General features: G+C 41.2%; 8 protein-coding genes and 1 long non-coding RNA gene across 12 annotated transcripts in view; 3 read left to right on the forward strand and 6 right to left on the reverse strand.

Moving 5' to 3' along the window:
• Positions 1-8,766, reverse strand: part of angptl2b (angiopoietin-like 2b) — an 11,593-nt gene extending 2,827 nt beyond the window's left edge. The window contains exons 1-2 of one of the 2 annotated variants that reach the window (XM_012866317.3): positions 8,546-8,766; positions 1,358-2,262 (exon numbers count right to left, since the gene is read on the reverse strand). In XM_012866317.3, the coding sequence (XP_012721771.2) occupies positions 1,358-2,237 (880 nt within the window). In that variant the 5' untranslated portion in view covers positions 2,238-2,262; positions 8,546-8,766. Of the gene's footprint in view, positions 1-1,357; positions 2,263-8,233 lie in introns of both variants that reach the window. The other variant, XM_012866316.3, reaches the window with a different exon arrangement.
• Positions 8,767-9,060: 294 nt separating this feature from the next.
• Positions 9,061-9,870, forward strand: LOC118564720. Its single transcript, XR_004932005.1, has 2 exons — positions 9,061-9,166; positions 9,438-9,870. It is a non-coding gene; the product is annotated as an uncharacterized LOC118564720 (long non-coding RNA).
• Positions 9,871-51,625: 41,755 nt separating this feature from the next.
• On the reverse strand, positions 51,626-134,104 carry hmcn2 (hemicentin 2). Its single transcript, XM_012866286.3, has 81 exons — positions 133,586-134,104; positions 130,586-130,656; positions 130,062-130,220; positions 129,382-129,504; positions 122,011-122,182; positions 120,883-120,989; positions 120,668-120,788; positions 120,312-120,575; positions 120,059-120,203; positions 112,310-112,431; positions 111,793-112,065; positions 111,269-111,410; positions 109,421-109,548; positions 107,304-107,417; positions 107,050-107,208; positions 106,765-106,959; positions 105,437-105,532; positions 105,210-105,337; positions 104,970-105,114; positions 102,299-102,411; positions 101,078-101,237; positions 99,729-99,888; positions 96,394-96,521; positions 95,943-96,194; positions 94,796-94,879; positions 90,965-91,156; positions 90,743-90,873; positions 90,457-90,601; positions 89,923-90,049; positions 89,668-89,825; positions 88,780-89,058; positions 88,553-88,695; positions 87,262-87,412; positions 86,926-87,138; positions 86,725-86,838; positions 86,446-86,633; positions 86,252-86,348; positions 84,184-84,345; positions 83,951-84,064; positions 83,572-83,768; positions 82,186-82,267; positions 81,963-82,094; positions 81,730-81,873; positions 81,470-81,629; positions 80,960-81,084; positions 78,951-79,134; positions 78,766-78,863; positions 78,395-78,673; positions 78,119-78,309; positions 76,193-76,274; positions 72,744-72,880; positions 72,506-72,647; positions 70,362-70,506; positions 70,110-70,237; positions 69,813-69,969; positions 69,580-69,701; positions 69,336-69,500; positions 68,150-68,257; positions 67,906-68,040; positions 67,590-67,724; positions 67,154-67,423; positions 66,879-67,069; positions 65,394-65,607; positions 65,153-65,287; positions 64,873-65,063; positions 63,740-63,821; positions 62,930-63,100; positions 62,650-62,802; positions 62,122-62,259; positions 61,260-61,381; positions 60,877-61,117; positions 60,726-60,785; positions 60,497-60,616; positions 60,233-60,367; positions 58,459-58,578; positions 56,497-56,622; positions 54,920-55,048; positions 54,539-54,832; positions 54,315-54,434; positions 54,096-54,222; positions 51,626-52,928 (listed from the first exon to the last, which is right to left on the reverse strand). The coding sequence occupies exons 1-81, from the start codon at positions 133,854-133,856 to the stop codon at positions 52,550-52,552; spliced, it is 12,612 nt and encodes a 4,203-aa protein (XP_012721740.2). The 5' UTR covers positions 133,857-134,104; the 3' UTR covers positions 51,626-52,549.
• A 3,257-nt stretch (positions 134,105-137,361) lies between these two features.
• On the reverse strand, positions 137,362-164,205 carry ncs1b (neuronal calcium sensor 1b). 2 transcript variants are annotated; one of them, XM_012866302.3, is made up of 9 exons: positions 163,970-164,205; positions 161,789-161,917; positions 160,532-160,674; positions 153,879-153,903; positions 145,384-145,522; positions 142,453-142,531; positions 140,976-141,064; positions 140,818-140,895; positions 137,362-139,735 (listed from the first exon to the last, which is right to left on the reverse strand). In XM_012866302.3, exons 3-9 carry the CDS (start codon positions 160,593-160,595, stop codon positions 139,637-139,639), a joined length of 573 nt encoding a protein of 190 aa, XP_012721756.1. In that variant the 5' UTR covers positions 160,596-160,674; positions 161,789-161,917; positions 163,970-164,205; the 3' UTR covers positions 137,362-139,636. The 2 variants fall into 2 exon arrangements, with proteins under 2 accessions (XP_012721756.1, XP_012721754.1); XM_012866300.3 differs by having other exon boundaries at positions 161,796-161,917; positions 163,970-164,204.
• Positions 164,206-172,785: 8,580 nt separating this feature from the next.
• adamts13 (ADAM metallopeptidase with thrombospondin type 1 motif, 13) lies at positions 172,786-188,595 on the forward strand. Of its 2 annotated transcripts, none has more exons than XM_012866268.3 (29): positions 172,786-172,945; positions 173,980-174,016; positions 174,192-174,325; positions 174,583-174,666; positions 174,852-174,976; positions 175,769-175,915; positions 176,519-176,653; positions 176,936-177,086; positions 177,213-177,317; positions 177,393-177,544; positions 177,627-177,690; positions 179,466-179,592; positions 179,693-179,841; positions 179,937-180,057; positions 180,159-180,239; positions 180,332-180,513; positions 182,363-182,516; positions 182,617-182,746; positions 182,865-183,044; positions 183,178-183,376; positions 183,453-183,555; positions 183,646-183,775; positions 184,967-185,149; positions 185,235-185,439; positions 185,722-186,046; positions 186,129-186,272; positions 186,441-186,620; positions 188,142-188,317; positions 188,415-188,595. In XM_012866268.3, exons 1-29 carry the CDS (start codon positions 172,859-172,861, stop codon positions 188,568-188,570), a joined length of 4,146 nt encoding a protein of 1,381 aa, XP_012721722.2. In that variant the 5' UTR covers positions 172,786-172,858; the 3' UTR covers positions 188,571-188,595. The 2 variants fall into 2 exon arrangements, with proteins under 2 accessions (XP_012721722.2, XP_012721723.2); XM_012866269.3 differs by having other exon boundaries at positions 183,178-183,370.
• Positions 188,596-188,630: 35 nt separating this feature from the next.
• zgc:154046 (choline/carnitine O-acyltransferase) lies at positions 188,631-199,380 on the reverse strand. Its single transcript, XM_012866270.3, has 14 exons — positions 199,224-199,380; positions 196,920-197,189; positions 195,205-195,323; positions 194,634-194,687; positions 194,352-194,517; positions 193,329-193,503; positions 193,055-193,233; positions 192,862-192,962; positions 192,653-192,772; positions 192,447-192,569; positions 192,226-192,361; positions 189,607-189,669; positions 189,371-189,508; positions 188,631-189,266 (listed from the first exon to the last, which is right to left on the reverse strand). Exons 1-14 carry the CDS (start codon positions 199,248-199,250, stop codon positions 189,051-189,053), a joined length of 1,887 nt encoding a protein of 628 aa, XP_012721724.2. The 5' UTR covers positions 199,251-199,380; the 3' UTR covers positions 188,631-189,050.
• Positions 199,381-204,618: 5,238 nt separating this feature from the next.
• LOC105928770 (immediate early response gene 5-like protein) lies at positions 204,619-206,134 on the reverse strand. Its single transcript, XM_012866232.3, has one exon. It carries the CDS (start codon positions 205,951-205,953, stop codon positions 205,066-205,068), a length of 888 nt encoding a protein of 295 aa, XP_012721686.2. The 5' UTR covers positions 205,954-206,134; the 3' UTR covers positions 204,619-205,065.
• A 45,322-nt stretch (positions 206,135-251,456) lies between these two features.
• On the reverse strand, positions 251,457-261,365 carry asb6 (ankyrin repeat and SOCS box containing 6). Its single transcript, XM_012866310.3, is given in 8 exon segments — positions 251,457-252,559; positions 255,505-255,591; positions 255,677-255,785; positions 257,610-257,716; positions 260,456-260,504; positions 260,506-260,629; positions 260,811-260,940; positions 261,250-261,365. Coding segments are annotated over 7 exon segments (1,308 nt in total). The 5' UTR covers positions 260,921-260,940; positions 261,250-261,365; the 3' UTR covers positions 251,457-251,837.
• Positions 261,366-279,370: 18,005 nt separating this feature from the next.
• Positions 279,371-288,358, forward strand: part of si:dkeyp-14d3.1 (transmembrane protein 132C) — a gene marked incomplete in the record, with an annotated part of 190,754 nt that continues 181,766 nt past the window's right edge. Inside the window, 1 exon segment of the mRNA XM_036144547.1 lies at positions 279,371-279,963.

Raw genomic sequence — 288,358 nt, forward strand, 5'->3', positions numbered from 1 at the left:
CAAAAAAAGCCTTCGGAAATTAGAGACAATAGTTATGGTAGCCATAACATGTTTTGGTGCAATAATGAAGACTTATTGCCTTAGCAAAATTACCGAAATCTGCTCATGTGGGTGCCAGCGTAATGTTTTTAGTCATCTCTAATGGGAGATGTAGAAAACCCCAAATGGCAAATGGCTCCCAGGCAACAATTTGTTTTAAAAGTGTTTATATTTTCCAGATATCGCGCATGTGCGGTTTGCCAACTGGCACGGTTTGCTGAGCATTTAAATACAGTTAGAGGAATTTGACATGGCTTAAGTGCGGGGAGGGGGGGGGGGTCACAAAAAAGGGGTTGAGAGGGTTTTAGCAGTAAGATGAAACAGCAATACAGAGTTTTAAATTGGGGGTAAACCCCTCTTTTTGCACCTGTGATTGCATTAAAGATTGTTTTTGGTTGATAAAATGTCTCTGGAGGATAATCTTCTTGGCCTGTGCTCAGCCACCCATCTTTTCTCAGGAATGTCTGTGAACAGATACAACCCAGAGAGTTGCCCTGTCTTGGCCTGCTCTGTTCTGCCTGATAAAGTCTGCTCCTTTGGTGGAACATATGACTGATTCTTGCCTGGTGCAAGTAGGAACAAATTACATCACTTACTCCGTGTATCTCTGTACCTACGCCGCCCCCTTTTACTTTGCTGTATTGCTGCTTTGTTTCCCCTGTTTTTGTCTTTCTCTTCCGTGCTGTATTGTGTATTCCTGCTTGGCATGCAGCTCTCTGTTTGTGTTCAGGGTTAGCATAAGTTTTTCTGGCGTTAGCACCATGGTGCTGGGCAAGAAACGACTTGTCTGCTTTCAAAACAGCCAATTCAAAGGCTGCTATTCTCATGGTAAGCATTAGTGTAAAATGTCAACAGAAAAACACCCAGAAGTCGTTAAGGAAATTGTGCGTGCATTTTTTTTTCCCCTCTTAGTTTTCCAACAAAGCCAAGTTTACGAACGAAAAGAGAAAGTAATAGGCCATGCAAAACACCCTTCACATGTTTGTTTTTTAAAGCCATTTGACTTTGTGCCAGCAATTGATGCTGATACACATATGTTTCCTGCTTGTATACCTTTTTTGGGGATTTAATTATGGCAATTGGCAGATACAGATCTGAAAAAGACGGACAAGAGTTTTGTCTGTGTTCTGACACCCAGCCCTCGCGTGAGACATTTTTGAATTGCTCTTACAGAAAAAATGGGTAAGTAATGTTGTCTCCTGAATGGTGATAAGGCAGCTCAGATATAAAAGCTCGAGCTTTAAATAAGTGTTTAGCAGATAGAAACAGTAAGCGAACATATCCAAGACATTTTTTAGTAGGACTTTATTCTACTCACCAGATGGTTTGTCAGTGGTAGAAGGGCTGTGTGTACCGACGGGCATGGTTGGAAGGGGCGGGAGAGACTTTTGGTCACTCTGGATCTCGTTGCTTATCGGGTTGTTTATACGTGGAAGGGGAGGTGGCTGGTAAGGCTTGTTGAGAGGCGGCGATGGTGGTGGAGGAGGCTGAGGCCGTGGCTGAGAGGCAGGGACGTAACGGGGAGGGGGTCGGCTCTGGCACTGCCCCTCCAGCATGACAATTAGAGCCGACTGGTTTGCGGCCAGGGAAGCCAAGTGCTGGTATTTATGCTCAAGATCTTTGTATCGACTGGTGAGTTGCTGCATCTCTGAGGTTTGGTTCAGGATCCTGTTCTCCATTTGGGCTAACTCTAGAGCATTGTCTCTCTTCCTGATGATCTCATGGAGGAGCTGCATGTACAGCTGAGTGACTCTGGAGTTCATATTTCTACTCTCCTTTCTTAGAAGCTTGACCTCATTGACGATGCCTCCATCCACCTCCACCAATTGCTGTAGAGTTTCGATCTGCCTCTTCTGTTTCTGCAGCTCCACATTTAGCAGCTCTAACTCTTGCTTGTGGACCCGATTCTCCAGCATAGCCTCGGGTTCCTTGGAGTTCACACAGATGGCTCCGGTCACCTTTTGTTGAGGCACGATAAAAGTGTAGGAGCACTTGTCCTGTGGCTGTTCGGCTGGAGCGCGTTTGCGTCTTCCAGCATACAAAAACTCCCCTTCCAAATCATCTTCGCTGCTCCCAAATTCGTGGGTCTTATGCTTGCCTTGGCTACTGTCCGACAGACTTGCCTGTGTCTGGTGGATGCTACAACTTAGTCCAAAAACCAGAAGGAACCCCAGCAGGACCATTGAAGGGGGCTCCATGTGTTATTGTCCAGCTCACCAAAACCTGAAGACCATTTACAAGAAAACAGATTTTGTAATTAGAAAAGTTAGTTTGAAACAAAATAAAGGTTTGAAACCTTTATTTTGACACTAGGCATGAGCCAATGAGCAGTATCAAGGTTTAAAAAAGTTATATTTCAAAAGTGCTGAAATTGTCCTTCATACAGCGCCTGTGGTTTAAAAACCTTATCCATGAGATGATGAAGGGAGCGCCAGAGTACGGAGCTTTCTGCAGGTATATGCAGCATTAAAGGTCTAGTGGACAATCGTCTTTTGGCTTCATGTTGCGGGGGGAATTAACCTTATCTATCGGATATCATTTTGACGTGCTCATGTAATGCCAATGTGCGTGCTCGTTCTTGGCTAGTTTCCTCTCGCTGCGCATGCACACTTCTAGTGTTTATGTATCTAGTTTGCTTCGGTTTCAGTCATTCATTGTAGCTCCACTGCTCTACTTTAAGTACGGCTGAGACTGAGAGTCACAAGAACTAAGCTGTCATTCCAAAGAAGAGGAAGGCATCAGAAGACAGAAATAAGACCACAGTGTGTTTGGGAGATTATTTTACCTGATCCCCATAAGGAGCAGGAGATCAGTTATTTAAAAAGGGACTTGGGAGTTTCTTACCTACATTTCCAGAAAAATCGTCCACTCTACCTGTAAGTAACACATGTGGTCCATCCCCACCGCTAATCAGCTAGTTAAAGAAAAGCTGCTACACTTTTCCCTTGCTCCCTGATATACAAATTTGGCTCTTGGAATTATCTTTGTTATTTAAAAACATGGATCGTTGAGAAATCAATTGAGCACCATACCTTTAAAACTACAACTAGAAAGCTACATACAGTATGTCTGTTAAGCAGTAAACTTCAGGCTAGCTACCAGAGCAGCTAGCGTGGCTAATTAACCAATAATATCAGCTTGATGTTATACTTGTGTATACGCAGAATGAGAAGAAGGTAAATTATTCTGCACAATAAGCACATCTACTTTAAAACTACCAATACATTGAGTAGGTAATACCCCTTTATCTCTGAATGTTACTTTTGTTAGTCTAGATATCAAAACAAAACTCAGAATAAATCAATGCTATCTAAAGCATTGATATGACTGAAGTAATGAGTATGTTATGTTACTTTAGCAGCAGTTAGAATTATTCTTGCTTTTCTGATTTCTATCAAAACAATTACATCATGTCATACGGCTTATTATTTTCTAAATACTGTTGTCATGGAACTGGTATTTCTTCCAGGCTGTGAGAATATCATGCCGGCCCATACTTGTTTGAAATTAGATCAAGATAGATTAGATAGATTGTAACTGCTTTTTGAAAACAGATGTTATTTTTTTTATCAGGATTTTTTGAGGATGATGAACATCCAAACACAGAAGCGCTGTGCATGAACAACTAAACCTCAGCGGCTTTCAGCACTTTAAAGATTTGGCCAACCAAAAAGCAGAAATATCTGAGAGGAAATTGTTCACATGTCCCACTGAGCACAACAGTGGCTGCTTTGACTTTCCATGTCATAATAATCATGTGGGGAATACATGTTGTACAAGACAGAAATTTTATGGTCCTTGCTCTGTTCTCAGCAGTACAAGAAGAAAAAAATTGATTTATTGAAAATATTTACTTTTGAGCCTGACATGTTTGAATAGGACATCTGCAATCAAAAGGAACACCTGCTGCTTGATAGCCAAGAATAATATTTCCTCCATCTAACAATGTGCGGATCTCTTTTAATCAGATACATTGTTGTTAGGAGAGTGTTTTGCTTGGTCGTGGCTCTGGTTCCTTTTGAGCAACTGCCACAGTCTGTCCTTTACACACAAACACTCTTACTTGTTTGCAGGCCTGGAGACCTTTGCTTATGGAAAAGCTGAGGCACTGGTGGATGATGCAATTCCACAGACTGTTTTAAATATTGATTGTATTGCATCATTTAGCTCTGCAGCCTCATCCAAAAGAAAATGCATTGCATGCTAGCACGCAAAGATCATTCCCATTATGTAATATCAATGAAATTGTTGTATAACATAATTTGTACCGGACTAAGTAGCTGATTAAATTTTAAGTATTACCCTTTGGATTTTAGCCTTTTTTGAGACATATTTTTCTTGTTAACGACCTTCTGACAGATTAAATTATCTGACTGTTGGGCCTCAAACAGATTATTACCAATTATTATTTTTATTAAAGCCAGTTGTTGCAGGTTTTCATGATCACATAGCCTTCATAGACAAGAAAAAAGGCCACAGACCACTGTAACAATTGAGTCAGGGAACTTCTGAAGGAACCTGGGTGAAAACTGCAGCATGTTGGAATATGGTACTTTTCTGTGCCGTACACCTCCAGAGTCACAAAGAAAGGATTCAGTGATAGTGCATTATAAATAGCCTTATAGTCACTGCAGAAGGGTTCTCGCACCTTTCACACCAAATATCTTTTTTAGAGATAAATAATATGGGGCACAAATTGGGGTAAGAAACTCAGAAATGTTTTAGTCTTGTGTAAGGTGCGGGCTTGAAGCCAGCAGAAGAAACTGGAGACATGGAGAGGAGAAACGGGGCATTTGTCAAGACCATGACCCTTGGTACAATCAGTCCTCATGTTTGAAGTATTTGCTTAGTGTCTAAAACCTTCTTTAATTTAATTTATTCATTTATAAGGCACTTTTAAAAGCAAGAACAGTTTCATTGTTAGTTCAACACAGTCAATTTATGAGGAAATCTAGTACAATAAAAGGATCTAACATTTGAAAACACGATAACAGTAATAAGGAATAATCAAATCAGTCAAAAGACTGCATATCATATTCAATCAGACTAAAATGTTTGTATACACATGTGGTTTTAAGACATCTTTAAGTTCCTAGCCCTCGGTAGACCTGACTTGAGATGGTGGACTTTTCCACAGCTTCGAGGCCGCGACCAAAAAACACCCTCTTCCCCTTTGATTTTTGGCCTAGACCTAGAAACTATCAAAAAAGTATCTGGTCTAATGTATAATGTATAAAGCTGGTAGGCTTGTAGATTAAAGTAAAGACTGAGTCACGTCAATATCCAAAGAGTTGCAGTAATCTAAGAATGATAAAATAAAGATGTGTATCACTTTCTAAAAGTCCAGTTGTAGTACGTAAGCCCTCGTCCTAAATATCACCTTCAGCTCAAAGAAGCCTGTCTTAACAACAGAGGAAATTTAAGTAGGAAGCTTAAAATCTGTATCAACATAAGACTAAAGTTACTGGCTGTTGGATAATTAAAAAGGCTAGGGGCCCATGGCAACAACATACTGTTAGATACTTAAATACAGGAGCTTATTGCTTTTATTTAAGTTATGTCTTTAGAACAGCTTTGTAGTGACTTAATTAAAGCACAACTATTAGCTCATGTCAGGAAATAGCTCTTTAATTTAGTAGCAAATTAAATAATTAAACTTTGTGTTTTCTGATAATCAATCCCAGCGGTATCAAATGTAATGTAAGAAGCATGGGGCCTAAAATTGAGCCCTGAGGCACTCCACAGCCTAATGCATGTGCTGACGCACTCCAGGTAATCAAAACCTCCCAAAAGAGGCTTGTGACATAGAGTCTGCTTTTTATCAAAATCATTGTTAAACGTTCCTAGAAAATCTTAAAATACAGGAGATAAGTGGGACTGCTTGTCATCAGTACTGTACATAGACTCTTTAAATGTGATGCAACTGTTCTGAATAAATCAAGAGAAAAAAAAGCATACGTCCATTTCAAGTTTTGCATCATGCAATCTTCCAGCACCATGTTATTAAACGGCAGATTTCCTGGACTGCTGAGGAAGCCCACACTCAGTGACATAATCCTTGCAAATACTGATTGGCACAGCAATTGTAGCCACGGTTATAGCTGTAGTTATCCCTGAAATAGTTGCGCGTCATACAGGATTTGCTAACAAAATCAGTAATAATAGCTTACAAATAATCCCCCACCAGGATAATGGAGTACCTCATAGCTTGTTCCTTGTAACGTGTTGATGTGTGTACTTGGCCAGTGGCTCTTGTGGTTTCTCCCCTGGAACACGAGCTTGTCTCTGAGTAATGCCATGTAATTTTCCCCCTGCCGAGGAGTCCCATTTTAGACATTGTTAACGTGGAATCTCCTGCTCCGGGCTTCGCTGCACTTCAAAGATGCCGGGGGAAAATGTTTGCAGCTTGTCCCGAAATATGTGTTTGTAAGTATATGTGGCATGTGCATGTCTGCTGTGTTTTCGAAAAAACAACTCCGAGGAAGGAGAGAGTCCCATCTGTCCCGATGGAGACAGCCTGTTATTAACCTGTCCGCAGTCTCCCAGATGGTACAACAGAAAGCCTACACCTCCTTGTTTGCTGTTAACAACCTGTGGCCTTTTATTGTCCTGGAATCGGGCTGGCGAAACAAGCTGCTATTGACCAGACAGCGACTGCAGCAATTATCCGGCGCTGAAGTGTCAAACACGTCTGATCTGCTCAAGGCACAAAGACGAGTGGCCGATGCGCAATGAACAGCTCCTTATTGGAGGGCCCCCAGCAGAATTACCCCGGCAGATTCTCGAAGTCTGCTTCGCACCAAAATGCTTTGGTTAAACTGTCTTCAGGTGAAAAGTCCGTGTTTACACCACTTCTCGTGCTGGATTTTTAGAGGGGGCTGATGCAGGGGTGGGGGGGGTGGGGGGGTCACTGCTTCTCTGATCAGCCCTCGGCTCAGGCCTTTTTGGTCATGCTCAGCACATATTAATTAGAAGGTGGGCAGCTCTGCTCGGGCTGCCTCATATCTCTCACCCCAGTCCCTCTCATTTCAGCCCGAACATGGCATTCCTCACATTCTTCATCACCTCATTAGAGTGAGCTGCCATGCTCATACGGAGAGTCAGTGGCGGTAGCAGACAGACCCTCTGCATGGAGAACTACCACGTCCCCAATCCGTACCATACCTACAAGACATGTCTACTGACGCGGTTCGTTCCCGGTGTCCTACTTTCCGTGTGACTGCTCCGTAATCGCATCACCGTCACCCGACAACACGGTCACGCAGCACCTCATTTGTCTGGAGCTGAAAGGATGAGGACACTGCACTTATTCGGGGGAGCTTTGTGCTGCAAGTACAAATTAGTGCCAGCTCTGCAGAGAACGGTCTCCTGCGTGACACCCAATATTTGTTGGATCAGAGTCCAACTTAAATTGGTTTTAGTAATCCACGGTATTACTTCACCTTGACTGTAATCATTCTTCCCTTAAGCATGTAATTACTGGAGGACCGTTCAGCCCGTTTCTCTCTCCTGTCTGAATGGAGTCATCTGTACCTTGGGTCTAATCATAGAGCGGGGGGGCCTTTGGGAACAGTTTCGATAAGTTCCGCCATTGTATCTCAAAGCCTTTATCCAAACACTGCTCTGGCAACAGAAACAAAGAGGGGATTCAGCTGCCTACTTCTCTATCCTTTTTGCCTCCAGGGGAACATCCTGAAGTGGCTGTAAGCTTGCCATAGGACCGTTATCTTTTTTTCCTCCTGTGTTTTTAATTTTTTTTTTCTTTTTCTGAGACTTTGATTTAAAAATCCGCTTGCGTTTAAAGTTATTTCTTGACAAGCTTGTCTTGCAAAAATACAGTATTCCAGAGAGAACATCTCTGTCAACCCTGTTCTTGGTTAGACAGTGGAGTATTCACCAGCATCATTCAAGTTACTCACTGTTGACTGGATTAAAGCCTCTGGCACCAAGCAGTGAGTCAGATAGCAGATGCTGCGCTACCACTGGTGAATCTGAGATGACTTAAACTCGCTGTGTGAAGTTCAGCAGCTTTTGAGCCAAACTGTGAGCTCATACAGCGACGCAAGATAAGGGATCATGAGGGCGCATTGCTTTCATGCGAGAAGATTATCCTTTCCTCGCATTCTCTTTCAGTGTTAAAATAAAGCAACAGAATGAGAAACATATAAATAAAGCAAGAGTATTAAATGCTTACAAGATAACTGCACAGTGATGAGGAGGCTCTCGGTTGCTTTTCCCTTCTGCCAGAGCTCTTTGAAGATTCTCTTGGTAGAAATGAATCCTAAGTCAGAAAGTTTCACTCAAATATCTTCTGCTCTTTTTCTTCTCTCTCCTCCTCGTCCGGCCACTCAGCTATTATCACCTCAGTCCATTCCAACACCGGAGAACTTTTGTTATTAAAAGACTGTCAACAAATAGCCCAGCCTCCCAGAAGCTCTTTGGCAAATATTAAACTGATCAGAAGTCCTCTTCAGAAGTTTGCTGACAGAGAAAAGACAATGGGTACCTTTAGATGGCTGTAGGAGGTTTAGTTTCCTGCCAAACGGTGAGAGTCCAGGGCAGGATGTGCACTGCCCGTGGCCGTTTAGGAAAAGACTGTCACTTTTCCGTGGGCTGAATCCATCACTTCTGCCTCACAGCTCTAAGAGGCCGTCTCTCTCCGCCGCACCTCTCTCACTCTTCCCCTCCTTTGGTGCTTTCAAATAATGAAAAAATGCTCAAGCAGTTTTTCGTCAGGGCAAAAGCCCCCTCACCCCCCACCCCGCCGCCTTAAAATGAACACATTCTTGTTTAAAGCAACAGCCGGTTTTCTCCACCCCTCCTCCCCGTGGTACAAAGGAGATCCACAAGCACGCACAACACAAGTTATTCAGACACACACTACTCAAATTTCCAGCCCCTGCCCCCTTTGCCACTGGTTCATCACCACCACTATTTCTGGCAAGGCTCGCCTGGTTGCTCTGGTTAAGGACATATCTGACGTTGCACTGATCAGATCCCAATTGGGTGCGACTGCCCGCATGTCCTGTAAGCGAGGCAGGAGAGGAGTACCTGGCCGGAAGCAGACCCAGGTGTTTGGGGTTGGGTCTGGTTCCTTGACTGCTGACCTGGGTTTTATAGTCTGGAGGTGAGATGTCTGAAACAGGCCTGCTTGACTTTATGTTGAACTGAGTCTTGCAAGGGTGTGATTACGTCATCACTTTGAAAGCTGGGCTACTCACACTTGTGTCCATGTGTTTTGGTGGATACGAGGATATGAAACACGTCAGTGGAGTGCTGTCGGTTATGCCAGGGACCTCCTAATTTCTCACGCTATGCTTTGGCGTTTGCTTCTCGTGTCTGTTGTGCTTGTTTTGTCTGTTTTCAATAAAACGTATTTTCCTTTTATTTTCTTTTAGCCCAGACAACAGCGATGTTGCTGCACCTCCTGCTTCTCTCAGGATCATCCGTTATTTCATTGTTTTGTTTTTTGCTAAGGATATGTTGTTGTTTTTTTTCATGTCCGTTTGAGTCATAAATACCACAGAAAGCAAAATTACAGAGGAATTGTTGCAGCTTCAAAATAAGTTTTTAATCATTTCTGGCTGCCTCACTGAAATTAAATAGTTTCAGCTCAACTTGGAGAAGCACGGGATGGACAGTGGGTTACATGCTTGTTGTTTGTCTTCTTCTTCTTTTTCCTTTAATGACTGAAAAATAGATTTAACTCTGCCATACCCAGAGGGATTTTTTACTGTTCCCATTTATTACTCAGTATGCACTGTATTATTGTGCAAACATAGACTTCAGTGTTTTATAGTCGTTTTGTGATAAATAAAACTTTATACTATGTTTCAGAGCTTGTTGTAAACGTCACAGGATGTGTGATTCTCCCTCTCAAGGTTATAAACAGTTAATATGTTACAGATGCTGTCTATTTTTTTTTTTTTTTACGTTTACTACTATAAAGTTTAAACTCTAAGTGCTTGGTTGCATATAAAGGAAAACAAAGAGGAAGTATTTAGCAGACTTCCTGCCACACCAGTTTTATTCAGTACGCTTGTTATCAGACAGTTTGTTTCCAAATATGGCTTATTCTTTGAATAAAGGAGTACAAATAGCTTGCCAACGCAAAGCTGATGTCTTGCAGCTGTTGCTTGAACATATTCCTAAAAGCAATCAGGCACCCAGGGACTCATGCCAGTTGCTCATCCCGTGTTATTCAAGAAGAGCAGGGCTTTTCCAAATACCATGAGACCAATCATTGTACCTTTCCACTAATCCTTCTAAAAAAAAAAAAATAAATAAACATTTAAATAAAGAAGTTCTTACTTTTTGTGCAGCTGCTAAAGGAAGCATGTGTACTATATTAAGAACATCCAATACATTTAATAAATTCTGAAGATATCCTGAACGAGATTCTTTGGCTAAAATAAATACATTTAAGACACGATATTTGCTGATACACTCCAATTCCTGCCATTTTTAAAACACAGACTTGAAAACAGATATCTTAATTACACATATGTGGCCCTGATTTTAACCTAATAAAACCAGGGCCACATATGTGATAGGAATCTTGGTTGGTATACAGACGTCTGAAGTGCTTGAAAGCGCAAACTATCATTTTAGAGTCTCAGAGATCCACAAGTCGGATGGGAGACTAATTTGACCAGATGACTATTAGTTGCGCTCAACAACGTGGTGGCAACATTAGGCTGTGGGGATTCTTTAACAGGGACAGGTAAACAGATTGGACTTGATTTAAACAGGGATGAAGCTAAATACAAGTCAAGTACAAGAAAATCTGTCAGAGGCTGGAAAAACCTTGAGACTGAGGCAGAGGTTCAATTTCCAGCAATAAAACGCTAAACGTAGAGCCAGAGCTACAATGGAACGGTTTATATTAAAGCATAATAATGTGTGCAACTGTAGAATATACAATACAAGAGTGGTGTAGAATACAAATACGTGCCTCATTTTTCATATTTCTTTAAGAACAAAAGAAACCGTGCTATCATTTTCCTTACATTTATAGTTTACAGTAAATTTACTGTTTTGTGTTGGTCTGTCGTTTCCATCCAAAGTTTTTGGTTGTTACGCAATCCAATGTGAAAAAGTTGAACCTATAAGAATTATTCTGTACGGTACTGTACCATTAAAACAGATGGGCATACTGCAGAGCTGTGCTCAATGGTGAATGTGCTCAGCAAAAAAACAAACAAAAAAGCAAGAAGAAAACCAAACAACACAGAGTTCTAAATGTCTTTGCTCAAGCCGATAGCCATCACATTAGATAACATACCTTGTAGCTGATGACATTTTTATCGAGCCCGGGTAGTCAGCTACGTAGCGTCCAGGTGGGAAAACGGACCCAAACTTCAGCTGCTGTAGGCTACAAGACGAAATAAATCTAGATTTTCCACCACAGCAACGGTTGGTAATCCAGTGTGTTGAATTTACTCTCTTGTTCTGTAATACTTTTAGGTTTATCGCTCCCTCCCTTTAGAGTTGTCTCCAAAGTGTGTTGCCTCATCTGAGTGAGCTTGTTGTACTTGGCTCAGTAGCTCTTTCATAATCACTTCAATCACTTCCTAAACTCCTTATTTTACAAGTGGTGACAAAGTTTTTAATTTTAGCTTTTAAAAAAAAAGAAAAGCAAAACACAACTATATCACACACTTTCAATCACTTTGTTTTACAGCATCTGTATAAAGAGAACACATATCATCGGTGTCAGAGGGAGGCTCCCATTACTGTCTGTTAAACAACTGGTGGTGTCTTGTCAATGTTCAGTTTTATATAGTACATTACACCACACCACAGTCAAAAAGATCTGTCAGTTCTTGCTACATTCTTGGCATCTTACTCTGAAAAGCGGGTAAAATACTACTTGATACATTTGCAAGTCTTCAGCGACCTTTAACTGAGGTCAACGGGTCTAATAGGAAAATACAGACATCGCTCTCCGTGTCCATACTCTTCAACTCATTCTTTGGGATCCCAGACAGATACGATGGATATGTCCCTCCTGTATATTCTGGGTTTGCCCTGGGGTCTCGTCAAGGTGAGGCGTTCCCAGTAAACCTCCAAAAGGAGACGCTTTGAAGGCATCCTGATCAGATGCCTGAGCCGCCCTAACTAGTTACGTTTACATGGACAAAACTAATCGGAATAAGGGGCAGATCGGAATAAAAAAAAGGATCACGTAAATACACCAATCGGAATATTCTGATCTGATTTAACTCAGTTGGAATGAAATTGTAATCTGAATGAGACGGGTTGGTTTATGCCAATTGATAATCCGATCAACGTGCATGTAAGCGCTTGTAAGTCTCAAGTTATTTCAAATGTGCCACGCTAACCTGAGTGCACACGTGAACCCGACGTAAACGTGGCGTATTTCCACGTTGATGAGTGACAGAAATACGTCTGGAAGCAAAACTGTTGGGGTTCCCGATACAACCTTTCTGTTCAAAAGAAATAAGAGCTCAAAATTGTTGCTTACTCAGTGACATTTCACCATAATTAGAACATCGTGTGAGTTCAGCCTGGGCCCTCAGAAGACAAACTCCTAATACTGCTTTGTTCAATATTTTTGTTGTTTAGCAAAGACGGAAGTACTTCTTCTGTGTTTTTTAGGGGAATTTGATGATGCATGATCCGATTATTTTAATCTGAATACATTTTACTCCCATCATGAAATTTTGTGCATGTTAACATAGCAACTGACTGCTTTCGAGGCGGAGGAGCAGCAGCTCTATGTGGAGCTCCCTGCAGCTGCCAGCCGATCTCTCAGACTTTTTACAAACTGCTGCTTACTGCTCCAGTAGGACAAAATGCATTTTTATAAACAACCTCATAAAAACGCATTAAGTCTTGTCCATAGAATATTACATAAGGGGTTATTTTAATTTTCCACCTATGTGTTATTCCTTCGTACAGGTCGTCTCTAGTTTGGTATTTAAAAAGCCAGGTTTTTCCATTTTCAGTTCCGTTTTAAGAGAATGGAAATGTTTCAGCATTTTCCCTGAGGATGGACTGAGACTACATAACTGGCTTTGCAGATTAAAACTCCTTGCAGATGATCCTGGATCAGCAAGAAGTAGACAAGTGCATTTCATAACATCCAAAATTGGGCAAATTTGAAGCATCGGTTGCTCATTCAACAGACTAATACTTTAAGTAGGTTTTTGATCAAAGAAAATGGGATTAAGCTCAGACTTTCCTATATGTTTATCCCATGAATCACTCTTTATCAGACGGTCCTTCAGAACTACATTGTTGATGCAGTGATTTGTTTTGTTACTGTTAATCCTCAGTGACAGCAACACGGGATCACAGAGGTGTCGAGCAGAAAATGTCACTGCCGTATTAAAATAGTAATCAACCGGCGCACACATGGGAAAGGTTGTAAAAAATCCACTCCAGGTTGGAAATGTTTCACAGACTTGTTGCTATGTTGGTTAATGACCTGATTGGTTGCCTGGCAGAATGCTGGGTTTAGAAGCAGAAGATCCAATGTTATGAGCACATTGTTTGAGGTTCAGCTTTTACACTATAAATGTCAGATTCAGTAAAATCTTTACTCAACTTGCAGTCATGTTTTTTTTTTTTTTTTAATCTTGTGAAATCTAACTGCTTTTGTTAAGGCAGCTTGCAAAATAAGCTCACAGAGCAACGATGGGGTGGAAAGTGGAAAATGGAGCGGTGGTCCTGCAAAACGTCCAAGGGTTTTATTTAATAAAAAAAAAAATCAGCCCATTGCAACAGTTTAGTATTCATATTGTGTTCCAAAGATTCAAATATATGATTGCAATAGATGATATAACTTTCTAACATATTTTGTCTTGATTCATCCCTCCCAGTCGGAACAAACTGGAGTTGTTTGACAAGATCAATATAAAATCTAAATAAAGCAGTAATTCTTACATTTCCTTTTACTCCTATTTAATGCGGCTTGTCATCTTGATTTAATTCACGTCATTTATTTTAACAGTCATCATTCCTGGTTTTCATTTAATCCTTTCTTCCACACCCATTTCTTTGTATTGTGTGCAGTGTGTGGTTTTTTTTATCGTCTCGTTGGATAAATCCTGGACGCCCTTTACAAAAAAAAAAAAAAAAGTAAAAATTAAAAAGTATAGTGTAAAGAAGGGTATGGAAGGAAAATCTTGGCTGTGTAGTTTTCAGCAACGCATAACACAGGTAAGACTATTTGATGATAGCACCCTACATTGTGTTGTTTTGGCTTTGAAGTGGAAAACAAAGCTTTGTGTTTTCTTGAACATCTGGAATATTCATTTGCACGAGCGCATAACAAATTTCCACTGTGTCATGGCTCCTTCCCACCAAGCCCTCAGATCCTTGCGACCTCCTGGGTCATTTGTTTCCACACTAGATAAAACATATTGAAGGGTCCGCTAATCTGGAGCCCATACAATATAGCATGTGGCATTTTACATCTAAGAGGTGGTAAAAACTTCATTCTCCTCCTACTCCTCTGTGCCCATTACCTCCATCTTCACTTGGGGAAGGGGAGAGGCGTGGAGGCTGCGGCGCATGGATGAAACCATGAAGAGTGACCCAGTCTTTCAAGTCTTTCCAATCCCCTCATTGTGTGTTCTACTTATTGGAGTATTTTAAATCCAGATTTAATTTTGTGAGTTTTTTCTTTTTTTTTTTTCTATGATGTTTCCTTGTTTTGCTCATGATTTTTGTGTATGTGAAGGAAAATTAATAGAAAATGATTATGGCTCTGGAGTATTTGCCAATTATTACATTAAAGTAGCCTGACCTGCTCGATACCGGGCCAAGAGGACGACGCCCACTTTTCGCATTCCATAAAAGTAATCAAACACATGATATTTTTTCCCCCAAATCCCTTAATGTAGGAGGCTTCAATATTTTTAAAACAAGTCGCTAAAATAGTTTTTATGACAAGTAATATTGGTTTTACAGCGCTTATAACACAGAAGATGCAAAATAAAGATCGATCAAATATTGCACGCTCTTCCAGAGATAATGCTTCATGACACATATGTTCTTGCCCCGCCCCTTGTGGCTGGTATCCTTGGAAACTAGAGAGTCCTACCTTTCCAACAACCTGTGGCATGCCTTTTCTGTCAGGCAACACAATTTCCAGGTGTAACAGAGGTTCTAAAAGTGGCAGTCACTTATGTAACCTTTACGCAGAGCTCATTTTATGTACCTCTCCAGACACAGTTGATTATATATAGTGTAAATATCGTGACCAAAGGCTCAGTCAAACGCAGAAGGATTCCTACAATTGAAATCAGCAGTTTGAATTGACCAGATTCCCTTTTATGAGGTAAAAAACACATTTTTTGCATAGTTTTGGCACATTTGGCTACCTTGTGCCAAAATGACAGCTCCATCTGGCACAATGACTCACTAAAACCATTGTGGATTAAAATGTCTTCAACTGATTCAGACCACATTTGCTGCAGTTATAGTAAATATGTTGATAAATACAATCTGAGGTGTCGTCTAGGTTTCCAAAATAAACTTCATATTGTTTTTTACTGTTTATTTAGAGAAAAAAAACTTTAGTTGATGCTCTAAAAAATATATATTTTTTGTTTGTTTATTCACAAATAAATGAGACACTGGACAAATATTACTTTGTCTCACTTTTACATGGGTGCCAAAAGGCATTTAGACCTAATAACTGTGAGATAGTTTTGATTTATTTTATTTTATTTTTTTTTGAATTGGGCATTTTCAGGCAGAAATAGCTTCTGAAACACGTTGGTCTTAAGTAAAGAGGTTCCTGTGCTTAAGCAAGGCCTGCAACTTAATAGTTCTTAACTGTCTCTCTGAAAATAAACAAGGCTACAGCATTGTGTGACCTGAATATCTATCTTAGTAAATGTTTGAACGTTGGTCTGTTGAAATCTGAATTTCTGATCTCAGTTCAGATCACTACACACACATATCCTCATTACAATCTTAGAAAGTTATGGCTGACATTAGTCTCATCCTGTTTAACTAGCTCGGCTCATACTGACAATTCTTAAAAATGAATGTGATGAAATCAGAGTCACTTTTCTATGTTGGCTCAGCATTCTCAAAATATTCAGCGCAGTTCATTTCAGTTCAACAATTAGACGGTGTAGTAGCTCTCATTATCCAAGTTACCTCAAACAGTCATTATAGGTGGTTATAGCTGTGGGTAGAAAGACCGCCTCAGACTAAAGGTGCCGGTGTTCAGTTGCTGGGTTGTGAAGAGGAACCTCAAACAGTTTTTTAAGCATAATTTTATGCAGCCTTCTTCTTTGTCCAATTCCCCCAGGGCTGTTTCCAGCACAGCGCTGGCCTTTTTTTTTTTATCAGCTTGTTGAGCTTTGTGAAGTTTATGTCCTTGCAGCTACTTTAGAAGACTGAAGATGAGATCACACCATCCAGACCGACCTATAAGAGATCTGCTTTACTTTGTTGCAAACACTAAGAGATGCATAATCTTCCTTAGCAAATAAAGTAAGCCATGTCCTTTCTTGTAGACGGCTTCACAGTTGCATCTCCAGTCCAGTCTGTTGTCTAGATGAATGCCGAGGTATTTACACCCCTCAGCCACTTCCACTTCCTCTCCCATAATGGAAATACGGTTAGACAGATCCCTGTAAAATCCACAATCACCTCTTTTATCCTTTTCACATTTAGGGTAAGTTGTTGCTTATCTGATCATATGTGGTTGCAAAACAAATTGGTCACACAATTTTGGTTTACATTAAATTTCTGGAATAGCCAAGCCAGAGTCCTGTAGTCTTGAATCAGATACAGAATTTGCAGAGAATATGGTGATGATACAGAGGCCTATTTGGCCCAAATACTTGGAGCTCATCACAAGGGTTAAAATGTTAAAATACCAGTGGAAACATGCAAAAAAGCAGGTCAGCAACCATAAGAGATATTAGATTTATTTAATGTCAATAAAGATTTTTGCACTGAATAAAGAGAAGGGTGTAAATAAGTTTTGACACGCACTTTTACGTAAAATGCCAGAAAAAATAGATACTTTTTTTTCAAAATATATACTCTTTTTACATTATTTTAATATATTTTGAGTAGGGTTGTCAGTTTGATCGCGTTAATAACGCATTAACTTTGTTAGACCATAACTGCGATATATATATATATATATATATATATATATATATATATATATATATATATATATATATATATATATATATATATATATATATATTTTTTTTTTTTTTTTAACGCGCGTTAATCGCCTTAATGCTTTTTTCCCCGCTCTCCGGACTGTTTTTTTGTTTTCTTACGCTTCGCGCTTTCCGTTGTTCCAAGAATGCTAGAGACTGTAGCAAAACAGACCGGCGCTCACTGTTGCCAAGCCCGCATATTTCATGCGACTTTGGGCTTCTTTTTTCTAAAGTCGCTTGTAAATTTCATGATTTGCGGGCTGCAGTTTTTTGGGCGTGTTTCTGAAAGTGAAGTCGCTTATTTAAGCTCTAAAGTAAGTGGCGCTGCTGCACTACAGACACAGTGACTGTAACCAGCTGAAATATCCCTCCGCCTCATAACGCACTGGAGCGCATCCTCCTCTAGACTGACATAGGAGCCAAGGGGAGTAAAGGTAGGAGGAGCAACTCTGCCCCTGTTTTCCACAGTTTACCGTTGTAATAACTGATGATAACTGCTGAAAGTAGATTACGTGGTGCAGATCACCATTTCGAGCAGAGATTGGTTCTGAAGATAATTTTTACACGCTGATAACATTGCAGAAACCCAACCCATAAACCATACTTTAATGCATATTAATTTGTTGTCTTTTTTGTCTCTAAAATGTTAAATTAGTATTGCTTTATATGTAAATGCTTAATACCATGTCTAAATATTTATTTATTTACCTATTTGTTTACACATTGTGTAAACATCAGGGCGTTATGATTAGCGATTTCATTGAGTAAACACAAAAATGTGCCATGGCTGCCATGGGTTCTTAGTTTTACACACATTAATTCTCGTCAATGAACTGCACTGAAAAGGCTGCGCTGCAGTTAGCTAGGCCAGAGCAGGTCGACTGGACTTCAGCTTGCCATAATCTCTTCAGAAAGCGTGATGCTTGGACATGGGTCAAACCAAAGGATCTCTTAGAGAGTCTTGGTGCCAGCAGCTAAAGTTTGTTAGTGTGGATTGATAAAAATAAATGTACCACTGTTTTTAATACCTAATGAATGGTAGCAAGTACTTTATTTCAGTTGTGTAAACAGAATCAAGAATCAATCAAGAAACAATAATATTTATTGTCATTATGCTAACATAATGACATTTTGGTGCGACATCAACTTAGAATTCACACAGATTCACTCATAGCACACAGAGACACAACAAGACATAATGTTTTTAAATAGTTAAATGCACCGACAATACTTCCTGAGAAGTTAAAAGCATGCAAATAGTCATTAGCAAAAACTGAAATGCTCAATTTGATGCTCAAGACAAAAAGACAAGGCAAGTTAACAGGATGATGTAAAATAAACAGTAAATTGTGGAAGCAGGCAATGGTATCCAAAATTTTAAACTAAACTGACATGCTTCTTTTATGTATTCATTTTTCTTATAACGGATTCTTTATAGAAGGGTCTTCACACATTTTTTTTTTTTATATTGTGAATGTAATGTGGCATGCTTCCTTTGTGTATTTAGTTTTCTTATAATGGAATTTTATAGTAGTGTTTTTATGTGTGAATGTAGTGTGACAGCCATGGTTTGGACTATGTAGCAGCCAGGGTCTGTACCCAAGACAAATTTCCTTCGGGACTAAGGAATAGAGATTAGCATGTGAGATACAGTGTAAATGATTCTCAATTGGATCAAAAACGTGTGGAACCAGTAGCCCTTTTTGTAAACAAGTAATAGACTATGAACTGGGTTGATGATTTATTTGATTCTCAGCAGGGGGCGATAGCCCTCACAGCTTTAGCAAAGAAGCTGTTTACAAGTCTATTAGTGTTTGATTTAATGTTTCTGAATGGTTACCCTGATCCCACTTCTCACAATCCCATGTTGACCTCATCACCCGTGCCCGATCATTCCTCTCCTGTGCCATGCAGCTGCCATACCACACAGTCACGTTGAAACACGAGATGCTTTATATTGTGGCCCCATAGAAGTTTATGACCTGCTGAGTAGAAAGTCCTATGCCTTTCAGTTTTCTGAGAAAGAAAAGCCGTTGTTGGGCTTTCTTCACCAGGTGGGAGGTGTTCACAGTCCACGAGAGGTCAGAGGAGATGTGAATGCCCAGGAATGTTATGCTGTCCACACGCGCAACCACCTCCCCATGTATGCAGAGAGGAGTGTGTTCAGTCCTCCTGGACCTCCTGTAGCCATCTATGACCTCCTTGTTGTTGATGGTATTCAGGATGAGGTTATTCCTGGAGCACCACTGTGTCGGGTTGTGGACCTCCTCTCTGTAATGGGTTTCATCATTGCTGGATATGAGACCGACCACAGTGGTGTCGTCTGCAAACTTCCCAACCATGTCATAGGAATGTCACAAAATGTCATAGGTATTTTTTTAAGACTTTTTAATTTACTGTGGGAATAATGTAGGCCAAACAGTGTGTAATGCACATGTGTGAGTTATGCAGAATAAAATGTCTTTTGTAAACAGCAGCTGCATGCACAAAAATCAGAGACAGATCAAAATTATGGCTTCCTAATAGACTGATTGATAAAATATTGACAGACGAGTCGACTACCTGAATCTTAATCTGATGCAGCCTTACTACATAACCTTACTTGATAACATCATTTCCCTGAAGCAGGTCTCTTCTGCAGTCTGTCAGGATGAATACAATGGTACTGTAAAACAGAGACTAAAATGGAAATATTCTCACTTTTATTTGTGGCTTGGAAAGACATGGCCTAATTATCCACGTTCTTGACGTACAGCATTCATTGTGTCTGAAAGGCTAGAGCCACAAGGGGGTTCTGCTGGGAGGAAAATGTTAGGTTTTATGATTTGAGTGGAAAGAATGGGGCTGGCTCAGGATTTTGTCAAGCTCACTCCAATGGTTGCAGAAACCACCAAATGAGACTAGTAAATATGCAACGTGTGAGAATTCAGAAGGAAGGGATTTCAATCAAACTTCATTAGCCTGACGCTGAAGGCCTGAGCAAGATGTGTGGCCTTGTCTTCAATTCCCTGGTCATAATTCATGTAGTGACTTAACAATGTTCCTAACAATGCCTTAGCTGCAAAACGCATTAGGAAGATGGAAACGAATTTTGCACCACATGGTGAGCTTTCGTGCGTTGTAATTCGAAGATTTATACATTTACCTTTATCTGTGTGGAGCTTGTTTTTTTTTTTTTTTTACAAACATTATACTCCCTAATATGCCAGTACCTAAATCTTACTTTTTATTATTATTTACTTCAAGCTCAGGTTGGAAGTTAATATTGTCTAGGACTACTTAAGGTTCAGTGTATGGTTCCAAGGCCTGTTTTGCAAGTCTGGCCTTTTATACTTCATTTGGAAGGAATCTAGGTGAAAAAAATCTGAAGGTGAAAGTTTATCCAGGTGCTGTGATGCAGCCTACACGGTAGTAGTCGAAACAGGCAAGCAAAGGCCAGTGCCAAACAGGACACACTGAATAATCTAGTAATGTGTAATGTAATGCACAGGGAATGGAAACGTCCCGCTTGTTAAGTGGATGCGAAACAGTAATGGTAATTTAAGTCATTCCAGCTCATTTCTCTTTATTTATACATATAGCATGAATACACAATATATGGTGTAGCAAGGCACCTTACAAAAAATGGTTAAAAGGACATACATCCTCGAAAAATTATAGGATTTCATTGTATAATCTAAATCTAGCTTCAAGAGTTTTCTTCTTCCACTGACTGCATTTAAATTGGCTCAAAGGAAGAAGACCTAAGAATTCATGTTAACACAGTAGGTTGTTCACCATGAAGTTTAATGTGTCAGTAATCTTTTAAAACATGTATTTCTAAATGAACATTACATGACCTGTGAAAAGCATAAAAATTTGTGGTGAATACATTGTTATTTTTATTGGTAGTTTTGTGCATTGGCAAATTTTCCATGAACTATTGAATAGTTTTGCACAATGTGATCTTCCATAGGCTCAAAATAGGCGTAATCTATGACCGATTAGCTGCATATCTTTGACTGCCAAGTATTACCACTAAATACGTATTTTCTAGCCCTTACTGAACTTGGGTGAATTTACCTAAATAACACTGTCAGAAGACACCTTGTATGGTTATGGAGAACAACTTTGACTTGAATGAAGTTAAATTAATTAAAAATAAAATCAGCTATACAACTTTTGCAGTTTGAAAACCACTAAATTTCAGTTGACAAATGTACAACGCAATATCCAAAACTAAAACAGTAGTGGTTGTGTTCTCTAGGCTAATTCAAGATAGGCTAAAAAACACATTTCAGTTTTCTAGGCAGCATGAGTTTTAGATTCTGGAGTCTATGATGGATAATTAGCTTAAAAAAAGAAAAGGAAAAACATCAGGGAGACTAAGGCTCATAAACCTTTTTTCTGCTATGAATGGAGGCTGGAATTCTGTCAAAATTCCTCGACAAACCAGACTTCCCTTCAGTTTTTTAGATTTATCTTCCAATATTCATGTAAATCATAATTTAATGAATAACAAACTACCTTCCGCATTAGTACAAGTGACAACTAGGAGATGTCATATTAAGTGATCGTCAGCCGAACAGAGTGCTGGTGAGCACGGTTCATGCACTCAAAGTACGACTGTTTGGGTTTCTCATTTTAATGAGGATTTATTCTTCCGTGGACCTTACGTGCATTCTGTATTCTGCAGAAATAAACCCTGAACCATATGTTAAGGACACCACAAGGTTTCCGAATGAAATATGCATGTACAGTATGCTGTTCTAGAGTAGGGGGAGGGTGGACTGGAAGTGGCAGATGTTTTTTAAAGCACTCGCTTTGTATGGTTCTGCGAATTGCACAAATGCCACTTCTTTCACCATGACTGCCAAAATCGATTGCCAAGGAGACAGACTGATGATGGATCCATTCAGACTAATTGGTAACAATAAGGCTCCACATGGAAAATATCGAAGAAAGGTTGTTATTACAGCATGAAGGGCGAGGTGTGTTGTGTCCGATGGTTTGCTTTGTTTTTGTAAGATCTCTGTGTTGATCCAGAATAGTTAATATGTAAGCTTCATCTTTTTAGACTAGAAAATTATCCAGCAATTAACTTTAGTACAAATTCATTTTGATAAATAATGTTGTTTCTGTGGTGAAAAGCCAGTTCAGTTTGGTCTTTACATGTGATGACTTGTCCTTTCATGGTTTCACTCACATTTAGCAAGAAAGCTCAAGCTCACGTTCAACCAGCTAATGAGATTTGAGATCATTTTATTTTCTGCTTTCTTGTGAATGCCCTTTTAATTGGATCCGTTTATATATCATTTACCACCATAAAGTAAATGGCCACTTTAATCTGACTTCCAAATTTTACACCTCGTTTACAGCATGGTTCAGTGAACAGCATGGCGGGATTCAACTCTTTCCTTAATAAATCTGATTACTGGCACAGTGAAACGTTTTTTTTTTTTTAATGACCAAGCAAAACTCTCTGATCAAAACGAATTTGTGACTATGAATCATGTCTTTTGTTCTAAATTTAACCCATCTTTAATTTTATTGAGAAGCTTTCCTGGAGAGTGCCACTGACTTTAAACTTGGATGGAATGCCCACTCAGTTTATGTGACCAAACTCAGTCAAGTGTGGCTGTTTCCATCAGTGTGTCTCAAAATAAGCATGTCTGTTTGTATGACCCTACCATAAATATTGACCCTGCTGTAAATATTAAATACTTGGCAATCCAGGGAGGGACTTAAATGTGTTAGAGTAATCAGTAGCTCTGCCAATGATCTCTCAAGTACTTTTCAGCCAAAAGGTATGGAAGACTTTTTGTGCCCCGTGGTTTTAGTGAGTTGACTTTAGGTGACAAACTGATGGGGGAAAACCTTCTCACGGGGTCTTTTGATCCATCAAAATCTTCAAACGGAGCTACCTTTAACAAACACTCATTAATTTGTAAGACTTTGATATTTTGGAGTTTGCTTTAGGACAGTAGCAGTTCCTGGACTCCAAGAGTGTGTGTTTGAGCCACTGTACAGACCATGAAAGATGTTGCCACTGTGTGGCCTTGACAGCATGTGAAATCAGACACTTCCAGTTCACAGATGACAAATTTAGTAGTAAATGTTTCCAAAATGTGACCCTTGGGCTGTGTATAATGTACGAATACAATGTTTCTGTATAATAAATTACTGAAAGTAAACCAGTAAACATTTGGTGAGGTAATGTTATGGAAGCATAAGGATAATACTTTTAGATTGTAGGCCACCACAGATCCATACACACCCTTGCTTCACTCTCCTCTGTTTTATCCCATAAGTTTGCCTCAGACTGTTGAACATCAGTCACCAGGCAAATATAATGTGATCACTTTACCAATTCCAGATTGAACACACCTTCCTGGATCATTCCTGAACATCATAGTGAACAATAAGTGTTACAGACATTACCCAATAATCCGTCGTAAGGTGTACTTTAACAGAGGGGAGCATGAATGTTACACTGTACAAGACACAGGTAGGGTGTGTGGCCGTCTGTCTCGACCAGTTGGCCTGAGGGTCATCTATCATCTAACCATAAAATAAACAAGTATGATTCCTAAAATACCAAACTTTGACTCAGTTCATTCACAGCTCAGTAACAAGCGACTTTTTCAGGTAAATGGAGCTGAATTTAAATAAAGGTTTTACTGATGTTGATGTTGTACGCTGGAGGCATATTTGAGGTTAAGTAAGGTAGAGTTAAACCATGTCTCAAGAGGATCTACATTTTTTTTATCTAAAACCCAAAAATCCTGTAAGTATAAGTACTTACACTCTATTTAACATTTTCACATTTTGTTTGTGTAATTTAATCTCAGTATAAATGCAGAGAACATCCATCCATCCATTTTCTAACATGCCTATCCCTTGTGGGGTGCTGGTGCCTATCTCCAGCATTCAATGGGCGAGAGGCCGGGTACACCCTGGACAGGTCGCCAGGCAACACAGAGACAAACAGCCATTCTCACACACACTCACACCTAAGGAGAATTTAGAGAGGCCAATAAACCAAACAGTCATGTTTTTTGGACTGTGGGGGGAAGCCGGAGTACCCGGAGAGAACCCACGCATGCACAGGGAGAACATGCAAACGCCATGCAACGGTAGACCTTGAACCCAGGACCTTCTTGCTGCATGGCAACAGTGCTACCCACTGGTCCACCGTGCAGCCTTATATAGAGAACATTAGTCATTAAACAGCATCATGAAGAACCAAAGAACACTCAAGACAGGCCAGGCAAAGGAGAGGTTTGATCCAGGGTCAGATTAAAAAAAGCAATACTCCAAGCTTTTAAACACCTCACAGAACCCTTCTCTATTCATCCATCCAAAAATTAGAGTGTGGCCAAACCTAAAAATACATGACTGTCTACCTGAATAGGTAGGACGAGCAAAAATAGCATCTAGAGAAGCAGCCAAGAGGTCTATGGTTACTTTGGCGGAGCTACGGAGATCCTTAGCACAGGAAGAAGAATGTGTCGACAGGAAAACTATTGGCTGTGGACCGCACAAATAAGACTTTAAAGGAAGAGTGACAAGAAGAGAGCAGTGATGACAGAAGGCACTAGAAGTTGATTGTAGAAGTTGCAACAAGCCATGTCGAGGGCTAGGAAATGTGTTGAAGAAGATGCCAACATGAGCATGAGTCCAAAACTGAACTGTATGACCTGAATATACAACTCGGTGTGGCAGGAAATTAACACAGCACATCCCACCTGAAACATAACTTTTAGCAGCATTGTGTCTGTTACTAGCCTGTCACACGTTACAATCACCTCAAGGTTATTGCCTACTTGCACACTATCATCTCTGGATATCTAAATGCACTTTTCTGTAACCAAAGCCTCAAATCAACATTGTTCAAGCACCATACTCCCTCATTATCTGTTATCTGTGACTTTTCAGAACGGTAAAAAAATAAATAAATAATGTAACCCTTGTTCATTGCCTGCTTCTTGTCTGTATGTTTTTGGCTTCATCATGTGTAATGTGAACCGGAGTGGCCAAAGAGAAATTTCACCGCGGTGACAAATAAAATATTGCTGATTCTTGATTTGTCAGGACAGTCCTGGAGGAAAACTCGGAACAGACGCAGAACGTGAGAATGGGGAATAGGTTTACTTTGCAGCAGGACAAAAACTCTAGCTACAACCTGAGCAATAACAAAATCACCTAAATGGCCTTGTAATCTTGTTAGAAGGTGTGGCATTGCTTGAAAATTTGCTTCCCACTGATATCGCCATAAAATATCACGGTCATTGTGCAAAGAAGCAAAGAAGAACAGGTAAAATATCTCATCTCTAGATGTTCAAAGCTGGTAGAAACAGACTTTAAGCTGTAATTTCAGCAAAAGGTTCTTCTACAAATCACTGACTAAGCGAAGGCTGAATACAGCCACACACTACAGTTTTTAGAACCATGTATCATTTTCCTTACACTTCACACTTATGCACTACTTTGTGACAAATAAACTCCCAATAAAATAGTTGGAAGTCTGCAGTTGTAAAGTAACAAAACGTGAAAAAGTTGAAGAGATATGAATACTTTTGTATCTAATTGCTATGGTGATCATTTGTAACCCTTTCAGAAGTAAAGACTGTTTGAGGTTTACATCAGTCACAGAGGAACCGATGTTTGGGGCCTATTTAAATATTAGAAGTCTGCATGTGAACGTCTTTAGCTCTCTTAGCTGGGACACATGGAAGCAGACCACACAGTCTGAATAAGCTATACTTTAAAGCCACAGACCGGCTTTGATCATCCTTCGCTAAACGGCAAGAATCCCATGTAAGGGAGTGTTCCTCACCTTTAAATGTTCAACATCCTATTGAGTCGTTAACTTTTTTAATGAAAATTCACCCTTTAAAATCAGCGCAGACATTTATATTTGCTGCATATCTGTAATCATTAAATCACTGCCGTTTATAAAGAGACATCCAGCATAGGGAGCTGCTTCATTTTTTTTTCCTCTCTCAATTGAATTACCATTTTATGAGGTATTTTATGTAATTCATCCCTGCAGGAAGCAAATGTGGATTAGATTTTTTTATTTTTTTTTCCGTTGCTGTCCCTGTAGTGAATTTTGTGGGGCTACAGCTTACAAATCATTTGTCATGGTTTCCTCTGTGAAAACAGTAGTTAATCAGCAGGCGGAAAAGCTTCGGCTGTCTGAATGTCAAAAGCAGAAGGGAATCATCCTGCTTTAAAGGAAGAGCTACTTGCTCCATTTGTTATGATTGCTTCTCCTTTTGTGAAGAACAAGCTCCCGGGTGAACAGGGGAAGCTTTCCACACAGGGCAGATCAGCATCTCCCCTTACTGCTGTAATGGTAGGGGGGGGGGGGTTGCAGAGTCACGTGTTGACTTCAGAAAGGTTTAAACATTCATTTTTTAACTGATCTGAGGACTTGAACTGAAAGGTAACTCGACTACCTGTGGGATTTCTTGCTGCAGCCATCCTATCTCCTGTGTCGGCCAGGGCAAAAAGGCCACTATTGGGGGGGGGATGGAAAAAGAGCAGGAAAGGATACGGAACAGGCGGGTGGCTGCGGTGAGCCAAAATTGCAGACTAGAGCATATCTTGAAATCACACAACCCAGAGGATGGAAGAGGAATCCTCCTACAGTTATTGTTTCCCATGTTCTTCCACCCCCAATAATATTTTCCAGATTAAAGCATTCTCCTTGCTCTCACTTCAATGACAGGCCCCAGTCTCACAGGAGAAAACCAGAAGAGCCACAAATTGGGAATTGCTTTTCCACTGCATGACATAATGTGTTGTGTGCCGCTTCAGCTGCCAGGGTCGAGCATCATTTCAGTTCTTCATAGTTTCTTTTTGAAACTCAGATAAGAGTTCTGTATTAACGAGAAGGTCAGGGATGTAAAACAATAGCGGTAATTTCCGATAGTTTATTAGATTCAGCAGCTTTCAATGATGTAATGGGATTCCAACCTTCCTGGTTAATGAGTAGACATGTCTGGAAGGATTTTTTTTTTTTTTTATTATAAGGACCTCATACCATAAGCTTCTTCAGTGTGGAGAAATCTGGCTACAAAATGTTTATTGCTGCAACCTAAACACTGCCTAAGAAGTGCAGTGAGGCATTTCTTGGACCACATCAGAAAACAAGAGGAGCTTAATAGGCCTGCACTTCTGCACAAACACATGTGTGCACTTAGTGTCCTCTCAGCAGAGGCTGCTCCTCTCCTACAGTGCTGAGATCATAATGTGGCTCAGTGTCTGCAGGCGTTTTGTACCATACGCTGCCTAAGACCACATTTAAAAACCCAGGCTTGCATTCTTATATTTAAACATCAACAAGAGCATGTTTTGTTTGGAAATTGATCTTGGAAACGCAAATGCATGCAATTTGGAGCCTGTTAGTTCTCCCACTTCTTTGTTTCAGCAAGGATTCTGGAAAGAGATTAGACTGAGATTTTATGCACGAGCACTTGGACTGACCAGGCAAGGTACTGGAGGAAGTTCAGCCTCCACTTGAATCGAGAGGCTTTTGTGAAATGTTCAGAACAGCAGCTCTTTAAAATTCAATTCAGTTAAAAAATACGTTGTTAATCCCACAGACAAGGTAAAAGTTGTGACTCATGCTGTGCGGGTTTCTTCAAAAAGTTGTAAATTGTGCTTTCCCTGGATTCAAATGAAGCTAGGCTCCCTTCGGTGCTCACTGTTGAAACGCTAAAGTCGTTCTGCTAACGTCCCTCCTGCAAATCTCTGAGTGCAGTTCACAGTTTATGGTGTTTATTGTCATAATTAGTGCTTTCATAGATTATGGACATGCCACATGTCACCCAGGACCTGAAGTTTGGAAATAATGCTCTTGCCAACATGTTTTTTTTCAGTGAGTACAGTAAAACGCAACATGTTTTTTTTTTTTTTTTGTTTTCCTTCTCTCTTACTGAGCTGACAGTCAGAATCCCTTTAGAACAATAGGGTGCAAATCAGATGAATGATGTCGTGAGGACAAGCTGTTTCTCCAGAGCAATGCAGCAGATTTCTTTCTTTTCCAATGTTTTTTTTTTTTTTTTTTGCTCCCCCGCCTGGATGATGTTAAAAGGAGCATTGTGTTGTAAACCGTCTCAAAAAAAATGTTTCGGGTTTAGAGCAATGTTCCCGCCAGACCTTTAATCAAACATAAGCTCTCGTTTGGACAGCTGTTTATACTCAATAATTGGTGGAAAAAAAAGAAGAATATTCTAAGTTAATTTCTGGGATAATGAGTTGCAGGTGAAAAAAAAAACAAAAAAAATACTGTTTATGACCTGTTACCTAACAGATAAATTTAAACTCTTCACGTTGTGTTTATTAGACAGTACGTGTTTAACCGCTCTGTCGACAGTGAGAAAGTCAAACAGTTACCTAATGTTTTAGTCAGAGCTTCCATGTGCTTAGTGGCAATATTTAGTCTTAACAGGTTTGCCAGTATTTGGACAGTTATTTCCACTGGCCAGGCAGAGCGTGCCGTCAGAAGGTCAGAACCCCAGACAGACACCATTACGCCAGTCTGGGAGATTATTATAGTTAGGATTTATTATAGGATGATTAGACTTTAAGTTGTTTTATTTTTTCTTAATATACCAACTTGAAATGATCTTCAAAGTATTTGTCTTATCAGAAAATACTCCACCAATGACCTAACTCTTTCCTGTAAATGAATTCTTGCTGATGTATAAATCCGCCAGCTGTGTTTTTTACGTTCTCTTACATGCACTAAATATAACTTTTGCCATCTGTCTGCAGCTGTTTGATTTATTAAATGATCTTAAGCTGAGGTTTTATCCTCCTCCTCCTGCAGGGATGAAGGTGCTCGGAGCTGAGAGCGGGATCTGCTTTATTTTTTTTTGTTTTCTGCTTTGACACAATAGACAGGCAGAGGCTATCTGGCCAGAAGGTTTTATTATTTTACTGAATCTTTCCTTTACTCCTCTGACCAAGCTGTCTCTTTTCTGCCTCCATAAGTCAACAAAAGGAGACCTTCAGATGTCGCTGCTCTGCTCGCAGCAGGTATTCAGATATAGTTGAAATCTGGAATCCTTGTTTCCCTCGTGGCTGAAGAAAGCTCCTCATGCTGCTTGTTTGGGGTCGTGCTCATGCTGCAGAATGACTTTTGGACCAATCACATGCCTCATTGACAACGCTGCTTGAACGAAAAGACCTCCATCTAAATTCAAAAAAAGTTTTGAACAGCTGTGGTACTTATTTCGTCTTTTGGGAATAAGTAGCGCTGTTTCATAAATCAGCTGTGCTTTCGGCAAATAGTTGATAGGCAGCTGCACTAAATGATACATTTGATTTAGGGGTGTTAGTTGTGGCACCAGTTTTTGGTACCTTTGCACCTATGCAGAAGCCTCACTGGGAAAACATACCCTGGCCCTAATTACCTTTCGTTCCCCAAAAATAACATCTGATGTAAGTCTTCATATCCTTAACCTTTTAAAAACAATTTAGCAGAATAAGATCCTAAACTTCAAGGAGTTTTATTTGGATTATATGTGCTAAACAGACATAACGTTGAGCATAAGTGTAAAGTGGAACATATATGATTCATTGTTTTCATTTTTTTCTTACCAATTAAAATCTTAAATGTGATGTGCATATAAAATTAGCCCCCTTTACTCTAATCCCACAAAAAATAAAATCTATGACAGCCAATTACCTTAATAAATTACCTAATTAAAAAACAGTCAAACAGTGGGACATTTAATCTCAGTATAAATTCAGTTGTTCTATTTGTTGCCTCAGAGGTTTGTTAGAGAACAGTAGTGAACAAACGTCATCACAAAGACCACAACACAGCAGACATGTCAAAGATAAAGTTGCCATAGTTTTAAATCTAATTGTAAAACAAAAAACTTTGGTTTTTACCATCTCATAGAGCTCTACTCAGTCCGTCATTTAAAATGGAAAGCAAACTGGACGACTCCAAGTCTGCCAAGACATGATGGTCGACCAAACCTGACATGCCAGGCAAAGACAAGCAGCTATGAGGCCTATGATAACTCTAGAGGAGGTCAATGTCAGATTTATTTATATAACACATTTCCAACAACCTAATGCGAGAATGGTAAAAGGTGTGACAGAGACACAAATAAGATAAAAATTAAATCAAAACATTAGACAGTAAAAATTGTTTCAAACGGATGTTTAAACAAAAAAAAAGATTAAAAAAAGTGCGGTAGTAAAGGAATTAAGATAAAAGAGAATAAAAACAAAAGACAATGAAAACTGAATGTAAAAAGAAATGTAAAAAAAAAAAAAAGCTTTTCTGTCAACGTAGCTGAAAGCCAGTTAAAAAGCAAAAATTCTTCAATGGTGATTTAAATGCTGCAGAGTTCAACAACTAATGCTGGGTCACCTTTTGAGAGAGCAGCTATTAATCACACACTCCAGAAAGCTGGTATTTAAGAAAGGTTGGCAAGACAAGAAGCTACTGTTAAGTCTTTTTTTATCACTGATTTGTGGACAGAGAAAAAGTCCCATTTCCAGTTTGCCACAATCCACGCAGGCGACACAGCAAACATGTAGATGAAGGTGTTCTGGTCAGATGAGTCCAAAAGTTTCTTCCACATGGCAAACCCTGTATGGTTAGAAAACCAATGCTGGTGGTGGCAACACCACGCTGTAGCGGTGCATTTTTTCAGCTGGGACAGGGAAGCTGGTCAATGATGGATAGGGCTAACCACAGGACAATCCTATAGGAAAAACTCATTACAATCTGTCATTGAGGGAAATGTTTACCTTTCAGCTTGACGATCCTAAACCTACTGTCAAATCCACAATATCTACTAAACAATCATTATTCATGCATTAGCATGGTCCAGTCAAAGTCCAGACCAAACTGTAGAAATCTCTGGCAGGTTTTGAAAATTGCTGTTCACGGACACTCTCCATCCAATCAGACCGAGCTTGGGTCATTCTGCAAAAAACAAAAGACAGTCATTTTGGTGACCGGATGTGCAAAACTGGTAGAGACCCGCTCCACAAGTCACGCAGCTGTGAATGCACCAAATGGTAGTTTTAACAAACACTGATTTAGCCAGGCTGAAAACATATGCATGCTGAACTTTTTTTCAGGTTTTGATTAGTGAACAATTTATAAAACCATGTATATATTACCAGGGCCTGTACGGTGGAGCAGCTGGTAGCACTGTAATCTTGCTCCCACAGTTCAAAAACATGACTTAATCGGCCTCTCCAAAGTGTTTATAGGTATGAGTGCGTGCACGGTTGCCCTGTGATGGATTATTGACCTGTCCAGGGTGTCCCAGTGGAGAGATGCGCCAGCCCCCATTACCCATCCCTGTCAACCCTGCAAGGATAAATATACATTTCCTTCCACTTCACAATTATACTTTGTGATGGACAACATGCAACAAAGTTCGAGGGCTATGAATAACTTTGCAAGGCACTGTATTATACGTGGCAAATCTCCAGCCTATAGTCTGTTATGTAATTACAGTTTCATGTGGATGACACCAGTGTTGATGTTTAGACATGCTGGTTCCCCATCACACATGTTCGACTGCTTCTATCACTTCCTCTCTAAACAGGTTGAAATGGACATCAACTTCCTCCCCCCCATTCTTCTTCTCCAGCTTACAAACAGAGCCGACAAGGAAGAGGAGCACATGTGTAACACTGTTTAGATAGTTTTTTGTTTTTTTTCCATTCTGACTTTTCTTTCATCAGATGCTTTCCTCCAGATTTCCTTGATAGTGAAAAGCTTAACACAGGAAAGAGTTATTCCATAATAATATATGTGGGAGTTGATCCCTGAGCGGTATAAATTGTTACAATTTGCTTCCTCTGCGAAGCTGCTACTTTGGAACCCACGCTGCAAGTTTGACCTTTACCCCGAACGACAGAGTTGATGGAAAAGCCATCTCTGCTGAGACAGATTGTATTGCTATTCAGGCTTTCTGTCCGATATGATGTCATTGTGATGGAATGTCCAAGAAAGTGAACTAAAAGTTAAGAGTTCCTTCATTTTGTGTGTGTGTGTGTTTGTCCTAGAAGCTTACATTACTTTGACCTTTTTAGAAACCCACCAGTTTCATGAAGCTCACCATTACCCGAGGACTAACTATCATAAAACTCGTTAAAGTACAGGGTTTGTTACGGCACACATGGTCTGGATCAAATGCGTGTGGAAGGCATGGCTGCAGGGATGCCTGCACTGTGAAAGTGAAAACCAATTAGAGTAGTAAAACTGAGTCACTGACTGTCAGGCCATGGTATCGTGAGGTTTTGCCAAACCATTTCTAAATCGGATTTTACAGACCGGCCTGAACTCTGCCGAGTTTTGTGATGCTCCCAGCATCTGGAATGATGCAGCGAGCTCGCTGTAACTCCAGCCAGGTCACGGTTCTGTTCATTTTTCACCAATGAATAAAGGGGGAACAGCACTGCACTCTGGGCTTAACAGCAGTGTTGAAAAATGTCTTCTTTTTGAAAAAATCTCTTTTAAAGGAAAAGGCAAGGCACATTTATTTGTATAGCACATTTCTGTACAAGGACAGTGCAAAGTGCTTTACATGATTAAAACACAGGAAAATAAAAACTGAATAAATGATAGAAAAACTATTGGAATGAAATGTAGGAAAACTTTAAACAATTACCTTTGTAATTGTAATAATGATTTTAAAAACAGTTGTACTACAAACTTAAACTAATGGTTCAGTTAACAATTTAACTAGAACAGGCAAAGGCAATCCCAGACAAATGTGTGTTTAATCTTGATTTAAAAGAATTCAGTGTTTCAGCACTTTTACAGATTCTGGAAGTTTGTTCCTGATAAGAGGAGCAGGCAGACACAGGCAACTGTCCTCAGTGAAGCTAAGAGAAGAGCCCAGCTGGCTGAGCACTCAGGACCTGGTAGAGTCAAAGCACATGACAAGCTGAGAAGAGCGTTCTGGCAGGGATGAGTCGGCTGAGGCAGGTATATGTGGACAGGTGAACAGGTGAGCCGAGTTGACAAAGCAACTCAAGGCAAAAAAAAATAATAAAAATGGCAGGTTTATGTAATTGGTAAGCTGGAAGTCTGAAGTTTAGCAGCTCTGCAGCAAATACTGTGATGTAATTGTTCAATAGTCGTAATTGACAACAGAGAAAACTGAACAGCTTGAAAAATATGACTCAAACAGAATATAAAGACATCTACGCAGCTCCTGGACAGTTTAGATTCAATTTTTCTGCACCCCCAAAGAGTCAAGTATACAACATAAAACATGTATTTAAAGACTAAAAAGGTGAATTTTGCATGATATGGCCCCTTTAATGATGATGCACTTGACTTTGTGTTTAAATGTGATGATGCACCTTTGGAGGAACCATGACCACCATGGAAAGTGCACATGTGAACAAAATTGGTGAACTAATTGTGTTTTGAATGTCTCACTTCTGTGAGATTCATGTCCACCCAAAACTAAACTCTAGGATCAGGTCACTATAAGTCTAAAACGACAAAGCAGCTCTGTGGTTTCCTTTCTTAATATTTCTTAACATTCAGTCTTTCACATCTCATGTTTAGTGTTTTTATTTTGGCTTGCTCCTGGTGACAAATCACAAGCAATAATAATATACAAGTGCAAAATGACATCTTGCACTCCGAGCTCTAAACGGAAAAGGACATGCTTTTAACATCATGGCAGCAGAAATAAAGAGTGTATTTTTCTCTAAACACTTCTGGAGATCACCATTTACTTCAGCTGATTCAGATGATTGTACCAGTCATTTGGTCAGATGTTTTCAGATACCAAAACGTGTTCAATGTTGATCATTTGAAGCGTGGTTTTCCGGGTAACCTAAAATAACCTGTTTCAATTCCTAGCTGACTGTCTACAGTAACCGGGACAGATTGCCCTGGTAAATGTATGCACATTTGACAATTATTTTTCTTTAAGAATAGCCTAACTCTTATTAGCTGAATGCTAACTTCACTGTATTGTTGATATATTTTAACTTCCAGGACAAAAAGAGATTTTTTTTTTTTTTGTATTTGTTTGTTTTTATTTTACTTTTGGGACAATTTAGAGTTTTGCATAATTTTACAACCAGATCTGTTAAGAAATCTAACACTGTCCATTTTGTAAATCTCTTCTTTCATCTTTTGGAGACCTATACTTGACGTGATGCACTTTAGTTTGTTGTAAAATTAAAATGCATAGTAATATTGAGCTCCCTTATGTACATTGACTTTTAGGCATATTTTATGAATAAATTATACTTTTTCTTTTATATTAGCTCAATGCTAACATCTGCCATCTGTGTATTATCTGTGTATTGTTCATATAATTGACTTCCACCTGTTATGCAATTACGCACTTTTTAAAGTTATTTAATGTTTATTAAATAACTCTCTGTCTGTTAATTATTGTCTGGTGATAATCAGCTGTTAAGCTGATATCAAGACAACGGTTGAAAGGGATGAATTCGAGCACTAGCGATCTTTTAACAGCAAAACCTGCACACACATAGAATAAAGGAGTGACAACTTCTTTTCAAGTTCAATAATTTAATAACTGAAATAAAATGAACATCCAGAGAACATCACTATGTAATGCTGTTTATCTGAATTAGCACAATATTTCGATTAACAAATCCTCTCTACTAGGCTAGTGAAACTTAACTAAACTACTAAGCAAAATGAAGACAAAAAAAGGTAAGCTAAGGAACTATTTACATGCAAAAAAAAACAAAAGACAAAACAAAAGCTTGCTATTCTCCCAATAGCAAGCGTATTTCTCAACTTATTGTCATGAAAAAACTTCATGTTTGGTGCTTATTTTTAGTTAACTACTCACCTCTAAAAGATAAATTGCTAATGTAGTTGTAATTGACTAAAATTCATGGACTGTTTCACAATGATTTAATTTGATAGGAAAATCTCTGTCACTTCCAAAGATGCATCAACATATGATTTCCACAGCATGAGAAACTTAAAAAGCATGTTTTCACAAAATGTATTCTGAATGTAATAATTTAATATAATTTATATCATTACATTATTGGTGTTTTTATTTGTTTGTTTTTATTGTTGCATTTTTAACACAAAATCTTTGTTCCTACTGAATGTTGAATAATAAATGAAATGCTCTCTGTAATATGATGGTATGCTTTTGACATTTATGCAATGGAAAGTATGGAAAATATATAGCTTTTATAGGAATTTTTGCACAAAATAATATTATTTTACTCTTTTCTGCCTTTAATAGAAAACACATGTATAGCAAGCTGATAGTAACTGGTTTTTCAGTGGGGCTATCTGCTCAGGCAACCACCCTGCACCAAGTTGCATGCTGCTCATGGCATACAAACTGCTGCTTTAGTTACTTTGGATGGTTGGCGCTCCTTAATTTCCCATGCCATGACTAAAATCATTCAAATAATAAATAATTAATGGTTTGGCAAACAGTGTTTTCAGTCTGAGGCTTCATAGAGTTTGAGCGACAACAGTGTTTAATTTTCCTTTGGGATTAATAAAACTGTAGGGGCCTTCTTTCAGCCAGTTTACAGGCAGTGTGCTAAAACATTTTGGGAGGGGCAGCACAGCTATAAATATAATGCTTCATACAGCCAGAGAAAACTTTGATCACTCTGGCACTTTCTGTGCATCTCAGTCAAAGGGACTTTAAAACACTAACATCGGATGGTGTAAAAACTTTAAACGTGGATTGAATTGTTTGATACAGTACAATACTAAAAATGCAGCTTCTTAGAGCTAGAATATTCACTCCACTGTTTCAAACAATCCAATTGAGGATTGCAACTGCACGGAACGGGCAGATTGTCCTTTAGAGTAAAATGTCTGTTTAGCTAATTTCTTCCTTTAGTAAATTCACAGCAGTTCTTTCAATGCAGCTTTCCCTGAAAACTTTGCGTTACTTTTATTTTTTTATTATTTTTATTTTTGTTTTTTTTACTTAGTTTGATGCCTTTGTGTTTCAATCCTGGAGTCAATTTGTTCAACTTGTTTTTTTCCAGCAAGTGTGAGCCATGTGAACAATAGAAGATGAAAATAAAAGAGCATTTAATGTATTATGTATGTTCTTTGTAATATTCTTAGCCAGCCTGTGGTGTCTGTCGGAGTACTGTATGTATTTGCTTCTTTTGAATAGAGATCACCCACACATCTAATTAAAATCAGATCTTACTAATTACTAAATTATCCTTATAGTGAGATGTATGCTGAGCAGACACATGCAGAGGACAGCCTGTAGGAGACACACGCACAAAAACACACAGAGTCAGGCATTTTCATGTATGAAAGCAGTTGTAGAAAAAAAGGGGGAAAAAATGTAAATCTCACCGGTACACTTAATTTAGTTTCCAGAAAATGTTGTAAAATTGGATTAAAAAGTTGTGTTTCACACGAGAACAATAAAATCACACTGAAGTGTCTTTTGTGCTGGTGACAGCTGCAGCTCAGTGTTGTAAGTCTACAGTGGCTTGCAAATATATTCACCAGCCTTGGCATTTTTTATGCTCTGCAGCCTCACAACCTGGAATTAAAAGAGATTGTTTCAGAGTTTGCACCACTTCATTTACAGAACATGCCTACAACTTTGAATATTTTTCTTTCTTTTTTTTTAACCAAACAACAAATGGGACCAAAACACTGAAAACTTTTGTGTGTATAACTACCTTCCTTTATACATTCTGGGGGTCACCTGTGAGTCTTTTCTTTTTCTGGGTTGTGCTGAAACCCTGAGTTCCTTCAGATAAGGTTAAAAACCTAGTTGTTTAGAGTTGCCTTTAAATGTTAATTTTGGAGTTTTTAATTCAACTTGTCTTATACTCTATCTTGACCTGCTGCTACTATTCCACTGCAATGTGCTTGCCTCTGTAATGCCTTTCTTGCCTGTGTGATGTTTTTTTCTATATATATATCACACTTTGAATCATCTTGTTACTGAAAAGTGTTTTATAAATAAACCTGCCTTGCTGGCACTAGTGGCTTGTTTTTCACCAAGTAGGCTGACAGGAAAGGGGGTTAGAGACATCCTGTGAAAGCCTCGCCTACATGTCTTTAGGCAAACTCAGAACATGCCTTAACTATTATTTTAGTTAAGGCATCTCAATTGTTTTTTTTTTCTGGCTTCTCTTCTGTAAAGCCCACCTCTATGAAGCGTACGGGTTATTGTCATCTTATAGACAGATCCTCCAGTCTCTGCTGTGGAGCTCTGCAGCACCTTCAGGGTCACCTTTGGTCTCTGTACTGCCTCTTTGATTAATGCCCCTTTGGCCCGGTCTCTGTGAGTTCTGGTGGACGGTCCTCTCTTGGCAGATTTACTGTAGTACCGTGTGCTCTCCATTTGAAGATGATGGCGGAACAGCAAAGATGTTGATATTTTTTTATAACCCCACCCTGACTTGTTCTTCTCAACAACTTTGTCCCTGACTTGTTTGGAAAGCTCATTGGTCTTCATGGTGCGATGCTTCTTGATTAGTGTTGCTGCAGCCTCTGGTGCCTTTCAGAAAAGCTGTGTTTATACTGACAGATCATGAGACACTTAGATTGCACACAGGTGGACTTTGTTTCACAAATTATTTGGTGCAACCATTTACCTTGGAAGGCAATCGGTTTCACCAGAACCTTTTAGAGGCTTCATAGCAAAAGGGGGTGGATGCATGTGTACATACCAATTTTTATCAGACTTAACAGATTTGTGCCTTCCTCGATCAGATTGTTAGATAAAGCAGGTATATAGTATGCTGTCATGCTTCTGATGCTCTGATCTTATCTACCGGTCTGATTTACTGGTGCATTTGCTGGATTGTATGTGTGAATGTGTCAACGCCCTTTTATGGAACAGCTTTTATTGAGCAATATCTGTTTACTTTGTTTGTTTACTTGTTTATTCTATTCAGATTATTTTTATTGTTTGTAGTGTATTTAATCTATCTATCTATCTATCTATCTATCTATCTATCTATCTATCTATCTATCTATCTATCTATCTATCTATCTATCTATCTATCTATCTATCTATCTATCTATCTATCTATCTACTTTTTTCAGTTCTAGAGAAGGGTTGTGGCTTTCTATCCCTTAAAAACAGATTTTACAGGTATCACTTGGGGAGAAAAGGAGTACACAGCATCTCGATAGTTATGAATGTGTTAAGCTCCAGGTTGTTGTGGCTACACCATAGGGCTGGGCGATATGGACTGAATTAAAGCTTTATCAAAATGCACGGGGGACAGAGCAGCAGGCATCGTTTAATACGGTTTAGCAGCAGTTCAGTATGTTAACGCTCCTGGTGTGACACTTAATATGCAGCCTGGACACTTTTCTCTGTTAAAGTCCCCATGAACAATAATTAGGGAGTCTGGATGTTTTTTTCTCCACACTAGTTATCTGGTCGGCCAGGTGTAGTAAAGTCTCACTTGTTTGAGGTGGAGCATAAACAGCAACCAGGACAAACAAGGAAAAAAATCCCACTGTAAATAGAAATTATTTACATGATTAATGTCTCTAAAATAGGGCTGCATGATTATTTCCACACTGTGGCTTCTGTACGCTGCCGACCTTCGTTTGTGTAGACAAAGAGTCCACCTTGCCGTGTTTCTCCCATGAGCTCCAGAAAAGATTAAATCCTGGTAGGCTGAGTCCACCTTTCTCCATGTGCTCGGTGAGCCAGGATCTGCAGATCTGCAGAAGTCCAGGTTTGTTCTGTTGAGGAGAATCAGTTCATCCGTTTTGTTGGCCAGAGAGCGGACATTTGCTATGTGGATAGAAGGGAGCGCAGTGCGAAAACCTCACTGTCTCATCCTAACCAGTGCGCCTGCACACTTTCCCCTACGGTGTCTCCAGTAGATTCCATACAGGGCCCCTGCTCCTCCGACAGGTTCCAGGTTCGATCAGGAGTAGTGGGATAGAGTGAGCAGTTCAAAGTCTGATGTTTAAGAGCTCTTGTCTGGTAAAGGTTACCAGAAAGGGACGACAGAAAACAATAAAAAATAAAAAAACACAAACCACTACAGAGCGTAATCCAGAGGCTGCCATTCTCTGCACCACTGTATGGGACACTGTTTAAATTAATAGAGGGCTGCACCGGAGAGTTGACCTTTAAATGAATGATAGGCTTTAGGCAACTGGTTGCTCACAATAAAACATTTGGACATCATTATTCGACTGTGTGGCTCGATCAACCAGAGCTGGCTTCCATTTCAGACACTCACCACTCTGATTACTTGTGGCTTGTTGTTCACAACAACCAAATGAATCTGTTTTGTTGTCATGAGTATTCTTTTTCATACAACAGCCTATGAATGTTATGTCTCATGAGTCTAGAGCAGGGGTCTTCAACAGGGGGTCCGCGACCCCTAGGGGGTCCGCAGAGGTACTGCATGGGGGTCGCGAAAGTTTTGGTTGAATTAAAAAAAATAAAAAAATAAAAAATAAAACATGAATCTGTCAGTTATGTTAATAGTTTAGTATTGTATGCAATGTAACAGGTATGTTTATGCATGCCAGTGGCACTAACAAGCATCACTTATTTTCCTTTTCACATTTATGTTTTAAAAATGTCCATTTAAATAGCTTTTATGCATGATTACATGCAATTGACAGACATTGTTGATTTTGGCAGGTATCAGTTTATTGTGTTATGTTATGTTTATAAATGGCAGTGGCATGGCCACCCTACTCACTGTGCCTCGCACATGTTTAAAATAAAAACATGAATATATGAACCTGTGTATTATTTGAGTATCTTAGTATTGAATGCACAATAACAAGGTACATTTACACATGGCACTATAGGACCAGTTTGATGTACAGTAACACAATTTTATACAATATATATAATTAGGGGGTCCCCGCTCCATCTCGCCATCAGTTTGGGGGTCCTTGGCCTGGAAAACGTTGAAGACCCATGGTCTAGAGTATTAGTTGGCCTAGTTCAGGTTATGAAATATGGAGGACATGCTAAACATAAGCAGTCATTGGATTTCAAGAAGCATGACATGTTCCGTGTTGAGAGGGAAGCCTGAAAGCATGTTGTAGCCAATACTCCAGAGCTTTTCCCAGGGCTCCAGTCTTGATGAATGGCTGTCAGGGCCTGTAGTACCACCCTGCTTCCAGGGGGTCATGCTAGAAGAGGTCAAATCTCTGTGGAAGTGACTCACTAGTCCTCCCAGCTCCAGGAGGAAAATCTCAACTTCAGTCCATCCTGATCACACATAACCTGTAAAATGGAGCCAAAGCACAAAATGTGATTATGGGAGAGGAGATAGCTAAACGGAGAAGCTGCCAAGGCAAACACATTTTACCACGTGGGACGCTGTCTTCTGGTTGCCTCAGTCTTTTCAAATAAATATACTGTGTTGACTGACTCTCAGAAGTGGTGGGACGTTGCTTCATTGAACTCATGTTCAGCTCATTCTCGTCTTCTGAGGTAATTCAGTGTTTGCAGTTAGAAAGGGAGTGGGTCCACTGATGTCACCCCCCCATTTCACTCTGTTTGCAGATTTCTTGATGATGTATGGGATGACTGGCAGGAAATAACCTTTTTGGCGGTGAATCAAACATCCAGTCTGATACCTCAGTTTTAAAGCACAAACACGGCCTCACTGAAACATTTGATCTTCAGGGGCCTGGCGTAAATGCTCAGAGTCATTACCATATTTTCGCCCCAGCCACTGTGTGGCCTGTTCTCATCATTCAGCACATCTGTGCTTTGAGGCTATTAATAAGAACGATGGCTCCATCACACACCCCACGCTTTTGACTAATGAGAGTTGTGAGCCGCAGTCTGCCAGTTGCAACTTGATGTTGATCATACGGAAGATATTTGCATTGAAGCTTATCTCAAAGGTTTGATGTTGCTGATGTCTGGAGATTGGGGAGCAGCTGTGGAAATGTTATTTAATGAACGACTTGAGCTTTAAAAAGTCCTTTTTACAACTGTGTGATTACAGACACGGGCTGGCGGGCATCTGGCTGAAAACAGGGAACGCAGTTTAATGTCGCTGCTTCAGATTTGGAGAAAAGTAGCATCTCTACCCTGCTGTTTATGAAGATAAATACGTTTGAACTAATGCTGTATTTTAATTTTGAGACGTGCTGTCTCTGTTCTTGTTTGTTTTTGCTGTTCCCCAGAAGATGCAGATGAAAAAGAGAAGTTTGCTTTCTTTAGAATATACCTGGATTTTGCCTCATAATGATGCATCTTACATGTAATTGTGCTGTTTTCTTTGGATGCTACCTCTTAGCCTCGAGCACTGGCGTGGAAACTACTTTTGTAGCGTCAGCTCCTCGCGGCATGAGTTCTGTTTTCAAAGTAACAACTGAGGCAAAAAGAGACAATTACCTGCTCTGTCTGGGCTGTAAATCTCTGCAGAGTTATTAACGAAGCAACTTTGCGTCTGGAAAACGGTGGCTTCACTAACAGAGCGGACACTGAATATCCTCAGGGGGCAGCCGACTTGGATGGCCGGCCCAATATTCAGCTCGTTAGGGGAGGGGGAACGACGCTCAGGCGACGTTCTTATCATCAGCTCTTTATTGATACAGAGCGTTGTTACATTCTGTTTGGTGCTGTGTTCTGCTTTGTTTTCAGCTCTTTGTGTTTTGCTTTCTACAGAGAGCTAGAATCTCGGTAGAAAGCTGAGTATCCACATCTTTAAAACCTGAGTATCCACATCCTTAAAACCTTTTGACACTCAAGTTACAGCCTAAAACTTCAGGGTTTTTTCTTTGCATTTTATGTGAGGACCAATCACGTACTGGTGCATAATTGGGAAGCAGAAACAAAAGATACAGTGGTTTTATGTATTACAAAATAAAAGTCAGAAAAGTGGGTCGCGCATTTGTATCCTTCCCTCCTTGATCTAAAAATCCTTCACACAAACATATTTGTATTGCCTGAAAAGTTCTATTTTGGTGATACCTGGTGTGTGAACATCCATGTTTAATGGCTGCATGTTTTCAGTTACAATTCGGTGGATAGAAGATGCTTTGGGTTAAGTCATATGGCTTCAGTACATATAACCATCTGTGGCTGGTTGTACTGTCACCCTGGAAGCCGTCCTGTACCCTAATATTGAGACTTTTGCAGCTTCTAACAGGTTTTCTTGCCGTATTGCCCAGGATTTAACACTATACTTCTTCCCAGCAATCTGACCAGCTTTCCTTGCTGTGATGCTTCCACCAGAGCACAATTAAAATTTGGTCTCACCTGACCAGAGCACCTTCTTCCAAAAATTAGCTGTGTCCTACAGATCACCTCCAACTAAAATACATCAGCGCTGTTGGTTATAATGTCTCAATCTGTGGAAAAGGTCAAACTGTGTAGATACCTCTACAACACAGCTTACAAATCGTCCTCTGATTCACTTTCAGCAGTCAGAGAGTGGAAGTAAAATACAATTGGTGCATAGGAACGGTAGAAAGCTGTATTATACAAGCTGTACAAATCAAAATGCAAAAGCAAAGTTGGCGCAATCACACAACAGTGGCTTTCTCGTACCTTCCGTAAATACTTATCACTCCCCTGAGTCTGGAAAGTCATTTTCTCTGAAACAAAATATGAGTGTGACGCTTAACCAAAAAAATCTGTGGTTCTGCCGTTTTCTGGGCTGATGTGAAAGAAATGAAATGTAAAACCGAACTCAGAACAGTAGCTTTGAGACTTCAGCTCTGAGAGCCGTGCATGTGGTTGCCATTCTACCTCTTTCCATTTGCAACAACCGAACGTTTGATGTGATACAAGCCCACCCCCAACCCCCCTTTTTTCCCCCTTTTCCATGTACATGTCGCCGGGAGTAATGGTAGGAAACAGGACTTGGCTGGCAGACCCGGGAAGCAGGATGGATGGAACTGCTGCGGTGAGTCTTGCGGGAATGAAGTCAGTTTCTTGCTCACATAAAAAAAAATAAAATAAAATAAAGCAGGCACAAGCACTCACACAACAGCTTCAATCCAACCAACATGTTTAGAGCATCCGATGGTGTTATTTTGACACAGACAATCCAGTGCATTTCCTGTTGTCAGCTGTTTGGAAATGACGGAGCGGTGTATGTGTGTGTGTTTGTGTGTGTGTGTGTGTGTGGTTCTGACAGAACTTTCTTCCAGTCATGACATCACTGACTGCGAATCCCCCACACGGCCAAAAGAAGTCTCACACGGGTCCAGTAAAAAGGTAAACGCACATTCGAAAACGCACTGATGTGCTTTTGGCGAGGCGGCCCACGTGTGTGCGAGAAATATTGCCGAGCTGGCTGAGAAGAATGATGTAAAGGAAATCTGCCACACAGCATGTTGGGGCTTTTATTGCCACGCTGTGAGGGAAGACGGCTTTGGGGGCTTTCATGTCGTTGCTGGCTCTTTGTGAGCTCATACGCTCTCTCAACACTTCTGGTCCAGATATGAATCTGTGCCCACGTTCAACTCTTTAACCATTTCTCCGACTAAGAATAAGTCCAATGACATAAATGCATATTATAATTTACCGTCTAAGTTACTCGTAGTAGCCTTTTCTCCACATTATCCCCTTTTTGGCTCCGTTTTTGCACGTTCATGCAATTTGTACCTCTCTGGTTCTATGGCAACAAGTAAATATTGACGTCTAATCTTTTTCATTTGTGTACAGCTATTTGGAAGAAACTCAACAAGCCTTGGGTAGGAATATACTGGCTGTGTACGTTGATTCTTAACATGATCGGGGGGCTTAAGAAGCATCTGAATCTGGAAACATGATATACGTTTCATCTGGAAAGCACGTCGGTGTTGTAAAATTGTCTTGAAGCTTTTGACAAAGTGCGTGCCAGCAGAATCTATAAATGGCGTTCAAACGTCTTGCCAACATCTTTGTATCCCGCCCGTATGAAGGAGTAGTCTTTCACACATAGACAGGCCAAGGGATTGCTGAAAGGATCGGACATGTGCTCAGGGCTTATTTTTAACGGTGTTTCAGGCCAAAGAATCTCCTGGAAACTTAAACTGTTTAGAAAATCGTGACATAGATTGAAAGTCTAACAGGATACCGCTTCATTTGTGATCTTCCTTTTCTACCTTCCTACCAGAACCTCGCCACAGATCCTCAAATGGATGTCGATCTGAACTTCAACTAGACTATTATTACACACGAATAGGCTTTGCTTAAAACCATTGGATGTTTAGGGTCGTCGTCCTGTTGACAGGTGAACCTCTGCAGACTCTCCCACATTTTCTTAACGTTTTTTTTTTATCCTGTATTTATCTCCATCCGTCTTCCCATGATTTCTGAGCAGCTTTCCTGTCTCTGCTGCAGGAAAGCATCCCCACAGCATGATGCTGCGACCATCTTGCTTCACAGTGGCGACGACGTGTCCAGGCGCACGTGCAGTGTTGGTTTTCCATAAAATTTATGTTTAACGATCAGAGCATATTGTTCCATCATGTTACCTGTGCTTTCCCCACATGGCTTTATGGATTTTTCCCCCCTTTTTTCCCCCTCTTCCATAAAGATTAGACGTGAGGAGGTAACATAGCAGCATTCTTTCACTAATAGTAGTCCTGTCATCAGACTGTCCCACCTGAGCTGTGGATATGAGGAGTCCTCATGGAGTTACCATGACTACTTCTCTGTTTATATCTTCCACTGCCTGGAATATCAATTTATGTGGGCTGCCTCAATAGGTTTGTAAATGTGCCATAGTCTTTCCTTTTTCCAACGATGGACTGAGCAGTGATCCATAAGATACTCAAAGCATGCAATATTGTTTTTTAACCTATCCCTGCTTTAATCTTCACAGCTTCTCTGTCTAGTGAAGTAGGCTGAATGCAAATGTTTGCTGCATTTTTCACATTTCTATTGTAAAAAGCTTTAAAAACCTTTATATATATATATATATATATATATATATATATATATATATATATATATATATATATATATATATATATCCTTATATATCCTTCCAGTTTAAAAATAAGGGGTCCTTTGTCTTAGTCTATAACACAAAATCCAATTAAAGTACATTTCCGTCAGCGGTTGTGATGTGACAAAATGTAAAAAAGGTTGCAGCTGTATTTAAGCTGTTCCAAGGCAATGCAGATGCCTGACGCTGCTGCCTCTGCTCAACATCCTGCGCCACACACTTACCGTTAGCTCTGGGTCGCCACATCACAGTTTTACTCAGCTTCCCCACTCATGCTCGCAGACACACAAGCTTAGACTGTCTGAATTTGGGCATTACTCATGCTCCTTACTGGTTTGGACTCCAGTTTTGGAAAATCACATTTGTCTACTTATTTTAATAACACCTTTGTTGGGTGTCAGGAAAGTTGACATTGAAAATTTGTAGAAAAGCTTAACTTTTCTTTTGTAAGGTTCTAAAATCTAAATTTACTTTAACTCATTTTGTACTTATTTGCAGATAAAACTACATTCCAAACACCCCAATCACATAACAGTTTTAAAGAGTGTTGCTTTACTCTCATCAATCCCTGTAGCAAACGTTATTTACTCAATGGCCACCTGATAAACATATTGCCTTTCACTCTCTCATGAGGCAGATCTGTATTTACAGCTGGTGGTTGTATCACTGTTTGCACCAGCTTGGATTATATAAAACCTGTCAGATTGTTGAGAGCTCCCCTCCCTTTCCTGAAGACAGCTGCTGGGAGGCAGCATTGATGAGGCAAATGAGAGGGCAGGTTGTAAAAACTGAAACTCCAAGAAAATATTATTACTGTAACCCAAACTTTTCCAGTTGTTTAGTATGAATATTTATATGAAATTACTGATGCTTGCAGCAGGATATTTTTTTGGTTTTGGGATTTGAATACAGGTCTCTATGAATTCAATCTGAGGCAAAATATTAGAAAAAAAAAAAATTTGGCTCAACTATGAAGTGAAGAATTTGTTTAGCAGATCGGGTTTGTTAATGATTCTCTGAGCTCCGTTGCACATATCCTCTAATAGGCAGCAACGTCGTGCTCATTACTGATCAAGTACTGACATCCTGAGTGTGTAAAGCAGTAGGGGAGATGGAACGTGTGGCCATTCCTCGCCTTTCAGCGTTCATTTTCACTAATAGTTGGTGTTTTATGGAAAAGGGGAAACAGCCTTCCGTCTGCCTTACAGTAGTTTACACACATCGTTTGTGAAGCTTCATGAAAACTTAATGAATGATTCGCCTCCAGCTCTGAGCGTGGTCCTGCTGTGTTTTTTCTGAGGAACGTGTTTCTTTTTCCGTTTTGCTTGAACTCTGCTCCTCAAAGTATTTGCAACCTCTGCTTTTTTTCTCTTTACGTGCATCTGCTGGAGTCCAGGTCTGCACTGTGCAGCAACCTTTCTGTGTTGAGTTTGCATGTTTGCACCTGTGCATGCATGTTTTTTTTTTTGTCTCACTGAATACTCTTACTTCCCTTTACATACTAAAACATGCATGCTTGGTTAACTTGCCCTAATAAGTTGCACCAAGGTGTGAGCATGTGCATTCTCAATGTCTCTCTGTTTGGTCTGTGGTGAAATCGCAACCAGTCCAGGATTTACATGAACCAGGTGTTGGCATACTTCTGACTGGAAAATAGACCTTTTTTCCCTAAATTAATTTAAATTGGTTGGTTTCCTGGCTTTAGTCTAAGTCTTCAAACGTAGAGTTTGGTTGAGGACGGGGGCCATTCCAGAAAGGTCCATGATCCTGCAGGAATAACCGTTTTTTCCAAGTCTTTACTGTCTTTACTGTCTTGCTGTTGCCTTGAAGTTCAGCTGAATAATGAACGCTCTTCTTAATTATTCTATGCACTTTGTGTACTTTTGTGTAATATAGCCACCACCATACTTGTGCTGGACAGTTTTTTTTAGGTTTTGAAGTCTTCTCTTGAATAACACATTTCTTGTCATTATAACCAAGTAGCTTAATTTTTGTCACGCATGAAACCTCCTTCACAAGACGTTTGGCTTGTCCATGTGGGCAAATTTCAGCTGAACTTTTAAAGCAGGGACTAGGTAAATTCACCTTTAACAAAGATCTAACTAATCTCTGTTAACTGTCCCCAAAGACACATCAAAACTGCATTTGGAATAGACAAAGCAGGATAGGATGAAGCTCCCAGTAAAGCGCAGAGTTCATAGCTCCCTGAAAGCCATGTGCATTTCAGAAAACCAACCAAATTGAATTAAGCTCTACCAAAAACAACCAGGCAGAATATGTCCAGAAGGCTGCCGATGGATTACAAACATCGGCAGCTAGTTAAGGGACATTTATCCAAATATTAATGGAGGTCTGTAAATTATTTCAGCCTCTGTGTGTATAGTTTTGACTGTGTCTGGCTGAGGGAAAATTCACAAAAAATGTAAAAACTCATTCATATTAGATTTATCATCCTTATGTCTTCACATCAGGTTGAAAAATGTCTTTAAAGGCTCAATATAAATTATGACTGTGCTGATGATGATCCGAAATTCATGTTGAAAAAAATACAATGAAAACCATTTACGACAAAAGATGGATTTGGCAGACCTAAATTGAAAAAATAGCAGATGCCTAAAAGAAATAGTAAACCCACAGATTCTTCTTCCAAACTCAACAGTAATATCTAACTTGCATATAAAGCTTATGCTTGTCTAAGAAATCTAAAAAAGCAAAGCTACAACCTGCACACATTAACACACACACACATACACACACACACACACACACACACACACACACACACACACACACACACCGAGGGATCAGCACTGTCCCAGCAAAGACCTTTCTCTGACCTCCTCCTATATTTATCTGAGAAATGAGTTGGGGAGGAGGTAAAGCCAGGCCACTACATAAAATACGCCAAGTTGCAGAGGTTCCCCATCTTCAACAAGTACTTCTAAAAATACAAGGACACAGATATGGTTCTCTTTTGGTGTGGTTAGTTTTATTTTTGTTGTTCCTCTGAAGTCAGTTGCTACAACAAGAAGTTTAAGATATGAAATTAGTGGCATCGAAGATCCCAACAATACTCGGTCATGCTGGGTGTGAGGGAAATGCTTCAGTGTCTGGAGGATTAAAAAAATCAAGCCCTGCTCCATCTACTGAGCAGCTGAGGTATTACCCAAGACGATGACCTCACTGGAGATTTCCTCTCTGCAAAGAAAAGAAAAGGCAGAGACTGATCTAACTTCTGGGTCTTGAATGTTAATCCAAAAGAGTCTTTGTATTTTTTATATTGTATCACGTCGTTTTTTCCTGTTAGAGGGATTGGTCAGTGTTGGGATGTGCGTTGTTAATTATTTAGAATGATTCTTAGTTTAAGCCCTGTGACAAAGACCTCCTTATTTGAAAAGGTCTGATTTGCATAATCTACTGAAACTTTTGATAGACAGGTCCCTGTATTAAACATCTGTGTAATTCACATAAAAGGTCCATTACACAAAGAAACAAATGCACAAACTATAGATATCACTGCCTGTCCCTGTTGCTGCTGCTTTTACTGTCATGCATTAAAAATAAAAAAAAAAAGAGCTGGGAATGGTGCCAAACAAAATAAAAGGCCTTTAAAACTGTAGTGTTCACCATTACACCAGATCTGACCTGGCAGTTGCCAGTGACTTGTCAATAGGGGGCGCTACGGCGCCGCCCCATCAAAATTGAAGGAAAAAATATTGACACGGGGAACATAAGTTACAAAAAAATATATATTATCACATCGGTTCACCTAAAAACCAGGTCAAGAAACCCGGTCAGGTGTGGGGCCCAATTAAGACGGCATCCTTGGTGGTGAAGCCGTTTATCTAAACTTCTAAGACATCTGTAAACTTTTGATGAAAGTTCAACATTCCAACAGCTTCAGTAATATTTTGACACTGTTTTTTTTATTCAGAAAATATTTTTCATTTGTGGAAATTAGATTCATTTCTGTTTCTTTTTGCCCAGTTATACCTCTTTTTTAGTGGGTTTAAACATACATGTAATCTTGGACCATCTATTAATAAATAGTCAAAACATCTTCACATTTTTTTTAAATTTCTGACTAAATCGCTCATTGGTATAGTTAAAAAATGTTTTACTTTCAATAGTCTATTGGTTGTGCGACTGCGTTTCATCTTGATTACTTTCTTATATTAATACAGTTTATTGTATTGTGTTGTGTTGACATGAAAAAGTTGCATCTTTTTATTGTTTCTTTCTCTGAACGTTCCACCTCAGTGCTGTGAAAGGGTTTACATGAGCCAGTCACCAAAGACGTTTTCAGTTTACATCTAGTGGCTGCTCAACTCTTTCTACAACCCGTTGTTTAGCCAACTTTTACTTTCTCTGTATGCATATACCTCTACCTGTCAACTATGTCAACCAAACCAAATCATGTAAGGTCGCCTACCATCAGTCAAACCTAGGATTCAGCCAGAACCAAACAAGTCATTGAATCTTCAGCTATTAAAGCTCACACAGATTTGGTTATTTTTCCAGCCTCAGAATTGGACTGCAAGGTTGACAGCACCTCGTTAAATCTGCTGAATAGCTGGGCTGGCTGCTTTCCATGAGTTTCCACCCATTAGCTCATGTGGAATATGGCACATATCTACCATGTAACCCAGTAATTCCCAGAAGTGTTAGGAAAGCACTTGAACTATATAATGGGTTCTTCATTGCTGGTACTTTGCTGCTGTCGCGCTTAGCATTACAACATCAGTGTAGCACTTTGCTGTTTTGCAGGGGCTTAATAATCCCCAATATCACAAGACCTTGATCTGCAAATTTGTGACTATGCTCTTTATCTGTATTGATGCAGATCTGTGCCCATATTTATCTTTCATTTAAAAAAAAACCCCACATGTTTTATATTGAAACTACATAAAAACAAATCACCCTTTTTTTTACCAAACTTTTTCATTTTTCAGTTGCTCCCTCACCACAGCAACAGATTACCTGCTTCCATCTCACTCTATGCTTTGCTTCCTCAACTGCTATGCCTACCATATCCTTGTCCTCCTTAAAATGTCCATTCATTTTCTCTGGGGTTTAGAACTGTCCTCTGAAGCTGGTAAAAGTAAGCAGGTGCACATGTTTTACAAACATGTTTTTTGTTTTGCCGGGACACTGTGGAATATCTTGCCAGGACACTGTGGAATATCTTTTTTTTTTTTTTTTCGACATCTAAGGTTATCATAAATCTACATAGCATTTTAAACCTATTAAAAACCAGGAGAGTGAACTTGCGTGTTCCCATGACTGTACTGAAGGTATGAAAATTCATTATTTCTGGAACAAAGCTTAAGTTGTTAAAGTTTCAGATATTTCCAATATGCTTCTAGATAAAAGTCAGACTGAAATTCCCATCCCTTTAGTAAATTTCTGTGATTCATAGCATTAATGTGTCAATAGGGTACTAAAGCTGTTCTGGGGGTACATAGCGGCACTGTCTCACACTAAAGACACTTAAGGGCTAAGTCTTTTTGTTTTTTTTACTTTTTTTAACACAAAAAGATTAACAGCAGAGATAAATGCTTCTTTTAGAAAAGATCTTCTGCCAAAGGATTGTTTGGCAGCAGGATACGGCAGAGATGCTGTAAAAAGCAGATTTTATCCTCAGGTGTGGGGAACAGATTTTAACTGCTTTTGGCTTATACATTTAATGGCCACTTTATTAGGTATACTTATTTAATTGCTTGTTAATATAGACAGCGAGTCAGTCAATCACATGATGCAGTTATGCACATTTAGGCATCCAGGCTTGGGGAAGACAACTTGCTGAAATAGAAACAGTCTCAGAATGGGGAAGAAAGGAGATTTAAATAACTTTGAACGTTGCATGGTTATTATTAACAGATGGGCTGGCGTGAGTATCTCAGACACAGCTGAGATTTTCACACATAGCTATTTATCTAGTTTACTGAGAATGTTCTGAAAGAGAAAATCTCCAGTGAGTAGCATTTTATGAGGATGAACATAGTTTGTTGATGTCAGAGCACAATGAGCAGGCCGGTTTGAGATGATAGAAAGCAGGGTCGTTGTGATCCTAGAATCGCTAGAGTGATGTTTTGCATTACAATATACAGTATAGCAAAACAATGTAGAAATAACACTTCTAGAACTGTTAATACACTTTATGCATGTATTTACTTTGGTATGAGTTTTACCATTATATGGAAATCTAATTTTGTTCAGAATGTAGAAAAAGTTCTGGTCTATGCAAATGATTTTGCAGGAGCTATTTTGATTGATTTTTTAAATTTTTTTTTTTTTTTTGGTAATTCACCAAAGAATCTGCTGCGCTTATGAAATGCAACCATTTCAATATGAACTCCAAAATATCTGGAGAAGGGTTTCTGAAACCTTGCTGAATTTATGCTGCAAACGATTAAGGCTGTCCTGAAGGCAAAGAGGGGGTCCAACCCGACACAACCGAGGTGGACCTAGTAAGGGGCAGAAATGGTGTACAATCAAGATAAACAGGGATCCTTTTGTGACAGGACTGTAAAAACATAAGCATTTTATTCATACAAATATTTGACACAATTACAGCAATAGGGGCTTTTTTGGTTTTAAACTTGGAGAATAAACGTCTAGAAATAATCTTCATAGTTCATTACTTTCAGGTGAATTGTCTTGTTAATTTATGGCTCCGGCTTTCTAACAGATCAAACGGAGTGGGTGAGGAAAAGTATTAATCTCCTGTGGCTTATCTCATAATGCAAGCACCAAGCAGCATGTGAATCGCTGATCAAGCTTTTGAAAAACTGACTTTTTATTACTGACACCAGCACCATGCACACAAACTCAAAATACCTCAGTGACATTCAACATAGCACCTTCTGACAGGTCAAATCAAATAAAACAGCGTAGAAAACCACATAGGACTGATAACAATGTGCCAGTACACCAGTAGATCTATGACAACTCGAACCACATGTTTGTTTAAAGGAGATTGTTTCAAATTGCTTAAATAAATAATATGGGGTGGAGGCGGGGAGACATTAAACAATTTCATAGCTGTAGAAAGATTAGTTTACTAGTATTTCGGAGTGCGAACTATAAAAATATCTCTGTACCAAACTTGGATATTCCACATGAGAATCAAACACTAAAACAATGGATTGCAGAAAATTCTAGAGGAAAGAACCCTCTAGGTTGTAAGATTGTAATTCTCCCTTTTAGCATTTCCCAGCGGATTTTGCCGATGTATATGAAAGTCTCACTTCTTTCCCATTAAGGGCATATAGCAGTCATATTCACTACAGAATGCACAGCTCTGTAGTCACATGACAAGCCTTCTCTGATGGCGACAATAAAGCAATGTCTTTTTTTTTTTCTTGCAGGGACTTTACAAAAAACTTAAACATCAGCGATTCATGGTCTGATTTTTTTTTTTTTTTCCCTGGGGAGGACAACATGGGGGCTCAGTAGGGGTACGGCGAGATGGAGATGTAGATGATGAAGATGCTTTGATACGTTATGCGACCTTGTTCTGAGATGGTGGTGGCTTGCACCCTGAGCCTCACGAGTCCAGGTCTATCCAGAACCCGCCGAGTGAAGATGATTCCTCTGCCGGCCTCGTCCTTGATGTCAAACGCTCGTCCCAGCAGACCCGTAACCGATTCTTGCTCAAGTATGGTGAAGGAGGTACGCTCCTGTAGGATGCCCGACTCTGAAAACGCTGACAGGCGTACCACGTTGTGATTGGGCGGTATGCCGGATGGAAGCGTGAGCAGCTTGTACTGCAGGAGCAGAGGAGAGCCTCCTGCGGCGCAGTCCAGAGAGCAGGGCCGGAAACAGGTCCTTTAAAAGTGAGGAGAAAAGAGGAAAATACGTATCTATTACACAAAATACTAAATGTGCTTGTACATGTGTGGCCAAAAGGTTTCTAACTGAAGAAAACACTTTAAACCAATTTTACGGCTTCAGTGTTATTATCTCTTTATCAGATGTGTCCATGATATTTTTAAGTTCAATAATAAACATTTCATAAGGCTTTTATAGAGAAATGTATCAAATTTATGGAACCTGTCAATTTCTTCTCAATGGGATTAACATCCAGGGAGATTCCTGGACATGGATCCAAATTTCAATGTTTTCAGTGCTCTACTATGCTGGAAAAAGTAAAAAATAAAATCATTGTTCGTCAACAAATTGCTCCTAGAGCAAGGTTCCTTTTTTCTGGAGGTTCTGATCTCATTCTTTCATTATAGCAGTGTGTTGGGGAAAATTGTAAGAGATCACATTCCTTTGGACTTAAAGGCAACCAGGCACGCAAATGGTTTCAAATTGTTGGCATGAAACAGTACTCATGGTGGTGTTCACTTTTCCTCTAAACAATTGATTTTCCAGATCTCCCAACTAGTAGGAAGGAGGCTTCATCAGAGAAAATAACTTTACCCGAGTCCTCTGCAGTTCAGCCTTAGTGCTTCCTGTAGAATCTCAGGCAGTCCTTGATATTTTTCTTGAGGGGATAGCTTTGTTGCTGCTCTTTGTGACACTGGACAAGTATCCACAACTCTCCGCCTCACTGTGCGTGCAGAAACATTGTCTACTGCAATTCCAGAGCAAGCTCCTCACCAGGGGCACCATAATCCTTTAAATAATTTATTTTTTATTTTGTCCTAACTTTTATAGAGCTTTTCTGTGGGTTCTGAAACAGAACCTCTCAAACCTCTGCAGCAGTCATGGTTCTGAAGCCTTTTTGACGCAAAACAATGACGATAGAAAGTGTTTTCTTGGAGGTAAACGTGGCTGAGAAAAGCGGAACAATTTAGATCACAACTCCATTCTAAAGCAACCATTTAGCACTTTTAGTTCATTCAGAATAACAGAGTAACATCAATCCTTGTTAACATTTCCCCCTGAACCAACAGCAAGATCATTAAAATTATTGGGCCAAAATGAACTTTTATATCTGGAGACCAATCTGTCTGGTAAACTGCATAAACAAGTGTAGATCATATTTACCCAGGACGTCCCCCACTTTGGTAGGAAGCAGGGCAGGGTGTATCCAGACACTGGTAGCCCCCTCTGGTATTAAAGCACATCTGATTGTGTCCACATTGAATTCTTTGTTCAGTGCACTCGTCAATGTCTGTTGAAGAGAGGAGATATGAGCTCATCTGCTATTTAGAGAGCGATTAGAAGGTTATGACGTTCAGAGCGGTGCTATTCAGGAAGCTCTACCTTTACAGCTCCTGCCGTTGGGCAGGAGTTTGTACCCTGGAGGGCACAGACAGCGAAAGCTGCCAATTGTATTTCTGCATTCATGCTGGCACGGCTTCTTCAACAAACACTCATCCACATCTGTGCCGAAAATAACATAAAATTGTTAAGAACACTCGGAGAACATTTGAAAGCGGCTGTTTTGTCCTTGTTAAATGCTCCGGGAAAACAGGCATCAAACCTACCCACACATGCACCGTCTTTGCTGGTGTAGCCCACAGGACAGCTCTGCCTGGTAATGCGAGATGCTCCGTTAGAGCGGGAGATGATTGGCCTGCCCAGGGATGACACCAGCTGTGGGCGGAGTCTGGCCCTGAATCTGGTGCCGTTGGTGAAGATCTGGCCTCGCTCCAGGCCTGCGCAGGAGCGTCCGTCCCCCAGCAGCATGGTCCCAGGAGGGCACAGACACCTGAAGCTGCCAGGTACGTTACGGCACTGGTGCGCACAAGGATTCGGGGTTTGCGAGCATTCGTCGATGTCTGAAAGGTAATGAAAATTCAGGTTGGATTCCATGCGGGATCCTTTTAAAGGGGCTTTTCATTAAACAGACAAAAATCAGGTCCTACCCAGACACGGAAGCCCGACTCCCTGAGACCTGTAGCCTCTGGGACAGACGCATCCGTAGCCTCCGATTGTGTTTTGACAGATCTGACTGTAGCGACACATGTGACTTCCATCTTGGCACTCGTCAATGTCTAAGAAAAAAAACCCGCAGTTCTTTCAGATTTCACAGAAATGTTTTTAATTTGGTGCTTAAAACAAAACTAACAGTAAAATCGGAATCAAACAGACAAAAAAGTGTTTTTTGTTTTTTTCTAATTACTTTTCCACGTCTCCTCTGCTGTTGGAACTATGAATTCTCTGTAATACATATTTTGGTATCCACCCTGGAGAAACCATTTTACCACCTCCTTCTGAGGGACCGACAGAGTCCACATAATTACCATCAGACATTCTGCTAAATGCAGCTTGGTGTCAAGTGTCTCGAAATGCTATTTATTTTTAGTAATTGCAGTTTTCCACAGTGAATTAAAGCAAACACACACAGGGATTTCCCGATCTGAGCCTTAGTTTTGGATTCCAATCGAGGCTTTTTTAAACACTGGTATCACAAACCTCTGACAAAACCCAGCTTCTGATTGAAGTTGTTATTTAGTAAGCCACATCCTCTGTGAGGTGTAGAGCCATGTGTTGCAAAGCCCGTTATTAATAATCATGGCCTATTTTTGTGAGAAGAGTTGCAGAACTGTAAACTCATAGTATTATTTTTTTCAAACAAATCTGGGCTTTTCCTAACAATCTAAGTTTCTACTTTGACATTCACAATGAAATAAAGACTGCATTAGGTGTCGGTGTCAGGTCACTGCTTTTACCAGAAACTGCCCTGAAATGTGTTAAGATCCCACTGAGACATCAAAACAGAGCAAACATGGTAATATTATGTGAGAACTTTAGCTAACTGTATGTAAACATTGTTCGCAGGAGCAGGACGTGAGTTTATTGAGAAGTATAAATGTGTGTCTTGGCTGAGATACAGTATAGGTTTGAAATAAATGATAAAACTGTGAAGACGTTTGGTGACAAGTTGTCAAAATGTGACGATTTCTCTTGTCCAGAAAACTAAAAGTGCTGAAATCAAGATTAAAGATACATTTGTTTAGGATTTCCTTTGACTGTTCTAGTTGAACTGTTTACTGAAACATCATTAGTTTAAGTTTGCAGTGTAACTTTTCAAAAGCATTAATATTTACTTTTAGTTTTCATTTGCCCGTGTTTTATTATGTGTCTACATTTTATTCCAACTTGCTTTAATTCTGTTTTTATTTTCCTATGTTTTAATCATGTAAAGCCCTTTGCGTTATCCTTGTCCTGAAATGTGCTATAGAAATACATTTGCCTTGCCTTGCCTTGCCTGTGGGGTAAAAAGACAGAGTAACTGACAAGAACTACAGATCCTTCAGTGTCCAGAGTCTTATCGATGAGTATGTTTATTACATGTAGTGGTATTTTACTGCACTTCAAAGGTACCGTGTTTTCAAGCATGCATGTGCCATTGTTTTCTTTAATGACTCAGATGGGTATCAGGGAGGAAAATCCTGACGGACACATCCGTTGACACAAGTCGTGTGTGGAAGTCACTAACCTACACAGACTCCGGTCTCTGCTGTCGTCATTCCTGCCGGGCAACTGTCAAAACACTGATATCCTCCGTCGGTGTTGCGGCACTGCTGGTGGGCTGGGCAAACATTTCTCATGCACTCGTTGATGTCTGGGAAAAGTGCAAACATTCCCACTCAACCGTTCGAATAATGTCATTATAGCAGACGTGTAAAGCTGGGGACACATCACATGACTTTCACAGATCTGATGAAACTTGGAGTTTAGAGTAACAGACTGGTTTCAACAGAGTTGTGTTTCAAGACAGAAAGAGCGGGGATCACACACTTAAAGGGTAACCCCCCTTTATTTTGCTAATAAACTGTTCACATGGTTGTCTTATATTGCTGTCTGTATATTCAGGTCATTATTTTGACTAATTGCTGAATATTTGTTAAAATCCTGCTTTTGTGTCTAAAACCATCAGTGTAGCGCCCTCCTAAGGTTCAGCGGGTGTCTTGCATTAAGTTTTAAATCAGTGTTGCTATTGGTTCAAAAGTTTTTGTGATGTAATTTGTAGACACTGACGTGTCAGTACCGCTGCTGCTGTGTAGTATAAAAGCAGCTTTGTCTCCGTCAGTTTGAATAGTGAGTTTAGCGGTCCTTCTATCGATTTCCATGTTAGCACTTTACCAGTGTACCGTTCAGTTAGTTTACTTTGTATTTATTTAGCTTTTACTAGTAGCCCAGACCAGCCCTCCCCGTACATTTCCTGGTTCGCCGGGAACATTTTTCAAGCATGAGATTGGGTCTGGTATGGGGGGGAGTTACACTTTAACACCGGAACATGCTGGGAGATCAAAATTTACGAGGGCAGCAGCGTAAACACACAGACCACTAGGTGACAGTAAAATAAAAATTCTCAGAATTCGTACAGGCCACATTTCTGCTCGACTCCATACAATAAAAACTGTGCAAGTTAAAATACTTTAAAAAGTACAGTAAAATGATCAATTTGGATAGAGTATTTTTCATAAAACTTGAGCTGAGAGCTCGGAATATTTATTTATATACTTTAAATGTTGATTTTTATCTAATAATGTTATTGTTTTTATCTAAATTGACAAGAATCTAATGTTTGGATTTGATTGTGCGAATAAATATTTTTTAATTTATGATACATTTATGATTTATTTATTTCTATTTGGAAACTGTTTTAATCAGAAAGGTCAGTTCATTAAATTAAGCCTCAACAAAAAAAAATATTTTATAGATTATCGACACATTAATTTAACAGAATTTAGACTTTTATGGTTACAATCTCAATTGTTTGCTTTATTTCAATAAAGCCCTTAATTACATACCATAATTTAGTATTAAATTTGATTTTCGTCCTTGTTTGTTTATTCTTCTTTTTATCAATGCGTGATGGTAATTAGTTGATAGTTTGTACGTATTATGCCTGCTGTTGTTTTGCATTTATGGTTCTAATTTTGTTTTAGTTACAAATAAAGTTTTGAACAGAAAACCAACACCAGCTTCCAGCAGCTCTCGTGTCCTAGCCTGTCTTTGTGTTTAGCTGTCGACGTCATACGTTTTCAGTTTGGTCGGTGATCAATCCACACTACCAGACTTTGTCCACAGTCGGCTCTAAAAATTCAAACATATTTTTTTATGTGTCTGACGTCAGGTCGATTCCCCTCTCAGACTCAGACTGCGGTCACACTAACAGATTTGTGCCGACTGTCCCCAACTACTGCAGACCAATGTAGACTTTTCCCCACTGAGGTTTGGAGACAAAATCAGGCAATAAATAAATAAATAAATATTTAGCATGTCCCCAGGTTAAGCTGTCCAGAGGCTCACTAATCTAAATAATAAAGCCTGATGGGGAACTAAGTTTGTTCATGTGAGTTTTAACCACTTTCCAGATCTTGTTTCCAAACCCCTGCAAATACTTTCAAACACGATGTAACTTTCAAAGGAGAAAAAGAGTGGAGGGACTGACCAATGCAGCGATGTCCTGACAGCTGGTACCCAGGATGACAGATACAACGGTAGGAGCCCAGAGTGTTGACGCACTTATGGTGGCACGGAGAGATAACAGACTCCCGGCACTCATCCACATCTGGAACACATGTTTGGCATGCAAAGTTTCATCAGGCATTGTATTTACTGTGGCTTCTACAGGTTTTTATACACTTTATACCTTTACACATTTTGTATTGTTAAAAGCACAAACCTTATGTAATTTTGGGGTTCTGATGCGACCTATTCAAAGTAGTACAAAACTGTGACGTAGAAGGAAAATAATAGATTTTTCCCAACGTTTTCTACAAATAAAGAACTTAACAGGCTTTGCGTGCATTTGTCTTACCCCATGAGTCACCGAGGCAATGCGCTGTTTGCCCCTCTCCCATCAGGTAAATGCTTCAGAAGCATCAAAGCCAAAACAAATAAGCTTAGAAACAGCTTCTTCCCAAGAGCTGTGAGGGCAATCGCCCCCTGATGGGAGGCTGCAGTCCAAAGCTTTAAATCATCCCCACTGTTACCAGCCCATCATACGCTACAATCACCTTAATGTTGTTGCCTACCTGCACGCTATCATCTCAGAACATCTAAATGTACATTTCTGTAAATGAAGCCTTAAATCATCATTGCATAATAAGCACCGTATTACCTCATTATCTGTTATCTGTGACTCATGAAGGAGAACTAGTTCATACCAACTTATAATCTTCCCTTTTATTTTTTTAATCTCTCTTGAACGCTACAATAATAATAAAAAAAAACTTTAACCCTTGTTCATTGCCTGTTTGTTTGTTTGCCTTCATTATGTGTACTCTGTGCCGGAGTGGCCAAAACGACATTTCACCACGGTAACAATAAAGAATACTTGAATCTTTGAGTCAATCCTTTGCAGAACCATCTTTCCCTGCTATCACACCATTGAGTCTTTTCAAAAATCAATAATTTGTATTGTCACCATGTGTTACCAAGGTGATTTTTTTTTTTCCAGACAGACACTGGTTCAGGATGCAGACATATAACACACAGCAGAGCTGAATGTAACTACAACCCTTCAGGGCCTTCAGCCATTCTGCCGTGCTGTCACTTTGCTGCGATGCATTGCCGTCCGGCAGGTGGCACAAAAATATTTATGTTTATGTATAGTGATCATGTCTGGTGCAAAGTTCTTTTCAGGCTCAAAATACTACTATCGGGACGTGTGGTATTTGAACATAGATATTAACCTGGCAAGCCAGGTTTATAATGTGTCGTGCTCCACGTTCTGACATTAATCTGGGACTGCTGCCATTTAATTTGTTTGGGAGAAGGAGGAGTTTGAGCAGAACTTTCCGAGCTGATTAGGCAAAGTGACACCTAGTGCCTGCCTACCAAGGGTCGGTTTTAGCCAATCACAGTATAAAAATAAATATGTAAGCAGCAGGTGTCCAGAGGAAATACAATAAGGTACTTATTGCTTTTTTTCTTTCAAAAAAAAAAAAAGAAATAGTTAATTCAAACTAAACAGATGTGGTAGCAGCAGCTATGCGTTTTTTCTCTAACAAAACTTTAGGGTCTTCAAAGAACAGCTGCATTTTTACTGAGATTAAGTTACATAAATAAAATACAATAAATTCAAGTTTGTAGTTTTAAAATTACCAAAATAATAATAATAAAAAAATGATTTAAAGCACTAACAAATGTTGAACAATGAGCGCTTAAACAGGAGACAAATGCCTCTAGGACAGTGTATCAGAAATAAACAGTGATAAAACCTTCACAGCTGGTTCCTGTGATGCTGGGTTTAAATCCTGGTCCACACTTGGCCTGACAGCGGTACGTGCCCACTGTGTTGACACACTGCTGGTTGTAGTGGCACATGTGGGAGCCTTGGGAGCACTCGTCAATATCTAAGTGGGATGTATAAAATCAAACAACAGAATGATGAAATGACAAGTAAACGGCTTAAACAGAAGGATATTTTGTATACATAAAATATTCCCGTCCAGCAGGTTTATTTATTTTTTTGTGTGTGTCACCGTTGCACGTGTTGGTCTCTGCGGAGATAGTGAAGCCAGTGGGACAGGCACAGGTAAATCCTCCCATGATGTTGTTGCACGAATGAGAGCATGGAGACAGCAGCGCACACTCGTCTTCATCTAACAGGAAGACGTGTTGTTACATTAACAGAACTGCAGCACTGAGAGGAGGATGCCAATGGATGTTGCCAGAAAACAAATGAGACATAAATGGGGAAAAGCGTCATACCAGCACAGTAGGAGGCTGTGTCAAGATTGAAGCCCTTTGGGCACGTTTCTTCGTAACCATCTGCAAAAAAAAAAATTCAACATTTTAGATTCAATAATTCATGGGATGATAGACGTTAATTCATTCTTTGTTTTTTTTGTTTTTTCCAGACCTGGTACGAGGAGGCTGGTCTTGATATGGAAGTCCAAAGTGAGAGTGAATATATTGTAGACACTGTTTATTCCGGAAACCTTGAGCAGCTGAAGTACAGGGCCTTGGCGCTCCTCCTGGCCCTCGTAAACGATGGTGTGATTGCAGCGCAGCACCATGGGACTTCCTCCTCTCTGGTGGGTCTGCGATGACCATGAGTACAGCTGTCCTTGGCTCGTCTGCACGTATGACTCATCAAAGTCCTGTGGGAGGAAGGTGAAATCAGGTCAGACGAATCGAAGAGCACTGGGAATATGCACAGATCCAATTTTGCAGGGCGATGTGAAAGGAACTCAAGATATAATTGAGGTCCTCGGATACACATAATCACTTCGACAAACACACCTGAAGGCCCAGATGAGATGATGATAATGACGGAGGAACGAAGCCGTTGATTACGATGTCAATCAGCAGAACTCCCTCAGAGTCCAATCCTCTGGCAACATGGGTCAGACGGAGGATCTCGCCTGTGAGAATTGCATTAAATGTTGGATAATGTGAGGAGGTGAGCGCTGCCATCTGCTGGCTGCCTTTAGAAACGAGTGTTCAGTTGTCAGATCAAGTACAAGAAATAACTCATCTAATTAGTTTTTCACTTTTCATTAAATGACAGGAATTCGTTTTGGACAACAATGAGGTGATGAGGTGAAAATGTCACATTATCTGAGTAAATATTTTACACATCAAGCATTCTAAGTGTAAAAATTTAGTTTAAATTTAAAGAACAGAAATAAAAATGCTGAATGATTTGAAATAGTTTAATAGAAACGTGGAACATCTGGCTGAAACAAAACTAAACCTGCGGTACCAACACAGGCGACAGGAAAAAACACAACAGATAAACTCTAACAATGTTGTTTTTAGTAATCGTAATGTTGATATCATATTTTTTTTTAGATATTTAAATATTTATACATTTTATATTGTAATTTATGAGTTTTTTATTTTGTAATTTTTGTTTATCCGTTTCATTTTGATATTTTATTTAGGCTCTCAATGTATTTCATAATGATGCGCTATGACTATTGTTGCTCTGCGTTGTCTAGCAGAGATACTTAGTCTGAATTTGTTATTGGCAAGAAATCTTGTACCTAACACGTATATTATGTTAAATTGACACGTTATACTGTTCTGATCGCATAACCAATACATCAATGAATAAACATAACGCTGAACATGTGAACGCTTGATTAGGGCCAAAGCTCACCGGTCTCGAACTCCAGCTGAGACTCCTGTCTGAAGTGGCCCTGTGTAAAGGAGAAGCCGTTTCTGGTGGCTCCCCTTTGAAGCACAGTGGTCCAATAGACGGGAGTGAAAACAGACACCAGAACCTGCAGCAAGGGACCTACAGCAGAACGTTAGTTATTTTCCTGTTGCTAGATCACAGTGAAACAGCACAGTTCAAATAGGACAAGCGTGGCATTTCAAACACTTGTTTCATTTCCACCTAGCAGAGAAATTACAGATGGGTGTACTCTTATGTATCACTTATTTCTCCAAGTGTTTAATAAAAAATTGTTAAAATGTCATTTCGTTATAAAAAAAAAAGGAATGAAACACTTTATTCTGTCCAAATGGAGGCTGTTTTACATCCAGAGCACTTTAATCGACGGGGTTTATTACAAAGGGTATCTAAACCCCAACACTGAGACATAAAAGGGTGAGGGAAGAGTGTGACTTGCTGGAACAGCCCCTTTGAAGATGAAGCTGCAGTACATTATGTACAGTGACTCACCCACGGTGGGGGGGATGTTGTCCAGACGTGCGTCCAGAGTGCTGGTGCCTTGTTCCTCGTTGTCTGTAATGTTGGCCTCCAGGAGGGAAACGCCGAACTCTCTGTCGTTCACCATCCCTATCAGACTGCCTCTAGTCTTGCGTGGAACCTCACCTGTCAGCACAAACCCCAACATAGAGATAGTAGGAGCTTTATATGCCTTTACAGGTGGTTCCTTTTTCCGTTACCTTGCCATCAAAAGTAAAAACGTAGATAACGGAAAATTGTCTGTCAACGCTACCTGGACACAAACCAGTCTGGCATTTCCTTGAGTCAGTGTTCGGACCGCTGCAGGAGCGGCCACCGTTTGCAGGTGCCGGATTGTTGCACAGTCTCATTCGTTCTTGAAAACCTTGGCCACACGTACTGCTGCATGGACCCCACTCCCCCCAGCTGGAGTAACCACCATGGACTGCATTAGAGAGGAAGAGACAACGATAACAGCATGAATTAGTTGGTTTTTATGTGGAAATTAACTCTTATGTCACACAAAATCAAAAGTGCAATATTAAGAGGAAGCTGCAATGTGTTATCCATAGAGATCCATTGTAAACGCAATCTGCCCCCGGTTCAAGGAAGTACAACAAAGTTATGTTTGATCATTTTGAGCGTTTAACCTCTCTATCAAGGAAAATGCTAGATTTGCAGATGTTGTCACCCCTCTAAATCTTAAGTTAAGGTGAGGATCTACCTTCTCCAGAAAACATGCATAGAACATCATTTTAGTAATGCTAACCAGGCTATCTCGACTAATCTCTCTTTTATGTTTTAGCACTAAAATATTTAAAAATGTCAAGTTAAATTTTACTACTACAGTAACACAAATATCATTTGCTCTCTCACACATGCACAGTATGACCTCCTGTCTGTTTCTAATGCACATAATGAATGGCTGCTCACGGTAGGCATGCTAGAAAAGAGGTTGTGAATGTGCATCGTCAGGTTAAAGCTTAACAAAATCTGGAGATTGGAAATTCTGATCAGCGTATCTCTATAGTTGCTGATTTCTTATTCAATGCACAGTCTGTGAAATTAAATTATCTGAACTTACTCTGAATCTTGAGAGTAATAGTCCTCTCAGCTGTTCCAGCCTCACTCTCCGCCACGCACTGATATTCTCCTTCATCAGCTGCCTGTGGATCGAACAGGTGGAGGAGACAAGTTGAACTTTTACTTATTTAATTAGTGTTCCACCATCTAATACTGGCATCACAATCTTTAAGAACTAAACTATTTACGAGTCAGTTACTTTTGCACAGAAAGAAAACGTAGCATCGAAAAGTTAACATGTTCAGAGAAGCAGCTGATTTTCTTCCATAAAACTGTCATGGCAGACAGGGTTGGTCCAGGGAGGGGGAAAATTTAACATTAGAGACCACCGTGGGAAGGACAGTCATCCATCTGTGAGAGTCTCAGCTGCAGGCTGTTCAATTACAGCCTCAGCTACAGACCATAACGAGGTTATAGATGAACGAAGGCGGGGCGAGTCTGGCAACATTTAGCGCCCTCTTCTTCACTTCGCTCTGTGGCTAATGCTGTTAGCCTCTGTGGCTGAACTGAATCTGATTTGGATGGAAGCAGGGACACCGAGGGGCAGTCACAAACTGTCCCTACACCCAAGGGGACTTCAAATGAAGCCTGAATTGGATAAATGATGCAAAACTTTTTTGCAGTTGTTTTTTTATATATATATATAGGAAGGCCTAATTATTCAAACTTAAGTTACAACGGTTATCAAAATGGATATGTCATGATTAGAGTTGCACCGATACCGATACCAGTATCGGCCAGGGTGCCGATACCACACTAAAATGGTGGTATCGGTATCGGTGAGTACCAACAAATAGGTCACAGATACCATTTTGATGTCTGTATGTCACTTGAACACAGCCTTCTCTCTCCCGACACTCACTAGTTCTACTGGATTCACTTTGTATTAGTCTTTTTCCTGCTTTAATAAGGTAGCAGCTTGACAAAGCCATGATAGCAATTATTTTACATCCAAGTAGTATGCTGTTCTTCATATATACACACACACAAAAATTTCAAAGTAATGGTATCGGTATGGTATCGGTATCGGCCGATACTGCACAGCCAGGTATCGGGTATCGGTATCGGGGCCAAAGAATGGCATCGGCGCAACACTAGTTATGATATGATATGCAAAAAGCAGAAAGGATTTACAGTGATGCTGTAAATGAGCAAAGACCCGTTGTGGAACGTTTTCATTCGGGGGAGGCGGTGTAAGGGCGTCCCGTTTCGAAGCCAGCGGAGGATGGGGCTGGGGTCTCCGTGAACTGGACAGTCGAGCATTGCAGCGCCCCCCTGGACAACTGTCTGAGATGTGTGGGCTTCACCCTTTAACACTGGAGGCTCTGAAGGGGCACAGAATAAATCATTAACACAGGAGATGAGTACAGCATGGTTTATCCGCATATATGGAAATAACCGTTTAAAACCTCACCTCGGACACGGACAAATGAGAGCGCTCTGATGGAGCCCACGCTGTTCTCTGCTAAGCACACGTAGGTCCCAGCGTCATTCAAAGTCACATTCTCAGTGAGGACTGAGCTCCTCCCTGCCTCATCTATAATGGCCCCTGAAACAGTTTGGATGGAGTTAGAACCCAAAACAGCATCATAAACCAAAAACAACTATCCATCACAGAGGAGCACACTCCACCGTGCTGCACTCGAACTGAGTACCTTTGTAGGGATTGTTGTTAATAGTCCAGGAGACTGTGGGAGCAGGTGTTCCCTGAGCGTGGCAGTATAAGGCCAGACTCTGCCCCTTGTTCAGGGTTACATCACCTGGCAGCTCTTTAAAGACAGGCCTGGTGTTAATGGACAGGTGGACGTCTCGTCTCACTGAGCCCACAGGGTTTGTGGCCACGCAGGTGAATGTACCAGCATCTTCCGCCTGCGCAGAGAAAACTGTCAAAACGGATTCCCCTGCAAGCGGCTCGAACCACATGTGCATTATTAAGCAGTTGTCAGTAGAGATGCACCGATCAGCATTTTGTTGCAGGTCTGAAGCGCTTGGGAAAGCTTTCAAAGAGATTTGCTTTAGCCGATCTTGATATATCTTTATCAGCTATGATATAGGACTGAAAATATAGATCTTTCTAGCCTTCTTGCCGTAAACAATGATTTATAATTCCTGTTAGGAGCAGAGGTAATCAGAAGGTTGTGAGTCCTGCTTCCTGAATCAGGTATTGATGCTGCCTTGGACTATAGGCACCTCACCTATAGCCTTATCTGTATATCAATGTATGAATGTTAGGAGAATAACTGGGTGATTATGATGTGTGTATAAGTGCTTTGGTTGGTTGACACTACTAGAAAACAGCACTCTCTGTGTATTCCTAGAAAATACCGACCCTCAGATGAACTCTGCAGAGCCCGGTTTACTATCCCCCTTCTCAATCAATAAATGGACTCCTCCAGACCCTTTAATGACATTTTCATGTCTGAGAGAGCTAGAAAGGTCAGAATGAAACAGAGTAACTTTGTGGTAACAAATTCCGCCTCCTTGTTATCTGCTAAAAGAGCCAATCTTTGCCTGAACAAACCACAGATACACCACCAGTAAAAGATTGGATTCACCTTCTCATTCAATGGTTTGTCTTTATTTTTATTACTATTTTTATTACTACAGTTGGAAAACCATTTCAGGTGGCTAAACTCATGAAACTCATCAACAGCAAGCCAAGATTGACCAAAGCAGTGATCTCCCAAAAAAGGGAGGTGGGATGGTGGGGTTGGACAAAGCTAAAATATATGAGAGACGTTTTGAGTTATTTCACAATTTTGTCTACATAATTCTATATATTTGTGAGTCATTATTTTGATGTCTTCACTATGTAAATCGCAATGCAGAAAGTCCTAAAAATAGGGAAAAGCCATTGAATGACAGAGGTGAGTCTAAACTTTTGACTTGTTATGTAGGCCATGAAATATTGTATAGACTGTATAGTAGTATACACCTCTCTGCCACCTCTGACCCCCCCCCCACCAAACTTACTGATAATAAAACAGCTAACTTTGACACTCAGGCTTGTTGCCTGATTGGAAAGAAGTTTGTATTTTTCACTTTCCAGTCAACTGGTCAGGGCCGACCGAGCCGATCAACGGCAGATTTCTCAGTGCATCTCTAGTGAACAGTACAAACAGCATGAACCCAAGTCTGACCTCCACCCTCTCGATAATCAGCTCTCCGGATCGTAGGATGGTGAATTTTCCATGAAGGTTTGGGACAACAGCACCATCCTTCTCCCATGACACTCTGGGTTCTGGGAAGCCCTGAGCTGCACAAGGTAGTAGAGCCTGAAACCCCTGAATGACTGACAGCTCTGTCTGTGCCGGCGGAATCATGGGTGGAACTGAAATGCAATGACACGAGTCACGTGAATGTGTTATACGTCATACACAACATGAGGTGGAGTTCAACAAAGCCCCTTTTTCACCTTGAACAGTTAGCCTCAACTCAAGGCTAGTTCTGCCAGCCAGGTTTTTAGCTGTACACGTGTAGATTCCTGCATCGCTCCGCTGTGTGGAAATAATTGCCAGAGTTCCATTGGCAAAGATACGTATATGGGTACCGTCAACCACAGGCCTCCTGTCTTTTTGCCAGGTAACTTCAGGGTGAGGCTGACCATCAGCCAAACACTCCAGACTGACTGGCTGGCCTAAGACAGCAGTGTAGTCAACTCGAGGCACACTCAGCACAGGTGGAACTGGGTAAAAAGCAGGAGAGCAAATTCAAATTCAGTCATAAATGTATCATAAGTGCTTAAAATAACTTTTTAGTAATACAGAGTGAAATGTACGGCTAATCTATTGTGACAACAAAGCATTGATGCAGAAACTGTTAACCTTAATACAGAATGAAGCTCATTTTACCTAGAAGAACCAGTCTGGTTCTAGCTACAGATACCCCGGCCTCGTTCTTTGCCAGGCACTGGTAGGTCCCAGCATCTCCAAGAGTCACGCGAGAGAACTTCAGAGCTCCATTTGAGAGCACAGCCAGCCTGTGACCTGTAGCAGTCACATGGGCGTGATCAATAACATCAGAATAAGTAATGATCATGTGAGGTATATGACAGTGCCATTATCCCAGCAGTAAACATGTCACAATAATGTTGATTGACTCTAAAAGTTATCAGTACAAACTGTCCATTACAGTTGACTTTGATAAAAATGCTCATATTGTCGTTACCAGCGGCTATAGGGACCCCTTCTCTCTGCCAGGTGATTGTTGGTCTGGGGAATCCTTGAACGTCACAAGGAAGAACAGTTCCATGTTTCAACAGTACCTGTACTTCCTCTGGCATCGGCCTGATCTCCGGTGGTTCTAGGAACGTGAAAACGGACACAGTTTTTTATTTCACAGGGCACATGATAGATGACAAGATTACTAATTTTTTCACCCAGTGACTGAACTCAGGTCCGTTAGAGCCTACCTTGTACGGTCAGGGAGATGTGCTTGTGAGCCACTCCAGCTGGGTTTCGGGCTGAGCATGTGTATCTGCCAGCATGACTCGGCAGAGCAGCAGTTATCTCCAGCACCCCTGCATCAACATGACCAAAATGCTCATTTGTAACATTGCGTTTGTGCAAAGAAAAAAATAACTGTTTAAATCTGAAGGGACGTTATTTCAGTCCAACAGGATTTACAATGTAAAGAGCAATAAGACCTGAAGAACAGGCATGGACCTATTACTGGTATTAAGACATACTATGACCTTAAAAAGTTACAGTTTCAAAACAGCTTGAATTTTACAACACACTGTTAATTCAATTCTATTCCAGTTTAGTTATATAGCGACGATTCACAACATGTCATCTCAAAGCACTTTAGAGCGATGCTAGAAAATCAAATCATACAGACAGATTGGTTAAACGTTTTCCATCAAAGGAAAGCCAGCAGATTGCATTGAGTCATTGACTTGCAGCAATCCATCATAACGCATGTAGCGACAGTGGAGAGGAAAACTCCCCTTTAACAGGAAGAAACCTCTAGCAGAACCAGGCTCAATGTATTACTGTGGTTTGAATTCCTATTAGAGAAAAAACAGAGGAAGTGACAGTTTTCTGCTATATAGAGCATTGAGTAACACCGCTTGCCCTCTACACATACGGCACACTGCTGGTCAGCTGGCTGAAAAAATATGGGAAGTTATCACTATCATTGAGGCTAGTATAAAACTACAAGCAAACCCCTGCAAGCCAGACTAATTAACAAGCTACCCTGAGCTTGTTATAGTTGTGTTACTCTATAAATAGCAGAACAACAAAAAGGTTTAGTACTATTTTGTGCAATAAACAATTGAAAAAAAATGTCTACTACAATTTTACTTAAGTATATATCAGAATAAAACTAATAAGTCAATGTTGAGGCACATTATTATCACTGCAATAATATTATCCATAACATATATTTATTGGTGTAATTACAGTCATATCAATATTATTATAACTATTCAGAAATAATTGCTTCATCAGCAGAAGGACTTTGTTTCTTTGTTCCAAATAAAAACAATTAGATCATGTTATAATGTTTGATTTTTTTTTATTTAAAATCACCTATCATAGTGTGGGAATATAATGGTGGCCATGCTGAGGAGCTACCCAAACCAGTTGTCTTACCAGTAGGAAGAACACGATAACTTCCTCCCCGGGTGCCCAGTTTGGCTCCGCCCTTCGTCCAGGTCACGGTGGGCTGAGGCTGTCCTTGAGCATGACAAGGCAACACCACAGGGGACATTTTCACAGCTGTCACTGCTGTGAGATCATCCTCGATAGAAGGTGGGACTAAAGAGGAATACAGAAGTCAAGCACTCAAAGGTCTGAGGCACCAATTTGGCTGTGGTTCAATACTCAATAGTATTACCTTGGAGGATGACTTTGATCACCCTGCGCTCCTCTCCGGCATCGTTGACCGCCGTGCACTCGAAATAGCCTCCATCCTCATTGGATGGTGACAAAAGAACAAGAGACCCAGATGACAGTAACCTGGGTTGAAAGGGTACGAAGGTAGAACAAGTTTATGTGACGCCACCCAGTGAGTGATGTTGCATTTTTTAGTCGTATTAGAAGTGAATACATCCACAGCTTTGTATTTACCTATATGCACCAGGCTGCTGGTTAATGACAAGTGGAGTACCATTCCTCTTCCAGGATATTTTTGGCGGTGGTATACCAGTGGTCTCACAATTAAGCACAGCTCTACTTCCAGTGGTTACCGTCACGTTGAGTGGACCAGGACTGATAGAAGGGCCCACTAAGAAGAGACAGAAATGCTTTACATTAGATGGACCAATACTTTTTTCCTTACAGGACTGTTCTACTTTTATATATGTATGGACTATAAGTTACAGAGACAGCTTAATAATAATAATAAAAACTACATGAGGTATTTACCAAAAACTCGGAGATCCATTGCACGGTGATCTGAGCCAGCCTGGTTGGACACTGTGCAGTAGTAGCGTCCAGCATCATTCAGTTGAGCCTCACGTAAACGCAGGGAGCCCTCAGACATCACTGTGTACCTGAAATAACACGCAATTAAAAAGTGATCAGTCAAAAAGATGTCATACTTTAAATAATCTACAATAAGTGAATCTGAAGCTGCAGCAAGTGACAAATGTCTTGCCTAGTTATCTTAGAACATACTTATTGTTATCCTTAGGCACAGGGAAGCCATCTTTCCTCCATATTACCGCAGGCAAGGAGTCACCTTCAACTTCACAAGGTAACACCACATCCTGGCCAATGTGAACTGTTACCAAGGAGCTGCTTTCCTTTATTACTGGTGGTACTGAAAATAGAGACGAGCAGGTATAGCTTAACATACTTAGATTCCCAGAAGAGCATTAAACAAGCTTTTCTAAAATGCATTAGGAATGAAAAAACAAAAAAGGGACACAAAAAAGAAGAAAAAAATCAAATTTTTAGCAGATTGAAAAGACTGCCAAAAATTACAGTGCATAACTACACAGATTAGAATAACAGATAAAGATCTATTTATTCTAAGCAATTTTGAAACCTAGAGACATAATTTAACATAGCTCCGGAAAAAGCAACACAGATTTAATAAACATTAGAGCAGCCAGGGGGCTCCACAGTGGCGTAGTGGGTAGCACTGTTTCCATGCAGCAAGAAGGTCCAGGGTTCAAGTCCCACCCATCCTCTGAGTCTTTCTGCATGGAGTTTGCATGTTCTCCCTGTGCATGCGTGGGTTCTCTCCATGTACTCTGGCTTCCTCCCACAGTCCGAAAAACATGACTGTCCGGTTAATTGGCCTCTGTAAATTGTCTCTAGGTGTGACAATGGTTGTTTGTCTCTGTGTTGCCCTGCAATAGATTGGCAACCTGTCCAGGGTGTACCCCACCTCTCACCAATTAACAGCTGGGGATAGGCACCAGCACCCCTCGCAACCCCATAAGAGATAGACATGATAGAAAATGGATGTATGGATAGACCAGCCAGAAACACAAAAAAGTCAAGTGTGTAAAAGCATACAATTGAATTTTAAAGAACAATGTAAAAAACTAAATCATGTTGGGATTTGGATTGCAAATAAAGCTTTGCAAATTTATCACCTTAAAACAACAAACTTTATTTTTTATAGATCTTATGGGAGAACCTAACCGTGAAGCAGAAGGAAAATGTTAAGTATTTTTAACCTTCATCTTGCAAATAAGTTAATTACAAATCTGAGAATCATGGTGGATAATTATAAACGGACCTCTTTACTCTGACACTCAAAACATCGAAATAGTAAATAAAGTTCACACGTGGGCAATTTAATCTCAGTTTAAATACAACAAGCCTTGTAGAGAATGCTAGTGAACAAAGCTGAAAAGTTGCAGAGAGGTTTGAAGGAGGATCTGAAAACAGAGATCGCCAATTAAGACATGACCACCCACAGCCTATAAACAGGCTGGGCATGGAGAGCATTAATCAGAGAGGCAGCAGAGAGGACCTTGGTAACTCTTAAGAAATATACATGACAGCAAGTATTTACCCTGCCCTCCCTAAATCTGGTCTTTATGGAAGCATGGCTGATAGAAAGCAATTTTTGATAGAAAATAGTACAAATACCCCATTCCCACCATGTTTTGGGGATGCATGTCTTCATTAAGGATAGGAATATCTCGAATTAATGGTAAGATGTATGGAGCTAATTATAGGGAATCATAGGGAACAAAATGCTTAGAGGCTGCCAAGCAGCTGCGGGTGGAAAGGAGCTTCACCTTCCAGCAGGCAATGACCCTAAACATACAGCCATTCCTACAAAGATCAAAGCACATTTACGTAATAAAATAGTCTCCTAAAAGTCCAGACCTAACTCAAACTAAGTGTGCCAAGTCTATAACATCTCTGTTTACAGATCATCTCCATCCAATCTGACTGAGCTTGAGCTATTTCCCAAAAAAACTATTGGCAAAGATTTTAGTTTCTAGATGTTCAGAGCTGATAGAGACATGTGCTAAAGGAGTTTCTGCTGTGATTACAGTCCAAGGAGGTTTTTGATTGAAAGAGTGGAACTATTCAAATGGTTTGAATAGTTTGACATGGCATGCTTACACACTGACTAAATAATATAATGAAACCAGTGAAAAAACAAAAGCACCTAAAGATGTCCCTAATGTGTTAGGATATCCCCTTAATGCACACTTATGAAGAACAGACAAACTTAGTGTATACTTAAATAGTATTTGAAATTAAATGAGGATAAATGTAAGAACTTTTTAGTTGTGTGATATATACATTTTTAGAATAAAACATGTTTCAACATCTTTTGTTAGACTTACAGAGAATCTCCACTGTGAAGAAGAGACTCTTGCTTCCAGCCATGTTCGTAACTACACAGCTGTATTGGCCGCTGTCCTCAGGCTTCACCTCCTGAATCTCCAGGTACTGACCTCCCGCCAGCCGCTGGATACGACCCCCAAGCTGATGTAACAGGAAGAGACAAGGAAAAGGCAAAGTGAGAGTCAGACGAGTTCAGTATTATATAACTGTTCAGGTTTAAACTGTTCAACTCTGTACCTGCAGCTTGGCGTCATCCTTGTACCACTCTATATCTGGAGGGGGGTTACTGTCCGCCAGACACTCTAAGGTCAGGTGTCCTTTAAATGGCACGGTCACCGTCTTCACGTCACCAGAGCCAAGGAGTGTCGGTGGGACTAAAATTCAAATACAAATGGCTTTTACAAAAATTAATCATTTAAAGAAAAAAGTCCCCTGGTGAATGGTGAACTCAGTATAGCCTCAGAGATGATCAAGGTGTGGAACAACAAAAACAAACAAACACACAGGTGAAGGCATATTTAAAACTGATGTGTTCTAACTGCCAGAAGTAACTGCCTAACTAATACAATCTATGGAAAAAAGGATGAAGTGTCACATTCATGTTTTCCATTTTGACCCTGAAGCAATAAACATGGGGACAGGCAGAAAAGAGTTCTTTATTGGAGGTTTCTGTAGTGGGATGACGGAGAGTCATTCCACAAGGAACTGGATAAGACAGGCTTGTTCTGGAAGATGTGGATGGTCAGGGAGTTTAAGTTAATGGTGGAGTCTATGTTGAACGGGGCTAAAAACCTGGGTGCCAACTTTGTGGAATACACCTTAAGAGAGAAGGTCTTAGAGGATAGCCACACCTCTCGACCGGGTTGGTATGTGGGAGATGGGATCCTCTTCCTATCAGCGTATTTCTTGTTCTGGGTGGCAGTTCTATCCAGAGCTGCCTTATTCTCGTCCCAGATCATTTTACAGGCCTTAAGGTGACTCTTGACAGAGGTCAAAGATGGTATCAAGAAAGGACAATGGCAGGAGGTTAGGTTGATACCCCAAGGGGGCCTCAAAGGGGGATCTTCTGGTGGCGGTGGAGATGTGACTGTTGTGAGCGTACTCTACCCAGGCAAGATGTTGACTCCAGGAAGTTGGACAGTTCTCACAGAGAAAACAGAGAATGTTCTTGAGTTCCTGTTTCTTCCGCTCACAATGGCCGTTAGTTTGATGATGGAATGATGGATGAGAGGTTGACCTTTACTACAGCAGAAGTCCCACCAAACCATTTTAGAAGGTTTGCCATGTAATTCGGAAAACGTAGTTATACAGCAGCAGGACTGTCAAGATGGGAGTTTGGCGAGACTAAAGACATTACATGATTTTAAAAACCTGTCGATGATGGTTAGTTTGACCGTCTTTTTCTTAGATGGAGGGAGACCTGTGATGAGGTCTAGGGCGATGTGGGACAAAGGTCGGTTGGGAGTGGCAAGAAGTTGCAAGTTGCAATTTTTTGGTGTTCTTGTGTTTGGTGTGGGCGGCATAGGCAACAACAAATTTGATAACATCTTTGTTTAGGGATGGCCACCAGAGGTACATACGAATGAGGCCAATGGAGCAGCTGGTACCAGGATGACCCGAGAACTTGGAACAATGTGCCCACTGAATGACACAGGCTCTGATGGATGTGGGAACATAGCTATGCCCGGGAGATCTTCCCCCAGAATCTGGCTCGTCAATGAGAGCCTGCTGGATACTCCGATAACACAGGAAGATTGAAGGATGGTGGTTGGCTGCTGGTTCTCTTCAGTAGGGGAGAATTGTCAGGACAACGTGTCAGGTTTGACGTTTTTGGATTTGGGACAGTAGGTGATGGAGAAATTAAACTGGGAAAAGAAGAGTGACCAGCAAGATTTTTGGGGGTTGAGTGTTTTCACTGACTGATAGGCCAAATTCTTATGGTCTGTCCAAATGAATATGGGTTGTCCTCCAATTAATACCTCTAGTCCTACAAGGCGAGCTTGCTGACCAGAAGCCCCTGGTCGCCAACATCCTAATTCCTCTCAGGAGGAGTGAACTGGCAGTAGAAGAAGGCACAGGGGTGAAGCTCAATGGTGGTTTTGGAACTTTGAGACATGATGGCTCCCATACTGGTGTCCGAGGCATCAACTTCCAATATGAACTGTTTCTACACAGGTGGCCTGATGGAAGTGGAGCACCAGGGAGAAGGTCAATGGCACAGTCCTATGGATGGTAAGGGGGAAGATAAACGGCAAAATCTTTTCTAAATATCTTATGAAGGTCATGGTACTTGTAGGGAACCTTGGACAGGTGAGGGGTAGTGGTGAAACAAGGTGGAGTGGAGGAACTAGGAGATGGGGCAGGTGGCTAAGCAAAAAGGGCTTCATGATTCTATGTGGAAATCTCTCCAGTTAATGTGTGGATTGTGGGTGGCCATCCAGGGGTATTCTAGGACAACGTCGAACTCTTAAGTGGGAAAAACAAGAAACACAATCTGCTCATGGTGATTGCCTGACACGATGAGATGAAGTGGCTCTGTTTTATGGGTGACAGTAAGAAGCTGGTTGCCGTTAAGGGCAGCTACTTTGATGGCTGATGGGAATGTAATGGTTGGAATATTTAATTTGGATGCCAAGTGAGGGCCAATAAGATTTTGTTCAGAACCGGAATCAACAAGCGGATAAGGTTACAAAATATAGATTGTTGGTGACTACAGTTGTTTTCAACAGGAACTGAGGTATTTCACTATCATGAACAGCACCCACCAGGACCCCCAGAATTACTGGTGGACATTGTCTTTTGGCCTCGTAAGACGATTAAACCTGAAATGGAGTATGCAGTAAAGGCAGAGTTTGGCTGTGAGGCACCTCTGTCGCTCCTCACAGTCAGTTGTGGGTTGAATGTGGTGGACGGCTCAGCGGTGGAGAGCGTTGGAGGGTGGACAGGTTTCGTGATCAGATGGATTACTCGGGACGCCAGTGGAGCCAGAGGAGCAGAGGTCACCAGAAGTGTCAGAAAGGCTCTTAGGATTTGGAACTGGAACAAGAATGGAGGATCTTCTCAGGAGTTGACGTGAGAACGACCCAGGCCAGGTTCCGGACGGGAAAGGTTATCGCTCAGGGAGAGCTAATGCTCTGACGCCTTCCTTCCGTCTTCTGGCTTCTTAGATACTCCTCTAATTCGGTAGAGATGGCAAACAGTTGTGCTGCTATCCACCTGTCATACCCAGCTGGAGAAAGGTAAGAATGTACCACACAACCACCAGCCTGAACACAGACCCATACACCTTACCTGAACAGTAGAAATGTCACCATACATGCTGTTCAGTCACAGATTAGTGGAGACAAGAAGAAGGTTGATGATTGTGCGTTTAGAAGTTTTACTTACTGCATTAATATTAACAGTTATTTACATTTATGAAAGCCTCAATTTACTAAAGCACAGCACAGGAGGTGGAATAAATGGTGCATGTTAAGACTTTTACAAATAAAACCTGTGTCATCAATCAAAAATATAAATTATCTCACAGTGTATTTTTTGCGTAGTGTAGCAGCAAACAACATAACTCTATGGTAAGTATGTTTTAGAGCTTTATTCATTACGGCTTAGTTGTAAATAGGAAATCAAATCGAGCATATAATGAATTTTTCTAATGTCAATGATTTAGAAAGAGTAGCTTGTGTCACCTTGGACTCTAACCCAGTGGCCTTTTCCATCCTCTCCAGCTAGGCTGCTTGCCAAGCAGGTGTAGAGACCTTCATCCTCGACCTTTAAAAAAAGAGAGAACGTTCATCAGCCTGAATGCTTCTGGCAGAGCAATCTGCTTTTCACCTAGGTTGGTGCTATCTATATTATGACATCCATTTATTATCACTATTCTTTGTATTTAGATAAGTACTCAGGTGTTTTTTATTTGACCATGTGAAAAACATATTTTTTGAAACAATTAGACAAATCATCAGGGGCATCTTTTCCTTCATGCAGTTTAGATTCAACTGTTAGGGTGAGCTAATCAAGCTGTAATACAATGTCTTCTAACATTATTAATGAATCTTCACTGTGTTTATATTTTCTTACATATTACCACAATATCTATGAAAATTGAAACTTAAATTGATTTTGTTGGGATTTTATGTGATAGGCCAACACAAAGGTCTGCATATTTGTAAAAGGATACTGACTGAAAACTTTGCTAAATGTATTTTTGAATATGTTATTGTCTAGGCTTAAACACTGCTTTTTTATCTGCTTCATTTAAAAAAAAACACTCATGGCCAACCCCATCCCCTCCCCCTTATGAAAAACACAAAGGGCAAATAGACGGAAATAAATATCGGTCGTTAATAACGGCCTAGTTTTACTTATCGGGCAGATACTGATATGCTATAAAATGATTAACATTGACTAACACCGATGTTAATGCCGATATATCGTGCATCCTTATTTAAAAAAAAAAAATACAAAACAGAAAACTGTGATGTGTGATTTGTTTTCAGCCTCCTTTACTCTGATATGCCCAAAACAAATCTAGCGCAAACAGTTTTCATCCAAGATGTCGTCTAAATTGTACACAGAATCCACCTGAGTCAGCATCTCCAGCTGTTCTGTGAGATCCTTGGATGTTTTTTAGATAACTAATGAGAGCAAGCAGCATTATGAAGACCAGAGAACATAGCAGACACTTTCTGGATATAACTTCTCCACAACTTCCTCTCTTCTCTAACAGAAAGAAAGTTGTGGAGAAGTTATATCCAAGATTGGGCTTTTAAAAAAAAATCCTCAAACCTGTCTATTTAGTTTATTGTTTGAAAATAAAAAAGTTCTGGCAAAATTGCAAACAAAATGACTGGACTGTGTAGGAATAATATAAATCAAAGCAGCAGCCAAAAGTCTTATGATAACTGTGTAGGAGCTGCCACGATCCACAGCTCAGGTGGAAGAATCTGCTGCCAGAACAACTATTGTGCAGGCCAGAAACCTGATCTTTAGGTAAGAGTGGGAAGAAGAAAGCAGTAGTTGAAAGACAGCCATAAGAAGGGCAGTATAAAGTTTAAGCCACAACAAACATGTGACAAACATCAGGCCAAAAATAATGTTTTTGCCCTACAGTGCGCTTCAACCACACAAAAACCTACTGTCCCCATGATGTAACATGGTGGTGGCAGCATTATGGTGATGTGAGGTTTATCATCAGTAGTTACATCTGTTAACAGTTCATGGGATGATAAGAGCAGCAGGACAACAACCCAAAACATGCTGCCTGAGCTAAAATGAACAAAGTATATAAATGTGTTAGAAATTGCTCTCGGGAGAAACACACCATCCAATCTTATGGAGCCTGAGTTGTTTTGCAAAGGAGATTGGACAAAAATAATTTGTCTTTAAGGTGCAAAGCACAGATTCACAGATGTAATTGCATTTAAAAAAAAAATGGTTCTACAAATCAGTGGCATACGGACACCTTTACTTTTTCTGTTGTTAAACATTTGAAAACCATGAATTGTTTACATTGTGTATCACTATTATGCTCATAAATTCACAATAAATACAGCAAAGGTTTTGGTTGTAACAGAAAAAAAGTACAATGAGTTATTTTGCAGGGCGCTGCGTACCTGAACTTTGCTGATCCGGACAACGTGTCCGTTCTCCTGAACGATGTCAGCTCCCTCCAAAGGACGACCGTCCTTCAGCCAGCTGATGGTGGGCGGTGGGACTCCCACAGCAGAGCACTCCAGCTCAAGGGGACTGTTCACTGGTATGGTCAGCTCTTCTGGAGAGCTGGAGCCGGAAATCGTTGGAGGCTCTGGATCACAGCAGAGAAGGTTTTGCTTCATTGTTTCTTGAACTTTACAGTATGACCTTAAGATGAAGAGGAAAATAAATACTACCAAGCACAGTGAGGTTAAAGCTTTTGGTGCTGCTCCCTGCCTGGTTGCTGGCCACGCAGCTGTAAAGGCCTTCATCTGAACGAGTCACATCAGGCAGCTGAAGCCGCGTCTCCTGTCCATCCAGCAGCAGGTTTCTGTGTAAAGACAGCGGCTGTCCATCCTTCATCCAGGTCAGTGTGGGAAGGGGAAACCCGTGTGCCTCACAGGTTAAAGTCACTAAGGATCCCTGGACTACTGTAACTGGCTCCACCGGTTCAACATGATCAACACCAGGGGGCACTGCAGACCAGGAACACACACTCAATACACTCCTCAGATCCCCATTTATTTGTTCTGTACTTAAGGACAATTAAAAGATGTTTGAATTTTACCTTGGACTTCCACATCATAGCTGAGCTCAGCAAGGCCGGCTTGACTCCGCGCCACACATGTGTATACCCCAGTGTCAGATTGTTGCACGGGAGCAATCCTTCATTTCAAAAAGAGGAACATTAGGAGTGACTTCATCTTTAATAATCTAATTATTTACAAGATATCTCCCGTAATCTAAACAGACCTCAGCAAAGAGTCACCAGAGAGGAGGCGTGTGCGAGGCGAGAGGAGAAGTGGACGCCCGTTCTTCAGCCAGCTGATCTGAGGGGGAGGGTTTCCGGCCGCGTGACACTCCAGGGTCACGATGCTGTCCTGAGTCACCTGCACCTCTCTGGGGACTGTGGTCTCACCAGCGATAGATGGTGGGACTATGGTAAACCAATGCAAGCTTAAATTAGAGGAAATTATTTCATACAGCTGTGGACAAACATGTTGCTAGTCATGGTAACAATGGGTAAAAAAAAAAGAAATTCAAAATAGATCTTTTATTATGGTAGAATAATCTCAAATTGGAAAATGTACAATCAAATTTTACCCAACCTTTGAGTACAATTATTCAATGAGGGAAAACATATGGATAACAAATATGTGTTTTAAAAGAATTGATGGCACCCCCTAACCTCTGTCCGTCATGAGGCACACCCTGGACAGGCAGGGGCAACACTAGCCATTTGGGTGCCCTAAGCGCAAATGCTCTGTTTCGTTATATTTGATAAATATGTCCAAGTTTAATAATGTATGAGAAACCTCCAATTTTTGTTTATTCAGTCAGTATTTAATACATGTGGCTCAATAAACTGTAAAATATAAGGACATCTCTCTTTTAAAATTGCTTATTGTAAAAATAAAAAATGTAAAAAATAAAAATAGCCCATCCTGTTATAGAAATATTCACTTGATACAAGAGAAAATAGTGTTTTAAAGAAAATGGGCGCTTATCAATTAATCGGCAGTCGTCAATAAGGTCAATTAATTTTCGATTAAGTTATTAATCGATAACTTGCATCCCTAGCACCTGTCTGTCTGTTGTTTTTTTGTTTTACCCATTGAGAAAATTAAGAGACAACATATTTTAAGAGGGATTAAAACAAGGAAACAAAGTACAGTGAATGAATTGTAACAATGGGAAGTGTAATACAGAACTAGGACTCACCCTAAAATTAGCTGTTAGAAAAATCATTATTTTCATTCTGTTTTCACATTTTCTATTTGTTTGATGCAAAAACCCAAACACTTCAAAAAGATCTGACTTTACAGAGGAAACTGACCCAGATGATCATGACAAGCTTAGTTTTCTTCAGAAATATCCATAAGCAGGAATTGATCAAATCCAAAAATTCTCTGTCTTGTAAACACCTTATATTATTTTAGATTCACAGACTTAAACACTGCTGTTAAGAGTGAATACTTTTTTAACTAAGACAGATGTAACAGGCTGAACATGGGATTGTTTCTCATTCCTTGTTGCCTTTGCACTTCATGTTTGCATCATTTTTTATGTTTTTCATTTGCTCACAGAAGTTTAATCTGGCTTCAGTAGTGACTAACATATCAAAGCATCATTTCACCTGGAAGTCCAGGTGAAATGATGCTTTGATATGTTATTTGTATCTACAACAGTAAAATAAACTGCATAGTTTCTATTTATCCTTCTTTTTCTCTACCTGTCAGCCGCTACTGAGGGTCGCCACCGCCCACAGGCCCTCCGATTAGAAGAAACAGAAGAGGGGACAGAGTGGAGCTTTTTTCTCATTTGCTCAGAGGTTTCAGTATTTAAAAATGGAACTGCACGTGAAATGGTGCTGTGTTGTGTTTTTACCACAGCAAAAACCTCCAAAGGTTTTTTCTGTGTCTCTCCCTGTCAGCTGCTATACTGTATGTACAACCGTATAAAATGTTATACATGATGACTAAGTGCACAAGTTGATGACAGCAGGGGTGCCAATAATCGTACAAACGGTGGTTTTGTTGTACACTATTATTTTTTTAAACATGGGATTTTTTTAAACCAGTGAATAAATGTATTTAAATTATTGGTTGGACTTTTTAAACTTTTAAATGTGAAATAATCCCACTGCAATAAAAACACATTTTATGAAGGCTTCTATAACATGTTTACCAATTGGGGCAAAATGAATACCTGTGTCAGCACATTTAAACTTTAACAAGGACAAATAATTGATCAAAACCAACCTAAAACAACAAGTGTGTAGATTTTGCTCTCCTGGCCAGCATTGTTGACAGCCAAGCAGGTGTATGTCCCAGAATCCTCAGGGCTCAGCTTCCTTACAGTTAGTGTGCTGCCACCCGGTGTCGACCTGCAGGATCACACACAAACGCACACCGACGTAATGATTTCACACACATCTCCCCGTCAAATCTACTCCACCTCTGAATCTAAGCGTTATTTTTCTCATCGTCTTGAATGACGTCTTCTCGTGGCTTTCGGACAAACACAGATTTTCTCTCTCCGGCTGATGCGCTTGTGATGATCACACCACGAGGAGAACAGCTGGGGCGCAGCTGCTCATAGAGCCCGTCATGGTGGAATTAAACCCATTTGTCTGTGCTTCCCTTGGACATGCCTGTTATCGTGTAACATGATTCATGCTGTAATACTTAGAGACCTTCATAGAGCGGTTTTAATCACGTCAGACATCTTAAGTGCTAATTGCTCAGATTGTAGAGCGGTGGAGGTCTTACGAGATGTGATGGGTGTCCGACCCCACCAACGGCTCGCCGTCTTTCAGCCAGCTGAGGCGTGGTGCGGGGACTCCATTAGCTCTGCAGTCCAGGGTCAGCGCCTCTCCCATGGGTGCACTCACGTCAGATGCTTGGTCAGAGTTCAGGATGGTGGGCGATACTGGGAGCCGCACAGATTACATAAAAATGCCTCCCTTAATTCCTCGCTCTCACACAAAGTCAGCATAAATCAGAGGACGTAAATGAAAAAAAGTGATTACCTAGCACTGTGAGCGTGTAGTCCTTCTGCGTTTGACCTTGGCTGTTCTTTACCAGACAGGTGTACGTCCCAGCATGAGACAGAGAGAGAGGGCCCAGCTCCAGCCTGTTACCTCGCACGGACCACTGCCACTGCAGGCTGCTCTCTGGATGGCAAGCACGTCCACTTACTTCAGCTGTCACAGACAGAAAGTTCCCGCTTCCCCTATTTCTCCCATCGCCGCCTCGCTCTTACCTATAGGAGATCCATCTTTCAGCCAAGTGATGCTGGGGACAGGCACTCCGGTGGCCTCGCACAGCAGGGCAACATGGGAGCCCAGGGTGTAGTTGACAGATTCACGCTGTGGCCCATCAAGCACTGGTGGAACTATGGGAGGTAATGGGAAACCCTTACATATTACACACAATCTTTTCTTAAACACTTTTAAAGTGTTAATGCACAGTTCAGAGATTCTCACCATGAACTGTAAGCCTGAATGTTCTGTCCACCTGTCCAGCCACATTGGACACTTTGCATGTGTACATGCCACCATCTGTAGTCTGCAAAGAAAAAAGGGTTTAACAAGGTTCCTTCCTTCCTTCCTTCCTTCCTTCCTTCCTACCCTTCCTGCACTATTCTATGCTCCGACCATCTGAGCCATCCATTTTTCCATGATCCATCCATCCATCTCTGTGTATTAATTAAACTGCAGGCTCTATATTTAAAGCCTGAACCCTGCAGATATATTTACGTGTATACAGTATTTGTCATTAAGTTTAGTATTTTTTTAGGGAAGGCTGTAGGCAGCCAGATGATCCAATCCTCTGCTGGCTCATACAGGACTGTCTCAGAAAATTAGAATCTTGTGATGAAGTTCTTTATTTTCTGTAATGCAATTAAAAAACATGAAATGTCATACATTCTGGATTCATTACAAACCAACTGAAATATCGCAAGCCTTTTATTGTTTTAATATCGCTGATTATGGCGTACAGCTGAAGAAAACTCAAAGATCCTATCTCAAAATATCAGAATATTTTCTCAGACCAAGTAAAAACAAAAAAAATATAACAGCAAAGCAAAATCAAACATTTGAAAATGTCCATTAATGCACTCAGTACTTAGTTGGGAATCCTTTTGCACAGATTACTGCATCAATGCGGCGTGGCATGGAGGCAATCAGCCTGTGGCATTGCTGAGGTGTTATGGATGCCCAGGATGCTTCAATAGCGGCCTTTAGCTCATTTGCATTGTTGGGTCTGGTGTCTTTCAGCTTCTTCTTCACAATACCCCACAAATTCTCTATGGGGTTCAGGTCAGGGGAATTGGCAGGCCAATCAAGGACAGTAATGCCATGGTCAGTACACCAGTTACTGGGAGAATCTTATGTCGTCTCTTAACCACTACCATACTTGTGATTTAGTTTACTGAAACAAGCTGAGTGTTTTTCAAGGCTCAGGAAACCCTGCAGTGTTTCCAGTTAATTAGACGATTCAAGTGATTAGTTGAATAGCCTACTAGTATACTTTTTCACGATATTCTAATATTTTGAGATAGGATATTTGGGTTTCTTAAGCTGTAAGCCATAATCAGCGATATTAAAACAATAAAAGGCTTGTGATATTTCAGTTGATTTGTAATGAATCCAGAATGTATGACATTTCATGCTTTTTAATTGCATTACAGAAAATAAAGAACTTCATCACAATATTCTAATTTTCTGAGACAGTCCTGTATGTGCTATTTAGACAAACAAACATCAACAATCCGATGAACACGTCATGCGGAGCCACTTAATGCCCTTATAAAGATTTTGTTTTGTTCCCAGCCTGACACGCCCGTGACGTAATGCATTTCTCCCGACCTGAACTCCTACGATCTCCAGCTGCTGTCCATTTATATCCAGCCCGTTCCCCGCAGCCAGTTGCCGCCCATTCTTGTACCACGTGACCTCTGGCTCGGGAACACCGTGGGCTTCACAGCGCAAGATGACCGAGGAGCCGACTTGAGGAGTGACATCGTCATCCTCGGCATCATGCGGGTGTTTCAGGGAGGGCGCGACTGTTTGTTTAAAGACAGTGGAAAGTTTGATCTATTTAGACTCGCTGTGATTCAAAGCCAACCTGTCGCCAGTCACAGCTGCTTAAAGATAAACATGTTTCATCGCATGGACAGAGTGCCGAGATTTGATCATCTGTATATGAATCTGAAACGTGCAGATGGGTCATCGGGTGTTCGCTCACCGTAGACGCTGAGGAGAAAGCTCTTCTGGTCCTGCCCCGCCGAGTTGCTGGCCGTGCACACATATTGACCTGCGTCGTCCAGTCTCGCCCGAGGCAACTGTAACATCTGGCCACCTTTAATGCATGTTTAAACGTATAAATATAGATGTAATCTCGGTGCGAGAATTGGATTAAAGGATCAGTATCATGTAGCTGATGTCAAAATTGATGTGAGCAGCTGACCCCTTGCTGACCTGGCAGAATGTGAACCGTGGTGCTAAAACGGAGAACCTGCCCATCCCTGGTCCAGGTGATCTCTGGGGGAGGGTACGCTTGGACATCACACAGCAACGACATCATGAGGCCCTCGATCACACTCACCTCCTCTTCTTTGGGACCGGTTATTCTAGGAGGCACTGAGAATCACATTAGTTTAGTGCATTCAGAGGCATACCGTTTATTGCAAAAGTAGTTATGCCCCGGAACCTTTTTTTTTTTTTTTTTACATTTTGTCACGTTACAACCACAAACTTTCACATTGCATACTAATAGAGAAGAATGCATAATGAAATAAAGATGATGTATGGTGTTTTGATTTCTTTCCTGCAAATAAAAATATGAAAAGCAAAGCATGCTTGCGTATACTGGCACCCCGGAGGCAATGCTTTGTAGAGGCACCGTTTATGAAAAGGACATCTTCAAAAGTTTGTGGGGCATCCTTTCTCAGCATTGCACACCTGAAAACTATATATATTTTTTTCAAAACAGCTGAAGCTCAGTCAGAAGAATAATTTAGCAATCCTGACAAAAATACACTATTGGGTTTGGGCCTGGACTTTGACTGGGCTAGCACATTAATATCATGTGATGTAAACCGTTCCATTGTAGCGGTGGCTGCATGTTTAGGGATGATGCCATGCTTGATTGTGTAGCTCTGCTCCACTCCAGTCTTTGCAGCCCCTGACTGGTTTTCTTCCAGAATCACCCTGTATTTAGCTCCACCTTCTCATCAAATGCCCCTGATGAAGAAAAACGTACCCACAGCATGAGGCTGCCGCCACCATGTTTAATGATGTGTTCAGTTAGTTTTCTACTCCTCGTGGTACTTTGTATACAGGCCAAAAGGTTTCATTTTTTGATCTGATCTAATTAAAGTTATACTATGCAACCGGGGTTGATTTTCCAGCGAGGCTCCCCCCAGAGGGCGAAAGTAAAAGTGCACTGTCGTAAAGATGCTCAGCTGTTCTGGTTTCTCCGTCAAGCCAGGCGCGGTTGTTTTGAGCTTAGCAGACAGGCGAACGCAACGAAAAGTGGAAAAAAACGGCAGTACAAACAATGACTAACACAGTGAAGGTATGAACATCAAGCTTCCCGCAGCGCTATCTTGGCGAGGCGGCCTCGCCAAGCCGCCGCCGCCGCCGCCGCCGCCGCCGCCTCGCCAGTTTTATTATTATTATTATTTTATTTTATTTTTTTTTATATTGGCGAGACGCTACCGCCACCGCCTCGCCAAGCCGCGGCCGCCGCGGCCGCCTCGCCGCCGCCACGGTAGCGTCTCGCCAACATAAAAAAAAAAAAAAGAATAATAATAATAATAATAAAACTCGATATGCTTGCATGTTTATTTGACGTTAACACGCGGTTCTTTGTTGTTGCTTTCGCGCGTGCATATAGTGAATGGCAGGGCAAAAACACATGGAGTTCTCGCCGTAAAGCGAGACTTCTGTGTGTGCGGGCCGTGAGCTCTTGCAATTGCAAGTGCGGTATTTCCCCCACAGACCACCAGGGCGGCCGAGAAAACCTTTGTTCAACCTGAAATGACTCATTTAATCATCCAAATCGGTATGGAACACATTAATTAACTGAAAAATGTTGCATAGTATGCCTTTAAAACAACTCCTTCCGTATATTTGCAGTATCTCTTACGCGGTTTTTAGGCAACTGTAAATGGAAACTTATCATGGCTGTCTTTCAACAATGTCTCGTTTTTTTTTTTTTTTTTTAGTTTAAGTGGACGGCCATGTTGAGAGGTTTGCAGCTGTGGCGCAGCCTTTCCACATTTGGAGGTCAGATTAATTGCACAGTGCATCATTAGATGTTAGGATGTTGTTTTATGACTTAGCCACACTTTGACCATCTTTACGGCTTAATAATATCCCTGACCTGTTTGGTGTGTTGCTCGTTGTTCACTAATTAGTAAATCAGTATTCCACTTTAACCTTCCACTTCACAAGTAATCCAAGTAAAATACAATGAAGATGCGGTTGTAACATGAGAAAATGTAAACATTTGAACGGGGTGTGAAAACTTTTAATGTCTTACCTTGAACTGCCAGATTGAAATGCTTCTCAACTGTTCCAACCTTATTCTCCGCCACACACAGGTAGTCAGCCATGTCGGAAACCTGCACACTAAGAAGCTGAAGGGTTGAGATCATTGGGTTATTCCTCAGTCCGAAATCCCCTGCTGGACCCGTCTACAGGCTGATAAAACTCTGCAAGTGAAGTACATCAAACCTGAAGTTGTGTCCCGTCCTTGCTGATGTGATGCTGGGAGTCTGTGTGCACCGGCTGCCCGTCTCTCAGCCAGGAGATCGCCGGGGCGGGGTGCCCGGTTGCGTCGCAGTGTAGAACCACAGTGCTGTTCACCACTGCTCCCATTTCCTCCATGAACTCCTGTGATGCTCCCATAATAACAGGAGGAACTACGAAAGGGAAAAAAATCAATAAAAGATAAACGTGAACGCATGTATTTTATCACAAATATCAAAGGAAAAAGCGTGGTTGTGTGCTTACGGAGGACCTCCAGCTCAAAATGCATGTGATCCTCTCCGGCCTCGTTCACGGCTTGACATGTGTACCTTCCGCCGTCCTCCTGCTGCACTCGAGGGATGTGTAGCACCTGTCCTCCTGGCAGGATGAGCAAATGACCCTTTTACAGCGGCTTGAATCATGCACAACAAGTCCAAGATCACAGTTAAAGGAGTTCCCACTGACCAGGCTGCAGCATCACTCCGTCTGCAGACGTGAGCTGTCTTCCATCCTTGTACCAGCTCAGCTTTGGTGGAGGGATGGCATTGTTCTCACAGGACAGGCTGACTGAGTGACCCAAGACAATGTCCTGCTTCTCCACCCTGTCCTCATTGTCCCCTTCGTGTCCCAAACCCCAGGCTGCTTCACGGTTCGTCACCCGCTGGAAGATTGGTGGAACTGACAAGAAGACAGCACACTGAGTCTGTTCACTTTCTACTAATGCAGACAAAATGTTTTACCTCAACAATGTGATTGTTTCAGCAGGAAGTTTAAACCTGCCCCAACCAACTGTGTGCATACCTTGGATGGAGATGTGAAAGTCCCTCTTATCCTCTCCAGCAGAGTTGGACACCACACAAGTGTATTGTCCTTCATGGGCGAGCCTAGCATTCTCTATGTGGAGGAGGTGACCACTCTGCTGAATGCCAGCCTGGTAGTTTCCGGTCAGCACCTTAACACAAATATACATGCATCAGATTGTAAATCATTTTGCATAATTCTTTGAGATAGTCAGTATTAAGAAGAATGATGAGATTAAAAGCAATTCATTATTTAAATGTATATACTGCTGGTACTGGAGCTGCCTTTATGTTAGTGTTACGTAATTGCCGGATAAAAACATATATGCATTAACTGTTATGTAGTGGATGGCACTGAACTAGGAACATCCTGCTGATTGCTGCTGATGATGTGGTCCAATTACAGAAATTACACAATTGTTCATAAGCCTAACAGACTTACAGGATGTTTGGTCTGGCTGGAAATAATAAATATGTTTTGGAGAGGCCCAACCAGAGTCCTGAAATTCATCTGACAGATATATATTTATTTATTTATATATATATTTATATATTTATTTATATATATATATATATATATATATATATATATATATATATATATATATATATATATATATATATATATATATATATATATATATATATCCATCCATCCATCCATTTTCCGAACCGCTTTATCCCTCATGGGGTCGCGGGGGGTGCTGGTGCCTATCTCCAGCATTCACTGGGCGGGAATATATATATATACATACATATATATATATATATATATATATATAGATAGATAGATAGATAGATAGATAGATAGATAGATAGATAGATAGATAGATAGATAGATAGATAGATAGATAGATAGATAGATAGATAGATAGATAGATAGATAGATAGATAGATAGATGCATGTATGTATGTATGTATCGGACTAGGCTGAATTTATTTTCCGCTTTAGAATCTCTACACACTGTAAAATGAGGAATAGCATGTCTACATATGGGATCTAATGTTGTGGGGTTGAGAGAGAGAAAAGAGAGAAAAAACAACTGTATTTTACTGTCAAAGTCGTGACATTTAATTATTGGATTCTTTCTGGACATGCTTTTGCTATAATTAACATGCCTACTCATCACACCAAATCTGGAGTGGGGGTGGTTTGTGCAAAGGGCTCTTTCTGCTGTTAACTGCCTTGTAATGCACACTGACCACCAGCAGAGGCCGATAGAGGTTAGAGCTCACAGCGTGAAAATCAAGAGTTTTTAGCTTTGAATCCACATCCACAGCCACACACCAACCTGTCCATCCTTAAACCACTGAACTTTGGGTTCAGGGAAGCCTTTGGCCAAGCAGGACAGAGTTAAACTCCCATTTATCCGCACTTTCTCTTCCTGACCAGAAAATGTCAAGGACGAGGAGTCTCCTTCTATCTGTGGTGGGACTGACGAGATGCAGAAAATATTTGATTATCCAACAGCAGTTTACTCTGGGTCCTTTAAATGTCGCTGATATAACGATGTCTTACCCAGAACACTGAGAGAGTAATGCTTTATGGCTGTGCCTGCGGGATTTGTGGCCCTGCACGTGTAAAGGCCACTGCTGTCTCCCTGTGCTGAGCCCAGGCGCAGAGCCTGCCCACCCAAGGTGTACGTCATCTGAGGGGTGGAGACGATGGGCTGGTTATCCTTCAGCCATGTGATGCTGGGAGTAGGTGAGCCCTCAGTATTACAGGAGAGGACTGTGGGGAAACCCAGAACCACTGACATCTCTGAAGTCTCATTTGTGCCTTTGATGATGGGAGGAGCTGGGGAAAGAGACGAATCAGTAAATCTAAAGCAAAGCACATGGGAACAGATTCACTAAGGACCCTCTAGGCAAGAAATGCATAGTGCACTGAACCACAGAGCAAACTCTGAAAGTGACGGAGAAATCCACACAGCCTCCCACAAACAGAATTATGTGCTGATACACTAGCGGTCCTAGGCTATGAAGTAAAATAATGATACCCTACCAGTGTTTTATTACGAGATATATCTTAACTAACCCCTAGTGTAATGTAGAATATGATCAGTGGTACTTTTATGTTGTTGAGAGTCATTCTTCTCCACTGTTGCCACATGTTTGCCTGAAAGAGGGGGCATATTTCAGCTACGTTGTATAACTAGGATTCAATCGGAATCTAATTAAATCTGAATCTGTCTGTACGACTGAAGTGGATTCATTCATTATATACTCTGTAGATGAATTCAACCGTTAGGTGCTTCATGCAATTAATGTGCTGCCGGTGTTGTTTGTTTATTGTTCATGATGACATGAGGGACGTTTTATCTTAATCTCTGCTGTGTAAATCTGACTGTTTAGAATACTTTTGACTCTTTTTGCTGTGGGTCTTAGTACAATAAAAAGCAAACACCTTGCACTGTAAGTTTGAACTTCCGCATCTGAGTTCCTGCGTTGTTCCTGGCCAGACACTGGTAAAGGCCCTGGTCTCTCAGTCTGACTGCCTTCACCTTTAGCACCTGGCCATCTTCCAGAAACTCCACGTGAGGGTCTCCATCAGGGGACAGTACCCTGGAGACAGAAAAAGGAATCATTGATCAAACTAGCGTGACGTTCCATCCTTCGAGGGCGTCCGAAGGTCGTCATTCAGCTGCTATTGACTCCTTACTCTCCGTCTCGGCTCCATTCCACTCTTGGTGCCGGACGCCCGCTAACTCGACACTGGAACTCCACCTCCTGACCCTGCACCACAGTTAGCTCCTGCAGTCGGGTTGTTCCTGAAATCACTGGGGGAGCTGGAATAAAATTATATACAGGTGCATCTCAATGAATAAAATTAATAAAAAATATATATATCTTAAAACTGTATTTATTTAAATTTTTCAATTTAAAAAGTGAAAGCCTGATTCATTACCCACAAAATATATATATATATATTCAGGTATTTATTTTGTGTCAATATGTATCAATGATTAATAAATAATCTTAGAAACTTTATCAAGGGATTTTATTAGTTGAATCTCAAAATGTACTTATATAAAGAATATTTCACTCAAAGTAAAGATTACTAACATACATGCATCAATGGAAGGATGAAATATCAATTTAACATGGGATATTGTGGAAGGTATTGTTGTTTTTTTTATATACATTTTCACCAGATAAATGAAACCATACTCTGACAGTGGGTTAATGAGCTCACCTTGCACCATTATGTTGTACTGTCTCCTTGCCTCTCCAGCTGAGTTTTGAGCTGTGCAGGCAAATTGACCTGCATGTTCATGCTGAACCCTGTAGATTCTCAGCAGTCTGTTCCCGTTCTGCAGATACACGCCAGGGTTGTCCACCTGCACACACACACACACACACACACAGAGCGATCCGATCTGTGAGCCTCTGCCTTTTTCAACGTCAAGGACACATCAGCCACTTGGTGGCATTGTGCAGCTAAGGATGGAAAGGAAACGGCATACAGGTGACACACTCACTGTGTGGCCATCTTTAGTCCAGGTTATTAGTGGGGAGGGGATGCCAAAAGCATCACAGCCCAAAGTGAGGGGCTGCTTCAAGGTGACGGTGAGGTTCAGGGGCTGCCCATCATCCTGAATCTCTGGAGGAACTAAAGACACACAACAAAGGGATTTGTGTCGTAACTATGTCTGTTGTAAGCAGAAGAGAAAACAGGTCCGCAGCTGTCAATAGGTCCTCACCGTTAACCTTTAGCCTGGTCTTCCTCTCTACTGAGCCCGCTTCATTGGTTGCCACACACTTGAAGTCACCGCTGTGGCTGGCAGATGCTGCGCTAATTACAAGAGCGCCGTCCCTCGCCACAGAAAACTCAGATTGTTCCGGATGTATCTCCAGGCCATTCTTAAACCAGCGTACCCTGGGGCGGGGTGAGCCTGCAGGTGGAAGGGAGGAAAGTAATTTAGATTCCGAGAACAAAATGAGCCTTATATTGACCGTGCCCGACAGAAAGAAAAGTTGCTCCCATCTGTCCGATTGTCGACAGAACTAATCGGGCACAAAGCCCAGACCAGAAAATGCCAGCTCTCCATTTATCTGCAGGACAGCAAGCAAGACGCTGCCAAAACGGTTAGAGTCCTCGCAGCCCTGAGGCATTATATTTCCAAGGTCAGGCTCACGTCAAACAGAAAAAGAAGTACACTGGCAGGGATGTGAGATGTAATATTTAAGAGCTTGACCTCCAGATTTTTTACCTAATAATGAAACGAAAGCTTTGAGGTGTAAGAAAATAAAAGAACAAGCAGTTCAAAGGGAGTGATGATACAACTGAGGAGCTTGAAACAGATGTGTTCCTTTTTGCCGGATTACTGAGTTAAAAGGAGAGGTGAAAATGGTCCACTGGAGGACGCTGGAAAGTGAGAAAAAGAAGGATTTTCTATTCCACACAACAGAGCGACAGAGCAGCGGTCCTGGAGGAAACACCACTTGGTCTATTTCCAGAGGTGTTACATACAAACGCCAGCCTTGAGGTGGGGTGGAAAATAAACCTTTTCCTCAATCTGTAAAAGGCTCACCCCAGGATCCCGCAGGCAATGTTATCATGTGCTGCTCCTTTTAACAGATGCTTACAGTTAAATGGCTTTAATGCAGATTCATTATGTCACTGCTGGGAGGAAAGGCATGCAGATGTTCTGTTTTACATACTAACCGATCTCATTAGTGGCATTATTCTCAGAGTTGTTAGCGGATATCTTCCATGTGTTTCTTAAATATTTACCTCCATTTTGCACAATCCACTTGTTGTATTAATAATGTCCTTCTGCCAGAGATTTGCATTATCATTATTAGAACTGTTTAAACAGATTGCTCCCAGGAGAACAATGCGAGGAAGCTTGCTTCCTGCTGCTGACGGCCTCTCTGGAACATCAAGCACTTCTGCACGAGCCCCATAAAGCACATTGCGGTATCTTTCTTCCTGTATAGCATCTTCATCTGCTTCACAGAGCACCTCAGACATCTCTGTCCTTTATCTGCCTGCAGCAGCCTGTAATTAGGATTCCTGTCCCAGCAGGCCGCGACACACAGGAAAGCAGATGTGGCTCGCTGGGCAGCCGGCAGACCGCCGTCCCAGCTGTTGCCCCACATTACACTCAGTCCTCACCTTCTCTTATTGAGCTGGTTACCATGGAGCTCCACACAAACAATGCCTGTTTGCAGCAGCTGTCTCGTAAGTATCACTCAGTGATTCCAGGGACAGGCACCTACACCTGTGTGCTTTGATAAGACACTAAGTTTCTGGAAAGGCTACCATAGCTTGTTAAGTACACCGATTTCTGAATACGGGGATAGCATAGGAGGATGCCGCCATGATGCAAATTGACAGCGAAAGCAGAACATCCCATTTAAAAGGCAAAAATATAGTTCCAATTTTCAGTGCCTCGCAAACGTCTTCCAACCACAGAGACTTTTTCATATCTTGTCATGGTACCAAAACAAACTTCACTTGAAGAAAATGATTGGTACCAATGTAAATCTGGGAAGAGTGCTTTGTGCTGGTCATTAACCCCCTTTATACTGATAGCCCTAAAAACACCAGAAGTCATTTATAGTGAGTCAACCTGATTTAGGCTAAGTACAGCTGTTCTGTGGCCTCCAAGGTTTCTTAGAGACAACTGGTGAACAAACAGCCTTACAAATACCAAGCAACAGAAAGGTCAGAAAGGACACAGAAAATTGTATAGAAGTTTAAAGCAGGGTTAAGTTATAAAACAATATCAAAAGCTGTGAACATCATCCATAATGCTTTATGCTATAAGCCTACAAGGGAAAAAGTATGGCCAAACTGCAAATATGCCAAAACATGTCCGCCCATATAATCTGATAGAGTAAGAAAGTAAAGCATAACCAAAAGAAAACGTCAAGAGGCTCTAGATAACTGGAGATGCAGAGAACCACTACTCGGGTCAGGATAATAGATGTCAGTAGGACATCTATTAGTTAGAAATTTAGAAGAGTGGCAAGAAGAAAAGTCACTTAATGCCCTGTTGATAACTTCCTGTTAGGACCGACTTCCAGCTGGAGCAGACTTCCAGCGGTTGAGACTTCCCGATTTCATGAGTGACTTCAAGCCATGAAGAACAAGCATCACAGTCAGGTGATCATGCATATCAAAGCAATTAACATTTCAAAAGCGACTTTCGGCGACTTCATTAGACTTCCCGTGTGAACTTCGGACATTGATGTTAAAAATGGTGGTGCCCTGCTGCTGCAGTAGGGTACTCTTGGATATGAGGGGCTAAAACCAATACTGCACATCTCCCTGAACACACAGTGGTCTCAATGGACAGCTGGTCAGACTTGATATGATGATGGATGAAGCTAAATCTATAGTAACTCTCGAAGGAACCCAGTTAAAAAAATGCAAAGAATAAGCCCAGAAATAAATCCAAATGAAAATCTGTAGCAAGACTCAAGAAAAATGTTCACAGATCCTCAAAGTTTAAGCTACATTGCAAAGAATAATGGGGAAAGTGTTTAGTCTCTGTAAAACTGTAATTTAAGCAAAAGATGGTTTTACAAACACTATGACTGAAATACTGTATTTATATACATACTGTACATATATATATATATATATATATATATATATATATATATATATATATATATATATATATATATATATATATATATGTATATATATATACATATATATATGTATATATATATATACACACATATATATATATATATATATATATATATATATATATATATATATATATATATGTACAGTATATATATACATACAGTATTTCAGTCATATATATATATAGATAGATAGATAGATAGATAGATAGATAGATAGATAGATAGATAGATAGAGACAGAGAGACAGACAGAGAGAGTCACAAAAAAGGCGATTGTACAGCAATAAATATTAGTAAACCATATTTGTCATGCAATTACATTCTACATGCCATTAATATATCCATAGAGAGCAGTATAAGATCTTTGTGGGGGCAGCCATTTGTTTTGCTAGTCAATATGAAACAATACTGCCAAGCAACTAAACAGTTTCATTTCCAATACAGTCAGCAACTGTGGCCAGATGCAAGTCTTTCAGTAAAATCTAAATTATGGGATGGAAGTACCACCAACACTGTGTACCTACATACGTATGTGTTTAGTTTTTAGAAGTAATATAACTATTCTTGCATTCAACAGTGTTATCATTTGTTTTTCAGGTTTAGTGCCAAGTTGAGCCTTTATTAACAGGGGGGAGGGAGCATAATACAAAAGCAGGCTATACCTTTAAAAGCTCTTCCACTTCACTGTTAGATAATACTTTATGTTGGTCAGATATGTGGAATCCTAATAAACAATTGTCAAGTGACTAACTGTGACTTTAGGTTTAAGGCTTATATTTATTAAAATGTACATTTTTCGTCTGACCATGTTGTCGACGCATCCGCAAGAGAAGAAACATTAACGTTGGTCAAGTAACCTCTCAGCCAGCTAAAGTGCAGCCTTTCAGTCTGTTCAGTCACACTCATGTATGAATCAGTTCATACCTTTAGCACGACAGGGAATGACGACTTTACTGTTCACTACTTTCTCCATGATGGCATCTCCAGGTTCTGCAAAGGACGGGGCCTCTGTGGACATAGAGAACCGTGATAAAGTATGAGTTCAAAGTGCAAAGACAACCGAGAAGTTAAATGTAGAGGAAATATAGACATTCCTTGTGTAGAAATAAAAACACATCATCAGGAATCCTTTGGGCATATGACTAACTTATGTTGTGACATTTGAGAGATCACAAAGGTGCTCTAGGGTCATCAACAAACATCGTACTACAGTCACTGCCAACTGCACTAGCAGTATTGGCACGCAGCTGGTCCAGTGTTAGCGGGGTTTGGCACACCCTACGGCTTTCATACGACCAACGATGCATGAAACTTAGTGGTAGACCCACTGTATCCACTCCTACGGCAAGTCAGCTCATATCATTTGTAACTGGCCTTCAGATTCAGCAGATCAGCACTGGGTTGGAGTTGAGTCCAAATTTATCCCACTGGCCATGGGGAGGACATGACTCAGACGGTCAAAAGCCACACGTGTCTCGTGTGCAGAGGCATTGTCTTGTTCAAAGACTGCACCAGCGTGCCGTCTCAAGGGTAAGACATGCCTACAAGGGGAAATAAAAAAAAATGGCATTGTCAGGGTAGACCTGAAGTCACAGTCTATGGCTCTCCACATCCTGATGCAAGGAGTAGTAATTCCCTGTCCTTCCACAACACCATATGCACACATAGATCCCATCTTTTGTGATGCTGAACAGAAATCCATCACTGAATTTAATAGAATGCCCCTCATAATCAATCCAACCCTTGTGGTTACAGCACCACACCAAACACAGAATCACTGATTTAGTATTAATGGCAACCTATGTCTTGAACATTGAAACCACAGTCCGGATGATGACAGTCTTCCCTTGGTGTTGTTCATCTTGGGCAATCAGAAACTTCACAACCGCCGTGGGATTCCTTAGGTATCTACTGGTTCTAACTTCAGGCTATTCTGACATACCATGTGCATGTTTATCTATTAAATTACCGCCTCTTTTAGGGCAATGACTTGTGTTGATACAAGTCATTTTTGACTTGATGTTTTACTATCCAAAACTGGGATCTGGAGATGTAAAGTTGGGATATTCACCAAGTATTTCCAGCTTAATATCTAATGTCTCCTGTCCAGCGCTGTTTTTGGCAACACACTGGTATGTGCCCTGGTCAGCGAGGCCAACCGAATGGATCCTTAGAGGTGTAGAGTTCTTGTTGCCAACAGGCTTGCCATTGTGGAACCAGCTGATCTCAGGCCGCGGCTCTCCTTGGACCACACAGGGCAGAACGACTGTTTGGCCAAGCATGGCTTTCAGGATGGATGGTGCTGGCTGTATTCTGGGCTTGGCTAAGAACAGAAAGAAAGACATTCAGTGAACTGGAATACAACTCAGTAACAAACCTTCTTAGTCAAATATTCACTGGTATTGAGCGCTGTCTCCACATTGGTCAGAAAGCATCTGTCTTTAATCATTGTCACCATGATGATAATGAAGCTCTGAGCTTGAGATGAAGTTTGATTTACAAATGTATCTCCACCAAATTACCTTGAATGTGTAAACTGTAGCTCAGGGACACATTCCCCGCTGGGTTTTCTGCAGTGCAGGTGTATAGTTTACTATCAATCAGGCGTACGTCAGTGATCCTCAGAGAGCCTGAAGGCAAAACAGTGAACCTGGGGAAGGGTAGGGTACAAGAGTTAAGCAATGGAGAAAACGCTTAATGAATCACTGGAGATCTGCAATAAATAAAAGCATTTTCTGTCCTGAGGAACAAAATGTTCTAATAATGTAATATATTCTGCTCAAAAAAATAAATAAAGGGAACACTTGGAGTTACATTGTGTTGTTTAAGATGACTCATGGCAACGTGCAAACAAGAAATATGAAGGCTTTCTTTCAACAATAATTTATTTCATGACATTCTTGATCATTTCTTTCCACATCATGACGTACTACCTAAAGCTGGCTTTACAAATAATGTTCCAATAAAATCCTTTGAACCTTATGGTTGTAATGTCACAAAACGGGTAGAAGTTCAAGGGTGGCAATACTACAACTGAACTCCGTAACACTTTATCATATAAACCTTGATCTTAAAATGCAATAAGGGCATTTGCTTAGTTTGTTATCGTTTGCTAATTTAAAATGTTTTATGAAAGTGTTCGCTGTAAATGTAACAGTGGAAATATATTAGGCAGCTGGTTGTGAGTTGTGACCTTTGCTGATGTCATTGTTTTGGCGCATAGAGCAAAAAAGGGTCTGTGAAGACTGACGGATATGACGAAGTGACATCTGGACCTCAACCAGACTGTAGTTATGTTCTCAGTGAACAATTAATTTCACATTTACAATTGCCCAGAACAGTTGCAGTATAAAAAGGGCAAGGGAAGCTTGACCTTGATCATATTACTGTGGGAAAGGTCAAAGACTTGAAAAGCTCAATGAATTGCTTCCTGCTGAGAACAATACAGTGGTTTGTTTATCACTGAGGGCTGAGGACATGCAGAACATCTGGACATCAGAAGGTTGGCTAAATAATGATGTTAAAACACAAGGTCCTTCAGGTCTCCGTAATCAATGTTCTGTTTCTCAGACAAGCATGTGCAAGGCACTGTTTGGGTTGAAACCATCCATTTGTTCTACGGGTGTTTGTCACAGATAAACATCCATACATTGTGGCAATCACTTACACTAAACCTTGTGTCAAAAGGATGCTTTGTTACCCAAACAGCAGCGGGAGGCTAAATGAATGTTAAGCTAAATGTAGGTCAGTCATGTTTAATGATTTTGTGATAGTATAAATTACATCAGAAGCTGTACAGCTGTATAACTCCATGATTTTCAGAAAAGTAAACATACCCCTGCAATTTATCTCAGATAACTGTGTCTGCTAAGCAACCAAATTATAACAATAACATGAAAGTGGAGACCCGGCTGCAGGCACAAGGAGTTCTTTATTTCAGCAGCCTGTATGCTGTAATATCAACCCCCCTCCCCACCACCCCTACCCCACCCCCACCCAAACTCTGTAAGAGCAGCGGCAACATCTACAATCAGAACCAATTGGCTGCCCCGCTAAGACTGCAGCACTTATGCTCAGCACCGCTCAGACACAGAGGAGTTGAGCCATCCCTCTCACTCGTTCATCACTCCCAACACTGGGGTCAAATCACACGCGTACTGGTTCAGGCTGGCTGGGGCAAATCAGCCTCATCAGCACTGGGTAGAAAATTAACCAACCAGGGGATTATTCATACCTCCTAGACACCTTTAAATTTTGTCACATCCTAACCATTAATGTCAATGTATCGTATTAGTACTTTATGGTATGTGCCAAAACAAAGTTGGTTATAATAGTGAAGTAGATTGAAAATCTGAATTTTTTTTTTTTTTTTTTTTACTTGAAAAGCTTAGCATGCATTTGAACCCCCCCCCCCCCCCTCCCCCCTCAGTCAATACTTTGCAGAACAGTGTTTCCTTCCCTGCAGGTACAGATGCAAGTCATTTGGGGTATGTTTCAACCAGCGTTGGATATCTAGAAACAGATTTGCTTTTGCTTTTCTTTAGAAAGTAGCTCAAGCTCCGTTAGATCAGATGGAGGGCATCTGTTAACATGAGTATAACAGTCTAGCCCCAGATTCTCAGATGGATTTTGGTCTGGTTTGAGACTTGGCCGTTTTAACACACCAACATCCTTTGAGCCAAGTTATGCCATCTTTGTTTTGCTTGGAAGGTGAACCTTCTCCTTCAGTCTTGTTCGGTCTCAAACAGGTTTTATTACACAACAGTCCTGTGTCTAACGCCATCCATCTTCCCATCAACCCTGGTCAGCTTCCCTGTCTATTCTAAAGAGAAGGATCCTTATAGCATGGTACTGATACCACCAACTTTCACCCTGGGGATGATTTGTTCAGGTTGATGTCTGTTACAGCAGTGAAATCATTGCATTTTGTTGTAATATGACAGAAAATTAAAGTATGATTACTTCTCCAAAACACCATATCTCTTGATTTAGTCATGAACGTCTCTGTGCTCATTTATAACTACATTGGGTAATTTTGCAATCGCAAGGCAAAATAAATAGATATTTCATACTATTTCAACAGCCAGCACGCTCTAGTCATTTCCCCAGAGTCACAAAGTGTTGCTGCAAAGAACAAATCTTTACACGGCCCGCCTGTTTCCACAGGTCCCACATATGCAAACCATGGGATGTGGGGGTTGTTCTCACAGATGTGTTATTCTCATCAGACAGAACTAGTAAATATTCAGTATGTTGTTTTACTGCTCAAACACTCCTGGGAATCCAAGCATCAGGCAGACGGGAATCTTTCTTTCAGTTCATATTCCATCCCTCTTCCTGGCATCCCCCGCTCTTTCCTTCCCATCTAGCTCACACAAGTCTTAGAGTCACTGAGTCAGCATGACTCTCAGCTGTAGCCCCTACCATACTCATATCTACCCTACCCCAGCCTGTATCTCATAAGCAGACAGCATGTGGTGTTTGCTGTCTGGTTTTGTCTATGATCTATTCAATATGCCTCTCTGATAGGTCAGCCTGTCAGCACCTTGGGTGACCACACATGAAAGTAAGGAACCAGGCCATGTGGAGCCAGATGTTCCTCCTCAGTTTAGACTGTGGGTGAGGCCTACACATAGCATTTTCAGTAGACTGTCACTGCCTCTGCCTTGCTCCACTTTCAAGGCATCATCCAATAAAATTTCGAATGACATTGTCTACGCAGCAAAATGTCCTTGAAATGCTAGCTGACTGAGATGTTGGCTAGGTTATTGGCATTACAAAGGTGAAAACCTTCATTGTGTTCCAGTAAAGTCTAGTATGACTGCATGCTGGTTTCCAGAGAAAACCGTTTTCTTACCCAGCTGTGACGGGGGGGATGGGATACCCATTTCGGCTCCACGTGACTAATGGCGAAGGACTTCCCTGGGCCTCACAGGGGAGGACAACCTCAGTCCCAACCTCTGCAGCCATCTTTACGATGTTATCATGGCCGCTCACGCCCATTATCTTTGGAAGAGCTTTAAAACAAAATGGAGGAACAAGTGATGGCAAAATCATTCTGGGTCTCCTAAAAATGTTGAATCTGTCACCTGTCTTCTGAGAGGTGAGTCACCTAACATATTACATTGCCTTGCTATTTCACATTTTGTTAGGCTACAACCACAAACTTCAGTGTATTTTACTGAGATGTTATATGAAAAACTCAAAGTAGCAAGTAATTGTGGGGAACAAACAATAGGTAAAAACGGGTGAAAGTCTTGAAACGTGTGCCGTCTTTATTCAGACCCTTTTGCTCTGATCCGTCAAAATGAAACTCAGTGCAACTGTGTGACTTCAGCAGAGAGTTCCTGTGATTGCATTTTCATTTGATTAAATCCAGCTGTTCTCTAAAGGCCTCAAATGTTGGTTGGAGAACATTGGTGAATAAAGGAGACCATGAAGACCGAGACACACAGCCGACAGCTCAAGGAGAAAGTTGTGGAGAAGTTTTTAGCCGAATTAGGTTATAAAACACTATCCGATCTCACTTTTCATAGAGCACACAGAACAAATAATAACTGTAATCCTATCAATACCTTACTCTCCACCTAAACTGAAAAGCTTTGGAGGAGCTCTATTTATGTTCCCTACCTGTCATGTACGTAGAGGACATTATAATCACTTGGAAGAAGATGCTCTGGTCAGATAAGACCAAAGTCAAATTCATTGGTCTATATGTAAAAAACATAACATCATGCAGTAGGAATACTTTTTAAACTTTGAAAGGAAAGCTGGATAGAGCTAAATTCAATGGCAATTCTGGAAGAAAACCTGTTTTGGAAGACATTTTAGGCCGGCCAGAAGGTTCACTTTCCAGTAGACCAACAACTCTAGACACGCAGCCATCAGAGCTAGTTTAAATCAAAACATTTGCATGTTTTAAAATTGCCCAGTCAAAGTTCAGACTTAAATCTAATTAAGGATCTGTGTCCAAGAATATTTGAAAACTCCTTTTGACAGATTCCACAAGACATGCAGCTGCAAATACCGTAAAGGGTGGCGTGTCTACTTCCACTTCCCAATTTGTGCTATTACGTGTTATTCTTTGGTATCAAATCTTGATAAAAGAAACTTCAAGTTTGTGGTTGTAACATGACAAAACGTGAAAAGGTTCAAGGGGGTAAGCAACATACAACTAGGACTTCGTTGTCATGTAGGCTTTCTTACTATTGACACTGAGCTGGATCTCTCGGCTAGCGTAGCCCACAGGACTGGTGGCAGTGCAGATGTAGATGCCTGCATCACCAAAAGCGGGGTGGGGGATGTGGAGGTGTCCGTCAGAATGGGGCTGAAGAGCGGAGCCGTCCCTGGACAGAGGCTGCCTTCCCTAGAAGAACGGCAGGCGTAACCCTCAGACAAAATCCACCGTAAAAGTTAGATCCCCACTGACGTAGGGACACACGGCTTAGTTTACGGCTTACAATCTCAGCCTTTGATGTCAAGTGCACCAGTTGAAATGCTCTCTGTTTGCAATACGCACTGAGAAACGCAGCCAGCTGTGAAAGTGCTTGCCTTGAACATAACAAAATGCTTTTACAGATTTTATTTTATCTGTCGAGAAAAAAGATTAATGTAAGTGTAGCAGTCTGAAAACTAAAAGCAGATTCAAGTTGAGTATGTGGAAACAGCAGTTTGCTGACCTTACCTCAGATGTTAAGAATGGTACAACGAGAGCTGACTATATGTCTTCATTAGAAATGATCATGTCATTGCTTTTACTGACCTTAGTTGCTAAATTTGTTCTATCAAATTAAATATATGAACATGTGAGTCACCATTTGCTCGTAGAGAAGTTATTTCACTGATTAATCAAACTGTTCACTATCAATGGGCACAAAGCGGACAGAGACGTTGGACAGCATGATACTTTAATTTGCAAGAAAATGCAATGACGCTAAGGTTTTGCATCCCAGATGAAAAAAAAGTGCTCCGTTTCTGCCTGGATGCGCAAAACCTTCTGGGTTTTCCTTTCGTGATGTGAAGAAGCTATACACGAGAGGTTTTAAATAGATTTCGAAGGTACTATAAAATCCTAAGTTATTTTCCACAGCCAAGCGGCAACAGGGTAGAGTTGCCATGGTTACGTCTCCTCTTTTCAGAGGATAATCAAGGCTTGATTGCAGCACAAACTATTGTTGTTGGTTTTTAAGAGCGCTCTAACAGACAAAAGAAAACACTAGATCACAAAAGAAGAGTGTAAAAAAAGGGTTTATGTTAATGTAATCACAATAAATTACAGTGGTTAAGAGTTATTTGTGTAAAATGTAATGGCATCTCAACAGAGATGGAACTAAATACATCAAATGTTACATTTTATTATTAAGAGAAGAAGATTATTTAATATAAGCATTGCCATCACTATTGACTGTTGTGTGTGTGATAACCTACCTTGGACCAGACAACTACTGGTTTGGGAACGCCGCTGGCCTCACATGACAGTGTAATGGCCACCCCCTCGTTGGCTATGTACTGGTATGGGCCAGCTCTGATCTCTGGGGGCACTGTGGAGGAAGTAGGTTGTAAAACACAGCTGTCTGACCATGAGGGGCCTGTCCACAGCACCATCACTGCACAGAGCCTGCCAGTATTCGCAGCGTTTGAGCTATGGCTTAATTACAAACTGATGATGAATGATAATCTGCCCTGTCTCTCAATACGTGCCTAAGAACAAAACCGCCCACTCATCAAAGCCCGAAGTAAATGAATCCCCTCTCTGTGATTAGAGCAGGTGGTTGAATCATCAACAAATTTTGTGTTCAGCGCTGAGTCAGCATATTTTCAAAAATGCCAATGCCCGGCAGTGAGGAACAGCCTGGCACTGACAATAATGAGGAATTTAGACCAAATTCAGACCATACCATTGGTCACAAGGAGGTAGTGCTTTTTGAATGCACCCTGAACTACTGGTTACTCCCGTCATTTTATTTCATTCATCTCCATGTTAAAACTTCTCGACAGTCAAAGCTTTATTTCTATCATAAAACAGGAGTAATTAGTATCTTAGTATACTTTGTGTTTGCATGTACTTGAAACTCTTTTGCTCATGTTGAATTTACACTCAATTACATTGTTAAAAACCTGATCATCTCAGTGAAAATAATATTGGAAGGAATTGAATTTAAAGCAATGATGTCTGCTTCTGCTTTCTGCCAGCTGAGACAGTATCGCTGCCCTCAAAGCCAGCTTTGAGGAATTTAACCTGGTAATATTTATATATTCTACAGCGTTTATGTTTCAATAAACAACTTAAAATAATCACAGGAATCCAAGACTATGAAGCCTCACCTATTTTAAGTTTGAAAGAAGTTAACACACTTCAGTGGCATATGTGTGGGGGTGGTTTCTGCTGATTCTTGGCACCTCGCACAGGCTATAATTATTTCTAAAAAATCTGTGGATTCTTACACATTAGTTAGACTTAGAAATGAATTTTAATGACTGATTTTAATTTTATGAGATTTCAGAGTTTTCCACAGTGAAATAATCGCGTTACAGCCATAGAACACTAGGTTGTAACCTGATTACAGCTCCCCTCTACTTTTTTCTTCTCTAAAAAGGAAACAACTGTGTGTGAAACTGATTTAAAAATTCTTACAGCTACAATTTTTTTATAAGCTTAGAAGTGACTCTATACAGGTTGTGTATAAAATGTAACCAATGTTAGAGTCATTGGTTATACATTCGCTGCTGAAAGTTACAGCTCATATTTTTACAGCTGGAATGCCTTTTCTGTCTCTGGCACAAACTTGAGAGTAGTGATCAGTGCATTTCACGTCAAAGCCGATATAATGAAACAATCCAATGAAGTTTGCAGTGACTTTCCTCAGCTGTCACACTGTTAAAAAGAGATCATTGCCTGTTTTAAATTCCACACCATGAAAGGTGAATGATAGTATCTGCTTTATGATGAGAAACTGGACATTTGTGGAAGAAAATTACATTTACAGGTGAACCTCCTGTACTTTCAAGATATTTTAGCTTATTTTAATAATGCAGTCAGAGAAGCAAGGGGGACCTTTTTTTTCTAATATGATTGCTCGGAGCAACACCATCAGGGTAATTACTACACCTGCTTTACCTTCTGTTCCAATGTCTTCACATGAGGATTGTCTATCTTTTTTATTTCCCAGACAAAGTCAGTAAGGTGTAAAATAATATTCCTCTACCTACATCTGGATAGTTATTCCCTTTTCCAGCTCGTCCTGTTATTTTAGACTGTTTCCAGCCAGTGGTCAAGCAGTTAAATGCTAATCTTGATCAGTACAGCATTCTGGACCACTTTCAGTCAGGGCTTCATAAATCCCACTCAAGTGAAACGGCTCTTCTTAGAGTCTCAAATTATATATTTATTCAGGGAAATGTACTGTGTTGCTTATGTTAGACCTGACTTCAGCTTTTGACGCTATTGACCACCCAACCCGGCTGAGATGTTGGCTGGTGTTTCAGGCTCTGTTTTAAAATGGTTGTCCTCAGACTTGCCTGAAGATCAACCTTTTTGGCTGCATCTGCTTTCATATCCCATTCCTGTCCTGTTTAATTTGATGTTCCACAGGGCTCTGTTCTGGGGCCATTGTTGTTGTTATTTTTCTTTTTTTTTTTACTTTATCTGCTGCCACTTGGTCTCATACTGTCATCTTTTAAGGATATTTCCTATCATTGCTATGCAGATGATATCCAGTTATATATTTTCTTTATTCCAATTGAAATTTTGAAACTGCACATTTTGCTAAAATACATTCATTAAACAAATTACAGTATTTGTAGTGTAAAAAAATCTGAATTAGTCAGCTTTCACTGTTTTTAGCCACATTCGGGACGTTGTTGGTTTTGTGGGCAAACCCTCGTGCAGAAAAAGGAGTTTCTCGGCGTCATAATTTAGAAAAACAACATGGATTTGAATGCCACACAGATTTTAATGCCACACAGATAATTGACAGGGTAAAATATAACATTTTGCACTTTGTTCTAGCACCCATAGTGGAAATCTGCCTATATGGTACCTACTACTAATAGAGTGAATAAGCTTTCTAAGCTGCTCCCTGTTTCATTAGTTTCCTACCTTGGACCTCCAAGCTGATTGTAATGTTTGTGGAGCCTGCTATATTCACTGCAGTGCAGACATAAGTCCCAGTGTCATCTGGCAGGACTCTTTCTATGTACAAACTCCCATCACTCCTTATGAACATTCTCCCAGTCACCTGGACCTGTTCAAGTGGGGGGAAAAAGCAAAACAAACAAACTCTTAAAAGAAATGAAGAGAAATATTATGACACAAAAAAAAAAATCCACTCAGGCGTACAGGTTTTCCATTACTGGACCAGTGTCTTTCTGGAAGAGGTATTCCATCCAGCAATATGCAAGGGATGCTGAGGGACTGGCCAGCGGCCGTGGTGATGATCGGTGGAGCTTGACCTAGAACAGGAGGCTCTGTAGGAAAAGAAAGTTAGAAAAAACACCAATAAATGGAATAGTAAAGTGTGAAAATTAGGCTTTTTGGATTGGTGATTTTGTTACTGAAAGCCTTACCCAGTCCGGTCACACTAACGCTGGCCTCAGCTTTAATGGTTCCAAACCGGTTCTTAGCTTCACAGATGTATATGCCTTCGTCACGCAGCCACACATCTACAGTCAAGCACACGTCTTTAAAAACGTATCAAAAGTGTCACGGGAATAACTTGACACTCATACTAAGAAAACTCTTTATGTAGAACATCAAGCCTCTCCTAATGGCTATTAAGACCCTTCCTCAATAAGCAGTGTTATTATTGGTTTGACGGCACTGTAATTACTGGTTTCAAAAATAGAAAAAAAGGGGGATTAATGGGCTTAGCTCAGCTGCCAGCCAGTTGACACACACATCCCCTCCTTGGTGAATTCCCTGCACATTACATGTGGTAAAATGGACCTATAATTAAATTCCTGCATTAAGCTAGCCAGCTGATGGTTAAAGTAGGTAATGACATAAGCCATGATAAAAGTCAGGACAAAAAGCAATAAAAGAAAAAACAAGGGGTTGATTTGTGCATTACAGAATGCGGATGGCTTGCCGCTTAAGACAGAACAGGTACAAATTAAAGCCACGCGACAGACTGAATGAATTAGGTCTGACAGGAGCCCCAAATGGAAACAGTGACAGAAGCAGTCCATGCAAATATGCCCATTCCTTTGCAGGATTACATTAACCACTATGAACATTTAGTTCCTGCGAACAAAGGATCATAGTAGCCAACAATGAACACACGGTCAAAAGGTTAACACCAAACATTAACACAAACTACATTGAAAGATATATTTTTCTGACATTAAATCCAACAAATGTTTTGGGTTTTAGGCTCTGTTAAGATTACTAAAATTAACTATTACTATGTGTTCTAAAAATGAGGGAAAGCCCAGATGATGATGCGGGGTATTGTTGTCCCAGTTACAGCAGTGCTGCCAAACTCACCTGAATTCCAGCAAACTATTGTGAGACACTTGTAGAAGGATACCCCAAATCTGGGAGCCAAGTCTTGCACTTTAAAAGGCACTTAAACATACTAAATAAATATGGATAAATATCTGAATATTAAGAAAGTAAAAAAAAAAAAAACATCTCCCAAAAAAATAACTTGAAAAATCCTCCTGAAAAGGAGTTACTCAGTATAGAAACAAATCAAGTCTTCAGAGTATCTGAAAATGATGTAATAAAAGAGGACATTCATGGACAGTGAATGACACTATCATCCCAACGGATGATTGGGAGCCAATTTTGTTCTTTACGTCACCTTTAATGAATGCCCAATTGAAAAGATTGAGTCATGCTAATCAGTGCAAGTAAACTAGTATTAGACCCTGCTGAGCCAAAGTTCACTCACTCTGAATTAAAAGATAGCCGTTCTCCATCTGCTTAGTCCTGCTTCCGCTGTCTGTCCTTGCAAGAATCTGTCTGCCGTCTTTCCTGTGCCAGCTCACTGTTGGCTGCGGAAATCCTCGGGCGACGCAGGGAAGGGTGATGTCCCCCCCCACGTTAGCGCTCACGTCGCTCGGTGCCTCAGAAAACAATGGGCTCGCTGTGTATGTGGCAAAAAAAAATGACTTTTCCTTTGTTTGGGTTTGAGAGTAACACAATCTTTATGAAAAACAGTGATTTGCAGTCTTACCTCCCACCTCCAGCATAACAGCCCCAGTGGAGGTTCCAGCAGAGCTGCTGGCCACACAGTTATATTGACCGGCGTCAACTTCCTGCACGCCACGAATTTGCAATGTCCCGCGGTGCACATCCTGCTCTACAAAAGGAGCGGAGCCCACCTCGAGCTCACCTGGAATCACAAACAAAGAAGAAAGGCTGCTTTTTGACAAGAAAATTAAATCTCAACACTCGTGGTAAAGAATGCACTGTTTGCCTTTAGCTTACCTTTGAACCAGTGGACGAGGGGTGGAGGGATGCCTGTGGCTTGGCACTCCAATGTCGCATCACTACCAGCAGATACTAGAACAACCTGCTGTGTAACTGTGATCCTTGGCACCTCTGGAGGAGAATATGCCAAAGATGTTAATATTATGGCAAAACAGAAATATAAAAAGTTAAATAAATACAGTGCCTTGCAAAAGTATCCACAGTGCTTTTACTTTTTCTCTATTTGTCACATTATAATCACACAATGAACTATGGGAATTCAATTTGATAGACCAACGAATTGCTGAAGTAGAAGGGAAACAAAGCATGATTTTCAAAAAAATTTATGAATAATTTGGCTTTCAATTGAATCAGTGGTTGATATCAGAAATGATACCCACTGTTAAAAGAAATCCCTGAAAAGTCCACTTAATTTTGCTAGAGCATTTTGGGGACATCTATAAGAAGGTGATCAATTATGTGATCAGAATGTAACCTTTTGGCCTGCAGTCATAAATGCTATGTGCCAGAAAGCTAACAGCACACAACACCAAGAATACAACGTTCCCACCAGGAAACATGTTGGTGGCTGCATTATGCTGTGAGAAAGCTTATATTTAACAGGGACAGTTCAGCTGGTCAGAGTACATGAATGGTGCAGTCCTGGACCAAAAACCACACAGAATAAGCAAAACACTTAAAAAAAGACTGGGGGCAGAGGTTCATCTTCCAGCAGAACACTAGCTATGTGTGCATGCACAAAATTTCACGAACGGATTGAAATGTATTCGGATTAAAAAACAAACAAAAAATAATCAGATTGTACCATTTATTTATCATAATGTGCATGTATATGCACCTGGCTTTATTCAGAATAGACCCACTCTGATACATGCAGTTAGTCGCTACAAAAATACACAGGAGAAGAAGTAGCTTCTAATTATAGTGAAACATTACTGAATATCTAACAATTTTGAGCTCTTTTTATCCATCCATTTTCTAACAGGTCTATCTCTTGAGGGGTCGCAAGGGGTACTGGAGCTTATCTCCAGATGTCAATGGGTGAGAGGCGGGGTACACCCTGGACAGGTCACCAGTCTATCGCAGGGCAGCATAGAGACAAACAGGACAAACAACCATTCACCTAAGGACAATTTAGAGAGGCCAATTAACCTAACAGTCATGTTTCTTGGACTGTGGGAGGAAGCCAGAGTACCCGGAGAGAACCCACACATGCACAGGGAGAACATGCAAACTCCGTGCAGAAAGGGTAGGGGAAGGACTAGAACCCAGGACCTCCTTGCTGCATGGCAACAGCACTACCCACTGCAGCCCATTTTGAGCTCTTTTGTTGTTTCAAATAGAAAGGTTGTATCGGGAGCCCCGACAGTTTTGCTTCCCGACGTATTTCCGCCACTCAACAACGCAGAAATATGTAACGTTTATGTCGTGCACACATGCACAATCCGGTCAGTTTGCCACATTCGGAATAACTTCATCTTGACAAGTGTTTACATGCATGGCTGGTTGGATTATCAATTGGCATTAACCACCCATCTCTTTTGGAATACAATTTAATCCAGATTGTTCTTAATCCAATCACAATATTCCAATTGGCTTGTTTACATGATGCATTTTTGTTACTTTTATCCAAGTAAACAAAGCTATAGGCTCCTAACATACAGCCAAAGCCAAAATGAAACAGTTTACATCAAAGTGTAATCATGTTTCAAAAATGACCCAGCCACAGTCCAGACCAGACTCCAACAGATGGGCCAAATGAAAAAGTCCTATACTTATGAATACTTTTGCACTGTAAATATTTTACGAGCATATAGCATATCTTATGCTACATATCTCTGTTTTGACAAATCAATGTTGTTTGTGAGATTCAGACTCTGTGGGGGTGTATAACACCAGGGTTGCTGTAGGACGAGGCAGCCATACTCCATCAGTGTTAACGTTTTTTTGTCAAGCACAGACTGACAGCTCTGACTCACAGTACAGATCTACAACTGTCAGGACTCACGGGACAAGAGGAGAAATATATGTGTGAGGCAGAGCAGGATATGGCTACACGCACAAGACATATTACACCACAAGGGTAACTTCCAGTAGACATCTGTTAAGATTACCTGCATACGTTAGTGACGCAGTCTGGGAGGCACTCCCGGCCTCGTTGGTTGCCAGACAAATGTAGTCCCCAGCATCCTCGGGCAGGGCTGCCCGAATACTCAAAACTCCGTCCTTGCTTACACTGAACCTGAATTATACAAAGGACAAAAATCAGTTTATCTGACGTCTTCCAATATGGAGATTGAGAAGTCCCTCTTCTGTAGGGGATTCCCTTTCAAGTTTGGGGTTCAGAAACACACAAGAAGAGTTTCAGGAAAATGTTTTACATGAGATGGTCTAATATTTTTGATCCTGAGCATGAGCTTGTGCCCACCGCACAGTGACTGGCAATGGTATTCATAGGCCTTGAAGTGTTTCACATTTTATCATATTATGATCTAAACCCTCAATCAATCTTATTAGAATACAACATTTCTGGACTAACACTAAGTAGCACATAACTCTGAAGTAGAAGGAAAACAATACAAACCACTTTTTTGCCGGAACTACAGTGCAAGTTTTTAGGGTGTGTTAATCTTCCTTGCATATCTAAAGACTTGTATTTGTGCCCATTCCTCTCTGAGAAAGGCCTCTAGCTCAGTGTGACAGGATGGAGAACATCAACGAACATCAAGTTTCACCTAAAATCTCAATTAGAATTTTGTCAGGAATTTGACTCGGCCACCCTAACACGTTTCAGCTTAGAGTTTAGCCATTTCTTGCAGCTCTTGCAGCTCTGGGTTGCTGTCCTGCTGTAACATGAGCCTCTCTCTCCAACAGCTTTATTTCCAGGATTTTCCTGCATTTACCTCCACCCACCCTGCCATCGACTCTAACCATCTTCCCTGTCCCTTTCGAAAAAAGCTTCTCCACATGAAGATCCCCCACTACCATGTACAACAGTGCGGATCCTGTGTTACGAGTAACATGCGGTGCTGGTTTTCTACCGAACATAGCGTTTTGCATGCTGGTCAAAAGGTTTGGTCTCATCTAACCAGAGCACCTTCATTTGCTGTTTCTCCTAAACGGCTTGTGGTGATCTGCAAATGGGAGTTCTTATTGCTTTTCTTCAACAATGGCTTACTTCTCCCCACTCTTCCTTAGCCACCAGCTTTGTGGAGTTGTCCTGTCGGCATACTCTCCCATTTGAGCCGTGGATCTTTGCATGTCCTTCAGAGTCACCATGGGCCTCTTGACTGGTTCTCTGATTTAATGTTCTCCATGTCCAGCATGTCAGTGTGGGTGGATGGTCATATCTTGGTAGGTTTACAGCTGCGTCATACTCTTGCTTTTCAGATAATGGACCCAATGGTTCTTAGAATAGTGTTTGTAACCTAACCCTCTTTTAAACTCCTCCACAACTTTCTGCCTGACCTCTCTGCTGTGATCCTTGGTCTTCCTGACGCTGGTTGTTCACTGATGTTCTCTAACAAACCTCTGAGACCTTCACAGAACAGCTGGATTTTAACAGAGATCAAACTGCACACAGGTGGACTGGATTTACACCACTGGTTAGGGGATTTCTGAAGACAGCTGATTTAATTTAGGAGCATTAGAGTAATGGGGAGTGAATATATGTCCTAGCCACCTTTTTCGGATTAGCATTTGTAAAAGAATGAGAAAGACCAAGATCAAAGACCAAAGATCACTTTTTTCGCTACTTCCCAAATATGCACTACTTAGTGTTGGTCAATCACATAATTCCAAACAAAATACACTGAAGTTTTTCGTTGTGAACTGAAACAACGTGAAAAGGTTGAACAAATTGAATGATGTATATTTTTCCAGGCACAGTAAACTTGGATTATGATGATACTCTGAGTCCTCCACAGTGCCAGAGGTGTTGAGCTGGCTGAGCATTCCCCTACCTCGGGTGATTAGCTAGGACCGCCTTTCCATGGCTCCAGAAGATCTGAGGAGGGGGCGAGCCGGACGCCGAGCAGACGAAGCGGATCTCATCCCCTCGGGAGAACGTTTGGGTCTGGGGTTGAACTTCTACAGAAGGAGCCTCTGCAATTAGAGTCAAACACAAGCAAACAAAGCAACAACGATGAGTCAGTGTGTTGTCGAGGCAGCATGATGTCATTTATAACTTCCTATCTCAAGATTAACAACAGCAAATCTGAAACGATTAAACGTCTGACATCATGACCATTTATTTGCCTGTTTTCGATACTCGCTGAGGGCATGTCCACAATGAAAAACACATTTTTCTTTAAACATCACATTTGGCTGATGAGCTCTTTTTTTCTGTAAAGGAAGTAGCTCACTCAGACTGCGAGGAGGTTAAGGGAGTAATGGAAACCAGATGACGGGAGCCTGAGTGGAGCCATGAGGCCCCGGCGTGTTAAGTGTTTGAGCAGATGATCCACAGGGTATCTTCCTTCCGTACCTGGGACAAGAAGCCACACTGTGATCCTGCTGTCTCCGTGGGCGTTGGTGGCCTCGCACTGATACGCGCCGGCATCCTGAACGCCAACTCCGCTGATCTCCAGCGACGAGTCGGCCAGCAGCCTCGCCCTCCCTGCCCGGGCAGGGATCGCGCGGCCAGCTCGACGCCATGTCAGGTTGTGACGCACGTTGCCGTCCACCTGACAAGACAGCACGGCCACGCCTCCCACGGCGGAGGTCACGTTCACCGCGGGCTTCAAGACCGGGGGGGGCTCTGTTTTTGTGGAAACGCGAGCGAAACACACAAAACTGGGATTATCAGCGGCGAGCAAACAGAACAGAAATAGTTTACCTTTTAGAGCAAATGTTTGTGCTGGCATGCTCGCCGTCTGGTAGATGTTTTAGACATAAAGGAGGGATTAAAGAGAAGCCCGGCACTTATTTCAAAGCACTGCAAAAGACAGTGATTCATGCGTGCTGATCTCCAGAACTTAAAGTCATTTGTGTGTGTCATGTACCTTGAACAGTGAGCTGCGTTAAAGCCCGTCCTTGTCCAGCGCTGCTCTGTGCTACGCACTCGTACGTGCCTTCATCCTCACCGGATGCATGCGAAATCTCCCAAGATGCTACAGCAGAATTCCTAGAAAACACATTTGGTAAGTGGGAGTAAAACAAAATTTAAAAGCCAAAGACCTTCACAAGTCATCTTTTTCTTAGCCAGGTCTCAAGTTTCTAATGATTTAGATGAACATTGTGACGTGGGTGCTGCCCGGTCTGCCTAAAACCCACAAATACTGTAGATTATGAACTCCAGTCATTACCATTAGGCATGTTATAACACGTTATCATTTAACGTAATGTTTACTTTTCCAGAACATTCAGTTTAGCATAATAAAAAAATACTGTTATGAACTCCTGTGACATTTTTAGAAAACTAATGAGGTATAGGATTTACCCTGTAAAAAAAAAAAAAATGCAGTGGAAAACATTTTTTTGCCCCCTAAAGATTTCTTCTGTTTTTGCGTTACTGTCAAACTTAAACCAAGATAAAATTTCAAGGCAACTCAACTAGGGGGTTTTCTGATAGAGAGCAACATATAGGGTCCCATCACATTCAGCAAGTCGTCTGGTCCAGAAGCACCAAAGCAGCCTGAAGCCGTCACACTACAACCACCATCTGCAAGTGCAGGTATAGTTTTCTTTACTAATGACGTGCTCTAAGTTTCACATCAGAGGTGAGACAAATGTTCCTCTTTTGACTCATTGGTCCACTGAATATTCTCCCAAAAGTCTTGAAGATCAAGATGCTTTCAGGTAAATGTGAGACTGACCTTTGTGTTATCTTTGCTCAGCAGTGGTTCTGGTCTCTGTCATGGATGCCATTGTCGCCCAGATTCTTTCTTATTGCTGAATCCTGGACCCTGACCTTAACTGAGGCAAATTAGGCCTGCAGTGCTTTAGATGCTGTTCTGTGTGATTTATGACCTCTTGGATGAGTTGTCAACAAGCTCAGGATGCAATTTTGGTAGACTGGTGAGTTTCACAACGCTTCTATAATTTATCAATTTGTGGAAATTTGCTCTCACTGTGGTTTTCCAGAGTTCTAAAAGCTTTAGAACCATTTTACTGATGGACATAGACGCCTTTGTTCCTGATCTATTGTTGAGTTTCTTAGTCTGGAGGACGATGCATTGGTTTCTGTGCTCTTCTAGCCTTGTTCGTGTCATAAGACAGGTTCTATTTAAGCTACTTCTTGATTGTGCATGTATGGCAGTCATCAAGCCTGGTAATGGCTGGTGAATGTGACGTTTTTTTGGTCATTTGTGATTAAATGAGGGGGGCTAGCTCGGTTCGGACAGCTTTTTCCTCATCACAGCTGAATATGAATAATCATATTGTCAGGATGCAGCTTATTGGCTGCATGCTGAGCCTCTCTCCCTCTCTCTTGTTCCTGCGCAGCCTGATCAGTTTCACCTGGCAGGCTGCAATTAACCCACAACTGCTTCCACCTGTTCCCACCGCTTTATCAGACTCACCTCTTTCTGTTCCCGTCGCCGGTCCATAGCGTTCACTCCCGCTCAGTCCCTGCCAGTTTTTCTTGTCAGCTCCGTTTGTACCCGTCAGCCTGAAGACTCCTTTCACCTGGTCTTGTTTCAGTCAGCCCAAAGACTTTCCGACAGTTTTGTTTTCTCCAGTATTCAGCTCAGACGTTCAGACCTCCACCGTTCAGCTCAGACGTTCAGACCTCCACCGCTCGGCTCAGACGTTCAGACCTCTACCGCTCGGCTCGGACGTTCAGCCCTCCACTGCACGGCTCGGACGTCCTGTGCTCCACTACTCGGCTCTGAGGTTCTGCTCGCCACTGCTCGGCTCCGACGTTCTGCTCGCCTCTGCTCGGCTCTGATGCTCTGCTCGCCACTGCTCGGCTCTGATGCTCTACTCGCCTCTGCTCGGCTCTGACGTTCTGCTCGCCACTGCTCGGCTCTGATGCTCTGCTCGGCTCTGATGCTCTGCTCGCCACTGCTCGGCTCTGATGCTCTGCTCGCCTCTGCTCGGCTCTGACGTTCTGCTCGCCACTGCTCGGCTCTGATGCTCTGCTCGGCTCTGATGCTCTGCGCTCCACGGCTCTGCTCAGAGGTCCTGCTCTCCAGTGTTCGGCTCCAGAGTTCCTCCCAGTCAGTCTCTCCACACTCCTCCTGCCAGCCAGCTTCTACACCCTTCACCTCCGTCCGTTGTAAGACTCTGGTCTCATCATCCATCTTCCACACTATTCAATAAAAACTCACTCATAAGAACTGACTCTGTGTGTGCGTGCTGTGTCCGGGTTCATCCCAGAAAAATATATCATAACATTATGGACCGGCCCAGGGATGAACCCGAGCACGCACAGAGCCTGGTGTAGAAGCTGGTAGGATCTGCCTCGCCTCCGGTTCGTCTCGCCTGGGTCGCAAAGTTGCGACGCCACGCTTCTGGATTCATCTTGCCTGGGTCGCTGTGTTGCGACGCCACCCGGGTCGCAGAGTTGCGACGCCCCGCCTCTGACTCTGTTTTCCTGGTCCGCCTTCCCCGCTGCTCAGCACTAAGGACGGCGCTCCTCGTCGTCGCTGCCCAGCGCTAACTTTTGCTGCTGCCCAGCATATTCAGACTTTGCTGCCCAGCGCCTTCTGGTTTTTGTTTAGAGTTATTTTTTGGTGTTGTGTTCTAGATCTGCTTTAGTTTCTAGTCTTTTTGTATATTTTTTATTGTTTTAGAAGATTTATTTCCGCCTTCTGTTCTTTTGTTTTGGCTCAACCTTAGATTTTGGTTTACTTAGAATTTTTTGGGATTTATGTTGCTTTTGAGTATTAGAGTTTTATTTAGCTTTTGTTTATCCAGTTCGGTTCTATTTTTTAGGTTAGTTTTCTGAGTTTTGTTTTTGAGTTCCAGTTTTTTTAGATTTCCTGTTTTGGTTTGTGTTATTTCTAGCTCTAGTTATCTAGTTTTTCATCAGTTCAGCTGTATTTGCCCTCATCTCCCGGTTCTGCTTTGTTTCATAGTTTTGCTTTAGCTTTTGGTTCCTTTCCTAGTTTACCAGTCTTGTTTTGATTTTTCAGTTTGAGACCCTGTAGTTTCGTCAGCACTGTAGTTTCGTTAGCTCTGTAGTCCCTGTCTTGACCCTGTAGTCCCTGTCTAGCCCCTGTAATTCCAGTCTAGCCTCTGTAGTTTCTGTCCTAGCCCGGTAGTTCTAGTCTTGTTCTGTATTTGTTTTTTCTTTATTTTAGTTTTGTTTGTTTTGTTTTTTTTTCTTCCCCCTTAGTATTTAGGTGTCTGGGTTCCTGCGCCTTATGGGTTCCTGCGCTGTATGGGTTCCTGCGTTGGATGGAGTCCAGCGCTCTTTAAGGTCCCTGCGCTCTCTAAGGGCCCTACGCTTTCTAGGTCCCTACACCCTTCTCCTGTTTTCGTTGTATGTTTTGCCCTGTTTAGGTTAGTTTAGTTCCCTTCCGTAGTTGTTTTGTTCTGTCTTGCCCTAGTGTCTCTGTGTTGTTCCCCTGTTTAGGCGCATGCAGGTCGCTGTCAGAGCCCTCCGGCGCACCCATGTCGCCGGCTGAGCCCTCTGGTGGGCCAGACTGTCGCTGCCCTGCGCATGCAGGTCGCCGCCAGAGCCCTCCGGTGCGTAAGTCGCTGTCTGTGCCCTCTGGCGCGCCTGGCCTGTTGCTGCCTAGCTCACCCTCTTGTTGTTATTCCCTTGTTTAGGCGCTGCCAGAGCCCTCCGGCGCCCCTATGTCGCCGGCTGAGCCCTCTGGTGCGCCAACCTGTCGCTGCCCAGCGCACGCAGGTCGCCGCCAGAGCCCTCCAGTGCTTAAGTCGCTGTCTGTGCCCTCTGGCGCACTTGGCCTGTTGCTGCCTAGCTCACCCTCTAGTTCCCTGGTGTTTAGGTCTTGTTTTCCTGGCGTTTAGATTTAGTGTTCCCCGGCGTGTTAGGACGCCCTCTGATTCTCGGTTCCCCAGCGTGTTAGGACGCCCTCTGATTCTCGGTTTCCCGGCGTGTTAGGACGCCCTCTGATTCGTGGTTCCCCGGCATGTTAGGACGCCCTCTTTTCTCGGTTCCTCGGTGTGTTAGTACGCCCTCCGTTCTTGTTCCCTGGTGTTTTAGATATTCCTGTTTCCCTTGTGCCCCGGCGTTCCCTTTGCGCCCCGGCATTCTTCTTCCTGGCGCCCCGGCGTTCTCCCCACGCCCCGGCGTTCTCTTCCCCAAGCCCCGGTGTTTCCCTCACGCCCCGGCGGGTTTTCCCCTGGCGTTTCTGTACACCAGTCGTGTTCCAGTAGGAGTTGTTGAGCCTTAGTGTTTTCGTACGCCTGTTCTTCCCTCTGGCGTTGTCGTACGCTTGTTCTTCCCTCTGGCGTTGTCGTACGCTTATTCTTCCCTCTGGCGTTGTCGTACGCCTGTTCTTCCCTCTGGCGTTGTCGTACGCCAGTTCTTCCCTCTGGCGTTGTCGTACGCTTGTTCTTCCCTCTGGCGTTGTCGTACGCTTATCCTTCCCTTTGGCGTTAAGTACGCCTGTTCCTTCCCTTTGGCGTTAAGTACGCCCGTTCCTTCCCTTTGGCGTTAAGTACGCCCGTTCCTTCCCCTTGGCGTTAAGTACGCCCGTTCCTTCCCTTTGGCGTTAAGTACGCCCGTTCCTTCCCTTTGGCGTTAAGTACGCCCGTTCCTTCCCTTAGGCGTTAAGTACGCCCGTTCCTTCCCTTAGGCGTTAAGTACGCCCGTTCCTTCCCCTTGGCGTTAAGTACGCCCGTTCCTTCCCTTTGGCGTTAAGTACGCCCGTTCCTTCCCTTTGGCGTTAAGTACGCCCGTTCCTTCCCTTTGGCGTTAAGTACGCCCGTTCCTTCCCTTTGGCGTTAAGTACGCCCGTTCCTTCCCTTTGGCGTTAAGTACGCCCGTTCCTTCCCTTTGGCGTTAAGTACGCCCGTACCTTCCCTTTGGCGTTAAGTACGCCCGTTCCTTCCCTTTGGCGTTAAGTACGCCTGTTCCTTCCCTTTGGCGTTAAGTACGCCCCTTCCTTCCCTTTGGCGTTAAGTACGCTCGTTCCTTCCCTTTGGCGTTAAGTACGCCCGTTCCTTCCCTTTGGCGTTAAGTACGCCCGTTCCTTCCCTTTGGCGTTAAGTACGCCCGTTCTTTCCCCTTGGCGTTTTGTACGCCCGTTCTTTTCCTTTGGCGTTAAGTACGTCCGTTCTTCCCTCTTGGCGTTTTCGTACGCCTATATTTTCCCCTTGACGCTGTCATGCGTCCGTTTCGCCTCGGCGTTTCCCTCACGCCCCAGCGATCTCGCTCCTTGGGCCCCAGCGCTCCTCTCACGCTTCGGCGTTGTTTCTCCTTGGCGTTTCCACACGCCCGTTCCTTGCCCTTGGCGTTTCCATACGCCCGTTCCTTCCCCTTGGCGTTTCCATACGCCCGTTCCTTCCCTTTTGGCGTTTCCATACGCCCGATCCTTCCCTTTTTGGCGTTTCCATACGCCCGATCCTTCCCTTTTGGCGTTGTGTACGCCCGTTCTTTCCCTTTTGGCGCTGTGTTGCGCCCGTTCCTTCCCTTTGGCGCTGTGTTGCGCCCGTTCCTTCCCTTTGGCGCTGTGTTGCGCCCGTTCCTTCCCTTTGGCGCTGTGTTGCGCCCGTTCCTTCCCTTTGGCGCTGTGTTGCGCTCGCTCTTTCCCCAGCGCTGTCAAGCACTCGCTTTTTCCCCCGGCGCAGTCAAGCGTTCGTGCCTTTCCCTGATGTGCCGCCCCCTGATTGTGCTTTGGCACATCAGTGTTCTCTTGCTCCTTGGTTCCCCGTGTTCTCTGGCCCCTTTGGTTCCCCGTATTCTCTGGCCCCTTTTGTGTTTGCAGGCTCTTTGGTCCCTCAGTGTTCGGTTTCGACTCTTGCCCGCCTTCCTGGGCCTCCTCCACCCGCCCGGCGTGGGGATTCTGGGCCGTCCGGTGTATGGCCTTGGGGGGGGGGGGGGGGTACTGTCAGGATGCAGCTTATTGGCTGCATGCTGAGCCTCTCTCCCTCTCTCTTGTTCCTGCGCAGCCTGATCAGTTTCACCTGGCAGGCTGCAATTAACCCACAACTGCTTCCACCTGTTCCCACCGCTTTATCAGACTCACCTCTTTCTGTTCCCGTCGCCGGTCCATAGCGTTCACTCCCGCTCAGTCCCTGCCAGTTTTTCTTGTCAGCTCCGTTTGTACCCGTCAGCCTGAAGACTCCTTTCACCTGGTCTTGTTTCAGTCAGCCCAAAGACTTTCCGACAGTTTTGTTTTCTCCAGTATTCAGCTCAGACGTTCAGACCTCCACCGTTCAGCTCAGACGTTCAGACCTCCACTGCACGGCTCGGACGTCCTGTGCTCCACTACTCGGCTCTGAGGTTCTGCTCGCCACTGCTCGGCTCCGACGTTCTGCTCGCCTCTGCTCGGCTCTGATGCTCTGCTCGCCACTGCTCGGCTCTGATGCTCTACTCGCCTCTGCTCGGCTCTGACGTTCTGCTCGCCACTGCTCGGCTCTGATGCTCTGCTCGGCTCTGATGCTCTGCTCGGCTCTGATGCTCTGCTTGCCACTGCTCGGCTCTGATGCTCTGCTCGCCACTGCTCGGCTCTGATGCTCTGCTCGCCACTGCTCGGCTCTGACGTCCTGCTCGCCTCTGCTCGGCTCTGACGTTCTGCTCGCCACTGCTCGGCTCTGATGCTCTGCTCGGCTCTGATGCTCTGCGCTCCACGGCTCTGCTCAGAGGTCCTGCTCTCCAGTGTTCGGCTCCAGAGTTCCTCCCAGTCAGTCTCTCCACACTCCTCCTGCCAGCCAGCTTCTACACCCTTCACCTCCGTCCGTTGTAAGACTCTGGTCTCATCATCCATCTTCCACACTATTCAATAAAAACTCACTCATAAGAACTGACTCTGTGTGTGCGTGCTGTGTCCGGGTTCATCCCAGAAAAATAAAACATAACACATATGAAAACTGATTTTTATAATCAGGTTCTCTTCATCATACAGTTTCTTTGATTATTTGAAAAACACATTTAAGTTTGACCAAAAAAGCAAAATCAGAGGTAAGCTGTAAGGAAACTATGCTTTTAGGTTAAGGTGTTAGAAACAGGTTAACAGCTATTAACGCTGAATAAGGGAACATTTAAGAACCATTAGTGCCCTTGTATTGACATATTTAACACCTGAAAATCCCCCTACTTAAAATGTTCACTCCTCTGCACGCACTGCACTAACGTAGGTGAAAACATTAATCACGTGTTAAAATGATTTAGACTGAATGGCTCAGGTTGACCTTTGATTACATGAGATAAAATTTTTTCATGAGAATCAAGTCTCAGATCATAAATCTGAATCATCTTTAGAGGATAAGTCAGTGTTAAGTCTGCCGTTACTGTTTAGGCAACTTAAGTGCAAATCGGTTTTAAGCCAAAAGCTCTAGTTCCCGTCTCTGGGTACCACACATAGTTTTAACCAAAACCAAAACACTTTATACATGTAATTCAAACCAGATTATAGACAGACAGAAAAAAAAGCTTCATTTTGCTTAGGATGACACAATCGAATAATGTAATGTTCTCCAAAAGGGACTGCGTGGACCTAATTTTTGACAGATGAGCCAATAAAATGCAAGAATCAGGCAGTACTAATGCCTTACAGCCAGGCTCACTGGGGAGAGTAGGGAGCAACTTAATTAGCGCCTTTAAAGCTGATCATGAGTGCTTAAAGATGCAGCATCTCAAGCAGCGGCAAATTTTTTGCAGAAAGAAAACTCACTGAAAATGCTTCTCCTCTCCCAGAAGGATCCCACTCCTGGTGAATCTCAGCCTGTAGGGAATGTCACTCTGCACTGAGCAACCGATGGCAGCAGGCTGCATGTAAAAGCCCTTCACCTCATTGGCCATTCTCACTGCTGGGGGATCTAGACGAGGGAGAGGAAACAACGGTTAAGGTTTATTAGAGAGATTGATGAGGTGTTGGGGCGGCTTTGGTAAAATATTTCTGCAGGGATTGTTGGTGGTAGCCTTGCCTGGAATGACGTTGGTGTAGGAAACACTGGATAGTCTCTGGAAGCGGAAGCCCGTCTCATCATTGCCTGTTACCTTGATGAAGAAGCTCTGCGGTGGGGTCCGGAACTCCGGGAGAGTCCACAGGCCTTGTTGGCCCAGGTCGGTGGGCAGAGGTACGGGGATCGTGCGTAAGGAGCGTCCCGAGGCTGACATGAGCTCCACCTGGCTCAGGTAACCCGGAGGCTTCAGGCCGGTACATTTTAGCATGACATTGGACGGAAGTCCTGTAAGAAAAGGATATATTGTGTGTCAGTCATCTTCAACACACTTTCCCTTTTACATAAAACCTAAAAAGCTACCAGAAGGCTGTTGGCACCTTTAATTGGCCTCTCTCTGGTGTGGTTGAACTCTGAAACAGGTGATGTGGAAAAGCCAGCCCGAAAGTCTAGACTGCTGACCCCTGTAACCCTCAGAGTGTGTCGCCCACTGCAGCTCACCTTAAGAAAATAAAGTAGCACAGTTAAATGAGTTGCCTGTATGAAAATAACCAAAAATATAGATTTCTTATGCTCTTTTCTCAGGAGAGAGTACCTTGAGTTTCCAGGATCCAGGTCTGGGAAACTTCACGTTGATGACACGAGCGGAGTTGGGAATATTCAACAGTTCCTTAAGGCCCTGCTCAGCACCAACTACCCGACCTTGGGAAAGAAGCACAGACGGAGATTACTCAGTGTAAAAGTGCCTTGTAAAAGACTTTTTACCAGGTTAAAACCAAAGCCTCAGTTTGCTTTAATGTGATTTTATGTGATGGACCAACACAATGTAGCACACAACTTTGAAGTAGATGAAAGCTGATAATAAATATAATTTCTTAATGAAATCTGAACAAAGTGGCATGCATTTGTATTCAGCTCTTCTGAGTCAATAGGTTGTAGAACCAGCTTTTGGGCCAAATGTTTTTTTTGGGGACTTTCTCTACCAGCTTTGTCCACCCACAGAATAATGTCTGCCCATTCTTCTTTGCAAATTAGCTCCAGCTCAGTCATTACATGGTGAGCATTTGTGAACAGCAATATTTAAGCTCCGCAGACCTAATCATTAACTCTGACAAGCTTTTCTGTCCTTGCAGAATAATAGCATGTCTACGACTGACACGATGCTATCCACACCGTGTTTAATCAATGATGTAGTGTATTCAGGTTGATGTGCAGGGTCAGGTTTTTTTTTTTATATATATATATATATACTTAGTGTTTTGAATGTTGGCCAAAAAGTTCATTTTGCGCTCATCTGACCAGAGGGCGTATGCTGTGTCGCCGACATGGCCGGAGGCAAACCACAAACTAGTAGTAAACTCTTCTGGCTTACTTCCACAACACTTTCTTTTCCCCACTTTGGTAAAGGCTAGTTTTTTTGGAATGCATATCTAATATTTCATTCTCCCAGCCTTCATTGTGGATCTCTGCAGCTCCTCCAGAGTTTGTATGGCTGATTTTCTGATTAATGATCTCCTTTCCTGGTCTTTAGGTGACGGAACAAACACGTCTTAACAGGTTCCTTCCATCAGAATAAATGGAAATTTGTGGTTATAAAGAGAGAAAACGTGACTAAGGTGTATGCTTTGGCAAGCCACTGTGAAGATGTGCAAATTTTAGGAATCAACTGGTAATTTTGAGACTATGTCTGTAAAGATGGAAGGGAAAGAAACTGTGTAACAACCAAAGGGGTCGCTGAGCTCGATTTGTGGCGCCGGTCCGCTGAGTGAGACGGTGACCTCCCTGAGGCTGGGGTCAAAGGGCAGCTCCCACTTGTTTTCCTGGGCGCTGTCGTGGTTGGAGGACAGCAGGTGGACCTTCATGGCTTGAACCGTCTCTTCTACCCACTTTAAAACCTGGCAGGAGTGAGGAAACGGCATTATAAGAACAAAAGCAAACAAACAGTAAAAACGCTTAAATGCAACAAGAGGCATGTTCATTAGGTTAACCTAAGATCTTCCTTCTTAACTTAAAACACAGCGCAGGAACTGGGGGGACTTTTCCTGGCATGCCTTTCCTTCCCTGCTCTTCGTCTTTAGACTTTTCTTTCATCGCTAAAGTATTCCAGAGAGAGGTTTTTTTGCCTAAACAAAGGACAAGCGAAACGTCTCAGCTGTCAAACTGATAACATACAGTTTTCGGCACTCTCAAGCATAAATTCCCAGAGGAGCGTCTCTCACAGTGGAAGTTTTTCAGGCAGCAGTCTCTCTCCTGAAGCACAGCTTTCATGAATCACAGCTTCCTGCTCAGAACGAAAAGCACTGATGGATCTGGGGGGGTGGCACTGCTGGCTGTGTTTTGGAAACAAACTTGCATGTTGAGCTGCATTTTTTTCCCCCTTTGGATCAAAACCAATGAAAGATAACCGAAACAGAAGTCGCTGGCTGTGACACACATTTGCAGGGAATCCATAAAACCTAAACAGCCAGAACAGGTCAGGTGGTGACACATTGGGCTCACTTAGTCATCCCAGCGCTCAAAGGAAAGATTATCCAAGAACTGAAATAACCACGGACAGGTTGATTACACCTAATGGTAAAAGCAGTCATTACTCAGAGTGTCAAGTCTCTCAGCAGCTCTCAGGAGACACATCTGACATTACTGACTTTCAGTTTTGACAGCTGTTTTACTCCCTATGTGTTGTAATTATCACGGTATTGATTCCCGAATACGGTTTTCCTCTCGTTTTCCCCCTGAAATGGAAACAGAACCAGCTAAAGCCATTGACATGTCACAGCCTATCCTTTCATTGGCCACAACAGACCCAAAATCTTCCATCTTCCTGAAAGCTTAACAAGCAACTGATGTCTAGTATTTATTTTAGCCTCGCAGGCATGTTTTTTTTTTTTTTGTGTGTGTGTGTGCCTCTTACGTCTTTATGTTGAGACTGGATGTACAAGTGAAACAAAGTGAAACGTGTTATTTTCAGCAAAGAAAACACGTATTTTAGGACACCTGAAAACAGCTAAACATTAGAGCAAGTATTTAAGCGTCTTCGCTTTTTTTCTACACGTTTCGATTGAGTGCTGACAGCAGCTGGTCTCTCTTTTCAAACTGGGAACAGCTGTAATGACTGCCACATGTGCAGTCATCCCCAGCAGAGCAGGAAACGGCGAACCAAGAGTCCTACGTCTGCCCCGGGACAGCGGCGGCTCCTCGTGCGAGACAGAGAGGAGGAGTTGGCATTAATCTGCTCTCGGAGCTTAGATTAAAGGAAGTGCAGCTCGGTGATGGGACAACTTGCTGCCCGGGCCCCGGCGGGGCTCCGCAGCCACTCCCCGTCTCAAACACCAGGAAGGCAAAAGATCTTAAGTCCCGCGTAACCTCATCCTGCGTGTCTCAAATGAGCAGGCCTACAGGAAGGACTCCCCTCTGTTAGTAGGAGCAGCTCAACAGATGGGTCAGAGAAGGAGCGGTAGCTCAAGCTGCAGTGCTGCTGGATTCCCCCTGACTCGTGCATGTATGCTACCCGGAGAGAGAAAAAAATATGTATCCAAGCTGCGGTCAGGAAGCCTGACTCCAGACGTCCCGGTGGGCAGGGGTCAGTTTAGTCTTTACCCAGGTTTAAACACCACAACCGCAGACATTTGCTGTGAAATGTCCCGCTACAAATAGAGTGGGCCGCTCCAGATGGAGCCCCTGCTCTCTCTCAGTGGGGGCCTCGACACGCAGAGGCCCATGATGTCAAAAGGAGCTGTAGTGGGGGGGAGGCAGCTCAGACTTGGAGTGGATGCTACCCACATTTCATTTTATGCATGAGAACCATTACCACCCCCTTAACTCACTATTCAATCCACTTAATGAGAAAACCAGAGGCGCGACACTCCACACAAATATGTGCACCTTTCTCCACAGAAAAGCTGAAATCCTTCAACCTAATCCGTTTAAATTAAATCCAATCCAATCCAACCCAATACAATTATTTCATTATTCATTTATAACAAAATATTAGCTATATTATTATCAAACAGCATCCACCGGCATCAAAAGATGCTTCTGGAGAATCTGTCTCGCCACTCTTCCTTCCATTCGGTCCAGATTCGTGGAGAGTACGAATTTTAGTTGCACTATCAGCAGATTCCCCTACTTTAGCTGTGGATCTCTGCAGCTCCTCCAGAGTGACCACAGGTCTGTCACTCACTTTACATGGATGCGTGTGTCTAGGTTGATTTGCACATATGCAAATGATGGATGAACAGTGCTCCATGAGAAATTAAAAGTTTGGGATTTTTTTTAATTTTATCATCTGACCCTGTACTAAACTTCTCCACAACTTTCCTTGACCTGTCTCATTAAATGACACACATCTGGTCTCTATCTGACATAACTGGTTGCACTGGATTTAATTTAGGGGTTTCGGAGTGATGGTGGGGTGAATACATGACGTGCAACGTCATCTTTTCAGAAAAAAACATCCATCATTAAAACTTTTTTCCTGACCGTAAGCAGGCAATATAGATTTAGTTATGTGAAATCTAGCAAATAAAAAATAAAAAATAAAAACTCACGCTGCATAAACAGGATTTTAGACATTACTATAAAACGTACAGCTCACACTCCAGCATAGCATTGTGTGCTTTTCCTCTGCCTGCCCTCTCCGTTTACACGTTCTCCCTCAGATCACGAGCAGTCAGATGTAAAGACTGTGTTATGTCGACGTGAGAATGAGCTGTAGAGCGAGGACCTTGAGTCAATGCCTCTGAGCAGCTGCACTGGAACGAGCAAAACCATTACAGAGGGTATCCTGGGATTAGAGAGTAAAATAAGTGCTCTGTATTAACTCCACTTCCTCCCGGCACACTGACAAAAAGAAGCTCTGTATGTGTGATTTGTCTGCACATTATTAGATTCTTATATTTTGGTCAAAGCGGTAGCACTTGTGAGGTTTTTGGGAATTAAAGCATATGCAACATTTTCTTACAATGCATACCACACACGACGAATAATCAAACAGGTAAAAAAAAAAAAAAAAAAAAAAAAAAGCATGAAGTATGCACAACTTTTATGTGTAACCATACACCGAGGATCTGCAAAAACGCTTACAACAGTCTAGGGTTAACCGTGTGGAGGTGGGGTGTGAACGGCAGACTCAATCCAGTCTCCCAATACTCCATCAGGAAAATCCCATTCAGACGCTCTTTAAACAGCTGGCAGGATTATGGTGTGATAATGAACCGAGCTGCCCCACACGCAGGCCAACGTGTGCAATACATACAAGCATGGCCTGACAGGAAACAGAGCCACGCACACAAACACTTGAGAGTTCACCGGTTCAGTGGGCCACCAGTATCCAGAACTTCTGGCTCCAGCCCAGCACTTCCCAGCCCTCCCCCGTGTTGACATGCAGGATACCAGTGTCTCTACCGGAGGAAACTCTGGCTTCTTTTACATCTGACTGGGAAGTGAGCCCCGCTGTCTTTGGCCCCAGACACGGGGGCTTCTGTTACAAGCTCCTTCCGATATAAAAGAATGCTTCAGCCGTATCATATGAACAGGAAGTTTTAATATCAGCACGGGAATCGTTTGATTAGACTGAATGAAATTGCTGTTGTAGCAGTCAGATAGGCCCTGCGCTTGTTCCGCTGCCGCTCGTCTCCAGACCGGGAAGGAAGTACAACGGCGCGGAAAGCCTGGAGAACCCTGGTCAAAATTTACACAGCTATGAATAGCTGTGCAACTACCAGATGGCATGGATGTATTACATCTAAGCTGACACATTTCTTCAAAAACACAGGCAAGATTATTAGGTTTGTGGTTTGTGTGCACAAACACGGAAAAAGAAAATGAACTAGTTTTACTCCTAGTATTTAACCTCTTATTATTATAAAAAAATGCACAACAAGAAATGCTGCCAATTCAGTTGAGGCTTTAGAAGCATAATTTCTGAACACTTCTTTATCAAGGGAATGCATTTATTGTTAAAGGTAATCATATCTTAGAACAGAACGTTTTGAAAATGTTCCGCTTGAAAACACACAACTGAAATAAATCTAGAATAGCTCCATAATTCCTGGTCTAAATTCAACCTTTTGGTACCAGTGTAACAGCAAGACATAAAATATTATTTCAGTGAAACCATATCACAGCTGTTACTATGTCTGATTTATTTGTTCTTTTTTTTTCTTTTTACTTCTCCAGAAGTTTTTTATAAACAGTGAAAAACACTGCAAAAGTCCTTTTGAAAACCCAGAAGACACCTCAGATTGTATTTATTAAAATCTTTACTATAACTGTAGCAGATTTGGACTGAAATCAGCAGAAGCATATTTGATCCACAATGGTTTTGTGGGTTATTGTATCAGGCAGGGCTGTCATCTTGGCACAATTTAGCCAAATGTGCCAAAAACTGTGGCAAATTTCTTTTTCACCTGATTAAAAAGGGATCTGCTGAAATAAAAGTTCTGATTTCCATTGTAGGACTCCTTCTGCATATGACAGTGCCTTTTGTCACAACATTTAAACTGTATGTCATCCACTGTGTATGAAGCCGTCCATAAAGCAAGGTTATAAAAGTGACTATGACCACTGTCATAACCTCTGGTTACGCATGTAAATTGTGCCACCTGGCAATGTTGGAAAAAGACATGCAATAGGTTGTTGGAAAAGTATGACTCTCTAGTTTCCACAGATAACAGCAATGAGAGGCAGAGCAAGAGAATATTTATGTCCTGTCCTTCTTCCAGAAGAGTGGGCCATGTTTGATGGACCTTTAAATGACATCTTCTGTGTTTAAAGTGCTTTAAACATGACGTTCTGTTAACTGTGACATCATCCAGAGAAGACAGATCACCCGCTACTACCATCTAATGTAGAACAGATTACTGGATCAATGTGTGCTTCTGTGCTTTTTTGTCTCTCTTGTTGTGTCTCTGCTCTGTCTTCTCTAACCCCCAGTCGGTCGAGGCAGATGATCGTTCATACTGAGCCTGGTTCTGCTAGAGGTTTTCCTTCCCGTTAATGGGGAGTTTTTCTTTCCACTGTCGCTTCATGCTTGCTCAGTATGAGGGATTGCTGCAAAGCCATGGACAATGCAGACGACTCTCCCTGTAGCTCTACGCTTCCCCAGGAGTGAATGCTGCTTGTCGGGACTTTGATGCAATCAACTGGTTTCCTTATAAAGGACATTTTTGACCAATCTGTATAATCTGACCCAATCTGTATAATATGATTGAATTTGAATTTGTAAAGTGCCTTGAGATGACATGTTTCATGAATTGGCGCTATATAAATAGAATTTAAATTAATTTAATTAAAATCAACAGTATTTGTGAGGAAAAAAAAATATTTTAGCGACTTGTTTTAGAAACACTAAAGCCTCCTCATTCAGGGGATTTAGGGGAAAAAATATATGACCATGTTTGAACAACATTTAGGGAAGGTGAAAAATGGGGTAAGAACACATCTTTCTGACACAAACAGAGCAGAATAAAAGAGAAAAGCACAAGCCGACAACAGGTCGCCTGGAACTGCAGAGCACCACTGTCTACTCCTGTAAACATAAAACAGGCTCATTTTTGGCAAAATTTTCTAATTGTAATATGTTGAATAAACGTACGGTCCCATGTGGACAGCACTGATAGATTGGATGGTGCACTGTTACCTTTCCCAAAGGTCCAGGTGTGCTTAGCAGCATAATCACGGCCTCCTCCTTTTTGCACAATACTTTACTGCAGCAGCAATGACTATTCTTATGGTTTGAGCTAAACAGACATATTGTACATCTGTATTCTGATTTCCCTTCCAAACGCAACATGTGTTAGCTTGAAGAGACTGTTGAAAACCAAAGTAATAGAGAGTGATATAATAGAGCAGTGTGCTCAATCACATTTTGACAACTGAATTACTTTACTGCACTCAAATCCTGAAGAGAAAAGCAGACTGACTATGTGTCAAAACTAAGACTTTTAGCTGCTTTGATTTACTTCTGCGTTTCATACAACTACTGGACAGCTCTCCGGTAGCTATATATATATATATATATATATATATATATATATATATATATATATATATATATATAAACCACTGCACCACTGTTCTTAATCTAACAATAATTGCAGGACCGTAACTTGACCCCACCACCTTTCTTAACACAAGGCACAGAGGGCACAGCTGACTTCGTAACTTTCTACCCTCAATTTGCTTCATGGACAATGAGTCTATACTTCTCAAGCAAGCTAGACAGTTGTTTACAGAGAGAAAGTGTATTGCTGATGGACGTTGAGACATATATTCAAGGTAAATGATTCTCTATTTCTTAAGTCTTTATTCAAATGAGCTAAGCAAAGTATGTCTAACAATGCTCTTAAATTTTTACAGGGCTACAATTGAAAGCATCTCGTGTCTCACTGTGACAGTGTGGTACGGAAGCTGCACGGCATAGGAGAGGATTGATTTAGCACAGGTGGTGAGAACAGCCCAGGGGATAGTGGGATGCCGTCTACAAGAGCTAAACAAGGTTTATGCTACTACAAGAGTCCAGAAAAGGGTCAGACATATTGCCCCAGATCTCAACCACCCAGGCAATGCACTGTCTGTCCCACTTCCACTGGGTAAACAATTCAAGAACATTAAATGGAAAACTAATAGACTTAAAAACTATGTGTAAACTTTTTTAACTTCTCAGGGAGTGTTTTTTCTGATACGTTCATGCAATTGCACAGTATTTTGCATCATTGTGTAAACTGACTGCTAAGGTACACTTTTAGTTTTTCAGGAAGTGTTATTGGTGCATTCAGCTTGAAGATTATGTCTTGATCTGTGTTTTTGAATTCCTTGTATGGCAAAACATATTTGCATCCATAGAATAAAAAATAACAAACTTTTACAGAATGCTTAACCTTCACATTAACAGTAGTTTTCCTGTGCAAACTCTCAGTTATCGGAGGCCACCGGACTATCGTTCAGTTCTTTCTGAAAACTTTTCAACATCTATCCAGGAGTCAATTCTGGTGGCTCGCACTTGAGCGTTAACAGTAGTTGTTTCCAGGTATGTTAAAACCTTTCTGCATTACGGCTTGCGTGGTTTTATCAGTCGTTACAGTGAAGCTCTTACCTCGTTCACCTGCTGCTTGTCCAGGTGGAAGATTTGTCCTGAGGAGGTGGCGGCGATCTCCTCGTACGCCCTGTAACCGGGCTGGGAGCGGTCTCCGCAATCTCCGGTCAACACAAATACAACCTGCGGCACAAGGAGACAAAGGTTTAGGTTTACTGAGTCAATTACAATGTATCTACAGCTCTTTAACTTTCTCATAATTTCTTACATTAGAACTACAACTTCATCGATGTTTTCCTTTGGGATTTTATGTGATAGATCAAAAACCAACATAATAGATTACTGAGAGGTAGATAAATAATAAATGGTCTTTAAAAATGTTAGCAAATAAAACCTGAAAGCTGTCAGGAGCATTGTATTCAGCCTCCTTAGTCAATGCTTTGTACTTGAAGAGCTTTCACTGAAACACATTATGTGTTGGGGAAAACTAGCATTGCACATCACCCTCAAAAACACAATTCCTACGCTTTCTTCAGCAGAGACGGGGAAGCTGGTAAATGGGAAGATTAATTCAGCTAAATACGGGGCTAACCTGGGGGAATTTTTTTTTTTTTTTGCAACTAGAGGGATGGTTCGCCTTCCTAGTCTAAATCCCAAGGCTTTGAAATTGATGTATGGAGACTACTTTCTATCTTATCCGAGTGGACTTGAGCTTTGTTGTAAAGAACAGAGAGCAGTACCTGTGACTGACGGAGCTGCACTAGCCGCAGAACGTCTCTTTTCAGCCGGTAGTCTTTGGCCCGGGCATCAGTGAAGACGTAGATGAAGGATCCAGGCAGCGAAACCTCCAAGGCCTTCTTTATTGCTCCTATACTCATCTCAGGGCAGTCGCCCCCGCCCTGTAGGACAGGAACAAACTTACTTTGTGTTACAAATGAAAGAGGCTGTCAACGAGCCCAGCTTTTGTTACAGAGTGTGACAGTCAGGATGAACATGTTGGATCTTGTAATACATTCATTTTATAAACATAATGCCTTTAAAGCTAGCAGAGAAAGACAGTTTCTCTTGTGGAAATAAGTGCACACTGCGGAATTAATTTGCTCGTCTTATCTCCAGTTGTGTTGTTATTACCCTTCATTAGAGAATTTGCCAAAATCAGCTCATTGTGGCAGCAGTGGGTAGTATTAACCCAGGGCAGTCTGGATAGTGGAGCTATACAAATTACTGTCTCCGAGGTAAAGCTTTTGTGTGCTTTCTTCCCCACCTGGACAAATAACTCTTGCAGATCCTGCTGGAACTTCTTTGGGTCAGTGGTGATGGACACAGGGCCAATATCTGCGAGGGGAAAATGTTCACAAAGAAGAGATTTATCTTAATTTCTGAGCGAAAAACTCCCATAAAGTCATCTCAATATGTTATGTGAGCAGACTACTCATCGTAAATCCCCATCAGAAGAGCAGATTTAATTGTATTTCCACTCAGTAGACTCCAGTTTTCCCCTTTTGTATGTTCATGTTACAATGACAAAGATTTATTCTGCTTTATTTAGCTCAGCCACTGAGAACATTTACTCAACTAATTGCATGATAAGTAACAGCCCAATTAATAAGGACCCAAAGATGTCCTAAAGCTTCTCGTGCGAGACATGGCTCTAATTTGGACACTGAGCGCAGCAGAAGAACACATTCATGTAGTAACAGAATGACTACATTTGTGCTTTTTTTTTTTTAACAAATCACTGAAATCTGACCAAATGTCGGACAAAGACAGAGTAATCACTTTCCGGTGCTGCTGTCAGCATTTTCTTCTGAGTGACTTCCCAAGGTCTGGAGGAGCGGCAGATTGAAGATGATGGATAAGAGCCAGTTGGAGCCTGATGCTCGCTTTGACAATCTCTGCAGTCAGTCAGTGAAGCAGTAAACATCAGCAATGACACAATGAATGTATTGTTCTCCCTATTCAACGCTGCTGCTGCTGCATGTGGCGGTTCTCACAAAGACGACCCTCGTCAGGTGGGGTGGAGCCTCATGAGTTCTGTCTGTCACTGTTTTTTCCAACTATCAAAAGCCATTTTGACATGTCTTTATACGAGTAATGATGGGGAGCTTGCAGACATGTGTCGGGCTGATGATATTTCACACTCGATCATAAGCCTGTTTTTTTTTTCCCAGTATTGCTGCCTTTCAAGTTCCCTGCCTCCTCCTCCTCCTCCTCCTTCTCCTTGTCGGTGCCTGTAAAACACTGACAGCACTGTCACGACTTTGTTTGTCAGCCGCTGCCGCTTCTTTGCGATCCTGGAAGTTTACAAGGTTCCCCCGAGGGCAGGGCAGATTAAACACAGACGGCATGTGTGGCGTTAGCCCCCGCCACCCCCCACATTCTCTCCCCAAGGCTGGCTAAAACCGGGGGGCTGTGAGGGTTTTCCGGAGGCTGGGGAGTGGGGGAAGCAAGTGTGTGTTTGTATGTTTGTGTGCTGAGATGAGGGGGGGACCAATGTGGTAATTACACACAAGCAGTCGGCATATGCTTCTCATCAGAGCACAAACACCGCTGGAGCACTCTTATTTTCACTCGCTGAAGCTTTCCCAAGGAGGACAGATGCTGGTGGGGGAAGACACTTACCTGCTACTCAACGAGCTCAACACTTTCCTGCGTTTGGGTTTACTGGGACTATTCACGAGAGAGGGCTTCTGGAACGTACAGACTGCAAATTCTACCTTTTGTGTGTGTCTGAAGCTTTTCTCTGTGATTAAAATGTCCAATCTAGTGCAACATGACAGCATGTCATTGGAAATGTAAATTATACTACTATGGCACTTGGTTGCCATAGGAGTAAAAATGGACAACATGCTTTGCAAAGCATCTATATCCCTTAAATGTTATCACATTTTGATCTATTATAACCATAAACTGCTATATATTCTACTTGGGTTTTTATTTCGCAGACTAACACAGAACAGTGTGAATTTACGAAGCAGAAGTGAAATGATTGTTCTCATATTTAAAAAATAAAATAAGAAAAATGAAATGTGAAGTGTTGCATGCATTTGGATTTAGTCCCCTTTCCCTCTAACACCTCAGGATAAAATCTACTCTAACCAACTGGCTTTAGAGTACTTAGTCCCCCTGTGGTTGAGCAATCAACAGACAACAGGAATGAGGTTTTGGAGAAGTTTGAAACAAGATTAGGTTATAAAGTAATATCCCAGATGATGTACATTTCAGAGGATTCTGTTCAGGCCATCATCTGGAAATAAAAAGAATCAACCAACACATGGCAGTTCACCTAAACTGACTGGCTTCTTTAGAGAAACAGTCATGAGGCCCAAAGTGACTCTGGGGGAGCTGCAGACCATTCAAGCTCAGCGTCGAATCTGACGACACAGTAGATGCTAATTGAGCCCTTCACTAGTCTTGACTGGATGAATAAGACCACATGTTTGCAGTTTAACACATGTAATGTAGGAGACACAACAAATATGTGGGAGAAGGTGCCCTGGTCAGAACTATTTGGCCTATAATCATAAGACAGTGTAGCTATGCGGGCATAATACTCAATACACAATTACCCTTGTTAGACACGGTGGGAACAGCATCATGCCAGGGGATGCTTTTCTTCAGCAGGGAAGCCAAAGCTGATGATAAGGTGGAGCTAAATGTATGACTATTCTAGCAGGAAATCTACTAAAGTGCTTCAAGAGATTTAAGATAGGAGCAAAGGTTCACCTTTGCACCTTTCCTAGTACAATGACCCTAAACATACAACCTGAGCTACCATGGAATGGTTTACAAAAAGCATATTTATGTGCTAGAATTATCCAGTGAAAGTCCAGACCTACATCTATTAGAGAATCTGTGAACTGAAAGCTGCTGTTCAGGTATGCTCTCCATCCGGTCTATTTGATCTTGATCTGTTATGCAGAAATGTCACTTTTTATTTGTGCAAAACTTGCAAAGAAAACCCCTAAAAGAGCTGTATTCACAGCGACAGATGGCTTGATAGAGGGGCTCAATTCTGGTGTGTTACAGGTTTTATGGAAAAAAAATCCCTTTCCCCTTCCTAATTATGTGCTCCTTTGTGTTGGTCTGCCACACAAAATCTGCATAAAATACATTGGAGATGTTGGCTGTAATATGACTAAAGAAGCTAAATTAATATTCTTGCCAGGATTGGTACATCATACACATTGCAGACTTTAACAAATACATAAAAGTGTATTCTTTGCAGCTTTCTGGGACAGATTTTTGTTTAATAAGACCGTACCTGGGTCGTGGAAAGGGACCAGGACAAAGTTTTTGATGGGTCTGGTCCTCCGGCTAAGGGTCTTCTCCAGGATCCGTGAGGCCCCTTCAATCACCTGTTTCAGATCGTCGTACATTGAGCCGGTAACGTCGAAGACAAAGGCCAGCGTTGAGGCGCTGTCACTGGGTTCATCTACGTCCTCAAACCGGGGGTGCACCAAGGAATCTGCCAAGAGTCTGTGCACGCTGACAAGGAGCGCCAAGACTAAGCACTTCAAAAAGGCACCGGACATTTTTTTATTCCTCCAAAGTTTACAGCATTTGTCCACCGGAATGAAAGCTTATCACATAGAAATTGAATAAAAGTTTTTAAAAAATGACATGCAAAAGCTATTTAAACGAGTCTGGGACGGCTCCAGGTAAAGAGAAAAGTTCTTTGGAACACCGCAGCTCGGCTGAAACTCATCAAAATCGGGTTTGCGCCGCTTCCACCGGAGGACATCCGTGCGTAAAGTTTGGAGAAGCGTGAGGACTGGCTGTGCGCTGGAGATCCGCTGGAGATCCCCATGAGAGCTGGTGCTCTGACGCTTCAAACCGGGGGCGGAGATGGCATTAAAGGTTCGCAAGACCCAACCTGCTTTTTTTTCCCCTTTCTTTCTTTCTTTCTTTCTTTTTCATGCGTGTAAGTGTGTGCGTCTGTAACACGACCCCACTGACTTAAACAGTCCAACATTTAGTTTGATTTGTTCTGTAAATCGCGTAGGGGGCCCCTAGTGACACGGTTTTAAACAGATTTCCGCGCATTACATGTGGGTCTGCAGTCTGTATCTTGGACTCACTGACAACATTGTCCCAGTAACAGCCTCGTTTTTAAAAATAACCGGAGTTTATATTCAGCCTGACACCGGTCTAATTTTATACGTAGTCCACGCTGAGAAGTAGCCTCTTGATAAGTGGAAGATCAGGCTGCTCCAACCCCCAGCTAGGTAGTAATATTCAGTCATAAAACATGACAATGAGCTTATATATATATATATATATATATATATATATATATATATATATATATATATATATATATATATATATATATATATATATATATATATATATATAATTAAGTAATTTCATTAAGAAAAAAGATAGGACTTACCACTCTATTCAGTGGCGGTTCTTCAAAACACCAATAAATAGACATCTATAGATACATTTATAGATGTAGATATACATAAATGAAATAACTAGGATAACAAATTGTAGCCTGATTGTGCTTTTCTTTATATATGTATATATATTTAGGACATATGTATCAAAAATGTATTTTAACATTTAGAAATCCCAGTAACATAGGTAGGCTATACAACACAAAACGGAAGAAAATAACTTGCAATTTTTGGACACCCCCACATTTATTTCCACTTAGAATTGGATTAAGATTAAGATTCACACACACATACATAATAAGATTGTTACTAAACCTGTTAAAGGAGGCTTTCTGGGCTTAAGTCATAGATTTGCCCCTGACTGACAAATAGTAAGATTGAAAGAGCTGTCAGACGATTTTAGGAAGAATAATGTGTGCACGTGTGTACCATACGTAAGAGACGGCACAGGTTTAACTTTCATGGGAGGTGAGAAAGGAGGAAATATTTGCTTTTCAAGAAAAACCTGAAGGCTACAGTTTTCTAGAGAGAAAGTAGACAAGGACCAGCAGGACTTCTAAGCTAATGTTCTTTGGACAGATAGGGCTAAACTTATTGAATTATTTGAACACCAGAGTAGTTTAGTTTCACCAGTTTAGGACATGTTTGGCAAAAACCAAATCCAGCGTTCCAGGAAAGTAACCTCATACCAGCTGTGAGGCAGAAAGTGTCATGGTTTGGGAATGATTTGCTGCAGCAGGACCTGCTCTGCTCCGAATCATTGAATCAACCAGGAATTCTACCGTGTATCAAAGGTTGCTGGAGGGAATTTGTTAAACCATCTGTGATTAAATTGAAGCTGAAGCAGATGTGGAATGCTTTAAACTGGAACCCCGGTCTGCCTATAGGGTAAGACTACCTGTTAGAGAGGAGGGGGGTCCTAACCTTTTTACTCAAAAATCATTTTTGTTGACAATGTCAGGTGTTTACCTGTTTAGGTGTTTCCCTATATTTTAAGCATTTTATTTTCCCGAGATGAATTAAAAAGTCATTGACGTGTGATTATTTGATCAGAACAGAATATTTTGTGTTTTTCACGACTGCATGTATACAGTTAGAGTGCTATGATGGGGCATTTAGCTCTCCAAAATTAGATTAACTTTTTCATATCTTTTAGGAAACAGAAGAAGCACAGTTTTTTGTTTTCATAAATTACAAAGTCTGTTCAGCGTATAACCTTGGCTCAGTGTAGAACCGCTTAGTTTAGGTTAGATCAGTTTGAGTATTGTAGATTTGGAACGAGACTTGATCAAATGCAAACCAGGCTCATTAAAAAAAACAACTGAAAATTATTTACAGTAACTTTGTGCCAATATGAAGCTCTGAGGCACATTCTTCCATTTTGCATTCACTGTTGTTATTTCATCTTTGAACTTTAGGTCCTCTCTGTTTATTCTCTTCATAGTAACTACATCTGGCCAGGCGTTGTTTAGCTCTGACATCCTGCGGGGCAGGTTGGCTGAGTTGCTGCTGGCATCAGCTTTATCTTATAGAAGATCCAGCTGCCCCTGCCTCTCAGAGTCTTACTCAGTTTTTTCTCCTAGACATGGTTATTGGCTGAGCTTTTACTGCAACTGTGTTCTTTTATCTAGACCTGAAAACTGGCTCAGAGCTTATCGGCTTAGCTTTGTTTGTTTCCGAGACACGTCCTCCTTTGGAGCTAGTCTGCCATTACCCTCTCTAAAATAGAAAGTACCCCTGGTTTCCTTGGATAGAAAACGTAATCAATCTCTGGATTTGAATGAATTGACTTTGGAAAGTGCACTGAGATGGCATTTGTTGTGAATTTGGTGCTAGATAGATAAAATTTCATCGTGCTGCACCGTTGCCTTGCAGCAACAAGGTTCTGGGTTCATATCCAACCCTGGGTCTTTCTGCATCCTGTGCATGCGTGGGTTCTCTCTGGGTACTCTGGCTTCCAAAAACATGACTGTTAGGTTAATTGGCCTCTCTAAATTCTCCTTAGGTGTGAGTGTGTGCGTGAATGGTTGTTTGTCTCTGTGTTGCCTGGCGACCTGTCCAGGGTGTACCCCGCCTCTCGCCCAGTGAACGCTGGAGATAGGCACCAGCAACCCCCGTGACCCCATGAAGGATTAAGAAGGTCATAAAATGGATGGATGGATGAACTAAATTAGAAACCATTATCAGTGACAGGCTAGCCTATCTGATGATCACATTATCTATGCCATCGAGTTAAAAGTTTAGGAACCTGACCTAAGAGCATTAGTTTACTATAATTTGTACTGTAGCGGTTGAACTACGGTAGATCACATTTTTACTATATTATGCTAAAAAAGACTTTAGTTTAGTACAGAATAAGAGGCTTAGAACTAAATACTGTACCACCATGTTTGTCCTCAGCCAGCTGCAACGTACAGCCATATTATATTACCGTGTTCACAGTTCGCACAGCACATGGTGACATCCTCTCCCTACTTACCGGGTAATACAAATGAGCAATAGAATAATTAACTGTTACCCAAAGTGTGCTTGCTGCCCCTCTCCTACCACCGGCTGCTGCGCCCCGGTCAGTAACCCTTGTCGCCCGTGTCAAGAACCGCTGCTACATGTGGAATATATAAATGGAAACAGTATGTGGTACTTGAACCAGTCTGTTTTTGAAGCACAAGGCTGGGGGTTTATTTTCATTGCTTGTGTTTTACTGCAATTTTTTAAGTATCACATGCTACACATACAAAATAAGTGAAGGATGGACTGAAACTGACAGAACAGTCAAAAATCTGGACATTTTCTCCCTTCTGGTATCTCATGCATCTGTCTTTGATAAGAAGAAAACAAAAAGTGACTCGGCGGGGCCGAGAGAAACTCAGAAGCCGACAGGTCTCATTAATTCATCCATCAACGCCACATGCCGAGGTTTTATGTACTTCATTGTTCATTACACGGCCATACAGCGCAGGCTTACACTACAGAGGAGGATGGCATGTAAGATTCTGTGGTGCAGAGCAAAAACAGGCACTGAAGCTCAACATGACACTTTTCATTAATATGTGACGCTGCACAGTGGCAAACTGACCCCACAGCACATCCCATTTTTGCTTTGATGCAATCTGTGCAAACTTGAGTGATATTCTCCAAATAGGAATATAATCAGGGTCATTTGAAATTCTACAAACAAACGTTACGCTACAAAGCAGCCCCGCAAGTTTATCCCAAATACTGCTATACAAAAAAAAATTAAACACTGTTTTCTAGCCATTCAAAACTAAAATACAGAAATATAAATATTAGCCACTTAAATGCATTTTATTCTGTGCTCTTACACTGTGTAACAGATAAATGACAATTATAATCTAGTAAATTATAACTTGCATAAGGCAAATAACTATTAGTGAAGCTGATAAAACATGGTCTAAAATAAAAAATATTCCAAATAAATCATTTAAATATGAACAAAAAAAAGAGGAATCATCACATGCTCTGGCCTCCCACATGACAAATACCATGTAGACACTTGCAGCTACAACACTCGCAAAAGCTTTACGACCAAAGCTGAAGTCTTGTTTGCGCCTCTCGCTGACCCGGGCTTTGTGCTGCCAAGGGTGGAGTGCAGCGCTCTCAGAAAGCAACGCTCGGCCTCAGTTCTGATGTAAAGCTGCGGGAATGCTCTCTGTTGCTGAGGCCGTGTCATTCAGGATGTAGTTGTGCAACGGGGTCAACAGTATACGCTCATGCTAACGGGGGGGAAATTAAAACACAACAGGGTGCACAGGCGGCAAACGCAATAAAAATAAATAAATAAAATAAAAAAAATCATCCATAGAAAACTCTGTGCTACTTAAACATTCCTCTGCTCTCAGGAAAACTAACCCTCCGAACGGGAGGGAAGGAACGTTCCAACAATGGTAAGGAGAAATACAGTGCAATACGTTTCAACACCTTTTGATTAAAAAATAAAAATAAAAAAATCATTCTATATTTATGAGGAAAGTCTCATAAATGCAGCAAAGCAGAAAATAAATTACCATTATATTTACATTGTAATATACACTATACGGCTTTGTAGCTTTAAGTTAGTGTTCATAACACATTATTCCAGAGTGAGATCTGAAGTCTCTCTGTGTGGTGATGAAGCAGCGGCGGCAGGGTCCTTCTGAGCTGCTCTGATGATCTGACGAGGAGAACGCAAGCATCGATGGGGGGGGGTCTGTTCCTTGGATTGTCCAACACTTTTTTCCCAGAGACGTTCGAACACTGTCCGCACCACCGGTGTGCTACACAGCTGCTGCAGCGCTGGCCGATGAATAGGGCTGGGTGAGCAAGTGAGCATTCTCCATTACATCAGAGGAAAATGCTGTTTGCTATCCTTATCGTCCTCCTTGTTAGGGATCAGGACGGGAAGGCCCGGCTCTGGCGTGCAAACAGCAGGGGGGGGGCGCTGAAATGGACCCATCTAAAAAAGTTGCGAGACGAACTGAAGAGGAGTGTCAATATACCTGGATGTGTTTGGTGCTAGCTAGATAACAACCAAACAGAGCATTTACACAGAATGCATATGTCTTCACAAGCTTGCTTCACAGTTGACAAAACACCGAGCAGGATGTCAGCCACAATTGGCAGCAGCCAGTGCATTACATTAGGCAGTGAGATGTGACGCTGTTTCCATCTTCATTCGGTACTGCAACAATGTTGCGCTGCCAGTAAACAAGTGGGCCATTTGAATAATTCATGGGAGCAAACTGAGAGCAGACAGTGGCTTCCACCCCTCTTCCTCGGTTTTCTTTTTTTCCACGCTCGGCTCTGGCGGACTAGGAATCCTACTGCATTAACAGAGATTTAACGTATGACCTGGGATCGGAGAGGAGCTCAGGAGCGGTCCAGCTCATTCTTCCTCCGCTCACCATACAGTCCTACACGAGTCCATCATAGAGTGACAGCGCCTGAACAATAGAAGGGTCTGCCTTTGAACCTTCCTGAAACTCCTGCAGAGTCAGCTTCCCGTCTGCATTCTGCAACAGGAAACACAGGGAGACTGAAGCATTGAAATCATCACCGTAAACTTATCAGCCAAAAAAGCTATTTGCCTACAATACCCGACAAAAGTATTCATACCCCTTAAACGTTTTCAAACTGTGTGGACAGACAGTCTATGGTTAGGGAACAGACTTGTGGAGAGTACCACTAGTTCCTTTCCTGTTAGTACCTGTCCCACTTGAGCTGTGGATCTAAGCAGCTCCTCCAGAGTTACCATGGGCCTCTTGGCTGCTTCTTGATAACTGTGTCTTGGTAGATTTCCATTTTTGGATGAAGGCTTGAACAGCGGTATATTATTTTAAAACCTAACCCTTGCTTTCAGCTTCTCCACAACTAAATATCTGATCTGCCAGCCGTGCTCCGTTGTCTTGACAATGCTGCTTGTTTATTTACTCTTAACAAACCCTTTAGGCCTTCACAGAACAGCTATATTTGTGCTGAGACAAAGATTTTACGTAGGAGGCTGAATCGCTACTTTGTGCTGATTTATTCGGAAAATCCCAATGAAATATAAAATCTATTGAACTTGTCATCTTGTGTAAATTATTGTAAAGTGCTAAAATGACACCAGATTAAGGGGTTGTTCATCCTTTTGCAGGCACTGCATTGCTCCTGTTGCATGCTGATAAACTGACTTTAGGTGCAGTGAACCTTGCTGGTAGCCACCCTCCTCTCAGAAACTGCTAAGAGCTACGCAGGTAGTCCTGTTGGCTGATGCCGGCAGCAGTGAGCCGCATCTCAGCTTTCACTGCGGCTGAGAGATTCCTAGCACTGAGAGCGTGGGCACTGAGGGCTAGCGCTGGAGGTGACAATAAATGATGTTTATAGACTGCAGGCAGTGTTAGTGATACCGTGTTGGGTACCACTAACAGCTCCAAGCTTAACCGCGCCTGTATCGAAGCTCCGAGGGTAGCAACAAAGGCAGACTCAGCCCAATTAATGCTAAACTACTAATTATTACTGCACTTGTATGTGTGTCAAGTAACGTTTAATGCTTAAATGAAGGAGGTCATATAAAGGGCCACGTCATCATCAAGTGTAAGAACTCCATACTAACCTTGTCCATCATTGCAAAAATGCGGTCCACTCTCTTTTCTGGAGTGTTTTCTTCCTCCGGCAGCTCCACCGTATTTCCCTAAGAGAGACATTATACAATTATGCTTCAGCGCCGTCTTACAAATCAGGAGCAGAAAAGAGACGCGGCTTCGGACTTACCACCATCTGATATATAGCGTCTACAATGTTTAGCATTTCATCCCGAGTTATGTAGCCATCGTTGTCGAGATCATACAGTTTAAAGGCCCCTGTACAGAGAAAATTAATGAATTAAATAATATTAAAGCCTGAAAAAATATTTTCTACATTTTGTCACAACTGAATCACAATACTTGATTGACTGTTTTTAAATTTTAGTAGTAGTAGTGGATAATTGTGGGGTGCAAGCAAAAAAAAAAACTTGTTGACAAGTAAAATTCTGAATGGTTGCATCATTCATTCATATTCAACCCCCTTTGCTCTGACAGCCCTAAATCAGTATTTACAGTAATTACTGTATTGCAATGATGAGAAAAGTGAAAATAAAAAGTATTTAAAGGTTCATCCCCTTCATCAGAATCTTGTTGGGAATACATGCATCGCTGCATACAATCAGTGCCAAGCAGACACAGAACCTGCTCTAAAACTAAAACATTTATCAAATAAGCTACTTTAGTACATTAGTTACTGGAAATGCTGTGACTGTACTGCAAAAATCCACACAACAATTGCATTAAATTGTATTTTTAGACTTGACGTTGTTACTTCATGCTATTATGGAACCAACAGTGAAAAATTTGCGATAGAAAATATTTCAAACATGCTGTCAGTTTTGAGGGACTGCAAACATCGGCAATTAGTTTATTGTTTTCATGACAAAATAAAAGCTAAATTCAGGGTTATCGGGAGAAAAAAAACTGCTAGTAGGTACAAAAGACCCGAGACTAGGCACTGGTTGACATTTTTGAAGGAAAATGAAACATATGGCCAGAGCAACAGTAGAATGGTTTAGTTAAAGCATATTCATGTATAAGAATGGCCGGAACAAAGTTCAGACCTACTTTGGAGTCCCATCAGAATCCAATAAGACTTTAAATTGCTCTTCACAGATGTTATCCATCCAATTTGACTGACCTTTAGTTACTTTGCCTCTAGAAGGCTGCTTGTGATGAATTTTGAAAGCTGGTTTTACAAAGTACGGACTCAGAGGGCAGAATGTAAATGCATCCCACACAGCTTTCGGATTTAAACTTGTAAAATAATTTAAAGACCATATATATATATAACTTTTCCTTTCACTTCCCAAATATGCACCATTTAGTGCTGCTTTTTCATACAGCACAATCTTGTTTTAGGTTTTAATGTGAAAAATTTCAGTGGGTAAGAATATGCTGGCTAAATGTTGTCTTTCAAGTCAGAATAGGCGCAATTTTTAAATCACATGTTAAACAGGTATAATGAATTTGATTAGTGTGTTTTTCTTCTCAAGATGTTTTAGTTCTTTGAAAGGATCAAAAACCCAGGCTGAAGGATACTGTTTCTAATATTTCACATTTGGTCTTCTTTTGAATCCACCTGTCCTCTTTAAAACGTGAAGCTCAATTAAAGCTAAATCATGTCATTTTGATGTATAATATGGAGAAGAGTGTCTTCTTACATCTAAGCTTTTCGTCCAGAGTCCCCCTGGAGGTCACTGACAGGGCCTGGATGAACTCGGAGAACTCGATGCGTCCGTCCTAGCGAGCGACAAAAGTGACGGGAACAGAATCAGATTGCAATCAGCTCTAAACAAGATAACCATCCTACCTACCACACTTTGGATAACTGTGCTTAATTCAACTTTGTTTCAGTTCTCTCATGGTGTCCTTCCTGCATCGTGCTGAAAACTGGGCCAGACGGTTGCTCCAAGTGAGCTGCTATTTTTCGCCCCGCACCTGGCTCTCTCCTGAGGCTGAGATATGTCACCTCTGGTCGTTAGTGAGATGGATGCTACTGGTTCATTTTCTAAGACTCCAGACTAACAAACACAATCAGCGAGTTTTGATGTCCAGGGCATTACAAATGTTCCCAACATCCCTCATCTTGATGAATGTGGAACGAATGTGGAAGAAATCTTTGTTCAACAAGGGAGAAACTACTCCACGCTGATTGGCATCTTGCAGCTTTTATATCGGTTTTAAATCAGCCATCTTTATTTGTTCCTGCAAGTTTACACATTCCGATGAAATTTGTCATCTGCGTTTAACTCATCCCTCGGGGGCCAGTGGGCTGCCACCGTGTGGCGCCCGGGGAGTAAGGGTCTTCTACGGGACCCAGACAGGAGAGTCTGTGGGATTGCAACTGAGGCACTTGCAGCTTTCACAGGAAATAAAAAAAAGAAATTCCCACACACACCCAAATGAAAAGCAACACATACAAAGGCGCTTTAAACAGTGCAGCTTTCAGGATTTAGCCTAATTTATCCTCTGGTTAGAAATACCAAATGTATGACAACGGTTTTTCCACATTCCTTCACATCAGCCGTCTACCTGTAACCCCCTCTGGTTCTGCTCTTCCTTAGGATGAACAGCCAGCTGCTCTCGATGCCCTTTGAGATCAGCTGATTTTATCTCTAGCAGACATCTGCCTAGTAGCTAAGTCATGCACTGTGGATGACATAAGCCATAAAACCTGAGATCAATGCATTCTCTGACTACGGGGTGCCTAACGCTAATGGGGGGGGTCAAAGATAACCGGCTGACTTGGTGGGGTTAGTGTGATCTCTCCAGCACAAAGCCCCTTATCTGACAGTCGATAAATCTCCAGGGGGCACATCGGCTCCCCAGGAGCTGCTCGCTTATTGTTGCTCTGCCTAAACATAATTTGAATAATTATTTGCAGCTGTCACAATAAAATATAAAATATAACAATAACAGTGTGGCTTTGTTCAATAAATATGACATAAGCTGTTGCACTAAATTATTCCCTGAATAAACGGCTTCAGTCACTTATTCACCTCGTTCACTCGTGCCTCTAATAACTGTCAGGTTTGTTTTATGTAGTGTGGATTCAGGCAATGTATTAAAATTCGTAAACCATAAAAGTCATTTTTAGTTCCAAACACATTTAACCACTATTTTTAATCACTTCTTTGTCTTTGAAAAGCATTGAACCACACTGAACCTTCAGTAGGTTCTGCTCCTGCTGAGCAGATGCCAAAAGACTTCTTTGGTGATGACTATAAAATAGCTGAAGTAGACATAAAATAAGTATTAAACTGGCAGACAATCAAGCCAGAAGATGGCACTAGAACCATTTACATTATTTGAGACAGGTTGCTTTAACGCCATGGCAGATGGATGACATGGATGACTTGCATAACACAAAAATGTTAAGTCTCTGGTTATTAGGCTTCCATACAAGCTCAGATAAACATGGAGAAAGAAGGCTAGTCAGTTGCAGGAAAAAAAAACAAAAAAACAAAGAGTATAAAGTTTAAATAGTTTGTTGACTTTGTAAATAAGCAGGATAAGCGCATACCTCACCCATCATATGGAAATATTAAAGATTCAGCAAAAGCAAAAAAAAAAAAAAAAAAATGCAAAGCAGAAATTAAAGGACCAGTGTGCGTAAACAGTTCAAAAAGGGTGTTCACTACAGCTGTCTTACAGCCCAGAGCTGAAAACAGCGATGATACCGAATGCTGCAAACGAGAGAGATCGAGAACACAGACACCCCACCTGGACACAAGCCTAGTCACTGGTAATCCAGTCATGTATGGAAAATGATAAAAGTATTTCACATTTTTCCAGGCTCTATGAGACTGCTAAGGAACTCTGAATAAACAAAGATTGGTGGTCATTTTTATTAATTATATAAGACAACTGAAATAATACCACTGGATGTTTTAGGCCACAATCATTTTGAGGTTAAATCTATTTGTAATGGTCTTGCAAAATTCCCTTGGTTATATTTGTGTTTGGATTTTGTTACTTTTGGATTATGTCCTCAGTTATGTATCCATCGAGTTTCACATTTTGATTATATTATTTCCTTGTTTCTGTTTCTGCCTCGTCATCTTTCCTCCTTCACTTTTATTGCATGCACCTGTTAGTCTTAATTATTGATTGATTGCCTTCACCTGCCCTCCTGCTTTCCTCTCCCTGATTGTCAGAGCCTCCATTGTCATACCCTCTGTTTGCCGCCTGCTACCTGTCTGTATTGCTCCTAGTTACCCCAGTAAGCTACTATTTTCATTTATTAACTCATTCTTCACCTCATCGTGCGGCTTCCTGGCTTGTGTCTGCATTCTGGTCCAACGACCAAAACAAACATGACAAAATTTTGTCAAAGAAGTCTACTCCCTTTAAATACTGCTGACAGTCAGCCTTTAGTTGAAATCAGTGTGAATGTTTGCCACGCTGCACTAAAACAAGCCCTAGATTTTTAAACAAAAGCTAAAATAAGGTTCCAGGGAGAACAGTATACTTAAATTTAATATCACAAATGCCCATTTATTCACTTTAACCTACAGCAGGCCAGAGAAAATGAGCTATAGCCCCCGTAACCACACAAGTGACTTCAAATCCGCACAACATGGAGTACATACCTTGTTTTCATCGAAGACATTAAAGACGAATGAAGCGAACTTGGTGGGGTCTCCAAAAGGAAAAAACTGCTTGTATATCTTCTGAAAGCCCAGAGCATCCAGCTGCCCGCTGGGACAATCCTTGATGAAGCCTTTGTACCTGAAAAACAAAATCAAGGTCGAAACGTTTCGAAAAGTATCAAGACATCTGTCCTGCAATTAGATAACCAAGATGAACCTGGACAGGGGACTGACGTCACCTCATCGCCGTGACGGCGAGCGTCACTGATTCAGCTTGAAAGAATGTGCCAGATCAAAAAGGTGAAGTGCAAAGCTATTTGTCTCACTCATAGATAAGATAATCACTCTAATCCAATAGCGAGCCTGAGGTGGTTAATGCTAATCAAATTCCTTTCTGCTCATCTTTGATAATATGTGGAGCTGATAGATACGTCGGAGAGCTTCCTATTGCTCCTGGAAATGACATATCTGTAGAGCGACTTAACATCTCTATTAGCCTAAAAATAGAAGCATCTCACAAGCAATTTGAAGCGCAGTCACTCAGAGGTAGGCTGTTTCCGGGAGAGCTTTTGTAGCGGAAAAACAGTGATTGCAGAACCTAACAGCTCAAGGAACCAAATAGAGAGTGATAGTTTCTAGAAAAACAAATGTTAGATGAGCACCAGACGGGGGAAATCGAGGAGGATTGCCCCTCTAGGTTGTATAAAACATTGCAAAACTGATCAAGTGCACACAGGAGAGCGCTGCATGCGCATCTCTGATTCAGTTAAAGCCTCTCAAAAATAAGGCCAGGCTATAATTAAGGCATGGAAGAGCTTTGAAGAAAACGGAAGGCCAGCACACAGCTTCTCCGTGCACACGCTCGTTCCTTGCTCTTCTGGCACGCTTTGCTTTTAATCTGCCTGGGAGATAACACAACCAGCTTCATATAAGTCAAAGGGATGGGAAGCTGCTTTGAGAAGCAGTTGGGGTAAGAATGAAAAAAGTCTAGCAAGAAGAGAAGCGAGATGACAGCAGAACAATGTAATTCTCCCATTTGCATTATCTCGTGATATGCAGTGAAATGAATGCCCGGCTCACTATAATGCAGAGCATAACCTCATTGGTGTTCAAAGTGCAGGAGACATAATGCGTGGCATAATCCCAACCCAACCCTCTTCATGTCAATCCTTTAGTCAGTTTTCAGCTTTGACTACAGAAAATCTAATCCTGCAACGAATATTAAACTTTGATTGGCACATTATTATGGCCAATTTATACTTTATACTTTATATTGGCAGTACAAAATGCCTTCTTTGGGCTTCCTTACCCCTTAAACATTTTCTCCTTTTGTCACGTTACAACCACAGGCATTTGACACTGTGGGTCACAATCTCCTATTTAAAAACTCTCTTCTTTTTTTGCCAATTACTTTATTTCTTGAGGTCCCAAAAGGTGTACCTCAAGGCTCAGTCTTAGGACCCATCTTGTTCTCGATCTACATTACTGATCTGTGAGCAAACTTGTCAAATGCCTCCTACCATTTTAGTCCAGATGATTCTGTAATTTACTGTTCACTCCATCGTGCAGGCATGTGGATTTCTTTCTTTTTTTTTTTTGCATGTGCTTCAGTCAGTTGCCTACAAACATTGACTGCGGTGAATCACTGCGCTCTGAGATTTATCACTGATTTATCACATTCATCACTACTGTGAAGTGCTAGCATGCCTTTCTTGAATCTGAGGCGATATACACACTGGATGACTGTTTTTCAAGACTTTTATTGGCTTGGTTCCTATACACTTATGCACTTTTCCTTAGAGAACTGAAAGCCGTTATGCCTTATGATGAAATTACATTTTGAGTTTCTCTGTCCCTCATGTTCAAACTCAGACGGGAAAGAAAGCTTTCAGTTTCTCTGCCCTCTCTGCTTGGAATGCCCTCCAATCTGAACTGAAATGGTCCGAACTGGTTTCACTGAAAGCCTTCCCCTCTAGCTTAAGAAACCAACAACAGAAAGCCTTCACACAGTTTCAAATTCTATATTGTTACTGTAACAATAACTCCTGCACTTTGTCAATTTGCTGACAGTTTCTAGTTTTAATTTTCGCTTTTGTTATTGTTGTCTAAGTTGTCCACTGTGTGTGCTGCTGCCTTTCTTGGCCAGGTCACCCTTGTGAAAGAGGTCTTGATCTAAATTGGTCTTTCACCTGGTTAAATAAAGGTTTAATAAAAAAAAAAAAAAACTATATGTTGGCTCTTGATAATAGTTTGGAAGGTAAACCTCTACCTCCACCTCAGGTCTTGTGCAGTCTCTTAACAGATCATCTTCCAGGATTGCCCTGTATTTCTCTTAATGCATCATACCATCAACTCTGGTAAGTTTCCATGTCCCTGCCGGAGAAAGGCGTCCCACAGCCTGATGCTGCCACCACCATGACTCCTCATAGCTTTCTTTCAAGAAGAGCTTTCTTCTTTTCAGTCTTTCATGAAATCTTAATCTGTGATATGCACAATTAAAGGGACTTGGTAGGGTTTTAGTTGTACCGTACTCTTTCCATATTCAGTTGACAAATTGGTTTGTGCTCTGTGAGATTTTAAAACGTTTGGAAATAATTTTTATAAACCATCCCTGCTTTAAACTTCTCCACAACATAACTCCTATCACGTTTCTTTATCCTTATGATGCTGTTGTGTGCTAATGTTTTTAACAAACCTCTGGGGCGTTTACAGCACAATTGAATTTATACTGAACTACGCACAGGTGGACTCTTTATAAATCTTTCTGCAGGCAGTTGGTTGCGCTGCATCTTTAGGGGTATCAGAGTATAGGGGGCTTGACCATTTTTATTTTCTTTCCACATCATAAATAAGCACTACATACAGTACTTTGTGTTGGTCTATGACATACCTAAATAAAGCAGGAAGAAATATGTAAAAGGTCAAGGAGTAGAAATAGTCTTGCACGGCAAAAAGAAAAAAAAGAAAATCACAGCTGCTATTACAGAGCAAAAAAAAAACTGTAAATGTAAATAAAGATTAAAATGTATTTAACTTATTTTGTGATTATTATTAGCAAATTTATAACTGGTGACCCAAAACACAGACTATTTATTTGGTTATTAGTAAGACACTTTTATGAGTGCAAAACATGTGTTTGTATAATTAATTTGAGTATTAATTGCAAAAAATGGCTCCTGTATGTTTCATTGTTGTTACCAAATGCCATAAAAATTAGATCCAAATATGGATATGAGATTAAACAGCTCAAAGCAACTACATCTGACAAAACAAAGGCTTTTAAGAAGTGAACTTCTTCTTTTCTAAATGGCTTTCACTTATCACAAGTCATAATTCTTCGCTTCTGAAAACAGATCTTGTGTGGCCTTACAATCGATTTCCAAGCTCTGAAAAAAATGCTACTACTATAAATAATGATAAAATTAATAATATATATATATATATTTTTAAGTTCGTTTTATTTGTTTTCCTCTTAGCAGAAAGTCAGAATATTCTAATAAACATACTAAGCAACAGGCAGCATGCAGGGCATAAACTTTAGTTACATTTACAGTAAGGCTGGAGCTCATAGTTTAACCTGGCTACAAGAAAACTGACTTGTGCTCCAGACCTTTTAAAATCCCTGAATTAGTTTGCATTCTGATCCATAGATGGCACAACTGTATAAGGTGAATAAGGTTGTGTGCAAAGTAACTCAACCACAGTCAGACAACAACTCCATGACAGCTGTGAAAGAAACGCTGCTGAATCTAAACTTGAACACTGATATGTGTAATGAAGAAATGAAATAAAAAGTAGTATCCCTACCCGGTAATGTGTTTTGTGCCCTCTTGTGGACTAATATACAAAAAGCAGGTAACCAGTTGGTTTAAACCTTTTTTTTCGTTTTATAAGAAGTTGCTGTTTTTGATCAGACAAAGGGGTTCACGTGTAAAAATTAAATGAAATGCAGGAATGAAAACATCCTCCTGGAGAACCTTTTATCATATAAAACAGTTACATTTCGGTGCTTTCTCAGCAGGTGCCACTCTATTTTTAGACATAACATTTTTATTTCTAATGGGCTACAACTAAAAGGAGTACTAAATCTCTCAGGTACTCCTTTATTTGCCTCGAGAGTGCCAGAAGCATGGCTTACTTTCAACATCTTAAGAGCACCTTAATGACTAAGCTTAAATGTGTAAATGTACAGTGAGTGAGGAAAAAAAATCTTAACTGCTCTTGCATGACAGTAAGATTTGCAAAAAAAAATAGGATCAAACTAATGCTGCAGAACCAGAAAAGTGTATGGACTAATTAATGAAAAACCCAAATTTGTCTCCTATGGCTCATAAACGGTCTTCACATTATCCACAGCCACTGCCGAATTTAGAATTAAACTTGTTTTTATTTAACCAAGTAGTTAGTTTCTGATAGGAAATGAGGCCAGCAACTCCCAAAAGATGATGAATAAATAAAATTTTGAAAAAAATATGTATACTTGCTCTTTACCTTTTAACCAGAAATTGGATTTTGTATTTATGCCCTTTCCAACAACCAGTTGAAAAGCTTTTATTGGCATAGCTGAACAGTCTTATAATTGCTGAACAGTCTTTAGCACATTCTGTAGCACTGCACTTTTAAGAGACGTTTAAAACAGAAAGGCCATCTGAACCAAGGAAACATAAAGAGCCTTGCAAAGATATATGATTATTTTTCCATGTTGTCAAATTACGACCACAAAGTTCACTCGGGTTTAATGGAAATTTATAGATAGACCAACACAGAGCAGCTCATAACCATACAGAGAAAGAAAAATGATATACAGCATTCAAAATTGTTTACAAATAAAATCCTGAAAAGCCCCCTTTCCTCTGCTACTGCTAGATAAATTGCAGTCCCCTTCATAAGTCACCTTAGTGACTTAATTTAATCATTTAATCTTAGTATAAACCCAGCTGCTCTCTGTTTCTGGCTGGAGAAGTTTGTTAGAGAACATCTACTAACCAGCATCATGAAGACCAAGACACGCAGAAGACAGGGAGAAAGTGGTGGTGAAGTTCATAGCTGACTTATCCGCTTAGATTAAAATCTCTATCATCTATCATCTATCACCTGAAAATGGAAATATGGCACAACCTCAAACGGAGCAGAGCAGAAAGGCCTATATTAACTCTGGAGGACCTGCTCAGAGGTGCTGGGCAGATGGATGGAGGTAAATAGAGGGTAATCTTGGAAGAAAACCTGTTGGAGCCTGCAAAGACCTGACATTGGTGTGGCTGTATTCACCTGTAATACAGCATGCAACCAGAAAGCCACAATGAAATGCTTTAGAACTTTGGTTTGGTCTCAGTCTAAGTTCAGATCCAAATCTGCAGGAAAATCTGCAGCAACGCTTGAAATTAGATCGTCACAAACACTCTCCATTCGACCTGGCAGAGCTTCAATTATTGCAAAGATGAAGGAGCACAAACGTCTGTTTCTAAATGTGCAGAACTGCAGCTGCAAACTATTCCCTCAACACTGATTAAATATTACTATTGTATTTAACTGAAGGAATAAAAACGTCTCTTTGTTACAAAGCGTCCAGTTTTACTGTTAGAAATTGGGAAAAGCCTTGAAAACCTTTGCAAAGCACCATCTATTTAGTGCATATAACTGCATTTCATCTTATGATTATAGTTAAATATTTGACATTTTCATTAAATAAAACAGCTTTCATTGCAGTTAACGTGATTTGCTTGAGAAGTCAAAGAGTTCCTGCTGACATGTCGGGGTTTTCCCTACACTTCGTTTCACAGTTGGAGCAGGTGAACGCACACTCCGGTGAGTAAGAAGCGCACCAGGAAGTCAACGGGTTTTCACTCTCAGCTATTTACCAGCTTCAGGTTCTGTTTTTTTTTTTTTTTTGCCAGGAACGCATCATGTTCAACGGATCTTTGTCGTGACACTAGTGCTGGGACCCACACACACACACACACAGTCAGACTGTACTTGATGTAGTGTGATGCTGCAATGTCTAGGAACATAACAGTTTGGACGCACTGTATCAGACCCTGCTGGTGATCTGACAGCTATAAAGTATTTATTATTGGCACCGGCAACCTCTCCTTGGCATCTACCACGGTGGCTTGCTAAAGAGCTGTGCAGGATGTTTCCTTTGCTCCTGCTTCGCTGGCAGACACATCACTGAGCCATGGGATTTTATTATTGATTTCAGGTAGGCCGCAGGCATACTAATGATGTTCCCTTAGAGGAGAATTAAAGAGGGAGCAAACTTAACGCACGACGCAGGCATTTATCTAACCTTGCTAATTCTTCTCTGTCTGTGCCTGTGCTCTAATTACACGCCATCTGGCATTTCCCCTGGTAAAATTCCCTCTCATCCCTCACACTTGGCCGTGTTGATTGCTGCTGATCTTAGAGCGAGGACTCGTGTAAAAATCCCTGTGAAAGACACTGAGGGTGATGGCGAGCTAGCAGGCTGCGCAGCCGGCAGGGTGGAGGTTTCAGAGGGAGCTGGGGGGGGGGGGGGGGGGGGAAGAGGGGGGGTTATTCCACCCAATTGCACTCGAGCAGCACGACAGAGAGGCCAGCTCGAAGACTCTGGAACTTCCAGAAGCGATATCTATCGCTTTGCTGCTGCAGCGTGGCTGGGAAGTGGCCTGGCTCCTTTCCTCCGCGCTGCTCCTAATAGGGGGGGGGGGGGGGCATGGAGAGCAACTACCTCTGAGTCCGAGCTCCTTTCATGCATGCTGAATTTGATCGTGTAACGCGAAACCGGGGCAGGAGAACTGAAGTGTGAAGCTGGAAGAGTGATGACTTCCAGACAGTGGTCTCTTCTCTGATGTCCGCTGTTCTTTGTTTTAGCACAAGTGGACAACAAAGAGAAGTGATGACTATACCCAAACTTGATTCTTGTCTGTAATGAAGCTGCACTTTCTCATGCGTGTGGCATCATTTTAACATGAATAGCCCAGTTTTTCCAAATCAACAGACACTAAGGATACAAAAGCAAAGATATCTCAACTGCATGATGTTGGTAGAGGTCACACTGACTAATAGCTACAACAACTAACCGGAAGGATTACTAATCTGCAGCGTTGTGGAGGCTCTGTGCCTGTATTACAGTGCTTTGCAATAATATTCTTAAACTTTCCCATGTTTTGTCCTATAAAATCCCCAAAGTTTAATGTATTTTACAAGACAAAAACAACACATTATTGAGAAGTGTAAGGAAAAGGATAAACTAAAATCTGAAATTTGTGGCGAGCATCTGCATTCAACCTCCTCCAATTGGAAAAAAAATCCAGCACATCCAGGTCTCTCAGCGCACTAATCAATCCGCTATACCGAATATCTAAAGAGTGACAGAGTTTACAAGAAGAGCATTGAGCAGAGAAGAAGCAACGACTCTGGAGAAGCTGAAGAAATCCATAAGTCAGGTGGTAGAATCTGTCCGCAGGATAACTATTACCCATGCAATCGATAAATCTGGCCTTTATGGAAGAGTGAGAAGAAGATGATGTCAAAGAAAGACAAAACATTTAAGCATTGGGATTTGCTACAAGCTCTTTGGAGGAAATGGAAAACATGCAGAAGCGGGCGCTCTGCTTGGAAAAGACCAAAACCCAGCTCTCTGGCCAACAAGCAAAATGCTGCGTGGTGGAAAAAAAATAACACTTTTCATCCCACTAAACACACCATCCCCGCCGTGAAACAGAGATACAGTAGCAACATCATGCTGTGGGGATGTTTTCTTCAGCGGGGACAGAGACTGGTCAGAGTCAACGGGAGAATGAACAGGGCTAAATACAGGGCAACAGTGGGGGAGGAAAAAAAACCAGCAAAACACTGGAGACTTCGGTGGAGGTTCATCTTCCTAAACAAGGACGTTACATTTTTTGGGATGAACCAATACCAGACATACCTCAGCTGGAAATGCAGTTAAAGGTGGTTCTTCAAGGAATTTAAGGGGCTGAGTGCAAATGCATACAACCCTTTTAATATTTTTCTGAAAATCTCTAAAGCACATGTATGATCTTCCACAGCCTTATGCACCACTTTGTGTTAGTCTATTACACTTTATAACTACATTTTGTGGTTGTAACGTGGTAAAATGTAAAGATTTGCAGGGTGTGAATACTTTTCCAAAACTCTGCATTCATGAAAACCTCCAAAGAAGCAACCCCCCCCGCTCCAAACATTCCTGTCTTATCAGACATCCCTTTTGCGTGTAGAGGGAAAAGGTTAGGGAGGAACGCATCATGGAAATTTTTGTATCTGTATTATCAGCCTTCAAAGTCATTTAGCCACAGTGACGCTTCAAAGTTGTTCTATTTTCAGAACTTATCCGTCCTTGGGGGAAGTGTGAGGGAGATGGCTTTAAATCGACTGCTAAAAACACTTTTCATAGACTGAGAAAACCAACTCCTGGACAGAAAGCGCCAACATGGCGGGGCTCCCCTCAAACGCCTGATGTAGGGTTCAATAAACAAGGAAATGTACACACTTACCACTGCTGTACTTCTTTCTCTGTGACTGCAAGAGAAGAAAAGAGTGACGTTAGAAAGAAGCTCCGTCCCAGAAAAACTTAGCCGAGCAGTTCATCATCTTGGCCTAAACCTTTCCAACACATCTCCTTTAAGCAAAACGCCCATCGGCACAGGCGCAAATTATAGGAAAGTAGCAGCCCTAAAAAGACTTAGCCATCCACAGGTAGAGATGCTGGAAAAATAAAACCCCAGCAGTCACCAAAACGACAAAGGTGTCCGAGAGGGCGTGAAGGTCAGCCCACAGGTTTAGGAGAAAAATATGCAGCAGCAGCAGCAGCAGCAGGGTGTGTTTTTATGCCCACACAGGCAGCACAGTCTGCTGGGATCCGACCGACGGCTCCCACGTGGCTTCCCCTTGACTTGTTACTTTCTCTGAACTAACCGAAGCAATTTTCAGCTCTCTGGTCCCAGGGATCTCCTAATGAAGATGAGGGCTGAAAATCAATAACTTTAGTTTAACCGAGCCGCCCTGTGAGACTTTCTTCTGAAGCCCTGCTGCTACCGAGCTGGCCCAGCATGTTAGTTAAACGCTAATATCATCTAATGTAATGTTTAACCCAAAAAGAACAAACTAACCTCATTGTCGTGGTTCCTGTGTCAGTGTGCGACATAGAACAGAAAGCAACAGCAGATTTACTCTAACCCACCGTAGAACACTTGTAAATAAGTGATATTAAAGAAGCCGACAGCGTTAGATTGAACAACACCTGAGGAAGGAAAAACCTTCGCTGTGAAACCTGCACATCATTTCCCAGAAAAGAGCAGAATCACATAGACGCTACGTCATAAAGAGGCAGCTTTTCCTCACATTTATCTCCATCTCAGCTTGTTCTGCTCAGCTTTTAGCCAAGAAGTCCAACATGTGACCTCTTCCAGGAAATGAAATGTCAGGTCAAGCTTATAACTGAGAGGTTGGTCAAGCTACTATTTAACTGGCCTTTAAAGTCAGTGCAGCGGAAACTGGGACAATTTACCATGACTACTACTAGCACAAAAAAAAAAAAAAAAAAAGTTAAAAGTGATGGGAAATAGAAATGGGCCCATTTTAAAACCACCAAAATCTTCCACCATGGTCCTGCCCGACCTGTTGCTGTGCACTGCCAGTCTGCTGGCTGAAAGAAGGCAACAAAACAAATAGGGTAGTTTGTTTTGTAGTAACTATCATTCTGTTCATTATTATCTGGAGAGAAAGATATTGTGATTAGAATTTCGTTTTTTTTCTTTTGCCACAACCATAAACTCCAGTATGTTTCATAATCCTGAAACCTGAGGGATGTTGGGAGTCGGAGGGGATACATTTACTGATTGAACTGTGTTCTTTTTTAATTCAGTGCTGACTCCCTCATCAATAAATATCCTTACGTTTTACTGAATGCAATTATTGTGTGCTGTTTGGCAGTACAATTTCACTATTTAAAGCAACTTCTTTGCTGAAGCAGCGTTATTAATCGCAGGTCTGTATTTGTGTCGGCCTCTCCGCGACCCTGTGTGGATACGCGTGTACAGAAAATGGACGGATGGACAGATATCAGTTTTTGTGAGGCTGTAGTGAACTTATTAAAACTATTCAGGACCACTTTTACTATTACTGCAACAAATATTGTGATAAAATTGGAATGCCATCTCAACCATTCTAACCCAATCTTTTAAGGGCACCACTAATTCAGACAACAGCTGGCTAACTACTAGTGCCGTGTCTGCTGAGCAGCCGACTGCAGGCTGCCCACTTGGGAAGATAACCCAGATAACCAACCAGTCGTTTCTACTTCTGCTATTCTAAAAAGCAGACGGGCAAAAGGGGATAACATTTCACTCAAAAAGCATTTGATTGCTAAATTTCACAAGTGTTTCCTCTATATTTTCCTCTTAAATCTACACTTTAACGGTCACTTTATTAGGGACAGCTTGCAAGAATCAGGTTGGACCTCCCTTTGCATTCGGAACTGCCCTAATTCTTCATGGCATAGATTTAACAAGGTGTTGGACGTTCCTAAGGGATTTTAGTGTAATAGATTCTCGCAGCTGCTGGCGATTTGTTGGCGCACATCCTTAATGCCAGTCTTCCGTTGGGCCACATCCCCAAGGTGTACTGAGGTCTGGTGGCTGCAGAGGCCAGTGGACAACAGGGCAATGTTCGTCGTGTGCGTGGAAACCAGTTTGAGTTGATTTGAGCGTGACATGGTGCTTTGTGCGAATGGTTCGCCGTGGTCGTAAAATTGATGGACATGATCAGCAACGATGCCCAGGCAGGTAGGTTGGGATGTTCAAACTGTGTACCAAAGGGACCAGAATGTGCCAAGATAATATGGCCCAAACCACCATCACCAGCCAGCAGGATGGCTCCATCCTTTCACGTCTTTTCTGTCCAACTCTGACACTACCAGTTGAATGTTGCTGGTAAAAATCAAGACTCGTCTAACCAGGCAAAGTGTTTCCAATCTGTTAATGTTGAGTTGGTGGTGAAACGTTGTGAACTGTAGTCTTAGTTTCCTATTCTTAGCTAACAGGTTTCCAGTAAGTTGACTTCCCCTCATCTAGAGCCTAAATGCACAGAGTTTCTGCTGAGGGACAGCCTGATTGAATATTTGTGTTAACAAGCGATTGAATGCCCATCAATTCATTGTCTATACCCATGCATCTGTGGCCAGGGGGCCTTGGCAGACGCCTATCTCCATTGGAAGTTGGTCAGAGGCAAGGTGCGCCGCATAGGATTGACAGGCCAACACATAATTCTTCTGGCTGCAGCCTACTCTGTATAACTAGAACCAGAACTAAACACAGAAGCAGCATTCAGTTCCTATGCTCCACTTATCTAGAACAAACTTCCAGAAAACTGTAAAAGTGCGGAAAGCCTGAGTTACTTTAAATCAAGATTAAAAACACATTTGTTTAGAATTGCCTTTAACTGCTCTAGTTAAACTGTTCTACTGAAACATCATTAGTTCAACTTTTTTAGTCCATCTGTTTTTAATGTTCTATTTTGTTTCTACATTTTATTCCTACTTGCTTTTATTCTGTTTTATTTTCCTATATTTTATTCATGTAAAGCACTTAGCATTGTCTCTGTACTGAATTGTGCTATATAAATACATTTGCCTTGCCTTGCCTAAGACAAACATCCACGGACTCACAAACTCACACCTACAAACATCTTGCAGATCACATAAACTACACTTAATTAAACATTTTTGGCTTCAAGAGAAAACAGGAGCACCCAGAGAAATCCTGCGGGGGAAGAACAGGCAGAATGCACAGAGAAAGCCCCACAGGCCAGGATTTGAACCCAGGACCTTCTTGCTGCAAGGCAACAGCAAGAACAATTCCTCGGTTCCCCTGTTCAGCCATGGATTGAACCTTTCTAAAGGTAAGTTTATGTATCAAAAAAACAATTAAATGTTATCAGTAATATTATTTCAACAGTAATAATCTGCCAAGATATTTTTCATCAGAAGGAAAAATAATCTCTTCTGATTTAACTAAAGGTATTTAGAGCATGTTATACATTTTTGTTTTGAAATTTTGTGTAAATATCATGAATTTTTATGCCAAATTCTGATACTCTGGGAAACTCATGCCGGCTCATGCCTAACGTGCAACGACCCAATCATGCAGTGGCAGGCAGGTTTAAGGTCCGCTCGGCCTGTTGGGTCCTGCAGAGTCTGCTAGAACACAGTCTGCTTGTGACTCTGTCAGTGCGAGCGCTTTTATCTCTTTGAGGACTTACTCAACTACCGTGACATTACATGGCTCTGCCCTACATCCCGCAGAGGCTGCTGCTCTGTCCATGTGGTGCCGGGATGGCTATTAAGGCAAAAACTAAAAAAATAAAAACATTTCTGTGTGGAATTAAGCTCTTTAAAAGGAGCAGGTGAGACCCAGAGTGTTTAGTGGTAACAGGAAAAACACTGGCTTTTAGAAATAATCTCCACAGCTTAATGGTGCCTTTGGCTGGAACGTGAAAATAATTGAACTAAAAAAGCTTCGTAAATAATGCATGAACTCACAACAAAACGGAGGAAAGACACGTAGCGTCCATAGATTCTTTTAAAATAAACACGCCTTTCTTTTTTTCCCCAGGCTGTCTGTTAAAACACGGGGAATTGTTTGCTGGGAAAGCGTGCAGCCTCCTATACCGCTCAACTGAAAAGAGACCTTAGCACAGAGAAATTTAAGTCCCCAATCTGTCAAGAAGTAAGAGAAAGCCCTGAGTAAAATGGTAAATGAGGCTCCTCGTGGGAGGGCAGGAGAGAGATGCAATAGGATGAAAGGAGGCAGAAATGGCAGAGTCTGAATTCAGGCAATGGAACGGAGGAGGGAAAGCTCGGTGCCCCCCCACTCAGCAGCGATGCTAACCAGATAAGAGCGATGCTAACCAGATAAGATCCTAATTACACTATTCCATTCCCCACTCAAGGAGGGCAATTAGGGGGGGAAAGCGAAAGAGAGAGGCAGGGTGAAAGGGTACGAAAGAAAGGGAACGACAACGGGCGCAGAGGGCCAGTGAGCAGTCCAGCCCAGCGTGATGCCCAATCTTCCTGCACAGCAATTTCCTGCGACAACAGCCCTCCTTTGCTTCTAGCTGCGGAGACGCCATCCACACAAATAACACTGTCATTAAGCAGCAAATGGAAGTCAACTCCCACCCACACCTGCACGCCGTAGCTACTGCTCAAACACTAATAATCCCGGGCTCCTAAAAATAACGCAAGCAATTCAAATATAGTCTTCAAAGCAAAACGCTCCTGGTTGTCAATATGATTTTTTTTTTTTTCTGCTCAGGTTTGTTTTAAAAACCGTTAAAAGAAAAATAGATATCAACAAGTTGGCAGGGCGTCAGAAGCAATACCTATTTTTAGTCTTCTTTTATTCCTTTATGCGAGCTCGCTGTCTAAGTCAAGCTCTACAATCTAAGACTGAGGCTTGAGAAGAATTTGCACATAAAAAAATAACATTTTCAGTGATTCCAATTAAAACCACAGGATCCATGAAGAGTATTTGAAATGCACCGAGAAATCGGCAGATTCTGGCATCAGCCGACTGTCTGCCTGACCAGCCTTGATCTGTGATCAGACCGTCGGACCCTAAAGAAAAATCCAAGGTTTCTGACAGTCAGTGAACGCACCATATCTAGGCACAAACCTGAACAAAAAGGCTCATCTGTTGTTAATGAGTGACGAATACTCAGCGAGCTATATTCGGTATCAGTAACTCTCCGGGGACCACAAGGTGTTAGGAAGCTAGTTAAAACAAATCAGTATTTTTCTAGCACAACATGTAAAATGGTCACTGCATTTCCAGTGCTTGCAGCGCTGCAATGGACGGCAATGGATGCAATTTTTGCTTGGATGCTATTATATTTCAACTGTTTGCCTATTAGGAGGGACTCTTAAAGGTAATCTTAGTGTGAACAATATAATAATGGAATATAAGTAAAAGATACAGGAAAATGTGGGTTAATTGTAACCAATTTTGGTCATCGTAATACTTAGCAGCTATATTGCTGTTACATGATTTTCTCATTTTGTGCAGCCCTGCTGGATTAGAAAAAACGTTGAAGCATTTTGGAAATCTCACGGTTAAAAGTGGGGGCTCACTCACTTTACAGAGAACACACACTTAGTAATCCTAGCACGGTTAATGCACATTAAATATGCTGAAATCTAACAAAAGTCACTACTGAAAGCACAAAATGTGAACTATATCATAACTCTGTGTTTATGCTGAAGTATTAATGACGACGTCTCATAAATAACTGATGATGGATCTCGAAAGAGAGGCTACTTTGTAGTAACAAGGAGTAAATAATTCAACAATTTAACACAGCCTAACAACATATGAGATCCTAATTAAGCTGGACACCCTTGTAACTTAATTTGAGTGGATGCTGCATAAATACAATGGAAGATTTGGTGCTATAAAAGTAAATTTTTGTTTCAAAACAAACTTGAAGAACACATTAAAATAAGTAGTTGCAATAAACTTTAGCTTAATAACGATACTTTCTCCACTAGCACTATATTAACGCATAAATCACGTTGAGAAAGTGACAGCTTGGAGCTTGGTACATTTTTGATCAGAAAGCACAATAAAGCATTTTGTTCTTATTTACAGTTCTTAATAGGCAGCGGGAGTGTGTTAAAAATCATTTACAAAACCAGTGATTAGAAACTGGCCCTACTAATTGCCGTTCAGTGCATCACTGTAAAACACCAGAACCATGTGCATTTCTCTATAGTTCAGAGCCTCGACATTTTCACACGCCCCCATTGTGATTTGAAGCAGCGGAACAGAACTTTCTTCTCCACTCGTGACAAATTACAATTTGCAACAAAACAACTTAGGCGTCAATCAAAGCTGACATTTAGATGCGGCTCCGGTTGGTCAATAAGAGCCAACAAGCGTCGAGTCCCAGCATGCACGGCTGGTCACGGCACAGCCTGGGTGGCGCACAGTGGGTGGGGGAATATCGTTAGAAAGCTGCAGCATTAAAATCGATGGGATTTCTTTTCTGTGACGCATTTCCACTCATTCCTTTTAATCTTTCTAGAGTTCAGAGAACTTCCTTCAGGCTTTTTGAAGTAAAAAAAAAAAAAAAAAGAGCTTGGGGTACTCACAGTAGGTTTTCCTTGTCAACTCCTCCACCACTTCAGGCTTGAGCTTGCTGTTTGATTTGCCCATGATCTCCGGCTCTCTTCCACACCTCCAAATTCACCTTGGCACGAGGCACCTGTTACTACCTCCTCTCCTGCGCACTCGTCTGCCAACAACATACAACAAAACGTGGGCCGGTTTAGGTGCAATGACACCGATAGAGGGGGAATGAAAAAAAAAATAAAAAGGAAACACGATTTTGTTTGGGTTTGCCTCGACCTGTTAAAAAAAATTAAATATCAAGAAAAAAAAAAAAAAAAAGAAGAAGAAGAAAAAAAAAAAGAAGGAGAAACTCCCATTCAAGCTACATTAGCGTATCCTTCACTCTGGCTGCTGTCATGATCCGCTCAGTCATCATCCGCGGCGTATCAGACAGACGCATCAAACCCCAAGGGGGGGTGGCTGAGTGGTGGTGGTGTGGGGGGTTCTGGGAAGCAGGCAGGTTGTTGAGTCTATAAGAGCGCCACCGAGTCCCCGCTCGTCTGCCTCATTTCTTCACAGCGTTCCGTGGGCGAAGAGTGCCGCTCGGATGCGTTGCTACCTCCGTCCTTGGATACAAGAGTCACTCAAAGGCTGGGTTAAGCACGCTCACTCCCTCACAGTCGTTCACTGTTCTTCTCACTCCACCCACCCCTCCTTTCCCACCACTATCTCTATTGCTCGGGGTAAGTTACTGTAGAACAGAATCCTCCCTCTTGACGGCCGAGATAAGGAGGTGTGGAAACTAAAGCACAATGAACAGAGCTTTCCTTTGGCCGCGACCCTCTCTGCACTTTGCACTCTCTCAGCGCTTTCGCTCTAGTCCTCGAAGTTCAAGCACGCGTACGCGCAGCTTAATTAGAAGGTTTTATCATTTTTAGAGCACCAAAAAGATGCCAGGTCTCCTTTTTAGTCCTATACTTTCAGAAGCCAGCTCGGCATCTGGCGCTGCTCTTAAAATAAGCACACAAGCCGTCTACAAAGTTTACAGGCAGATTTGTAGAGTGACAGTTTTCTTTTTTTTTCCTTTTTCTTTTCTCCTCCGTTCTGACTCATCGTTCTTCCTCCATCCCGGCCCCGCGTCAGAATAGCACGGTGATTTCCTCCTCCGTCACGGCCGCCAAGAGATAGGGATAATGGAATTTCTTTGTATGGCGGGCCCTGGCGTTGTCATGTCTGACGACAGCGTCAATCTGAGGCACAGAGCACACGGCATAACCACAAAGAGAGAGCGTACGCACTGGGCACCTTCAATGCAAGCATCTGCTTCCTGTGGCCACAGCCGGCGAAGTCCTTGTGAGGGATGCGACGCTGGTAATCACCATCTTTGGTTTGCTCGGCTCCTCAGATCCGCGGTTTTACTTAAGACTCTATGAAGATAAACAGAGAGCAGTTAGAATTGGTATGACAGGCATGCGTGCTGTTTCCATGCAAATGGAGGGGGGGGGGGTTTGTTGTCACTTAACGCCGCACGTTGACTGGGAAAGCGGCTATCTTTGTCCATATGTTAACTTGCTGACTGCAGCCGACAGACATTTCTATATAACAGACAAAAATACTCATACTTCTTTAACTTTTTTTTTACATTTTGTCGTGTAAAAACCACAAACCTCAATGTATTAAACTGAGGTTTTATGTACTAGGGCATCATAAACCAGTGCTTGTTAAGTGGAAAGAAAATTATACATAAGGAAGTCCTGTGAGCGGCTACCATAGCAAACATGTTGAACACGTCCAGTCAGATGAGAGTAGGAGCTTTGATGAATGTTTGGTCTACTTGCAAGTTGTGTGTGACGGATAGGGCCAGGCGATGATTCAGTAGCGATACACATATATATATATATATATATATATATATATATATATATATATATATATATATATATATATATATATATATATATATATATATATAGAGAGAGAGAGAGAGAGAGAGAGAGAGAGAGAGAAAGAGAGAGAAAGAGATAGATAGATAGATAGATAGATAGATAGATAGATAGATAGATAGATAGATAGATAGATAGATAGATAGATGGATGTGTGGTGCAATACACAATGAAAAGGGCCAATAAAATGTGCAACAGAATATTTTTCCTTTCTTTTGCATTCTAGCCTATCATATAGGTTAATACTACAGTCGTTACATCCTCCCAACCAATCACAAACGCAGACCCAGCAACCTTCACTAAGCTCCGCCCCCTTCAAAGAGTTCAGCCAGCAAGTGCTGTTTTTTCTTTTTTTTTTTTAAACTTGCGGTTTGAGTAAAAAAGTGGGTGGAATAAACGGTTTAGTTTGAATTACGTGTTTGTATGTTCTTTATCTAAACATAGATCATTAAGCAACAGCTTAAAATGGTCAGGGCTGCACTCAAAATAGATGTTTTGAAGTTTTTTGCTAATTATCGATATCGATCAATATGATTTCTATTTTATCGCCATACTTTTTGTCTGTAACGTCCAGGCCCAGTGACGGATATCCCTGCATAGCACTCTTCATACAAGAATGTTGGCAGCATCATGTTTGTGGGGATTATTTTTATTAAAATAGTAATGGTAATAATAATATTTGAGATTAGGTTAGAGGTTCACTTACCAGCAGGACAACAACCCTGAACATACAGATATCAGAGGTATAACGGAATATTATTCAGCAAGACATCAAAATGATACATAATCCAGACCTAAACTGAACTGAGTATGTGTGGCAAGAGCTGAAAACTGCTGGCCACAAACATGCTCTACCCAGTCTGAGACATTTTAACCAGGAATGGGTGAAAATACAGTCTCTAGATGTGCATGTGCTGGTAGAGACATCACCCCAGGCTGGCAAAGGATTTTAATGCTGGGTATCAGAGTAAAAGGGGACTGATTAGAAACACGCCACACTTTTCAGATTTTAATCGAGAAAAAAAAGTAATGATGTTTCCAGCTCTTACAGTGAAGAGTGTTAGCTCATCATATTAACCAGACAGACACATAAAAGATGTCAAAACAAGACGAGACGAGACGTTCAAAGTGCACATACTTTTTTTTGTTTTGTTTTTTACAACGCACTGCAAGTACGTCCGAATAACTTTTTTTTTTTTTTTAAGCAAAAGTTAAGAAGTGCACAAGAAACAGAAAAGGTAAAAACCTCGACGCTGAAGTTGCGTTTTCAGCAGCTTGTTTAGGCGAAAGGCGCTTTGTTGTTTCGGGGTTTGTTCTCCGGGTCGCGGCAACAGCAGGTGGGATGTTGCCTTCAACACCATGGCAACGCGGTTTATGGCCACGGCACCGCGGCGACAATGCGGGAAGCTCCTGCTAATCATTGTGTACTCGCCACGTTTGGTACCCCGTGTAGCTAGCGGACCGGGAAGGACGCGGAACACGCGCGCTGCAATGAATAAAAAGCATTTCCCCCCAAGTAAAAGTGAGAGGCTTTACCCGAGGCGAGCTGCCCCTCCAGACAACGTGTCCCGCTCCGCTGAGGTCAGCCGCCGCCGCCGCTGCCGCTGCCGCTGCTGCCCGGAAAGCCGTCCGCGCTGCTCTGATGCCGCTGTCCTGTCAGGGAGTGACGTTGCTGCTGCCGCCGCGGCGCTGCTGGCCCCGACCGGCTCGGCTCAGACACGGAGACACTGACGTCGCGGTACCGACGGGTCATCACACACACTGACTCTTTGTGTGCCCAGAGAGCCTTCACACGTGTCATTCCGGACCCTGTGTAGGGTTTACCTTTTAAAGTTATACCACACTCCTCAGTTTGACCATGAAGTTACCCAAAGAAGCCTTAGCTTGGATGAAAATATCTCTCCTTTTTAGTAGTTGACCACTATGTGTTGGACATGGTCGGATGCAGGGGGCCATGTCTGCGTGATTCCCGTTGGTTACATCAAATATTTGTCGTAAATTCACGCATTTTATATTTGTGCCTTGTCCCCTTTGTGCCATTTTGTGCCACACGTCACTTATTTTTGCTTGTTTTGCCTCTGTGTAATTTTTCACACCGTAACTGTGTGAGGTAAAATTAAACATTGAATAAAGCATTACCTAAGAATGTATTTAATTTACTTTATATATAGCCTATAGTAAATCATACAGTAATTAACAGAAACAAAGGCTTTTAAAACATCACCAGCCTGTGCTAATCTTTTGTGAATTGAGTAACTGAAAAAAATAACCTTTTAGTAATCTTCGAGTGTGTGCGCGCATGCGTGCGTGCGTGTGTGTGGTTTCAGCTGAGCTAGAACATGTTTTGCTCATTTTACTAGAAAAGTGACGACTTTGATATAAAGTGATTACCTTTTTTTGGTCCTCACTTTTTTTCTGGGCTAGGGGTTAGGTTTAGCACTAAGGTGACAACTAGGTTTAGGTCAGGGTTGGGGTTAGGTATATACTGGTAAAGGTTAGGGTCAGGGATAAGCCATAGAAAGGCTTGAAAATGAATGTGTATTGAAGTCAAAGCACGGCCGTCAACTTTGTATTTTAAACAAAGATGTGTGTGTTTAAAATTATAAAATTGAGTCATCTGCAAAAAACAAAGATTAGCCAGTTTTCTCACCTTCATACTATATTTACACCCTGTCCTGTCCTAGTAATTATATGCTTCACTTCGCGTAATCACCATATATGGTAAGGTTGAATATCATTTCTTTAAATACTACTCATAATACAAACTCATAAAAATAGTTGATGTGTGTTTAGGTTGTAGGTTATAGGTTAATAGTTCTGTTTTCTTTAGTGGGGAATCACCTTTTGTCTGGTGTCTGTCTGCCCAGGAATGTAAATAAAAAACAAGCAAACTTTATGTTTCACTTTGCAAATAACTTATTACCTATTATTTTATATAGGGGAAGAAAGTAAAACCAAATGTAACTCTTTTGACATCACAAAAAATGCAAGTATATTTTTCCCTTCTTTTAAACACACTAGAGGAGTCTGACTGTTAACCATACTTCTAAAGTACATTATAATCCTTATAACATAGTCCTTCAGAGCACCAGGGTTATTGCCAAAGGTGGGGAGGTGTTGACATGTTTGAAGCTTCTCCTTTCCTTTGTTGAATGCACATTTAACTAAGTTTTTATGAGGAGGTACAGCTAAGTTTTAGTTTTAATTTAAAGAAGATCCACTTCTTTGGACCAGAGTACTTAAAAATAAACTTCTTAATCAGTCGCTTAGTCTGTATGGCATTAAATTGACCTCTGGTAATAAAGTTATTTTTGACCAAGACATATAATTTAAATCCCATATTGAACATGTTTACATGGTTTCCCTTTTCACCTCCAGAATATTGCCAAAATTAGAAATATTCCATCCAGGAGTGACACTGAAAAACTAGTCCATGCATTTGTTACTTCAAGGCTGGACTATTGTAATTCTTTACTATCAGGAAGTCCACAAAATTCAGTTCAAAGTCTTCAGCTGATCCAAAATGCTGCAGCAAGAGTTCTGATGAAAATCAACAAGAGGGATCATATTTCTCCAATTTTAGCTTCCCTTCATTGGCTTCCTGTTAAATCAAGCATAGAGTTTAAAATTATCCTTCTAACTAATAAAGCCCTTAATAATCAAGCTCCAATATATATCAGAGCTCTGATCACCCCGTATGTTCCTAACAGAGCACTTTGTTCTCAGTCTGCAGCTCAACTGGTGGTTCCTAGAGTCCAGAATGGGAGGCAGATCTTTTAGCTATCAGGCTCCTCTGCTGTAGAACCAACTCCCATTTTTGGTCTGTGAGGCAGACACTAAGCTTAAAACTTTCCTTTTTGACAAAGCTTATACTTAGAGTGGCTTAGGTTACACAGAGCTATCTCTGTAGTTATGCTGCTATAGGCTTAGGCTACTGGAGGACATCAGGGTTCATTTTTCTCACTCCACTGAATTCTACTGTTCTCCAATTTGCATTGTTTGTTGTAATTTCAACTTTAAACTTTTTGTTCTCTTCTCTTCTCTTGTCATTTTTCTCTTCATAGTAGGTACCCTTGGTCTGGTGATCTATTAGCTGTGACATCATCCAGGGGAGGCAGATCATCCGCTTTTACCCTCTAACATAGAAAGCATTCCTGGATCAGTCTGTGCTTATGTGCTTTTTGGTGTCTCTGCTCTGTCTTCTTTAACCCCCAGTCGGTCAAGGCAGATGACCGTTCATACTGAGCCTGGTTCAGCTGGAGGTTTTCCTCCCTGTTAAAGGGGAGTTTTCCTCTCCACTGTCGCTTCTTGCATGCTCATTATGAGGGATTGCTGCAAAGTCATCGACAATGCAGACGACTGTCCCTATGGCTCCTCCTAAGGGAGGGAGCATTCACTCCTAAGGGAGCAATCTGCTTGGTTTCCTTAGATAGAAAACATTTTGACCAATCTATCTGGATGATTTGATTGAATTTGCCTTGACATGACATGTGTTTTGAATTGGCACTATATAAATAAAATTGAATTGAAATTGAAGTGAACTTGTATAAACCCACAGGGATCATCCAAGTTATCTTGTCTTAATAATTTTCTCTCTTTTCCCTCTACATCAGTGATGCAATGCCAAGTCACTTTCCCCCAAGTCTTATTAATCATTTTTTGTTGTTGTTTTTAAAAACTTGTGTTTGACTCAGATCGTGGTTGTAAGGCATTTCCAAGCACAGGCTTTTAATATTCCTTGTGCATCAGCAGCTTGCAAACAGAAGTTAATATCAATAGACGAATTAGCACTTTGCGGCAGCGTTGCTCTACGGCTTTTGTGGGAAGGTTGGATCAGATAGGCAACATAACTTGTTTTGCTTTGCCCTTCCCTGCTGTTATTTATTGCATTCAGCAGAATTTCCAATAACCTCATGGGTATTGGGGAATCTTGGGGAGAATACAAAAGAAGCAATTTTTAAAGTGGTATAAAACAATAAAAAAATAACTACAAAATAATTTCTATACAGTAAATACTTACAGGAATGTTTGGATTTTAGAAGTAAAATTTTATGAGGCCATACGTCATTGATATGGCTGCACTCGTATAGATAAACTCAGATTGCAGGAATACAATTTACCACGAGCCGGTGCATCCAGTGCAGGGGATATAGCTGCAATTATGCTGCCTGCTAAGCTAAGGATTGCGGCGTTTTGTCTGGGAAGCACACATATTAAAGCTGCTCCCCTGCTGTTTTTAAACTGGCATTACTTCAGGGCACAATTTACATTCCTTTTTGTTTATGGCTGTGTCACTGATAGAGAGCTCAAGAGAACATGTAGCACATTTAGGTCATCCCACGCTTATTTCCAAAACGCTGCTTCCTGAGACCTACACACATAGACTGAAATATGTCAGCATTGCATGTGACTCCCACTCTTTGATTATTCATTTATAATTAAACAGAAACAAAATCTAATGCACACATATTGAAGCAACAAACACTATGAAGCGCTTCTTTGTTTTTGTTTTTTTCTTCTTCCTTCCACGAATTATAGGGGCACTTCCCCTTGAAAGGATTCTGCGCAGTGACTGCGTAATTGTGCATTTATCAGACAGCGCACGCACTGCGATCATTAACTCATCAGCAGCGGGGCATCATTAATTGCCACTGCAACTTCTTTGCATCGCTGTGATATGCTGACATATGCTAATGCAATCGGGGGGTCTTCTGGAAGAAAGCCTTAAAGGGGGAACATATCTGTACATTGTTGTGCCGCAGAGTTACAGCACATTACCTTGAAGTCATCATTGGCGGGCTGACATTATAGGATCAACACAATATTCATCTTAATTCAGCAGAGGGAACCACGGAAAGCAGCGAGAGCTCCATCAGCAGGAAGAAGCAGTGCTGTGTTTACAAATTTTAGTACACGCCAGCTTGACGAGTGAGACACCTGTGCATAAACAAATGACACAATGATTGAGGGAAAGACTTCAGCAGGTTTGAAAAATAGATGCTATCAGGCCATTTTAGTGGTATTTTTATGCCTTGCTATAAGTTTGATTCAACATCTGATCCATCACTTTGGCAGCTGTATAAATAACCGCGCACCTAACTTGGAACAGAAAATGCGATGAGTCAGACATGAATGGAGTTCCAGATTTAGCCAAGGCCTTCTGGTTGTGGCAACAATTGATAACTCGCAAGATAAAAAGCACAATCAAGCCAAGACAATTTGCTCATTGGCTCGTGAGTCAGATTTCCAGCTTCTAAAATTAACATTCTGCTTCTTTATTTTCTAAATAAATACAGCCACCGTCATTCTATTAATGTTATTTAATCCCTGGGAAACCCGTTGAGGGAAAACCCTTATTTTTAACTGCGGTGAGGTCCGCTCATTACAATAAAAAATATTCAGCGGTTTGAGGAAAGCCCAGGAAACAGAGTTAAAATAGAGTACAAAAACAAACCAGAACAAGGACAACAGATGAAGTCCATGACAATAAGTAAAGAGTCATTATACGGCTCAGCTTTTCAGCAAACAAGATGCCTAAAAACTTTTTTTACCTGACACTCTCACAATGATGGTGTTGTCAACTGAAGATGTTTCTAGGATATCATAATTAAGATTTCAAGATTTTGGGAAGAAGACAATTTTAACGCAAATTTAACAGTTGAAACATTTAAATCCAGTTCAGAACTAAGTAGCTCTGTTTAAATGGGATCAAATGATAACAGATAGAATGGTGTGCCGAGAGAAGACTGAACATCAGTTTTGTCATCAAAACAACTGAATTAACAATTGTATGCTGAAGATGTAATGTGATAAAATAAATGATAAACAGAATTCGTCTAAGGACAGAACCTTTGGGAACATCCCAGGAAACGTGGAAAAAAGAAGAGCAAACACATCAATTTTACCATACTGTAGTCTATCAGAGAACTGTTTTAATCATTTTCAGCGAAAAAATCTTTGTCCAGACCTGAAGAAACGTGAGTGGTCATATGTGTCCTCAAAATGTACGGTGCTGTGAAAATGTATTTGCCCATACAGATATTTTGTTTGGTTTTGCCTTTTTGTCTTACACATATGTTTCATATCATCAAATATTTTGTAAAAGTCATTTTTATTATTATTTATTATTATTTTATTTACCCATCCATTATCTACACCCGTTTATCCATGCAGGGTTGCCGAGGTGGGAGGTCATCTGGCTAGAGGCGGGGTACAGCCTGGGTAGGTACCCAGTCCATCACAGATTATTTCATTTATCAGGGGTAAAAAGGCTATCTATACCAACCTGGTCCTAAGTTAATTAGAATGCATTTTAATCATATTTAAGTACAGAATTCGACAAAACTAGTACTAGACTTCTGTTTTGTTCTTGGTGGAGCATTTACCCTTCAGATGTGGACTTGCCAAGGTGCCAGCAGAACTGGCACCCTTAAACTTGAAGTAAAATGAAGTAGGTAACTTTTGTATAGATATATACATGTTTGTTAAAATGGTCACTATGTCCTGACAGTAAAACATGAGACAAGTAATCTGTAGGGGAAAAAAAATCAAGCTCCTCTGGCTCCTTGCAGTGATCCTACAGCCATTTGCAGAAAAGCACCACTTCCGGTCAGAAATAACCAATCAGAGCCAGGTGGAATGTGTGGCTTTGATTGGTCGTTAGCAGCGTCAGTCATCCTTTGCACCGCTGCTCAAACGCCTTCCCCCACAAAGCACTACCATCAGTCGAGCTCAAGGCTATGGTAGTGCCAAGGTCAAGTGGCACCTGCTCAGCAAACAAAGACTTTAGGGTAGGGGTCACCAACATGGTGCCCATGGGCACCAGGTAGCCCCCAAGGACCACAAGTGGTGCCCTCAAGCCCATTCAAAAAGTAGCACAACCCTCCAGTGAGCTGCTGGGTTGTGCTAAAATTGTCAAAACCAGTATTAGACTGGTTTTGTCTAATACCAGTCTAATAGAGCAACAGACTACAATATTGTAGTTTGTTGCTCTACTTCTTATAATCAATCATTTAGATAGATTGACAATAATGTCAATATGTAAAGAAAAAAAAGTGCATTGCACATATGTTTATTGGTGAGCGCTGGTAGCCCTTCGTGTGACACAGTACCGATGAAGTAGCTCTCAGTTTAAAAAAAGTTGGTGACCCCCTGCTTTAGGGTACACATTGGAGCAGCACAGCAGGCTTCGCTGTGGAGGGCGGGCTGCAGCACAGCTGAGAGCCAGGGAGAGGGACCTGTAAGGTGGATTTGTAGATCATGACACTACGACCAACACCTTAACTGTAGGTATGATGTTTTTTGTCTGCTTGTTTTTTAGAAAACATATGTTAGTTTCACACGGATATAAAGGGACACAAAACTTTCAAAAAGTCAGTCCAGAGAATACTTTCCCAAAAGTCTTAGGGATCATCAAGAAGTTTTTGGCAAGACATGAATCAGACCTTTGAGTCATTTTCTTTAGTGAGGATTTTCCATCTTGAAACTATCCTAGAGTTCCCAATGTCTCCTATTTGTATTGTTTAATAAAGACTGTTCTTAACTTGGGTAAATGAGGCCTGGAGTCCTAAAGACATTGTTATAAATTTCCTGTGACCTCCTAGATGAGTCTTTGATCTACTCATGGAGTATTTTTCTGATTCTGGCCAGGTTTCAAGTTTTTCTGTTTGGTTGACAAGGAGCCCAAACTCCTTAAATATAGTTTTGTAATGCTTTTTTAGACTCATAGATGTAAGATTTTTTTCTCAGCTGTTCTTGATTTTGTTTGGATTTGGGCATAATGTGTTGACTTTCGACATATCCTAGCCTCCTTCCTGTTTTCAGACAGGCTCTATTCAATTGATTTTTCAAAGTCACCAGTCTGGCAGTAAACAGACTGGGGTGCGACTAGAGAAATTCAACTCAGCCTTCCAACAAACATGAATCATTTTTAAACATGATATTGACATAAAGCCATGTTGGGTTGGCAAATTTTTTTGCCGTAATAAATGTAATTCATTTTGTACGTTGTGTTTTGTGTTTCATCTGGTTGTTTTGTTTCTCGAACCATTATGTGAAACATTAAAGCGTGATGGAAAAGGCAAAACTGAAGAAATCGGGGAGGATACTTTTTTTTAAAACCACTGCATATTCTCCATTTGGCTATAAACAACTACAATAAGCACAGCAAAAGAGCCCTTCCAAAGGGAAAAATAACACAGTAGATGCAGCTCACAGTTGGAGCAACAGACAGAGACGGTGACAAAGAGCAGCAGGTAAACGGGCGTCCTTTAATGCACAAAATCAGATCCTCTCCCAAGTAGTGCACCTTCAAATCTGACACAAGAGGTCAGGCCTCATAAAACAAATGAAACCTTAAAGGTCTATTCAAAAGGCTGAAGACGAGTTGTAATTCCTCCTTTTAACGTTTAAAAAAAGAATTCAGGTGATAAACTATAAAACTAATAAGGACAATCACTCCTCTGTATTAAACTTCCTGACAGCAAACAGCTTCCTCTCCCTCTCTCTTATTTTTCTTTTTTTGTTAAAGCTGCAACTAAACAATATTTTCCTGAGGCACCATATGCCTGTGCCCACTGGAGTACCCCATATGGCTAGTTATGTATAATTGAGGACATCATAAATATAAAATCCTTGCTCTCCTTTGAGGGAGCGGGCATGGGCGTAAAGATATAACAGCATTTATCACAGTTTTGTGCTTGACAGATCCAGCACTGAGGTTTCGGATGAGCAGCCATGCTGGTGTTGCCGCCGTGCCAGCCAGCTGTTAATCCAGACTGACAACAGGCAGAACAATGGCAGATGGGCTGCGGATCCCAGGGTCGCTGAGATAAACTACAGCCCTGCAGGACAGAGAAGGGACTGAGTTAAAACACTTTGCAACATCAATGGCCATATAGCTGTGGGTGGGTTGATGGGGTGTTGTGGAGCAAGGCTGCACTCAGGCCTGGATCAAGTCTGCCCTCTAGAGGCTGCAAAAGTCAGTAACACGCTTGGGTTCATCTGCCAGCTAATCAAACCAAAATATGAATCTGGGAGGATCTGAAAGTGCCATTTGGTTACTAAATAAAACATGCAAGACTCCACTGATCGGTGATTCTATTTAATTGTCATCCAAAATGTGCTTGAGGCATTTGCTTTACCCTAACTGTTTACATAGTTCCATTGCTCTAAAGCAAGACTAGATTTTGCACATATTAGTCATTTCACAAACTAAAAAAAAAAAGCATCCAATACGAGATGTCCTTTTGATCCCAGCTTTGGGGAGAAAAATCAGGAAATGACGTATGACACACATCAACTTTGTCCCTATTGTTTACATAAACACGTTACTCATACACTCATGGCTTGGCCCTGTCCTGCATGAGCAGGAGGGAACATACATAGTCTCAGTGTCAAAGGAGAGCAGGCAGGCGCACAGGAAGAATGAGGAAAATGCTTTTTGTGACTGTGCTGTGGCTCCTGCTCTTACTGCCTGGCTTCAACGCTCTAATGGGATCTCCTCAGGATGAGGTAGGTGGAAAGCTGCAGGCGAACAGGAGCTCTGCGGCGGCAGTTCTGCGGCTCTGAGCTCCGGCAAAGTGCATTGAACTCTCCAACTTTAAACAGGAAACAGAGAGCTTTTGTAGAATAAAGCTAAACTGTGTTTTACTATATCTAAAGTACGTCCTTTAAAATACAAACTGTGAATTAGAATGAAGTAGTATGAAAGTTATACATGGGTTTTACAATGTTTTTCCCCCAAAATAAATCTGAAAAGTATGGCGCGCAGTTGTATAGAGCCTTCTTTACTTAAACTCAAACGTAACCAAGTGCCTCCTAAAGTCACCTAATTAGTAAATAGAGTTAACTGTTGTAAATTCAACCAATGATTCATTGCTATGAAAAACTGTGGAGGCTGCATCACGTAGTGGGCATGCTTTTCCTCGGCATGTTTAGTAGATGGGGAATTGGAATGAAGCTAAATACAGGTTAGTCCTGGAGGAAAAGCTGTTAGGGGTGACGGCATATTTGAGACTGAGGTGGAGGGAAACTTACCAGGACGATGGAACGGTTTAGATCGACTCATGCTCAAGTGTTAGAATAATAATAATTGAACTTTATTGATCTCACAATGGAGAAATTCACTTCTGCATCTTAACCCATCCCCTTGGGGAGCAATGTTTAGTAGACTGTGCAGCACCTGGGGAACAATTGGGGGTTAAGGGTCTTGCTCAGGGACCCAGAATGGCAGCTTGTGGGAGTTGAACTCAGAACCTCTGGGCCCAAAGCTCTGTGCTTTAACCACTAGGCCACCACTCCCCTGGCCTAGTTGGAGCAGTTTTGCAAGGAAGATTTAATAAAGAGTGAAACAACTTTTTCACTTTCAAAATTCTACGCTTTATGTTGGTCTATCACAACATACAATAAAAAACACAAGGAGGTTTGCGGTTGTAACGTGGCAAACCTCTCAAACGCTATGATAACCTTTAAAAGGCATTGTCAATATCCTTCCCAATGTTTAGGCTTTTGTTTCCAGCTAAACTGATGCTGTTTCTTCTATTCAGATCCCATGGGGAAAAGCCTCCTCTGCCGACACTACAGGTATCTGTTGAAACATAAGAACACTGTTTGAAACGGCATTTATCTGACGCATCGTCAACACAATGATTTGATAATGTGCAACAATATAGCCCTATCAGAAATGTTCTGAAGCAGAGTCTATGCTCTAAAGCAGTTTCTTGTTTGTCTCCACAACATATTTTCCTTTCGTCCGCAGTAAGCGACCGGTTACGTCGCTCCACCGTGATGCCTGACGTCACCCATCTGGAACTGCTGGTGGTGGTGGGGCCGGACGTCCAGCAGGTCCACAAGCAGGACACGGAACGATACGTTCTCACCAACCTCAATATTGTAAGTCTAAGCCTACACATACGGTAAAAAAAATGCTTCTCTGAGTCATTTTAAAATCTATGGATGGAAATGTAGGTCAAACGTACCGTAAGGCCGCTATAAGGGGTGATCGATAAATAATAAAGGATTAGAGGGAAAATTCTATCTTGACATTTGTTCCCCAACATCCTCCGCCGGTCACCGGAAAAAGCAAGTCGAGTCGCACTCTGAGGAGAAAAAAGTATATGAATCTGATGAGTACTGTGAATCCTTCCCAGGCCTCTGAGCTGTTGAGAGACATGACCCTGGGTGCCAACATGAGGGTACACCTGGTCCGCATGATCATCCTGTCAGAGCCAGAGGTAAGAGGTTGGCTGCTGTGATCTCCACAAAGGAAACAAAGGTCCAGGCATCTTTGAACTCTGTGGTCGGGAAGTTGTATAATGTGTTGGTAATGAAAGATTCATGAAAACACCACTGTGATCTAGAATGACTTTGAATACTGTGTTTTCATTGTGATGCTTTAACTCACCTTTTACTCTTCTAGCCAGAGATCCAAATGTCCACCAACATCACCTCTTCCCTCAGAAGTGTCTGTGACTGGGGCAGAAGGATCAACCCCTCCAATGACTCAGACCCACTACACGCTGACCTCCTGTTGTACATAACAAGGCACGGCACGTAGTCTGTGGAAATTTAAGGAAACGCACATGCCTTGTCAGATTCAGCATGAATATTTTCACATTTTGCACCATTGAAACCACAAACTGCTGTGACTTCCTTCCAGTAGCTGTGGCTGCCTTTAGGTCACATCTGTGTCTCCAACATGGCTTAGTGGCAAACTGCAAATTGAGCTTTTTATGTCTTTGTTTTGACAACAATGTTATCCGCTACTTTTCTGTAATGGTCAGATTTGTGGAGAGCACAACTATAAGATGTCAACAGATTGCACCTGAGCTGTAGCTCTCTGCAGCTCCTTCAGAGCGACCACATGAGCCTGTTAGTTTAGGCGGAGTAAGAAGCCCCACTCTTTTCTCCAGCTTCGCCACAACTTCCTCCCTGACCTGTCTGCTGTACTCCTTGGTCTTCATGGTGCTTTTTTTTTTTTTTTTTTACACGGTTGTTAACTAACATCTGAGACTTTGACAGAACAGTTGTATTTATACTGAGAATGAACTGAACATGGTTGGTTATTAGTGTGAATAGGGCTGACTAATACAAAGGCATATAACATTTTTATTTTTATGTAAAACAATTTGAAAATGATATATACTTTTCCTTTGGCTCCATATCTATGTGCCATTTTGTTTCTGTTCCTAAGATGAAATCTGAATAAAGCACAATGAAGTTTGTGGTTGAAATGTGGCAAAAATGTGTGAAAAGAAGAAGGGGTGTGATTATTTTTGCAGGACACCGTACCTTGTGAACCCAAAACCAAGGTTTAAATGTGCTGTAACCATACAGGTACGACCTGGAGCTGCCTGATGGGAACAAGCAGGTCCGGGGAGTGACCCAGCTGGGTGGGGTCTGCTCCAGCGAATGGAGCTGCGTGATCACAGAGGACACGGGCTTCGACCTGGGCATCACCATCGCTCATGAAGTGGGCCACAGGTAGAATAAAGATTCATCCATCAAACTGCAATCAGTCTAATTAGATCTGTTTTTTTTTTTAAGTTGTTTTTTTAAATCTCCTCCATTCAGATGATTTTCTAATTATTAGGTCTATTGCTTCAAGATATTCTTCTAATGATATCAGAGGCAGCATCATTTGGGATGAGTTACAGGAAAAGTCTCCAGCTGTCACACTTACAGATTAATAATCCATGGAACTGTCTCCAAAACTAGACCTCTTATGTTTCTAAAAGGGTGGAACTGATACCATATCAAGGGCCCAAATGATAAATTTGGCAAATATATTCAGAATTTTCACTACTCAAAAAAATTATAAAAGGTGTTGCTAAATTTCCAATATAATAATTGAAATGGAATTGAAGTGTGCAGCTTTAAGGCTGAGCCTTTAAGGGTCCTTAATACTTTATAATCTTTTTTTATCACTGCGAGATCAGGTGTATTGCTCTTTCTTTCTTTTTATGAGCAATATATGGTGATTATACACTGGGTTTAACTGTCCTTATGTTTTAAAAGTGTCATGTTGGATTCATTCTGCATTAAGGACACTTCCGCAGTTTTAAACTTTATTGCCATGGCCCATAGTTTTGGGATCAACCACGACGGAGCGGGGAACAGCTGCACTCGGGGCGGCTTCATGATGGCCTCGGATGGAGGCTACAACAGCGTGGATTTGACCTGGTCCCCCTGCAGCAGACAGCAGCTCCTCACCTTCTTCAGGTGGGCCTCCCTGTACAGTCCAGCTGTGCGTGCACAAGCCTCTCATTAATGATAAAAATATTTTTTTGTTCAAACCTTTTCATCAGTAAAACTGGGTTAATTGTTGTTTGTGCGCAAAGAATTCACTTTCCGTTCCAGGTTATAAAAGAGTTAGATTTGACATAAATGTGTTAACATTTCTGTCCTAAGAACTGAATATTGTATAGGGGGTCTGAACTTTTTCACACTGTGACTGTTTTAAGTATTCAGAAAATGAGACATGGCACTATGTAATGTTGCCAGTGAAGGGAAGGCTGATTGTGCCAAGGACTTCCCTGCGCTGAGAGGCTCCCTACAGGACTGGAAGCCCGGGCTGTATTATGGAGTTGACGACCAGTGTCGCATCGCTTTTGGGAGCACTGCAAGAGCCTGCTCATTCTCCAATCCTGACCTGGTATGCCGCCTGTGATGTCAGCTCTGTAGCACTAGGTGGCACCTTCATTTATGGAAAAAAATATGCATGTAACTCCACTGTACATGTTGATTCATGTTGACAATGATGGGTCTGATTTTCCATCAGCCAGCTTGTCGTGTTCTGTCCTGTCACATTAACCCTGAAGATGTCAGCTCCTGCAAGCGCCTCCTGGTGCCACTGCTGGATGGGACAGAGTGTGCGCCCAATCAGGTACTGAGAAATGCTGCAGCAGCCACCCCAGAGTCAAGAAGTAAGCAGACGCACGTTATTCCTTCTGCCTTCTAGTGGTGTCTGAAGGGACGCTGCGTGTCCCCGGATGACTTTGGTTCCTCTGTGGTGGTTAACGGCTCCTGGTCCAGCTGGTCTGCGTATTCCACCTGCTCCCGGACATGCGGTGGAGGAGTTACGCTCCGGACGAGGGAATGCAACAACCCAAGGTGGCAAGTGTTACACAAGCATCGTGATCTACTTGACAGAGGTTTTTTTTTTTTTTTTTTAATTTGCGCTATGTGTTTTCAGACCTGCTTTTGGGGGGAATGATTGTGAGGGTCCAGATATTGAGGCTGAACTTTGTAACCAACAGGTAAGGTTTTTACTGGTTTTGTTTACACAGGGCCTCTGTATTTTACTAAATTGCCTCACAAAAAGTGTTCCTGCTCCATGAACCTCCTCACGTATTGTCAACGTTGGAAACACAAATTTAAACCAACACACATTTGTTGTGCGGGACCGGGAAAAGGAAGGGACCCGTTTTAAAGCTTTGCTTCAGATTTTCTACTGGAATCAGGTCTAGACTCCATCTGTCTCACCATAAACTCTGACTAGCTTCCTCGTCCCATCTGAAGAAAAGCATCCCTGTGCCATGACGCTGCTACCACCACAGTTCACTTTTTCTCACATGTTTGCTGCGTCATCTAGATGGGTTGTGGAAATGTGCAAACCAGATTTCTAATGACTTGCTTTCAGTCGTAGGTTTGTTCTGGCTAATCTCCAAGAAAGGCTAGAATTCTTGAGAGCATGACTGAGAGTTTTCCTGACAGTAGAGTTTTGCACCTGAGCAGCGGATCTCTGCTGCTCCTCCAGAGTTATCATAAGCCTCCTTGTCTCCAGATGCTTGTTTTAGACTGGTTCCTTCCAAGATCATGCTTTCTTTATTTCGTTTTTTTCCATTAGTGTTTATATGGTTGTTGTTTTTTTATTTTTTGTGAACCAGTTAACATATTAGTTCCTTAATAGGTTCTCGATTTCGTCTTGTTTATTCTGTTAGGTTTTCTCCCTGTGTTCCTCCCTGTCTGCCTATGCTTTCATTCTCCCTCAGTTCCCTCAGCCTTCAGTGTTCCCAGTTGTTGCCAACACTAATTGCCTGATTACTTTTTACCTACTTTCTGTGCTTTTCTCTAACCTCTTCCCCTGTATATAAGCTGTCTGGTCACCAATATGTCAGCTCGTCCATTACACAACCCCCTGTACGGTCCTCAGTTCCTCGCTCCTTGTAAGTTCTTTATTTCTTTATTACATTTCGTTCTCATCATGACATTTCTAGACTCCTGTTTACACTTGGGTCCAGCCACAACATCCCAAACCGTGACACTCCTTACCTGGCCTGTCAGTTTAGGTGGACTTTCTTGTCCTGGTAGGATTGCAGTTACAGTATATTGCATTGTTTCCCTTTTTCAGATGCCAAATTGAACAGTGCTTTATAAGATGTTCAAAGCTGGGCGTACTCTTTTGTAACCTGCCTCTTCTTTAAACGTTTAAACATTTTCAGTTTTTCTACTCTTGAATTTCCTGCTGTGCTCCTTGGTCTTTATGCTATCTCTTCTCTAATGTTTACTCACCAACCTCTGAGGTCTTTACAGAACAGCTCTTTTTCTATTACAGTTTAATCACACTCAGGTGCACTATATTTTGTTGCACGCTGGGGTTCAGTGGGAAGAGTCTTGCTCTCGGAAAGGTTGTGGTTTCGATTCGAATTTCCTGCCACATCAATGTGCCCTTGAGTAAGATACTTAACTCCAAGTTGCTTACCGAACTGTGAATCGGTGCATGAATGTGTGAGAGTGGCTGAGAGAGGAAGACAGACTGTATAAAATCACTTTGAGTTGTTGGTACGCCAGAAAAACACCTTGTAAGGTCAGTCCATTTATTCACTAATTAATTGACTTAATTGCACCCATTTCTTGTAACGTTATTTTCGAGTTTGTTGGTTGCTCTGGAGGAAGCTCCAGGATATTAACACTTAACCCTGCAAAGCCAAAGTCTTGGGACAAAAATTCACTAGACTTTATATCTACCGCTCAACTAGAGCAAAGGGAAAATTTTCATGAACCCAATTTCTTTACCCTTCTGTTGCTTTAGCCATGTGGGCGGACCCAGTTGGAGTTCATGGCAGAGCAGTGTTCCCAAACAGACCTACAGCCCCTGTACTTGCTACCCAACGCTGCCTCCTTCTACAAATGGATCCCTGCCGTTGGCTTTGTCAAAGGTGATTGATTGGAGTCCAAACATTTGCACTTGTGTTCTACTTTTTCAAACAGACAAAACAACGTAATTTCATATTATTGTTTTAATTTGCCGATGATCAGGGGATGAGCAGTGCAGACATATGTGTCAGTCTGATGGAGAAAACTTCATAGTGAGCCGCGGGTCTTATTTTGTGGATGGTACTCGCTGTGAGTCACACGGCTCTCCTCCTTACGGCGCAACAGCTGCTTGTCTTCGAGGCAGATGCCAGGTAAGGAATAATAAACATGTCAGGAAGCAGATTCTGTGTTCAGGGTTGGTTTTTTTTTCACTTTTTTTTCCACTTGGTATTGATTCCGTGTGTAGCTGTTTGGCTGTGATGGCGTGCTGCACTCTGGTAAAGTGTGGGATGTGTGCGGGGTGTGTGGCGGAGATGGGTCAAGCTGTGTTTTGACATCTGACTCCTACAGCGGTGGTCGTGCCAAAGGTAACAAATTACTGGATAACAAATTGCCTTCCTTGACATTGCAACCCAGGAAACCGAATGCACTCCCCTAAACCCTTTCTCCTTTTTTTTTTTACAAAAAGAGTACACCACTTTTCTCACTCTGCCAGTAAATGCCACTCAGGTCCATGTTATCAACAGGGCACCTATCTTCACTCATTTAGGTGAGTGGAGTCATTATAAGAGCTTTAAATACCTACAACACCACACTTGGTAAATGTAATTTACCAAGTATGAGGTTTTTCTGTGTTTGCAGCTGTAATGGTTGGGGATCAGTACATCGTGTCTGGAAGGGGTACCATGGCTCTGAATGTCACCCATCCCTCGCCACTGGATGAAGACCATGTACAGTATCATCTTCACCTGACTCCTGACCTTTTACCCGAGATGGAAGAAGTTGTTATACCTGGACCTCTGAAACAGGAGATAAGTGTACAGGTCAGGAAAAGGAACCTCTCTAATTACAGTATAAACAATAAGACCACTCCACAGACTCTGGGACCTCCATGACGGCCTGAGCAGAGCAGGGATGTTTGTACATAATCATGGACCAACTATGTTCTTGGTAGTTAGAAAATAGGTTATTTCTTTCTGCCTTCCTATCATCTATCCCAGCACGATGATAATGGGACAGGCATCACATCTGCATAGACTTTTATATACAATACCTTCTTTTTTTTTTTGTGCCACAATGTGGAAATTTGAGTGTGACAGTGGTAAAAATATGTAGACAGGATACATCAGGGTTACACACTAGTAAAATGAATTAATATAAACTATTTAATAGTTTAGCTCTAAAGCAAAAAGAATGAACTCATCAGAAATGGGAAAAACAAAAAAAGGGGTATTAATAATTGTTAATAAGGTATATTCAGGTGAAAATGCATACTTTAAGTAAACAAAAGAAATGCAACATTGAAGTTAAATACAGGAAAGACAGCAGCCGATTTACAGAACGATAAAATAAAGAGCTGTAGAATATTGTGATTGTTCCTATATATATATATATATATATATATATATATATATATTTTTTTTTTTTACCAGCTTATTGGTAACATTAGAAGTGTGTGAAAATAGTTTTTGAATGGATCACTGAACTCAGTTAAGTGTGGCGTCCTATACAATCTTCAGTGTCATGGTCATGCAGCTTATGCAAACAAACAGTGGCTCTGGTTTGGTGGCCTTGTAGTACCAGTGGCACATTTTCTCTACAAAGGACAAACAAGACGTTCGCCCTGTTCCTCATTGACTTTATTAAATTAGTGACACTACAACACGCTACACGAGCTTCAGGCAACAGGTTGGAAAGGCCACAACAGCAGAAAATAAGGAACCAAAAGGGGCAGAAGAAAACCGAGGAGACACCATCAACAGAGGAAACAGCAAATAATCTGTGGAACTCTGAATAAATATATATATATATCAGTAAGTGTAGTAAAGGGCAGTAATACATACAAAACAGAAGTTCTGCAATATGCGTTTTGCTCAGAACACATTATCGTATAACTTCATTCCAAACGCTTTCAGTCAATACCCATGATTTTACCTCCTCCTCACCACAACTGCGGCCTGAAAAACTCACAACTTCCTTGGATCAATCAGTCTATGTGCAATTTGGAAGTGTGGGCGCTGCTTCTGTAAGGGCCCAGTGAATACCAGTCTCAGACCACAGCAAGGTCTTTATTCCAGTGGAGATCATGAATTGTTTATGTCAGCCGCTTGGTCAGGTCCTTTTGTTTGTTGCCTGAAGAGTGTGTTTTGGGGGGGCAGGGGGGGGGGGCTGTTCCCCCTGCAGCATTATATTAAATTACTTGGAGGGCAGCCAGCCCGGTGTAGATGTAATGAGGTTTCGATGCTGGGTCTGAGGCCCGGGTGGACACTCATCATGCTGATGACCAATCCATACAGGTGCATGTGGGCCACATGTCATAAATAAACCACCTCTGCTGCCAGCTGGGTTCTCACCGCAATGATTAACCGTCCCAATCTAACCATGAGAATTTTGTAAATGTTCAAAACTTTTGGGGAACTTCTATGGTCCATCAAGCCTAACAGAAAGCAGACTGTGTTGTCAATGCACCCCAGAGGACGTCTCTATGACTCTCCATGAGCTGGATGATTTCTGTGGCGAGCTGTCTTAATCCAGTGAGAAGGGGGCTAGGTATTTAGAAAAGAAGAAGCTGAATTTCAAGGCTGCACTACATAGTTCACGCTTCAGATTATTTTGCTGAAAATACATAAGATTTATGCAGCTACTGTTTGTACTTTTTTTTTTTCATTTCAGATCTATCGCAAATATGGAAAAGAATACGGTGAAAAAACCAACCCAAACATTAGCTTTCAGTTTTATGTGCCAAGAAACAAGAAGTTGAACGGCAGATTACCCAGAGGAAAATGGGCTCTTTCAGCAACGCCTTGCTCTGTCACTTGTGGATTGGGTAAATGATTTCCTGTTTTGTGATAAATGCAACTGATACCTGTATTAAAATGAGTAATACAACCTCCCAATCCTTTCTATGCTTCTCTACCTCTGTACAGGTATAGTGAAGCAGGAGCATGTCTGTGTAGATGAAGACACCAACAACCCTTTGAAGCCAAACTACTGTAAAGCCCCTCCTCCTCCCACAACGCCGCACATACCCTGTCATCTCTCATTCTGTCCCCCCAGGTTAGGTTCGCTATCAGCTCAATGTTTTTTTTTTTATTTCAGTTTATTTTTTACCGTTATCCGGCCCCCCCTTTTGCAGCCCAAAATGACTGTACATGAATAATTTATTGTTTTGCAGGTGGGATGCAGGAAGTTTTGGGGTTTGCAGCGCCTCCTGTGGGGGTGGATTCCGAGTGCGTCGAGTACGATGTGTTCAAAAAAATGTTACTTATTCCATAAGGATTCCAGATTCAAAGTGTTCCTCAGACACTGCTCCACACTCTGTGGAAAAATGTAACCTGCACCATTGCCCCGCCAGGTATGGTCTATGGTTTATTGATGATAATGGGTTTGTTTGCAAATACAATAATTCACTGCATTGCTCACACAGCATAGACGACTTTTTAATATTTTTTTCTATCTGAGTTTAATGTGAAACCCTTTATTTACAGATGGTCTGTGTCAGAGCCAGGGAACTGCTCTGCGGTGTGTGGACCAGGAGAAGCAAAACGCAACGTGTCTTGTGTCCGGCAAGAAGACGGCTCAGACGTCGCGGTGGATCATAGCTTCTGCTTAAACCAGATCGCTCCTCCGGATTCAGTGCCGTGTGTGGTGGACGTCTGCCCCATCGGGTGGGAATCTAAGGTGCAGGTAAAGTCCAAAATACATTGACTTTTTTTCATTTCGTTACTGAACTGAATGCCTAAAGAGTCTTTCTCGTGACCAGGAAAGGCCCAGTTTAAAGTCCAGTTTGTTACCGCGCTCCAGACAGGCTCCTGTGTATGTCTGGAGCCCTGTGGTCAGCCAGTGTTCCAGGACCTGCGGGAAGGGTAAGCGGAAAGCTTTGGCCATGCGCATTTCAGAAGCAGCACGTTCTCCTCCGGTGTAGTAACTCAAGTCCCAATGCTCATGCGTCAAAGGGACCCGAGAGGTGTGGTTTTCTTGTGTGGATCACCAGACCAGACTGGGGGTGCCTGACTTCAACTGTGACTCTTCCAGCAAGCCTGAGCCTCATACTGAGATGTGTGGCCTTTCTCCCTGCCCTCCAGTGTGAGAAACCTTTAATTTAATACTCTTTTCATTAATCACGTGTGTTTTGTATGAGGCATCCAGAGGGCTGCTGCGCTTTCCAAATGCAGTCCAACACTTTGAATTGTTTAACAATTTGTCACATCACATCACAAACTTCAATAGGTATTTTGATGATTTTCCTTTTGCTGGTGCAAAACCGGCACAAAGTAAGTACAGTATAATAGTGAAAATAAGGAAAACGATGCATAGTTTTCAAAACTTGTCCCAAATCAACATTTGAAATGCGTTCTGCTCTGATATCCTAACCACAATCTAGTGCAACTAAATGCATTCAGAAGTTACCTATTTATGAATGTAACTGTGTAACTTAATGTCAGTATGAATGTAGCAGAAATGTAAAATAAAAACAAATACAAGAGAAGTTACAGTTTATCATAAGAGCTGTGGGGCGACACAACAAACATGTGGAAGAAGGTGATCTGGCCAGAAGAGAATTTTTTTTATCTTCTAGCTTTCATGTAAAACATCAAATGTAGGGAGAACTTCCAATATACTTCACCCTTAAAGTACATCTTGTCATTCAGATTCAGCACGTCAACAGGGAATCTGGTCAGGGTTGATGATAAAATGGATGGAACTAAGTACAGGGCAAGGTTTGTAGGAAAAAAGAGGCAGCTGAAAACACGAGTCTGGTACAGAGGCTCACCTCTCAGCACGAGGGCAACCTTAAAAAAAAAAAACAACCAGAGGTGCTACAGAACAGTTTGCATCAAATTACAATCAGATTATTGAATGGCCCAGTCAAAGTCCAGACCTATAATTCAGCCAAGAATCTTTTGCAAGGCTTGTCAATTGAGCTCCACAAATGCTCTCCATCCAACCCAACCGAGCCACGGCTATTTTTGTGAAAAACAATGGTCAAAAGGTTTGGTCTCTCTAGACATGCAAAGATAGTAGGAACATGCCCAGAATGCATTGCAGCTGTAATGGCAGCAGTAGGTTGTTCCACTACATATGGGTACGGGGCTGAAATACAGTGCATGCAACATTTTTCAGAATTTACCCTTTAAAAAAGTAATTAATCATCATTTATCATCCTCCTGCCATGTTGTAATGTGACATAATGTAGAGGCTTAAAGCAGTCTGAATACGCAAAAGAACACTGATGTTCATCCTGCAGCTGCATGCTGTGTTTCCCCTAACAACCAGGTGGCGCTCTAAGCAAGGAGTCTGCAGTGTAACGTGTGGAGGAGGGGTAGCCAAGAGAGTGCTGTATTGTGCTCGAGAGGCAGATGGGGAGGAGGAGGAGGAGGTGTTGGAGGATCACAACTGCAGCGGCTTTCCCAAACCAACAGTGGTGGTTTCGTGTAATTCTCACCGCTGCCCCGCGAGGTGAACTAGTACACAAGCAATCTGAGAGCAGTGGTTGTTGCAAAGGGCAAAGGTCTTCTCACAATCAGCATCGCTCATCTTATAGGTGGAAGGTATTCAGGACGTCGCCCTGCTCCGTGTCCTGTGACCTGGGCGTAGCTCAGAGGAATGTGTCCTGCGTCCAGTTTATCCACGGGAAGGAGAGCGTGGTGCCAGAGGAGGGATGCCGCGCGGCCGTCAAACCGGCCACCACGGTGCCTTGCCTGGTGCGAGCGTGCACCTTCAAGTGGGAGGTGAAACCATGGAGCCAGGTACAAATGACAGGATGGGGAGATGAGGATGAATTCAGATTGAAGTAAATAACCTGTTTAATCAATCACAGATTTTTTTTTTCAATCATCCAGTTAAAGAAAAATACTATAATAATTGCAGTTAAGTATACGCACATCTTTTTGTGGGCTGGCATCCCCACAGTATTATTTAAATTTCACCACCAGTTCATTTGAACGCCTCTCACAGTATAAACACGCCTGTCTCTGCCCACCCTGCTTCCACTGTGACCCATGCCCACCTCTCACGTTGTCCCTCCCAAGTGTTCGGCACCCTGCGGATACGGTATCCAGTCCCGGGCGGTCTCCTGCATGGGCCCGTCGAGCCCTGACCCCCTCAGCCCCCTGCTTTGCATGCACATGCCCAAACCGATCACGATCCGAGGGTGCTACGTGGACAGCTGCACAGACGTGGCCTTGGACAAGACCTCTTCAGTCAGCAAAGCAAACCTCACAGAAAAGCAGCTCCCATCTCCCATTCCGGTGAGCAAAGACGCACCACAGAACCACGAAGGCAGCCTCCCTCCAACGCCGACAGAGGCCGTAAGCATCAAGCAGACTACCACAGCCACCCCCACACCAAAGTCTAGTGAGAGCCCGTCCTTTATCATGGCTTATTAGCAATAAAATGTTCGAGCAGCATTATCCTCACAGTGCATGTGCTTTTCCAGGTGCATGCGGGCAGCTACTCCTGGAGGAATCGGGCACTGTGGATTTAAAGGACGCGCCGGGCAGATGCACCGTGTCGATAGGTCGACCCCTCGACGAGGTCATCAGCGTTCGAGTCATCTCCAGCTCCCTGGACTGCAGAAAAAGTATACTTTGATTCAACAATTCAGTCATTTTGAAGTCTGCTGCAGACACACAGATATGTGTAACTGTGTGTGTGTGTGTGTGTGTGTGTGTGTGTGTGTGTGTGTGTGTGTGTGTGTGTGTGTGTGTGTGTGTGTGTGTGTGTGTGTGTGTGTGTGGGTATCGTACAGGGGAGTACGTGGCGTTTTTCGACCGTCTGGCTTTCGTGAGAAAGTGCGTGCAGGCAGCAGGCAGTGAACTGACCACCAGAACTAATGTCCTGCTTGTTCGCCAAAGTCTGGTCACTCCTGGAAATGGGGTTGTGTTTACCTACAGGTCACAGAAGAACACGAAAAGGAGCCACCATCAAGGTAAGGCAGCTAATCCTGAAGAAACTATACTACTGAAAGTATAACTCCTCGGTTTGATACCCCTCCCATTAAACATGTTACCTCTGGGTAATATTATTAGAAAGCACAATATTTGCTTCTGTCGCTCTAGATCTGTTCCTAAGGTGATGCTACGCACTTATACACCTATGCAGAGTCCAACAGTGTTGCGACTGTTGACTCCAATATAACCCCTTTAATTGTTGTCCTGTTAGTCTGCGTTGGCCAGGCAAACTGTGCAGGGTGTGATCTCTTCTCCCTGTGCCCCCTGACACAGATAAGCAGGTAGAGATGGATAGAAGGACATAACCAAACTTTTATGAGTTGATTTACCAGCTTCACAGTGACTGGACTGACCGTCAAAGAAACATACTAAAAGCAAAATGGCTTTTGTCATTATGCCACATATCTGTTTTAAAAATTGTTTGACTTCATATTCTATTTTCAAAGGTTGTATTTTCATTAGCTGTAAGCAGAAAAATCATCATAATTAGCAGAAATAATGGATTGAAGACATCAATCTGTGTAATTAATCTGTATACTGTGTGTCACTTAGTGAATGGAGTTACTGAAATAAATGAAATTTTCAGTAATATCTGTTTTAAACTGTTTAAAGTCTGTTTATATCTGCCCATCGTGTCCAGTGAGGTGGTTATTTTTAGGCTCAAAAAGACCGAAAGACTAAACTAAAAGATCAATACATTATCTGGACGGACGCTTGGAGTATATAGCCTCATTTTATTATAATCAACTGAAAAAGTGGCTGTTTTTTTTTTTTTTACAAAGTAGGGGTTTTGAGAGAGGGGGAAAGACATGCGGTGAAGGACCTCAAGCCAGGATCGAACCTGGGTCAGCCGTGTCAAGGACTATGGCCTCCGCACATGAGCTGTGCTCACGACCCTGGCGCCATCAGAGCTCGCTGTCTTTAAAAAATTCCACTATTACTGTTTCAATACAGTTTTACATTGCAGTGTTGTAGAGATACATTGCAGTATTTCTTTTAGGATTTTTAGTATTCTTGCATTGTCTTGTTTTCACTAATTGTACTGGTTAATGTTCTTTAAACTGAATTAATTTGAATGAAATGTGCTAATATTGCTGAAACTGATAGAAAATGTGAAAATCCTGAAAGGGGAATACCTCCAAATTATTAAAATAAAATGATAGCAGAAGTGTTGCAGATAAAAGATTCAGAGTGAATCCACATGAATTTGACATCTTCTTTTCTGCTGATATAGAAGGAGCTCCATATGGCTGCTTCACACTTTCAGCTTTATTTTATTATATGCTGTAATGTTTTTACTGGGCTGTCACCCCCCCCCCCCCCCCCCCGCCTCCCCACACACACACACACAACCCACCCCACCCCTACCCAACCTTCCCCCACCCACTGTTGAGGGGTTTTGGGAATTTACTGCGGCAAAAATCTCAACAAATGTTCTAATGATTTTAACTTTCCACATATAAATAATAAGCAAACTCTTCCTCAAATGTGCCACGCAGATTGCGACATCCAGCTCTTTTCGCCCAGCGGCATATTTGAGAATCCAGTTACGTCGAACACCAGTCACACCTGCCGAGTGCTCATCAACGCCCCTCCCTCAGTGAAGATCAGGATCCGGGCGCTGCACATAGGATTAGTATTCAACACCACCAACTCCCACTCTACATACATCATGGTGCAAACAAGCTTTGTTTTCAACGCCATGCACGCTCAGTTCTGGGGGAATTCGGATGAAGAATAAAAGCCACCCTGTTGTTGTGTTTCCCGTTCAGATCCGAGACATGGATGTCTTGAAGACCAACGTGTTCAACGGCCCGCAGCTGTTCCTGTGGCACTCCTCTGGAAATATGGCTGAGCTTGAATTTCACGGCAGCTACCTGTATTCCAGGGGAACCTTCAGAGCGGAATATGTCTTCGTACATCTTTGATCCAAGACACAAAACTACTACGAATAGGTTACAGAATATATATGTAACATTACTTTAGTGTGCGTTTCTTAAAATTATCCTTTATTCTATTCCATAGAAAAATCCCTTTGCATTTAATTTACATACCTAAAATATAGGCTCTTTGTTTTGACCTGAAAAGAAAATACAAACCGAGGCAGCCAGGATCTATTAAGATCCGCCGGGTACCGTCCAAACATAGACCAAGAAAAGAAAAATTGCACAAATACATTCACTTATACAATATTTTAAAATACACATCTATCATAGATAATTTCTTCTTTTAAAGGCAGTGCATTTACAGTCAAAACATGATGTATTTTCCCACCACCCCTTTGGTAACCGTATTCCTCTTAGTCCTCCGGTTGCCAGCTTCGCGCTCGGCCAACAATACTGGCAACGACTCGGTTCAGTTTCAGCTTCACACACACACAACCGGCGCGCCGGGCTAAATGTGTGGGATCACTGTCTGGGCCCGGCTGTTTCTGTGAGGAGAGCTCTCATGTCCAACAACGCTGTCTTTACAGCCTGGGCGAAGTTGGCAGCGTTCGTGTCCTCACAGCTGTTGAAGGCCGTGATGGCGATGTTGATATGCTCGGCCATGGGATTGTAACAAACCCCGTAGCCATCTGGCACCGTTGGACCGAAACACATCACGCAGTCCGTCTTGGAGCCAACCTGGATATAGAGACGCGAGACAGCAAACATGCAAAAATAAATAGGGATGTAAACAATTATTTTCTCAGGGATAATAGGCTGTAGTTTATTTTTTTTTTCCATACCTGACTGGTATAGAGATGAAAATGATGAGCTACTGCATAAGAAGTGTCCATGAACAGCTCAGGCATGGAGGTCAGGTCTTCAATACTCAGCATTTTCAGCCCAAGTAGGTGTCTGTCAATAGCCTGTCCATGGATTGCCTGAAAATAAAAGGGTAATGTGTTGTGGACAAATTAAATGAAAAGAGCCAACATGTTTTGCTTTTTTTTATTTTCATTTTAAGAACACCAGTTCTCACATTGAGCGTGTTTTCCTTGTGGGTTTGAACGGCCTTCTGCAGCAGCGCCAGCCTCTCGGTGTTCTGTTGGGAATATTTGCAGCTCAGTTAAACGTCTCACCTTTGACACACAGGAAATTTGCTGTGCCTTGATATAGTATTCAGATCACTTGAACGTTTTCACACCTGCTCACATTACAACCTCAATGTATGTTGTTGGGGATTTTGTGTGGTAGCGCAACACAAATTGTCACTCTGTTGTTCCAAAATACAATCCGGTGGAAAGCTAAAATCAGAGATCACATATGGAGTAAATAGGGTCCGCTTTGTGAAAGTTTAATTTGACGAGACAACTGCAAACCTATCAAGATTGGGCCTTCCACCTAAACATGTGGTTCTAAAATGTTTTCTGTTGTGCCCCTCTTTGAAGAAGGAAACATTTTCAGCACCCCCATCCCAACAAAAGGGGTCAAAAATTTAACTTTTATTGTTTTCTGTCTTAATGCATTAAAGATGTCGTTCTGAAGATTACCCAGAATCCCTTTTAGAATTTATAACACACACATATATATATATATATATATATATATATATATATATATATATATATATGTGTGTATGTATGTGTATATATATATATATATATATATATATATATATATATATATATATATATATATATATATATATATATGTGTGTGTGTGTATGTATATATATATTCATTTCTAACATATAATAATGGTTTCTAACAAGTAGAATGTTTCAACATTGCCACACTTTAACTAGATAATATTAACAGTAATATAAATGGCTTTTAGCCCGACTCGTACCTGAAGTCAAATTTTAACTAGCTATAAACCTCATGTGCCAAAAATAATGTCAAGCCATTAACATTAAAGACCAACTTCAGTTATATTAAGTTTTGTACTTTTTTCAGGAGTTTATTAATAGTATTCATCGAACTACTGACTGCAGGTACAGACCAAACAGCAGGGGGTGCTGTTGTCACATTTACAATGATTTAGAAGGCCAGTATTTTCTGGACAAAAAAAGGCAAGACTGTTCTTGACCCCCTGCAAAACCTTCCCGCCCCCCTATTTCAGAAGCACTGACCTAAACTAACCGAGGAAAGGGGAATCCTAATCAGAGAAGATGCCAAGAGGCCCAATGTTTAACTGGAGGAGCGACAGAAATCTGCCGCACTGGAGAGAGAATCTGTTAATCTTACAAGAATTGGTAGCGGACTCCACAATTCTGGGCTTTACGAAAGACTGGGAAGAAAAAGGGTGCTGTACAAAGACAGCTATAGGAAGTCTAATTTGCAGTTTGTCACAAGGACGCAGCAAACAAGAAGAAAGAGTGCTATGGTAAAATAAGACCAAAATGTATCTTTTATTGTCAACAACCAAACCACTATGTGCGGTGAAAAACCAATACTGCACATTTGACGTAACACACGCTTCATTTCTTAAAACCTGCCGGATGGAAGAAAGCCTTTTAAGCTGCCAGCATTACAATGGAATGGGTTATATCAAAGCATATTCTTATTTTATAATGGCCCTGTTACAATGCAGAGCTAAATCCAACTTAGAGGCAAGATGTGAAAATTTATGTTTAAAGACGCTTTCTATCCGATCTGAATTTGATTTAACCACTTTTGAAGAATGGACAAAATTGCTGGCAGTGATAGCTGAAAATAACTTAATTACTGTACTTATTGGACTATAAAGCACACATAAATCCTTGAGAAAATCCTTAAATTTTCTCAAAAAACAGTGTGCCTTATAATCCGGTGCACCTTATGTATCATTACTGTACTTGTTGAGCTTACTGACCAATTTTATGCGGTACAGTGGCCACAAAAAGTACAAAGTTGGTAAGCAATGGCTCAATGGATATTCAAAGCATTACGGTATGCTGTGTCACTACCTGATCGACCCGTAACACAACTCCTGAGGAGTCTACAAGAGTGCCTGACTGTAATGTCTAAAGCAGAAGTGCATTCATGTAAGGTAGCCTGCATCTGGAGTATGCACTAGCAACAATGAACCAAGTAATTTAATTCAATATAACAGTAATTATTATTTTGGCCTTATGTTAGAAACAGGGCAGGGTAGGCCAGCAACTACTCTGTCCTCCGGGCAGAGACGGATAGTTTGTTCGTCTCCCTCTCAAGGAGTACGTGTGTATGCGGAGGTGCAGAGTGATATCAGTGATATTAAACACTGGGGAAGAATATTTAATGCGCCTTGTAATCCGGTGTGCCTTATAGTCCGGAAAAAAACGGTACAGCAAAAGATGGTTCAACAAAGTATTGATTTATGGAGACTGAATAAACACAAGCCGCACTTTTCAGATTTTTACATGTAAAGTATTTTGAAAACCATGCATCCTTTCCCCTCCACATCACAATTATTCTGTTTCAGGCCCAAAGATGTAATAGAATGTAATTTCAGCAAAATATGGTTCAATAAAGTATTGGATCATGTGGGAGAAAATATATGCTTTCAAACACCACTTTGTGTTTCATCACCAAATGACATTCTAATAAAAAAACAATGACGTTTATGGTCATTATGAGACAAAATGCTTTCTGGTGGCACTGCAAAAAAAGCCCTAACTGGTTTGTCTATCCATACCTGCTTAGATGAGTCTTGCATTGCCTGAACAAACTTAAGCGAGTCCACAGTAGTTGAACGGATTGTCTCTGTGCGTCCATATTTAAACATTCGCAGTGTTGCACTCTCATAAGTAGCACAGCAGATACCATAAATCCTAGAATATAAGAGCCACACACAAATTATAAATGTTATACTTATTTTCCAGAGCATTTTTCGTCTCCTAAAAAGAGGTTTCTTACCTAAAGTAGGCCAGCTGTAGAGCCATTTGCACAAAAGCATCTGGACTCAGCCCATACTGCTTTGGCAAATTTCTTCCAAAATGAGAAAATGTGAGCACCTTCACATCCAAGTCCTCCACCATTCTGAGGAAGCACAACACGAGGAAGTTAGAAGACGACGTAATCAAAGACAGAACACAAGCAATATTCCTGGACAATCGACGCACATGTTCATATTTTGTTTGGCTTTTTCAATGTCTCTCTTGATCTCCGGTGTGATGTTAAAGCGTAGCTTCTGAGGCATGGCCAGGGGAACCATGGGAGAGCGAACCATTTCAGCTCTCTGCCTGTTGGCAAATATAGAAGCATGAGGTCAATGCAGAGGGTCGTTCAGAAACAGGAGAACGCACTCGTCTAATGACTGAAAGAAACTTACATGTATTTAACTACGTAATCGATGAGAAAAACAATGGGTGGGCCCTCAGTAGGTGCATGTTCATAAACCAGTCCGCACGTACCGTCCCCACCAACGATGAACTGGGGATGATTTGCAAGTACACGGAAAATCTCAGCTAATGTCGGAGTCCTGTTCATCATTTTAGACATTAAGTAATTCCTCTCAAACTCACCTGCAGTGTTTTATCAAACCAGCGGTTGCCGCTGTTCCACCGTGTTCCTCCTCCGTGGAGCATCTGGGCGGCCACGCGGCTCATGTACATCTCATCTGAGACTCTGAGCATCGGCGCATCCAGACAAACTGTGAATATGCTTTTCTGGATGGCACGGACCGACTCCTTATTGGTCCTGTCTGGGGTCATTCAATATTGTCTCTAAACATACTTTCTAACAAGAGGATAAATAAAGAATATTGCTGATTGTTTTTTACCCCCATTGTCTGCTCACCCTTGATCAGGTTGTTGTAAGCTTTTCCCCAGGTGTTGCGGTGCTGGGATGTCAGGATGCCAATTGGTTCCTTGTTAGTTTGTAAAGAGGAATTCCAGATCTTCTCCAGCTGCATGGTGATCTGGTCTATTGTCAGTGGGGTGCCATCACTGTTATAAACGTCTAAAACAAAGAACTGGAAGAGCAATAATTGGTTAATTTTCAGGATGCACAACATATGGGCATTAACACATGTATCAGCCAATGGTAATGATTTTTTAACATATCGGTCCGATAAGTAAAACCGGGCTGATATTAACAACTAATGTTTATTTCCATCTAGTTGTCCTTTGTGCCTGAGTTTCAAGAGGGGTGTTGGTAATGCAATTTTTTTTGTTCGGTCATGTGACTGTGATGCATCGCAGCCAGGATTGTGTATTTTTTAAATGAGGCTGACAGAGGTAACTTAGCATACGAAGCCAGCAACTCCAACCCGGAAAGTACTCGTCAGCGCATTGTTGCCAAAATTAAGCTGAAATTAGACCGTGAACGTAACGGTGCTACGTGCTAAGCTAACAGTACGACATGGATTTGGATGTTTGAGAGCAACATAAAGCTCATGTGCATCAGCAAAGTTGTAACCCGCTCGGACAACAGAGCTGTAAGCTAGCACTAGCTGTTATTAGCTTCATAGACAGCCCATTAACGGCGTTCTGTCGCGGTCTGGGTCCTTGGAACTGCACCACGCAACGCTCCGCTGAGTGAATACATACTGAAACAGCAAAACAACATACAAACGTGTTCAGTCTTTGTTGTCTATAAGTTAAGGTTTCAATTAATGTTTAAGTGGTACAGGAGCAGCATATAGTTTTCAAAAGCCTGACTACAAGTCGCATGATTGGCCAAGAAGAAGAATATGGTAATATCGGTATCAGGCCAAATTTTCGTATCGGTGCATCCCTAGTTAATTTAAACACGGGGTCGAAATTTTCATTTGTTGTGAAGATAAAGACCATGCAAATGTTTAGCTAGACTGTAATGTACCTGAAAGTTGTGAACCACAGTGATGTGAGTAGGGGGTGAATTCCCTGCGGAGTAATGCACCACCGTGTCTCTCTTTGGTCCAGGAATGCGGCATGTGGACAGAATCTGGTAATACTGGTCCATGCACAGTGGCTTTCCATTCAAATACTGGACAGGCAAAGTTTCACTGCAACACAACATAATATTAAATGAACAATTTATTAAGACCAAACCCCAGTTTCAATGATGACAATCTTTCAATTGCACAGAAACAATGTTTGAAGTCATTTCATGCAAACTCACGTGTCAACCATTCTTTTAAAGTCCAAAACCCCTGCAATGAGTTTGGCAGCAAACCTGCAGAGAGGAAATTAAAAGGTACTCTTCACAGGAGTGTAAACAACATAAAGGAATAGTAGTAGTAATTAATCAACACAAATAAATAAATGTTATTCTAAACTACCAAAGCCATCGACGTTTCCCTAAAACGTAGGCACTGCCATATCTGTTGAATGGATCTTAAACATGTTAGTCATTATACATCACCTAAGAGATGATGAGCTGACTATGGCATCCCATGTGTCACAGCAGTTAAAAATAGCTGAGCAGTTACCGGGCTTTAAATAGCCAGAACGGAGGGGAGAGACTCTGCAAGGGTCAGCTTTCACTTCACCCTAATGCCAGCTTGTTTATACTGTAAGTATACTGTAGGTAAACGCGTAACATCTCCTCTCACATTCAGTTAATCTGGTCATCGTAACTCAAAAAATCACATCAAAGATGTAATGAAGTTTAAAACGCAGAGCTGTGAGTGTTAAGAAATGGCTTTTTAAATGTCGTCCCTGGCTTAAGACGTTTCTCCTGGGTCCCTCACCTCAACTGCCCCTGTCGGTCTTCAAAGTGCATTCGAGGCAGGGCGACTCCGGTACTCGTGTAGACGGCTAAGGGCATGCGACAGTCCAGATATGCTGACTGCATCCACCACTCTGAGACCTAGACGCACATCCAAAGTCAGACAACGTAGTGTGACATATTTGAACAGACCGCTCTGAAAGAATATGACATATGTAATCAGGCAAAATTACTAAATTACTTCCTGAAAACACTGGAGTCCCACACATAACTTAGCTCAAAAGAGCAGTGCCTTGTAAAAGTATTCATACTTACAAACTATGAGGTAGTTTAGTGGACTTCAGCGTAAAGGTACAACACAAACTGACAAATAATTATGAGGGGAAAGGAAAATGAAAGAGCATTTTAAATATTTTGTATGAATAAATATTTTTCCCCCGATCCCTCTACATAAAATACATTCCAAAAGAAAACTAATTTCAAAAATCACCTAACTAGAAAATAGAGTCCACCTATGCGACGATAAAAAGAAAGCCACTGTTGAAAGGGAAAACATGAGAAGTCCTGAGGGAACGCATTAAAAAATCTGAAGGAAGATGCTCTGGTCCAAGTGAGAGTCAAATGTAACTTTATGGCCAGCATATTGTTGTATGTGGCGGAAAACGGCACAGCGCTCAATGCACCATCTCCCCTGTGAAAATGTGTTGATGGCATGATCATGCCGTGGGGATCCTTTACTGCAGCAGAGACAGAAAACCTCCGGCTAGAGCTAAAGGGAAATCCTGAAAGGAAAACCTGTTAAACGCTGCAGAAGTTTAGAGACTGGGTCGGACATTCATCAATGGCCCTAAACATGTTTGGTCTCTTCCATATGAGGATTTTAATGTCAATCTCAGCACATTTGCTTTATTACCAAAAGGCATCTAGCTCCGGCGAAGAAGCTCTGCTTCCTTTCTAAGGTTTTCCGGGCGCGTCCCATTGGGAGATGACCCAGAATACACTGGAGGGACTAAAAGGCTCGTCTGATCAGGAAATGCCCCGGGATCCCCCAGAATGAGCTGGAGGATGTCTCTGGGGAGAGGGATGTATGGTGTTTCCTCCTGGACCTGCTGCCACCATGGCCTGATGTTGGATAAGTGGAAGACTATGGCTGTATGAATGGATGGCTTTATCTTTGGAAATTCCTTTGGACTCAACTGACAAACGATTTGACTCTGTCAGTAATAATACTGCCCTAATTTTAAATCAAAAGTCTCCTTCTGCATCGAAATAAGCATAAGTCAGCGGCTGCAAATGGGCTTCATCCTGGTTGGAGACCCTAAGTTTAGATTAAAACATATTCAAATGTGATAATCACCAAGACCAAGCCTAAATCCAATTCAGAATCTGTGGCAAGATTTGACAATGAATCTTCAAAGAGGCTCTCCATCCAGTCTGACTGAGGTTGAGCTATTAAAAAAAAATTACACAACAATTAAACTATTAAAATTGCTTATCATTATCCACCACTTTTGTTGTTATATCACATTACTTCCCAACAAAACACAGTACAACACAAGTTGTACTGCAAGGAAACTTAAAAAACAAAAGTCTGAGGGGTATGAAAACTTCTGCAAGACACGGTGCGTGGGCAGCAAGGGGACCATAAATATTCATTTCCAGCAGCAATCACAAATCTCTACCAAATGAGGCTTTTAATGTCACTCTACCAAACCGAAAACAAAGCCAAAGGTCTACCCAGTTGTCTGTCTTTCGTGCGCGTCTCTCGAGCCCCTTCTGGAGCCGTTCTCCCACTCCGCCCTTTAGGAACTCCTGTAGCAGCATCCTGGTGTGTTCCAGTTCCTCCTCGCTGACGATAGGCTCCAGGGAGGCCAGGTAGCGCTCACATGTTTGCTTCAAAGGTGGAACGGGCAGCTTGGGTAGACCCTCCTGATACACAAAGGACCTCTCTGGGACCTGCGTTACCGCTCTAAGTAAACGGCATGGATTTGCAATGCCTGGACGCAGCTGTAAGAGAGAATAAGAAGACGCTTTCTTTACATACTCAGTGAGAAACGACAACAGATATCTTAATCTGTGTGTACAAAATAAATCTGGTAATCCGGTTACATAAAGTCATACAGCCCCCAAAGATACAAGGTGTCAGCATGTTTGTGCGTGCATGCCTCACCGCAAGTGCGTTGAAACACAAACTTGACTCGCATTAGTGGACACCCGTTTTCATTGTTTAAAGAAGGCATTTGGTTCGGTGTTAGACGACTAAACCTGTGAAAAGTGACACCGAGACAGCTAAACGGAGCAGCTCCACTGTTTGTTCGGAGGCCCGGGGTTGTGCTCTGCCATTTTATAAATAGAAGGTATGACGCTGCTGAACTGTGGGATGGTTGCTAAAGCAAACACACATGAAAGCACGGAACCCATCTGCGCCCCTCAGGGTAACATGTGGGTGCCATGTTCATGAGGGCCACGCTCGTCACGCTGTAATTCAATTAGCTTTAAAAAACAGTGGAGTTGCATTTGAGTTGGAAGAGGTTCAGCCTTAATTGCTTGAGCTAGAGTTGAGGCGTACAGCTGTGGTTTTCCTCTCCATTCCCCACACATAAAAACAGAAAATCTCCATTTTTTTACAGTATCTCCTTGAATAGCTGCATGATTGGCAGGTGCGGTGGTGATGTATGCAAGACAAAACACTACTTTAGCTGACCCATACAGCGTTCTCTTTCTGATTGCCAAGCAATAGGGCATTTTGTCCAAATATTTCCCTCAGGCTTCAAGAGGAATGAAAGAGACTCTACGGGCTGTTCTGCAGATAAATGCACGCTGGGGCTAACGAGTAAGGATCGGGCTCATTATAAGGCATTCTCTCTGGCAAGCAGTTTTGGCAGCTGCAGTGGTTGTTGCTGCAGTGCTACAGTAAACATTACTGGGACTTCATAATTATCTTAATGGAACGGATCAACTCGAGATGTGCTTTTTATTAAAAAAATAAATTAAAAAAAACATTTCTCCAAATAATAATCCCAGAGGGTCTTTGATAATCTGGCCTTTTCAGTCTGCGCTGGTCCCTTTCACAAATCGCTTGAACGCGTTTTAACATTTCCACATTTCCCAGGAAACCCATGCAGCGTTCCCACTGAAGGCCCAGAGGAGTTGCTGCCGCCGCACAGGAAAGAGGCGAACATCTTTGAAGAAGGCATTCAGTTGAAAACAGGAAGGAAAAAATTTATGCACGCTTTCAAAACAGATCTGATCAGTTGCCTTATGCGATGTTAGCAGATGGGCTTGCTTTTCAGGAGCTTGTTTTTGGTTTGGTTTTATCCTGGTTAAATAACATTTTAGCACAAAACCACAAAGCGAAAAGAAAAAAAAAACATGACACTCTACTTTATGACAGGCTTTTTAATTTTTATTTTTTTAATTTTTTTTTACTGCTGTTAGCTGTAATGTGATGGAACGGATGTAACCAGGAACTGGCGATGATGTGAGGGTTTATTTATTGTTTCACATTAGTGGCCAGATGTTTAACCTCTGTCAAGGTCGTGGGAATAAGATAGAAGATAGAACTTCCGGTTAACAGTTTCAAAATAAAACCATTGTGACAGACAGCGGAGTGCGGCAACGTCGTAAATTGTTCGTTTTAACACATTCTGTTATGACAGATGATTAAAAAAAACATTAGATAATATTAAATTATTTGCTGTTCAGTAGCAAAATAAGGCTGTCTTCAGCGGCAAACGCGCATTAAGCTAACGTTAAGCGAAGCTAACGGAAGCACTATGCTAACATTACGCAACGCACGTAGGGGCTGTTATAATGACACGCCAATTAAAATTCACCATCTAAACTTGCACACATTTGTCCAGATGATAGAAAGATTAATGCATTTTCGCGGTGACCTATATCGCCGTCATAATGTTGTTGTCCCGCAGCGCCCCACCCCTCTCCTCTCCTCCTCCGCCACTGGCTGATGCGCTCCGTAAACAACAACAAGCCTCCTGCGTCTGTCGGCTGGAGCCGGAGAGAAACACCCGAGACACTCACCGCAGCTCTGACCGTAAACCCCAACATTGTGCCAGGAAGACGCGCTGAAGCCCTTGTCGGTCCGGGGAGTGCAGATGGGTAACCCCTGGGCTGTCATAGCTCAAGGACAGACGCGCCGTCTATTCTCAGCTGCCCGCCCCCCCTCGGCCCCACCGTGCAAAGACTCTTGTTTTTAAGGTGGAGTTTGGTGCGTTCAGCGGCGCAGTGAAGCATCATCTTACAGCTATTTGCTGTCATATTTCACTTGTGCTCATTGTCTTTTACTCAAAGTTGCCAATAACTTCTTAAGGCCTAAATCAACTCTTAATAATGGAACATTTGTGGCGAATGGAGGGGGCACAGAAGAAGAAAAAAAGGGAAGATTTATATTTAAACACCTGGGTCGTTCTGTAGGAGTTCATTCTTGGAGACGCAATTTTGCTTGAAATGTTTTTTCTGTAATTCTATTAAAAAATAACCAAAAGTGATTTAAATGCACTGAAAAATACTGCACCTTTTTATGAGCACGTAAAGTGCTTCACAGTAGGACCACGTTGCATTCACAAATACATGCACTGTTAAGCGAATTGGGGCCTAATGCCTTGCCCAGGGGCCACAGTGACACGTGGCAGACGAGGAAGCTGGACTGGAACCCACAACTTTCCGATTGCATTGTGACCACTCTGCATGCTGGACTACACTGCGAGTTACTTAATAACACGTACAAGCCTAAATTCACAAATGATTCAATTTGATTTATTTTTGTTTTTTGACAATAAAGTCACTGCTGTAAGAATGTTTCTCCATTAAAATATTTTGCAGGATTTTTTTTCCTGGTTTTGCTCACATTTATTATTATTATTATTATTATTATTATTATTATTATTATTATTATTATTATTATTATTATTATTATTATTATTATTATTATTATAAAGCTGTTCAACACAGTGCCCCCAGTGTTAAATCTACACTAACCAAGATAAAGGAAATCAACTGCATACCTTTTCTCTAGCCACTTTTAGAGCTGATTGCTGTCAGATTTTTAGAACTGAGAAATGATTTGAAAACCCGTGTGACAGCATGAAGTGGGCTTAGTGATCTGAAATAGCAATTTAAATGCACAGACGTAATGAAATTCAAGAACAGATTAAAAACAACGTAGTTGGCATTGATCAGACTGGGACTGGTACTGCAGTGAACCACAGTGAGAGTCAAACATCCACGAATGGAAAAGCGTGACACTGTGGGGAACCTTATGACAAGGAACCAACCATCCAAAATTACTCCAAGAGTGCATCAACCACTCGTTCAGGAGATCGCAGCAGAATCCAACCCAACATCTAAAACAGTGCAGACTTCTCTTTGCTTAGTCAAGTTCAGTATTCACGATTGATTGCTAAGAAAAAGACAAAGCAAAAACTGCCTCCATGTGAGAGTTCCGAGGAGAGGGCGACCATTGATCAAAAAGATCACCAAGCACTTTGATGATCTACACAAAGTTCAGGGAACTTTTTCTGTTGACTGATAAGACTAAACATGAACTTTTTGTAAGGTGTGAGTTCTGATGCTGTCCATCAGGCGTGAAACTGGCACATTACAAAAAGACATCATAACGACAGTCACACAGTCTGGGACTGTTCTACCAGAATCAGAATCAGAATGAAATTCAACCGCCAAGTAGGTTTGCACTTACAAGGAATTTGACTTGGTGTTGATGGTGCAGACAAAAAATAAAAATACAATAAAATAAAAAGGTTCTACGTATTCAAAATGGTTCCATGCATTACTGCTGTAATGCATGGAACCGTCAGTTCTCCTCTCTACCAGAAAATCCTGAAGAGGATTATGTGGCCATCAATTTGCTATCTCAACTTTAAGCACACTTGGGTTATGAAGCAGGGCTAAATAGCAATTTCCCCTCAGAATGACTGAAAAGGGTTTTGGAATGGTCTAATTTCATAAATAAGCCTTGCATAACACTTTAGGTGCCTGGATTAAGGGAATACTAAAAGAGGAGCTAGCTAAAATTTCACCATGGTAAAGCAAAAGTGTGATGGCAGTAAGTAACTTTTCTTCAATTAGTAAGGGGAATCATCGCTAGGAAAAGAATGGCTATTCATTAATTCAAGTTATGTTTCTTTATATGAGCTTGTGTTTGATAATGGGAAACATTTAGGAGTGACAACAAAAACCAAACTGCAAAAAATCTTTACAGGAACATCACTATTTTCACAGTACTGTAGCTGTGATCTAAACCAGTGGTTCAACCTTTTGTAACAAGGACCACCACAGCAAAATGCTGCGTTTTCAAAGGACCACTGTGATGACAGATAACTCACAAGAGTTGCAAATCAACTTTTGATTTTTTTGAAGTCATAAAATAACGCAAACTACGTTTCATCCATTTGCCTTGCATAATCGGCAGAAGGATAAAATGCAACAGAATAATCTTTAAGGTGTGCATGAGAAGAGAATCCCAGTGTATCGGCAGAAAACTAGTGACAAGTATACAGTTATAAAAAAAAGACGTGGCGAAAAATGTTACTCTTTTGAATAAATAGTAAATGAATGTGACAGATATAAAAGTGTGCTAAAATAATAATATAACTGCACAAATTGTGTGTGTTTTTTTCAGATTTGGACGTTAAGAAGTTGTGTACAAGAACGTGCGGATCTGTGTAAAGAACAGCAGGAATTTATACATTACCTGGTTTAGCTGGAGCAGTGCTGATTTTGCAGCCCCACAGCTGCTAAGAGGAAAGATCTGCAATACTGCTCTGTTGTGCATTTAGTATGCATCCGCCTGTCAATGAAGGAGCACTCCAGTTCTTTAAACGCATCATGCCCTTGACCAATGGGACATCCCAGGACTGAGGCGGTCTTCCTGATCAGCTTATCCCAAAGATACAGAGCTTTCTGACAAAATGTCACCGACTCCCAAGGCCCATGGAGAGGGTTGAAAATCTGGTACGGTGAAGACAATCTTTTTTCTTTATTTTCTTTATTATTTTTTTTTTGCTGAGCAATGCTTTTTGGCTTGTGGCCTCGATCAGGGTCATACAAGGCTGAAAGCCAAAGCGCATTGGTCAGCAAATGAAGATGTTTCCTGGTACTTCAAGCATTGCAGGAGTCATTCTGACCACTGATCAGCTTACGCCATCATTTCCTCTCAGCTATTGATAAGCTGCTGCTCTAGCAGACCACACCAAAGAAGGTTTCTAAAGAAGCAAGAGTCTTGTCTAGTTGTCTTCTGGGATTGCGCCTTGAGCTGTAAGTGAGAATTTGGAATTTCTGCATTTCAAGGTATAGCCAAATGGTTCTCACTAGACTCAACCTCAAAATCCAATATGGCTGCCTAGTATATTAAACTCAGTGAGAGCCACACAGACACTTTATTTGAGAATTTTTTGCATTGCATTATGTACAGAGTTTTATACCTGCTTGTTTGGTGAACATGTAGCTACAACGTTTTGAGGCACAAAATTCTCATGAATATGTTATTAGCTTGCATTTCTAAGAGCAGCTAAGGTGCAAGCAGTAGTATACATTACACAACATTTGTTGTGAAACAAAGTGGTTAGCATCCAGAAGGCTGGATATGTAGTCTGCTGACGTAAGATGTGTTTTTGCTAGGTTAAGCTAACACAAAGAGTGGGGCTTATCAACCACTGCGCTTATTTGTTTGCACTTTCAACAAACCAAAAATACCGCTCAAAGGCAGGTTCGTTGATCCGAGCAGGTCTGGTTCTTGCACGCATTGGTGCCCCGGGCAAGTCCCTCATTCTACTGCCCAACACAAACAAACACGGTTTGTGTGGGGCAGGCAGTAGTATATCCTTACAGCTTTTTCTAAATTATGTTTTCGTTAGTATACAGTCTATCTTAAAGGTTAGAGATCAAAAAAAAATCTGAATATGCAACAACAATAACCTGAGTAGAAGAAAATGCTGTTTACAAATGAGGGAAAAGGTTATCCAAAACAACCTAGTCCTGTAGATAAAAAAGTCATTGGGCCTAAACCTAACAATGTGTTGTGCCATCCTTGGCAGCAAAAATTGGCATAGTGCATTTCCAGTAACTGTCGATGAGTCTATTATATCGTTCTGGAAGACTTTTGCACAACTCCAAAACTAGATGATAAATAAATGCACTAAAAAATCTGGAAAATGTTATGTACCATTTCTAATGGTTCAGGACTCAAGCATTGACCAAAGTGTGCTCGAACTGGTGGCTTGAGATTCTGCTTCAAGACAGGTAGAGAGCAGAAACCATTGTTCCATCATGTTCCATGAGCTACAGAGAGGTGTACAGTAAAGCACCCCCAGAGCAACTAGACCACGTCCAGCATTTTATTAAATCCTTCATAAGATTTATGCCAGACATGACATGACTCCCATTTTGTCTTTGTCTGAAGTAAATTTTCCAAAACCTCTATTCATTTTAGGGGGAAAATGAGATACTATGTCTGTGCTCTTTTTGGTCAGCAGTGGTTTTTATTTTGGAACCCAGTTTTTCTCCATCTCTTATTCCGTTTTGTTGAATCGTGAACACTGATCTAACACTAAAGGAGTTAAGTGAGACCTGTAGTGCTTTAGACGTTGATCTGGGTTCTTTTGTGGCCTCTTGGATGCATCTTCGATGTGCTCTTTGAACAAATTTGGTCGTCTGATGGCTCCTGGAAAGGTTCAGCACTGTTCCAGTTTTTCTCCATGTGTGGATAATGACTCTCAGTCTGGTTCGCTCCAGTCCAAAAGCCTTATAAATGGCTTCATAATAAGTTCCAGATTGACAGATTTAAACAACTTCGTTTCTCCTATGTTTTTGGATTTTGTTAGATCGGGGCATGACGTATTGCTTTTTGCTACACTTTTACTCGCGTTTACCTCGGTATAACAGCAAAGAGGAATTGTGTGGTTTGTAGATAGTAGAAAGACAGACAATCATGATGTGGATGCTAAGTTAGTTTACTCTTTCCTCTTGACGAGGTAACGCTAAATTTCAGTTAGCAAGGACTGCAGATTAGCAGATAGCCCAACTGATATAAGATAATATAAGCTTGTTATATTGGCTTGCTACACATTTCTGCTCAAGTCTATACACCAAAGTAAAATGACTAAAATATCATTTTGACTGTAATGAACAATATGCTATATTATTTTTCCAATGCATTATTTTTCTTTTATTCCTAATCCCTTTAGTTAGTTCAAAAACATGTATATTGTATTATCATATTGATAATATTCGTATAATTAATGTAATTATTAAATCAAGATTCATGATTTAGAGGCCTGCCAAAGTAAGACGTGGTTCACAGCTCTTTTTTTCTTTTTTTTTTTTGCATTATGACCCACCTGTAAATAATTAAAAACGTGCAGTGATAGGAATTTAAACAAATAAGCGAGCTTTTGTTAAATAGTGTCAACTTTATTTATTTTAAAAAAAGGTCTTGATATAAATAATATATTTACAGAATGATATCCTGCGTTATGCTGGTGCATGATGCTGTACAAATCATCCCTGGCCACATGATGGCGCTCTTCCAACACCTTTTCACAGAAACAGCGCTGACCCGTTTCCTCAGGAAATACAATCCAAAGACAGACTCCAGTATGCTCTATTCTAAGGGCATCACAAGAAAATGCGCTTAATCTCTAATTGCAGTAATGGTCAAAATCGGCATGAACAAAGTCAACGTGCAACAGTAACCGGAGGTGGATGTGATTAAGTCACATTTCAGCGGTATTCTTCAATAACAGCACAGAGAGAGTGGAGATTGCAGTGGTGCCATGGTTTATTTGAAAAATAACGAAGTCAAAGCATACAAGGACAAAAAAAACAAACAAAACAACAATCACATAAATCAAAATGCTTCGATTGCTCTGGTCCAGCCACTGCCTGCCAACAGTGTGTGTTTTAAACAAATTGTCTGGGAGCCGAATATCTGCTCAAGGTCCATGTGCTGCCAACTCACAAACTCAGATAGCCCACCTGATCCCAGAACCGAGATCAGGTTGGAGATGTTCGCGCCGTCCAGCTGTTCCGAGTCCGACTGTAACTCGTCCTCCTCTTCGCTCCTCATCCTCTTACACGGCACAGGCACAAAGTCCGGCAAATAAAACTCCGGGTCAACAATACAATAACTTGTGTCCAGCTTTCGCTTTCTGCTGTAGCACTGCGCGCCCGCCTGCGGGTGTTTCGGCTGCGCGCAACAGTCTGAGTGGAAGTATCCGTTCGTCACAGTTGTCACCACATGCGTGTCCAAGTCCAGGACAGTCTTTTGGTTGGCTTGTGCGTTTGGGATGGGTAACTCCCAGGAAGATTTGTCCGCGCAGCTCCAGCAGGCTTCCGAAACCATGAGCTCAGAGTCACTTGGAGAAACCATTGCGCAGGCAGAGGCGTCTTGGTGCGCCAGCCCCGTAGGCAGTGCGCTGGATTGGTGCGCTCCGCAGTGCCAGCTGTCCGACTCCACGCCTGTAAAGTTGCAGTAGAAGTCATCAGCCAACTCCGTGAAGCTGCCGGTCAGTTCGAGGTACTCTTGCCTCCCACGGACCGCCGCCGCATCCTCGTATGGGGGTGTTCTGTGCGTCTGCAACGAGTTTTTGCTCATGTAAAACTGCCTGGCGTTTCTGAGGACGTATGTTACCAGCAAGTTCTTGTGGAGCTTGATGCCGCCTCTCTGCGTCCTGGAGCTTTGGATTTTCCTCAAAGAAATGGAGATCAGGTTCTGTGCGTCAAAAGCACACTCCATCCTCAACTTGGCACACCTTTTCCTCTTTTCCTCTCAGTTTCTCAAAGCGCTCGTTTTGTAAAAGGAGAAATGTTTATCTCGTTAGTTGATATACCTACTAGGCTCGCGTAGACTGTGTCCATAGCGCTCCATGTCTTCCCAGTAAGGGCATGGATTTTCAACTCTCATCTTTCCTTTGCCACGCCCTCACGTACACATTGTCCAATGGGAGGGAGGCGGTGCTTCTGTTAGACCCAAATATCACTACAGGCCTCATTGAAAATGCACGGAGGAGCAGGCATGCTGCATTTCACTAAATGTGCTCCGATCTTTGTACATATTAATACCAGAGAAAAATGACTTTTTTATGAGGAAAAAAAGAACAACGTAGAACGCAGTAGCATAGTGTAAAACAAGGAAGTAGAGTGAAGTGTTCTTAGACTGGAGCAGGAAATAAAAATGTTTTAAAATGAATCCAAAAACTTATTTGTATAACCTCATTTATTTATTTACTTACGGAAAAGGCTATGACAGTGCAGTGCAGCAACTGATTGGGAAAAAAAAATCAAATCTGTGTTATTTATCCAACCCACTCTGGGTCAATTATGAACCGATCCAGGCTTGGGTTAGCTTAAAGGTTTGATCCAGCATCTGGGTTCGGTTTTCAAACCAAAAATGTGTTAAAAGGGACTAATTTCTATCCTTTATGCAGTAAAGGAGTTGGTTGAAGTCGTGGAACATTGGTGTTTTCTTTTAAAAAAAAAAGCAAATTTAAGCTATGTTTTTGTTTTTTTGGTTTGGCTTCAAGCTGCTTTTTATTTTGTAAGGCATTTTATTCCTAATTTGATTTTATCTAAGCGTGATTATTGGTTAAGTTGCACTTTTAGTTTCGCTTTATATTAATTTTAAATGTATTTAATTAACTCATTAATTCTTGAGTTACTGTTGTGATTAATTAACCTTTGATCCAGTTTTTTTATTAAATGTAGATTCGAGTCAATTTATTTATTCACTTATGTATTCTTGTTGAATTTATTCAGTTTTTTAATAATAAGTAACTTATTTTTTAACCCTTATCAGGATTTTAGAATCTGCCTTTTGTAATTTTCATCTCTACCTTTTCATCTCATTATTATCATTAACATAGCAGAGTGATTGATTGGTTAATTGATTATCAATTATAGAGAATAATGCCCAGCAAAAATGTCCACCTGGGAAGATTTGGCCCAACCAGGCTGAATAGGTACAAGCTGAGCGATTCCATGAGGGCGTTGTGTAACCCAAAGACAATCTGGGGCTCATGTATTCGCCCATTTGCTACTTATGCATAAATGTCAGCTAGGTGGATTAGTAAACAACTAATATTTGGGTTAAATTATATTTATTTTTAAGTCCATTATGATAGGTAACAGATCAAATTAAAGAAAAAAAGACTTGTTTGCAGAAAATAAGTCATAAGACAGGTTTGGGAGGGCTCTGCAAAGGATAGTAAGGGGAGCTGAAAGGAAAAATGGGATGCCACCCATCCCACCCAGAAAATCTGTTTCTGAACTATTATAGGAGTACGGCTCCTCACACCCTCTTCATTAACTTTATGAATCGTTTCTACTGGGCAGGCCGTACAGCTATGTTAAGAGATAAGATAAGATAGGCTTTATTGATCTCACAATGGAGAAATTCCATTGTGCATGTTAGAAGCAGAACCACCAGAAAACACGGATTCTTGCCTCAAATTATTACATTCCTCAACAAAAAAAAAGGAACAAAAAAAAAAAAAGAAAAGAGATTGGATATGTCCTGTGGACAGGTTGTTCTTTGTCGAACTGCTTCATCTCTTCTCTTAGGAGAAGAGATGAAGAGTGAGCACATAGAGTTGTAGGTAAACTCCAAACCGTTAAAAGAGTGACCGCTAGCCTGCAGATGGGTATAAACCGCAGAATCTTGGCTTGATGAATATATCAGGGATGAATATGTTCTTCTCCGGGATAGAGAGGGACGTTGGTTTGAAAGGGGAGTAAAGGAAGCAATTTTTTTTTTTAAGCGAAACTACCCGTCATTAAACAGGGGTGGAGGCCTCCGGGTCCAGTTGTCCCCCTCCTACATTGCTGCTATTGCGAGGACGACTCAGAGACAATAAGTGGCCATCAGACCACTAACGATCGCTTGGTAGCCTAATCGTCCTCTTTTGCATGTGAACAACCAGTTTTGATGGTCACACTTAAATTTGTTGATCCACTATGTAAAGACACGGCTGAGTTTGCCTACAACTGTACAGACTGAAGAAGTCTCTAGGAGAAGAGATGAAACGTTTCAATAAAGAAGAAACCATCCAGAGGACCAATCCAATTTCTTTACTTTTCTATTTTTTGCTTTGTTTTCTTCCTCCTGGATTATTGAGATCCATCTGAATGTTAAAATTGCTGCGGGTGAATGTGAAGTTCACCCATTTTATATCTTTTGACTTTTTGTACATTTTGTCAGTTTATGTTTTCATCTGTGTTTTTATTATCCAACTAGTTATAGAACCCCCGCCCCCCCCACCAAACACACACACACACACACACACACACACACACACACACACACACACACACACACACACACACACACACACTTTGTTGTATGCTATTTAGTAGACAATGACATGACAATACATTAACTTAATTTAGGAACTACTTCGTTTGGATAGGAAAATTGCATCACTTTAAGAATATATTACTAGTCTATATTGACATTATAATTCTTTAGGATTAATTATTTGGTCAGAGCGTAAACATAGCACTAGCTTGTGCTAATTATATAGCAGATAAAATGCTAAGGTTAGCTTTGAAGTAAATAAACTGATTCTCTGATGAGAACTAAAGTCATTAACACAACCCACTGGCATTAACCCTTTTATACAGCCTTATTTTACCATCTTGGGATTTTTTTTTTCATTGTGGAAGAGGTTCCGTGTTTAAAAGTGAGGCCAGTGAGCGAAGAAGGACGAGTCTGCTCCCTGTCTGGTCTTCTAACCTGCCTTTTATGACCCAACGTTTGAATAAAATCCAAACATGACCACATGAACAATGTATGAACACAACAGTTGTATTATATATATATATATATATAAAAAATCACATGGCTCTTTTATTCAGACGTCAGAATAAAACGAACATCAGATATGTGAGGCAATAAAAAAGACGGAAAACTGAATAGAAATTGTAAAGATTGGGGGCGATAGCAGAATAGGGGTTAAAGAGAGCTCATAAAATGTAGAACAGAAACCTTATAGCACAGTGCATTCTTCTGTAGAATATACTTAATCTTTTTTAAATATTTATTAAAAAATAACTATATTTTATGAGTAGCAAAAAGTGACTGCACTTTTAATGTTTTACTAAAATCTCTGGCTGCATACCAGCACCGTCACAAGCATTTCTGTCTACAAGAAGTGAGAAAGCAAACCCCACTGCACTCTTTGTAAAGGAGGCTTTGCAGGTTCTTCTGTATATGCACCAAGATGTTGCATAACGTCTATAAGTCTTCGCTGAAAAGTGCAATTTTCTTCACAGCCATCTGTTGGGGAAGCAGCATCAGAGACGGTGAGTGAAAGAAAGTGAACGGACCGATGAAAGGAAAAGTCTGGCTTTGTGCTGCATGAGAACGGCTATGGGCCTCGTGGAGCTGATAAAGAAAGAGAAATGTTGCACAAGCTTCGCAGTAAAATGGACAACACCACACACACCATTTGCACAATGTACTGATGAAGCAGCAGATCCTGCAGTCAGAGGTTTCTGCAGCACATGTGCCGAAAGAAGAAGTACAGGAGGTCATTTCTGCCAGCAGTAATGACTTTATAGTCAGTGTGCAGAAGAGGGCACTCCTTTGACATGCATGATCTACCTCACTGTTTGGTTCTTTTTTTTTTTCTTCTTCTTGGTTAATGAGGAACTGTAACTATTTCATTTCCTTTTTGGGTTATCTAATTCTTGTTTGATTCAGTTCATACATAGAACAATGCTGAACAGAAAGCAATAAAGAATATTGTAGAGTGTTCATAATAGGTTAACACAATTCACCTTTGCTATGAATGGTACACCAATTTTGGATTTTCAAGATGAGTTTAAAAATAATAAAGCAAAAGAAAATAAAGCAAAAGAAAATGTGTATGTTTAGAATAATTCAGTATTTTCAAATTTGCTTATAAATGATCTCCCGTGATTATGCTCACTGGTAGAAAATACTTTATTTTTTAAATAAACTATTTTATATCTTGTAAAATGTATTTGAGTAAAAAAAATAAAATAACTGACAACAATGAATACTCCATGGTACCATTTCTATCCTTTAACGTTTAGTATCTCCATCAACAGTACCAAAGCATATACAGTGCCTTGCAAAAGCATTCCTACCCACTAAATGTTTGCCTTATTGTGTTACATAACATGTTTATTACAATAATGTGAAACCCACAAGAATAGGTGCATAACTGCCCAGATAAAGGGAAAGGTGGAATAGTTTAATTACCTTTTTTAAAGGCATACTATGCAACATTTTTCATTTAATTAATGTGTTCCATACCGTTTTGGATGATTAAATGAGTCATTTCAGGTTGAACTAAGGTTTTCTCGGCCGCCCTGGTGGTCTGTAGGGGAAATACCGCACTTGCAATTGCAGGAGCAGTCGGCCCGCATTCACAGGCTCAGAAGTCTGTGCATCGCGAGAGTCGGTCTTGCTTTACGGCGAGAACTGCTACACGCCCCCAGTGAAAGGCGTGCTCGTTGCTAGTGCAGTGGCGATATTTGTGCAGTTATCATGGCAGAACCAGCTAGAAAACAGCGAAAGCCCATGTCTGAGCAGGCAAGAAAGAGGAAAATGGCTCTGAACAGAGAGAGATGTCGTACACGGGTGAACATCGGGCAAGCTTTTTCCGAATGGCGAGAGCTAAAAGAAAAAGAAGGCTGCAAGGCTGACGCGGACCTCGCGTTTCTGCTGATGCGATTGTAACTAACATTGGAATGGTTTCTCTCTCTCTGTGTGCATGTTCATACCTTCACTGTGTTAGTCATTGTTTGTACTGCCGTTTTTTCCACTTTTCATTGCGTTTCGTGTCTGCTAAGCTCAAAACAACCGCGCCTGGCTTGACGGAGAAACCAGGAAAAAAGCTGACATCTTTACGACAGTGCACTTTTACTTTCACCCTCTGGGGGGAGCCTCGCTGGAAAATCAACCCCGGTTGCATAGTATACCTGTAAAACAAATAAAGTCTGAGAAGTGTGGCATGATCTAAAGCCTCCAAATAAAACCCAGTGCCGCCAACTCCCTTTAGAAGTTTGTTAATGCGTATATATGATCCATTTATATGACTTGATCTCACTGATCTCTATTTTTTCATTGGATTGCTGATTTGCCGGATAAACTGAAGTCACTGGCTGCCATCTTGCTACTCCCTACTTTCACATAATCCCATAGGATTTGGTTGCAACAACAAGCAGTTTTCTGGCTGTGTGAAAACCTTTCACAGGTAATTTTACAGTCAGTGGATGTACTAACACTATTAAGTACTAGGAAATTATGTACTGAAATGTTTTGCATGTTATTTATATTATACATATATTATATGTGTGTATATATATGTATATTTATATATGTATATATATACATGCAAAATATTTCAGCACATGACTTTCTCAGTACTTGATAGTTTTAGTACATAACATAAAAGTATATGGCATTTGACATTTGAAAAGTCTTAAGCCCTCCTGAACATGAGAAAATCCTCGTTCTTCGATGCTGGTCTTTTGTCAGACCTCTGCTAGGAATCTTGGTTTTACTTTTGATAGTTGTTTAAAGCTAGATAAACAAATTAGCTCTGTCGTCAGATCAAGTTTTTATCACCTGCGTATTTTAGCTAAAGTTAAATCTTATTTTTGTTTAAAAGACTTTGAAGGACTTATCCATGCCTTCATCACATCTCATTTGGACTATTGTAATTCATTATATAGAGGCCTGGACAAATCACAGATGCAGCGACTTCAAATGATCCAGAACGCAGCGGCTTCGGCTTCTTACAGGAACCAGGAAGCGTGACCATATAAGGCCCATACTGGCCTCTTTACATTGGCTGCCTGTTTTTTATCGAATAGATTTTAAGATTCTCTTATTAATTTATAAAGCTTTAAATGGATTAGCTCCCCCTTATCTTCTGGAACTTTTAAAATTTCAGCCCATGTCCAGAACCCTACGTTCTAATAATCAGCTTTTACTAACAGTTCCTCGGACCAGACTTAAGAGGAAAGGAGATCGGGCTTTTTCTGCTGTTGCTCCTTCTCTATGGAACAATCTACCTTTCCAAATTAGATCTGCCCACAGCCTGGATCATTTTAAATTGCTTCTTAAAACTTATTTTTATTCTTTGGCATTTAATTAAAGTAGTGTTTGATACTTTATTTTATTCATTTCTGTTGTTGTCACTCTTGTACAGCACTTTGGTGCGGTCTATGCCTGTTTTAAAGTGCTATATAAATAAATTTGACATTTGACATTTGACATTTGCTGTAACGCACATATTCCCTAGTTACTGGAGGAAAATAGGGAGTACTAATATGGCGGCAGGTGGCTTCACAGCGACGTGTATTATATACGACCAATGCGCAATCCAGTGAATAAATAGAGATCAGTGCTTGATCTTAGTTTAAATACAGCTGTTCTTTGAAGGCCTCAGACATTTGCAGGAGAACGTAAGGGAACAAACTGCATCAGCAAGACCAAGGAGCAAAGCCGGCAGGTCAGAAATAAAGCTGTGGAGACGTTTGAGGCGGTTTACATTATGAAACATTACATAACATTTGGAATATCTTAAAGAACTCTGTATTTCCATCATCCCAAAAGAGAAAGTGACAGGCTGGGCGAAGAGAGGGCTTATCAGTGAAACAGCCCACAGGCCCATGGTAACTCTGAAAGAACTGCAGGGGTCTGTAGCTCATGTGTTGGAGAATAACCACTAATTGTGCACATAGCATTTATGGAAGATTGGGCGCTGTTGAGCAAAAGCAACTAAATTCCCCATTTCTAGTGTGCTGCAAGCCCTTTTGGGGACGAAGCAAAGAGTTGGTGCTCTGGTCAGGTGAGATCAAAACTTGAACTTTGTACCCTTTCAGGCAAACCATGAAGTGTGCAGGCAAACTAACAATGCACATCACCCTGAATACACCATCCTTGAGGGAATGTTTTTTTTTTTCCCTTCAGTAGGGACAGAGAAGTTGGTCAAAGCTAAATGATTGAGCTAAATAGAGGGGAATCTTGGATGAAGATCTATTAGACGTTGCAAAAGACTTGAAACTAGGGTCCAGCAGGACACCAGCCCCTACAGAGACACAGCCACAGGTATAGTGTAGTGTTTTAGGAATTTTGCAGGTTTGATAGGTGTCAGAATAGCCCTTATAGCTGCTGAATCAAGCGGGAGAATTGAGGCGGAGATAAGGTGCGGACCAACCAGGTGGTGTTTATCCACCAACATTGAACACGTTCACAAACAAGCAGACAAAACCCTGTTCAGCAGGTCAAATGAGGTCCCAGCAGCAGCTCACAAGGATCTTAACGAGCAGCCTTTGTTAACCTCCCACTCCCTAAAATAACCAGCGCTACAATGAAACAGGGCAAACAAGAACATATGCACTGACAAACCTGTACAAAATAATTAAAATGTGCAAATATTTTATGTGACACATATTATCTAACACTTGGAAATGTCCAATAATAACACATTTCAATGTCAACATTTGAATCTACAATATCAACCTAGAGTGCACAGTTTACTTTTCCCTCTTCCCAATCAATAAATGGACTCTTCCGGAACCTTTAAAATGTACTCTGGCCCCCGGGCAGTTTTTTGTCTCGAACACACTACAGAGGAAGAGACAGAGGTAAGTCATCTGCACAACAAACACCTCAATACATTTAGAAACATCAGTCTTCAACAGGATAAGATGTTAACATAAATTCTTTCTTTTGTTTTAAAGGTTGGTTAATGCATTATAGTCGCTGCCAGTCTCAGTATAATTTCGAGCTGTATGACTTTATATGGTGAAAACGTTACAGTGATGGCAATCAGGAATACATCAGTGTGTTTAGTTTGCATGTTCTCCTCATATATGCTTAGTTCCTTTCTTAGGTTCGCTTGCTCCAAAGACATGCATGTTTGGTTAATTAGCCAGTTTAAATTGTCCTTCCATGCTTGTGTGTGGATGGTTGTTTGTTCTCTATGTCTCTATTATGTTGTCCTGTCATAGATTGGAAACTTGTTGCTTGTTGTATGCTGGATATAGCCACCAGTCCACCTATTTCCCCTGAAATTATATGGTTAACATTGAAAACGGGTAAAAGAAACTCTTTTGTACATATTGCCCTTCTCTTACCTTTTCTCCAAAACAAGGTTTTTGTTTTTTGTTATAGATTGTAGTTTGCTGTTGGATTGTCTGTTTCCTCACAATGGGAGGATTGGAATCCCAAGTCAAATTGCTTGTTCATAACCTGGTGAATAAAATTCATTCTGATTCTGATTTGGAAGGATTTATCATTCGTCATAATCCAAATATCCAGATTATGAGTTATTCTTTTCAACCTGCCCTTTGATCATCGTAATGTCAGATGTAAGTCAAATTAACCCATTTCATGTGATGAAGTCCTTTCCCAGCATGTCCGATCACAATCATCACCAAACCCTATTCTGCTGAATCAACCAAGGGCTGAATCCATCCACATTCGGCTAAAAACTGGGCTATCAAAATAACCCCTTTTTTTCCTGTTAACACGGCCACTCTTAGATTGTAAACATTGGACGAATAGCTGTGAATTTAATGGGACCGTTTGTGCAGATTGCCCCTTTACTCGCCTCCCAAGAAATTAGGAACATTTTTGGATGCCCTAACTCCTTTAAAATATAACAGTATTGGGCAACACTCAATAAATACATAAAGTTTTTATTTCTGAACTATGTCTAGCTGAAAACGTACTGTTGTGTGATGTCACTCATGACATAAGCGCTTGGAGAGAGTTGTATTTTCCGTGGCGGCGCTAGGTATAAAAAAGTTGGAAAGCCACCGAGCCGTCGGACTGATTTCCTCGTCTTGCACAGGAACATTGTTTGTACACATCCAGTAAATTACGTACTTTCTGAAACTGACAATAACACCATTAAAGAATGTCTCGGATGACAGAAAAATTGTCACCACACTCAACTGAGTGGAAAAAAAGCTCTTCATAGAGAGATTATCTGTCATCTGTGCCCCACATCTGTGTGTGTACACACACACAGATGGCCGACATCACACCGAACACCTGGATAGGACTTTGATTTCCTGCCAAATAGGTGGTACAGGGGGACAGCCACTATTATCGTTATCATGCTCTGATAATGCTGTTAATTGGAGTCAGACAAGCATACTCTCGTGGGAATTAAGTTTAAATGGCAGATAACATATTGATGCAGAGTCTTAAGTGGTATTGCGTGAACAAATGTAGAGCAGACTTGTCAGTCTGTGTTTACTTTTGGATACAGCCCGGCTTTTTAAATGACACTCAACCAGCAAATGGTGTGCGATCACAGGCCATGTTATTAGGTACACCTCTTCAACTGCTCAACAAAAACAGCAAATCAGCCAATCACATGTCAACAACTCACAGGTTTACCCACCCCTCTTTCAATGTTACATTTTTGAGACCTAAAAAACTGAGACCATGGTAAATCATTTCCAAACTTTTTTTTCACCTGTACTCTGATATTTATTCTACACATATCAAAGGCAAAGGCAAAAGGCAAAGGCAAATTTATCTATATAGTACATTTCAGTACAGAGACAATGCAAAGTGCTTTACATGATTAAAATATAGGAAAATAAAACTGAATAAAAGCAAGCAGGAATAAAATGCAGACACAAAATAGAACATGGGGAAATAAAAATTAAAAGCAAACAAGTAAAAACAGTTGGAATACAAAGTAAACTAATGATATTTCAGTAAAACAGATTAACTAGAACAGTCGAAGGCAATCCTAAACAAATGTGTTTTTAATCTTGATTTAAAGGAACTCAGGCTTTCCGCACTTTTACAGTTTTCTGGAAGTTTGATCCAGATAAGTGGAGTATAGGAACTAAATGCTGCTTCTCCGTGTTTAGTTCTGGTTCTAGGTATGCAGAGCAGGCTGGAGCCTGAAGACCTTAGTGGTCTGGATGGTTGATACACTGATAACAAGTCTGTGATGTATTTAGGTGCTAAGCCATTTAAGGATTTATAGACTAACAGAAGTATTTTAAAGTCTATTCTCTGAGATACAGGGAGCCAGTGTAAGGACTTTAGAACTGGGGTGATGTGCTCTACTTTCTTAGTCTTAGTGAGAACGCGGGCAGCAGCGTTCTGGATCAGCTGCAGCTGTCTGATCCACTTTTTAGGCAGACCTGTGAAAACACCGTTGCAGTAATCTATTCTACTAAATATAAACGCATGGATTAGTTTTTCCAGATCCTGCTGAGACATTAGTCCTTTAATCCTGGAAATGTTCTTCAGGTGATAGAAGGCTGACCGTGTAATTGTCTTTAGATGCTTTTGGAGGTTCAGGTCTGAGTCCATCACTACTCCCAGATTTCTGGCCTGATCAGTGTTTTTTAGCTAAAGCAGCTGAAGCTGTGTGCTAACTTTTGATCTCTCCTCTATTGGTCCAAAGATTATTACTTCAGTTTTGTTTTTATTCAATTGAAGAAAATTTTGGCACATCCAGGCATTGATTTCTTCTAGGCATTTACTCAGTGCCTGAACTGGTTCATAGTCACCTGGTGGCATGGTGATGTAGAGCTGTGTGTTGTCTGCATAGTTATGGTAGCTGATGTTGTTGTTTTTTATGATCTGAGCTTGAGGGAACATGTATATATTGAACAGGAGGGGACCCAAGATGGACCCTTGGGGAACCCCACGTGTGATTTTTGTCATCTCTGATGTAAAGTTACCTACTGATACAAAAAAGTCTCTGTCCTTTAAGTAGGATTTAAACCAGCGGAGAGCTGTACCAGAGAGGCCAACATCAGTTTTCCAAGCGCTCTAAACAGGAGGGAGTGATCGACAGTATCAAATGCTGCACTGAGGTCCAATAGTACCAGCACTGTGGTTTTTCCACAGTCTGTATTTATATGGATGTCATTAAACACCTTGATAAGGGCGGTCTCTGTACCGAGCACGGAAACCTGACTGGAAAACATCAAAGCGGCTGGTTGTTGTTAAGAAGGTGTTTAATTGTTGAAATACAGCTTTTTCAATAATCTTACTGATAGAGGGGAGGTTTCTGATGGATATCAACATCTGTTTAGGAGGGAAAGGCTGGGATAACCTGCACAAGTGTGCCCACCCTTCAACTAATACTTTGATAAAACAGTTTTTGATGTAGTTTCCGCCTTCAGTTCTCTTGCGTTCACACCTGCCAACTTAGAACCTGATTAACCAGTAATAGTTAATCTGTTCGATAGGATTTTCCTTAGAGGACTTCCTCATATGCATAAAGCTATAGTCTGAAGTGAGGTTACAAAGGATGAAAAAAGATCAAAAGGGTCTCACAATACAATGATATCAGTCAGGTAACTGATGCACTGAACACAGTTGGGGAAATGTAAGGCCGATCGTGACAAAACTGGACGTTTAGCTGAAAACATGTGGTAGAAACTGGTCAGGAAGGATTCTAAGTGTTGCACAGCAACACTGTGGAAGCTTCATGAATTTCCCGTAAGTATTGGTTTTGTGCTATATGTAACAATCTGCTGTATTTTCCATGTGTCTAAGACACAACAGAGAGTTATAAGAAGACTTTTCTCATCCAGAAAATATTGAGGCCAAGATACAGTCTCCCCAAAGCTTGTGGGAGTATGTGTTGGGGTCTAAACTCCCACAAGTATGTTTGGAACAGAAACAACCCATTGTTTCACCAAAATAAAACCACGCCCGTTGGGAGACATAGTAATGGCAGTATCATGCTGTGGGGTTAGTTTTCCTCAGATGGAACTGGAGTTTTTGTCAAGGTTGCTGAAAGCCGTTCCAAATACCAATCAGTTTCAAACCTCAAACCTTCAGGCTTCTACAAGAAAGTTAAAGGTGAAGAAGAATTTCTTTTAGTAGCATAATAGTGAGACCAAACATGAATCCAAATCAACAAATAAATGAGGGAAATTAGTTTTAGAATGGCCTAGCCAGAGTACAGAATTAAATCAGACAAAATATCTATTGAAGAGGAGAAGAGATGCCCCCATGATCTTAAATGGTAAATGTGCTGAATTTAAATGGCATTTTTCTAGTCATACTTATCACTCAAAGGGCTTTCTACAGACTCATTCATCCAATAACATTCTCATTCACACACACATAGTTATTTATCAATATGCGTATTGGTAGGCAACTTGGGGTTAAGTGTTTTCCCAAGGGTCAAATTGGTATGTGGCAATTGTGGCAGTGAAACCAACTTTCTGATTCCAAGATGACTACTGTTCCCATTGAGCCACAGTTGCCTTGAAAAAGAAGGGAGATCTGAAGTTGGCAAAATGTTATCTTGTCAATCTGCAGTATATTTATGGCCTTCAAATAAAGAATAAACAGAAATAAATCCAAAGGTGTTTCGGCAAAGTACTTTAAATACTTTACTAACTAGGTTATTGGACAATTTTAATTTTTATGTTTCCCCCCAACACATTTGTTCATTTTCAGTTAAATTGTACTGGATACATGTCATGATAAAAGAGGGACAGGTTTGGAAATGTGTATCTCCAGCTGAGTGAGAGGAGGAGTACATGCTACAGGTCACCAATCCTTCACAGGGCAACATTGGGACACACAGGACAGTTAAACATTTCCGCCCACACTCATACCTAAGGGTTCATTTAGAGTAACCCATCAACCTTACAGGACTATAGGAGGAAGTACCTGGAAAGAACCCACACATGCAGGGGGGAACATGCAAACCACATGCTGGGATTCGAAGTTAGAATAACTTCATATCTTTCAAGACAAGAAAAACAGCTGCTGTGTGCTATTATTGCTCACTGAAATGGAACGATTCAGGTATAAATTTAGCACTGTCATATTTTGTCTTCTAATTTTCTATTTCGCAAATGTTCACATTAGGGGCTTAAAGACAAAACGCAGGTGGACAGGAAATCCAAAGGCTTTAAATAAACTGAAAGCAAAGCTCTACTATGGAAATACTAGAATGACAGAGCAGCTTGGCCTTACACTAAATATCATCGGGAGGAAAGAATGCCAGAATCCGACCGAGGGCGACTGAAAACCCGGGAATAAAAACACCGTGGGAGTTGAAGACTAACATGGAGTAGATGTGTGGATAATGAAGACAGGTGTGAGGAGAGTCGAGAGAAACAAAGAAAGCATAAAACCCATTGAGCATAACACTTAAGGAATGTTTTTTGCTTTTGTTTGAATTGCCTAGCATTTCATCTTTATTTTCTCAATTATACAGCACATTCTATAGGGTATTCATGGTTTACACTATATGTAATATGTCTATTTGCAGGCAAACAAACAGCTGAATGTATTTTTGAAAAGTTCATCATGCTGTTATGCAACACCCATACACAGGGCTTTACAAAAGTGTTCATACCCCTCAATTTCTTTTCACATTCTGCCCTTAAACCTTCACAAACTTCAAGGATTTGTTGGGGGATTTTTTTTAGGGGCTTTATTTTATGCAGAAGCTCAGTCAGATTATACAGGGAGCACATGTGGACATCAGCTTTCAAGTCTTCCCACAGATTCTCAATAGGATTTTGGTCTACACTTTGCTGGAACATTAAGCTCAATTTAGTTCACTTATATAGCACCAATTCACATCATAAGTCATCTCAAGGCACTTTCCATGCAAAAAGCTATCAATTTATACGGAAATACATCCAATCATAGAGACAGGTTCAAAGTTAATAGATCCACAGATCCCAGAGTACTTTGTAAGTTAAAGAAAAAAGTAGAGAGTAATTGGCAGCGGTAGCTGATTTAATGGCTTCATCCAGAAGAGAAACGCAGCTAAACAGATAAGCTCTGAACCAGTTTTAAAGACCATGGGATGAAAGGCAGTATACTCATTTAGTTGTAGAGAGTGGTCATTTAATTTCTTGGTATTGCTGACTGCATGTTTTTTTCTGTCTCCTGAATGGCTTGTGACAAATTTCAAATGATAGTTATTTTGGTTTTCTTTCAACAATGGCCGTTAAAAAAAAAGCCATGGATGGATGGATGCACCTCTAATTTTTCCTCCCAGGCTGTGGACCTTGCTGAGTGCGGCACCTGAAGCGATACCATGGGCCATGCAGTGACTTCCTTGATCATTCCTCCACTTCCTTAGACTTCCAGTTTTGTTGGTAGGTTTGTAGTTGTGTCTTAGTATTTCCAGTATCCAACTGGGTTGGGCAGTGAGGTGTTCTGACATCAGTACACAGTTTTTCAACCTAACCCTAATTTAAACTTCTCCACATCCTCATCACCAACTTGTCTGATATGTTGCTTGATCTCATGATGCTTTTTCAACAATGTTCTCTAACAAACCTGGGAAGCCTTCACAGAACAGCTGTATTTACGGTGAGAAGAGATTGCACACAGGTGGACTCCACTTACAACTTAGGGGTCTTCTGAAGGCAATTGGTTGCACTGAGTCGTATATAAGGGTATCAAGTAAAGGCATTGACTAATTACTAATGGACACCATGGTTTTATATGCAAAAAAACATCTCAAAAGCTTGTATATTGTGCCTGTCAGTTCACACTTTTGCATCACCGTATGTTTGATCTATCCAATAAAATCCCAAGAAAACACACTGATGCTTGTGGTTGTACCGGAATGAAAAAGTTTCCTTTGAAACATTTTCAAATGGTACAAATAAAATAAAAAAAAAATTAAAAAGATTAAAAGAATGCTAGATTATTTGATTTGATCAGCCCCAACCACATTAATAAATATACCAATGAACATCAATAGATAGTGACATAGTTTTCACTTGTCATTTTTCAACCACATTTTTAATTTCCTCCTTAGACAGATGCAGATCCATGTTTTTAAGGAAAATTGACTCACCCCGATGTTTTCAGATGTTTTCCAGAAAGTTTAATCAATCCTGCATTTTTTAAAGGCTAATGAATGATCACCACTTTGTGGTGAAAGCTCTCCTGGAGATTGTGCTTTGATAATTTAGGGAACATGTTCTCATTTTAGCTGGATGTTTTAAGAGATTTTTTAGTACACCATGTAAAAGATTCTACAATCATCCACCGCCACCATTTTCGGTAAACGTCCAGGCCTGTTATTCACTGACCTTGGTGTTCTTTCCTGTTTTTATTTTCCTTTGGCTAACTTAACTCAAGATGAGAACTTTAAGTACCTTCGGAGCTTTGCTATGGGCTACTTTAAATAGTTCATGGATTACAACAACTTCTAAAAATGATTGGCAAACTTGTAAAAAAATTTTAGGTTGGCTAATTGATGTTAATATCATGAGGGGACGGTGCACATCTGTAGAGGTTTACAGTCAATCCTTTGAAGAAACAAAAAACATGTGTGTATTTCCTTTATACATATACAGCAATGTTTTTTGTTTTAAGAAGGTAGAACTATTTTGGCAGCATGGGAGTAATTCATTTTTCTAAATATTGAAAAATGTAATAATTTTTTTTTTCAAATAAGTTGATCACAATGACAATTTAAATATTAAAATTTTTAAAACAGACAAATATTTTGGGACTCTGTGAAAGTGCAAATGACAAAATGTATAACTTTAATTATCTTCTCCACAGTTTTATAATATAGTGGAACTGTTATATTTGTTCCAACGATGTTTATTTGGGACCTGTGTGTCTAACAAATAACCACCAGATTTCACAATATCTATACATTGCTGTTAAAGGGTATTTGTTCTTTTAATAGCATTTGAATTAGGATTCAAGTCTGAACTTTGACTAGGCCCCTCTAACATCTTTGTTTGTTTTTTTAGTCATTAAGAGGTCTACTTGGTGGTTTGCTTTGGACCATTGCCCTGTGGCCTAACCCAATTGTACTTGAGCTCAAGGTCACTATCTGATGGTATTGAGACATAGGCTATTAATGGTTCCATCAATTACAGCAAGTCATCTAGATCTTGAAACAGCAAAGTAGCCCCAGACCACCACCACCATGGCGAAAGATTAAGAGGGAATCAAGATGTTTTTGGCAAATGTGAAAAGGATCTTTGTGTCGTTTTTGGTCAGCAGTGGTTTTCACCCTGAAACTCTCCCATGGAGGACATTTTTGCCCACCCTCTTTCTTAATGTAGAATCATAAACATCCAGTTGAAGTGTGTCAATTGAGGTCTGTTTTGTAACCCCTTCCAGGCATGTTTAGGGATCATTATCCAAATGGAACACCTCCTTGTGACTCCAAGCGTCAAGCATCTAACCCAAACTGTCGCCTTCAAATGAAAGGTAAAAGCATCTGAGAACAACCCAGAAAACTCAAAGGCTCAAGCCTATCGTGATCAGAAAGTTGCTGGAACATGAGAGCTGTGTTTTATGCTTTTGAATATTAGTGAGGGTATATATCAACATTTGAGCCTGCATGTTGGATTTTAAATATATATTATAAAAAATAACATACTTGTGCACCTGACTCTTGTCTTGGAATTTAATTAAAATTGTTTGTGGCATGGTCATGCTACCTTGGAAAAAGAACAGTTTAGATGCATCCCTAAATTACCATTAATATAATCACATTCATGCCCATTACATGTGTTTCACTATCTCTGTGCCCACAGATCTGTCCAAAATAGTAGCATATCTATAGGAAAAAATAACTGTCAAGTAAAACAGTCTTCTGACAGAATGTCTAAAAGTTTCAGCCCAAATAGTCACATTTTCCAAATGAAGCCCTACAATAAAAGGTTCAGGGTTTGATTTCATTACTGATAAAAAAAGCACCCAACAGTAGTTGTTGATTTAAACATTAGAGATACTGGGAAAAAGAAAGGTTTAAGAGTTTGGAGGCCTGTATTAGTCCAAAATATGTCCACACAGGAGAAAACCCATGAAATACATTAGTCTGCACAGATCTGTTCACTTTTCTTCCACAGATACTGTACATCTCTTCAGTCCCCCTGAACATACAGGTGTGTCTGGATTTAATAACACAAGCATTGCGTTAGACTTAGTTGAGTGTTCATGAGATATATTTATGTAATACTTTTTCATGATCAAATTTCAATACTATACTCTTAAGGATGGTCGTAAAGAAAAAAAAATCAAGACATACTTTTACAATGCCACTTTGTATTACTATTACATTTTAGTCTTTTCTGCTGTTCTAGTATAGTCATTAAGCATATATCTAGTGTTAACAAAATATTCCTACCCCTTGAATTATGTCAATCAAGCATATATAAACTGCTCAAAAAAATAAAGTCAGTCAGACTTCTGGGAAATCCAACTGTCCCCTTAAGAAGCAAAACACTGATTGATAATCAATTTCACCTGCTGTTGTGTAAATGGAATAGACAACAGGTGGAAACTACAGGCAATTAGCAAGACCCCCACCCCCAGTAAAGGAGTGGTTCTGCAGGTGGTGACCACAGACCATATCTCAGTTCCTAGGCTTTCTGGCTGATGTTTTGGTCAGTTTTGAATACTGGCGATGCTTTCACTCTCGTGGTAGCATGAGACAGAGTCTACAACCCACACAAGTGGCTCAGGTAGTGCAGCTCCTCCAGGGTGGCACGTCAATGCGAGCTGGGGCAAGAAGGTTTGCTGTGTCTGTCAGAGTAGTGTCCAGAGCATGGAGGCCCTACCAAGAGACAGGTCAGTACTTCAGGAGACATAAATAAATAGACATAAATAGCACATGGAGTATAGCACATAAGTGTGCTATACTGCAAACACAAAAAAGAGGCTAACACACAAAACACATGCAATAGCAAAATGTTGCAAGTAGCAAGAATAAATGCAAGTAGCAAGAAACGCTGCAAATTAGCTCTACATAATTGAAGTGCTCCAGACAAACACAAGGAGGAGTCGACTACCAACCAAGTCATATGGGAATAGACCTGACGGCCTACAGGATACCCAAATGACACTTGGATAGAGGAAAGAAAAGAGGTGTTTTCTTTCACGTCTTTTTAAACACTTATTCTTTTACAATATTACATAGCATTATAGATCATATTTAATTTACAGTATCCTCCATTTCCATCGTGTCAATCATTGCAGTTGGAGGTCTGTAGACTGTTGCCTACTCCTCCTAGTGGTCTGGAGGACTGTCATTATGCGGAGCTAGCTTGCAGCTTTTCTCAACATACAGTTGTTGTTGCCTCTTGCAGCATTTTGCCTTTGCCTGTGTTTGTGTGTGAGCATCATTAGTGTTTGAGTGTCTAATTTCTGCCATTGCAGCATTTCTCTCTCGCTGCATTTTTCCATTGCATGTGTATTGTGTGTTAGCCTCTGCTTTGTGTTTGGAGTGCTTTTTGTGTTTGCAGACCATTCATAGCAGTGCGTTTGCACCTCTCCACTACCATACTAGTCACATACTATGACTATAAAACAAAAACAAAAAATACGTACCTCTGGTCACGCCGTCTTGTAACAAATATACAGAAAAGCACCTTGTTCACTACCAAATAGAGCAGAAATAATTGGTAAAACACATAAACGAAATATACTAAGCCAATAATAAGAATTCAACTGGAAAATATTTTAATGCCACCATAATGAGAAATACGTAAAGTTATAGTATGTGACAAGGCATCTTTAAACAAGACTTCGTATGGCTTCCTCTTAATCATGGCTTTCTTATTGCCACTCTTCCATTAAAGTCTGCAGTGCACGACTCATCCCAAAGCCAAGGAAATATTGGCTTACTCTTTTCCAATACTTTATGCCTGTCCCTTGGTCCTCATGAAGATCTCTCTGCACTAAGAGACTCTGAGACCTTCACAAGACACCTGGATTAATATTGAGAACTAATTCAATACAAATTAACGTTTTGACTAATTAGGTGACCTCCAAAGTTCTTTGTTTATGATTAGATGTTACTTAGCGGTAGCCGAATGGTGCACCATACTTTTTATTTTTCACTTGTAAAAAGCAAAACAAATGTATTGTTTTCCTTTCACTTCCCAGTTATATAATATTTTACTATGATGAAATGGCAGCATTATAGTTTCAAAGTTGAGGTAATATTGAAACAAAACATGTAAAAGTTTAGGATAATCCTTCACAAGGCATCTCTTGAAGCAGTAATGTATATTGCTACTACATTTAAGCTCTTTCTCCTCTAGAGTAGTTCAGCATACATCTATTCTTCAAATACCCAATCTTTTGTTTTAAAGTGACCCTAAGATTAGATCTGTTCAGGGTCAAGCTAGCTTTTTTCATTTAACATATAAATAATGCAAAATAAAATTTAGAAATGTTTTATTATTCAAGATTTTAATACCACATACAGGCTACGTTTAAACTATGACAAAGGCAGGACTGTCATGAAGTTTTTAAGCGTTTTTAGATCCATGTGGAGTAAGGCTTTCAAGTACTTAAAGATTAAAAAAGAGCAGAGTAATGTTTTCCTCTACAACAATCTTGCCTAGCTTCAGAACACCATTCAGCCAACTACACATTGAGTTTAGTAGCAAAAAAAAAAAAGAAAATCCAACATCGGTGAGTGCATTAACTGCATCTGAATGTGTTATGAGCTAAAACAAACAAAATAGGAATGATAGAAGACAACACCTTAATGCAGCATTTTTACTTTGTCGACAACAGCTAGCCATTCTGACAAGCAACTGCATTTGAGCTTATTTTGAAAACCAAAGAAGAAAAAAAACAAAACAAAAAAAACTGAAAATGAAGATTGTCTCTTCAGCACAAGAATCTGAAACCAAGAGGTATTAATTTGCAGTAAGTCTACAGCTATTGACTCGGTGGATGTGAAGAAACAACAAAGAATGACTGTTAAACAAAGAGAATCCAGCCTTCCCTCGGTGTATCCTCTTAAAGCTTTAGCTGAGATATGCTGCTATGTGGAAGACGCACACAATTACTTCAGAGGCGCTTTATTTACATATGCAATATGCATAAGCAAGGTTACTGTGAGGGTGAAATAACCGAGAGACAGAAGGAGAGAAAGGAGGAGGGGTTTGGGATGTGTGTGTGTGTGGATGTGTTTGTGTGTGTGGCTGTGATGGAGAAGTGTGCGTGGGGTAAGAGGGAGGCAGAAAATTGGTGTTATCAATATTTAACCAACCCTTCCAGCATATTTATGGCAGACAATAGCGCAGACATGCAACTGTCTCTTGTGAGTGGAAGTGTATTTATTACACACTGAAACAGAGCCTGTAAATAGGATGTTCATTGATATATCGCGGCCACGGTTGCAAGGAATTAATGATGGATATGGCACTTGGCATGCAACTTCCAAAAGTTGATTGTTGCCCACGTGTACTTGGTAACTGCGCAGTCATTGAGCCCATCACCGATATTCATTAGTGAGAGTTCCACATGTGGAGAGCAGCTGCATGTAATTCAATCACTTTAAGGGGGGCTGGAGGGGACGGGAACGGAACGTAAAAAGCAAAGAAATAAGGGAGAAAAAATAAAATGTCTGGAGCTTTTCTTTCTGTTTTTTTTCACAGACCCATGGCCTCTCAGAAAATGTTTCCATGTGTTGTGTCTGAGCGCGCAGAGAGCAAAGAGGGAAAACATTCTCTCCTCCAAACCACATGCAACAGATTCCTTCTGAAGCCAAATAAATCAACCCCTCGCTTTAGATCATGTGACACTTTTTTTGCTTTGTCTTATTCCCAACATATCCTGTTTCACCCCGCACCCCCCGCCGCCACCACAACCAGTCCACCCTCCAAACGCAAGAGCATTCAGAGTTTCCACATCCTGTGCGTAAGATCACCTGTACAGACAGAATGGTGTGCTTAAATACGACGTGCTCAGGCAGGAAAACAGGAAAGGGAGTTCAAGGGTGTCCAACATGAAATACTCCACGTGCCTGCAGAGTTAGGGGGAAACCCAGAGCACATGGCCCCGCTCCAATTTCTGAGGACAGTAGGTGAAGTCTCACTGGTGCCCTTTTTTCGCTTTAGCACTGCCATCATGTGCTCCAATTTTGCCTGTGCAAAAAAAAAAAAAAAAAAAAGGTTGTGGGAGGGTACTGGGAACAGTGCATGTTACAGCTAAATTCAGTGAGATAGTGTAACATTGGTGTTCTCTAGCTACTCCTTTGTGACAGTTTTTATTAAAAGTAAATTATATACAGCCAGAGCCAGATGTTACCTAGACACATTGCTTTTTTTTTCTTCTCACTTTCTGATTTTAAATCAGGGGGGAAAATGCTCCTCTTTTAGGTATGTTACCAGAACCAAACTAATTCTTATCAACGTGCCAGAGCCATTTCTTTATTTTGAGAAGTTTTCATACGCTCTGAACACTATGGCTTCAAGTAATTTGGTAATGTAAGGCTGCTTGGTTTTATAAGGTTGTTTATCACAAAACAAGTTAAATGAAGCCTCACCTTTAGATGAATACTAAGACAACACCTCAAACATGCTGCCTTCTTGTGTGACATAATGGGGTAAAGCAAAAGAAATCCGGCACGATATCAGGAAACCTGCATGAGACTGGTCGATCCTTGGGGAGAGGTCCCAGATGCTGAACGATGCCAGGTTCATCTGTTCAGGCAATTAAATTTATATAAAGAGTGTGGGAATGTCCAGTCATCCTACCGCTCAGGAAGGAGACAGGTTCAGTGTCCCAGAGATTGGTGTGTTTTTGTGTGAAATGCTTGTATCAACCCCGGAGCAAAGCTAAAGAACCGGTGAGGACGCTAACCCTAAACTGGTAAACAAGCCTTTTATCAACATGGGCTGAAAGGCCACTCAAAATTTTTGCCCTATTTCAAACAGTTAAAGGACAATCCTACACAATGTTAAGGAAATGTGTGCAAATGTCTGATTTTAAAGAAATGAACTAAAATGATCTCTTTTTTTATTCTGCCTTTTTAGCAAATCAAATTATAGTACACCAACTTGACCTAAAACAGGAAATAAATACTTTGATTCAATATGAATAAGGGAGTCGGGAAAAATATGTATTTATGTACAGTGAATGTAAAGATCTAGTTTCAACTGCAGATGTTATATGTACCTTTCTTGTAATAAATACAAAAGCAGATTTTCTGTTTTAAAAACATGTTCCTTTAGCAAAAGGTTTGCTTCTTTTAACTTGAGAACTAAATGGAAACACATTTTATGGAGGGTGAGCTGTTAAACATGTATCTGGAGCAGCCATCTATTGTCGTATCTTCCGTTTGTATAGTATAGAATAAATCCCCCTGGATGATGAAGCTATTGGAAGGCAGGCCAAGACCAAAGGAAACTACTACCATGCTGGAACAACTACAGTCCCAAAGAGGCTACAGCATTTAATGCTATTGCTGCTTTTTCAATCTTTGGACTGGTGCCTAATAAACTGACATTTAATGTCTAGGTTTAAAGGCCCTGTGCAAACACATTTTATATAGGATTTCACTGTGTGATGGCCGTTGACTTTATTGTTCTTTGGCGGCTTGGAAACTTACTTGGTGGTGAGATTATGATTTTCCATTATAAATGATGTTTTTTAGTCAGACTTTAACTTTTGGACTGATATCTTGAAAGTTTTGTGGAGTTCCTCATGCAGCTGAACAACCACACAGCATGATGCTGCCACCGCTGTAGTTAAAAGGGAAGTTCCTAGAAAGCTTCCCGCTCTTTTTTTCTCTGAATTTAACATTTGTCATCATGGTCAAAAACCTCAGCTTTAGTTTCATCAGACCACAGCAAATATCTCCAATGAAGGTCAATGTTCCTCAGAATATTTCCAAACTTGGATCTGGCTTTTGATGTTTTGTTTTGAAATACAGGCTTGTTCCCTACCAAGTGGCCTTTAGGTGAGTAACAGGACTCATTTCCCTGTGGATAATAGTTCTCTCTTACCAGCTTCAGCAGACATCTTCTCTAGACACAAGATTCAAAGCGATGTTTGGCACAAAGGATCCATTGCCTTGTGGACAATTCTTGCAATTTTTGCATGCAATTTCCCATTTAATTTACTATCAGGAATGACCCCAATAGTTTTTTGTTCAGAAACAAAATCAACGATAAGACCAATTTAAATAAGTAATGAAGTAATCACATGACTTATCAATGTCAACCCATCTCTTAATATTGCTAATTCCCTTTTCAACATATCTAGAAGTTGCCAACGCAGCAGTTTGTTCACTTAAAAGAAAGATTTTTCAATTGCAAATAAAATACACTTCAAATGTTTTGATCGCAAACAAAAGTCAATTACATTTAGCAATAACGGGCCGAACATTGAACCCTGTTGGTCACCACAGGTACGTTTTAAATTACCAGGATTTGTGTTGTTATAATATGTGTGAAAGTCTGCCTTTTAAAAAGCTGAACAGCCAGTCAGGACGCAGGGATGAGTCCTCGGACAGTGAGCTTTTTCTAGTTAGTTAACTGGTGATCAAGCTTTTAAGTCCAAAAATAATGCAGTTGTTTTTTTTTTTTCTATTTGTTCTGTTGTACTGGTAATCTGCTCAGCAACGTCAATTAGGGCCAGTGAAGTGTTGTTTTTTTTATTTTTTATTCATACTTTTGTTTGAAAAATAAACTAGGATTTCCAGTAAAATCATTCTATCTCATGACAAATGGTTTTTCTAGTACTTTTGGTGTAGCTGTGAAATTAGCTGGTAATTTCCTCAAAGCGATTGTCCAACTTAAATCTTTTAGGACATATTCCAGATGTCACTGAGAAAGGAAGTATGAACGTCGAAGATTTGATGATGATAATAGTGTTAAGAAAAGACATGCTTATACCATCAGAGTTTGTTGATAATAGGTAAATAGAGTCCACTTATTTGTAATCTAAGCTTTCTGAATTCAACCCGTGTATGCTTTCACGATGCATGTTATGCTTACACTGTTATACTCTATTTCTTAACAAAGGTTCTGCTTTTTCTCTGTCCTTTCCTCTCAGTCCTCCGTTGGTCATGCCAGATGACCACTCACACTGAGCCTTACTTTGCTAGAGAGTTCTCCTCGTTCTATTCCTCTATGGTATCAGAGCTCCTGGAAAACTGGGACCACCTTTCTGGTACAGAAACCCCTGATCAGGCTGAAAATCTGGGCGCAGTGATGGACTCACACCTGAACCTTCAGAGGCACAGAAAAACAATTATAAAGTTGGCCTTCTCTCACCTGAAGAACATTTCCAGGATCACAGGACTAACGGCAGAGCAGGATCTTGAAAAACTAATCCATGTGTTTATCTTTATTCAAATCACTTAGAGCAACGGTGTTTTCACAGGTCTGTCTAAAAGGTGACCAGACAGCTGCAGTTGATCCAGAACGCTGCTGCCAGGGTCCTCACTAAGACTAAGAAAGCAGAGCACCTCACCCCAGTCCTGAAGTGTTTACACTGGCTCCTTCTGTTCATAGAAACCGCTTTAAGAAGACTATAGTCTTATGTTGTCTATAGACTATAGTCTTATATCGTCACTATATATATAAACCTCACTATGGTATTTTAAAAGACTGTTAACTAGTTAATAAATCACTGAATGGCTTAGCACCTAAATACATTACAGGTTGGTTGTCAGTGTATTGGCCTTCCAGACCACTCAGGTCTTCTGGTACCAGTCTACTTTGCACCTAGAACTAGAACCAAACATGGAGAGGCAGCATTCAGTTCTCATGTCCCACTTATGTGGAACAACGTCCCAGAATACTGAAAAAGTTCTACAACTTTAAAGTATTCTAGATCAAGATTAAAAACCTATTTGTTTAAAGTTGCCTTTGACTATTATTAACTGAAACACCATCAGTTGAAGTTTGTAGTTTGTTTCCTTACCTACTTTTTTATGACACTGCACTGTGTTTTTCTTTTCTTATATTCTAATCATGTGAAGCATTTTCAATTGTCCTGTTACTGAAATGTGTTATAGAATTTTTTTTTGCTTTGCCTTGTTAAATAGTCGGTTCTTTTCCACTCTTGCTCATGAGAAGTGATTTGAATAGAATAGAAATATCTTTAATGTCCCACAATGGGTAAATTCTGGCGTGACGGTAGCAAAAACGCAGACATACACATGTGACATACACACTCGTGACATACAACTAGATTGTATAATATAAATAAAAAGCTAATTCAAAGTTAGGTTGTAAAACTGTAACAGTTAATGCTCGTGAACGTTTTAAATAATTGCACAAACATGTCTGAACATCCATCCATCCATTTTCTGACCCGCTTAATCCCTCATGGCGTCGCGGGCGTTTGCTGGAGCCTTTTTCCTGATATAAAATAATTGCAGCCGTCCAGTGGTTTCATGGCTTTCGTGCTCTCTTGTCCGTACTGGCCTGCGTGTTTATAAAGCAGCTGTGTTGCGGTACGAAACCCTTGGCCAGCATTTCACAGACTCGCTCCGTCCCTTCAGGCTTTTGCTGTGTGGATCTGGCAATCTGATACCATCAACCATCAATTTACTCTTAAAACGATCTTGTGATACGTTATCTAAAGAAGGAAAATACCTGGAGAACTCGTCATTTCGTCAAATGGCGTGCCAACCAATATAGCCGCCACGCAAGGGGTTCTGTGTAACGGAGTCACGTGGTTGCAAGGGGTCTATTGATGGTGACTGAGCTGATTGGATAGTGGCTGGTGGCTGAGAGGTGACAGGCTGATGGGAAAAGTCCAGAAAAGTCCAAAGCAAAACAAACAAAAATCTAAATCATGACAAAAACAGAAGAGGAAGACTATCATGCTGCACAGTTATTTATAGATAATCTGACAGTCAGGTAAAATGACTCCAATTAAACAGCTTTTTTTAAGAATTGGATGTAAATGTGAATGAATTAATGAATCCATAGTGAACTGTTTTTATTTAGCTTGTCTTGTAAAGTGCCTCAAGATGACATTTGTTGTGACTTGGTATTATACAAATAAACCATTTTGCACTGAAATTAATTGCCTTTCACTTCAGACAGTTCCTTATGAATTATTCATTCTCTTTAACTTTTTGTAAACTTTTGCATACCACAAACGTCAATGCTTTTTTTATCTTTAATTTTTAATTTCAGGTGACCAAACCAAGGTTAGCACACAGCAGTGAATTTGTAACAAAGGATAATTGGTTTCTTAAAGATTCATGACAAAAAATCTGAAAAGTGTGCATTTGTATTCAGCTCCCCTCAATCAATACTTTGTATAGGCACCTTTCACTGCAGTTGCAGTTTTAAATCTTTTGATTGTGTGTCTCTACCAGACTTGAACATTTTGTTATCTGTTCTTTGCAATAAATACACCATCATACATCTAGGAATTTAAACATATTAGTATCTATTTTTGAAGCCCTTCATGGTCTATTTCCATCCTAGCTCTCTGACCTCATTTACCCAGCACTTCTCTCAGGTGAGTTGCTCCTCAGTGAGCCAAAGACCGGGGCCCCGTCCACACGGAAACAACATTACGTGTATCAGCTAAGGTATTTTGTTGTTTAGGCTGTGTGCACACATGAATCTGGCATTTTGGCAGACAATAAAAGATAATTTTTGAAAATGGGTTCCAGAGTGGATTTATTTGAAAAACACCGGTTTTGTGTTTCCATGGGTAACATGGAACCGCATCTTTTCTTAAATGATGACATTGTAGATTCGGCTCTCTGCGTAATCCACATGCGCCTCACTCTCACACATAACAACGGAGATGGTTTTTAGTCACATCCTCGGACTCCTTTCTAACAAGCCTGCGCCACACCATGGCTAAATTGTGTTAATCTTGAACAATGTGTGACATGGGGAAAGAGTAAAAAAAAGGACCAGAAGTGTTTCACATCCACAGCCACCAAGGATCTGCCTTCACAGCAGGGTGCCTGCTGTGAACCCAGACCACTCCCCAGACAAAAGGTCAGAGCACTTCTGACCAGATTTAGAAGACCACTTTTTCCTGGAGCCCTCGAGGAGAGGGTGCTGCCACCCAGTCTTCACCTTCTTCCTGCCTGAGACAAAGTAGGAGGGAGGCTGGCCTGAACCATGAGGCCGCACGAGGCCAGAAAAGACCCACAAGATAGCACAGGGGAGAAATCCCTCTTCGCCCGGAGAATATAACCGGGCAAATTAGAGTTAAGTCTTATGTCTTAACTTCAGCGTAAAACACCAGACTCCTTGCCAAAAACAGCTTTGTTTATTTCTTCTCAGCCTTTACAGGAAAGCGGACTCCAGATAGAGCTGAAAAGCCGACAAAGGACCCACTTTCCCATGCTGAGGAAACATCTCCTGAAATTGTGGCTGCAACCGGGTCAGAGGATGCCACAGAGCCCAGGCCTCTGATCCCGACCACGTGTCAGCTCATGGCCACATGTCTACTGCTAAGCCACTAGCTGCTGGAGAAATGACGTTTTCCCTTTTCAGTGCTCCCTTCCTTGGATGATCAAAGTGGACCAAACTCACACGAGGCGCCGACAGGTCGGGCAGGATTGAGGCAGGGAAAGGTTACACGGTTATTGGGAAATGTTTGTGTAATGCATTCACATGGTGTTTTTTACAACAGCTGACATGATTCGAGTATGTTTTTATGGTTATAACAAACGTTACCTCCACAAGGGTTTCATACATTGATGGGATATTAATGTTTGTTATCTGGCCCGCTCATGATGACTAAAATAAAAGCCAAAGCTTTTAAAGTAGCACTGAAAATCCGCTAGCCAAAATGCTATTTAGCTTCTGGTAACTTCCGATTCCTGGTTATTCAGCAAAAGCCGTTTTAAAGCATAAGGCTTGTTTGTTTCGGTCCGCGATCATTCAACAGTGCTATGAGCCTTATTCCCACAGTAATATGGAATATTAATGTTGATTTAAAGGCGTTTTGGTTAACTTTAGGAGTAACCGATTTTAGCGACCGATCGCTGCAGCAACCCCTAGCTCCCGGAGGTCGAATCGCATTAATCAAATCGGGTGTCCTTAAAGTAAATGATTTTACTGAGCAAATCATTATTTCAAATGTTATTTCCTCATGTTCCTAATGTTTTGTGTAACTCGGGATTTGCATTGTGAATGGGTTGAAACACATATCAAATATTGTTCTGAATTAGTTAAGATAATTTAACCTCAATTCACATTCTGTAAGATGAACTTTGGTTCTTTAACTCAAACAAAATGTTATTTCATCAAATAACGTTTTGTTTACTCAGGATTCGCATAGTGAATGGATTGAAAACATGCCAACTAAAGTAGTTAATCTAATTTAACTCTATACCATGTACTTTAAGTCAGATCTGCAGTAAACCAGGATTCATTGAATTATTCTGATTATGATCAACCACTTTTGTTTTGTCTTTTGTTTGTTTTTGCGTGTAAATAGTTCCTTAGCTTAATTTTGCTTAGTAGTTTAGTTAAGTTTCACTACCCTAGTAGAGAGGATTTGTTAATCGAAATTTAGTGTTAATTCAGATAAACAGCATTATATAGTGATGTTCTCTGGATGTTAATTTTATTTCTGTTATTAAATTTTTGAACTTGAAGAGAAGTTGTTACTCCTTTATTCGATGTGTGTGCAGGTTTTGCTGTTAAAAGATTGCTAGTGCTCGAATTCATCCCTTTCGACCATTGTCCTGATATCAGCTTAGGAGCTGATTATCACCAGACAATAAAGTTATTAAACATTAAATAACTTTAAACAGTGTATAATTGCACAACACACATAAATATCACATTGAACGTGCATAGATGTTTTTGTTTTATTTATTTTAAATGTATTTGAGCAGGGAAAGGAAATAAAACCATGGTAAATCCTTAGCTACTTTGAAATGCTGCTGTACTATGATGCATATTGCTTATTCATTCATATTGTTCTGTAAATAGGCTGGTGTTCTTTTTTCCCACTGTTAACTTGAATATTGGAACTTTTTTTTTTTTTTACCTGAGTATGTCATATTACCAATAGTTGTGCAATATTTACTCTGGCATTTATTCTTTACTTTTATTTTTGGGGTTTCTGATAATGCTCATCCTTTGCTGCTTTAGAACTAACTTTAGATTAGATAAGCTTGTTTTTTCCCCACTGCCATAAACTGTGTGTAACTCTGTATTTGCCACGGTCGCGGCCAAATTTCACTATTGTTGTCCTGTCTACAGGCCCATTAGCCAAAGGCCCAGTCGATGATTAAGCTTTCAAAAGTTAACTTTTTAAATAATACAAACATGCTGTCATGATTTGTCTTAGGATGAACCCAGACACAGCACGCGCACACACAGAGCTGGTTCTTAAGGTGAGTTTATTGAACAGGGTGGATGATGGATGACGAGAGGAACCAGAGTCTTTTAACTGACGGAGATGTAGGGTGCAGAAGCTGGCCGACAGGAGGAGTGCAGAGAGACTGACCAGGAAGGAACACCGGAGCCGAAGACTTGAGACCAGGACGGAACCCAGGAGTCGTGAACAGTATTTGAGAACTTGAGGCCAGGTCGGAACACAGGAGTCGAGAACTTGAGAGCAGGACGGAACAGTCTCTTGGGTTGAGGCTGGGCTACAACAGAGCTGAAGAAGAGTCTGGCAGTGACTCAACAAAAATAACGCTGAAGAAAAGTCTTCTGGCTGATTGAAAAAAAAATAAATAAATAACTGAAATGAAGTCTTCTGACTGACTGAAACAAAAAACTGAGCTGACACAGGGTTCTGGCAGAAACTGAGCAGGAGTAGAACACTACGGACCAGCAACGAGGACAGAATGAGGTGAGTATATATAGAGGTGAACACAGGTGGCAACAGATCAGTGATAATTGCAGCCTGACAGGTGGAACCAATCAGGCTGCACAGGGAAGAGAGAGAGGAAGGGAGGCTCAGCATGCAGCCTACAAGCTGCATCCTGACACATGCTTAATTTAAACTAATACTGAAATAAGACTTAAATACAACAAGTTTACCTGTAAAACTACTATTACAAAAATTACAAACTAACTTGTTTTTATGTCTTTTTTATTATCTACAGTGGTTTGTTTCTCTGTGTTGGTGCTCCTGAAATTATATTAATACCAATATATTAATGTTTATATGACATTTATTGGGTTATTGAAAACATAAATAAAAGTGTTGACAGTCAGCCATTTCATTTACCCAGCAACCAACAAAAACACAGTTTTTCCTTTGTGAAAATATGTTGAAAGATCAGTAATTAAATGTTGCTTTAATCTCAAGATGTTAAATTAATTTAAGTCAGTGTGAGGAGAAAATGGGGTCGTTTTTAAATATGTTTAAAGAGGTGTACACAGAAGTGGAAGATTAAAGAAGTAGAAAAAAGTAGAGATTTTAAGCCAATGAAATGGGGAAGGGAGGTGTCATTCCACTCCATACTTAGCTCACTACAAAAACAGATTGTTACATTTTACACAATGGCGGTTAGATGGCTCCGTATGAAGCGGCGTTTTGCGAGCAGGGGCACGTACAACTTCATTGAACTGATGTCACACTTACACAGCTGATGGGCAAGGTATTTACAATTTATGAGTTAGTTCACTAGTATCAATGCTCAATTGCAATTGTATTTACCGAGATTGAATTGCGCTGTAGCCTGCTTCCTGCTTTTGGAGCGGCCTCTGGTCAGCTTGGCATTCCCATATGCATTCGAACTGTTCCAGAGTTCACTTCAACTGAGTCGAGACCTAGGTTCTGAGGCAGAACCAAGTTCACTTTTTTGGTCTGCATCAGAATTCAATTGCACATTCACACCTCCCCAAATGAGCAAATGAACTAGAGTCTGATTAAAGCAAACTAAACAGGGCTGGCGTGAATGCCCCCTAAAGAATCATTTTTGTTCTTACTCCAGCTCCGACTAGCTGTTAGCTCATACACAATAAGCTAAAATGGAAATATTTCTTTATCCAAACTGAGGGCATTAAATCAGTTACTTACTGCAAGAAGGATTGTGAGTACTGACATTTCTAAAGAACCTCATAACAACAAAGAGTCCAAAGCATCCTATAAACTAGCTCTAGAGAAACAGCAGACAAACCAGTTTTGCTTTTTCTCTAGAAATCATTACATCACTCTAACTGTCTATGTAAATGTTTGAGCTCCGCCTTTTTATGCTTACATGTTTAAGTCTTTCACATGCCAAATGGTGCTACTGACCTTTGAATAATACTTTTAAAATTTCTTAGAAACAAACATTACAGATGCCATTTTGAGAAGGTTTAATAAATACCATTTTAAGCACCCACCACATCCAACAACAATTGCACATGGTTGGTGCTGTTCAATTAACCCATTCATCAATTTGTTACTTTTTCAGATTTTACTTTTTTGTACATGGATTTTTGTGATACAAAAAGCAGTCATCTGTCCGGTGACTTTTGTACCAACCATGTTCCCACCTTGGGGATGTTTCATATACATGCTTTAAGAAATGCGTACCCAAAACAATATTCTTCATTCTTCTAATGTGCTGTACACTGCTGATACGTAAAACCGTTAAGTTTTATCTACCAGCAAGAGGTTGCTTGTAGTTATTTTGATTTGATTTGCAGCCATAATCTTTTTAATGTTTCATTCAAGCCAACAGGCCCAAACAGGGTTTGGGATCAGTAGAAATAGGATGTTACAGTGCCTTCCAAAAGTATTACGGTAATTCTGGAATGAAAAGGGATTGTTTGAACCATTTCATTTACAGAACATCCCTACAACTTTCAAGATTTATTATTTGTAAAGCTACCTTTTGCAATAATTCCAGCTGCAAGTGGCTTTGGAAAACTCTCTATGTGCTCGCCACATCTTGCCACTGGGAACTTTGCCATTCCTCAGGGCTAAACTGCTGCAGCTCCTTCATGTTGTATGGTTCTCGCTTGTGAACACCGATCTTCAAGTCTAACCGCAGATCCTCAATTGGATGGAACTCTGGACTTTGACTAGGCCATTCCAAAACATTTAAATTTTTCCTCTTAACGGTATACTATGCAACCGGGGTTGATTTTCCAGCGAGGCTCCCCCCAGAGGGCGAAAGTAAAAGTGCACTGTCGTAAACATGCTCAGCTGTTCTGGTTTCTCCGTCAACCCAGGCGCGGTTGTTTTGAGCTTAGCAGACAGGCGAATGCAACGAAAAGTCGAAAAAACGGCAGTACAAACAATGACTAACAGTGAAGGTATGAACATCAAGCTTCCCGCAGCGCTATCTTGGCGAGGCGGCCGCCGCCGCCGCCTTTCCAGTTTTAATATTATTATTATTATCATTATTATTATTATTATTATTTTTTTTTTTTTTGTTTATGTTGGCGAGACGATACCGCCACCGCCTCGCCAAGCCGCGGCCGCCGCGGTGGCGTCTCACCAACATAAAAAAAAAAATTAATAATAATAATAATAATAATAATAATAATAATAATAATAAAACTCGATATGCTTGCATGTTTATTTGACGTTAACACGCGGTTCTTTGTTGTTGCTTTCGCGCGTGCATATAGTGAATGGCAGGGCACAAATACATGGAGTTCTCGCCGTAAAGCGAGACTTCTGTGGGTGCGAGCCGTGAGCTCTTGCAATTGCAAGTGCGGTATTTCCCCCACAGACCCCCAGGGCGGCCGAGAAAACCTTTGTTCGACCTGAAATGACTCATATAATCATCCAAAACGGTATGGAACACATTAATTAACTGAAAAATGTTGCATAGTATGCCTTTAAACCACTCAAGTCAAGTCAGCCTCAAGTCTGTTCTGCATCCTGAGAACTAGAACCAGAGAGACAGCATTTAGCTCTTATGCTTGGCTTATTTGAAACAAACTCTCAGAAGACTGTAAATGTGCTGAAAAGCTGAGTTCCTTTAAATCAAGGAGAAAAACCTATTTGTTTAGAGATGCCTTTGAATGTTAATGTAGAAGTTTGTAGTCCAACTTATCTTGACCTGCTGCTACTATTCCACTGCAATGTGCTTTCCTCTGTATGTTTTACATTGTTTTATGTTCTGCTCATTTACAGAACTTTGAATTGTGTTGTTACTGAAATGTGATATATATATATATATATATATATATATATATATATATATATATATATATATATATATATATATATATAATTTTTTTTTTCACAACACACAATTACTGCATTTTATTTTATGTGGTTTGTTCTTGAAACATACAATACAAGTCTTTTCTTCCACCGTCTAGAAAAGACTAGTTGCTAATGTAACAATGTCCAGAACAACTAGCTCAGTCGTCCAAAAAATAGGGTGCTTTTGAAAATCTCGATTTCTTTACATTTACTTTACAAGATATTCTTTTTGTTTTTGTAGTTTAAAAAAACACTTAAATGTTTTAAATCAAACTATTTTAAGTATCAGAAAGATAACCTAAATAAATACAAAAAATAGTCAAATGATAATGTAATTTATTAATGAAAAAAGCTATTTAAACAAACCTAAGAAAAATGCCTATGAACTTACTCCACATTTTGTTTGAATTTAAATAGCCACTCAAACGCTTGATTGCTGCCTGAACCACAACAGGACAATGATCCAAATAACAAACAAGTCCACTTCTGAATGGTTGAAAAAAAAATAATCTAAAGGATATGCTAGTCATTCTGGTGTTTGATTGAGATGCTGTAGTATGAGATTAAACAGGACGTGGATGCTTGAAAACCTTCCAGTGTACTGAATTTCAAAACAAATCTCCAAAGAAGATTGGGCCAAAATATAACCACAACCACATAAAAGACTCCTCGCCAGTTATCACAAATCCTTGATGGCATAAAGAGCGTTTTTTTTTTTTTTTTTTTTTGGTCTATGGGGTAATTATTTCTCCAAATAGAGCTACATTGATTTATATTTGGGTTCTTTTACCTTATGAAACAAAAAAAAAAAACATTTGAACACTACTATTTCTATCTGCTCAGTTTATCCTTATTTGAAAAATCTTAGTTTGACAAAAAAAAGGGGAAAAAAACATGAAATTTGTAAAGGGGCTGATATTTTTTTTTATTCTTAACTCACAGTATGTCTTATGTTTGCGAGGATCTCTTAGCTTGTATTTGAATGAATACTGTTGAAAATTGTTATTTTTTAATTAATGTTATTTAATTCATTTCTGCGTTAAGTTTGTGTTCATCTCAATTATTCCTTATTTTGTAAAGAAAAATATCCTTTCCTGTGGTTCCTGTCGTTATTGCTTTTTAGTGACACAGATACACAAACTGACAATATCAGCCTTTTCGTATTTGAGAGGACTATTATGATATGTAAATAGGAAACTAGAGCCAGCAGCCTCTGATTAGCCTAGCTTAGAATGAAAAGATGGAAACAATGTGAAACAACCCCTACAAGGTCTTTTCACAGTTAGGACATTCTCGTTAGGATCCATGAAGGTCACTGAAGCATTCTATGTTCCCCACAAAGTGTAAAAACTAAATAGTAAATGAGATTGCCTAAAAGTTTTAGGGAGTGTTGTACATTTTTCAAACATACTCTAACATCAGTGTTCGTGAGAAATACATTTATTTTGCATGTTCTCTCGCAATCTTGTAGATCACACCGTAAACGACTACCCAGCCTGATCAATCAGCGCTGCTCTCCGTTGGCTGACACAATGTTCCTGTGTGCTTCTGACAGTCATCTCGAACCCATTTGCCGTCAAATGGGTTCTGCTCTCGTTGCCGGAGCTCAGATGCAGATTTATGCCAGAGCAATGCCGCTTCTTGCATATTAGATGAAAGCCTTGTTTGCATATACCCGCTCCCTCATCTCCCCACCACAACCGCTGCGCCCCCTCCTTCCCTCATCCCCCCTTTTTTTTCTCTCTCTTCCTTTTTTCCGAGGCGTCACTTTAATATGTATGCAAATGGGCTGAGCTCCATGGGTAGATATGTGTGGAACCCTGTCCTGCAGTCAGGAGGTGTAGGAGAGATTGTGTTTGTATTTATGAGGCATGGGCCCTGCCGCTCTTGGGAGAGAGAACGCTCCGAGTGGTGTGGTGGAGGCTCTGCAGTGCAGCCAGAATGCAGATATGCCAATGAGCAGAGGTCATGGTTGTCACTAATGATAGGAGGAGACAATTAGAGTTAACCAGGGCTGTAATATAGCCTCCCCTTATAGCCTCCAACGAACAGACAAACACCTAAGCGATCATATTCCTGCTGTGGAGCAAACAAACTACCTCTTCTGGAATGTTCAGCACACTGCAGCAGCTCTGCCTCCACCGGATGGGGAATACCGGGTGATTGGTGTGTGTGAAAGACCGATCTATTGATCCTGCGCATCCCTCAAAGGGACGAGGATCACTGTCGGGAGCTGAGACAGAGAAGACAAGGTCAGGTCACCTATGAGAGATGCACCCCTAACCTATTTCATCAGTGCAGAGCTTCCCAGACAGGCCTCAAAAGCGAGCAATCAATAATGCCTCAGCAACGGTGGAAATAGAAATAATACGTAAAGTAACTATAGACGTGGATCTAGGCTCAAACAACAACAACAACAACAACAAAAAAAAGACATTTACAGAGAGTTATAAGCGAAAGACCAAAAGAAAACTACAAAAAAGTCCAATGGTATTATGTTCAAAATAACAATATAATGATGTGATGCCAATCAATGATGTGTTACGACAAAACATGCACACACACACACACAACTGTGCACAAATAACATGTCTGTTTCCTCGCTCTTTCCCACTCGCTGTTGCACACTCTCTTCAACACACACACGCGCACACACACACACACACACCCTTCCTCCATCATGAATAAACCATACTGTGTCTGTGAGTCATATACCACCCCCACATCCCTCTCTAACCCACTCCCCCATTCGCTGCTGCTGCTGCTGCAAGAGTAAGAAAAAACGCTAATTAACGTGATGGCTAGCTCCAGCTCCTGTCAGCAGCTTGTGGGGGCCCTTCTCATCCAGCCAGGCTCTGCTGGTCTCTGGTTTTAGCAGCTCTCTCTCTCTCTCTCTCTCCCCAGTCGCCATCTCAGGAGAACCGGGGCCCCCTAATTCATATTCAGCCCCAGTCACAGGCACCTGGAAGCAGCCTGCACCACCTCCACCAGCAGCACCACCCACCCCCATAAAGTGTCTATCACCAGAACCCCCCCTCCTCAGCTGGACCCACCTCCTGTCAATTTAGGAACCCCCCCCCCCCCAACTACATTTCCTTCATCCAATTTAGGGTCAAAGAAGGCAGCGAATTCGCCCCTAAACCGCAAAACACACACACATACTTTCTTTCGGTTTGAGAGAACATGAACACAAACTGTAAGCTAGGAGACGTGGGAGCTGCAGACTTCATCTAGGAGATGACACAACCCAACTGATGGGTTGAATCACCCAACGGTAGAAAGAGCGAGCGAGAGAGAAAGAGACGGGAAGGGCTGCGTGCCTTGGTTGGACTGGCTCGGTAACCATGACAACGCAGCCGGGAGAGCGAGAAACAGGAACATACAGAATCTGTTTCTGCTGAGACTTGCACATGTGGCACAGTGCTGCTTCGCCTCCAAGAAGAAATGAAGGGGAGGTGTGTGTGTGTGTGTGTGTGTGTGCGTACTTGTATTTGTTCTCCTTATTCCTCCTTCTTTAGGACTTTTTTTTCTGGTTTAATAAACAACCTTCGTAACACTGATAGGCCCTGCGGGGCCCAAGCCCGGTCCTAATGCCGTGGAACATGATTTTACGGGTTAGGGATTAAAGTTAGGGCTAAAGTGTGAATTAGGCTTAGGCTAAAATTAAGTGTATAATGTTAATGATTAGGGATAAAGGAATGTAAATCAAAATAATGTTGTAACAAGCACATAAATACAAACTTAGGAGTGGGTGTCCTTGTTTATTTTTACCCCTGAAGAACTATAGACTATACCAGGATCAAAGCCTGGTTCTAATGCGGTGGACTACCCTCTTTAGGATAAGGTATTAGGACAAGACTAAGGTGTGAATAAAGTTTAGGTTAAAGTTAGTTATACTTAGTTGTACTGGAACCGGGTCACAGTGAGGCACAAATGGGGGTTACACAAAAGAAAGGAAGTCAATGTGGTGTTCAAACAAGCAAATACACACGTGTTAGGTGGGGGGTATGTTTTGTGAACCATACATGCCAGCTCTTTCTTAAAGCTTGCCTGCTTTGAGTGACTGAGTGAATCCCACTATAAAAGATGGCAAGACATGGTACATGACCACAAAGAGTGCAGTTTTTGATAAAATACTTTTTGTTTGAATACACGGAGTGAATCTGGGCTAAAAAGAAAAAAATCATACAAAAAGCTAAAACTAAGAATACAGCAGGAAGATAGAGTAACATTTTCCCCGTAAAGTTGTTGTTTTCTCGCCTATTTTTCCTTCTCTGCGCCTCTCTCCGCCGCTCCCCTTCTGCCTGCCGTTCCTTTCTGCTCCTGCTCCTTCTTTCTACAGGCTCAGACTCAACCACCCCCCTCCCTTCCCCTTTCCTCAAGGGAATAAAGGTCGTAACGCAAATGATTACTCAAACCGGGGTTGCCATGGAGACGGCGTCACGTGACCAGGGAAGGCATGCATAGACCACAACAAAGAGGTGGATCAGGAACCAGCAGCTCTGGAAAAGAGCTGTAGCTCGCCTTGTTGGTGCCTCAGAGTATTTCACTCAGATTCAGAGGCTCTCCTTTTTTTTTTTTTTTTAAAGGAGCAGGGCGAGCCGAGTGAAAAGCGAGGTGGGGAAAAAAAGCCGAGAGAAAAGAGCTGGAGGCTGTAATGAATCTAGGCTGTTTCACAGCAGTGTGTGCGATATATTCTGCCATTCACCAGCATAGCAAGGGTGTGTCCTATTCATCATGCCCTTCTTGGAGGCAGAGCTCAGGCGCCAGTTGTCTGGAATTTCTGTGAAATGGCGTCAGTTGCCGGGATGTGGAGGCTGGTGGACTTTCTGAAGTTCTAAAATAGGAATCAGGGTAGCCAACTCTCACATTTTCGTCGCTCCGCTTAAAACTCAAGAGCACAACAGGGAGTCGCCACACTTTTCAGCGCTGTTTTCAAAAAAAAACCCAAGCCTCTGTAAACACGTAGAAGGGGACTTTTTGGACCAGGGCAAGAGTCAAAAGTTTTTGATCAGCGACACGCGGTAATTGTTGGGTTCGAGGCAACGTGGAGGTTTACTAAACAAGTCTTCAAAACGTCTCCATCAAGGCATGTAACGGGGCGCTCAATAAACCTGTAGCGACTGGTGAGAACAGCGGCCGGTATTTGTCAGGCTAAAGCAGGAAAAGACACCTGGAGCGGAATGAGAAGGTGGCCTGCCCCAACAGGATTCAGTTATCCTCCATCCCATCCACCCCCACGCTGAGATTAGTTCGCGCTCTAGCTGAACCCAGCAGCCTGCGACACGTCTCTCAGAGACCAGCCCCCCCAAAAAAACACACACACACACACACACACACACACACACACACACACACACACACACTTCTCCACACCCAGTCAAAATGTTTCTAAAGTGTCTCGCCCAAACAGCAATTTTCTAGAAGATAAAACACGTGGAAGCCGGTAGATGTGAAGAATACGTTGATGGCTGCATTCATCTCAGCGCCAGCAGCCATTCATTTTGGTGTGCTCCATCAACACAGCACTGGAAAAAGGACGGGGGAGCATTTTTTTCACATGAAGTCACCCCATCTGCATTTCTCTGTCTGTGTCTGTTTCTTTTTTTCCTCCCTCTCACTGGCATTTCCATCCAACGCATACAGTAAATAGTAAACTATGCGCTCAGTCTTCGAGGGGTCTGTGAGCCCCTTAACCGACTGATGGTTGACTCCTTTCAAAGTCCACCTCAACTCCCATGGGGTTCCTGGCAGCAGCTGAGTGTTCGGTGATGTCTGCAATTATCCCGTGTCTAGACAATGTCTAGAGAAAGACAAGGAGATGCACCCTCTGCACAGGCGGCTCTCAGAGGAGAAGGAAGAATGGGCCCTGAATAGATCAGGGCACCGCTCATTTGTTGATGGGTTTGTGAATGAAAAGGTCAAGGCTGTACGAGGAACTCTAAGGCTAGCTAAACAGCCAGATAAAAAATAAATAAATAAAAATCAACAACGCCATCAACAAAACATCTTGTTTTCAATAATTCCATTGCATTTTATATTATTATTTTTTTTCTACATGTGTTTCTCTTGGAAGAAAACAAGCAATCTATTGTACCTTGAGTTAGACGTTGAACTTTATTTGAAGGGTGGGTATGTTTTAATGAGGTTCGGTGGGTATGTTTTAATGAAGTTATCATCTATGTTAGCCATAAAGCATTATGCAAATCCATAGCCCGCTGCATAAATATTCAGACTTCTTTGACTTTTCACTGTTTTACTTAATATAACCACACACATTGTGTGTGTGTGTGTGTGTGTGTGTGGGGGGGGGGATCTAAACTTGTGAAGTTTAGAGCTTGGTCCACCGAGGGTGCTTCACCGTAGACAGGACACGGTGAAACAGTAACATCAGTTTTTGCAAGTTAGCATTGGTAAGGACTATCTTGTACGTGCATTCATCACTTTTACTCCCTTTGTCGATAACATGCACCTGTGGGAATCCCAGATAAATCCGGTGGTTCTGTCAAGGCCACAGATGTTCCATTAAGTAACAGCAGTGGAGAACCAGCATTATGATGACCTAGGAACACGCCTCAGTAGTCAGGCATAAGGTTCTGGATAAGTTTAAAGCCTGTGTAGTTTCTAGAAACACTATCCCAAGCTTTGAACATCTCACAAAACACTATTCTAGTAGATCATCCCAAAATCTTTCCACATCAGTGGACTGGTTAGGCAAGGAGAAGATTAATTAGATATGCAGCTAAGAGGGCCATGGTAACTCTGGAGGAGCTGTAGAGATCCACAGCATTCTGATGAGAGAACCATTTAGCGTGACAGCTACAGCCTTTAACATCACACTTCAGATAAGAAGCAAATCATTGCTGAAAGAATGACAAAAGAAGTCCCATTTTCCACAAACCATGTCAGATACATAGCAAACCTGAGCAAGAAATTGGTTAGTACAAAGTGTTTGTTTGGCTTACAGAAAAAGAGACACTGCACACACCACTGGACACATTATTCAGAATCTTCCTGTAGGGATACTTTTCCTTAGCAGTTTCCGAGTTGACGCAAAGAAGCATGGACAATACAACAGGGAACTCAACGAAAAACGCCTGTTAAAGGCTGAAGTAGACGGATTGGGGCAGAGGCAGGGGATCTCCTCTGGCAGGGCAACGACCCCAGAGCCCAAATGGAACGAATTAGATTAAAGCCTTTTCATGTATTAGAACAGGCCAGTCAATGTCAAAATCTAAATTCAACTGAGAATTTGTGGCAAGACTTGAAAATCGATGTTCACAAATGCTCTTCATCCAGTTTGAGTCAGTTTGAGGTATTTGGCAAAGGTTTATGTCTCTGGATGCTCAAAGTTGGTAAAAACATGGTCCAACAGACTTGCAGCTGTACAGTGCCTTGCAAAGATGTATACCCAGCTTGATATCTTCATGTTTTGTTACAGCACAACCTGGAATTAAAATTATTTCACGGTTTGCACCATTTAATTTACAGAACACATCTACAACTTTGAAGATGTATTATCATGTTTTAATAGTAAATGTGTAAATGTCCCCCACCCCCCAAAGTCAGTACATCCTGCTGCAAGTGGCTTTGGATGAGTCTCTTTAAACTTGTCACATCTTGCCTCTTGGATCTTTGCCCATTCCTTCAGGCAAAACTGCTCCAGATCCTTCATGTTGGATGACTCTCACTTGTGAACAGCATATTTTCAATTGGATTGAGGTCTGGACATTGACTAGGCCATTCCAACACATCTAAATGTTTCCGCTTAAACGGCTTGAGTGTTGCTTAAACAGCATGGTTCGGGTCTTTGTCCTCCGGGAAGGTGAACTTCCATCCCAGTGGTAAATCACAGGCAGAATGACACAGGTTCTGCTCATGAATATCCCTGCATTTAGCGCCATGCATCTTTCTCTCGACATGGACCAGTTTTCCAGTCCTTGCTGCTGACAAACATCCCCACAGCATGGTGCTATCACGTTTCACTGTGGGGATGCTGTCCTTTGGGTGATGGGATGTGTTGGGTTTGCACCAGAAATAGTTTTCCTTGGTGTACTAAGAGCTCAATCTTAGACTCATCTGACCAGAGCACCTTCATCCATGCAGCTCAGGAGTTGCCCACATGCCTTTTTGGCAAACTCAGAGTAATAGCTGTCTTTATGGCCACTCTTCCATAAAGCCCAGCTCTATGGAGAGTACAGCTTATTGTGGTCCTGTGGATATCTCCTCCAGTCTCTGCTTTGGAGCTCCCTCAGGGTTACCTTGGGTCTCTGTGCTGCTTCTCTGATTAATACCCTGCTTGCCCTGTCTGAGTTCTGGCGGGCAGCCTTCACTTGTAACGCTTGCTGTGGTACCATGTGCTTTCCATTTGAAGATGGTGGATTTGATGGTTCTCCGGGGGAACATCAAAGTTTCGGATGTTACTTTATAACACCACCCTGACTTGTACTTCTCAACAACTTTGTCCCTGACTTGTTTGGAGAGCCCCTTGGTCTTCATGGTGTGAGGCCTCTTGCTTAGTGATGCTGCAGTCTCTGGGGCCTTTTATAAAAGTTGCATTTATACTGACATTTAGATTGCATACAGGTGGACTTCATTTGGCAATAGAGCATTCTTCATGCAGATCCCTCACACAAAACAAGATTAAAAACATTTCATTTACAGATTGGAGTGTAAGAAAATAGGTAAAGGGCCACTGGGTGAATACTTTAGACTAAATACACTTTAATTGCAGAAAATAGTGGTGCTACTAAGGGCTGAATGCCTATGCAGACAATGCTTTGTAGATAATTGTTGAAAAAAAGGACAATGAATACTGTTTTTTCCATGTTGTCATTCTCCTTGAGACTGTGAATTAGCAATAAAATATCACTGCCTAACTAATGCAACATCTCAAGCTTAAATATGAATTTACCATGTGATAGTGTTTTTATGGAAACCTTAGGATTGACAAGGAGAAAGTCTGGAAAAATGTTGTCAGAGAACGTTAGCCTGAAGACACAGCAAACTGGGAACCTAGTCAGAGTTTTAAAAGTCCTCTGTGGTGAGCCAAGTATGGCTTTGGTTGGTGTGGTGAAATGACTACATAATGACTACTTATGGTAAAAACTTAAATTCACAAAACTAAAATGCTGACCGCAGTCTAGTAGACGCTGAAATTTCTGCACTGGTTCTGACCAGCATGCTTATTTGCACAGGCGAGTGCCAGCACTGCCTTCTCCCCAACCAAATGTGCCGCTGACATATTTAATAATTGTATGGGTGGGTAAGGGTGGGTGAGGGTGGGTGAGGTGGGTGAGGAAAGTCTGCCTTCTTCTCTCTGAAAATCTTAACCATGTTTCCTCAACACCAGGATCTTTGGAGAAAGGAAGAGTGCTCACTCTATCCTTTTTTGTGTTACCAATAATCAGTGACAAATCCATTCCACAATTTTTGAGAGGAAAATTACAACAACCTTTTAATGTATGCATGCAAATCGCAACAGATTGCTAGAGCTAGGTGCAGATTTTTGTCTTTTCTAAAAAGTTCCTTATAAACCCACAAGGACTTCTATAAATGTCTTCATCTGCTCATAAAATTTGCCAAAATACTATAGTGTGACTAGTGGTGAAAGGTAGGTATGGTTCCTAATGTAGTTGCTTTGGATGGGATGAGTAGGAGTTAAAGCAAGATTGATGGGCGATAACTTCTTTCATTGTCAGCTGTTTTAATTCTGGTTTAATTTTTTTTAAATAGCCTTTGTAGATGCTACAAATTTACATGAAATGTTTTGTAACTGTTTCTTTATTATTATTACTATTATTATTTGCCAGGTCTCTCTTGAAATAGAGGTTGTTCCTCTCAACGGTGACTTTCCTGGTTATATAAAGGTTTAATAAATAATAAATAAACTCTCTGTTCCTGAGAGGACCCCGCTGATGCTTATTAGAGTAAACCCCCATCTCATTTCTTGCTAGTAAATATAAGAATTGAGAGCTTTGATTGTCATTACGTAAACCATAATGACATTTTTAACATATTTTTTTTGTGATTAGCTGTAACTTACAACCAGTCCGTTCTGGGTCAGCATTCAGGTTTTACTGCTAACTTCAGCCTGAGTTATGCCACCTCTTGTTGTGCGCACACACACAACCATTTTTTTCCAGCCTTCTTTTTTTCTTTTGAGTCATTGTCGAGTTATGGTGGATGGGTACAATAAAGGGGTCCATTTTGTTCACTCTTCCCAGTGGCTTGTTGTTAGTGCCTGGCCAGCAGCCCGAGTAACGCACAGTTTCAAGTCCAACCAATCCAACTGCATGATAAAGGAGCTGCAGATCCATGGCAATGCTTTTTTTTTTTTTTTTTTTTTTTTTTAACCAAGCATGTGCTGCAGATCTAGGGCCAGTGTGATAGACATAAGAGCACACTGAGCAGGCGTAAAATCCGAGATGTGATCTGACTCTGGATCAGATAAACAACCCGCCACAAAATCTGAAACTATAATCATCAATGGTGCTGGCCGCGGAAGGGGGGCACATCCATTTTCAGGAGGGTCTTAAACCCCCCAATGCACCCCCCTCCCACCAGAGGCAGGACTGTGACATTGTTTTCGAATGGTTGTGTATTGGTTATCTACGAGAAAATCCAACACCTTAGCGTGATATGGGCTTATAGGTTTTCAGAAAGTAGTAAAATTATGATTTTAAATAAAATCTGTTCATTTAAAAAAATGAAAGGCTTGGGGGCCCTCCCAACACTAAGGCGCCCTGGGCTACATCAATATAAGGCCTTTCTGAAGTCTGACCCAGGGTGAAGCCTTTGTGTTGTAGAGGCTTGGCTGCAAATACCATATTGGTCCCCCCCCCCCCAAAAAAAAAACAAAAAACAAACATTGTTTTGAAATTCCTTACTCGCTCTGAAAGTAATGGAAAAGCTGATTGTGATTTTATGTTTCATCATTTCATAAATGATAAAGGGTTTTTTCCCCCCTCAAAAATGTTGATCTTGCTCAAAAGTTTCATATTTCAACTTTTGTGCCTGACAGTACACAACTAGGATCTAATGTTGAACGGGATTTTTAACTACTTTGGGTAAATGAACAAGGTAATTACAAAATACAAAACAAAGCCCTCAGAGCTCTTGGTGCTATTCAACGGCGAGAGAAAGGGCTAGCAGAGAATAAGCAGGTGTGCTGGGAAAGACCCACGGGCTTCGGGGGGGAGAGAATAGATCAATAACTAATTTCAGCACAGAGCTTCACTTGCACTGTTTTTCCAATAAACGTTGGATGGAGAGTTACTGCCCTCCCCCTCCCCTTCCCCGCTATCTCTGTTCCATCACCTTCTCCAAGCAGATTGGAGTCCATGGAAGAAGCTCCTTTCTGTCAGTGCTGTGCACATCTGCGTGGTCAGGATTATTATTGCTCCTGCAGCTTGTGTAGGGGTGTGCAGCTAAACCAATGGTGCTTTCTTTCATATGTCCTCTACGAGCGCACTCTCTCAGCCGTTCCACACATCCTGTCCCTGTATCTTTAATGTTATTTTTCCCCCCCTCTCTCTCTCTCTCTCTCTCTCTCTTCTGCTTCCTTTAACCACCTCCCATCCATCCATCCCTCCCTCCCTCGTTCGACCAGGGCCAGCGTTGAGGTTTTGTCAAGAGCGTGCAGGCAGATTCAGACGGACAGGAGATTGAAGCGTGTGTCATGCAGCTCTGCTGCTGCTGCTGCTGCTGAGGCTCTTCTCCTCAGAGGCTGTGACCTAGATAACCAAGAGGAGCTGGAGCGCCTGCAAGCCTTGGAGCCACTCCAGCTTGAGCAATGTCAGGAAGGGGTTAGTTGTATAACACAATGTCCTATTTAGTTTAGCCGGCACACATGCACTCGTACATGAACACATACGTGCCCCCCATGGTCCTCCTCTACCACCACCGTGCATCTGTTTTTGTGCGTTTCTGTGGCTGAAGCGGCGCAGAACGGGCGCTTGAACGCGAGGGAGAGAGGAGCACGCATCTGTATTTAATAATAAACGCGTAGGGATGCTTGGTGAAGCTTTCTACTTCAGCAGCCACATCATGTCACAGCTACAAAAGGCGGACTCTCTCTTCCTGCTGTGCTGCTGCCTTTAAATCGCGCCGCTTTATTTAGCCGCTTCTCTGACGCTCTGAGTATGAGCAGCACAACCATGTGGCACATACATGGCATTAATTATTCCCCTTGTACGGCAAGCCTGGGAGTGCAGCAAACCTACGCAGCGCTCTACTGCCACCAACTGGGCAATTAGAGGCAGAAGCATTAAAGCTTTAACAGAATGTATATGAATGCGAAAATAGGACAGCGATGATCAAAGCTTTTTTTTTTTATTATTCCGTCGTTATGGAAAAAAAAAACACAAAACAGCATCACCACAAAGAGGTGATTCAAATCTAAGTTGGATTTGAACCAGCTGGATGAATTTTAATGGGTAACAACAAAAATAAAATAAAAAAAAAACATCAAAATAAAAATCATAGATCACAGCGTCTGCTGCTGTGATTCAACACTGCCATCTGGCGGTTTTCATTTTGTACTGCAGCCTTTAAGGCCTTCACATTTAGACTTAGCTGTACAGAAAATACGCCCCTTTGCAGACCAAATTAAAAATACATACATTCAAAGATTCTACAAACATAAATTTGTATCTCAAAGTAAAAAGGGAAAAAAAAAGGCAAAAATAATTAAGAACGCAAAGGCATTGAGGTTTTGTCACATTTTGCTTCATTTCTGTGGAATAGCATGGACAATTTAATTCAAGAGAAATTAGCAGTTTATATTAACCCTGGCTCTGCTGGGGCTTGAAGCAGCCCCAGCCAGCCTTTGGGGTGTAGGTAAGCTCAGGAAGAAGAAAGTCTTTCAGTCTGTCTGGTAAAGGCAATGCTTTCACTCTGTCCACCAGTGGCCAGGGCTGTAGGTAACTCCTTATGAATGCCCTAGAAAGGCAACATAGAGGCGGCGGGCTTCCTTCACGCTCCACTACACGATTATGTAGGTCTATTAGAGCCTGAGCATACGGGTGAGAGTCCAGACTGTCTACAGGGAGCCCCTGCCTCTGTGATAGATTCAGCGTTGGTACGTTCACCCTCGCCAAGTCCAGCAGCATCTCACCTTGCTCCAGGAGTTCAGCTGCGTAGCTCTGATCCGTGCACCGCCGCAGGGCTGTTTGAAGCCTCTGGAAAAGGAGGCTGTAACCCGACCAACAGGACGAACTGTGGCGCGAGCAAACCAAAGAGGCTCCACTCTGGATTAGGAGCACAGCCAGAGGGAAGAGCGAGTCGAAGTGCTCCAGGCTCGTCTGCGTCAGGGAGGGTTCGCCGTCGTCGTTCAGACAGCAGCTGGGGTCCATGCCGTGGGACAGTAGTAGCTGTGTGGTTTTCAGGCAGAACTGACCGATTTCGGAGGCGTCCTCCGGGCTAGCCTCCAGAGCCTCTTTCACCAGGAACACCAACGACGACGCCACCGTTTCGCCTTCTACAGTAGCAGCGTTGATGTCGGCCCCTTGAGATGAGGATACGTCAACAATACATAAAGAGAAACAAACAAAACAAACAAACCTACTCAACACATTGTAATGAGGTAATTAGCAGGTAATTAGCAGGCGGTACTTTGATCACCAAAATGTTTTTTGCTGTTACAGCCACAAACTATGATTCTTTTTTTTTTGCTCTTTTATGTGACAGAACAAAATAAAGTAGGACATAATTTTGAAGTGTAAGAAAAAAATGATGTAGGATTTTCTAGATTTTTTTAACACACACACACACAAAAAGATATTTTGGAGTTCATTGTCAATCAGTACTCTTGATACACATTTAGCTGCAGCAATCGGTCGTCTCAAGTGTGACTACCAGCTTTGCACATCTTGAGACTGACCTTTTTGCCCATTGCTCTTTAAAAAACAGCTCTAGCTCAGTCAGACTGAATGGATGCCATCTGTGAACATGCATTTCTAAGTCTTGCCACAGATTCTAGATTAGATCTAAACGTGGACTTTGACTGGGCCAGTCAGAAACATGAATTTGGTTGAAACATTCCCTTGTAGCTCTGGCTTTGTGCTGAGGATCCCTTTCTTGCTGCAGGGCGAAAACTTCAACTTGGTCTTTTCCCTTCCACTTAATTGTCATCGGCTATTTTTCCAACAGAGACCATAACAACAGGAAGTTGCAAAATAAAAATAAAAAGTTTTAAGGATATTAATACTTCTGCAAGACAATTTAAATAAAATTTCTGAATTTTTTTTTTTCTTTTAAGCTCATATTTTCTTGTACTGTTTTTGAAGAAATTTTAACTTCCAAAACCCTGGTAATGCTGCTAATCAGTTAAGCACATAGTATTTGATGCACCTGGACACTACTTCCCTTTTAATTTCTACAAAGGCCCTAAAGGTGGATTCATCTCCCATTTCTTTACAATGGCTTTTGTTAAATAAAAATAAGACAGACACATTTGTCTCATGTTGTTTCATTACTTATCCTGAGGTAAAAGCTAAGCCCTTAAAAAAAAAAAAAACATTCCTATCTTTTTAAATTTATAGAGAGCTCAAAAAACAAAGTTAATTTTGCCCAGACAGGCACCAAAATGTGCAAAATTACAACTGAGATTAAACAAACTCTTGATAGGAAATATGTGAAACTTACTTGGATGAGCTGCCTGTAGCCTAAACTGAACCCAAACCTTCCTTCTGATCCTCGAGGATTTAAAGAGGCTGCTGGCTTGTGAATAATCAGGGGAGACAGCTGCAGAAGCAATTGTTTTTTTGCTTTTTTTAAGCTTTTGCAGCTCTGCCTCAGACGAACCCTGATGGCGGTTTTAATTTTCTCCTGAACAACCATCGTGCTGCTACAGCAGAGACTTGTGTTTGCCTTTAGCCAGCCGTGTGTTTTAGAGTCAGATAATTTCTCCAAGGAAAATGATTAGAGATTTGGTCTGCAAGATTCTCAGACCTCAGCAACTACTTACATAACAGGAGTATATTTTAACCTATTCTATACAACTGGCTGAGTCTTGGCTGTAGATAAGAAAAGATGTGCGATTCTGCCAGCAGAATACTAGTTGTCGTTTCCATAAGAAGCCCAACCATTCAGTTAATAATCCAGTCACAGCTAGTTAGTCGGTGGCTCTTGAGGTTGTGCTGCTTGTATGGGTTCTGAACAGCTTTAACATGCAGTCAAATAACACCAAATTAAAAGTTAACTGGGGGAAAAGAAGCTAAAAAAACAATAACTGATGACAATTGAGTTATCATCTGCAATGCTGCGGTAAACACCTCAAGTTCAGGCTTGTGGAGGAAGTTCTCTTGAAAGAATATGGTCCGCTTTTTTTGTTACCCCTAATAGCAAGAGTAAACAATGTAACGACTCTGAAAAGGCTCAATGTTGGAGAAGCCGAGGGAATTTTTTTAGCAGTCATTTTCAAATTTTCCAGGAATGTCCTTACATCACACCCTACTGGTCAGAGGTGGTAAAAGAAATCGATTTCACCGTCTTATTTATGTAATTTACCCCAAGGACTGAAGAGATCGGATAGGTGTCTGCTACCAACATTACTAGCAGCTGCAAAGAAAGCCATAACTCGCAAATGGCTGAATGTGGACACACCATCAGGTCTGAACTGGATAGAAATAGTCGAGGAAATTTCCATAGTGGAGAGACTGACTTTTTCATTATGACTTACCGTGCATAAATTTGAATAAATTACCTTCTTGTACCTGAATGTCTCATACTGGTTTATACGTCTTCTTCTTGCCCTAATGTGCCTCTGTTTGGCCTAGATGCTCTAGGCATGTTAGCAGTGGTCTGTGTGTTCTATAGCATGTGTATTTCTAAAACTGCAAAAACATCTGTTCGCTTGTTAATTATTTGGTTCTAACATATTTAACATGGTTTTGCTTATTTGTCTGTGGACAAATCTGACACGAAACGTTTTTCTCTACCGCTTTATAAATGCACCACTTTGCTTTCATTATCACACAGTCTAACAACTATTGTTTCAGCTGCTCTCTTTGCAGCTCTACCCAACATCGAACAGCAGTCAGGGGAAACCTTAGGACAGCACAAGATGCAGACGGAGGAAACCCAGAACAATGTGGATGCTTTACATTATAGTTCTGCAAGCGTTGGTCGTAAAAAAGCCTGCATGTTTTTAAAATTAGACTGACAAATATCAGAATCTGAGTTTCTTCAAGAACTGAGACTGATCGTTTAAAAAAGCCTCGATCAAGGCCCAACTCTGATGTTTGAATCAGATCAGACATAAATTATTACACTTTAAAACAGCAGGACCACAAAGAAGGTCAGGAAAAAAGGAAACGGACAAAGAAAAAAAAAAACTCTGAGGTTTGCTTTGTGTGGCTTTCAGCCTTGTGGAGCAGTTAAAGTTAACACTTGATTAACAAAAGAAAGACATAAAGACTGTGAGGAAGAGTGCTTAAGGGTCAGCAGTACCTCTCTCCAGAAAGAGCCGGATGTTCTCTGTGTTGTGCACAGTCAGTCCATCGCTGCTCGCTAATGCATGGAGCAAAGGCGACTTCCCTTTATAGAAAAAGACCAAAGCAATAACCCTTCAGAATAAAGACATGTATGAATTGCTGTGCTTCAGTTAGGCAGACCAACGTACCATGATTGTCCCTTGCATTTACATCAGCGCCCAGCTCCAGCAATGTGATCAGGCAAGGCAGCCTCTCTGACTCTTCACTCGCAAAGTCCAAGGGACTGCACTCATGGATCTGCAAACATGGATGCCGTTTATACATTACAGGGTTTCCCATACATAGATATATTGAGTTAACCTGACCCTAGCCAGATTGATATCGCTCCGCCTAGCTTCACTCACATCCATCTCGGACATCTCCCATAGAGAGTGATTTCTTCAACCAATTTTATTGTCTAGCCAATCAGGACGCAGGGCTGGAGTTTCATAGATGTGACGTAGTGGAGAAGCGACCGTGAGACTGATTTGATTCAGACAACAATGGCGGCTCGCATCGAGGAAGCAAGCGTTAACATTGATGCTGCTATTTCTTCAGTGTTGTCCAACCTACCTAATATTGTTTCATTAAAAGAACATCAGAGAACGGCTCTGAAGGCTTTTGTTGGTGGAAACGATGTTTTTGCCCTTCTCCCGACCGGATTTGGCAAGCTTTGTTTTCCGGGGCGCGCCCGTGGTGGAGCGGTTAGTGCTAACTATGTTAGGAGGCCTTTAGTCCTCGACGTGGTCGGCCCGGGATCGACTCCGACCCACGGCGCTTTGCCGCCTGTCTTCCCCCTCTTCCTGTCAGCTCACTGTCAATAAAACACGTGCCACTAGAGCCGCAAACACATAAAAAAAAAAAAAGTTTTGTTTTTTTCCTGCGTCGCTCTCACAGCGTCACGGGTTAGCTTCGTTGTGAGTGGTTGAAATAGCACGTCGATAAAGATGACAGACAAGTGGCTTATCCAATCATATGCAAGGATTTTTGATAAGGCCCAGCCTTCTGAAACACCATTCCTATGGAGAGGTCCCAGATGGATGTGAGTGGAGCTAGGCGGAGCGAAATCCATATGGCTAGAGTCGGGTTAATATTGAGTGGCCCGCCCAGGTAAATTGAGACCTGCCCAGGAAGAGTTGGCGCAGCGCCCAGCATCAGCAGCCTACGTCATGCTCCTACAACTCAGTAAAGCTGGAGTTTCAGAACTAAGTAAACCTTTTTTCCCCCATGTTGCAGGAATGACTAATGATAAAATAGCTGGTTGCTGGGGCCCATAATTTCCGTGAGGCAGAAAAACAGACAGAATGGCATAATTTACCATACACAGTTAAACTCTGATTCTACCAAACGAACAGAACGGCGCGTGGGGCTCAGCGCGAACACACGCCATCAAAGTGAAATAGGAGCGCTAGCAAAGAGCCGATCACTTTTTGAACAAACAAGCCAACTAAAGGCTCCCTCCCTCCTGCTTGCGGACATGAATCCAGTTACGCAAGGCTCTTGTTTAGACGACCGTGGTCACCCAGGAATCTGCTCGGCGAGAAGAAGTCTTCCCATCAAATTTTCATAAGTACCAATGCAAAGGACTGCTCCAATCAGGCGAGGACGCGTGGCGTGCCGCCCATTGACAGGTGCGCGGTGGGTGCCTGCTGGAGAAGAAACGGCTCTGCTAACTAGCTCAACAAACACGCTACTATCGCCCCGCTTCGTGCCCCTGGCAGAAAGGGGGTGAATTTGTCACAAGAAACGTGACAAATGCCGCCTCCACTCTCTCAGTACTTGAGTGGGTTTGATTGGTTGAATTGTATGATTGACAAATTGAGATATGAATAACAGAAAGTTGGCCACTCTGAGGTAAAAACCCCCCACCAAAACCCAACTAACAGCTTCCACACAGTGTTCAGTGAAATCACCTGAGATGTGAGATTTCCAGTATGAGAAATGTTTGTGATTTAGAGACTGGCGCTACAAAGCGACTCCGCACGGTCTACCATCACAAGTAAATTCTCAACCTATGGGAAACACTGCATTATGATATCAGGAGGGCGGTGAATCCAAGCAAAGTACCATACAGAAACTCACCCTGTCCCTCTTTTCAATGTCTGCTCCATGTCCAACCAGCAGCCTCACCATATTTGGCCTGTTCCTTAAAACAGCTATATGCAGTGGGTTGTAGTATGACACGGGGTCTAGAGAGAGGAGGAAAAAGAAAGACCTTTCAAAATGAGGGTTTATCAGAAGAGAACATTTCTTATATCTGCACAAGAAACAGGAAGAAAAATAACTTGATTTACCCTTCCTCCGTGCTTTGCCGCTCTGAAAGCTTATGGCCTATTTTTGAGTATGAATGGAATTAAGAGCAAAAACTAGAAAACGGGGAATCTGGAGCACTTTGCACGCTTTGTCTGAAGATTTGTCAGCTCCAACTCACAAGAGGGAGGATATTCCGGTGAAGTGAGAGATAAATGAAGGAGCCTCTGCAAGGATCCACTAATTATGTCCCAGGGGAGACATGTCTTAAATCACTATAGGTCACTACAGCAAAGTTTAAACTCCAGCATGGCATGTGCAGCAACATACGAAGAATCTGTTGCTGCACATTCAACGGCCTGGCTTTATGAGATTTTTCCCCCTTATGTGAATTAACCAAAAACATGAAAATGGTCCTTTCAAGTTTCATCCATCACAGATTTAGAACAAACCTAAAGAACCAAGCTTTGCACATAGGTTATTAATTATAAAAAAAACAACCTTCACTTTCAGCTCCACTGAAGTCTACGTTTGTCTTACAAATAAAAATAAAAAATGTTTTAACTGCCAGGTAAATCTGAAGTGAGCAACTTAATGTTCCTTAAATGCAACAGTTTCAAATAATGTAAAATATTAAAATAAAAAGAACCATTCATGTTTATCATGCAACTCGTAATATCCTATATTTATTTCAGTTCTGTTTTGATTGAACAATTACGCATCTATGTATGTTAAAACTCTAACTGAATTATGTATTTCTATTTCATAATTGCATTGTATTTTATGATTGTGTACAGCACTTTGGTCCTGTTGGTGTATGAAGTGCTTCATAAATAAAGTTGGTATGGAAAGTAAACTCAAAAACAAACTGTCAAAAGTGTGTGCGGTGGGTTGATGTGTTTATAGGATGACAAAGTGGGTTTGGGCCTTTTGGTTTTGATCCGTGCAATAAAATAAAAATGATTCAGATTTCCCAGTCGTCGACCTGTTGATTAGCCCTAGAGTCAAAAACAGTATTGGTGGTTGATTTGGACATATGGCTGATTGATGTGTGTCACTATATATTTTTTTTTATTTAATTTTATTGTGTTATATTTTTATAGAAGAACATGCAATAGTCTGACAGCAGGACAAACAAATATGCAAATACTAGAGCTGCTCCTTTTAAATGTCTGCTTTGAATTAAGTAAACGTGGCAGCAGCTCTATGGGAAAGAAATATGGATTTATTTTGTTGCTTTTTTTTTTATGTATCAGCAGTCAAATATCTAAGTGTATACCACATTACAAAATTGACTTATTATTGACTTTGTCTTGTAAATTTTTTTGTTGGTTGCTAAATTAAGCTGCATTTAGATAATAAAGGTGTATGGTAGGTATATGCCGACTTGCTTATTAGCTAACATATCAGTACATCCTCTCTTTAATGGATCTACAGTAAGTTAACCATGACGTTGTTATTAGTTTATTAATTACGGGTTGGCTCCTTGTCTGACCCGACCCCAAGGATCAAGTTACCATAGGCAACGCTACTAGTGACAGAATCAACAGCCACTAGGTTGAAGGAGAATATTTTTTATTATCTTTATAAATGTTTATTTAACAGAACCATGCACATATGGAAGTGCAATTATTGATTACATTTAGAGGAATTTAATAAAGCAAAAAGAATCATCTTTAAGCAGATGCCTGCAAGCTTTTTATTAAGAATAACTAACCGTTAGTCCAATTTTTTTTTCTTTCACATAAAGCCTTTCCTCTGCTTACAGTAAAAAAAAATATGAATTTGCAACAGCTAACCATGTGAACCACTAGTCATAAAACAGAATAATGGTTTGAACTTTTAAAATTGTTCTAGAGCAACATGGCACTGCAGTAATCTGTGGCATGGAGCTCAAATACACTCCAGCTTAAAATGCAGAACATTCATTGATTGTACCTCGCTGAGACTTTTTCTTTGCCGTCTCAGCTAAATGCTGATATATTGATCATATTTAAATAGTTCAAAGCTAGATTTAGTTGGAAAGTAGTCTCTCGGATACTGTGATGAGGGGCAACAATGAATGTGTGTGTTTTTTTGTTTGTTTAGTTTTTTTTTTACCATGTCACTGCTGTAGACAAGCCTTCCAAAAAAATTTATCAGAGGTTTGGGCTGCCTCAGTGTAGAGCAAGCATTTTCTCCTGTATTTCAGCTGATTTACGGTTAGTGGGAGAGATGCAGCCCTGTTATAACGCGTATAAGCACTTTGAATCGTCTTGTTACTGAAAAGTGCTATTTAAATAAACTTGCTCTGCCTATAAGGTTGATCCAGATTCTGTTCATTTTCCTGTAAAAGGCTGTAAACTATCTGACAGAAAAGCTCACAAAGCAACTTGTATTTCCAAACTATAACATGTAACAATGATTACCAGAAACTGTATAAATGCATCTTGCCTGCAGTTTGTGATTTGATTTTTTTAGGGTTTAAAAAAAACTGGGGGAGCAAAAACATGAGTTTACTTCTTCTGTTTTAAAAAACACGTCAGCAGCTGCTTCAATTGTTTAATATGTTGCGTTAAATACGTTTTATGAGTCTACCCATTAGTCATTAAAACATGTGAATGACAACCCCCTAGCAGTGCTCATCCGATTCTTTCCAGAGTTGTACAAACAACGGTATCACATCTGGGAATAGTCACCTTCAAAGTTGATATCGGCTCCATATCGTAGGAGGGTCTTGGCTGCGGTGCACCAGTCCCCTCTCTGCCATTTTAAACAGGGAGTAGCTGATGCCTTCCAGGAACACCTCAGACTGGGCCTCCTGCTCCAGCAGCTCCACCAAAGAGCTACAGCGACTGGACTCTTCCTCAGCACTGTTTACGGCACAGAGGAAGCACAGAATACAAAAACAAACAAAGAAACGTTACTGCACTGAGTACATTTCTCAGTCTAAGAAACGAGAATGCATTTTTATTTAGTAATTTGCCAAGAACAGATGGAGCGACACTTATCCTTGCAACCGAACGCCCCCATTAGAACCAGTTTCAGTTTTACCTGTTGTCATTGCCGCCTTCTTCTTCCTCTATGCCAACCACACGCATGACGGCGTCTACCAGCGGCTGATATTCATAAATGATCCGTCGGAAGCCATGGAGGAAAGGCATGGCTCCACCGCCGTTAACACCTGTGGGTCCCAGTCAGACACATGAGGGACCGAATAATTAGTGTCACTGAGAACTGTCTTCAAATGCAATATATATATATATATATATATATATATATATATATATATATATATATATATATATATATATATATATATAAACTTACACAAGGATATATTGTCTAAAACAATTCATGCTCCATGTCAACTTCATCAGCAGCACCACTTAGCGGCTAAAGCTACAGCTAACACTATTAGCATCCATGACCAGCAATAATGGCGGAACTTAATTGCATGTTAGCTGTATTCAGTAGAAGCGAGTTATGTTACCAAAAGTCCAAGAAGTTGATACAATGTCCCGCCCGAGCGCTGAAGTGACAGCAGCAGAGTTTGATTTCAAAACAGGAAGCTTCCCTCGCGCCTCAAACTGTCCCACCTCGATTTCATCCCCGTTAACCGAAAGACTGACCAAAGTTCCGCCTTCATTTAAAAGGGAAAAAAAAAAAAAAGAAATCAAAAAGTAAAAAGTGCTCAAAAATAATTCGGACAAGATGCAAAAGAAAACAACAAAAAACGATATGTAGTTTTGTATCCGTGCATAATAGAGTGTTTCCTGTTTTGTTCAAGAGACAAGCACAAAATAAGATTTGCAGTAACAGTTTTTCATAAAAACCATTCAACCTCCAGGCGGTGTAGTTAAGATGTATCTTGTATGTATTTGTATTTGTTCTCCTAACACTGGACGTTCTCCATGGATGAGTAGGCGTGTAGCTCTGGTGTTATACGCACAAAGGTAAACAGCTGTAGAAGACACTTAAAGGGAAATTAGGTCAGGCTATGTGCTGAATGGCGACACATGAGGTATTAGTAAGAGCACCACATACTGCTCTCATGTTAGATAAAAAAAAAAAGATCTTGTGAAATTAAAAAATCTAAATAATATTATAAATTATAATAATTTATAATTAATACACAATAGATTATTCATTAGTCAGGCAAGTTGCACTGGTAGCTAAACCACACTAAGATATGATGAGCTTTCCAACAGTCATTTTCAAATATTACATTACCATGAGAGGATTGATGGTTGACACTTCATTAGGGATGCTTGGGGGTGTTGATATGATCTGCCTATGTTGCTCACAACCAGAGAGAAGTCTGGTCAGGTTTTCGGCTATTTAAAAGTCATTGGATTGCAATTGTGTTTTTATTGGTATTTTACACATTACACATCCAAAGTCAGCTTAACTGAGTTTAAATTCCAAATTTCAAAGAACCAAATCTGGTCTCACATCTTCTACCCTTCCTTTACCCAACCACAAAAGCATCTCCTCTGACCAGAAATCAAGCCACCGACTATGAGGAAGGTTAATTTTTAGCAACATGTTTTTTGAAAAGCAGTGCAAGCAGGTGGTGGTAAGCACCAATTTTCAGATATGCGCATTTGGTTTCTAACACTTGTGTATTTATTTCCCCCCTGCTCCTCTAAAAAGAAAATGGGGAAAAAAAGAGCTTTTGGTTTCTAGTACTTGCATTTTTCCCCTGCTCATCTAAAAAAAAAAGAAAGAAAGAAAAAAAAAGCATTTGGTTTCGAAACACTTGCGTTTTTTCCTCGCTCGTCTAAAAATAAATAAATAAAGCATTTGGTTTCTAACACTTACATTTTTTCCCCTGCTCATCTGAAAACAAAAACAAAACAAAAATAGGTACATGAGAGTTTTGTGACAGATGGCTCGCTTTGAGCGCTGCGTGTAGTGCTGTCTTACAAGATGTAACTTTTCTAGCATTTAATTGCAGGCTTTTAAAAATGAGGATGTGCTGTGGAAAGATTCTGACAAACTGTGTATTGTATTTAATGATGTAAACTTCCTGATGAGGAAGACCCAGTTCTATTGGAGCCTATAGATTACAAAGCTCCTAGGAGTTGTATGTTTGTAAGTCAAGATAGATGGGTGGTTAGATGGATGGATTGTGGATATGATAAATCAGTTGCAATGACTTCACTATTTAAAGGTTCAACATGCTGTATAACGATGCCGTCTGTAGGTGGAAGCATTGCTGCACCAGCATTCTGACTGTGACTGGAACCCATCATCCCCAGCTGTTATTACTCAGCACAGCCATCAGTAAATGCATTTATGTGTGCACGGAAGCGGACCTAACCCATCATGTAAATGTGAACGTGCTGCTGAATCACAAACAAGCGGCACAGAGAGGATTTATTCGGGACGCTGAGAACTCCTCTTCTGGAGTGGAAAACAGAACGCAGTAGTTTAATCAAGCTGATCACAATACTTATTTTGCCACTTTTCAGACAATTACAGCCTTCACGTTCAAGTAACCTGATCAATAAAGCGTTGCTCCCACAGTGCAAGCAATATAAGTCTCACTATTTACCATGCATGCCTAATTCATCTGTAATTATCAGACTATGTCCCCTTGAATGATCTTGTAAACATTTCCTCTGATGAAACTGCAGGTGACAGGATCTTAAGTCCCTGCATGCATTACACCTTTCAGGGTTCCCTGCCAGCTGAAGCAGACCATCGCTCTTTCCCACCATCAACATGTGGGCACAGGAGCGAGCAGTTTCTTGTTAGATGACAGGAACAGCAGGATGCCCAGCACATCCAGCATTGGACCATGAAAAGTAAAAATGTATTTTAGCTGCAGGGCTCCCTCCAAGGTCTTGTGCTTTGCGTTAAAGCAGATTCTCAGGAAAGTTTACAGAGCTCGCTGTGGCTCAGCGAGTGTCCGTGTTGTTCACAAAGCTCTGCATTTCAAGTCCCTGCAGGCATCAGAGATGTACAATGAAGAACTGCTGCTGTGAAAGTAGTTGTCATTGAATCTGTTGAGCTGCTTTGGTGTTTTATCCATTTGTTTCTTGAGTTGCATATTGAGCACAGAACTGACCCCGAAAAACCAAAACAAAAAAAACAAAAAATGGGGAAAAAAAAGAACTCCAGTACTGTGGATAAAAAACACATAACTTTCTTCTGTTCTTTATTTTTTGTCACCCTTGAATGTTTAACAAACTATTTTCAGTATCAGATAGAGATAACCTAAGTAAATGCAAAATTGAGTTTTCAGATGATCATTTAATTTACTTAGGAAAAAGAGAAACCTAAAAAGTAGCTGCCCTTTAAACCTAACAACAGATTGTTCCACCCTTAGTCGCAGCAAAAACTGTTATCACGTATGGCCAAGATTGTTTTGCATTATTTTGAAAGAATTTTATTATTCTTTTGGGGGTGTGTGGGGGGGATTGTACTAATTAAGCAACGTTGTTGGGTTTTCCAGCATGAACACCTTCTTTATGGTCATATCACTGTCTCTTAATTGGATTTAAGTCCAGACTTTAACTAGGCCTCTCCCAAACCTTCATTATTCTAAGACTGACTTGCTGGTGTACTTCAGATTATAAAGTGCACCTGAGCTTATGGTGACAAACTGATGGCCAGATGTTCACCATCAGGATTTTCTGCTACAGAGCAGAATTCCTGGTTCCATTGATTTTTGTCATCCGGTCATCACGCCACCATGTTTTACTCCATGGTTTGTGTTCTTTTTCTGAAATACTGTGTCTGATTTAACGCAACAATTGCCTTCAAAAAAAATTGAAAACAAAAACTAACTAACTAACAAAAAAAACACAAAAAAACAAGTAAACTTCCACTTTAGTTTTGCCAGTCCACATGATATTGTGAGGGGGCTGATAAACAGGGCAGACTCTGTGGTGAGACAGTGTCTATACTCTGTGGAGAAGGTGGTGAGGCAGAGGAAATTCTCCAAGATCAGGGCTATCCTGTCCAATCAGAGCAAACCCCCGAACTTGGTCTTCTCCCACCAGAGAGCTTCCGTGAGCTCCAGGTTCCTCTTGCTGGGGTTCTCCACTGAGACTGAAGAACTCGTTTGCCTCTCGCGGCATTAGGCTGTAAAATTCAGCCACTTCAGGCAGGGACAGGAGAAGTCAGCTGGTAATGCCCCAAACATAGTCTCCAGTGCCTTAACCACTGACACCTTGACTCTTTTTTTCTTTTCCAGTGTTGTGTTTACTAATATTCTTAATATTCTATGCTGTTTTATCCTGTTGATCCTTTTGTGTTTGTGTGAATGGGAGCAACAGACTGCCACACAGTTGCCTTCAATATTATTATTATTATTATTATTATTATTATTATTATTATTATTATTATTATTATTATTATTATTATCATTGATTTTACTAAATGTCTTCAGTGACAGCAAAGTGGAACTGAAGACCAATTCCTTGTTGTATGAACCTGCCAAGTCTAATTATGATTCTGAAACAAATTCTGACCCTAACTGAGGGAAATTAGGCCTGTAGTGTGTTAGATGTTGTTCCTTTGTGACTCCCTGGATGAGTCGTCACTATGGTCTTGAAATAGTTTCTGTAGGCACTCCTGGGAAGGTTCATCAGTGTTATGTGTTTTCTCTGTTTGTATAGAATGCCTCCCATTCTAGTCTGTTGCAGTCCCAAAGTTTAAAGAAGGCTTTGTAACTCGCCCAAGGGTGTTAGCTGTCAATAATTTTGTTTCTCATCTGTTCTTGATTTTTTTCCCCCCTTTGCTCTGGGCATCACATGTTGCTTTTTAAGATCTTTTACCCTACTTTATGTGTTTGGGCAGGTTATTTTTAGTTGGTCTCTTGACTCTATACGGTTTGGGAGTAGTCAGGCCTGGGTTTGGCTGGTGATATTGAACAATGCAGTTAATAATAACACTTGATTCATAATAAACAAGGGGGTATTGAGGGTTATTTTTTTCAACATGAAGCCAGGTTGGTTTGGATAGATTTCTACCATTATAAATGAAACCAGCATTTAAAAACTAAATTTATTAGGCTACTTACTCATTTTATTTTTGCCTGATATTAAAATTAGTTGAATGATCTAAAACATGATTTAAACACTATTCGCCAAGATTCTGGAAGGAGCAAATTCTTTTTTTTTTTTTTTTTACAAGATGAAACAGTAATGCAAACGTTTCCCCAATACAGGAGGTGGTCTCCCAGCAAGAAAGATACGTATTAAGGAAGAATAGGGGTAGTTAATAGGAGAGCTTTGTCAAAAATATTACCCTTTGGGTTGTTTGTCCTCTTCCTGAGTCTAATTTTCAGCTGGATTGGAGCGAAGAGGGGAAAAAAGAGGGAAGATAACTGCAGTTCCATTCCTCCACCCCATACCAGTAAATTGGCTCTATATTAAATTTCAGCCTCATCTATCAATACAAAGAACAGTTGCGAAATTACTTTGTTGCCCACAAATCGCTGGCAACAGACTGAGCCTCTTCTGAAGCAGGGTGATCATTTATCTGGTTCACATTTCCTCCTGAGGTGAAAGGAAGCAGGACACGGTCAGACTTTTATTTGTTCCCTGGGTGATAGATGTGACCCCCTAGAACTACTGATTAGGAGATTACAAGCAGAAGAGGAATCTAACAAACATTAAGACCTGTTGGTTCCCTTTGGATTCCCTCGTTTTCTCAGCATGTCCGAACTTGAGGTACGGGAGTCTCCTCACTGCAACTAGGAAAGCAAAGCTGTCTCGTTTGACCCGGGAGGGTGATGAAAAAAGTGACAGTTGATTAGAATTGGAAGTACAGCATTCGCCATATTTATGATTAATTTAGGAAAATCCAGTGGATGATTTGGTGTATTTATTCAGTGACAAAAAAAAATGTCCTCTTGTTAAGAAATCTTGATAAAAAAAAAAAACCTCAAAATCAACAGGATCACACTGGCTGTTGACACATTGGACAGCCCGCTTGTATCATGGGGCCAGTCCTTAATCTTCTATCACATTTTCCAAGGCTCTATGATATGAGAAGAGGGATCTTCAACAATCCAAGAGTCTCTCCATATCATCCAAAGTCCTGGGTCTTGAAGGTTATCGAGGTCTTTTAAAGTGAAAAATCCCAGCAAGGTTTAGAAAAATACATTATATATGATGCTGTGGATGGCCTTATTTGTGTACAGAAGGACTTTGAATTCTAGTTTGAATCCAACTGGGAGCCAGTGGAAATGTTGTTGGACTCATGTGATGTAATGAAATGACGGGGTTTTGGTAATAATGTGAGTAGCTGAATTCTGAACTACTTGTAGCTTATGGAGGATTTTTTTTACAAAGGCCAAAGTGACAAGAGTTACAGTAATCAGTGCGGGAGGTGACAAGACTATGGACAAGAAGATACACACTGAGGGGGAAGGAAGGGACAAAGGGAAGGAAGGGACAAAGGCGACTAATGTTGCATAGATTTAATATAGATTAATGTGAGAGGTAAAGGATAGCGTGCTACCGAGGATGACACCCAGACTCCTAACATGAGGTGAGGGGGAGACTATAGAACCATCGAGTGAAAGTAAGAAACCGTCAGTTTTGGATAATATAGATCTGGTTCCTACCATGGGGATTTCAGTTTCATCACTGTTCAGTTTAAGGAAATTGGAAGTGAATCAGGATTTTTTTTTCTGATATGCAGGAGATATGGGAACTTGGCTTACAGGAAAAATAGAGTTGGGTGTCATCTGCATAATAATTTCCATAAGATATTGCCGATAGGAAGAATGTAAATAATGAAAAGTAGGGGTCCCAGGATAGAGCCCTGGGGCATGCCAGTTGTGAAAGGGGATGGATGGGAACTAAAGGACTTAAGTTGAACTAGCTGAATGCAGCCAGTTAGGTAAGAACGAAAGCAGTCAAGGGAGTTGTGAATGATGCCAATTGAGGATAATGTGTGGATGCAATGCTTACACATACCAAGAACCCGATATTGAACTAAAACACACTTAAAAGGTTTATTTAAAGGAAAAATAAACAAAAACTGGATGCTGGAAGGCAGGTGACAGGGGCCGGTGGCAGAACAGGCTGGAGCAGAGCGCATGTCCATGAGACGGGCAGAGGTCATACACAGACAAGGCAGGCAGTAAAAGGCACACAGGTACAAAAGGGCTAGGCAGTAATCAAAAACACAGTCCAGGTCATGACCAGCGTCAGAAGGCTGATCATATAGCCATCGAGGGCAGGGCAAGTAGAGGATACAAACAGGGAAAACAGGTCAGGCAGGCGGCGCACAATAACGCTGGACTTCAGCTTGCACAAGGCAAGAAGACGATCTGGCAGAGACTGGCTGTGAGAGGCTGGTATTTGAAGGCAAAGCCCCCAACCCCCTCGCCCCAAAAAAAGAATAAAAAAAAATAAAAAACAGACAGACACTGGAGAAGGATGGAGTGAGAAATCGTATTGAAGGCTGCACTCAGCTCCGGAAGAATGAGAAAAGAAAGTATACCTGAGTCAGCTGCCATCAGAAGATCGGGCATATGGGTAGAAGATTTAGAAATGCTTGGAAGTTAATAATTTGACAATGGCTGAGTGAATGGTAGAATTTCACAAGGGAGGAGATGTGACATTTGGTAGTCTTGTGGATTTTTTTCATTGAAAACTGCATTACAGAATTACGGGATGGAATGGGAATGCCTTAAATGGCTGCAAAGAGTTGTTAAACATTGAAAACAAAGTCCTGGAGTTACCTTCATTGTAACTGATTAAATCAGAGTAACTGGATTTAGTTTGAGTAATTAATTCATTATATACTGCTATTTGAGTTTTGTACATTTCTTGGTGAATTGTTTGTCCTGTTTTCTTTTATAGTTGTTGAAGTTGACAACGTTTTGCTTTAATGGACAGGAGTTCAGGGGAAGATTGTGAGACCGGGTTTTCACTGGAGCAAGATCATTCATAATATTATTTAAACATTTATTTATTATATTGAGAGACATGCTCATCAGGGGTATAAGATGTATCTGGAATCACAGGTGTAAAGATATGAGAGGAAAGGGTATCCATGTTGATGTCCTTCCATGTTCTTGAATGAGAGAAGATGTGGTTTATTAGTTATGGAGAGACAGAGGGAAATGTAGAATGAATGGAGTAAATGATACATGCTACAGATTCAAAGAAGGTGAAAGCTGGCACAGAAACAAACAACACCTCCCACTTCATATGGTGAATTATCTTGAGACCGCTTCCACAGCGTGTCTCACAAGGCTTGCAGATGTAAACAAACCCTGGTGGAGTGGAATCTTTAAATGGTACGGAGCCCCTAAAGGGACATTGAAGGGAAATTTAAGAAAATTACTTTCTGGTGCGCTCCAGAAAGCAACTGGTGAGGCAATAAACTGTAAACATGGTTGTCCTATAATGTTGTCTACAAATTCTGGTCATTAGTTTGAAAGAACAACAGCAAGAAGTGCCTTGACTAGCTTACCTTGAGATTTATCATGACTTCTGCTGCTTACATTTTCCTTTGATACCGTGATTGGCTAAAGCAAACCTTTGGTAGGCGGGCACTAGGTGTTGCTTTGTCCAATCATCTCAGAAAGTTCTACTGAATGTCTCTCCTTTCCCCAAACAGATTAGATGGGAGCAGTCCCCGATTAATAATGTGAAGAAAAGAAAGTGCGACATATTATAAATTTGGCTTGTCAGGTAGGACAGTGTCCAGTCTTGAGGTAGGAGCGATGACGGCAAGAGTTCTTCCTTTTCTCTAAGCTCTGTCACACGGCTGCTGTGTCGTCTTCAAACCCGCCTGCAGTCAGAACACAGAGAGTAGAGAGGAGATAAACCACACTCTTTTTCCACATTGCAAATTAATCACGTATGCGTAAAGCTGTCCATGATTCCCCCCTGGATTACAAAGAGGGAAATAAATATGATAATATATACTTGAACCAATCCTGTTCTCCACTGCCTTGGGAGCACCGGCTTCAGGCATTGCTGAGTCAGTGCCTTGAGCCAGTGGTTCAAACTGATAGGGATCTGGCTCACTGGGCTCCAGAAAGATTCCCTCACCATCCAGTGAGGAGGGGGGTGAAAAATCCTCCACCTCAAAAGACCGAATAGTGGCGTAACTACCACCGTCACTCTGATCACTCTTCACGATTCAGTATGGTAAATCAAGTTAGCTGCTGTTAACACAGCCCATCCCCCCTCCCAATTCCATTTCCCGCTTATCCCTGCCCACTTTGACGGATTTTTCAAATTTGTCAGGGGGTGGGATTATGCTTTTACATGATGGTGAGTTACACTTTAAGTTGTGACAAGCTGTTGGGTTGTTGCCAAGTTTCCGTTTAACAGAGACAGTCAAGCTCACGGTTTGAGCGAGCCGATAGTGAAAAGACCGAGGTTCAGAGTGATGCTGTCGTGTTTGACCAGAGGCTTAGCCGAGTAAGCTAGGCTGGATAGCACGCTGTGATCAACAGTCAGGTAGGATTTCCTGTGAGGCAATGAGTGGTGGACTAAATGGATTTGGCGGCGTTGGAGTTGTTGAGATGGAAGTTCTGGCAAGATCTGTGATGATATGCATCTGCCGTTGTGAAAGAGCAGTATCTGAGCGGAGGCGTAGCGTTGTTGACAGAGGCTGAGTCAGAAGGCATCAGATCTGAAGGAGTTCAGCCGCGCTGTATTGGAGAACACCTGATCCAGGTTGAAGAAGGAGAAGCATGAGGACGCATATTATTATAGTCTATAGACAAAACTGGCTAGCCCGCATCATTGCTGCTGAATGGGGATGAAGAGCAAGGAGACTGCCAAATTCAATAATCTGCCAATATGGGTTATTTTTATTTCACGTGGAATTATGCTATTATTTTTTTAAAGACTTTTTACAAATTTCTAGTAGAGGTGGCCACAAATGTGGAAGTCAAGAACAAAGAAAACAGACATCTACTGAAAAGGCTGCTCGCTCAAGGTGAGAGTTAACAGTGTAGCTGCAGTGAGGGTGGCGATTTAGGCCGCCTGGTGATAATGGAGTGGCAGGACATTTCAGGTTTTGGTACTCTCAATGCTGCACCGAGAGCAGAAATTATCAGACCAGCAGGTCTGGAATCTCCTTTTGTGCTGGCAGCATATTGCTGGGTAAAGATTGTGGATGGAAATAATCAGCCCTTTTAAAGGTCAGTAGAATTTAAGCGCACCCAAAGTACACCATGACATATTCTGGATGATAAGAAATAACCCTCTGTGTGGAAAAAAAATAGAAAGAATCAGAGTTCACCTTGTCCAATTTATGCTATCACGATTGCTCAACTGTCACTCAAATGGCACATTTGCGGCCAACCTGACAGCACCCGGAATTTTTTTTACCCATCCCAACATACTTTATGAGGCTAATATACAATGCACAAAAGTTTGACACTGTGTTATGTGCCTTTTGTCTTTTAAAACACACAAAATAACCAATGAGACACAAAGCATCTACTTAAAATGCATAAAGTTGGTGGGAGCTGTTATTACTGTCAGCGGGGCAATGATTTACCTCACATGACGTACCACAAGTGAATTTTCAATAACTTGGTGATTACAATAACAGCGACACATTGTCTGGATGAAAGCTTGTGTACTTGTGCATTTGCAATTGCAAACTTTTTTTTGGTTGCATATCTTCCATCTAGTTTTTAAAGAAACTTTTGCATTAATTAAGAAGTGTTTTTACTATACAGCCACAGATGTAAAACTTTGTTAAATTTCCAAACCAAGTTTTTCTTTCTGTTGCATGATTGTGCTTTTAAAAGGAACCATTGCAATTTCTTTAATTGCCCTGGCACGGAAAAAGAAATTCACCACCCCAGGACTTTTTTTCCCCGAACAATGTCACATTAGAAGTACACTTTCCAATGGAGTTTGGTGGACTTGATATGATAGAACCACACAATGTTTTACATGCTTGTGATGTGGAAGGAACAACATTTTTTACAAATTAAATCAGAAAAGTGTGGCATGGATTTATATTCAGACTCCTCAAAAAAACTGTAAATAACCACCTGTCAATTCAAATTCAAGCTACATCTGTTTATTTTTGGTTTTTTTTACTATTTCTTTTTCAGAAAAGAATTTAATGCTCAGTCAGACTGAAAGAAAAACATCTATAAACATACATTATCAAGTCTTACCACAGCTTCTCACCTGGATGGGTGTAGCTCTGAACTTTGACTAGGCCATTCTCATATGTAAAGACACTTTGACCCGACACATCACTTGTTGCCATGGTTCAGTGTTTAGGTCGGTGTTCTGCTGGAAGGTGATCCAGCAGTAGTGCCTAATATTCACCTCAATCCATATTCCCATTAACTCTACAGCCACCTTCTTTTTCCCTGCTACAGAAAATCCCTACAGGATAATTCTGCCACCACTACTACATGTTTCACAATTGGTAAGGGTTAGTGGCGTGCAATGTCAATTTACCTCCATACATATTGAGTTACATTTGGGTCAAAAAGTTACATTTTTGTCTCACTGGACCAGAACATCTGCTTCTTCATGTTTGCTGGGTCCCCTGCAAGGCTTTTTGGCAAACTGCGCTTTATGTAGTGGCTCTTTTTCCCCCTCCAGATTCCCCACCTGATCCGCGGATCTCTACAGATCCTCCTGAGTTACTAATGGCCTCTTGGCTGTTTCTTTAATAAATGTTCTCCTGGCCTAGTGAGTCGGTTTAGGTTTACAGTTATGTTGGTAGGTTTTCAGGTATTCTAAACTTAGTTTGGTGGATGTCACATTTAGACAGATATTGTTTTCTAACCCAAGCCTGTTTTGAACCTCACAATGTTTTCCCCAACCTGCCTGCTTTATTTTTGGGTCTTCATGATGCTATTTGATCACCAATGTTCTCTAAACAGACTTTTGAGGACCCTATTTACTAATTAAGTAACATTTGAAAGCAAATGCATGCACTGAACTGTATTCACAAATCACTGTCCTTCTATAATTCACAAAAAACACTATTTAGTAGTGGCCTCCGACATACAATCCCAATAAAATACAATGTTTGTTGTTTTCATGTGTTCAAAATCTGAAGGGTACGAAGATGCTTGCGGTGACCTGCATTTCCTTGCAGCTTTTTTTTTTTTAAAGATATGCACTCACATTTAACTTGTTGCCTCTTCTGAGCTGTTTTTGCTCCATGCTATTAAAAGGCACTGACATTGACTCCAGTAGAGTTCAGGCAGAGAATTACAGGACAAACCAATTGGGACTGCTGACTTTACAACACTGCGGGACTACAGGAAGGTCACTCTTTGCCTTCCCTTTGGGCATCAGTCTTGAAAACAGAGTGATGGCCCCAGAGAGGCTGATAAGTAAACATAGTTTTTAATGGGCTGTGTATGGCTGGTGGTCATCTGCGCAGGGCCAGGAGTTTGCAAGGCGCAGAGGGCGACAGTGCACTCTGCAGAGGTTTTTATTAATGCTATCATAGATCAGATGGACCAGGGGAGGAGAATGAAAGGTGGTGATGAATTTGGGCTTCCTGTCTGCCGTGTGAGCGGAGGACAAACTGCTGAGGCTGGTCGAGGTCACAGATGAAGGATACCAGCCTAAAGAAGACACAAGGGACAATACATTCAGTGGATACAGCCGAAGGTCCTGTGTGGTGCAAAGGGCCAAAACAGCCTCTAATTTACTTCTATTCGTCCATCCCATAAAATGATTAGCATATCCAACAAACTATTCCAAAAGTAATTTCTGTATCATTCGAACGATCTTGTCCAGGAACTTTTTGGTAGGTCATTCATTCCACAGTTCTATATCTATGTAAACATTCTTTGTTGCCTCTTGCTGTTCCCATAATCCTCAAATGATTATAAAATGTAAATATCAGGACTGTAAGGCATTCACACCTTCTGTCAAAGATGACAAACACAATCTCTTGCGGACAACTAACCTTGCACATCACACCGAACACAGCGTCCCTACAGGGAAGTGTGTTCGGTGGCAGCATCATGGTGGCGGCATCCTTTTTCTTCAGCAGGGACGGGGAAAATGGTCGGAGATGATGGGAAAATGTCACAAGAGAAATACATTGTAATGCTGGCAGAAAACCCGGTAGAGGCTGTAAACGATTTAAAACTGAATCTGGGGTCGACTTTCCATCAAGACAAGAAGTGGAAACATACAACAAGAGCAACGATTGAATGGTTTAAGCTCAAAGCAGGTTTATGTATTTGAATGGCACAGTCAAAGCCCAGACCAAAATCCAACAGGTAATCTGTGGCGAGACTTGATAACTGCTGTTTACAGATGCTCTTCATCCACGCTGAATGGGCATAAAGGTAGAGTGGACGATTTTTTCGGAAATGTAGGTAAGAAACCTCCAAGTACCTTCTTGAATAGCTGTGCACATGCGCAAGACCATCTTACCTGCTCTTCTGCTCCTCAGGGGGATCGCGTGAAAGAATCTCCCAAATATACTCTGGTCTTATTTCTTTCTTCTTAAAGCTATAGTTGATTATCCTGTTCAGAAACACTTTTTGTTATACTGGGTAAACTGGTCCTTCTATCCGAAAATTTGTCAATACATTATGTATTCAGAAAAAAAGAGGTCTTGATGTCAGGCCTGTGAAAATTCTGACCAATCACTGCCCTTCGCATGAAAGAGCAGAGGTTGGTCAGAGTTTTGGTCCTGCTCTCACCCCCCTGTTCCTCGAGATCCGGAGGTATCGCTTTATCTATTGGTTGTCCAACATGCCAATCATTCTGACACCGCAGTGTGCATGCACCTTCCTCGTTGGTTTCCACTTGCTGGCTGTACAGCTTCTAGTGTTTATGTATCAGGTCAGGTTCGGTGTTAGCCGTTGATTGTAGCTCCGTTGCTCTCACCGTATACGTTGAACATAGCTGAGAGTCACAAGAAGCAAACCGCATTCAAGTTTATGAGAAGAAGAGGAAAGCCTCAGTAGACAGAAATAAGACCGGAGTTTATTTTGGAGATTTTTCGCAGGATCAAGAGCAGAAGGTAGCAGGTAAGACGGTCTTGCCCATGCACAGTTATTCAAAAAGGGGAAACTTCCAGAAAAATGGACGACTCAAGATTTGAGCCTTTCTTTTCTTCTCATAAACTTTTGAAACCATTTTCAAAATATACGGTGAGAGCAGTGAAACTACAATGAAAGGCTGAAACCAAAGCTCACATAGGTACATTAACACTAGAAGTGTGCACGCGCAGCAAGTGGAAACTAGGGGGGATCCAAAGGAAGAAGAAACAATTTTAAATGTAAATTGTAAGCAAATTTACTTACAGGTGAAAATGCAAAAAAAAAAAACAAAAAAAAAAAAAACAAAGGACAACAAATTTTAAGCCTTACTTTTCAGATTTAATGTTGTAGAAACTTTGGAATCCATGTAACATTTTCCTTCATTTCACTTTGTGCATGTGTAGCACATAAAATCACAGTAGAATACATCAATCCCTTGTGGATAGATGATTGTTGCAAATTTGCCTGAAACCCCAACCATCCATTTTCTATATCAGCTTGATCCATGCAGGGTTGCTGGGGAGCTGGTGTCCATCTCGAGTAGTCACTTGGCAAGGGGAGGGGTACACCCTGGACACGATGCTGGTCCTTCACAGTGGCCATCGCTGCCAGTTGATGCCTTTTAGACTCGTACCAAGAACCCAATTGGAAGCACTTCGCTGCCTAATTTAGCTAATCTGCATTTGAAATTCCTAAATGTATATCTAATGCATAAAACATATTTAATGTTAATATATCTTCCTGAAATAAAAACTGTTTGGCAACAAATAAATAAATAAATGGATGTATAAAAAGCAATGGTATTTCTATATATTTGTAAATAAAGTCAACCACTAAGGAGATAGAATTTTTGGTTGTAAAATTACAATATGTGGAATCATTTGAAGGGAAGTGTAGATAATAATACACTAAACATGTAAAGTATGTAGAATATTTGATCTGCCCTCTATGTCATATATTCCCAATAGTATGTTGCATTTTTGACTGTAAATCAAACAATGAGGGCTTGCTGACTTTGAGGTCGGTAGGTCTAAACGAGGCAAATGTGAAGTCAAAGTCATAGACTCTTTTTTTTCCTCTCTTACAGCATTACTGGCTTTTTTTAAATGAGTTCCTATGTCTTTGAAAGCATGCCCCTTCATGCATAGGAAGGAGACGGGTTCGTGTGAGCTTTTACAGCGGCAAAATGTGTTGATAATTTAGCCAGAGAAATGGACTTACCATGTGCTGTACTGAAAGAAGGTTAGCTTTTTTTTTAATGACTTGCAGCTACAGACCATGTAACTAAATCCACTCGAGTTCTGGCTGGCACTGGCTTTGCTTTCCGGCAGCTGAATGGGCCTCAGTGTAGTGTGGGCTTCATGGGCTCTGACTGAGTGTCGGCCTCTGGAAGGGGGCGACTTTTGGACGTCTGTCAGCCTTTGTGTAAGTGATGTTCCAGTCCATCATTACTGCGAGTGAAGTGACAGCTCTGCATCAACACACTTGTTCCCTGCACCTCTAATGCTTTTTGCAGCTGTATAAGAGGAGCTGTTGTTTCCAGGAACAAATAGCGCACATTTGGGGAGAGGTAAAAGCTTAAGTCCTCAAGGAGGAAAGTGGGAATTTGAAGCAAGCTAGAGGGAGAAGCCTAAAATTAGAATAAATACCACGGCTCTAAGTGGGAAACAGCAGAGATTGACTCTTACAGTGCCTTACAAAAGGTATTCATATGCCAGGAACTATTTCAAGATCTGTCAGGCTGCAACCACAAAGCTTAATGTTTTTTTTTTTTATAAGGATTTTAATCGTAATACCAATGCAAAAAGTGGTTGGAACATGATGCATGGTGTTCCACAGAAAAATCTGAAATGTATGGCTTGCATATTTATTTAGTCCCCTTTACTCTGACATCCCTTAAGCAAAATACAGAGCAGCCAACTGCCTTCAGCATAATTGGTGGATACTGTCCACCTGTGTGTAATTTAATCTCAGAATAAATCTAGTTGCTCAGTGAAGGTCTTATACCTCTGAGAGGTTGAGAGGAGAGCATTAATCAGAGAGGTTTCCATGGTTATTCTGAAGGAGCTGCCTACATCCACAGCTCATTGGATATAAGAACAATTTGCACTCAGCATCTTTGTGGAAGAGCGGCAAGAAGGCGGTCATTGTTGAAGACAAAGCCAAAAGAACGACAATGGATTGCTCAGTTGCGTTTTTGCCACAAACCATTTAGAGGACAGAGTAAACATGTGGAGGGAAGAGCTGTGGTCGAATGAGACCAAAACTGAACTATGCGATGGGGAATCAACACAGACCACAACCCTGAGCACACCGTCCCCACTGGGAAACATTGTGGTTGCAGAATCATGCTGTATCGATGCCAGAGTTGATGGGAAGATGAATGACGCTAAATATGGGACCAAACTGGGGGCTAAAACAGTTTTAAGATTGGGCCAGAGGTTCAACTTCCAGCTGGGCAACAACCTCAAACTTTCATCATTTGTGGAATAGGACCCGAGCGCAGACAGATAAATGGCAGCCTCAAGCTGATTGTAATGATGATTTATTGAAATGAAACTTACAGAAGTGATGAACTGGCACAGAAGGAACTGAAGTGTGACTGCCTGGAACATCCAATCAACAGAGACAAGAAGCACAGGAAAAAAGGCATGGACGGACACAAATGACGGACAGAGGAAGGATCCGACAAGGAGGTAATAAAACAGGCCGGCTTCAGCTGTTGGGGAGGTGATTGAATGAGATCAGGAGAGTGCTGGATGAAACACTAAACTTAGGAGTTTGCAGAAAGGGATAAATTACAACAGAAATCAACGCAGGAGAGAACCAACAGGACACAAAAGGAATCTCACTAAACCGAACATGAAGAAAAACATTTGAATATGAATGTGAAAGAAATAGAAATATAAGGAACAGTACAGTAGAATGAAGTAAGAATATCAGCTGTAAGGACTGGACTTTATATGAAAGAGATAAGTGTCAAAACCCAAAAATGATCACCTCAGTTAATCGAAACCAAAGTGATAAACAAAACATTAAGACCTAAAAAAATCATGACCAAAAAAAAAGACCTACAATAGGAAAATATTTAGATCCAAATATCTGTATGCATATGTTACACTAGCCAAACCAAAGTCTGGAGCTCAATCCAACTGAGAATTTTGGGCTAGACTTAAAAAAAAGCTGTTCTTAAATGCTTCCCATCCAATTTGACAGAATCTGAGCTATTTTGCAAAGAAGAATGGGCAAAGATTTCAGTCTCTAGATGTGCAGAGCACGTAGAGACAGAGCCAAAAAGAACTGTAGCCGGGACAGCAGCAAAAGGTGATTGCATTTCACAAAAAAAAAGAAATTGTAGTGGGGGCTGAATTTTCTTCAAATGTTAAAAATGTTCAGTTCGTATGAATACATTTGCAAGACACTTTGTGTAAGTTGATTACATTACACTGAGTACAAGACTGGCAGACATCTCGGCCGCCATGAAAACACATCCTCTGAAGGATAAGACTCTGGGTGACTCATCCCATATCTTTCTGTATTTAGCGTTCATGGATTATTCTTTATCTGTATTTCACCATGCCATCTGGTCTGCTAAAAAAAAAAAAAAAAAAAAAAAAAAACAGGTCTGAAACTCCTAGTTTAACCAGCAACCAGATCACAGCAATACACTACTTTTCTTGCTTTGTTTTTGATAATTTCCCAAGTGGCAATGACTTCTCACAGAATTTAAACCACAGAGCTGCAATAAAGCAATTTAAAACTCAGTGGAGTAGTTAGGACAACAGTACATGGAAACTAAAATTTTACCCCAAATATGAACCACTTTAGCAACTCTCGTGTAATGTAGAAAGGAAGGAAATGTGGTTACTATTTTGATTCAGTTTGATTCATTTTGAGATCACCTTAAATTGGATTTGCTGCTACACGTTTATCAGTTCACTATCCCCCCCCCCCACACATATATGCACGTTGCAGTTCCCACGCCGCACGGGGTCGCTAGTGGCTGCCAAGTGGGGCAGTCATGCAATGGGTTACACATGTCCGGAGACAACTTTTCAAGTTTTTTCATCTGGGGCGTACATGGAAAACAGATTTGGGAATAACGCTAAAAAGACAATCAGACACCTCTCAATACAAAAGCTATTATCTTAGTAAAAATAATAAGGATAATAATAGTAATAATAAAGGCTCAACGAGTGCTTCGTGAATATTCCAAATAGTTAAAATTAATTATAGTTCGACTTGTTATTTGCTTTGATATTCCCAGAGAGGAAGACTCCTCCCGAGTAAGGCGCCGCTGGCAGATGCTGTCACCGCTTTCTTCCTCTCTGTGCTTCTCTCTGCGCGCATTGGACGAGGCTGGGAATGCGTAAGCTCCCGACTCTGCAGACTGGACTCTGTCTTTCCACATGAGCACAGAAAGATGAACCCTTGAAGCCGGACTTTGGCGAAATCCTGGAATCATCCCGACCCAGAGTCTAATTAGGACTGGCAGAGGAAAACAGTTGCTCCGGTGCGCGCCGCCGACGCTGTTGGAGTTGCGCATTGGACTTTAAACGAAACGACAGGTTGCGAAGGCGTGGATGTATGCTGGTCTCTGGTGCAACTTGAACTTTTTTTGTTTGTTTGTTTGTTTGTTTGTTTGTGTGCTTCAGCATCCTTGATGTCGGACTGTGAGTGTCTCCTTTCGGACATTACGCACCACGCCGCAAACAGCTTTAGCAATCCGGTTGTGCAAAACATCCAAACAAACTGAACATCTGAAAAGGGAGAATTAAACATTATATTTCTCTTTTTAATTTCCTAATTTTTTGGATGAACTTGATGACACGACAAAAATTGATTTGGAACATGCATCCGAGCAGGCTTTCCATCCTTGTTTTCGACATCTCAAGAGTCCTGCAGAAGAGAGCTGAAAAGGTTGATGCAAAGCAGCAAGTTTTCATTCTTGTAGTTTGTGCAATTTCTGTCTAAAATCCAGTCCTGTTCAGATTTGCTTAGTTCAGCTCAGCTTTTGTGCACAAATATCTTGGATGCAGCAGTTATTTCAGAGAATATGCAGTTGAATGTTTTTGTGGATGCCAGATGACTTTTTTTTTCTGTTTAAACTAAGACATTTGGACATGCACTTAAATTTGGACGGGAATTTTTGGTTCTCCACGATCCGGAGAAACATGTTGCACATCCTGCTGCTGCAGTCAGTGGTGTTACTTTGGGGAGGTAAGCACCATTTCACTTTTCCACCCTTTTTTCCCTTTTAATGTGTTGTTCCAACTGTGAAACCCACTAACACACACACATTTTTGCCAAAATGATGATAGAACTGTTGCCAATTATTGTTAATCACTGTTATTATGTGTTATAAGGTGAGACATTATTAAATTAGTGTGTTCTGGGGGGGTCAGTGTCTCACCGGAGACATGTGGGCTGCAGGACAGTCACTGTAAATATCTTCTTCCTACAGGTCTGTTCTACATGAAATCTCATTTACATGCAAACCCTGTCAATAGAGTTCATATCTCTTGAGTCACAACTTATGAAATTGGCTTATGTGCACCTGTTTAACTCACCCACAGCAGCTCTGGCCTTAAATAACATTTTTCTTATGAATAATTCAATATGACAGAGATTATCTGGTGCCACAGAATCATTCTGGCTTTATTAGCTCCTGGCTTGTCAAGTCATTTCGCCAAAATTCACTTCAGAGCCCACAACTGTTTTATAAGAAAAGTTCCAATTATGCGAGATCTCAACCTGGAAGCAGCAGCTGCAGGCAAAGATCTGTTTCAGGAGTTCTTGCCAATGTGAATGATTAGGCATGGGCTAGATTTTGTTGTCCAAAGCAAGTGACATTGCACCAGTCAATTAGTGCTAGAAGCAGGAGAACAACAGCATCTGTTTTGGCTGCTTAGCTGGCTGCATACACAGCAGAGAAGTGAGGGCAGCTGGTGGTCTGGCTAATGAATCTGTGGTTTCCTGTGGGAAAAGGCTTTGACTTAAAAGGCTGTTTGGGAATATGATGCTCTCAATTAAGGTGATTATTCTTTCTCTCCTAACAATATCCGACTGCAGTAGCTTTCTCTGTCATCAGGATTCAAGCGTATTTCTTTTGACATCTGAACAACAACAAGAAAGCGAAGCGGTGATTAAAAGTACTAATATTTCCACTTATATGTTCAGGATACGTCAGCTGTTTTGCGTTCATACATCAAGCTCTTTTTTTTTTTATTGCATAAATGCCTACAGGTCATCCTGCTTCTGCTGTGGTCTGAAATTGACAAAAAGGCTTAAATAACTTCCTTACAAGGATTAAGTGCTTGATTTTCCAAAAAAAAAAAACATTCGGCTGCTAAACATTGTTAAACTCCATCTCCCGCCTCCTCATGTGCATGTGCTCCCACCATCTTGGAGTTCACCTGGCTGCACCGCTGCTGTGGGAGCACGTGATTCATTGCCGTGACGAGTATGATTCACAGTGTGATCCTAATTGAGCTTTGTGTGTCACGAACCTCCAGGGCACCACTTCTCCTGGTGAAAAGCGATGAAGACTGATAACACGGAGTAGGAAATGAAAGGATCAGATCTGTGCACAAATAATGTTGGTGCAGCATAATGAGGCCATCATTCTTGGGGGGAACCTGGAAAAAAAAAAAGAATATTGTCATTCTTATCAACGGAATAAAAATAGCTAGACTAAGTGCCTTGAAAATGTATTGCATTCCTCATAAACTTAGTCACATTTTGTCCCTTTGAAATATAAAAACTTTGTATGTATTTTATTGTAGTAACTATAAATAAGGGTTATTACACTAGGCCAAGGAGCAAGAATACATTTTCAAATTTAAAACAGCCATTCAGGGTACCTGCCTCAACTGGAGTGTGAAAGTGTTCGAGACCTGCCACGTTCTGCAAACTTTTGGCTTGAATTGTGTTTCTGAAACATCCAAGATAATCTGATCCACTGATCTTAGTGAATGAGGTGAGAGCCACATATGCAGAAGTTCTGACAGGTAAGATAGGGGGCACATCCATTGAAAGACTTAAAAACATAAAAAAAAAGAATTTTAAAAATGAGCGTGAATGAGCAAATTGGGAGCCAGTGAAGAGAAGTTACAAAAAAAAAAAAAAAACTGTGACAAGACTTGAAAATTGCTGTTCACAGACCCTTTTCATCAAGTCAGGCTGAGGTTGAGCTCATTTGCAAAGCAGAATGGGAACAAACATCAGTCTGTACATGTGTAAAGCTGCTAGAGACATGTCCCAAAGGGCTTGGAGCCACAAAAGGCGGAGAAAGCTGGTTCAACAAAGTGTTAACTCAGGTGGGGAAGAATACAAATGCACACTTTTCAGAAAAATAATAGAACACCATGTCTTTTTATCTCTGTCTTTGCCTAATTTGCCTTTGTCTTTATAATAAAAAAACATGTACTTTGTTAATTTAAGCCCCCATGTGTTATGCAGAGAGAGACCTCAGTAGGACTCTTAGGCAGCATGTCAAACATTTTCCCTCTTTGTCTCGTCCTTGAGCCCATAAACTTACAAAGGTGGAATGAAGCCAGTCTACATGTTTGTGTCCTGACCACGCAGCCCATGCGCTCATCCACTGGGGGCAATTTGTTTTCTATTTTTTTTTTCTTTTATCAACAATATTTTAGTAACTCAGGATTGATTCTTGGAGTCTTTGTTGACACAGTTTGATTAGGTTGGTATAAAATGCTCAGAGAACTATAGCCTTGAGTAAAATTATCACAGTTTCACAGTATTCACACAAAAATATGAAACAAAACACCACAGGATGTGATTTATTTAATTAAAACAGAAAACCAACAGTGATTTCTATTACAGCTAAAATTATAAAGCATCTTGATCATTACAATTATAGTACTGTGGGTCAATAAACATTTTTAATTTAATTTCTTTATACACAGAGTAAGGCAAATATGTAGTATACACTGTTTTAATTAATGTCCTCAATTTCCAAATAAATCCCAGATGCATAGTAATATTTGAGGTATTCATATTATTCTCAGTAACTGATGCTTTTTCTTACATTCTAAACATATTTTTGGATAAAATAAAACCTAATAAATCTGATAAAGGCATCGAACCAAAGACCAAGACATTTGGTATCAGGAAAGAAGAAACAATGTTATAGTAAAACTTATTTCAATTGTGAATGACGATCCATGCAAAGGGATCTTAAATATTCAACATGGTAAGATTTGAGCACTTTAGTCTTTCATATTATCACCTATGTGGTCCTGACACACTGTTCCTTTACTTTAGAGTGAAGCCTGTTTACGGTTGGAAAGCTTGCTAAATTTGAAACAGTTGAATTAATCAGAAATGCAGAAGAGAAGATCACGCGCAAAGCGTCATTCCAAGCGGCCACTATCCTGTATTTTTTTTGATCTTCCTTTGCTTGAACATACCGGTTTAAACTGAACGATTCATTCCCAGGCTTCCGCAGACCTTGATGACATTCGAGAATATCCTTCAAAATATCCAAACCACGTGTTTTGCAACAAGAGAATATTCAGTAAAACATCCAGGACAGTAAAATTAAGGACCTGGATTAGAGACTCCCTTCTTTAAAAATCCAAATACTGTCCCCCTACTTAAGGGAACGGACATCAGTAGAGGTGCATCTGATCACTCAGCATGCGTGAATTGTTCCCTTTAGCGCACATATGATTTGTCGTGCTGGAGCATGCCAAGGCAGGACAGATTACGGCACGTCTGACAGTTTTATCAGAAGCATCGATGCTTCGGTACAGAACAGGTCAGATTAGGATGGCTGGGCACTGAGCTTTCGAGCATCGGCTGCTGACCAGATGCAGCCGGCTCGGATCGTTTGATAGAAAATAATAGAAGTTTATTTTTTGACGAGTGTCTGAAGTGTGTTGTCTTTTAATGGGTCACACTTAGGGGCCCAGTTTGACAATGTTTCGTAGCAACTCTACACATATACCCTATAAAATTAAGATAAAATAAGTATTCCTTTATTTTCCCACAATGGGGAAATCCGGGTGTAACAGTGGCAAAGACACAGACAGTTACACGCAATAATTAGCAGTGAAAAAAAAGAGAAGAAAAAAGAACAAACTAGTCTAACTTAAGTTAGTTCAAAAGAAGTGCCAAGAATAGAAGATAAAAAAGGTAAATACCAGAGTAAATATTGCACAATCATTGATATGGCAAACTCAGGTAAAAATAAAACAAAATATTCAAGTTTAACAGTGGAAACACCCCAGCCTATTTACAGAACACATGTTAATATAATATTCAGCATGCATGATAGTACAATTTTGTGATAGTTACCAAGTAGAATATTGTATTTGTTTGCTGTTCTGCTCTTTACAGAGTGAAACGTAGCGACTGGATCTCAGCTGGCTGATTAGTCGGCTATCTGTTCAAAGAGAGTCTGGAGTCTGGTTCTTAATACACACAGGTAGCTCGCTAATCATTGTTTAGCAACAGTATTACCGTCATAATGGGCTCGACACACGGGGAGTGGCGTCGCTCCCTCTCCATTAATTTCCTATGGAACTTGTGTGATGAGGGGACACTCGCTTGCTCTCCTCCAGCCCAGGGACCGGTGACATTCATGCGTGTGACGCAACACAAGAAAGTTGAACAATTCTCAACTTTTGTCGCTGTCTCTTAACGCTACAGCCACTTATCTGGATAACCTGTGAGGTGTGCCCTTAAAATGATGATATTCTCTATGCTGTTTCCTTATCTGTAATATGGGATGAACCCGGGGTGTTTTTATTTGTATAGTAAACATAGAAGAAAGATTTCAGTCAATTCTAGCAAAATCTTCTGAGTCTTTGTCCTGGTTTGTCCAAACCGCTTTGAAAATATCAAAAGCCCTCCAATTTTATAACCGATAACATTTCTTGGAAACAAATGGTTCAACAGCCTGATTTGAAACATTGCCATCACTGTTGTGTCCCGTGTTGGGTCTTCCCCGCAGTGCCGATGAAATCCATTAGTCGCCATTGTTGGTTGCTCCCGGTGTGTCGTGACTGGAGATCTCCTTTAGCTTTGATGCCATGATTGCTCCCTGTTTTTTCTGACTGGAAATATTTCCAAACAGCTGAATTCGTCTTTCTTGTAACTAAGGAAAAACCAAAACATCAGCAGAGTCTAGCAACATGTGGGGGAGGGGCAGCTCTGCCTTACTCTTAAGATCTCATTCACCCCACCACTTTCCTAATGACTGGAAATGCATGCGTTCTGGCACATGCCTAATGGAAAGATGTTACATGTGACTGTCAGAGATGTCCGTTGCTAGGGTTCATCACCTGTAGCAGTGGCTCCATTCACGATGAACTTGGAAGTCCAAGACTGTGAGCAAGTAAGGGCTTCAAAATGAGAAATTGTGTGATTCAAAGGTTTTTATTCAAAGATAAAAACAAACCAGCTGTTCCTGTATTGTGTCAGGGCCTTGCCCATTTAAGCCAAACACCTAACTGAAACGAACAACAAGCTTGAATGTTTAGACGATGAGCGCTTAAGAAGAAGCTCTTCTCTGGGGGATATTTGTATTTCAGCTTGACTTTATTGCGCATGATTTAATTCCCTTGGAAGTATTCAACCCGAGTCCAGCAGGTGTCATTGGAAATCTCAAATCCTAACTTCTGTTGCACACCCTAGCCTGCTGATGAGTTATACTTTCTTCTAGAGCATAAGATTGTATGATTTAAACAAGTCTTGGGGCTCATGCTGGGTGGATAAATGTAAAAGCTGGGGTTCCCTTGGTTATTTACAGGACGGAGAAAATGAAAAGAAAAGCAGAAACCCCCAAGCTTGGTGGTATTTATATCAAGGCTACCTCACAGCTGTGCTTTGAGCTCACTGCAGTGCACTTTTGAGATTCGCAAACCAAGGACACTGATGAAAAGAGGCACATTTTCTCCATCTCTACAGTCTAATTTGGCGCAGCTCGGGTGGTTTTCGAAGTTTTCACGAGGTGAAAGCAAAAGAGAGAGCCGCACCGCAGGAACTATACATGCGACGTAATTTCGGCTCCCTCGCAGTTTCATTTCCACCCTTCACAAACGTTATTGGCTTGGGGTTAGTGTGTGAAACCGTGCGTTTTAGTTTGCTTAATGACCATTTTTATGAAACACACTGAGTAGGTGGACATATCTAAATAGCTTGTAGCACACTTTAATGCTGCCTAAACTTAAAGTATGTGTGGGAGGCATACGGGGGGGCTTCCTAATAAGTGAGTCAAAATAGGCATTTTGCCCCTGCAAATTCAAATATCATTAGTGTAATGTCCTGTAATATTTCCATAAAGCTTATCTGCCCCCTGTTAATTGGCTCCCTGTGACTGCTGTGATCTCGCATTCAATTTAATGAAATTTCACAATTAAGGGAGCTGAATAGAGGATCGGAAGCTTTAAAGGCATGCAATTTGTGTGTATGTGTGTGTGTGTGTGTTTGTGTGTTTGTGCCAATGCAATAATTGTGAAACATGCTGATGCAGTGCTTGTGTGTTCTGTCATCAGCTGTGTCTTAATAAAGGGCCTCCTCTTCATAAATCTGGCGGAGAAGAAAGGACGTGACGGTGGGGTGGTGGGGTCCCTACGTTCCAGACTGTCTGCTGGGTTCTTAGTGTGGTGAAGACACTGGAGACCAGAAACAGCTTGTGCCAGACTGCAGACTGCTGTGCTGTCATTTTTTTAAAATACACACGCAATAAATCATGGTTAATCATGAGCTCTGGCCGAAATGACAATTTCAATTTGGAGCAAGAGCTTGTTAAGCCTTGCACGGTACCGGGATAAACGCTAAACTGACTGCTAACGTGCAAACAATTCGCACATGCTGATGTTCAAGCCGCAGACCCTTTGCTGGAGACCCTTTGCGCAGCTGGGATGACACGTTATGAGCTGCAGTAATTGTATATGATGCAAAAACTTCAGTCACTATGTGGGGGCGACTGAAGTGCTGGTGAAGGTTTTGTAAATGGATGATGATAGGCTGTCGAGGTGCACTAAGTTGGCCTCAGTAATTGTTGAAATGTTTGCATATCTGGATAATACTTAGAATGCTGAGACACAGACAGGTCTTGAAGGAAAGCACATTTTTGTTAACATAAACTAGTTGAGGAATGTCACAGAAAAATAATCCATTAATTAGAGGCTTTGGAATTAATTAATTAATTAATTAATTAATTGTGACAATATTGACAAAATAATAAAAGTTTATTTCAGTTGAAATCCGGTTTGGTTGAGTGCTGTATCAATAAATAGCCATACATAATGTGTAGGGGTGTAATGATACACAAATAATTACCGGAAATCTTTGGTACAGCCCTTTTGGTTTGTCAGCCACGTGTATCGAACAAATACAGTGTTGTTTAAAAGCTGAACATATCCAGAATGTTTATGTTCAGAATTACTCTAAGTGCACAGTGGTATTGAAAAAAGACTAAAATATCCTGATTTAGCCTTATACAAAGCTTTGTCACCATAATGCAACACCTATCTCAATTACTCATCAGAAACAACTACAGGCCAAATGTGAACACCACTGTCACCCATGGAAAAGTAAGCTAAGGTCCAAATTCTGCTGCCTGTATCATTCAGCCAGGCTAAAATGCTGCACAGTAGCTGCACAGTAGCAGACATGTCAACAGGATTCAAATCCAGCTGAATACAGAATACCGTGGCATTCACAACATGCAAGGAATCCAGCAGCTTTACTCTTAATTCTCTCTAAGGGTTTCTGCTACATAGTCCTAAATGCTGAAGTAAGCAACCTCTGTCTGTGTCACTTATATTCTCACACTTATCCTGCACTACACCCCCCCCCCCCCTACAGTGTTACATGTAAGGGGGTGAGGATGCTCTTCTTACAACAGTAGTGTTTGATTCAGGGTCTTGCATCTGCCGATTGATGCTGCGCTGCTCTGTCTGCCTCACTGGACAAAGTTAATATGTGCACGGGAAACGTCGCTTTATAGATTCCAAACTCATTCAGACCAATACATGTTCTTTTTTTAATTTAAGTTCAAACAGCTATTTGATTCAGTTAAAGTTTATTTGCTGCTAACCATTTTTTGGATTTATCATCTTAGTATTATACTAGTTCAGTGTGTGACAAAAAAAAAACAAAAAAACATCTTGACAGTTTTGTTGATGTTAAAGCCAAGAAACTGTCCTGGGCCCCCTCCAGGTTTGGAGTCACTGATCTAAACGACAGATCAATCAATGCTGCACCTAACCTGCATAGACTTACACCTTCTACAGCCTCTCCAAAGGCATAATTATCATGTTTTGTTGGTTAAGAGTAGGACCAAAACACAGACATGACCTTGGAATAACTGTATAATTGGGTGGACCTACGTACTTAGCAAAGCGGGCACAAATGTCCCTTAATACAGTTTGTATTTTCTGGATATGGCATACCATAACACATTTGTACCATCAAAATTCCTTGACAGCCTGCACATAAGTTTACAAGTAGCTATAAAAGATTTAAAACTTTTAATCTAACTTTGATAATGTGATGATCAATAGCACAAACTTCACCTCTTGGGTATAAACCATAATGTTCCCTTCAGTCTTTTTGCTCAGTTGGCTTCACTGTAAATGCA

This window comes from Fundulus heteroclitus, chromosome 12, assembly GCF_011125445.2.
Source record: "Fundulus heteroclitus isolate FHET01 chromosome 12, MU-UCD_Fhet_4.1, whole genome shotgun sequence".
Taxonomy (NCBI): Eukaryota; Metazoa; Chordata; class Actinopteri; order Cyprinodontiformes; family Fundulidae; genus Fundulus; species Fundulus heteroclitus.

Excerpts from the sequence above, each read along its gene's own strand:
- zgc:154046 (XM_012866270.3), bottom strand. The coding sequence starts at position 199,250 with ATGTTGGGGTTTACGGTCAGAGCTGCG. Across the intron at positions 195,324-196,919 it reads CACGAAAGACAGACAACTGG|GTCTCAGAGTGGTGGATGCA; the intron begins GTAGACCTTTGG and ends ATGTGCGTCTAG. Across the intron at positions 192,773-192,861 it reads GATTACGTAGTTAAATACAT|GCAGAGAGCTGAAATGGTTC; the intron begins GTAAGTTTCTTT and ends ATTTGCCAACAG.
- hmcn2 (XM_012866286.3), bottom strand. The coding sequence starts at position 133,856 with ATGTCCGGTGCCTTTTTGAAGTGCTTAGTCTTGGCGCTCCTTGTCAGC. Across the intron at positions 70,507-72,505 it reads CTTCACAGTGGAGATTCTCT|TACCACCAGTAATAAAGGAA; the intron begins GTAAGTCTAACA and ends CTCTATTTTCAG. Across the intron at positions 69,970-70,109 it reads AATGGATCTCCGAGTTTTTG|TGGGCCCTTCTATCAGTCCT; the intron begins GTAAATACCTCA and ends GTCTCTTCTTAG.
- adamts13 (XM_012866268.3), top strand. The coding sequence starts at position 172,859 with ATGAGGAAAATGCTTTTTGTGACTGTGCTGTGGCTCCTGCTCTTACTG. Across the intron at positions 180,514-182,362 it reads AACAGGAGATAAGTGTACAG|ATCTATCGCAAATATGGAAA; the intron begins GTCAGGAAAAGG and ends TTTTCATTTCAG. Across the intron at positions 186,621-188,141 it reads GAAAAGGAGCCACCATCAAG|ATTGCGACATCCAGCTCTTT; the intron begins GTAAGGCAGCTA and ends TGTGCCACGCAG.
- LOC105928770 (XM_012866232.3), bottom strand. The coding sequence starts at position 205,953 with ATGGAGTGTGCTTTTGACGCACAGAACCTGATCTCCATTTCTTTGAGG.
- ncs1b (XM_012866302.3), bottom strand. The coding sequence starts at position 160,595 with ATGGGCAAATCAAACAGCAAGCTCAAGCCTGAAGTGGTGGAGGAGTTG. Across the intron at positions 145,523-153,878 it reads GAGAAAGAAGTACAGCAGTG|GTACAAAGGCTTCATCAAGG; the intron begins GTAAGTGTGTAC and ends TTTGTTTTTCAG. Across the intron at positions 142,532-145,383 it reads ATGTCTTCGATGAAAACAAG|GACGGACGCATCGAGTTCTC; the intron begins GTATGTACTCCA and ends GTCGCTCGCTAG.